Genomic DNA, 281,024 nt, shown 5'->3' with positions numbered 1-281,024 from the left:
CGACGGTTAAAATAGGATTAAAGCTCATCTTCTGTTAATAATAATACGAGTAAATAGAAACTCTTGTTTTTCTCTCTTTAGTCAAACCCTGAGAGTTGGAGAGTTGCTGTCTTCCCATGGTATCTATGCCCAAAAGGTATCAGGCCCAAGCAATTTTGCTTTTTTCATATTTCGATTCCTTCAGCCTTGTGCTGTAGCCCTTCCATCCTGCTTTGCTGTGCCCTTTTATGGAACTGGCTTCTGTTCACATGCAGATTAACCTTCAGACACCAGCGGTCGATCAAACGCCAGGAGACAGATAATACTTCAGGAGCTAGCAGTGCATTGCTGTAATCAGGTTGCCCTCAAATTGGATTTCTCACTGAGAAATGAAATCATCGAAATGAAGAATTCTTAAAACGGGGGGGGAGCAGGCGTGAGAATAAAAAAACAGAAATTGTTTTCACAAAGTGATTTCCGTTTTTGACAGAGGCGAGCTTCATGAGCACAGGGACTGAACTGCCTTTTCGGGTCAAAATCAGTGGATTATTATGCAACAGAAGAGAGCTGAATTAAAACCGCCGGACACCTCACATTTTCCACATTTAACACCTTTCAAAAACATTTATACAGAGGCGAAGTGGTTCGCCAAGCACCACAATCTGAAATAAACAATACGAAACAGCAGAAAATTGACAACTAAGACATACAGCCAAAGATGAGAAGTGTTAAACATATTGGGAAATATGAAAACTGAAAACATAGTATTGACATCCTCTGTCAGAAATCAGATGATTCACCTGGAATCTGTACTGCTTCTAGTTCGGATTAAGCAGTGTTCAATTCACTTCAAAAGATAGCATTGATTAAAATGTAGGGTTTAATAAACAATAATGATAAACTGTTTCGATAACTGCAGCAAGGAAGGTTATCTGGGCTGTAATACATTTTATTGTTTTATTGTTGTGCTTTTCTTTACATTAAGTTTTAGATTGCCATTTGGATCTTGGATTATACTACATATTTGTTATTATGTAAGTTATGTATGGAGTTTTGACTATTAATACTTGGTGAAATTGCTTAATCTACACAGTATTTTAAAAATGAATATATACTGTAAGAAAAAGTGGTAAAATATAAAGTTGGTAATTATGATAGGACCTAGGATAGTTGGAGAATTCTTTGTTTCATATTAAACTGAATGCAGAATATGAAACAAAATTCCATTTTGACAGGGATGTTCAAAAGCATTTGAAAAAAACAAAAGACAAGCTTGCATAAATATCATTTCACATTTCCATGTTTTTGTAAATGAAAGTATGTATTTTTGGAATAATTTCAGTTATCCACTTACTTTGATAGCTAAATACCCCTTAGTTTACCTAAATTACCATACCAAGCTTGCATAAATATCATTTCACATTTCCATGTTTTTGAAAATGAAAGTATGTATTTTTGGAATTATTTCAGTTATCCACTTACTTTGATAGCTAAACACCCCTTAGTTTACCTACATTACCATACCCTTACCATACTGTATTTGCACTACAAAAATGTCTGTAAGATTTTACATGGACCATCCATTTGAAAAGCTTGGTTAGACTGCTCTGCCATTAATATCTGGCTAAGAAATACTTTTACAGCACTAATAGCTTACTGTGGAACAGAAATAGAAATTTAAATAATTAATACTGTTAAACATGACCTCTCATAATATACTGTATGAGCGTATGCACTATCAGATAAGATATCCTATTTTATATAACTACTGTAGTCTTCATAATTATTAGCATGAAATGTTTAACTGATGAGGGAAATCAACAAATTTAATTTATAAGCGTATTAAATTAATTTTCCAGGAAGCATTCTTATTCCACTCTAGGATTAAAAAAATAATAATCCAGGGTGCTGCCCTCTATACTGTATGTTTGATGTCTACTTCTAGAGAAGCAAGTTTTCTCTTAAGATAAGATTTATGTTTCAGGAAGCCAAATAACAAGGGAACAATAGGTAACAAATAAGTAATAGGGAGCTAATTTAGCTAGCTTTGTCCACTACAATATTTTATTATATTATACTTTTCACACTGGTTACAGAATGTTCATAGTTAAATTGGTTAAAATGAACACAGCAGGGTGCAATCTTTGAAGGTATGTGATATTCATAATAAAATCCAGTTATGTTCTGATGCAAATGTGTAGGTGCAAAAAAAAGCAAAAAAAAAAGGAGTAGGAGTAGATCTGAAAGCTGGATTTCGTTGTTCTATTTAAAAGAGTGGAGGACATTTTGTTCTTTTTCATGCTGATTATATCAAATTTTAGGCTGTTAATTCCCAAGTACAGTACACTTTTGGAGACCTTGATATTGAAATACAAACAGTTCGCATTCCTCTTTGTGGATCTTTCCGCTGCATTTATGAAATTCACCTGAAGGCATATTTGAAAATTGCACTGAACTGCTTTGTCTGAAACATAGTTCTCCTGCTCTTTTCTTCTCAGGCCATGTGAAACGAGTTTTAAAAAAATCACTTGCCAGTGATATTTAAAAATGCACTCTAATAGACTTTTAAATAAACAATGTTAATGAGCCCCAGCATGGTGGTGCAGTGGCTGGCATTGCTGCTTTACAGTGTTGAGGCCCTGGGTTCAATTCCAGACCTGGATTATTAGTGGTGTGGAGTTTGCATGGGTTTCCTTCCACAGTTTCAAAACATACAATACTGGTAACTTAAGCAATTTTATTTTTGGAGAAACTGTCTGTATGCTGCGATGGACTAGAATCCTGTCTAGAATATACCCTGGTTAGTGCCTGCTCCATACTGAGATACACTCTAGCTCCTAAATTGACCCTCAATTGGATGAAACAGTCAGAAAATGGATGGCTTGCTGGAGTTACTTCACACACAATTACAGTTCATTTCAAAATCTACAACAGATGAAAAAATAGGGATCTACCATCCATCCCTCCCCCCCAGGTCCAGAACTGACCCCAGAGCCCCAGTGCTGGGAGGCAGCAATGTTACCCACTGTGCCAACATGTCACACTAAGAAGGACAATTTAAACTTGTAATAATGTTTTCATACAGCACATATTATTACCATGCCATAAATTAGAATAACTAGTTCTTACAGAAGTGCTTTGTCTAGCCACTTAATTCTCAAACTGAACCTGGGTAAAACTAGTTACTCACGAGGAACTCAGAAAGAAGCCCAGTCCTGCTGGGACAGCGACCAGCTCCGTAGGGCCAGCAAGACCTTGTCTAGACCAACAGAGCAGGATGTTCTGTCTCTTGACAGACACCATTACTGCCCAGATCCCCTTACTAACTGAGGAGAAATGGACTGGCAGAGCTTTCCTCATGAACTGACTTGATCATAATATGTGGTGAAAGCATTTGTAACCATTGGCCCCAACTGATATAATTCTAAGATCCTAGTGTAACAGTTGAGATTATAAGACAATCTCCTTATCTGACTTTTCTTCTGTGGAGTGGCCAGATACGGTGTGCCATGCATTTTTAATGTCACTTATAAGAAATCCAGTTCAGTCAACAAAAGCATTTTAGTAGTGAAGGAAAAATCTTTGGGCCTTTGGACTGGTAACGCTTCAGCTGGAGGACAAATGAATCAGATCAGATGCCTGGGATTCTGCTTATAGGATGTATATCTGTACAGCAAAATTAACAAATTATGTGTTAAGTTATTAAATGATTAATTGTTGAAGTTCTGTTTTTGGTAGCTAAAAAGGCCTATTAAACAGACCTTTAATAGCATTTAAAACCAATGAAAACACAGTAATGAAGACTAGTATTGATTTTTAATTTTGTTCTTTTCGGAAAGAATTCTGTGGTTTAAAGCTTAGTAAAGGGTGAGCATTTTGATATTAAATGTTGTCAAAAAAGTTTTTCTATGGTCATCATGACACTAAATTTCTAATTTTCACGCCAGTCTGTTCTCCACGTCTAATCAGCCTCCTTATTTAACAGTAGAAGGACTGCAAGAGATTACTGCCATTTAATCCTGTTATAAGGTCAGCAGAGAGGAACATTAATGTGTCCTTTCAAGATGGAAATTAAATGCAGTTTTACTGGAATACTTGTCTCTGACGTGTGGCTGTTATTTTGAAATAAAACAAAAAAGAAAGTTCTCTAAAGCACATTGTGAGTGGCACAATGAGACAGAATTGTTCACTTCCTAACATCAAATCTCCAACACTAGTTACTATTACTGGAATGTATCATGTTAGTGCTGTGTCCCCAGACCACTTTAAATATGGCTTACAGTACCTAAATTTGAACTGCAGAGGCCAAAGCCCTACCCCCACTTGCACTGCTGGCAAATCCACAGAACAATCTTGTGCACAAAGCTTACCCAAAGCTTGATGTCAGGCTCTACTTTGTGTTCATGTCGGATTTCAGACATATCAAAAAAGGTCCCATGACAACTCATCACTTTTTCGTGCCAGAACAGTTACTCATTTAGAGGAGACAATGCTTCACTTTGTTGAAAACAGCGGACGTGCCGGCACCTGACTTAATGCAGGCATTTTCTATCACATAAATATAATTATTAACAATGCTGGATGTTAAGTGTTTCCATTGAAACAGTCCTCCAGAACTCAGTAATGACTAATAATAAAATTTTGAATGTGATGGCACATTTTTTAAAGGTACTGTGGTTTGAGAGAGTTTATCTAATTATATCTTGTCAACATGTTTGATCAATGGTTTCTGAGTTAGAAGCAAAGACTTATGCCCCATGACATACACATGACAGATATACTGCCACTGCCATAAGATGTCAAGACAAGATCAAGATAAGTTATTGTAGTGTTGGAAAAATAGGTGCAGAGATGTCTCTGGTTAACGGTTAACATATTAAAGTCACGAGCCACTGCTTCCTTGAAAAATAAGCAGACAAAAGTCACTTGATCACAAATAAAAGTAATATTTAAATAAGAAATGGAAAAAATGAACTGAACAAAGACACAAAGACATGATTAGCTGTAAATTACATCCGATTCTACAGACCTACAGTACTTCCCACTCTATCTCCCATCTACACACACTTCTACAAAAGGTGACCATCAAAGAAATGCTTTTCAGAGAGACATGTGAGCCTTCTGAACAACTGTTTCATATTTGAATAAGCATTAAACACATTTTGTAGATCGCCTCTGTGGTCTTTCATTAATAAACTCAAAGGTTGTGGGATTGCCCCAGGAGGATTTTTGTCAGTATACTGTATGTTCAGTTTACCAAAACCATAAAATCCAAGAGTCTCCATTACTCTCCAGAAGGTAATTGTCACGATTGCAATCTCTCCTCTTAAGGGCACTCCGGCTCTTTCATATTTTAGTTGATTACATGCACCTGCCCCCTGTTTTGTCTCCTTATTTAAGCCTGGCGCTCTCGCTATTCCTGGCTCAGCATTGGGAGATGGACGCCCGGAAGCCCGCCTACCAGCGGGTCCAGGAGAGACCCGACGGCATAGGCTTCATCACGGAGTCCTGACCATCTGAGTCTGGGGCTCGGAGTGCCTGGCCTCGTTACCTTCGTTTTATTCCCTGTCCCTGTTCCAGATCCTGTTCCGGATTTTAACTGTGTTTGTCTCATCTTGGATGGATCACCCGGTTTTGGACTTTGGACTGCGCCCTGGATTTTCCCCTTGGACTGTCTGATCTTGTTTGCCTGCGCCATGCCCCCCCGAGCACCGGTTTACCGTCGTCACACCCCCCTGTCTGTCAACCTGTCCTGATCCTGCTGTACTTTCCCCAGATGTCCTTTTCCACTTACAGTACTTGTCACGGACGTCCAAAGGGACTAACCGTGGGAAGCAGGAGAGCAGAAAAAGACCCATATGCGTAGCGGCGAGACAGGAAAAAGGCCCGGGCTCATAGTGCAAAGAGTTCAGGAATGCCGTATAGAAACCTATGCCCTCAGGGAGCGGACGTGGGGCGCCCTGGTGCTAGGCGGGTCTCAGGACATCCGAACGTCAATGCCGAGCCCTGGCAGAGTGCAAGACCCGGAAATAAATAGCCCAAGGGAAAGAGAGGGACCGGAAGGACAACAGACCGGAAACCAGGTACAGGACAGAGAAGGAGCGCCCTCTGGCTGCAGAGGGCGTGACAGTACTTCCAGATTATACTGTCTGCATAGGGTCCTGAACAACGCTTCGCGGGAGCTTGGACCGGCTTCCATTATAGTAATATTCTCTTGGACATTACAATTAATCATAGAATGTTTTTGTATTTGACACTACACCTCCTATTGACGAACAGACTTCTTTATATATTGAAACCTAAAGCTGCATAACATGTACAGTATTACTCCCATACTAAATTGTATGGTGTGCTTAGCTTTGCCTTGCTGGAATTTGATCATGAACTCTTAGAGAGCTCCTAGCTCCAAGCTCTTTGACCCCCACACCACGTCCTCCAACAGTGGTGAATTCCTCTATGCTGGGCCAGCCATTGAAGGAGAAATCAACACCTAGCTGAATCTTTTTTCTAAATGGTATTACATTACCATATAACAGGCTCAGTGAGGCCCAGTTACATCCCGTATCCCACAGTAAACGAGGTGTTTATTTTTTACTGACCTTTACTTGCTTCTATGATCTAAGATATCTAGAATGTTTATCTTTGACCTAAAACAACAAGGTGATGAACATTGTAAAATGAAGCCAGTCCTTTTTAAAATTAAAGCTATGACAGAGTTAGGAAAGTCATGTGAGTCTTAGAAAAGTTTTGAAGCCCCTAGTTCAGTGAAGAGGTCTCTGAAATACGAATGAAGTGGGCGGACATGGGACTTTAGAGAAAACCCATCAAGGCACTAAGAGGATGACAAGGTCTGCTTTTATAGACTAACACACTTCAATATTTAATTGCTTTCTTCTCTTTGGGAATTACCATGTACAATCTCAGGACGTCAGTCTTAATAAATAGATGATGACAGGTTGTAGAAAACAGGATTGCACTGAGCTGCATTAGGGTACCAAAGAGGATGTTGGGTGCAGACACTTTCCAAAGTGTGGCTACGGCACAGGAGACTGGCAAAGTTTTATTGATTTTATTTGCTGGAGAGTATTTGACATGAGGTCATTCCCATGACCTCTGATGAGGCTCCATATAAATTCTAATTAATTATTTAGAATTTATTTAGGTATTTACTCACCTAGCTCATTTATTTGTTCTAAAAAAATATTTTACCAAAATAATTGCATCTGTGTATTTTGGTTATGGTAAAAACATATTGTGGATTTCTTTGGTGTATTGTTTAATTGTATGTGAGTAAGATCACATTCTATTTGTCTTACGTGACCTGGATCCACAGGGGATCTTTGTTTCAAATCTCTTCCACCATTTTGTCTTTTTTGTAGACCCTGACTGACTTCTGGTTTAAATGGAGGCTTACAGTATGTGTCCATCAAGAGGAGTCAGGGGTAGAACTTAGGGTATATTGTCTAGAACTCATGGTGTAGCAGTTTTGTCTTTGTAGTGAAAGAATCATTGTTTGTGTGCTGTTTGGTTTATTGATATATTTACTGTAAAACTGATAGTTCATTGGTGAAAAGGGTTTGTTGGTTCTGCTGCTGCCTGTTGACTGACTTGTATTCCAATGCCTACATCACACACGGTTCTCATTCATAACATGCAACAGTATGTATTGTCTGATGGGTATTCCTCTAGTTCCTTGCATGTCCAGACTGACTTGATTAAACAAAGCACATACACCAATAGCTCAGTCATTGGTATTAAGAGGCTTTTTAATCTTTTTCAGCCGTGAACTTCTGTCCAAGGCTGTCATCATTTTGTCAAACAAGCGAGATAAGGCCAAACATTGAAAATATGAAGTACATTATCCCTTTATACATTATTAGTCTTCTTGTTAACATTTATGAGATTAGAACAAAGTTATAATAGAAATTCAGGAGGAAGGGTAGATCCTAATCTTGCACATTTCTGCTTGCCTGCGCCTATAATTCTCTTCCTGTAGCACATCCGTCTCGTGCCCCTCCCGCCGATCTACACCCCTGCACTAACTCCCTGACTCAATCCTCGTGATACAGAGGGGGGTCTGGGCAGCCCCTTTCTTTCAGTGAGACTGACAAATCCCCTCAGCAAGGCAAGCTAAGCCAAATATACTCTGCATACTTTGTCTTTCTCTTGCATGTATTAGAATCTAACCAAACTACTGAAATTAATATTGATTGAATTTAATCAGATGTTAATTCAAATTTGCATTTCAACCAAAATATCTGACCATGAAGTCTTTTACCACATGTCTGTGGTATATCTGGCATGAGATTTACAAAGAGTCTTTTTGAGTAAAGGCTTCTATTTTGGCCCTCACCTGTACAGGCCCAGTTTGGGTAGGAATCATTATATGATAAGCATTTTATGGACATTGTTGATGTATGAATAGAGCAGATGTAGAACTTTGCACGGCTTTCAAAGCTACCCTTGTCTTCACAGCAGTGTCCCTAACACATTTCCTGTTTGCCTGGTTCAGCAGTTTGGAAGGGCAGCCTTATCTAGTTGTGTCTGGGTGATGTGCATTTCACTTCTTAATGATGGACTTCCCTACAGTCAAAGTGATAAGTTCTCCTCATCTGTGCCTTTCTACCATTTTATTCCATGAAATGTTTCAAAGGTCACCTTGTCTTTGTCAGATGTGCTTTGAAATTCAATTTCTCTGGGGACTTGCAGAGTTGTGTGCACTTACTCTTAAGTCAATGTGACTATACTACCTGGCTGTACGTTCAGGGCTGTTTCCAGAACTCAGAAGAAATAAAGGCCAGACAAAGAATATTGAAAGCTGTACTTTTACTAAAAGAGCTCTTGGGTAATAGAAATATTTACAAAAGAGAAGGATATTCAACAAAAAAACAAAAATAGTAAGATGCAGAGTCACCAAGGAATTTTGTACTATATTAAGTATTCTTTAATGTTTTGAGTTGATTTTTAAGGATGTTTTTATATGTATGTGTCAATTTATAAATGGTTATTCAGATGTTAGACTGATAGTTCAAAGACCTTAGAAATCGCTGTAGAGTAAACATGTGACCTTCTGTCCCATATCCTCTGTTTTTTGAGGATAGTTTTTGAGCAAGTCTTTTGTGATTCCAGAACAGTGGATCTTGTAAATATATGCATGTAAACAAATATATATATATACAGTTTATAATCAAAATGCAATTAGGAAACTAACTGTAAGGGGTCTGTGTTTGAGAGATCAGGCCACATGCAATGTTCAATGTTCAATGTCTGTAGCATCACATATTGAACCAAAATCTAATATAACCCAGTCTCAGATAAAACATAACCCAAACTCGTAGTTAAAACAGGAGCTCTCCTCAACTAAGGGATGACCCCTGACTGGAGCATTAGCCTCCAAAAAACCTAATAGATAAAGATGTATCATAATTCTTTCCTTACTGAAATGTTAAGTAGATACACTGTAGTACTGTAGTAGAAAGCCATACTGTAACCCAGGCTCTTATTTGCCTGCCTGTGAGCTATTGCATTCTGAACATTGTTTTCAAATCATCACAATCAGGTGAAGAATCTTTAATCCGCTAAAGCAAATATTGTGATATGTGAGGGAACAATTTTCACAAGTAAGGTGCACTGTATACATCTGTCAAAACCTCATTAAGAAGTCGTATGTGGTGTTTGGATATTTGGAGAGGTAAAAAAACATTTCACTACATGATTAAGTCAGCACACACACCTCAAAATCAAAAGGTCATGCAGACATTCAAATTTCCTGAATTAAATTGGTAAAATAATTTGTATGCAGAAGAAAATTAAATATAATTATGAGATATAATGAAGGAATGAGTATTTGGGGAATACAAGAGCAATGTAGCATCTTTTTGTGATGCACTAACTGGCCTACAACATTCCAACGTTACACCACAATAAATCTGGACACCAAATGAAAAGCTGCACTGTAGAAACTAGAGAAGAAAGATCTTTTACAAGCAGGAAAAGCAATGAGCGGTGTGGTTCTCAAACACTTAAGACACACAAGTCTTCCTTTTAAATCCTCTTTGCTTGTTGTAGACTGATTCGATCTGATCTGCTGTCTGTCATTCTATATTTACTCTTTGAAGCAAGACAGACATCTGTTGTATGCGACATGTTGGCAATAACTGAAAGTTGTGAATAACCTTGTCAAAAGGAGCCATTGTCCCGTGTGTGGAAATAATTTGTATAGGTCCCAATGCATATGCAATGATCACTTCTAAATACTCATTGGTGGTAACACTAGAGAGAGACTGAGGCTGTACTCAGATTATACTCTAAACCTTCCTGAAAATATCTGAATTCAGAGCATTACAAGAGGATGCACTTTATGTACCTTCTGGGGTGTTCTCTGTTTATGTAACAAAACTCATCTCAAACCTGAACCGCGCTGTGACATCTTACATCCCCAACATCATTATCAGTAAAACAAAGATTCCCATAACACACCGCACATGAATGATTCAGCTCTTGCAGTTCTAGGTTGAAATATTAGAATTTGCGGGGCTGATCTCAAATAAACAATTAAATAGAGCAGTCTTAAAATTAAAAATGTCTACATTGCTCCTGCACCATTTCCTCCAGGTGCTGGCTCTGCTAGCTGACAAAAGCAACTTTCATTCTCACTGAAAATGCTGTTGTCTGTGTAAATGTGATGCATGATTTTAAGAAGTGCTGCTGCAGGGGTTACTGGAAACCTTTATATAAACACCTGTGATCTGGAGCTTGCATTTTCCAACAATAAATATCCATTAGAAGTGGTGTCAGTTAACTGGGACTTACAGTCTGGAGTATTTTGGAAACAAGAAAAAGAGGTCATATAGTGGAAATGGTGCAATATAGATGAATAGCTTTTATGTGAAAATGAGATGTTACCTCATACAATAACATTACTGCATATCAGTATAACAGTATTTCACTGATTGTTATAAGGTCATTGATAGTTAGGTAACCCATCAGAAAGTGCCCCATTCGCTCTGTCAGTAATACCATTGTAAAGTTTTAAGCATGTAATAAATAAAATAAGAGGAAGGAAATCTTACATGTCAGGAGAATAGAAATCTAAGGTGAAGCCCAATGTCATGTTTCATCTAGTGGTGTAGACTCTACACATGTTTATATCATCTGTCACATAATTACTGAATTGAATTTTATCTGAATCTTGTTGAAAATGTAATTTGCTACTTCGATAGTGTTTGCTGACCATCTGCTGTGGAATCATTTGTGACCATGGCTGGTTTTGCCAAGTAATCCAAATCTAGATCATTGCGATGAGTTAGGAAGAGCAATGATTCTTGTACACACCTCTGTATTACTGCATTAGTTGTATCACCTCAATATGTACATTTTATCTACTAACTTATTCTTTACACAAAAATGTGTTTTCCCGGATTGGACATTACTGATTAGGCAAATAAAAAGCAAATTTAGAATGAACATTTAAGAAAGATAGAGTGCCACACCTAAGCATGGGATGCTGCAATTTAGAGTAACTTTAAATAGGCAAGTTTAAGTGTAAAGAAATAGTGTTATTGTTTTTACAGATGAAGAAACAAAGTGTACGATCTTTTTTGAGCTTCCAACTCGACTTCTTTTCTGAAGTTTTGTCTTTATCAACAACCAGGCAGTTAAGCTGATTACCAGCTCAAAAAAGGCCAAAACCACTTTTTGCAAAACCTCACACCAAAACTCAGTTTCCATTAGTGATCAGACATTCATTCTTTCTCTCCCTCTGCTGCAGGCACATCACAGAATATCTGCTCTTTTCTTCAGATAGCAGATGTTGACCAATACCTTGCTTTCAGACTTCACCCAAAATAGTGGAGTCAACTGGATGCACACTCTACACTCCAAACACAATTTTATTTGGCAACGGTCAACATTTAGTCAAACAAGCCTGCATTAAGACAAACATTTTGGATAGCCAAAGAACCCCTTTATATGCATAGATCTAAAAGTTCCCCAATAATTAGCACTCCATGCAAAAGGAAGGCTCCTCTTTTTATTGGAAGAACAATTATTTAAAACATAGACGTATCTAAACACATATGTATTTACATCTGCTGTACTGTATATACAGTATGAAAAAGCCACATAATTACACATCTACACCAAGTACAAATATTATTAAAAACAGAATACTGTATGTATTAAGAATTAATTATATTCACATACTTTCAGATATTTTCTTTATTAATAATTTCAGGCTTAAGAATGTTGCAATTATTAGTGTGCTATTTTAAATAATAATAATAATTCTTTACACCTATATAGAGCTTTTCTGGACACTCCACTCAAAGTGCTTTATAGGTAATGAGGGCTCCCCTCCACCACCAATGTGCAGCCCCGCCTGGATGCTTGATAAATACTCGATAGACGTGATGATTCTTCGTATGGAGTGACTTAAAAACAATATGATTGGGACTGAGAGTTCTCTGGATATAGAGTTTGACTTTGAAGAAGGAAGTGAAGGAGACGGGTGATCTTAACATTCTAATTTCCAGTAATATGGAATATATTACATTATTATCCATTACATAAAATGCAAATGAATTGAAGGAGAAAAAAAACACATTCTGGATTCAATCTCAATCCTGGAAATAAATATAAATTTATTTTGACAAGACTTGGAACAGAATACAGAATACAAAATACTATTTTTTAGTCAATCACTCTTTCATTCTTGTTTGTACTTCTTGATTCTTGTACTTCTTCATTGAATAGTAATTATTACTCAAACAAAAGAAAGGACAAGGCCATAAGAGGACCTCCAGCTCAACTAAAAAGATGAAAGAAACATGATCAAGATACATACTGTACCAACTGTGATCCAGGACACAACTATACAGTACAGCAGTATAAATCAGCAAATTGGACTGAAGGTGTTCAATCTATCAGGTAAGAATCTTAATAAGGTCTTAACATTTGTACTGACAAACCACGTTGAAGAGTTAGAGGTTAAAGCTGATTTTCTTCACTGTAGGTTTTTTAGAAATGTCAGGTTAATAAGGGATTCTTCTTTTTTTGTAGATAAAGATTGAAAATTGAAGACAGAAGAAGAGTTAAATTGAAGACAGAATTGAAGAGTTAAGGGGGTGGCAGTGTAGTACGGAATAGTAAGAATTATATTCGGGACTTTAATAGACAGCAGATCAAACCTTTTATAAAAAAAGAATGAGATACGAATCTAACAATCAATTCTTAGAAGCGCAGTCCGGCCTGCTGGTCTCGCTATGACTGTGTTGGGTTGTATAACAATAAATGCGATCTGGTGACAGTCTACGAGTTTGAGTCAGTTTGTTTTTCTTTTCACAAACGTGCTCTGAATTTAGGAGGAAATGCAATTTAATCAATAAAAATCCCGCATGAATGCACACGCAGACTGAGGAGTAAAGGTGCATCACCCCCTTCACCCCATATCACCTCTGCAACTAAAGATATAGCTAAATAAAATTACAAATAAATAAAAAATAGTCCAAAAATATTGTTTTCCTTTTTTTTCCATTTTAAACATGACATAAATAAAACAAAACAGAGGAGGAATTTTGTGTGAAATGAATACAAATTAAACCTGTCAGAGAAGGATTGACAATTAACTTAAATTCTTTTTGTGAGTGTAGAAAATAATTTGATTTTCTGATGTTCACCCTAACATACAGATTTTCCATACTCGTCCTAAAATTCACGAATCTTAGACTTTTCCAGGATGTCATCCCATTGTATCTTGAATGGAGTCTCTCACTTCTAATTGGTCCATTTGTGTGGATTTTTAAAAAATGAAACGGTACAGTATTTTACATGTTAGAGATACTCCATATGTAGCATAATCTCAATCATGGATAAATTTGATTTTTAGAGGAAATTATGTTGGTTACTTTTGACCTAATGCTGTAAGTCTATAAACAGTTCGTTAAGACCCAAATCCATTACAATCATCTTCTTCTTGTACTCTAGCTTTGGCAGTTTACACACAATTGTTATATTTAAAAATATATATTTTTCTTCATATTAAGGGTTATTATATTCTGCAAAGTTCTGTGTAGGTTACTGGGGAAAAAACTATATAAAATTGGGATATGAATCCCTTTCTTCCTAAAATCATGCTTTGGAAGAGATATACAACATGAGTGTCTTTCTTATTTTTTTGTGGGGGTGGGAGATGATGTTCAAGGACTGAAACGATTTCATTATTTATTAAATTCTTCTTCTGAAAATTTAAGAATGTTTAAGAATTAAGAAAGTAACTTTCTTGGGTTTGTGGATTATGCACAGTTTATCTTATAATAACCTTGCTAGAGTCGAGCCAATTTGCAAAAGCGAATGTGATTTTGAACGTAATTCTTTAGAAAAGTAAGAAAGATTTCAACTCAGGGGATGTAATAATAAGGTAATTCACCAAGTAAATTAAAAATGAATTCAATAAGCAAGAGAAGACCATTTCTAATCTGAACAGAAAAAGATGATGGATATCACATTCAGTACTAAATATACTAAGTGTTCAATCAAAGCAGTATTGAAAAGATAATACATAAACATTGGTATATATCACAATTTGATAAAACATCAAAAAACTTGCTTTTTAAATGTGGACTAAATTTAAAACATAATTTGGTTAGGGCTGATTGCCTACCCTTACCTACACAAAGATTTTTAAGCATACATTTTAAGATACACAAATATTTTAAGCAGAGTTTAATCTGTGCTAAAAAGTAGAAAGTAATTATTAAGGACTCTTATTACTGATTATCTGCACCTAGAGGCTGCTTCCAGTATTTACTTATACAGTATGTTCTGTAAAAAGTGTCACTGAGTGGTGATTGTTAATTATTAGATAATTGGTGAGTGGGAACTATACAGTCCCATGGGACTAATTAAGTGTTATTTTCTATAAATGTGTGTACAAAGCGCAAGTAGGGGCTGGGTTTCTGCAATGAAGACTCCTTTACTGTACTTCTTAAATCCTTGGGAGGTTTAAATGTGTTTGGGCTCCTCAAGCCTTCTTAGTTACTTCTTACTTAGATTGCCACATATACATTTCAGTGCTCCATAAAGTCCTATGCAGCTTGCAAGTGTAAATGATTTTACACTTGAATTGGGCTTATGGATTGCAGTCTGACATATTGATGAAACTATATTTCTAATTTACTCCAATTGTCAGAAAAGTGCTTTGACAATGAATTGCAAGCAAACAGATTTGTGCAAAGTGAGATCCATCACTTCAGAATGCACACCATTGCATAAGCGCAGAAAGAAAAGCAACTTCATCACTCTGCAGTATACTGGCAGCTTTCTGTCAAGTGTTGGAGAGCAGGCAGGTCAGTATACTCATACCTTTGGTGATTTATGAAATGAAAACCTCTGGAACTGCTGTATAAATGTACAAATGTTTAAATGTTTAAGATTTTGCTCTGCAGAAAAGTGACTTATCTTGAATCTTATCTTAGTTGTAATAGTCTCACACTATCTGTTTTACCCACAGTGTGGCACTTTGGATGAAAATGAGAAATATCTGGACAATCACTTTAGAGAACCAGCAGAAACCTTTTGTGCCCCTGACTATAGAGATTTTGTGGTGAATTGGTCACACCAAACTCTTTATGAATGAAACTGAATGTGTTGAAGACTTATTGTATTAATACAGTGAATAGGGGGTATTCTGTAAAGGTGAGGAGGTGAAATGAGAAAAGGGTTAGGGCACAATTCAAACTGCCATCAGTTAAAGGTATTTTCTGTCATTTTATTCAAGTTTAAGATCTCAGAATTTACTGCTGTTTTCAGAATACCACCAATTAAAAGAACAAGGGAGATCTGTGTTATAACAGTTGCTACTGTAGGTGTCATTATCTGTTGAAAGACCATAAAAAAACATTAGTGGTTGATTTCAGTTTATGATTTATACCTTTATATAATGGAAAATTTAATTTCACAGCAAACAGCTAAAACATGTAGAAACAGTGTAATGCAAAAGCTACGAGCAAGTTAGAACCATTTGAGCAATGAAGCTATTTCAGTCATTAGCATCTTACAAGAGTCACGGTAAAATCTGCATAGAATATCCAGTTTGTTCCACTTTATTTTATAATAATTATTTGGCCTTTACCAGTCTGTGAAATTAAGGATACAAAATACGCTATGGAATTCAAATGCGCCCGTTATTTTTTCTCTTGGCACAGCTGGGTATGACAATGGTAAAAAAGCAGACCAATAGCCAAAATATCTCCCAACTGTTTCCCAATTTGCAAATGCTCACAGTTAATTTTGAGCCTAACATGGGGATTGACGATGGGAACACTAATCTATCAGAGCAGGCCTCTCTTCTATGTTTTATTAATAACGAGGGGTACAAAAAACATAACAGTTCTGGGATTACTTCACAGTTGTTGAATCATGCTTTGCTATGACAGAGATTCTTCTATACCATGTGCATTATGGAAAAGGTTTTTAAAATAGATTTAGCATTGTAGTGAACTACACATTCATGTGCAAACTAGTGTAAGACTCAAAAGTCACCAGAGTAGCTCCCGCCTTAGAAACTGGAAAGAAATAGGGCTCACTGTGTGATAAAGCAGGCTCTCACTCTTATCTATTGACCTGTGGAAAACTCTATTGCAAAGGTTTGAAAAATTAAGACAGCTCTTCCAAGTTTTCTCCTGTTCTGCTGTAGGAAATTAGGAAAGAGGAAAATAGATGTCTGAGTCATGAAGTCCTTTAGTGAATAATTTTCAAGCCATAATTCACATTTATCAGGATCAACTGATGCACAATTCATTTGTATCTAGGTAGGATAATGACCAGTTCATGTCATATGTTGTTATTGGCTATCTTATTATTTCACCATCCCAAATGTGCCAAGAAATGTCAGTTTACAGAACTACAAAAAAAACATAGCATGCAATTCCATATAACTCACTAGAGACTAAAGAGAATCCTTTTTTCCTTACATAACTGTCTTCAGTGCTGTTAAAGAAGGCTTGTTGACTGGCCTTGACTCAAAAACATTCCCCACTCTCTCTGTAGTAGTCCATAGTACTGTACTGTACATGCAATTCTTATGTGAAGCACCTGCTCAGCTGTGAAGAGTACTTAAAACTTTAATCAGAGCTAAATTGTGGTTGTTGAAAGGCACTGCTCTGAGTACCAGGATTGTTTGAGTATGGACAGTATTTCAGGCCAACCGTTTCTGTGAGGCCCAATTTGTATGTAGTACTTCTGGGTTTCACGGTTTCATTGTTTTTTCTGTCTTTTAAAGGCTTCGTTGTTAACTACAACTAATAGGTGTGCTAAATGTGCGTTGTATTTGTGTGTCTATAACCTATAATATTGTCCATTTATGAATGGTCTTCTTGATAGAAGCGTCAGTCCATCTACCCACCCCTGTTCAAACTGCTTTATCCAGTAGAGGGTCACGGGGGAGCCAGAGCCTATCCCAGCAAGCAACAGGTGCCAGGTGGAATACACCCTGGATGGGATGGGTCAGTCCATCTGAGGGCACACACTCACACTAGACCCAATTTCCCCAGAAGCCTGTTAACCTTCCACTATGTGGACTGTGAAATTGAAGAAATTGGTGCACCCTAAGGAAACCCACACCAGCATGTGGAGAACATACAAACTCCACACAGATAGCACCCTACGTCCGGAATTGAACAATGTAATATACATGAGAATTATTACTTTTAATAATTAGGTTAAGAGGCTCGTAACATTTTCTTTCTCGGTAGCCTTCGGCAAACCTCATTTCCTAAAACATTTCCCACGAGCACATGTTCTTACTTATTGTACCTCAGAGAGTTAAGGACATTAAATCTAAAATATCCCATCTGTTTAAGTCACTTGAAGAAGCTTCTAAAGTGTAGGAATGCAATGACCAAAAATTCAAGACAACATTTGTAAAAAAAGGGAATGAAAATTGAACATGAACCTTGTTTAGAGTCAAAAAGGAGCAGACTGAGAATATTCCCTCAGGGAGGTAACTGGTATCAAAATCCGACATGGCAGATCCTAAGGTCCCTTTTACTGTGGACAGGACAGACATGCTGCTACCAATAGAGAGAGATAAGGGAAAATATAACACCATTTAAGATTAAGTATAGTACTATTGTGGCCCGTTATTTTCCAGCTCAACACAAAATGTAAAGACTGCATTTGAAAGAGAGTACTAATGAAATTCTAATGAAAAGAGCAAAATAATGCTAGTCACGACCAACAGGTACAGTATGCCTCATTCTAATGAGAAATGTTCTCTTGTTAAAAAGCAACACTCTGGTAGGAATCCGAGCCTTATCCAAGATTCCGTATTGTATCTTAATACCTGATTGGATTTTCTTTTAAAAATAAGACGTGTATTGCGAACACAAACCAGAGAGCAAAATTCAAGCGGTTTTCCTGCGTTTCCAGTTAAGTGTATTCCAGTTGATCGGCGGTTACGACGGACGGATATTGTCGTTTAATAATTCATATATTTATATATCGAAATTACCTAGGCTTGAATTTGCACAAACCACTGCCACATCAGCAGCAACATAATTTCGATTAAAAACGCCGTTGCGGTAACCACGGTAACTCCCGTCCATCCAAATCTATCGTTTTGCTGTCTATTCAGCACCATTCTGCTCCTGACCTATCTCGGTTTCATCGCAGAAAGACACAGAGAGAGAGAGAACCGGTGTAGATAAGCGTGGTATCTCCACCTATATAAATAGCCTACAGCTGCAAACTTCACGTGTCAGACCCAGCACTACTGTACCTGCCATTTGGATTTTTCTACTAGATTATCGAAGTATTTTTGTCTGGCAGGATTTTTGTGCGGGAGACAGGGAGGGATGAGGTTCTGAGTGGTGGAGTGAATGTAGTTTGCTTTCAGTCTCTGAGAGCTCCTCCTTTGTGGTTGTGGAGGATAGTAACATCGCTTTTGCTCAATGAGAGCGAGAGGGCACGAGAGAGGACTGCATTCTTCATTTCATTCTACTGCTGTACTACCGCTCCTACTCCGTAAAGGTAAGTAACGCAGCAGGAAGGGGGGGGGGGGAACTATTCTGCGATGAGTATTTGTAAACGCTGTCATTATCTTTGTTTTTGTAAAGGGTTTCTGTAAAGGGGATGTTTGATTTTACCTTCAGAACAATTTAGAACACACCCAAGGAGCGCTCTCTTTCTTATAACAATATATCGTAGGACAGGCTTCGTGCGTTTTCCTAATTCATGTTGTGTCATGTTCACAATTGAGCACAGATCTTACTCTATTACTTAGAACATCACGTTCTTAACCGGTATCTTGTTTGCGCATTGCGAATGCGGGTTCCGCTTTTTGAGAAAAGTTACAGAATAAAACAAATAAAATGCATTCTTTTACAATAAACATAATTAAATTCATAACGAAAATTGTGAATTGATAATGACTGTTATCACTTGCAATTTAATCGAATTTTGATTTGAATGAAATGATTACTGGAAGAATAAAGCCGAACAGTTGAGCAAGTACAAGGAACATTACAGGTTTTGCTGCCACTACCAATTAAACAATGCTTCACTATTTGCAAAATAGGTTAAGATAACTTAATCTGCATAAAAGAAGAAGAAAGTAGAGCTGATGATCTATTTACGACTTCTTAAATCCCATTAAAGACTAAAGGTAGTACAGCTATTCGGCTTAAATTAATTAAAGTTGTCACTTAAATTATATGCCAGGTACTGTACCAACAATATTAAAAATATTTAAATATAAAGATTTTAATTCAATCCTTTGACCAAAATGCTCTTCAGAATTTCAGGAATACATTTAATACTAATGGTTATCTTTACTGTGAAACGAAAACGCATTCGTTCATAATAATATTTTGCATTATTACTGTCATTATGCCAGCACACACCCGTTTTGCTATTATAGCGCGGATTTTATCACCAATTTTTCGTTTCGTAAGCAATAAATGTACAGTAGCATAGCAGTAATAATCTCGAAGAGTTAGAATCCAAGAGGAAATAAATATTTCGTTTCTTGTTCTTATAACAACTGATTTGTTTTACTTTATAAGGTTTACTGGCACTACAAATCTATAAAACTCCTTGGGAGAAATGCATGGACATTTCTCAGGGCAGGAAGAAACCAGCTAAATATGTTAGTGCCCCACAGTTTTCTAGAGGATGTGCTTTAAATGTCAACTCTATTTCATCTGGTATTTAATAAATTATTAATTATCAGTGCCCCTTTTCAACAACACGCAGAAACATAGGTGAAAAGGTACTATCAGGTGGAAATGAATACCGACCTGGTGCAGAGTGACTCAGAAATGTTAATTGCCGTTGTACTTTAAATTCGTGAGGGATTGAACTGTGTGTTTATTTAAGCAAAGTGTGTTATGCTGCAGCCTACATTGATCATTTTGAGACTGGTTAAGAAATTTCGTAGTACCGCACTATTGTACTGTAGTTATAGTACACGGCGTGCACGAGAATTTAGGCCTACAACAACATACAGTATGAACACATTGTTATAAACACATGAAATAACATTTAAACTTAAGACTGTACAATCATTCGGTAGCAAATAGAACCATCGATTAGTCGGAAAAGGTATATTTAGTTTCCACACTGAAAGACATTTTCATTGTGTCCTGGTTTAAAGTTTTATGTTATCTTCATCGAAGTACTTTTTTGTTATTGAGAAAACTTTTTATATAAAACAAATTTATATGATTTAAAGTAGGTTTACATTTGTTTCTTGGCCTTATTTGCGTTAGAATACCACTAGTCAGCGCTGTATGCACCGATCAATGACAAATTATTCTCAAAGCGATACAGTACGTACATGTAATTAATTATATTATGCAATCGGTAATTATTAGTAGTTAAGAATGTAGAATATATTTAGAAAAATAATAAAAAATAACGTTCAGTAGATTAATTACATTCAATTTGAATTGATCATTTCTATGTTTTGTCAATTTGATCCCCATGCTATCACACACATTCCTGAAATAATGTGACAAGTTTTATTATACGTTCTGGCAAAAAAAACAAACATATTTGTATTAAGGGAAGAATGTGGTGTATAGTTAACAACATATGCAATAAGAAAGGAAAGAGAAACCTGATTCATGGCCAAGAAGCAATTGTACCTTGTAAAATTTCACACCCTTGATAATATAAAAAACTATTCATATTTCAGTGGTGTTTAAATATAACGTACAACAAATACTATTAATTCATTGTTTGGGATAAAATCCTTAAAAATATTTCTACTAATGCCCTGGGTTAATCTGTATAGAGTTTGTATGTTCCCCACATGTTCATGTGGGTTTCTGCTGGGTGCTCTGGTCTCCTCCCACAGTCCAAAGACATACTGGTAGGTTAATTGTCTTCTGGAAAAAATTGGCCCTAGTGTGAGAATGTGCGTGTCTGTGTCTGTGTGCGCTGTGTGATATCCTGTCCCAGGTGTATCCTGCCTTGTGCTCGCTGCTTGCTGGGACAGGTTCCATCTCCCCTGTGACCTTCAATTGGTCAGAAAATGGATGGAATAAATAAATATGAAATTACAATGATGTTATAATTGCTTAATATGAAATATTTTTTGTTAATTTACACTGGTCGGTCGGCTTTAGACATTCCTGTAGAAAACACACGCATGCTAGTTATTTAGTTGACTAGAAGGCAGTGTGTATGATTTCTAAAGGAATGATAGAAACTGATGTGGCTTACTGTACATTGCAAAATAAAGTATAACATTGAAGCACAGCAATAAAGATGGAATCTTTCAGGAAGAAAAAGTTTGCTTTTCAGAACACAGTCCTCTGCCCCTAACCTAACCAAGCCTAACCTACAGTAATAGGTTTTGAGTTTATTCTGCATTTTTCATGTGCTGCAGAGAGTGTTCTTTTATATCAGACCACTTTTTGTCTTTTATTTTTCTTTCAGAGACTATTATGAGGAAGCCGTTTGTTCTCCAGGCCCTGGTCCAGCAGACGTTCACGTTTACCCACTTACAAATTAAGTAAACGAAAGAAAACAACATCATGCATCTCCCTCAATAAAGTAACATGTCCAGCCCTCCATCTGACCATTAAACTAGCACCTCATACAGCAATGGGTTTAAATCTTCCAGGTTCTGACGTTCTGAAGGAGTTTTTTATGGACATGGGGCCCCTGGGCTGTAAAAGGCATCGGCACATCAGGAGAAAACTAAGGCCTGTGCGCATCCTGGGGCTGGTCTTGAGTCTTCTGGCAATAAGCGGGGCGTCGTTTTCCTTCAGTGCCTTGACATGGACCACGCGTCACACCACAGAGCTGTTCTCCACCACGGAAAGCCGGCAGTCAGGGGCTAGACCCCACAGAACTCTGCTGGGAACAGAGGACCAGCAAGATCAGAACGTCTCCAGTGGGCCGCCAGTTGCCATGACACAGACGGTGGAGAACAATAAAACCGAACCTGTCCACCAGGGAGACTACCCAGTAGACCTGTTCAGCCTGGAAGAAAGGAAAAGGGGGGCTGTTGTCTTGCACATGTTTGGGATGCTGTATATGTTCATCGCCTTAGCCATCGTATGTGATGAGTTCTTTGTACCCTCACTGACTGTCATCACCGAAAAACTCGCCATCTCCGATGATGTGGCAGGTGCAACGTTCATGGCCGCGGGCGGATCAGCTCCAGAACTCTTCACTTCTATAATAGGAGTTTTCATCTCTCACAGCAATGTAGGCATTGGAACCATAGTAGGCTCAGCAGTGTTTAACATCCTTTTCGTCATTGGGATGTGTGCATTATTCTCCAAAGAAATTTTGAACCTCACCTGGTGGCCACTCTTCAGAGACGTGTCCTTCTACATTATTGACTTGATTATGCTGATTGTGTTCTTCTTGGATAACTACATCCACTATTGGGAAAGTATGTTCCTCCTGGCAGCTTACTCAACCTACGTTGTCTTTATGAAGTACAACACGAATGTAGAAGGGGTTGTGAAAAACATTATAAACAGGAATAAAGTTATGGAGGTGGCTGATGTCCAAGCAAAGGTAGGTTATCCTTCTCTTTTGCAGTGTACGTTTATTGTCAATTTACCATCCAAATCCAATCTATTGTGCTAGTGGGATTCAATATAGCTGAAGAAAATTAGAGGTGACTCTGGTGTTCTAAAGACAGCTCTGGCATATGTTTTATTTGGATAGAAGTCAGACATTCCTTTGTCTTGTCCAAGATGTTACTGTACATGTTCTCCTGCTTCTGTTGCCAGTGAGAAGCTGCCCTTCTTAGCACTGACAAAGATAACCTGCAAGCTGGTCCTGTCGAGCGATCCAAAACTTGCTTTCCTCTTATTACAGGTTAAAGACTTCTGCCAAAACCAAAACAGATGGTGGTCAGAAAGCAATAAGCAGAATTAAGAACACTGAGTCACTGGCTGTGCACTAACTAGTATTAATGTAACATAGACTACAATCAATGTGAAAATGATTCTTGTGGATCACATACTACTTAAATAAGTGGTATGGAAAAACTACCTAAATACAAACCTTGTAGTCCAAAACAAACTACTTAAAAACTTAAATCATAATTCCCATGAAGGAGCATCTCCATTGGGCAATACTCAGGATTTAGTTCATAGTTGGATGATGAGCACATCAGGAAGACACATGAGAAAAAAGACACAACTCACAATGTCACAGCAATTCTGTAATTAGATACAGTCTGGGAAGTGGTACTGTAAAGTTACAAAAAAGACTAGGCAATTCCTTTAAGGTAGTGTATCAGATCACTCTTCCCTAGACTAATTTCAGAGCAGCAATATCTTTTAAATTGGATAGATTTTACTAGTGTGTTGTACAATTGTAATATAAAACCCTTAGAATCCATTTCTACTCTTTTAACATCTTCTGTTTGCCTGTTTATTGGATCCACTCTATTGCCTAGAAGATGAAAATAACAACATAAACACCTTTCTCATTGTTATTTTCTTTTTTTCTCAGTGTTTCCCATCTTATATACAGTAGTTAGTTTTTGCTAAACCTGCAGTTTATGTAACACTATTCACTTGTTCACAATAAATATCATCTGCCAGGTGTGCGCTCAGGCATCTTCTAAGTCTCAGCCATCTTCTAAAAATATTGGGCAATGATAAGTCCTTTTCTTTTACACCCACATAACGTGTCTTTTTTAAATTCCTCCATTTAGTAAGAGTGTGAACTGTCATTGAGGAATCAAATCAAATGTGATCGCAACTCGCAAGCGTTCGAAATTAGCTAGACTTTTCTTAATTTTGTTTTACTGGCCTGTACCTTGGCATTTTAATTGCCCAAACATGAGCAATATTATAGTACAAAAATACCATAGTAAAGAAATAAAGGTACAAAAATGAGCTTACAGGAAGGATGGGGAAGAATAAGAAAGAAAAGAAAAGAGTAACAGAGGAAGTCAAACATCCTATATGCTATATTAACACAGTATTAATAGAGCACAGTGCTGTATTTTGTGATTGAAACAAGATGCAGAGAACGTGGATTATGGCATTTATTCTGGTGGTCTTGCTTATGTTTAAAAAATACATCAATTTAGTGTGTATATTTATTATTGTAGATCATGAGTCTTCATTAGTTCTCTAAGCCAGTAGATGTGAGAGGGTGGAGAAATGGGTTCCATTCGAATGAAAAGTCTTACCAGATGTACTGTATGATAATATTTCATGAACTGAGTTTATTATATATTTTCAAACCCAACAAATGTGACACCTATACAGTGCATTTGGGATAAATTGTATGCGTTAATGAGACTCCCGAGCAGGTTGGATTTTGTATTGCTTTATCTGCGAGTAATGCAAGAAATGTTTTCCTCAGTGCTGTTTTTTACTAGCCTGAACATAGTAATGACATCTATCATTCCCTTTGTCAGAAAAACAAAGAAAATATTCCATTTTCCATTTTAACTTGAATTTATCAGAACAATTTGTCAGTATGCCACTGTGTGCATGGGAATGCAGACATTGCTATAATAAATACATTTAATAAAACACTGGAAGTGAAGAAAACCGAATAAGGACAGCAATAAAATGGATAATTCATTATACAGAGGGAATTGGCTGTCCCATATGAGGGAATGACATGTCAGCAACCTACAAATGAAGTTCTTGCTCCAGAGTGTAACTTAGGCCATGACTGTTTTTGTCTTTTGTCTACTTTCTTATATGTCTGTATAATTTTGATTAAAAGGTCAGCTTCAGAAGGTATATTTCAGACCTTGTTAACAATCCTCAAAACTTTCAAGTGTCCAGACACAAAACTGTCCACACAGTGATGTCAATACAGGTGACAACACAAATTGGTTCTGTATTTCTGAAGTAATGTGACAAAGTGTAAAATATGACCATCTGTAACATTTACAAGCAAATGCTGCCAAGCATAAAATAATCCTAAAATGTAACATTTAACCATAGAAAGATATAGATATAGAAAATATGTTTGACAAGGATCAATTGATTTTTGTAAGCAAATGTAATTTCCTTCAAAAGGGAAAGTACATGTTTAAAATGCATAAATATTAAAAATGAAATAAAGTATTAAAACATTGGATTTCTCCCAAACTCTAAATGTGTTATACTGACTGATAACGTTTTATCATATGTTATCATATACAGTAATTATTGAAGAGTAAGAAGACTTGGTTTGAAGATGTATTGAAGAGTAAGAAGACTTGGATTGCTTGCAAGTGTAGTTCAAATTATACAGGGTTATAGTGATAGACTATTTATATTGTAGTATCTCTATGGGGAATTTACAAGTTTTTTTCTTGTTAGAAAAAAACACAATTAGTTTTTAAGTCTCATATATGTGTTTCGATATATTAACGTAAGAATCTTAATAAATAAGAAGATAAGTTTTCTCTTATTTTTCAACATAAGGAGGAGTCAATCTGTCCTAAAAGCAATCTAGAATATACTTTAAGAATACAGGCTTTATTATTAAAGTCACTAAATCAGTACAAATGTGTAGTCATAGTTATTTCACTATATTTTACTGTATACAGTATATATATATATTAAAATAATTATTGAAAACCAAGTGCAGTACATTATGGTGGTAGGTTATTTGTACTGTATACAGTATACTGTCAGTTTCACTAAAGTCCTATATGAAATAATCAGACCTAGTGGAACATATTGGCCAATCAAAGTATGTGTCTGTATATGATACATACTGTATGTATGTGATATGATATACAGTATGAAAAATTTATTCTGGGACCTCAAGAAATTGTACTTAGTATTGTTATTGCAATATGCTTGAGTTATCAACTCTTGTTATTCTCAAGATCAAATATAAAGGATTTGTACTTGCACCAGAGTGGTCTGTGTAATGGCATCACAGGGACTCAATATTACCGTCATGGTTACATTACTATTATCACTATTGCCATCACTCTATAAATACATGTTCTTCTGTACTTTGTTTGTAGCCTTTGCTAGCTTTTCTGGGATTCTTTGCAATGATAACACAAGTGCATTGTAAGTGAAAGCAGAGTATATCATTTGTTTTTTGTTTCACATAACATAGATCCTTCTGTGCAAAGTCAGACAACTTGCATTGTACCGTGCTTCTCTGCATTGAGTGTTCTTCCCACTTCATGCAGAAACACAGTTCTTTGGTGACCTTCCCTTGTAATTTTACCCATTTTATTTTAAGCAGATGGATCTCCATTTTTCAGTCCAAAAAGCGGTCTTTTAGTTTTATGGATGTGTAGAGAGAAAAAGTCAATTAGATTTGATTGGTGTTATGGATTGGTTACTGCTGTATTGGATCCCAGTTCTATCCTGGGGGACCACTGTCTGGTGTTTTTGTTTTGTTCCAGCTGAGCTCTGAAATCTCCATTGACAACCAATTGACAGCTTTAATTGATCTGCCTGCTTGTTTACACTTTTGGTTAACTTTTTCCTGCACTTAGTCCTGTGTTGCAAAAATACACTACATCAAGGGTGCTGTTTCCAACAACTTCAGAACTTTAAGAAGACTCCCCTCAACTTGTTTACCCTTATTTCTGACTAAATATTTCTTAATTGGTGATTATTTAAGATGTCAGCTTTTTGTCCTTCTGTGGAGATCCAATTTATTACACTTCAGGCAGCACAGCTGAAAAAGGGAAACTCAGAATTAACAAAATGCTAATTGATACCATACCAGCTATTAAGAACTTAGCTAGAGCAAGCTTCAAATGATACAATGTTCCTCCAGGACCAGGGAAAGAAGCACTACACTACCAAAGTTCATATTGGCTCATGAGGTATAGCTCTACTTTGAGTTGTTGAAATCACATTTTTTGGAGTTTCTGATCAATGTGTGCTAAATATTACTAAATTTTTATTCTTACCCAAAATAAATCATACTGTATTCAGTAAGTACAAAGTCAATTATGTTAATACGGTAGAAAACATAGGCTTTAAGTAAATCAGTGATGTTCATAACATACAGTACATATATTTTTTTCTCCTAATTGTGTCTAACATGTTTAGGGCTTCTGAATAGAATTGTATTCACTATAGAACAAAAAAAGAAATAGGAAAAATATAGAAAATGCTGACATTGATGGTCATGAAAAAACATAGCAAGTAAATTTTTGAAACTGGCCTTTGCAAATTATGATTCTTTCTGCTCTGGTAAAAGACTTCCTTAACTCTAAGGTTCTGTGAAAGATATCATCTGAAATGAGATTTTGAATCCCAGCTGGTCTATGTGCTGTAACAACCAACTGTTGCTGAGAAATGCCAAAGGCCAGGTAGATGGGACCTAAGGGTTTCTTGAGTCTTCAGTTGCTATTTTACAGGCAAGCCTAGTCATGCATGAGGCTGATGTGTTATTCTCCAAGTCAAACTGCTCTACTCTTCTGGAGGATTAATGAAAAGACAAATACAGTACCAGCACCATTCTTGGTGAAGCAAACAGAACCATCAATTGCATTCTACATGCATAAATAAACCCTGGGAAATATAGGGATACCAAGACTTTTTAAATACCAAAGATTTTGCTTTAAAGATTGCTACAATAATATGCCAAAACATTGCTACAATAACCTTTCCTTAAAAAATGGCATCTGGCAGTAGCCTTTCCAGGCAGCCATTAAGTGATCTGCCTCTAATCAGAGCTACCAGCAGTTTATTGTTGACTGTGTTGCCAAACTATAGTATTATATTACTTTTAGAGTGATTTTCTTGGTGACAGTCATGCTTTAATTTTCTTCACAGAGTGACAATATGTAATCCAAAAATACTGTTTGTGTAATATACAATAGCTAATGCACTGTAGTATGTTACAAAGAAGTGTGTGAAAATATGCACTGTAGGTCTGCCTTTTAAGAAAATGTTTACTGTTATTACATATGGCATAACATTTAACAAGATAATGGTTTTGAAGATATAACCTTAGATGCATCTAATTTCATACACACTACTACTGAAGTCTGCAATATATTGATTGTCCTTGTCCCATTCAAGTATGAGATTTGTTCTGTACTTTACTATGCACCATTAAAATGGACACTGGACATTGAAAAGGATAATGTCCACATATCCTTTCTGCCCTAATATATCCTAATATGCCCTCCTGCCAAGTTTTTATAGAAGATAATGAAGCTGAGTATTTCATAATTTTATTAGACAAGCTTTTTTTTGTTTGGTTGTTTATAGATGTTCGAAAAACAATTTTGCAGCATGTATACATTCCTTTTTAACTCCATTGGGGAAAAATGGATTAATTCCAATAAATGTACTAATGCTCACAAGTCTTTAACATGAGACATCTGTTGTGCATCAGTATTGGCTCATGATTTATTATCAGCTACACAAAAGCATGCTACTGTACCTGGACACTTTTGTAAAACAAATGCATTTGTTGGATTCATACTGGCCTTCAGTTGCCTCAGAATAAGAAATGATTATATCAACATAAGAGAGCTTTAATTAGACTGTGGGTTGTATGGTAACAAGCTACCTGGTCATGTTGTTGAAGTTGATACCCTGGTTTCTTTCAAGAAGTGGCTGGATAAGGTTCCTGGATCAAATTGCAACTGTTAGTTGCAACTGTTAAACAGGCTAGGATAGCAAAAAAGGCTACAAATGAAAGGAAGCCATTCTTATGTTCTTTTTTATATTCTTTTTTTGTCTATTTGCAAATAGACAACATTTGCCCAAATTCAAAATGAGGTTTTAAAATGCACTGACAACGTTTTTTATCTATCAATTGTATTGTTTTACAATTACTGTAATTAAACTATATAGCTAACCTCTCAGCAGCAATTCTACTTTAATGGAGTTTTAAGCAAATATGTGAGAGGTTGTCGAACCCTAATCTCTCCCACTTACAGTACTATACATGTAGATATCACACTTCTTGCTTATTCTTTTGCATGCTTCATTTTCACATCCCTCCTTTCACTCCATCTTTGTCCTTGTAGAAGCTAATGTATCTTTCATTAAAAAAGGGGAGAGGGTTCTGCCTGACCCACCATCGGATATGGGTTGTTGTTCTCCTGCGTTACCCCAGTAAAGCTCACTGTTCTGTCTTCATTAGGATTTGACTGTACCCCTTAAATCTGCCATTTTCGTACCTTACGCATTTGTGAATACACAGGAGTAAGAAAACCCTAAAACATACATATTGATAACAACCATTTCTATATTCTGTGTAATCATTTCCTGCAATTCATGTTAATGTCCATCATTCTTTTGAAAATCAATAATATTATAAGGGAAATAAAAGTCAACACTGCAGTACAGACCAAATGTGTTCCAGCTGTTTGGTGGACCAGAAGAAAGATCGTGAAACATTTATCAATGGACTAATTGTCGGTTTGTGACCTATAAAAGTGAAGAGTTTGTTTGATTTTCCTTTTAATCTGTAAGCATGCGTGATGTTTTGCTGTTCCATCCAATTGCTGCTATCATTTGCAGTGAGAGTTCATCAGGAGGCCAGCATTGATTTTATTTAGATAATTATGCTTTCTCTGGACCATTAGGGGCACTGTTTATATCAGCAGTATTTAACTTGTTATATACAGTAGGTTTGGACTTGATATTTACTAACACACAAAAGAAGCTCAATACAAAATGGAGTTTTCAACTATTATGAACATAAGTATGCAGCACAATCACAGAAAACTGGAAACAAAAGTACAAACAAACATCAAATTAAGTTTTCAATATGAAAAGTAATTAACTGTCAAACTGTCAAAAGGAAAAATTACAAAATTAACATTGTACTCACTTCTTTATGCATTAGAGCAAGTATGTGGATACTCTGCATATTTAATGAGTCACAAATGTTTAACATGGTAAAGTGTTTAAAAACCATTCCTTTAGAAAAAGATTACAGTATATATTAAGCATTTAAGAACCCTCCTCCTTGTTAAGAACACTAAATAAAGTGATTCTGTTTTAATTACTGCATGTTATATCTGTGTCTTTCCTGGATATTCAAAGGGAATTTTCTTCAATCTTGGAAAGGTTATCCTGGGCAGGTGCTAATTTAACAACAGCTCCAAAGCCAGCTGTGTTATTGCTCAGTTATGTCTTCGGGAACAGGTGCCTCCTGCCAGTACAGCTGGATTATACAGTTTTAAACTGGTTTAGCTTGTTGCACACCCTTGATTTCACTGTACGATAGTAAAGTAATCCTTGAAAAGCATTTAATCCAATTAGCTGGACTATACATAGATGCTTGTCTTTTGCTGGTTTATTTTAAAAACAGATGGTATAGCAGCTTAGTACTCAGACCTCTTTTTTTCTTATGGAATTATTACAGTGAGTACAAAGTCATTCTGTATTGGGAATTAGTGCAGTAGGCACTGTAATAATTGGGGAGAATAATGAAACACTAGTAGGCTAAAGTTGGAGAAATCATCTAAGGCTACAATCCTGTGTAATCTGTTATTAACCGCTTACTGTTGGTGATGGCGACCTAATACAGATACTCTTAGGGATGACGTTTCTTGCATAAACGGTTGCTGACTTGCTTTTGTTGAATATGAAGTGGTGTTCTGTTGCCATCACCATATTGAATGGGAAAATCCCCAACTTTGGGAATGTAAATTGCATGTCAGTGTGTGAGGGGAAGCAGAGATGGAGCAGCAATGAAATTTTGCTATTTCCCACTAGTTGCTTCCGAAGCAAAATGAGCGAAATAAAACAAGTTACAAATGAAGCAATGTCAGATTTAAATTGCGGAGGATTTTATCTTACACTCAGAAATCAGTGAGCAAAAAACTTTTGAATTACTGGTTAGAGCACAGTAATACTGGTGTGAGTTACTGGATGATTTGCTGGTTTTACTATAAATGGATTAGTGTCCACAGTAGCTGGTTGATTGTAGAATTAATCAGGTATTTATAGAACCCATGTATAGGCTTGATTTGTCTCCAGAGCTGGATAATGACATGATGCAATTGCTGAATTTCTGAAATCTATATCAACAGCCTTATCTATTGGATGTGCATTGTAGCATGATCCTTTTTAAGGTTGTAATATGCCATTGCTTTTTAGGTTTTGTCTGAGTGTAGGAAATTTTAGATACTTTAAAGATATGTTGATTAGCATTCCAGAAAGCTTCCTTGTAAAGATTGTTAAAGATGTACCACAGCATTTCAATAATCTGTTTTTAAATGCTTTTTGGCCACAGGTAACCCATGCTCAATAATGAGAGGCACTAAAATACCACAAATATGCATTGCAGCATTGCAAGCGACAATATTTGTTGTGTTTTTAATTCCTCCTTGTATATACCCTAATCTGGGTGCAGAGAAATTACAAAGGCAATATGAACTATATTCAGCATTTTAGTTGTTTTATTAAACTGTTTTGTTTTGGTAAAGTGCATTGTGATGATTTAACTTTTCCTTACTGTTCCTTTCTGATGATTTTAAATACAGTTGTGCAATCTATACGAAGTCAGTATTTGTGATATGATGTGTTCCTGAGAGCTAACAGTATAAATTTTTACTTACTCTGTTATTCTCTGTTATTAGTCTTTGGTGAAAGTGAAAGCAAGAGCTATTTGATTCTAATGCGAAACTGTGCATTCTAGGGTGACTAAGCCATCTTTTAAATGGCAGTTTGGTTTTAGAAATCACTTATGATATAAATAGCTAGAACATGTTAGATGCAAGCAGGTTGTAAATACAGTGCCATAGTTTGGCCTGTGAGACACATTAAGAGAGTTCATGGGAAGAGTTGGGTATTACAGTTCTAAATGCAGTTATCTCTTTCAATTAATCTTCTTAGTGACTGGTTGCTTGGAATCGCTCAGGGACATCTTTGACTTTTGCCCTTATAGTAGGCTTAAAGTCTGCATACGAAAAATCAGCTGGACTTGATTCAAATGACCAAATTACTCTTAAAATGAAACATTACCAAAATTTCATAGTAACCAAAACATATGTGAAAAATAATGCCACAAATTTTTGAAGATACCGTATGTTAGCTTAGTCTTATCTGACATTCTTGGAAAACCTCCTGGGCTTAATCTGTAAAGGGAAATTTAAGATGGATTGTTCAATTCACCCCCTCGTCAATCGACTTTCTCTCTAACGAACCATATTAGGGTTTAAATCCCCTAATCCCTCGTGTGGGAGATACCTTCTGATCCTTAGCCATAGCTAATGCTAGTAAATTCCTTATTTTCAACAAGAAGTTCAAAAATCAGTTACTGTACACATCTAATTAAACGCATGCGTGGAAGACAAAAATTATGATCAATCAACAGAAATTAATGACCCAGGTCATGACACTTACCCCTAGCTCACAATACAATATAAGCGGTAGGCCCCTAAAAAGCTGCATCTGTGGATGTGTGAAATTGCCAGAGAAAATTGCAACATTCCTATCAGATTGCTATCCTGATCATATGGAAGTATAGTCCCAAAATGGCTATCATTCCAGACAGATGTCAGCCAAGTCCTTTCTCACTTTGACAAAGGTACCGTATTGTGAAATCCATTAGGTTAAATGCTTTAGTTAATTACATAATGTGCAGAAGCCATTATGTGCCAGCAGCCCTGCTAGACAACAGATCAGGTACAAAAATGAGAAATTGCTTCATAAAATGAATTAAGGGGTAACTGTAGGAAGGCCAAATTATCGTACATAGCCAGAGTAGAGTTTAGCCTAGACGCTGGGGTTATCAACCCAACCACTTTGAAAAGTTCAGTGGGATCTTCCTTAATGAAGTATTCGGGACCTTGGTTTAAGGTCTTATATGAAGCATGGCATCTTCTCCAACACAGTGTTCCCAGTCACCTTACTAGATCCAGAGAGCAGAGAACCACCTGTTGTCCACCAACACTACTTGCACCAGAAACCTGGTTTTCTATAGGTCTCCCATCCCTGTACAGAGTGGGCTCAGCCTTCCTTAGATTCTGAGAGCTGTTGAGATCGGCCTGTCAGGTAGTAACACTTCTGTCAAACAAACGCATGCAATACAAGGAAAAAAAATACCCCAAAATACTCAATAACCCTTTAGAATGCTAAAGAATGCTAAAGATGTCTGTACAAGACATCTACTGTACTTGGGCACACAGCAAGAAACAAATTTTATTAAAATAATTTGGATTCTGCAAACTAGTTTTATGTTGCTGCCCTACACTATCATTGTATGAAAATGGAATACTTCAATTATGTGTTGCTTTTGTTACACTGCTCTGTAAGACATTTTGATGTAATTGATAGAATAGGGCTTTTTATTTATAGGATGCAAGGACATTTGGGTCAGCCAGCTAGCTATTACATCCATAGCCATTCTACAGAGAAGACAAATGTTTTAGGTGTTCTGTTAAATTTATTTTTATATACAATCAACTTGATCTTCCTGTGAGGTGGAAAAAAAGCTGTCTACCTTTCAGGCATTGCAAGGCTTTGACACTGTGCTTCTTGCTCTTGTGGGTTCTGTTGTATTGAGTTTAATACCCCTGATACCAGGATTGATACCAGATACCCTAGTGTCTACTGCTTTTTGTTCCAGCAGAATAAGTGAAGCTTTAAACAACTGAACAATCAGTTTGATCAGCCTTCATGTGGTGCCCAGCTTCTGTTAAGCATTGACATTAAAGTTTCAGTACTGTTAGGGCCTGTTTCAATTCGTAGTTCCATTATGTGGGAAATGAAAATACTGCTTTTTGCTTAAAAAGAAGGTCAGTCCACACATTCTTTATTGTACTGAACTGTAAAACTGTGTTCAGTTGATTGACTATATATGGAGTTGTGTATAACAGAAATCCATGAGGAAGTTTAGATCCTTATCCACTTCCGCTCACCTACTGTATGTAAGGTAGGTCTCGCACTGGGACTTCCTTTAGCATATCTTTCTCACATGCCCCCCCCACCTCCTCATCTACACCTTGCAGCAAACTCCCTAACTCACTCCTCACAATAATGAGGGGTCGTTTGGGCAGCCTATCTAGCTTCAGATAAGATGTATTTGTCTCTCTCGCATTCCTTAGGATCTAACCCAGCTACAGACGGTTGTATTCAGCAATTGTGAGGTATTCATGTAAACAGTAGGTACACCTTAAGATAGAATATTTTCATGTTAAAGGGAGGGGTATCTGTACAGTTATTCTGTATTTTCCAAATTCTGACTTCCCCCACCTTTGCTTTCCACTTTGGCTTTGGAAGGATGCAAATCTGATACTGTATATCTTTGTTCTCTACATATTTCTGAGACTTGGTTAGCTGTCTGTGACATTACTTTAGCTGAGGCTTGAACGTCTCTGAAAGTGATTTTTGCAAAGTTGTTGGCACTGCCCTTGTTAAGGGAGAGCAGGCACAAAAGCTAGATAAGATGCTAGTTCAGACGCTTTTTGCCTTTGTGCTTTCTATTAATGTAGGCCCAAAATGTGCAGCACTAAATGTGTATTGCATCTATTGTGCCTTTTAAATGATCACTTCCAATGAACTCTATGATGATTCTAATATAACTGCAGAGTATATTGATAATGTAATAGTGAGGTTTCACTCAAATGTCGTACTTCTTTATTGTGTCTGTATTCTATAGATACTGTAGGAAAAAAATATTAATAGTCAATAATTGTCTAATTTAGCATGAAACTATTAAGGATATGATGTGGTGGAAATGCTAGTCTAGAAACGTTCCTGCATTCCCATTAAAACATCTTTTCATTATCTCAAGTAGATCTGATTTATTTTTCTGACGTAATCAGACTAGGCGAGGACATTAACATCCACCATACAATTAACCTGAGAGATGTTTTTTATAATTATTTAGACAGTACGTTCTTTCACTTTCAATTTGGATTGCAGAAGTCAGCACTGAAAAAATCAAGGCTCTGTCCACTTACAGAAATAGCTGAGTCTGTGCCAAACTTTTTTGTACATATATATAATTCTTTACTATCTTTCATAAAGTTTAAAGTCCAGCAATTTTTCATTGGCAAGCAAGAAGCCTTCTAGAGGTTACATAGGATACGTGCTAGAAGTTATACATCAGACACATTCTGACACAGATATGTTATGATATGTGAAGTCTTGTCTGAATATACTGTATAATGAATGGCTATTGGTATTATTGGAACTGTGTCATCATGGTTTAAAATCTTATCTAACCTAAAATAAACAACTTATTCAAATTTTATGTTGTTGTTTCTCAACACAATTGGTCACATTTTCCGCCGGTATCCTTATGTTAAATTTTCTGATACCTTGTACTGTGAGTAAAGCATCACTTTTCGTTTCTATATTTATGATACCCAAATGCCTTTCTGCATGAAATATGATTTTAAACAAACATTGGCTACCACTTTGCATAGATGATCTTAATAATGGATGTAACAAAACATTTGTCTTTGAACACTGGCTAGTCCTGTTCCTGATAGACTTTGCTTGCATTATCACATAAGGTGTCAACCATAGTTTGAGTGTCCATAATTCTGGATTCAGCTCATCTAGGCTGCTCATTTTGTAATCAGTAGCTAGTTGATATGAGGATCACATCCAGTAATGTCTGGAAAGAAGCCAGGGTATCTGCTTCAACAACATGGCTGCATGGCTCATTCCATATTCCACAATCCTTTAGGTATAGAATCGCCTCTTGTCCTTTGTTTTAAATTAATTTCCACATCAGTTCCTCTTATCCTCTGGTCCATGTTTTAGTGTTGAGGTCCATGGTGTTGGCTTTGTCAAGGGCTTTGAGTACTTGGATCAGGCTTCCCTGTATTCTCTACTTCCAATATGCATGAGTACCATATTTCATTTATGATTCCTACTTTATTCAGTTCTAAAAAAGGCATCATATTCATGAATCTCTTTACATGATTTAAACCTGAACCTGCTGTTATCTCACTTAAGACTGAAAACACTAGCAAATTGGGCAGTAGCTACATTTGTATCTAAAATGGCAAAAAGTCTGCATTCGTTAATTATTTTATGTGATTTCATATATGATTCTAGTGGCCTTGGAGCATTCCTCCATGCTCTATCCCTTGGTTCACTTTCTTCCACACATTTCCCCTCTTCCGAGGACTAGTGGCTGGCATCTCTATGAGCGAGAAATGTTGCAGCATTGTACAATAGCTTTAGTTCCAAACAAAGGGGGCATACAGTGTCTCCCCTCTATCACAAAGTGTTTTACTGAACAAAACTTCAATTCACCCGAATCCACAAAACTTACAGATGCTGCATGTTATCTGCCAGTGAGTGAAATACCATTCCATTTACAGTAATGCCGTCTTTCAAGGAGAGGACATTTATTTGGTAGATTCAATAAGATTTCCTCAGACATTACTTCGGTTGTACGGCAGGCATTTTTAATAATGCACAACTTTGCCTTCTGGCTCCAGGAATATCTGGATATCTTTGAATAGGGAAACATATCTAGGATTCAGGAGATGGGTTTCTCGGATTGTGGCCTTTTAATTTTAAGCAGCATTAATATTTGAATGGCTGTTACTAAGATTTTTCTAAAAATACAAGGAAGAGGTTTTAGAAAGCTTTTCTTAAAACACAGAGCATTTTATTCACATCAAAGGGAGGAAAATACATAAAAACATCTCAGGATTATCTCAGAAGTTTTCTTGATTAGGTGGATTTGAAAGTTCTGGTGTTTTTGTCTTCCAGCAAGTTGTATGACATTATTGGGAGAATGGGTTATTATGGCTATTTCTGTAACTTCTTGTATAGTCATTGTTGGTGTGTGTGTATTTCTTGTTGTTATTTTTGGTTTGATTGAGAAAAGAATTACTGAGAAACCAAATTTTTAACTCAACTTGAAATAACCAAACAGTTATGGACTGGCCACCCGACATAAGTTATCAGAAGAGGAGAGTGCGTCCTTCAGGAGATGAACTGGGAATAGAATGGAGGATACTTTGAAATTTCTGGCTGAAGGCCAGCTCCATTTCCAGCAAATACAACAAGAACAACATAATGCTCTGTCGACGTGCTTGCTACAGACAAAACAAGAAGCTCCCACTGCCCAGACAACAGGCGCACCATAGGCGTTGCAGGAGTTTGAGAGGGGGAAGCATCTAAACACTTTTTGACAAACATTGAAGGAGTGGCACAAGCCTGTAAATGGCCGGACACCCACTGGTTATGTAACTATCCTCACTGTTAACTGTGCCATTAGTGAGGTGCTTTACTGTTTGTTTTTCCTTTTGCACTATTTTTCAAATAATATTTAAAATTGAAATATGTCATGAACTACATAAGAAATACAATGATCTGCAGATATTTCAATAGGTCAGAATGACATCTTACAGTCATGTACCAGCTGTACCATAATGTACATAAGGGGACATGGGTCTCAAACTGGTGGATTGTGGGTTGAAATTCCTGCTGCAGACTTGCTGTTTTACTTTACCTCAGTTGCCCCAGGCTACCCTTTAAAAATGGGGACCAGCATTCTTGGGGATAATCCCTGCAATAGACTAGCACTGCATCCAGGGAGGAAATCGCATGCTCTTAACGCTTAACGCCATGGAAACCACCACAGGCTCTGGCCCAATGAGCTGACATGGCTCGGATACTGAAATTACCTACCATAAAATTCATTTAAACTGCTGCAACAACTTTACCTCTGTTACTAGACATCACACATTTTTGAAAATATTATATTGTTTAAAATTAGATAGTTTAGAGGATACACTAGTTTATATAAACATAGGCTGGTAAATAACATATTTTTCTTGTTTGAGTTTATTAGTGCATTTCCTACAACTTGAAGCACTGAGACAGTTCAGCAGACCTAAATACCATCATTATTGCTACATTAATTTTGTGGCTGATGACTTCTATGACACACACTGTACCTTGCATATTAAATCAGTGATCAGGCCAACATTCTTCTTCGTGTTTAATAGGGTTTGTTATGTGCAATTGAATCAAATTTAATAGCATCACTTTTGAATAATTGTATGAATGTATTTCTCATTTACATTTAAAGTGATCTTCATTATGTTTTCAACTGATTTGTTTCAAAATGAACTGCTGTGCAATACTTCGAGTGCTTTTTCAATTACCGCAGACTACACCAATTCTTAGGCACTTCAGTGGCACTTAAGTGATGGATAGCCCAGCAAAATCAATGGTTTTTAATACAGGTTTGTTTTTTGAACATTATTTTGAAAGTGTCACAATCAGGAGATACTGTATATCATTCAATGGTATAAACTAGACCATTCTCAAAGAATTTTATTGGGAGAAAAATGTTTCATCAGTTAGTGCCAAATTTAGCAGTCAAGATCAGCATATTTGTGTGACAAATCCCTCTCTGTGGACTTAACATTAGACGGCAACTTGTATAAATTCTAGCCATATAGAGTTAGAAAACCAAAGAAGCCCCTCACTATTTCAAAACCATTACCATAATTCGAGAGGAATCCAATTGTTTGTTCATCAAAGTTGCGACAAAGTTAGTCACCACCTGGAGATTGTTGGTGTTTTTGTTCCCAAGAGAAAGAGTAGATATATTGTGTTGTGTTATTAGAGGAAAATGTGTGGTGTTTACTGAAAAAAACCTCCAGTGAATGTTTACATTTATAGTTAAAATTGCTCTCAAGAATGCAAATATTTGGAAAACATTTGGACAATATGGTTATTTGGTGATTCTAACAAGTACGCAAGGAAACAGTACAGATGGATGCTCAGATTCAGGATGTACTGTATTTAGAGGGAATACCCCAGAGATCTGTGTTTGTATCCTCTCTCTTACTGATTTATGTATTGATCTAGATACAGGTATAGTCAGATTTAAAGATGATTTCAAATTAGGAGGATTAGCAAATGCTGTAGAAACTGCAAAGGAAATTCAAAACAGATTTAGATAAAATTGAAGAGTGGAAAAATACCTGGTAGATGATGTTTAATGCAGAGACATGCAGACTGTTACTCACATGTAGCAAAAACAGAAAATACAAAATAAAAACAGGAGCACTGATTTTGAAGAAGCAACATATGAGTGATTTAGGGGTCTGTCTTTGAAACAGAATATAACCAAGCAATGTAGAAAAGAAATAAACAAATAAAAGTGTACAGTGAGCTGAGCATTTTATTCTTCAACAGAGAATTGTACAGAGGGATTTATTCAAGTTAAACCTATGAACATCTTTATTATCAGATGTGAAACACAAACTGTAGGACACCAATGAAAACTATGTGGAAGTGCATTTAAACTGTGGAGGTGCTTCTTAAAAAGACTGAGAGAGTGTGGAATAAGTAATCCAGAAGATCCAAAAGTTGTTGGATGAGATCCTCAGATCAGTTAGGTGCTAGCAGCCAAACATGCTACAGTAGATGGGCTAAATGCCCTCCTCTCATTTTTACCTTTTATGTTCTTGGTCTTATTTCCTATGTGAAATGGTTTATATCCAACCCTTGAATGTCTTAAAAATCCACCAAAAATCAGATTTTTCAGTAATATACATTACTGAAATAAAAAAAGTGCTGTGGAATATATTACTGTTTTTTTATTTAGAATCTAAATCAAGAAAACGTCTATCCTTGCCATTGATGTATGTCATTCATGTTCATTTAACAGCTTAGAGATAAAACCACATCCTGGCAGCCAATACAATATTTAGTTACGGGTTACTACTGATTTTTTTTTTTGTCTGTTAGTTACATCCTTAGTGTCTAATGTCTGATATCATAATGCATTTTGACTGGAGAATGGACAATTTTGCAGTAACCTATGGAGAACTGGAAAGATTGTAGAAAAATATACATTTAAAACAGCACTGCTTGACTTAACTGGAGACTTCAAGCTAATAAATAGCTAAATGACACTGAATATTCCACTTCCATCGCTGAGCAGCTGTGGTATTTAAATTTCAGCACCATAGACAGCGGCTGCTAGAGTAGCTGAGGAATGTTGCCAAGAAAAAACTCTGTAGGTCATTTGCTTTCTGAAGTGAGCTTACAAAGACGTGCATTATGAAATCTAAGGAGCATTCTTAATGTGTCTAAATCTGCAGTCTTCTAGCAGTGTTTGCTTGAAAGCCTTATCATGGAGGTTTCAAACACCGCCTTTGAAATTATGCTCCTCTATTTGTTGTGAAGTGTTCTGGGAATTAATTCCCTTCATGAATATTATAGATGGTGTAAATGGCTTATCTTGTATTCTCTTTTTTCAATGAAAATGATTTACATGCTCGGTGATTGTTACACGGCTCTTGAGTTCTTCAGTTTGAGGCCTACATTGTATGGTCTGGGAGTTAAGACAAGCAGACAATATCATTCAATACTGCACATCACACCAATCCATAAATAATGATTTGAAAATGAAAAACAAATATGATTATTCATGAGTGCCTTATGCAACATAAGGTAGCTTGAATCAACAGATTCTGTTAATATATGGCATTTTTACAGAGGTTATTAAGTGTGCAATGTTTGTATTTGTAATATTATTTTTTAAATTCTGATTAGTGCCCATAGCTGTGTTCATTTTCTTTTCTTGTCTGAGCAGATATTAAAATGAAAACATATAGTCATGCAGTCATAGTGTAAAATATAGTGTAAAATGCAAGGTATCGCCCAATTCAGTGAGAATATACTCTTTTTATTTTGCATTTTGTCTAAATGGCATCACATTTTGGAACCATTACAGTTTGGTTCTCTGGATTTCCCCGAACAAAAGCTTGAGTTTGCATACTTATGCAACAGAGAAAACATTAGATGGAGACCTTTTTATTATTCATGCTGAGATTACCTGAACCTCAGGTTAAGAGGACATACAGTAAATTTGATTAATCTATAAGCTTGAAGAGTGGTTAATTGTGTTCATGCTTCAAGGTCAAAAGGGTCCATTGGCCCTTTCGATAAGGTCTTCCTGTTCCTAAGCATATAAAGTAATATTAATTTACTGGATTTCCTTTTTATAGCAACGAGGCCTCTGAGTGTAAACAGAGCCTCAGCGGTTTCAAGGTGAAGAGCTGGAAAATACAGGAAATCTGAACCACAATCAATGCAGGCTATTTTAAAATAAATGTTTTAATCATTGTGAAGGCAGCAAGGGTATTCAGTTTTTCAAGTTTCCAGGGGTGTGATGCATGTTATATTCTCAAGCTGCTCTTTTTATCTGCTTGGTTGTGAGCACGTTTAGTCATCATTTTGCGGCACAAATGTGAAAATCCTCTTTGTGGAAAAAAGAGTGCGCACCAGATGTATAAGAAATCTACTGAGCAGCAGCTTTCCTTCATTAAAAATGAAACAAGTTCATTCAAAATGAAATGACCACTAGAATTACATTTCTTTAAAGGAAGATTACATTTTTGTTAAAGTGTGGTTTTATTTGGCAAGTCTTTACTATGTTGAAACATTCCTGCGGAGTGAAGGATCCCAATAATCCTTTTGAATGTTCAAAGTGCAGTATGAATATTTTGGGGGTACTGTAATGCTCAGAAATTCTAGTTTCAACCTGTACTGTCAGGATACAGCAGTTTAATTATCTTTGGGTTTAGCGCATTAGTGTCATAATATAATTGATCAAAGGACTTGCTAGCTGAAAATGCAAAAGTAAGTGTCCTGATCTATCGTCTTCTTATGTGTGTGTGTCACTTTACATATTTAGCATGCACAACATGAAAAACATTTACTTTATAAGTCTGGGTGGAGTAGAATTGACTGCTTGGAGAATGAAAGAAAACTGATTCCTGATTTGCAATTGCTTTGTCAGTTTTCTGTCATCTTTTTAGAACTCCATCATCCTGGCCTTGATTGAGGAAGCCTTCTTATGAGTTTATTTCTGGGCAACGCCTGCTTGTGGATAAAGAAGAAAATAAACTGCCATCTTCTTTAATTCTTTAAATTACATTTAAAAACACATTAACAAAATATGTTAGCATTCCTTCTAACGTATTTAACGTAACCTTTTGCTATTGCCATTTACAGTCTGATTTGTATGCTATAGTACTCTAAAACATTTTTAGCTGAAAACCAGCCCTACTTTAGGAAAGTTTCTTATGTTTGTTGTTTTCAGTCTTACCAACAGTATAACGGTGCTTTACTTTATCCATGGTTTATACATATAATGTTTTTCCATATATTTCTATGCAGACTTTTGTTCTCATTCTATTGTGCTTTAATACACTGGACCATAGTGGAAGAGCTGTTTGGTGAAGTAATGCAAAGTAATAAAATAATAAAGGTAAAAATAAGCAGAAAATGGCAAAAACTAGTTCGAGTGACTCCATTCAGTCAGTTAAGATGAACCTGCTTGAACTTGTAATTATACCAAAAGACCAATATACTGGGCTGTGAAAAACAGCCCTGTCACATGGAGTCCACATTATTCTGACCAACCTCGCAGTTTCTGGAAATGCTAATTATGAACATAACAAGCTTTGTCAATAGATCCATATAAATCCACCAAAAAACTCTTGTCATCTGTGCAGTCACCAGCTCATGTGGCTCCCTGCTATACTGCTGCTGAAGTGATTGGGAAAGTTGTGCATGTGCTTGGCAAACCAAATAGCTTGAAATGACCTCCATTGCAAAAAGCTAAACCATTTAGAAAGTTAGGGGTTCTGATTGCATTTCAAAAGATAATCTGCTCTGCTGTGTCACCTTTGTGTTTAGTATGATGCTGAAAAAGTAATATAAATATTACTGCAGGGCTACAATTACACAGCTGGGCGGAAACTGCTCTGACACGAGTATCAAAACATTCTGAAATGCATACAGTATGCCAGTGACTAGAATTTGAATCTCTTCTTGACTAATATTGATCTTTTGCCATGAGAGAATCTCTGCATAAAACCTACCCCTGCATTAATTCTACCCCTATGTCTTTACGTAAGGTGCAGACTGTTTTATATGACCCAGCTGATTCTGCAAGGTGATGTACTCCTCTAAGAAAGCTCTGAATTTTGCCACGATGGGAGGCTGGTCTCTTGCTGGAGTGGAATTCAGGGAATTGTCCTGCCTTATTTCTTGTGCTTCACAGCCTTTCCCAGGTCTAAGCATCTTTCTGATGATGGAAGGATAATAATATTTAAAGAGTAGTGCAGTCAACCACATACAGGACTTGTAAACAAAACAACTCATGACAGCATACAGAAGTAGTCAGAATTTATGGAGCAAGTGTGGAACAGAATACTGAAAGTGTCTGGGTGGTTCAGTCTGCCTCTACTACTGTACCTTTTAAAATATCAGTCAAGGAAAACATACATAAAAAACATGTTGATATGATGGAACTTATTTGAAAATTCTAATTAAACCAATCTAATAGCACACATAGGTTAAACTGAATGACCTTGATGGCACAACAGTGAAATTGAGGTTAAAGCAATTCTGAAAATGAATTTCAGAAAATGCTAAATTGTGAGGAACAGCTGGAGGAAAGGCCTGAAGGATAAAAGGATTGACAGAATGTACAGTAATATCAAGCTGTGAGAGGAGGAAAATTGCTGCAATAGGTTGATAGTCTAAGACATAGAAGATGGCATTATATTCCTTTGCTCAACTATAACAATGTATATGGTATATCTGCAAATCCATGCATACTGTATACAGTCTATGTACTGTAAATAGCAAAAAATCACTTTTTCAAGGTGGAATCTAGCATTGCTCATATTTTCTTGTTTTAGGATCTTTATAGTGGTACAGTAATGGCATTAATAGCGTTTATGAATGCATGACTGAATTTGAAAGTCCCATATAATGTTGTCTCACGTACAGTATGTTTGTTTGACCATAGTCTCATCTGTGAACAGATAATGATGACTAATATTAATGAGTTGCACAATATATAGACCTCAGCGTTTACAGTATATAAAAAAAAATTATAAACCTTGGCATTATATAATTAGTTCAGGTGGGTAGCTGCGTCAGCATGCGTAGGCTGCAAAGGAACAAGTAATAGGTTTATTCCATGCTGAAAAAAAGAAGAGAGAAAAAACACAACGTTTCGGCCGTGGAGCATTCTTCAGGTTATATAATTAGTGTTTGTGTATAAAGTATGCATAGCACTCATTTTATATATTGATATATATATATATGATTATTCACATATAAAGTGGATAGGATTACACACTTAACAGTTGTGCAGTTTATAAAATTGCTGCTCTTGCCACTATTGTTTAGAAATGGACTGGATGTTTGCCATGCTTGACTTGTTACCTCTTATGCATCACTGTTTCCTTCTGTGACCCATATCAAATCCACAAGAATGCCACAGGCGTTGTCCCTAATGGTGCTTTCAGACCCTACTTATTGAACTTTGTTTAAAATTTGTTGCAGTAGCTTAGTTGTTCGATTGCTACCTCATGGGTCTATGAATCTGCGTTTTAATCATGCATTGAATCTGTCTAGAGTTTGCCTGTTTTTCCTTGGTTTTCTCTGCAATCAATACTGGTTTTCAGTATTGATTTTTTAGAATAGATAGAGGGGATATGCAAATGGTAAATCTGTGGCCTAAAGTTTTATAAAGCTTTAGATCTAGCCATGTATGTCTAGGAAACATGGGTTTTAAGACAAACCCTATCAGGAATGGAAGTGAGAGATGAAAATAGACCACTTGTGTTGTACAGGGCATGACGTGTATAAAACCACATATACAAAAACTATGTCAATCAACTGTATCAAAGGGAAAATTATCAGGACTGAAATGTTCTCCAGTTCTCCCTGACTCCACTTGCTTGGAGAAAACCAGACTCCAGCACAGCTGTTGAACACCAGCATCATGTCCAGACCTCTTCACTCTCACTTATGTCTCAAAAATGGTTTCAAGGCTCTAGACAGATGCCTGCCTTCTGTACACCCTGCTTTCAGCTCAGGCTCTTGCCTGCGTGCATCAATGGAATCATGGTTTTCCTCTTTTCTCTGTTCCATAGGAGCCTGCCCAGCTGCTAATACTTACTTTCCCTGCCCACCTTTTCCATCCTGCCCTTTGCTCACTTCAGGAATAGCATCCTATAAGTATAGAAGCCCCTGCTTGTTTTTGTTATACACACCTCACCATCATTACCTCTACTTCATAACTTTCCTGTTCCAACATTAACAGTTTAATCCCTGGTTGTTCCTTTACTCTGTACTATGCAATCAGCAAATCTTTAACTTAAGTCCCCATACATAGTATGGTTTTGAAGCCCCCATGAAGATACACAAACCATGAAAAGTGCACTTAGACACCGAGAAGTCTCGAACATTTAATATCCGCAATGTGTAAATAGTTACAGATAAAGCTTAGAACACTATCTTAGAATCTGCTATCTTCCATGTTCCTTTTTTAACAATTTTTTGTCATAACTTTTGTTATACACCCTTCCAGTTTGTGTGTTTTTCACACCTCTCCCTCACAACTACAAACCCCGTAGGTGCACACAGGGGAGAACGAGGAAGTGTAAGTGGTTTCCTCTGACCTGTGTGCCTTTGAGCCATTTGGTTTTTTACATGGTAGCCTACTCAGCTCTGTACTGAAGCTATAGTGTCGATTGGAAGCACATCCATTAACGACCGCAATCCCTACCTGCAAAAGCCCAGGAGGCTGCAGGGGTTGAGCCTTTTAGGAACATGTGTATTGTATATTTCTAAATTCTGCGGCTTCCTCATGTTTTTGTTTTCTACAAATGTGTAAGGTTTCACAGCTGGTTTGACAGGGAATGATCCATGTGAATGTTAAATATGTTTGATGATTTGAATATAATTTCCTCCACTCCTAGAGTCTCAAGGGACAGGTTTTCCCATTCCTTTCCTTTAACTATTGATGGCTTTCTCAGGAAAAACCTAAATTTACAGGCATGGTCGCAATGTCTGCTACCTTGTTAAAAATTGCCATGTTGTCACAAACCCCTGGTCTCACCACAGGCAAGAGTGAGGGTTCCCACGAATTGTGACGTGATCCAGCCCTTCCTGCTCACTAGTCACTGTAAATATTAATGTAATGCGATGTACAAGCAAATAAATACAGGTTGTGCAGCAGATATTTCACTGCAGAAATGTTCCAACATGATCTGCATGCAGTGTTAAGAAGTAAGTTCCATTTATCAGCAAACATGTCTCAAAGTTGAGAACAATATTTCTAATGGATTAAAGGAAATGTATTCACAAGTCTGCTTGTTTACCATATACTTGTAATAGGGCTGCTTCATGTCACAGGAAGTTTTGTTGCCTCGTTCTGGATTGTAGAATATGGTGCTGCCCATACCTGGAATTTCATCTATTTTGTGATGTGAATCGGAGATTTTACAAGTTACTGTGTACATTTTACTTTTATTGTGGTTTAAAATGCACTCATCAATGCTGATTCTTTCTAACCCCAAAATATAAAAATAGTGTTGCAGCTCCCATTTAAACATTAAGAACACTCCTCACAGACCCCTGACTGCATACGTCTAAAGCTGTCTTCCAGCTGCACGTTTCTCACTCCTTTACATTCTTGTTGTTTGGAAACAAGTCTTGACTGCATCTTTAGATTGAGAAATTTTATTTTCTTTCTGATTGTTTCCCGTCGGGATTATTGTATACTTGACTAAAATGATGTGGAAACAAGAGTGGATTATAATGTCGTGAATCATCCTTTGTGTTTGATTTGATGCTGAAAAAAGCAACAACAAGAACAAAAAAAAAACCTCCCTCCAGCAGATTGGAGAATTTATTCATTTCTCAAAATATAGAATTCAAACTGCTTCTCACAGATAAGAACAGTCATAATCAGAGAAGCTGATTTATTTTTGAGTCACTGTGTTTATCCTCTCATTAGCATGTCTTGGGGGTTCTTGTGGGAAATCAGTGTTCTGGCATCAGCTCCAGTAATTAGTTGTGCTTGCTATCAAATGAAGGGGCTACTAATTAGCAAGTGGTAGGCTTGAGTCATGTTTGTGTTTTTGAATAGCTGGTTTGAGGCCCTTTTGGAAAAATATTTTACATTGCCACACTGAAGGGCTTTGTGGAAACTTGGAGCATCCAAAAATTGGATTTCATGGCGATTAGTGAGGCAGCAGACATATGCCTTGGTTGTCTCCTGTCCAATCATGGATCCATAAACGTATGTTCTATGCAGCTTTTCTTTAGCTAAGAGATTAGTTTTTGCTTTGACAAAAAGTAGTAGCCAAAAAGAGAAAACTGTATTAAAGGATTTTTCTACAGTGTGGTCCTAAGTTATCATTATTTTAGTTCATTTTAGGTGATGCACAATGTAGATGAAAAATACAAAGTCCTATAGTGCTAAAGGATTAGTGACAATACAGCAATACAGGTCAAACAGAGGGGTCAGGAGTCTGCTTTTATTGTATCATCAGTCTGGTGAGGTCAGTCCTGGCTCCCTTTACTTATGTGTATATGTTTTAGTCTTGCTAAAGGCTGGGTGTTGCTCTGAGACTTTCATCAAATTACTTCAGCAAATGCCCAAATGGCCACTCTCTTTGCTCGCATTATAAATACAGATTACTTTTTGAGTTGCTGTATCATATCAAGGATTAAAAAAAATCATATCATACCATATGATATCCAGAAGTCAGGAGGTTATCTTTAAAGACATGGCATAAAATCATGGACAAGTCTGAATCCTAAAGCCCAGATCCTTGCATAATTTGATAAAAAACAATGTATTGTATACACTGCTTTGTACCTATTTAACCGAAACTATGCCATGGCTAACTAAAGCACGTTTTAGATTGGTTACTACCTACTGTAGAAATACCCAAGGAAAACTTCTGTTTTAATTCAGTATGTTTAACATAGTGTTTTTGCTGGAACTATAGTCTGCACACACAGGATATACAGTATTGTGATTTAATTACGTTTTTTAACACAGTTCTTATTAGTTTTTAATGCAGATGATATGACATAAATTACATTCCATCCATTATTGACACAACAATATTTTGAAGGTGCATACCTATTTTTTGGACTAGAGAACTTCATTATGCCATTGTTTGGAAGCAATCTTTTTATCTCTTATGTTTTTGCTCCTGTTATCTTTCCATTAAGCTGCCTATGAAAATATTTAGTGATTTCTGTTTTGGCTTATAAAAAGTATGTATTTATATATTTAATAATTATGTACTTGTAAATATATTACTTGTATAAGTTTAGGTGGGTAGCTGCGTCAGCATGCGTAGGCTGCAAAGGAACAAGTAATAGGTTTATTCCATGCTGAAAAAAGAAGAAAGAAAACACAACGTTTCGGCTGTGGAAGAGGCTCCATGGCCGAAACATTGTGTTTTCTTTCTTCTTTTTTTCAGCATGGAATAAACCTATTACTTGTTCCTATTACTTGTATAGCGCTTTTCACCCATCTCATCCACCACCCTACATGATATAGCACCAGCGTCCATCAGACATTACCAGTTGAATTAAAATAGAGATTTAGACAGGCCAGATTGTAGAAGCCTAAAGGGGAATTTAGCCAGGACACCAGGGTTAATACCCCTAATCTTTCAAAATGGTGCCATGGGATCTTTAACAATTAGGACCTCAGTTTAACATCTCATCCAAAGGATAACACCTCCTAACTCCTTTGGCCAGTAAACAATATATTGTGCTTAATTGTATAACAGAGCTCATATATAACCAAACATACCTGAGTGCTAAGGATCCTGGGACATTGGTTTGGAAATTCTGGTCCAGAGGAAAGAGTGCCACCTACTGGTCGTCCACCAACCTTGACCACTGACAAATCAGAAAAGGTGGCAACCTTGCTGTCAATATGTATTGAGAATAGTATGTGTATTTACCATTTCAGTAACAACGCTAAGGATTTTACAATAATTTCTTTCTGGTTTTTACTTATGCTCTTAACTGATATACAGTATGTGAAACCACATTAAGATATGGTTTACTAATTTTAAACTGAAATATGTATAAATTGGCATTTGGGACTTTCAATAGACAATACATTGAGGTCAGGCAGAATTTAATTCTAAGAAAATTTAGCCCTTATGAAAGATGTGTGTGTTTGTGTGTGCGACCCACCCAGGGTGTATCCTGCCTTGTGTCTGTTGCCTGCTGGGATAGGCACCAGCTCTCCTGCGACCCTGTACCATTCATTTTCTAAAGTGGTTAGAAAATGAATGGATCTGACTGAAGCTGTGTTCCTAAAAATAGAAGATATTATTGTAATATACTGAGGATCGACGGAGGCTGATGTAATGACAACAAATTCAAAGTCATTATTAGAATAATGACAAAATACTGTACATGTGGCCACTGTTGTTCCTGAGGAGTCCATTTAGTCCAGCCCCTAACATACAGTACAGTAGCCATGCAATGAAGACATTGTTCTTGATAAGCAGACATGGCTTGTTCCTTCCTGTATGTTTTTATTTCTTGTCTTTCCGGGCTTGACATTCAACAGGTTAAATATCACCGCCCAAGCTACTCTTTCACTAATGAGGTGATTTTGTGCTTATGCAACAGTGAAACTCATCCGAGTGTATCACGAATGATAGAGTGACTGGCGAGTGATAAAGAGTAATCAGTTCATCGAAATGATGACAATAACATTTAATTAATATCAAGAACCCCTGCTTTCTTTTTCTAAATGCATAAATAGAGTGATAATTTTCCTCCTGATGCTCAGATAAAAATGGTTGCAAAGACTTCCCAGAAAATGATTCATCACCTTCTCTGCTGCTTTCTCTTTTGAGCAAAGAGTAGTCAGCTTCAGTGATTGAAGTCTGCTTATCTGAGTCTATATCAAAAATGGCTTTTGGAAGAATAGATGTTAATTTAATTTAGTGTTTTGGGAGCTTATCTTGGGGGGTGGAAGGGAAACATGTAACATCACCACAAATCATCTGAATCTGAACAACCCTATGCTCCAACAGGGTTGGTATACTGTATAACTGACTTTACAGTTATTCTGTACAATTGCTGTAATCAGGAGTTGACTTATTACGCTGTTGTTAAAAGCCAGTCTGACCTAGTTAGAGAAACCTAGCATTGCTGTGTTCTTCAGCAAAATACTTTTTTTGGCTCTACAGAATCATAAGGATAAATGTAAAACTTGTACAAAATAAACATGTACATTATGCATCTAAGAAGTTACAAAGTTACTTTCAGCCCATCTAGTCTGTTTGATAGTTAATAGCTAATTGATCCAGCAATGTCATCCTATAACAGAAAAAATGAAACCAATGCCTGTAACAACATGACTGGGTAGCTTGTTCCATTCTCCCACAACACTTTGGATAAAGACATGCTTTCTGTTCTCCATTTAAATGTGCTTTCACATAGTTAACTCTGTCCATTTTCCACTTCAGATATGAGAACCAAAACGTGTTGTGTAATGAAAACAGAGGCATAGCAGATAGCTCTAAACTTAATCTTTAAAATAAGTGAGGTACTGTACACACTGATATACATTATAGGGCAATAATATATACTGTATACTGTATATATGTTAGATGTGACATAGAACCTTTTTACCCCCACAACAAGACACTGGATGCCACAGAATTCTGTACACATGAAAATAAATAAGGATTCACTTCATTGGAGATTGTTGGCTGTACAGGACATCCCTTGGATATACTGAGGATACAAAAGATGGGTAGAAACATGCTTCATTCATGTATGTTTGATGGTGTACAGTATGTTTGTAACCATTTTTGTTACCTTTAATGCTACTGGCAGTTTTATTTTTTAAAAGATAATTTTCTTGCAGTTATGAGGATTGATTTATAATTTTGTGTTGGAAAAACAAAAATGGAAAATGTGATGACTACTGATCTGTGCTGGTCACAAGCTATATACACCAATTAAAACTATAGTTTTTAGTAAGTGTGCTGATTTTCTATCACAGTATATGCATTGTTTTTCTGATTTAAACTTCCTCCTTACTGCACCAGTCACCGTCACTAAAATATGACTTGCTGTTTTTGTTAGCTTTTAAGTGATCTCCTCCGCTGATGCTACTGCAACAGGTTATCCATGTTCAATTCATCAGAGCCATCTTAGGACCTGCTGCGAATATACAAACCCAGCTCACACTGCTCCCACATAATAACAAATACGTATTCCTTCAACAGGTTCCTAATGTACTGCAGAAAATGCTGCAGTGCCTCTCTAATGTAAAATGTGGGAAAGGGATTCACAGTGAGGTCTGATAATGCCAAGATGTGTTTAGCTTAATTAGTGAAATAATCCATCACATTGTCACTTGTAAATTGCTATTCTACAGAAATGACTAACACGCTGGAGTCTGTTAGATGAAAAAGTACAGCATGCCTCACCTGACAGTCTTTTATCTCATGAGCTTGCTCATCCAGCCATGAGAAATGGTGTGAGCTGCTGTTACCGCAGCATGACTCAGTCCGTGTGTATTGGTCAGGTTCATAACTAGTTCCATGGTTTTTCTACTTGTGTGAGCCAGAATTTAACAATGCTTTTAAATGTTTCCTGTTTCTTGAACAAAATAGTGATTGTCATTAATCATTTGTTACTATATTATTATGCATAAGTAAGCAAATAATATAAAAATGGGTTAAAGAGATTGTAATTCACTTCATCTAGTAGTACTAGATACTGTAAATCTAGGGGTGGTTATAAAAATACAAGCGAAATTCAAAGAGTTTCCAGGATGGCAGCAGGGATTTCATTACTTTCATTAACACTAATTTCTTTATGCATACTGTACCTTATTTATACTACATTTTTCATTCTATACATACTATTGTATAGTGGGTGCTTAAAATTCACAAGAGTTTAGTTAGGTCAAACTACAAAAAGACTCACACCCTTCTTAGAGCTGCCCATACTCCCCAACAGCAACTGGGTAAAAAGGACTTTAGTCAGTGAAGTGGCAAAGAACCTAGCGAGCACCCTCACTGAACTACAGACATTCATGGCTGAGATGGAAGAACCAGCCAGGGGACAACAATCTCTGCAGCACTAGACAGATTTAGACAGAAGACATTCCTGAGAAAAGACCACATCTTGCCATTACCATGTGGCATCTGGTAGACCCTGAGACCATGTGACAAAAGATTTTTTGGGGGCTGAATTTGAAAACTGAACACTTTGGTTTGAATGTGAAGTACACTACCTGGTACAAACTGAACACAGGTTGTCACCCATGTCACATGGTGGTGGCAGCGTCATCTTGTGGGAATGCTTTTTAATGGCTGGGACAGAGCCACTTGTCTAGACAGAGGGAACAATGAATAGAGCCAAATCCAGGCAAATGTACCTTGCACCACCATACATTTCCACCATGGACTATATTTATGTGGCAAAATGAGTAGGTTTCACATGCTCATTGTTACTATGATTTTGTTAGCGAGAGATTTTTAATGTTGATGTGTAGGCCTACAGCTGTTGTATCTTTGGAATTGCACAGTGATGAAGGTCACGCAGTGCTAAAACTGGATTATGAGTGTTTTGAATTACTGCTTCATGAGCTGCACAAAGTGTGGTCGAACGAAAAGGCATGTTGGGAGGCTGTAATATGTGACAATCATTATTTCAGTAGTTATGAGTAGATATGACTGCTCATAGCGGTGTGACACTGGAATAGACTGGACGATTCTCTGTGAGTCATGATTTTTAAAGATGAGATTGTTGCTCTCTTTTGGGAGGATGAGTGATGCCGTTTCATACACTTATTAAAACTAGTGGGATTCATGCTTTATCATTTGTGAATATAATGAAGGAAGACATCTTCTTGCACTGTATAGGAATGCCATGACTTCACAGACCTTGTACAACAAATGTATGTGGATGACTATCAGATCTAAAACAATATAATTTCCTTGCACAAAATCACAAAAGCCTAGCGTCCTTTCCATAATCCTAAGAGCTTCTATGAGCCATCTGTTCAACGAAGGGGTCTGATCAAGTAATTAAGTTGGTTTATTAACAGATTCCCAAATGAATATGCCCTAAATTTAAAATAATTTCTGATTAGGATGAGAGGTGATACTGTATAATTTGAATCTAAAATAAAATGAGGATTATGTGTTTTATCTCGTGTGAAGGAATAGTAACATAATTCTGGAAAATCATCTCGAGTTTTTTTCAGTAGGTGCCTTGGTTGTGAAAACCTCTACATTTCATTTATTGTCAAGGATAGGATGCATGGTGGCATCATTTTGCAGAATATTTTTAATGAAAAAAAGTTTCTGAAACTTGAAAATCCCAAAATGTAATATAATCTGTCTGAAGACAGGTGGCCTGTTGGTAAATACTGCTATCTCTAAGCTCTTTAGTTCTGGATTTAATTAGGATTCCTTCTGTGTGGAGTTTGCACATTGTCTGTGTGACTTTTCATTGGGTTCTCTAGTTTCTCCCAAAGACATGCTGACTAGGTTAGTTGATGTCTTGAAATTGTCCTGTGTGCGTTTACTCTGGCATCCTGCCCAACATGTAGACCTGCCTTGTGCCCTAGGCTTCTGGGAGAGACTCTGTTCTTATGTGACCCTTGCTAGCCATAAGCAGCTCTCTGATCAGGGCTGGGTGATTCAAACTATTTTAAACAAATTCTGTTGGAAAAAAATCAGTTTGCATGTGGAAGGGACACGGGAATAATGTACTGTACGTAAGTGCACTGATGCATGATTTTAAGATTAATTCCTTCCCTCTGTAGATCTTGTTCAAGATTAGAAAATAAAAATCCTGAAACCGTTCAACGTCCTTTTCTCAAAACCAATAAAGCTAAGTCACGTAAATCAAGTGAGCCAAGGCTTTTCTAAAGACTTGTTGTTATGCTGTAGATCAGTTTTCCACAGGCTTTTCTGAGAATGCCTTTAGAAATAAGGATGTCATGACGCAGACTAAAAAAAAACAAAACTTGTTTAGAAAGAGGTTCAGACCAGGTGACGGGAGGGAAAGAGCACATGCCATTTGCACTCTGCGCACAGGGCAGCTGTCTTTCATTTAACCTCCAACAATGAGATCAAGTATAAAAAGGCATGCTCTTACTTAATCTGTGTGTCAGAGTCCTTAGTTAATCTTTTTTTTTTGCAGGCAAAAAAGAAATCATGAGTGTCAGGGGAGAGGTCATTGCTTTAGCTGGGGGATGATTGCTAAGCTCAAACTAGTGGGCTCTAGAGCTAGGTGCCCTGAAGGCTTTACCAGATATAGCACTAATAAGGCTCAATTATGATTCCCATGTGGCCAGTCAGGCGGCTTGGGATCCACCACAAACACTGCCATGTGAATCCTGCTGGTGAAGTGCCAGGTGAGGGCTCTTAAATGGCTTTGCACCATGCAGTGAGGTGTTGATCCTCTGCACAGCAAATCTGTGGCAGGAAGTACACAAAATGAAGGATAACAATAAAGCCCCTCTTGACTGCGTTACCGATCGTTGGGCGCCAAAGTTTTTTGTGCTCTGGCGTGGCGCTGGTGGAGGAGTAATAAATCAGAGGCAAACTGGGATAAACATATTTATTAACAATGACAATAACAAGACCCTAAGCAACACAAATACAAGTTACTCTATTTACAGACAAGGCATCTTCGAGATCTACCTCCTAACCAAAAGCACCCAGACTTCTGACCAAGTATTCAGAATCCTGTATAATACCTAAACAGGCCCACAGGAGAGAGACACCTGTGTGCTGAGTAAAACAGAATACTGTACAGTGCAGAGCTAAATCGCTCTTCCCACAAATCCTGGATGCTCTAAAGCAAAAGGGAATCTGTCTCCGTATTCTATAATTGCGTCCACTAACCAGGATTCTTTACACGGGAAAATGAAGTTTAAGTTCCCTTAAACAGAAAAGAAAGTTCTCTAAAGTAAGGTTTAAATACCTAGAATTGATTGTTGAGGCTGAGTCAAAGGTTTTCTGGCCCCGGCACACTTCTTGAAGATTCAATTTGATCGGTGTCTTTCAGGGCACCTTTATAGTATAGCTCTGCAAAACCGTAAGTTTTTGATCCATGGTGTCTAGATCCTGAGACACTTCAATAGCCGTAGAGCTATTTTTGCGTTCCTTACAGAATTTATCATATGAGTCTGTTCTTACCATTCTCTCCTTTTCCGAAGTTAATTGTTTAAATATTGTGGCCAATGGGATAAAATGCAATTTCTTATTGTCTGATACACAGTTCTTATTCAGGAAGTATACTGTATGTTGAGCAATTGGTATTTATCTGCATTCCGCCAATCACTTCTGCCTGGATATATATTCCTCAGGATATTTTAAATTTGCTGTTATTATTAAAATATATTTTAGATCCTGACTAAAGAATAATTTAGTACGAAGATAGCTTTGTGGTAAAATGGCCTAGTTTGTCCACATCATTAGAAATCTTTCAGTAGCACCTTATCTTGGGGGATGCAGATGGCATGTTGTGTTATCAAACTTGTTATCAATTGCTGATTAAATAATTCTTGTTAATTACTTATAGGAATTAATAAAATACAAGAGCATTAAGTGACAAAAGGAGTTTATAAAAGAGAGTTGTATTCCCTAATCAAATGTAAAATTAAACTTGTTAATATTGAATGCTGCATTTGATATAGTTTATCAAAGAATAAGGCCAGACTATTGGTAAAATATGAAGTTGAATGCTGACATGATTTTCTTAAATGGTACCCATTTTCCATATTCCATATTTTTGTGGGGTCCACCCAGGATTAGCCCCCCTCTTACTTATTTTATATTTATGTATTTATATACTTCTGGCATACTACAGTATATATTGAGAAATTACTTATTTCATTTGACTCAAGTGTTTTCAGAGGGCTCTCAGGATATTTTGTTACCAAAACAAGCAAGGCCTCCCTGATTTTAGACAGAATAGGGTGCTTAAGCAGACGTGCAGTTATAATAGTCACCCATTCAATGTGAACTTGTTCATGGGTTTCCCTTTTCATAAATCTACCTGACACTGGTAACAGAAAATGATGTGAGAGGTGTCTTCTAGTAACCAGAACTCCCATTATAATGGACAGTGTCTTCATTTTCATGAAGAAGAATTCCCTTGCTCCATCTTGTATAGAAAACAATCTACCCAGTAGTTCCTGGACACACAGCCAGTCCCAGAGGTGGCCAAGCATACTCAGGTCATAAGAATGCCTCTACCATGCATCATAATGTGTTCAGAAATACAAAGATGGGTCCAGAGAATTTTGGAACAAAATGTATGGGTAGATGAGACTAAGACCAACCTTTCCCAAAGTGATTTGAGAGCGAGATTAAGTGAGATTAAAGCGAGAAGAAAGTAAGGACCTGCAGGTGCTCAAAAGAATCCGACCTCAATTGTTGCACACAGTCACGGCTGCCTCTGAAACTGGCTCACTCATCTTATTGAAGATGTAATTAATGTTGGCAGCAGCATAATGAATTCTGACGTTTACTGAAACATTTAGTTGTCTTATATAGGAGAAATTGCCTCCATACCTATTGTACATCTAATATGTAGCCAACAATGACCCAAAACATATTGTACCGTATAATCAAAGCAAAAATGATTTAATCGGGAAAAACAATAAAATCTTAGACTGGACAAGTTAATCTCCAGATTTAAATACTATTAAGCATGGATTTTCCTTGCTGAAGTCAGAGCACTACAAAAATATTCAAGAACACAATCTGCAGCAAAGTATTTTAATGATTATACAAAGAGGTTTGTGAGCTTTAAGGGGTTGCAGACTTTTTGTAGCTATCGTCTCAAAGGGACATGCATGCATGCAGGCAAGTTCTGACTTCACCTCTCTCAAATGTAAAGTGACTATGTCCCAATACAGGTACAGTACGCTTGATCACTGAGCTGAACACAAAGTATGTTTTTGTTCTGAAATGATCAGATGTATTCATGGAATTACCCAAAATAAAATGTATATTAAATTGTATGTATGCTGGGAAGTAAAGCAAAAACAAGTTTTGATTTTGTTGTGCCAATACATTTGGAGGACATTGTAGATCTTGTTTACTGCATATACTGTAGCAAGGAGGCTATAGTATAAAGAGGGGGCTGTATCTGGCCTGGGGAAGGAGTGCTATAATGCCCTGTGATTCAACCCGAAAGGAGCACAGGACATTAATGCTAATAAGAAAATGGAATGGTTAGATTAAGATTTAGAGGTTTATGTTGTAGTGGTCAGTAGCCCTCCAAGTTAATATATGTACTGTATGTTTCCTATCTTATGCATTATGTTCTATATTTTCTGAATCTCTCACATAGAGCTGGATTGAAACAAAACTTTGACTTACTTCTGGATCATAAATTACAAAGCCAACACTTAATTTTGTTTTCCTTTGTTGGTATTGGAAACAAAATAAATCTTCAGTGATGAGCTGGGTTTGTAATTCTTGTGGGAGTCGAGGTTTCATTTGATCTGTTCTGTAAACTACATTATTCATTTTAGATCTATCTAAGATTGAACAGTCTTTTAGTTATTTTTGATTATTTTTTATGTTTGTCCTGTGGTGTTTGTTTTATGATTGCAATGGGACTTCAGTATGAATTGTCTAACTGCAAGGTTAAGGGCCCAGCCTGACCACAAAACAGCAGGTTTAGTGAAAACAATATGATAATTGTTTCTTAAATATATCATTAAAGACTGACAAAAAATATCTGTAGTATATACTTGAAGCACAAGCAAATAAGTCAAACATTTTTTTTAATTAGGACATTTTAAAGGTTTAATTATTTAGTAATAAATAATTGCAAATTAGTCTCCTTATTTATAAATGCACAGAGCTTTCTTAGTTACTTTGATATTATATACTCAAAATGGCCTGGTGTTGCAACTAAGCAGGACAATGGTTTCAGTGGGAGTTGCCATAGTTACCCCTGCCTACACAACAACCCCATATCAGACTTAGTGTCAGGCACCTGGTTTGTGTTATAGTTTTATTAACTATTAAGCTGTCCCCCATTCAGGGAGTATGAACTTGAGAGGTGTACATGCTATATTGATATCTGCTTGTGCCTTCTTTCCCAGAGTAATAAGGAGCAGGCTCTATGCTCTTCAATCAAGTGCAGAGCTCTACGGAGCCTTCATTCCTCAAAGTCCATGCTAGTGCCATTCAGCATTTAATTCATGAATGATTTACTGTTTATATTTCCATATTACAAACAGGCATATGAAAAGAATGATCATCACCATAGTAAATGCTCAGTATTTGTTTTTTACTCACGTACTTGTTACTTTTATCCATAACTTAAATTAGCACCTATTAACGTAGCTGGGCATGGTTTTGGAGCAATTGAAGAAAAAAGCACAAGTTTGCTCTTTTGTTTTTATGTTTGCATATTATAATTTTTCTTGTGCATCTTCTCATCTGTAAGTCTTTCGCTATTTTGCATTATGTCAGTATATTTTTTTCCTCTCTCTTCTTTGCAAAGCCAAGTACTGATCCAGCTGGAGATGAAAACAAGTTGACGGTAGGAGTCCACTGCCTTCACTTGTTACAGTAGATATGTGTCTGTGTTGTGTGTTGATAGTCACCTTCCTGCTGATACTTTCAAGAGCCTTTCTCTGTGTGTCTTCTCATAAATGGCAGTCTATACCATACTCTCGTCTGTCTCTTTCTTTTGCTTAGCCCTACCCTCTTGGTTGTTGAATGTTTTATGGAAGAACCTGTCAATGATTTCTTATGTACACGGCACATTTTATCCGAGTTTGTTTTTTCGAACCAAGTTGAAGATGCAATATTTTCTAAAATGACTAACGCTGCACACAACGGTCTGTTGAAATATCTTTGAGCTGATGACACTTCTAAATCACCCAGAAAGATCAGATCATCCTAAGGTTTTTATGGAAGTGAAATGATGAGTCTGGGAAAAGTATGATGTAGCGGGGCTTTACACGTCACATAAGGACTGTAACCTTTACTGAAGGAAGATAACCATGTACTGTACAGTACAACATGAAGTCAAATGGAGAATAAAGTCTGTCAGAGTATAGACAAAAGGGAAAACTAGTACTGCTCCTTATGAGACTCATATCATTTTACTCTATTATGAAATGATTGTTTTCTACATGTAGCACTTAAAGGGATAATTTATGTTTGTTTTATGACATAAAGCAGTTTGCCCAAAGAAGAGAAAACACTCTGCATTTCTTCTAGTGGGATCATATGCTTCAGAAAGATGGAGCTTAAGTGCATCCATATTCAGTATATAATTATACCCAGTTTTAGAGACATTTATTACCAGGTAGTGTGAACTCCATGAAGGCATGAAGGCCTGAGTTGGAAAAAGGTAACTAGAGCCTATTTCTGAAGTGGGGCTACGGGCACAACTGGGGGGTGCCGTGTTGCCGGGCTGTGTACTGATGTGCCGTTTCTTCCGCTTGCAGCTCAAGCCTCGTCTCCAGCGAGGAGGAAGCTCAGCGTCGCTGCACAACAGCCTGATGAGGAACAGCATTTTCCAGCTGATGATTCACACTCTGGATCCGCTTGCTGAGGGTAGGTGCCACGTCTCTGAGAGAACGAGAGAAAAAGATGTCAGGTAACCATTTGCTCGGGGCCTTTTGGTGCCAATGAGTAACACATCCATCCTTTCTAACACCAAAAAGTCACTTCCAGTTAATGATGAACCCATGGGAAGTTAATCTGATATATTAGTGATACATTTGCTTTTTCCCTCTCCATGGCAAACTCCTAATCTAAAGACATTTTCTCTTTTGGGAGGAGGTGAGATATAATAATGGTCAATGTCAGAATGTAGAACATTTCCTTTTGTTAATAAGGTCATTATGTACATTTTAATTGATTACTAGTAAAATAGCTTTGAAAGCTTGATTTAAAGATAACTTTCCTTACGTAATATATGTGCTTTATCAAGATAAATTGATAAGCGTGTATATTACTATGTTTACTGTAATTTAAAACGTCTTTCTTTAAATAGGCGCAATTTATTACTACTAGGGCCAGTGAAAACATTCAAGGGCATTGTTTAGATTCACAAAACAGTTATTGTATTAATGTCTCTATTATAAGGAGGTGAAAGATGTCATAAAAATTGTCCCACTTTCTCTTTACTTTTTTCACTTCTGTTCCTTTTGCATGTGAACAGTACATTATATTTGTGCAGTACAAACTTGTTTTGTATTTTACAAGAAAAGTGATTAGGAATACATAACTTGAGCTTTTATTGTATGTTATGTGTTTAATTTGTAATTAGCATTGTAACTGGAATCTTGTGCTGGGTGTGGAGACACCAGACAATGTCCTTCCAGGATAGGCCCTGGGTGTCTGCAAACCTTTGTTTTTCTGCAAATCTTCCTGGTAAAGAATGAATAATTACACTTACTGTAATCAAGCACTGCATGATCTCAAATCGTGCTGTGGTGTAATATAAAAATAAAATTAAAATTTTTAAGATGAACAAATCTTGCATCACTTGGGAGATCTGTTAGAATGCTTTCTTCATTGTAAGAAAAGGGTGTGAGAAATCACTGTCATAATTCAACAGTCGTAAAACACATTGCAGTTCTCTAATGCTTGATGATCTTTGTAGTTTTTCCATTCTCTAATTTTCTATTCTATCTTTCTGGGAGTATCAATACCTTTCATATTTGACCAGTACTGAGTCCTAAACACACAACTCTTTGCTGACATAATAGTACTGTACTTTTGCATTAACCTGTAAACTGCTTTCTTCTTTGGTTTGCAACAGTGTATCTAAACTATAGTAGCTGACTGCTCCTCTCTAGTTGCAGTCTAGATTAAGCTATTGAAATTCATCTACTGTTGACCGGAATGTTGATAATGGTGGCTCAGGTTTTATGCCTAATTCTTTCTTTTCTTAAACTGTCAGAGCCCTATATCAATGTGATGTCACCTGTCCCTGTTGACCATATGCTACAGTATCTGTAATGGAGCAGCCATTGCTTCCAATCCTGCATCATTCTCTCTGAGCTCATTTTCCTACTCATAATCTTCCAAACCCTAGGATTACTACCTAGGATTTAATTATCTCCATTTCTGCTTTATTTAATTATTCAGTCAATCAGCTAATATCTCCACCTCTGCATGTTGTATCTGACAGGCTGTCCATTTTTTTTAAGATCCATTAGCTGTTGTGGTCCTTCTGATCACATTGTTACCTGGGAAGATTTATATTTTGCTACCTAATACATCATAACTTGACTCATGCTACCAGTGCACCATTACTCCAGCTCTTTATACAGTACGTCGGCATCATAACCTAATGTGTCTTGGTCCTTGGACGTGCTAGTCTTTGTCCTGGAGGATTTCTGAACAGGTCTTACACTCTTCAGAAATACTCTCCACTGGGGCAGTCTGACTAATGTTTTTGCAAATAGTTTGTGTACAGTTTTACGAAATGTTAGTACAAATGACCTTCTGCTCCTTAAGAAATTAATTGAATTCTTGTCTGTAATTTTTAAGTTTAACTCCATGTCGTGCAACAGATCAAGTCAAATGTAAACATTCCCTGTAGTGCTTTGTTTAAGTTAAAAACAAAAATCGTAACACCTTCAAACACACAACACAATAAAAAAACATACAGTTAAATAAAACTTCACATAAGCATACCACAACCACGTTTACTGAGCTGTATCTGCAGAAAGCCCTTGTCAACTCTCAAGTCCTTAATGGTGTCATCCATCATTTTCACCTGGAGTCCTGCTCTCAGTTTTTTAGCTATAAGTACAGTATGTCTTGTTATGAACCATTCCAAAAATCTATGCATCTGTAACATCATTTACATAAATGATTGTAAAATAATATGCATGTTGTCATATCATGACATGAAGTGTTTATGAAGGATTTGCTTTTTTTTAGTCCCATTCAAGTACCTGAATTCCAATATGGATTACATGCATTTTGCTAATAGTTTTTTTTGTATAGCTGGACTGTGAAGTAAAGGGTAGAGTTTCATATTCTTGCACTGCTCCTTATATGGATGAAAACAGGAGCTCTCTGAATGCCATTTTAAGAGATTAGTTCAGGGATCTCTCCTGCAGTGATTCTGCATCCACCCTGGCTTTTGGAAAGGGGATGTGAAGAGAATGAAGGGTCCTCTGTTCTCACTCTTATATACTGCATATATCCTTGATTCTCATTTCACAAAGTTTCCTAATTCTCACATCGCACTGATTAAGAACAATACTCTGCCATGATAAAAACACATCACATCAGTTTTTATCCTTTGTGTTTTGAGCTCCAAAAAGAAATGCAAAGGGATTGACATTCACATGTAAAGAATGAACAGAAAAGTAGTGTCTAGTTTAGTGGAATTATGACAGAATCCTCCTAATTGCAAATGAGAAAATTTAAAACATAAAGCTGTAAAATAATTTGATCCATTAATTTGACCCACTGTAGTGGCAATATTTCATTAATTTTTTTTTTGCAGTTTCTCAAAACTGGAATCAATTTCTTCAACCTGCTCCATTTTGAGTGTAACCAAGTGGGCCTAATTGAAAACAACTTAGATTGCACTTTGTTAAGATTACACAAATGCTGGCCTCTGGACTTCTCATTAAATGGGGTTCCATTTGCTCAATGTGGCCAGGCCAGCAAAATCAAATACAGGTTGAGATTAAATACAGGTCTGAATACAGGCTGGGCTCTATAAGCCGAATATGAGTTTGGGACTATGTCATGCACTGTCCGATAGCTACTAGGAATCCCTGAACACCAAGGCTAGTGCTGCTGGTGGGAGGGTTATGATAACATTCAATTTAATGAGTACATTAAATCTCAGTTTCATCCCACCTGCCAATTGCAATTTAAAAACCCAGACATTGATGGAGGGGGGGAAAGGGAGGTATGCTAGCAAAAATTCTCCATCAAAAATAGAATGTTATGAACCCTCCAGAAAGTAATTTCAGGCGTGGACACAGAATTCCTAAAAATGCAGACAACAATATTGTGCACAAAGGTGTCTGTTTACATAGAAAAAAAAAATTGTTCTAAAAATGGTAAAGTGCAGTCTTTCCTACTAGTAGTTTCAAAACATTAGCAAACACAAGGCTATGTTCTAGCCACACAAGGTATCACTCAGACTAGATGAAGACTGACTTCCTACCAATAGTGCTGAATACTCTAAGCTCTGCCCCCAGTTCCTAATGATGGGCAGGAAACCTCAATTTAAAGCAGGACTGAGACAGACTCTGTAACCTTGATACAACATTGCGAAATAAACAGAAAAAGAACAAGATAGAGGATCCACAACAAGTAAGATCAATACAGTACATAGATTTATAGTATATATTGTACAATATATACATCATACAAAACAGCAGAGAAAATGACTTTATTCCAGGATGAGGTGAACAAGTGAAAATGTTTATGATAGACCTCATCTATGGGTCTTCGTCACATGGAATCTGTAATTTGCAGTTTGTGTAGCATAATCTTTAAAATACTGTGTTATGCGTGGTTTGGTGAAGGAATCCTGCCAATTTTTAGAACTTTCAAAATGCTGTCCAAGATTTTATATTATGAGATTTATAGTGGAAAAAATATAAACAGCAGGGTCTCGATATCCGCAAGGCTTTGGCGCAGAGATCTGTTGTGAATAGTCAAATTTGCATATAACCCAGCCCACTCCTATACCCTTTCATAATGTACTGCAGTATACACAGTGGTATGTATGATTAATAAACATAAGTAACCCTGCCTTATATGATCATTAAAGTACAAAACATTGGCTTTAAGCTTTTAAATAACACCAATCAACAAAATAAATAACTGTAATTACAAACATATATTAGTCAGTTAAAAAAACAACATCCAGCCTGCACCCTCTCTTTCTACAAACATGAGAAAAACTACAGTACATGCAAGAGAAAGCCTTTTGGCCCATGTATCTCATTTCATTACTAGGAGCTAATGGATTTAATCTGACAATCCATTTCTTCAAAGAAGTCAGGGTATTGACTTTGACAACATGGTTGGGCAGCAAACAAGAGTAGAAATCTGTAAAAACTTGCAGCTACTGAACCATTGCAAACATATACTGTATCTATATCCACACTATCTCATCCAAGTTTTCTTGGAGAGTTTAATTTCAAGTATACATGTTTTTAGACTTTAGTTGTAGATCTGTAATTAAACTAAAAGTGAAAAAAGCATCAAAATATAGAAAGGCATTTTCAGTTTGAAGTTTTGGAATATGGATATAGCAAAAAATTTGTCAAATGTGTAAAATTAAAATGCACAATGAAAAATTGATTATACTACAAAATATAATTCAACTTGAAATGTTAAATAAGGTTGCCAGGAATTAGCTTTAGTTTATCCTATTAGACTGCATTTCATATAAACCCTCAGAGTGCGCATCCAGGGTTTAAACAAACAGGTGTAGAGAGCATTCCTTGGGTAAATGTGTGTTCTTTGTCTTGGCACTATAATTGTGCAGTTGTTTTTGAAAAAATAGTGTCCTGGCATTTCAAGGCATGTCTCCCTTTGTCCCATGGAAAACATTAGGATATCTGTGTATTTCTTGGGTTCATCTTTTTTAAATTTGAATACAAACGTTTGCAAATGTAAAGAGTAATTCCAAAATCAGTTCAATGTGTGTACTTTTGCCTGGTGTCCTAATGGTCTTTATCACAGAATGTCCTGAGCTCTTGACAGACATCTTCCAGATGCACAGTCACAGCCCAGTAAAACAGATGGAACATGTTCAAAACGAAGAATAAAAAGCACAGACACATTTATGAGAACTTACTCATTTAGTTGCTCAGATTTGAGCATGCCCCTGGGAGTCATTGCCCCTCAAAAGCCTTTGAAACATTTGGGCTTTCATATTTCTGACCTCAACAAAATAACTTGAAAGAACACTTACATGAGCCACAGACAGAAATTACTTACAGTATGGCTGTTGCACACAAAAATAGATAACAAATGGGAATATTAAATTTGCATTAATTTGATTTAGTGGAAAAGTGACATCCCTCACCATGAAACAACTCTCCTTTACCAAGTACATGTCAGTTGCAGCACAGTACGTGCTCAATGAATCGGTTTACTTAACTGTAAGTGCAGATAAATGAAAAGTCATATTATTGTTGATTATTAAAGTGCAAAACATTATCTTACCCGTGCATACTGCTGTTAAGACTGACATCTCTTGGTAATACTTATTCAGCTACTTGTCAAAACCCCTCATCGTGAAAAGCTACCCACTCTCAACCAAGCTGAAAAAGCCTTTAAAAGTTTTCAGACAAAACACTTAACTGACAGTAAGAACATGAAATGTGTGGGAGGCACATACTGTAGCTAGTTTTAGATGGTCTTACAATCTTTTTTGGAACTTGGCTCCTAAACACTGTAGATCATTACATAGCCAAACTCATGATGTCTTGATGTAATGGATGCCAAGGCTACAGAAACTTCTTATTTTGGCTGGTTTTCCTGATCTTTAAAATGTAAATATGAAATAATCTGTAGGAAAACAGAACTTCCAGTAAAAGGTAACAGACCTGGAAGGAAGATCTGTGTCAGAATAGCAAGAATTAGATATACAGTAAGAAGTATAAGACTAGGTCTAGCAGTCATCTGTTTTGAGTTGTACCCTGAAAATAAATCCCAAAATATACTGGGTGCTGCTTGGATGCATTATGTCTATTTGTGGCATAACAAGTCATATTTTCCCAGGCTGGCAAGACTTAATTACGATTCAACAGGCAAATTAAATGATCTTAGAGATTTATAAAAAATGCCAAAAAAATTGTTGGATTTGAATAATAGCTATTATGGTTATTTTTGAACATTGTCATCCAGAAAAATATCAGCATTTCCTAACACTGTGATGGCAATTGTGATTCAAATTGTAAGAATATGCCTATTAAAGTCTTCTGTTGAAAAATGTTTTTGTAATTGGATTAGTTGCCATTGAAAAGTGTTTTTCTTCAGACTAATTGGAGTCGTGAATAGCAGTAGAGCTTTACTTGACAGGTTGCTGATCATCGTGATTATTAATCTTAAAATGTGCTAGTTTGGAATATTGTTCTTGAGTTGTTTTTCTTTTTTCACATAGCCAACATTTAGTTGAGAAATTGATGGGCTAATTTAAGGGAGTGGTCTATTATTGTTATAAGGTGTATCTAAAGGCAGTTTTATGATCTTTTTGTGTTTAAATTACCCTTCTGTTAACTTATTAAGGGCCATATTCATAGAACTTTCCTAACAGGAACATAGTACGATGAAGCTGTGAATTGACAAATCCATTCTCCAGGATAGATGGAATTTATTTACCATATGTACATGTGCAATGGGATTCTTATTTGCACTGTTCTCTCAGGACCTGCACAGAAGTACAACAGATGACAATACACAATGTAGACAGTACATTACAAAACAGTGAATAATGAATAGTGACAGTATGTACGGACAATAAACAAACAGAACAATAAATTCATGGCAGCCAAGTCAAAGTGCAGAGGTGGATTAAATGCTGAGGCATTGTGCAGTTACTGTAGCTGTAAAGGATGCAGGGTAGATGATGTTCTAAAATCCAGTAGTCCGTGCTTTAATAAAGTGGTACCGCTTGACAGAGCGCAGTGAGGAAAGCAGTTCGTGGCTCGGTTGTGTGTGAGGCTTTAGTGCAATAGCGGATGGTGTGAATCTCACATCCTGTAATTGTGCCATTGCCACAACCCTTTGTAGAGCGTCTTTGTCATGTATGGTAGGATTGCGGTACCATACAGTGACACATTTCTTTAGGCACCACAGAAGGTGGAGGCGCTGGTGTGCCTTTTTCAGACTGGCTAGAGTGCTGTGAGACCAGGCCAAGTCAGTGGAGATCTGCAGACCAGGAGTCTGAAGCAGCTGACAGTTTCCACTGCTGTGCCCTCGATTCTGATTGGGGCGTGGCTCCCTCTAGGTCTCCTGAAGTCCACAACCCATCATTATTACTGATCAGCCCGAACTCTGTGGTGTAATCAGTAAATTTAATAATGTGGTTGCTGCTGTAAGTGGCTATACATTCGTAGATGAAGAAGGAGTACAGCTGACGGCTGAGACAGCAGTCTTGGGGAGCTACAATGGAGCTCCCCACAGTATTCCAAAATCAAAACTGAACATTTAAACTTCCAGGATTCAGATTTAGTTGCATGTAAAAGAGGTTTAAATCTTCATTTTTGGTTCTGTAGTACTATGGGTTTGCTCAGCCTTTTCCACTAAACTATGGGAATTTAGCATGGTAAAAAAAGTTTGATCAAGCTAATAATGATATTATGCCAATGAAATCATGATAGACGTATTCACTGTGATTGCAACTAGCAATAACAATCCTGCTTTTATTTCTACTACTGTTTCTTTTAAGAGGGTAGTGTAGCATAGTGGGTAAGTCTCTGAAAGTCTTGCGCTCTCTGATCACTTTATGTCTAGAAATTGGGATAAGCTAAGACTCAATGAACCATTATGTGTGTTTCTATAGGAGCTGTGTACCCACTCTTTCTGTAGTTTGTCTGCTAATATAAATGATCACAGAAAGAATCAATCAGCCGTTTCTTTTACAAATCAAATCAAAAGGTAGTAAGTCGATGTATCTTCTATGACAGTATTAACTTTGTTTCCCATCAGAGCAGAACTTTGGAAATCTGGGAGGAGGAAATCTTATTCAATTTTGACACAAAGGAAGAAAAGGGTTTGCAGAGTAATTAGACAAGAAACACCTTCATTATATTATGTTACATTCTGCACTGGTAACCATGACACTGCAAGGCTTTGAAAATTGGAAGATTAAGAGGATTTGAAAGTACTGGATTAAATTCACAACACTTTGTTCTCCAAAGAATTAGTCATAACTCTGTACTTTGCAGAAATTGAAAACATAAACTGAAGATGCTAAACATTGCTTAAGATAAGATGCATGTCCTTTAATGTTTTTATGTTTTTGAAGTTTTTTCACTAAAGATTACAATTTCAGTGGCTATATTTGACTTTGTTCAGGATGAACCTCTCTTTTTGACCTGTCATGTTTTCTTATCCACACCATGTAGCATAGTAGGTATTTACGATTTTTTGCATTCATATTTCTCTTGGTCAACTTAATAATTCTAGTCTTTAAAAGACCATGACAGAATAGAACAGCTACTTTGCTTGACACAATGTGAAACATTTTCAGCTCCCATTTTCATCTGCTTATGAGTTTTGGGCTGTGATTTTGTAATGTGTTTTTTTTGCTCATCACAAAACGGATTATTCAGTGTACAATTTTGGTAATGCGTAAATAGTCTTGTTTTTTTTTGTGTTGTTGCCCTGTCCTGTATTCTTAGAACCAAAGTGGTCCAGTTGCTTCCAAATCATTCTCTTACTGGCTGGTCAGTAGTCAAGGTGTTTTGTACTCATGTTGATCAGTGCAGTACTTCATAGTTTTACAGACATTTTACATTACCTTGCAGATCTGGATAGGATTCTGACTATCCTCTTTGTAAAAGGTTTGTCATCAAAACGATACTTATTTTACATAATAGAGTGAAAGGATATGGTGTGTATTATATGTTAAAATACATATAGTATATATGTATAAAAATCTCAGTTTTAAATATTGCAAAGGTATTCAGCCTCCTCTTACGATGTGAATAATTTAAAGGTGACTTTATAGTCAAACTTAAATATATAACCCAAAAGCTGTAAAGATCAATCCAAAACTAGAATATGTTGATTATGTACTTTAGGTGTTCACCCCCTTTTCTAATCTTTCTTAATTACTGTAGATCAGGAGCACAAAATGACTATGACAGGTCACACAATTCACTGAATGGCATCTGTCTGTGTGCAGTAAAAGTGGTTCACATGATTTCAGAATAAATGCTGAATACATTATTCTGGATCAATTTTGCAAGGCACCATGCATGTGAGCCTGGTCTTTGAATGGTTTCTGTATATACGTATGAGAGAGCAGATTAGCAAGACAACAACCCTATGATTTAGTAGAGATGTTTGCTGTTAATTGGCTTGTAGGATGAAGGGGCACGTACACTCTATGAGGACACAGTGCTGGCTATTGAATCCAGCATGAAGTGCAAAGTGTAGATTCAGGCTCAAGACATGCCATTGTGCACACAGCTGACGTGATAAATACATTTAAGCAGATGTTTGAGAGGATAAACTAAAGTTGCAGTAGCCAAGTATATATAAAGGGAGACAATGTGAGCTACATGTAATTTTTAATGCTAGGAAAAACTGCTTGTGAGCTCTGGATGCTCGAAATTTGTGTGTATTATAATGAATTTTGTCTGGAACCACTTACAGTAGTATATATTTTCAATCCCTAAAGCTCCTGAAGGACTTATAGAAGTTGTCTTTTTTTAGTGTGTTGCTCGAAACCTGTTTATGAACAGCCTCCTAGACTGTTTAGCTTGAACAGAACTCTTTTCATACAGTATTTAAATATTACCATTCTTATACAGCGCTCTACTGTGCATTTACTCTGGAGCTCTCATACCCCCACACTGTAAAAGCAGATACTGTACATGCACCATTTAGAAAGGGAGAAGGGCTAATGGTCTTTCGAGTTTAAGAAATGGATGAACTGGGAAGTGAAAATGCCTGAAATGAGTACTTTACGTTTCACTTAGAATTTTTCTGCAGGTATAATTTTTTTTCTTGTGAAATGTATACAGTACCTGGTCTATTTATGGATATGGAACATATGGTACCTTGGTTTTTACTTTTCCTTCTGCTCAGTTGTCTGTGTATGGATCAATGGTGTAGGCAAATACAGCAGGCAAACCTTGATTTTGTAACTCAAGAAGTCAGTGTCCAGGTATTTAACACAATAACAATAATCACAATTAAGCCACATTGCACAGTACATTTGTTGATGAAAGTCCAACTTGTACTACAGTAGATTGAAGCCATCTTTTGTATTTCACTGGTGAGTTGTGTGGGACTTGAAGCAACACATAAGTAATTCTGAAGCAAATATTAGGCTTTTCATAACCATGCTTTACTTTTATTTTTAGATTAATTTCTGTTAGACCTAGACCTTCTAACAGCAATGTATCATATTGTATAGGTTTTTGGTTCTTGGGCTTGTGCCCTCGCCACTCCCGCCCCAGTTCGTCCCTTACTGCCTGGGCATGAACCCAGGTCTCAACAGGGGTCTTGCCGGCTGAGCTAAAGAAGACCTTCCTCAGCCCGGGCGGCCAAGATCCCTCTTATGCGCAGGGGCGTACTCGTTACAGTATTATACCCAGAGTATGCCTTTATTCATGATTGACGTAAGGTTTATATGATGAACTGTAAACAGTCATCTGATGTAAACAGCAGTTAATTGAAATCGCATGTAAAATCAGACATCCTATTATTACTCTAGTAAAAATAATGCCTAACAAATAAAGAAGACATTAAAGAAAGTAATGCAGTAAAGCACACGTTTAGATCACCTCACTTCAAAGATGTAAGGTGTTCAGTGGATTTTATTGTATGTCTATGTACTTTTATAAAGCAATTTAAAAGCAGCAAGGACATTCAGAATACCAAGGAGGAAATTTGTTTTTAATTAAAAGGAACTCACTCCAAAGAATTTCATTTTCTGTTCCCCGTCTTGAAAATTTGAGAAATATAAAATAGTTACACAAAATTTATAATCTGGTCATTAGGAATCAGAAGCATAAGCACATTTAAATGTCCTAAATAATAGTGCATTTGACGAACAGTAATGGTATATTTTGTATGGAACCATCTTGTAAAGTATGCTGACTTACCTAGATTCTTTTTTATAATATTTTTCTGCTTTCTCTATTTCTTTCCTCAGAGTTTGCCGATTCTGGTGAGTTGAACGTGTATTTCTTCTCTAATCATAACAAAGCTGTTCACTGGCAGAACAGTTTGGAACTATTTTCCTTTCTTAACTACATATTCCTGATTACTTTTACCCCCAATCCCTATACTATAGGAATGGTTTTAAAACCATATGTGTAAGAAACATTCCCCTCAGATTTTTTTTTTCATTACGTTGAAATCATTACATACTGCATTTTCAACATTTTGCTGCTTCTTTTTCCATTTTACTTGTCCCTTCCTTTCGTTAACCTGTTTTAACCTTTAATCTTTGCATTGACGGTCTTAAACATCCCCTAACAATCAAACCCGTTTGCATGAGTATCTAACAGCGTTGACATTCTATTAATTCGACCAAACTCTCAGGGGGACGTGTTACCATGGTAGTCGCATCATACAATTGAACTGCTCTTTACCTCATGAGACTTCTGTTATTTGTTGCTGCCTGTCTATCCACCCCTCAACCGTGTCAACAGCAGTGCTGGTTCTGAAAAAGACAGCTGCTGAAATATTAATCACCCAGCAGAGGCTGTATGTGTCTTTTCTTCATGGTCTCATCTATTCTGAAAACTCTAAATTTGTAAAAAATAAATAAAAGCGATCAATGCTCCCAAGACCAATGAGCTTATTCTTTAATTAGACACGTATAATTATTCAACTTAGTTGTGAGATTGCCATGAGAAGTACCATCAATTGGTTGGATGGTTAAACTATTAACGATTCCCAGAATGGCAGGGGTAACCCTGAGCTCGTAACACATTTGTCTTTTACGGGGTGATGCAACTGACTAGGAGAATGGATAGCTACATCTTACAAGCTACAGGATGAGATGTAACCAACAAACAAAGCCAAAATGAGGAGAGGGTTTTAAATGTAAATGTAAAAGTAGAGTTAATTCATTTGAAATCAGATACATCTTTCTGACAATTTATATTCCTTAAACTGAAGTAGTAAAACACATTTCCTTTGAACAAACACTGTTTTCCGCCAGTGTTGTAGCTTCATTTTCTGTAATTCATTCCAATATGTTCTCCACATTTCAATTACTTATTTTTCTATGCAAAATAATGACAGTTCTAATGACGTAAAAGAGTATTGTAGGATATAATGCAATGATTTTGATTTATTTTAACTACATGTGATTTACAACTTTTCTTATTTGCTTCCATTCCAAATTCTTAAAATGAAAGACTTGAATAAATGCAAACCCCCTTGAATGTTTCACAGATACATTAGTCAATCTGTGAAAGATGCAGAATATATATTAGAGCTGTGTGATTATGCATCTTGCACAGTGGTTCAGGAAGAAATAACAGAGTAAAAAAAATCACTGTAATCAAAGTAGAGATAAGTAAAAACTTAACAATACTGTATGAATGATGTTCTTTCAAAGGACAGTGTTATGTAAATGGCATCTGCTTCACCCCCTTTCTCCTGCCAACTACAGTACTTAATAGCTTGATGAAAATCAAGCATGTTTCAATTGTGCCTGATTAGTAATCTTTATGCATGTAACACACAGTGTCCTATCTGGATGATACTCCCTGTTGGAGTGCAAGGTTCTGGGAATGTAACTTTAACTGATAGTAGTTCAAGTAGGTATCTGCGTCAGCATGCGTAGGCTGCGAAGGAACAAGTAAAAGGCTTATTCCATGCTGAAGAGAGAAGAAAAGAAACACAACATTGCCACAGACGAAACGTTGTGTTTCCGCTCTTCTCTTTTCAGCATGGAATAAGCCTTTTACTTGTTCCATTAACTGATACTGATTGGTTGCTATTGGTTCACACCCAGTTGTAGTGGTTTTAAGAAAACTATTCCTTTGTTTTTAGAAATGTCTCTTTATTGCTTCAAAAACCTCTCTTATACATATTAAAAATATACATTTCTACAAGAACCACAGTTATACTAAGTCCAAAAATATCTGTATTGTGGTACGTAAAATTGTGATCAATTTTGGTTGATCAGTAACTTCCTAAAATATAATTACTGCACAGTCTAATACTTTTGGGAAAAATTAAGCACAGAGGGATGAACTTGATATCCTGATCACTGCGCAACTATAAGCTTTGATTTACGATTTGAAAGACAGGAGAAGGTTATTATACATTGTGCACATCATCTGTAGTATTTTTATTTTTCTTGTGCTCAGTTTTCAATAGCTTTTGTCATACTATGATTGAGCAAAGAACATTTCCCATTTGTTAGTCATACATAATTTGCCGTAAAAAGCTCGGTAACTATGAAATAAGGGGCTGTAATACAGCAGTTAAGGATAATTGTGTTTAAGGCTGATTGAAATGCAGTTATGTTATGTTGTCCATCATTGGGATATATCTGAACAAAACAATAACAAAAAAAGGACAAGCTCACCTATTTCACTGTGATATTTTGTAAACACAGTAATTCCATTAATTTTCAATGTTTTTTTACTTTGAACCTTACAGTATATTTCAACAGCCCCCCCCCCCCATGTTCACAACATGTGTAATTACGCTTTTTTCTCAGATAGTATTGATTTTGGTTAAATGCCCTTCAGCACGGACAAACATGACCTAGCTCTCCAATATATTATGCACCAATGTATCGACAGCACTAACCCCTCTCATGCAGTTGCTTGACATCCTGGCGCCGGACTTGCACCTTTTGCTCAAGTTAGGACACATGTTTGGTCTGAAACATTTCTGAGACTAATACTCCTGTAGAGATTGCATTGACTTTCCTCTTTTGTAAAACTCTGGATCCTGTTTAACAAACACACACTCATTCTCTGCAATCATTTATCCTTCTTATAAGGCAAATTGATTGATGATATTATGCCATTATGTTGGATTATTTTCAATATATGCAATTCTTATTGTTTTCCTGGGCATTGACCCGGAAATGTACTGTAAACCTTGACTGCCTATGCTTGTGAGTGTCAAATGCTCTTGAACGATCGAATAAATCTTTACTTCTGCTTATTTCAGTGGACTATATCTAACGTCCTCTTACTTTTACTGTACTGTTGAGAAGAAAACTGTTTGCACATTATTTGGTTTGGCTAATTCATGTCACTCTTCTTCGTCATGGGCATTCAAAGGGAATCAATGTTAAAAGCTTTCTGCTCTGGTGCAAACTTTAACTCCTATTAAACAGACAATGATTAGAAGAGGTCACCCAGCACCGTGACACTGGAAAGCAAAAGAAATTGCTCCCCGGACATAGATGAGCATAAAAAGGTCAGCAAAGTAGAAAGGTCACATCACCAAGCTGCTTGCAAATGTAGTTTGCACAGCTTTTAACTCTGGTTGTATTGACAGTGCCACATCACTTTCTTCTCAGCTGTCATTAGGGCTAAACCTCACAAGCATTCGTCAGCCTGACCGTTGAGTGTGAATGTTTTTGTTTGCTTCAAAGCTGAAAGAGATCTTTTGTCTGTAACCGTAGAGTAGGGGATGGCGATCATTAATGTTGTTACTTTATCTCCTGTGATGCAGCTTTGTCCGGTATGTGTATCAATTTGTGCAAACTGAACCCAGCTTTCCCTTGAGCCTCATGGGAGTTTTATACATCACATTGTTTGCATGGTGACAGATGCTGTAAAAAAAACTAGGATAAAAAATGCTTCTGGTGATTTTACAGCATCAGTGGGGCATTTGGAATTCTGTAAATCGTTTTGGATTCAATAATTACGGGAACTGTAGCTTTTAAATACATTTGAATCTTTCCCACTTCCACTCAGCAAGAGTTCAAGAGAAGCTGATAGAGGTGTCATTGCTTCTCATGTCATTCTTTCTAGACAATTCAATTTGCCAGTTGCATGCAGTGGGTAGCTTTTCCACTTGCCGTTGCAATACAGTTCTAGAGTAGAGTTTGTCCGAGTCGTGTCCCGTTGCCAAGGTAACCAGATCCAACTATATGCATTGCATACAGTGTGTTTACAAATACGTGAGAAGGAATGCCAGCGTTATCGTTTTTTTCTTCCAGGAAAACATACAATGTTACAGGTATATTTATGAAATTCTGCTATATTTGCTATCCTAATATTCCCTTTGTGTCTCTGCGAATGCTTAAAAGGAATGCTGCACAGGTGTTGTATACATAAACAGAGTGTCCTGGTGTCATCTATGGCCATGCTTCTGAACCTCTGGTTTGCAGACTGACTACAGTCCCCGAAGCAAAGCTGACTGGAGCAATCTTAAGTAACATTGTGGACTGCATTTTAGCCTAAACTCTCCTCAAGAAAGGAGGACCTTACAGAGCTGGTCCCTTGTACAAAAACGATGAAAACGCTGATTAATGGCATCAACAGACAGCCGCAGCATAGTGAGCTTACTGCTGCTTTAGTTTCAATGGGTGAACCTTACAAATAAAACTACTGTAAAAACAGTACCACTGACATTAATGACCAACAATGGACAATGATGTAATGTGATCTATAAGATATCAAATTGCTTATTTTCAAAGTACAAAACAGGTATATATTTCATTTTCTACAAGCAGTGGAAAAAAACTAACCCTACACCAGAGCAAAAGCTTAATCCCACCTCTGCTTATTACGCAAAAAAATGACAAAATTAAGAGGTAGCTTAGAGATTTAATCAAATGTATGTAAAGGGCATTTGTCAGAACATACTCCATTAAAAGATACTGTACATGTATACTGTTTTGATGTACTGAATCAGGAGAGTGTTTTGAGATGATTAGAAGTACATTTTGCTCTTTGAAATTCAAGAATAGATGCAGAAAGAAATGACTATACAAGAGAGCCAGGACATGTCTTCAGGCGATTAGTAAAAGATTTTGAAGCACATAGATTAAAAAATTACAACAGCCCTAAACCCTGTTGCACTGTAACCCAAAAAATGTACTAGTGTAATTCCTATATGAATCATAACTTAACCAATTTGTTAAGGGTCAGTATTCACAAGAAAATGACCACTATAAAAACATGCATCCCAATGTGACCAAATTAAGTTCAAATTGCCCTTTCACTCATAAAGATAACTAAACTTGTAGAGTTTGACAGCAGTGTAATACAAAGCTGATTTAGAGCCCCTGTACACTACAGGCAGACTAGAACCCGATGCTGATCTGTTCATGAGGTCCTGAGCGATTGGTTTATCGCAGTTTTCAACCGGTACTCTCATTTTTTCCTCTGTGAAGAGAAATCTGCCATTTGGAATTTTAATGATTTTCTCAAATATTAGACTGGTGATGTTGTGTCTCAAAATAGATACAGATACCTAATGGAAGTAAAAGTGCAGGAAATAAAAACAGTGCTCATAAACTATGATGCACACTGGATGTCGTTAGATGAATTTTGAGTGTTTTTAACTCAAGTGTTGCTCACATCAATCTGCCTCATTGTTGGATTCTTATTTTTAAACCTTCATATGCCATCAATTGTATTGACCTTTTCATATCACCTTCCAAGATATTTTTATGCTTCTCTCTTGGCTGCATATTTTTGGCTATTCCCCTTAGCTCCTGTTTTTGGTCGACTTAATTTGCGTTTCAGACAAAAATGGCTGCATGACTCATTTGCCATGACGACAGCACTTAGTCATCAGCCACAAAGCTAAGGTTCAGCAGAAAAAAAACTCTCTGCAGACAAGTGCGTTACATTTTGCAAATGTTTTGTTGTATTACATCCGTTTCGGCTTTCTCATTTTAAGAAGTTGAAAATGCGTTGTTTTATTTCAAGTTTTATTTCAAATATAATATAAATTAGATGTAAAAATATTTAAATTATATTGAAATACTTCTCCATATTAGTTCATCTCATCTACAGGCTACCAGACTGTACATAGTACTAAACAATCTTAGGGGGACATTTCAGGGGACACTATGTAATGTGCATTAATCCATAATCTAATCATTCTGATTATTGATAAATTGTGGAAAGTTTTTGTCTGCCAGCTACCAAGTTGTTTTTCATATTATTCTTTGAAATAATAATTGCACATATGTGCTGCAAATTATTACTTCATACCTAAATCTGCAGCATTAATAATCAGAGATAATACAAGAATTGCTACCATTATATTATTATTGCAGCTACTATTATTATTAGCAGGATACAGCATGCACCAAAATTATAAGCCAGAATTATGTTAATTGCAACCTTGAGGACATGACAATTATTATAATACTTGCCTTATAGAGTTGAAGTTGGAAAAAACAGAATAAAATACATCAAAGTAGAAAACAATACTTTTACATAATATAGTACAAAACAATTCAAAACTGTATTATTGTATGTATATGTATACATTATTTCATAATACTAAGCATTTAAAAAACTGGTGTTTTACTAATTAAAATATTATAGGAAAATGTTACATTTTTTAAATTCTATTTTTTTTTACTAAAGCCTTTGTTTTAAAAACTACATGTCTGTATTTTTTATATTGGTGATTTTGAGCACCGAGCGCTTTGCTTTTAATGATTGTGTGTACCGTAAAGATCTCAGTATGTTTTCCTCCTTCATGTTCACATTTTCTCTTCTAATCTTGTTGCCTTTTACACTTGTGTCTTTTGCTGTGATGTTGTAGAACTTGGGACATATGGAAAGCTAAAATATTATCACACAATGACTGAAGAAGGTAAGCGTTTTCAAATATTCTTTGCGTCATATTTTCATTAAAGTTGGCTTTCTCTGGTTTTCCATTTCCACATTTTGGCTTCTTGTTTCCATTGGTGGACTTTACATGTAATACAGTCTCCCTTTGCAAGATCCCACGAACATAAGTGCAAATCATTGCCACCATCTTCCTCACACCCCTCATGGCCATCGTCATCGTTATCTTCGGATTTGCTTTTTGAGCTGAAATTTATTATGAAAATTATTTCTTTTAAGGACAAAATAAATACCATTTACTTCTCATTCTTTGATTTCATTTGGTAAGTTGAAATGTTTTGTGGACGATGCTTCACATACAGTATAGACATTATATGTATTCAGTACCATATGTTTCCTCACTCTTTACAGTTTTTGGGGGGACAGGAATTTATAGTGGGGAACTGCACAGTGCAATTCTGTTTTTCATAGCACTCTTTTTGACAACTGTTTTCTGACTCTCTAAATCTTGATCTTGATTATTTGTTCGAGGTTGTGATATCTGTGCTATACAAGACGTGTCAGAAATAACTATAAGTATAGAAACGGATAAAAAATAATATCGTTCCATATAAAAGTAATTGAAAATATACTGTTAATAGGTGACCATTAAATCAAGATGGATCTGTCTGTTTCTTACAAGTATTCCTCTTGTCCATCTTTGATTTGCATTGTTTTTGTGCCACCGGGACTTTTTATGGTAAATTGTATAAAATGTATTAAAGGCAGGTGTTTGGGCTGTGCATAAATTATATGTTTTCAGTCTCCCTTTTCTTTGATTGCAGTTACTTTCACCATGAACATGTTAGGAAACAAAGTCCTGTGACAAATACAGTCCAGCAGACGTCATGTGATTCAGTTCTGATCTATTGAGACGTTCCCGATCTGCTATTAATGTCAGATTCTACTGTCTTATTGAGCAGAAGTGACTGCAACATTACATACAGACATGTACAGGGCATTATAAGTTTTCTTCTAAGTCCTATGGAAACCTAGATGGGAGAGATGTATTTTCTTTCTCAAGCTGTTTTGGCCTGACCAAAGGATTCATTTAAAGTTTATTTTGGAGAAGTTTGTAAGTGTAAAAACTCCCTGCATATGATTTAGCATGATAACATATTAGATCTTCTCCATTTGCTTTCTGGACTGACATTTAAAATCAGCAAAAAGGGAGAAAAGTTATCTGGGAGCTGAATAGGTGGGGAGGAGGTGAATAGTTGAAGTTTGTTAATCTACAGTATGAACTTAAATCCAACCATTTTGTACTTTTATACAGCCATATTTCTTTTGTTTTGTGTTCACTTTTCCTTGCTGTCCGCTGTAGCATACTTTCTGTGAGGACCACTCCGGCGTACAGCTACATCTTAATACAACTACCGGTGTTTTTCTTGAGAGCTGATATCACCTGATAGTGTATCATTGCCTGTGTCACTGCCGAGCACTGTGGTACCACTAAACAGGTCATCTGACCCACTAGAATAAAAAAATAAAATACCTTTTTTGTCCTTTTAATCCAGCGTTGGGCACAATGTAAATAATTTCCTTGTTAGGTTTTGAAATCTTGAGGCGTAATGTCTCCATCCAGTGAATAAGGAGAACAGCAGTCTGGCTTCAAATAATTTAAGTTCCTATGAGAATCCTCAGGTTTTCTTAATGCATTGTTAAATTTTGATCTCCAGGTGTAGATAATTGTTTTATTTTAAATACAGACTTTAACAGTTAACTGTGTAATTAGAAAAATTCTGAAGCATGAACATTGCTTAACAGGTCAATTCTGTAGCTCTGTAGCTGTTGTTGTGGCTTCATGTCATTTTATGGTTCTGCGTAGATAGATATGATGCATCCTAGCAACTGTGGCAGCACTCAAAGTATTTCATGCGCTCTCTTCTCAAGAGCTCAGTTTTCCTCGTTTCACTCTTTAACAGTTTGCCGCCTCTATGAGCAGAACAGGAGGGACTGAAGATTTTAAAAGAGTTTTCAGCTCACAGGGTCTAAAAAAACTCTGATTTACAGATAGATTTTTAATTTATCCCAATTCACCACAGATGAATTTAAAAGGATGTAGCATTAAGTTACTTATTTAAAAGCATGTCATCCTAACATATGCATCCAGGTTTGGTCTAAGGCAGAGAAATGATTTTAAACCTGTGTGATTCTGCATTCAGAATAAAAATTACAATTATGTTTAATGGGTAACAATGGCACTGTTGAAAGTTTTCAAAATGTACTACTTCAAAAGCTCACATGCTTTAGAATTTATGCACAGACTGGTGGTTACAGGTTTTTGAACATCAAGCCCAAAAATAGTATACTCTGAAGTGATCTTTTATCTTTATTTTATCATAATAACATGTCACAGTTATCAAGAAACAACTAATCAGATTTCCAGGACAGAGGAATAAAGCACACAATCCCTTTTCTTAGTTACTAACTGTAACATGAGTATATCTGGGTCCAGCCCAATACTTGGAAGTTATTTATATTAAATAAACTTTGAAATGAATTACTTGACTCTTTATTATATACCATAAACTTTTGCATCCTTTACTGTAATTTCCTGGCTATATAAAGTTGTATATATATTTTAATAATACATTTTTCAATTTTAACACCGATAGAGAGCTCTTTGATATTAGCTATTACACTGATTGTCATATACTGGAAAAAAAGGGCTTTAAGTGCTGGTTTTGAAATGATTTATTTGTTATGGCAGTAATTATGTTTCTGTCAACACTGCTTAACATTGATTGATGAGCAGGGACATCTTGCGCCTTATAAACAAATTACCAAGATTTGGCACATTAAACAGTTTTAAGAACATTAAATAGCATGAAGCTGAGTGAGAGGGTATTTCTTTCCTATAAAATGCCTCACCATGAGATCTGATCTAACAAAGCTTTTGAGTGTGCTGCAGTCAGGTGTGTTAACAATTTCTTCTTCTTTATGTTTGTACAGTTTCTCATTTCTGATTATTGTGCAAATTTAGCAACTCAATGTGAATTTTATTGCCCACTTTACCGAGCAATTATGACTAGTGGGACGTTAATATATTTGCTTAAAATGAATATATTCTTATTATACCATATATATATACATACTGTATACTTAATATGAATATATACCAGTGAATATATTTGCATACATTTATTATAAATAAGATTATGTATTCTAATAGTCCATGGTGATGTTATTGTTATAAGACAGTTTTTGGGACAGTGAGTAATCTTAACTTACTGTACTATCTGGTTGAGTAGGTTGAAATTAAGAAAATCAAATATGAAAATGTCATATTACATATTTTACATATAATTTAAATTAAACATATTACTACTTGCACATAAACTACAGACATATACTGTTGTGCAACCTAGTCTAATGAATGGACAGTTTCTTTCATTTAAAGTTCTCAAACACTCTGGGCATCTTCAAAATGCAAACTGAGGGAAGTGCTTGTAAAACCTGGATCTGAAAGAACCTTATAACAACAAGAGTAGTGGGAGAATTGAACAAGCTACCTGGCCATGTTGTTCCTTCAAGGAAGGATGAGATACAGTATAGGTGAGATCAGGTTAATTAGGTACAGTATAAGCAACCATACAGCCCTAGATCATTTTCCAGCTTTTGTTTGTAACCCTTCTTATGTCTCTTATGTGACTGCAATAAGTAAAAATTAGTATCCTTGTGTGTTCAAAACAATTACCAATTTAACTCTGTGGCTATGCAGCTAAGACCTTTTTACGTTGTAATTTTGCTTGAGGTGAGTTTTATTTTCCTCGCTTTGCAGTACTTAGCACTACATTGGACTAACAAAGAAATGTATATTTTTCTAAAATTCACATGGTACATCAGTTAAGTTACAATGCAATTTGTACTTACATTTCTGTTAAAGTTCAGTGCCAACAATTCCTTGCAGACAATCCCATTGTTAAATGTTCATAGACAAGACACTGCTATCCATGTAGAGTGAATGATATTAAAAAGCCAGTTATGGCTTGTTTTACTGTACATATTCAACATTCCCAGTTAGGCACATGAGTCAAATCACTGTAAATAAAGCTCTTTCATTACACTTAGGGTAAGGAATACTCAGCCTTTCTGTATTTATAAAGATGTTTCACAATAAAGTGGAAAAGGCTTTCACACATGAAATGAAAGTTACTAAATCCTCTCAGAATTCAGTAGTGCCTGTCTGTATGCTTCCAAAAAAAGCTATATTCTTGGCTTCACCATCTTAAAAGACAATTCAAGATGCTGTGAAGCTACTAAATCCGAACAGCAGTGGAGATTTTTAAAGCTTACACTTACGTACTTGAATATGGTTAAAATGCTATGTAATGTTAAATACATACAGAATGTGCATACCACATGGCTTAGTCAAAATTGTGTACTCACCAATGGCGGTGTGCCCAGCAGTCTGTTAATCCAACGAATCATTTGAAATAGTTCAGTGTTAGCCAACATGAACATATTTCACTAAACGAATTAATATACTGAATTTTAAAACCAACAACACAGTAAAACATATTTTCAAAAGATTTTTTAACCTATACACACACTCCTCATGTAGTTGTATTTGTAAATCTGTGGTAATGCTGGATATATTCAGACATTAAAACCTATAAATAAATGGATTCCTGTTGTTGGCTGATATACTATGATATATCAAGAAAGAGGCTGACTGAAGTTTTAATGTCCATTAAGACGTCACATGCAACTGATGTCCTCAGGCCAGCAATTGCAATCTAATTGGAATGGATAAATACAGTTTATAACAGAGGTTATGACAGAAGGGTAGATCCTAAATTTGCACACTTGCTCACCTACGTTTATAACTCAGGTGTCCAGGACTTCCTTTCGCATTCCTCTCTCACATCCCTCCCAGCCTCCTCATCTACACCCTTTGCAGCAAATTCCTCTCGGTTAGGCTGCCATTCCCTCATACATATTACATATTTCCTCTATCGCATTTATTAAGATCTAATCCAGCTACTGAAAATGGCATTTTAGAGTGGTCTCACACTTATTTGTCCTTTGTGAAAATATGACATTATAATAAGACATTTACCATTGTTGATACAATAGATATTTCATCTCCAGGGGCCTCATGGGGACATTTGGAGCTTTTTATTCTCCTGTTTTTCCATCTTCAGTTACGCCACTTCAAAGTCTGCCTCTTTGTATCCAATAAACAAATTATTTACTTCAGCTTGTCAGAAGAAATACCGTACATGACTATTGCAGAGAAAGCATTAGTTTTTCAACTGTTTGGGTTTTATGTTTTGTGATTTGTAGGCAACTTCTTACTAACAAAAGTGTGATCACTGGTGAACCATAAAATTAGTGGTACTGTTGAAGACATAAAATATTATCATAAAGTACCACTAAAGAGCAAGACTTAACTATATTGTAGTGACTAAAAACCACTTAGTGTTGGCATCTATTTATCTAGACAGTTAAGAACAGCAATTAAACTGTCCCTGCAAGTCCAACTGCACATACAGTAATTAATCAATTCCATTTTAGTCTGAATTAGAGTTAAATGAGGACCAAAGTTAAGCTTTAATTGAGCTTAATGTGATACATTTGATGAATATTTCTAAATGCAGCAATTCTGTTTTTCTTACAAGTCCTCTGCCAAACAAATTGTGCTGGAAATGGGCTGCAGTATTTTCTGTTATTTTAAAAATCTCTGATTCTAACTGAAAATGAATGGAGCTCCGCATGGTTGATAAAGATGCTGTCATGGAGCATCTGAACACCATCCCTATGCAGGCTACAGTCACAGTTTGAAACTTCAATAACAGCAGGCTTGTTCTGAAATAGTCTCATGAAGAGCTCTGGCCTATTAAATGTTTTGATTAAATGCCTCTGTGACATTAAATTTAATGCCAAGGTGAACTAGATAGAAAATCACTCATTGTGGTACAGTACATAGCTTTGTTTTTATAAAGATGATATTCAGAAAGGTTATTGATGTGAAAAAAGGAGCTATATGCATAGTAAGTATGCAGGAAGGTGTAGATGGTGCAGTGTTGACTACCTACTGTAGCTTATCATTTAGAGAGATGAAATGATTAATGAGATGAATTTAATAAAGCATAACTACATAACATAATGCTTTTAAAGCTTGAAACACTTCAAAATCACTCGTATTTTTCTCCTACTAGAAATGTAGACAGTAAGTCCAATTACATTCTTCAAGTAAAAGGGGAGCAGTAGTTTGGCTAGGGACATCGTGGTCAGAACAGACAAGCATATCACCTCAAAGTAGTTTTCACTTATTAACAAACAAGCTATCCATTAAGTGACTTAGAAAGAATATACTGTACAATGTCCTCCATAAATATTGGGACAGTGAAGTCAAAGTTGCTATGTTTGCTGTGTACACGAGCAATACCTGAGATTTAAGATAAAAAGATTAATTCTGGATGAGGCAAAAGTACACAGTGTCTGTACTTTTCCTTCTGTTTCTGGCTATTTTATTTCTGGGTCTTTCTGTGCTCATATGTTGTACTGTTTTAGAATAATAGCACTTTTTGTGTAATGTCCAAGAAGAAAGTAAGTGGATCTACTTACTTATATGTTGCACTGTTTTAGAATAATGGCTCTTATTGTATTCAGTCTCCCCCCCATATAAGGTGAGTATTGGTTTCCAGGTTTAAGTGGCTGCCAGGTGTTTCTTATTGGCGAGGTGTTTCCTGTTGCATTGATTATTCACACATTAAACAGCCGTGAATGTGTGCTGTTGGATTTAGCCTTTGCTCTTCCCTTTGTTGTCTCCCATTGGAGCAAAAAGGCCTAAACCATAATTTGGAATATCTTGAAAAAGAAAAAAAAACAACTGGTGTAGTTAAGATTTGGCAACAATCAGGTCGGTTGAGGGAAACAACTACAGATAAGATAGATAGAGAGATCACTTTATTTATACGGCGCCCCTGGAGCAGTTTAGGTTAAGGGTCTTACTCAGGGGCCCAATGGAGTAGGATTCCTCTGCTGGCCATGGGATACAAACCAGCAACCTTCCAGCCACAAGCACAGATCCTTAGCCATAGAGCCACTGCACCACCCCATGATGAGAGAAAAATGATCAGAGCTGTGAAGAAAAACTGTAAAAGCAACTGTCACTGAAATCACCAGCAACCTCCGTGGTTCAGGGGTGAAGATATCACAATCTACTGTTTGCAGAAGACTTTGACAGCAGGATTATAAATGCTACAGAACAAGATGCAAACCTCACATCAGCACCAACAACAGAAAGGTCAAATTACAATTTGCTAAAAAGTACAGAGATGAGCCAGTAGAGTTCTGGAACAAGGTGTTATGGGCAAATGAGACAAAGAGAAACTTCTGCCAAAGTGATGGCAAGCTGAAAGCGTGGAGAAAGGAACAAACTGCCAGCGATCCAGAACCTTCAGTAACACTTCATCTGTGAGGTAGTGTCATGGCATGGACATGCATGGCCACTTGAGAAACTGGCTCCCTCATCTCTACTGATGAAGAAACTAATGATTGTGGCAGCAGAATGACTTCAGAAGTGTACAGAAACATCCTGTCTGCCAACTGTAATGTATGTAGAAGAAAATGCTTCCAGACCCATGGGCCAGCACATCATCATGCAGCAAGACAATGACCCAGAACACACTACTGACTCAACCAAGGAGTTCATCAGGGGAAAAAAAGTGCAAAGTCTTAAACTGGCCAAGTCAGTCTCCTGATCTAAATCAAGTAAAGCATGCTGTTCTTTTCATCTGAATCCGAATTGCTTGAGCATACAGAACAAAATAGCAATTTTGACTTTACTGTCCCAATCCTTATGTAGGGCACTCTATATATTCTGTAGGTACCTCAATTTATATCTTCAGATAAACATATAGAGGACAGTAATGCATTTGTTAAAAGTCTTTATAGGTTAATAAATGTTTCTTCACTTCTGTCTTGTCAGATTGAAATAATTAAGCAATATAAAAGGCCATAAAAAGATACGTTTGTTAATGCAGTTCTTTTGTATAAAGCAAAATACAAAAATACTTCTACTGTATATGCCAAATCAGTCAGTTTATTGAAGACAAGGCCTAGATTTGTCACTAAGGTTATTATCCAAATTTGACAAAAACTTTATTTGCTTATTCGCCAAACCATGAAAATATACACTGAGCTTGGGCTCCTAACAGTTTAGTGAAATGTCCTTTTCAACCTTGGCATATTTCATGAAAGCTCTCTTCTTAATATGGAAGCAGAATGCTCTGTGTCTAACATCATACTTTAAGGGTACAATAAAGATCAGTTATAAAAAAATAACTTTTCTGTGGAATTTATAGTAAAATCAAGACATTTTGATAATGTACTGGCCATGCTCTTGTGTTCAAAACTTTTAGGTGTGCATACAGTACATCTGTAACAATTACTATATAGTGAGCAAAATAAATAGTTTTTGCAAAAAATATTCCATTTCAGTATAGTAATTTCGAGAGGCTGTATTTATTTCTTCTAATCCCATAAATTGTGCCAGTCAAAATGTAGGTCAATTACAATTTCTGTATTACTTTTGTCAAGTTCTTTTAAATCTTAAACAAAGAACATAGACAACAAGTATTTTAATAGCTGGAATATCTAATAGCAAAACATACATTGTCTCAAGTGCTCTACTATTAAACAATCAATAAAAATGACACAAATTAATTTAAAAGAGTATAAATGTAGGTTTTCAGACATGATTTGAAAGTGCTGACTGACTTGCAAGATCTGATATCAGCTGGAAAATCATTCTATATCTTCACAGTACCAGAACAGGAGGACTGTCTCCCTTTTTTGAAGCCTCATTATGGGCTTTGAAATAATGTCCAGTCCAAAGAAGGTAAAGGACATGCAGGTGAATAGGGAGCTAACAATTTGTTGATGAAGCCAGGTATGAAATTGTTCAAGCCACTTAACCTGAAATCCACAGGGAGCCAGTGTAGGGAATTTAAGACAAGAGATACTGTATATGCATATTCATTGTAGTTTTAATTAAGATCCAAGCAGCTAAGTTTGAAATATGTGAAAACAGCTTGATTTCTACTTTATTTGGTTTGTTCGAGAATGAAAGTTTTTGCAAACTTCTATACATTTTTCAGAATTGGATGCTGTAATTTTTGCAGCTATGCTAATAGAAGCCAGTCAATTATGCAAGATTCATAAGCTTGCTAACGGCTGATTAATTAACCTATCTGAGTCTACAATATCATGCTTTATTCTCCTTTATCTTACAACAGAAACTCACTTAACATTTAATTACAGTTATATATATGTATGTATAATACAAACATTTAGTCTATACAGTACTAAATAATGTTGAGATGTTTTTTTCTAGCCTATGCTAACATCTGAAATTTGCTTCAAAACTAACCTACTCTTTCCGGATCTTACACTGTATCAGTGTATTTGCTGTAATTGTCATATCACATCACACTTTATCATTTTAAGAGTTATTGTATTTCATTGAAATTAAAACTGAACATGTGTCAAATAAGTGTTTTGTGCTGTATTAAAATATTCATATCTAGGTAACACATTGACAAGTTCATTGTAGAGTTTAGCACATGCAATTAGGTAAACTAGTGTACTTGATAGCTATTTCTTAGGCACCACTTTTTTGCATATTATTAAAAATCAGAAGTTGTACAATAGGAATAAAATGCACTTTTCCAGACCAGTTTACTTGATTCTGGTTCTGATCATTTCTGACAAAGCCATGGCTACCCACATGAAAGTATACAGAATCAAGCAAAAGCAAAATGGATGCAATAATGTGTGTGTGTGAACAAACAACATGAGATATGCCCTTTGACAGAAATGCCTTCCACGCCGAATTATAACATTATTTTAGGTTTATTATTAAAAATCACTTAATGACTGAGCAAAAGCTGCCTCCAGGTTTAAAGTTGGTGACTGGTTAATTGCTCAAATATGGCTGTTGATTGGTTGAATTTGAGATGTACAGTCACATGGGCTATGTACAGTATTTCTTAGTAAAAATGTAAAACAGTGTAACCAACTTCTTTCTTCTTTAGCAATTTAATTTAGCACAGAGGAAAGTTTTATGCCCATTCCGTTAAAAGTAATGTAATGTACGCTTAGAGTCTTCTGTAATTTTTGTTTTGTAGTGAAGCAAAAAAAGGAGCACATTCTTCTGGGATACTTCATAGTCAGAGTCAGTGCCTTTTGCGTCTAACTTCCTTTTAATAATTGCATTGCAGGAAAATTTCGGGAAAAGGCATCCATTCTTCATAAGATTGCCAAAAAGAAATGCCAAGTAGAAGACGGTGAGAAAGTCAATGGTGTTGCAAACCGTGCTGGTAAGTAGAAATGCTTGTGATGTATTTCATATTGTTTCTTGTGAGATACAACAGAATAAGCAGGGGTGAATTCCAGAATGAACACTGAGAAGAGTCTTCTTAAGGTGTGAGTGAGAATAAGGGAATAAGAATAAGAGCAGGAATACGTGTTAAATATGTGTTAAAGACAGCAGAGAGGAGATAAAAAATAATTAAGAATGGGTGAGGAGATGGATAAAAAAGGGAGATAAAGAGATAGAAATTCAAGGGAGATTAATTCCAGTAGGCAGAAATCTATATTGAATTGATTTAGAAAGAAATGAGTCAGTCATTGATATCTGTGGATAGGTCTGAATGATGTATTTAGGATCGTTTTGACTTTTGATGTCTTTCTGGAGTAGTAGTCTTTGAGTCACGGTCAGGAGAGGTAAACTGGGGAACATCAGCTTGGAAAGATGTTGGATCCTTATTGCTCCGATACCTTACCTGAAATAACAGACCAGTCTCCTACCTGCTTCATCAATGATATGTATCTGGAGCAGCTTCTGTTGTCACTGTGGATTGTGGCTTTAGCCAATTAGGAGAACTATGGATGAGAAGGCTGCGTTGATTAGGTGAGTTGATTGATTGGTGCGTCTGGTCAAAGATCCAGTTGAAGCATCACTCTGTAAAATGGAAGGTTTGTTTGATGGCCTTGGTTTAATTTAGCTTGAATTTCATCCAATGGCTTCAGCATATTTGATATTGTGTGATTAGAGTGCCAGAATGGATAAGAGTGGACTTTGTGGGAGTAAAAAAGACATTGTGAGCTTACTTACTGCATTGGTTAATGAATGACAGTAGTCATCTGAAGCAAAGCTATGCTATGGTAAAGTCCAACTACTCTGTTTGGTATTCATTTTGTCAATCATTGGGTTGGTTTTGATTGTCGATGAGGGAATTACATGTGAGAAATGTGCTGTAAGATAAATGGTGGTGAAAAAAGCTGAGGTCAATCAGAATCTTATTGGTGTCCATTGCTTTGGTTACTTTCACAAATTTGAGGCCTTTGTGGAAAAGAGATCTCTTTTCGTGAAAGTGAAAGAGGAAGGTTATATGAAATGGCTGAATGAAATCCTTGGATAAAGAAGCCTTATCCAATAACTACCAAACAGGCTAGGTGGGTCAAATGACTCTCTCTCGTTTATGATCTTTTTTAGGTTCTTAGTTGGTCGGTACTGGAATTAAAAGGAGAAGGTACTAAATTTCAGATGGAATCATTTCAGGATTGTTGTGGTGATGGCATCTGTAGTAAAATAGGCAAGTTGAAAAAAGGGAAAGGGTCAGGTACATAGAATGAGCTCAAGGTGAAGAAGCAGGTCTGAAAAAGGCTTTAGTAGAAGGCATGGTAGATCACAGTGAATGTAGCCAGAAGAGATTAAAATAGGAGCTGCTTCAGCACACAAGCTGCAAAAGCAAACTACAAACTCCTGTATATGTAGTAGAAATTGTATTTGTCTTAGGTTTCTACTTCAGATTTGCAGCTTGAGCTCTACTTAATAGGAAACTCTGATAGAGAGCAATCAAACAAATGTGCAACCTCCTGACTGAATTTCAACAGGAAAGGAGATGGTGTTCTTGTGAAAAGATCAAAATACCATTATGTGAAGTGTGATCACACCTGCAAAGAGTTACTTAAAAAACATTAACAGAGCACTAAGCTTGAATTTAAAGTTAATATCTCTCCAAGATACATGGAACAATTCGTGAGAACTTCTAATCAAGTAAATTAAGCAGTGATCTGCAACTTCAGATGGAAGATATCTATACCCTGTGCCAGGCTTTGATACTTTTTCAGAAGTGTGAATCTCATTTGCTGCCTCTGTCACTAGGCTGTCTCTCATTCAGTTCACTTTCAAGGTCACCTGCTCATGTTAGCTCCAGCCAGCTCTATGTTCTCTGCCCCTCAGTGTTGGCTCTTACAGGGCTGATTAATGAGCTAGAGAAGTCTGATATGGAGAGGCTGAAAAGGTTCAGCATAATTTGTGACTTATCAGCATCACTTAAGCTTTTCCATCTACTTGTGTTAAAAAAAGCTCATGCCTCTCTACTCTCTGAATATGCCTCATATACTGCATGTGATTTAAAATTTGGAGCTGTTTTGTATTTAGAGAGGCTCACAGTGATTCTTAATTTTTAGTATTTAACCTGTAATTAACACTTTCCTTACAATGAATAAATTAGCTACTGTACATTTAATAAAATTGTGTACTGTGATTGACCTGTGAGTCCACCCTACATGTTGGGTGAAGTCAAAGTTTGAACCCCGTGCTTGCCGAATAGGGTTGCTGGTACTGTAAGTACTGTAACTTACTGTAACTGATTCACATGTTTACGTAATCTAATCAGCTGTATAGCCTTTGAATACTGTTTATTTTTTGTGTGTATTCTAAACCTTAATTTATAATTTAAATTATTAATTTGATTAAGATGTTAGTATCAGATTAATAGAGTTCTAATTTCTAATGTTGCTGTTCTGTTTGATGAGAGGTGTGATTTGGGTTTTCAAATAGTCCCATCAGTCTCAACTGCTGTTATATTGTAATTCTCATCTATAAAAAGCAAGGATATTTTTGTGGAAGATAGTGTTTTAAGTTCTGTAAAAATCCTGTAAAAACAGGAAAAAGATAAGAAGTAAATGAAGGGATAACAACTCAGCCATGGCATGACCAATTAGCAAATACTGCTTCATGGTCTTGGAATACTCTATGCCTTTGCTTTTTTCCTGTTTTGTCCTCAAATGCATAATTCTCATATTATTGAAGTATTTCCAAGAGGATATTTTAAATTAGACATAGACAAAATGTCTGTTAAAATATCCAGCTTTTCTAGGGGATAAAATACATGTTTATTAATTGATTAATTCAATTAAGAAGTTCCTTAAGTACTAAACAGAAGACATACTCAAAGATCAAAGGCAAAAGCCTTTTTAACACTTGGAAATGGGAGTCACACATTAAACATCTTTAAGAACGTGGTGTATGTGTTACGTATATATTGTTTAGTGTTTTTAATTTATTTACTGTTTAAAATGTTATCTACAGTACACATTACTTCAATTTAATGCAAAGAATGATCACCGTTTATTTAGTACATCACCTGTTTAATAAGAAATAAAGTGTTTTTGGGATATACTGTATGACGTAGTTCCCTGTATTGGCCCGTGACTGTCAGAAAATGTTAGAATCTGGATTATTCATTGCAGAATGAATGATCTACTGTATATCAATGAAGCTAAAACAGGATTGGAAAAACACAGAAAAAAAACTCCTTTTGGTAATATTGTATTAAGGCAGATATTAGCCAAACATAGTTACTGTCCAAAGAGTCACAGGCTTAAGATGTCAGCCAGGATCAATCCATTTCTATCCCATTGCGAAGTAAAAGAATGGTTTGTTTCTATATCTTATATGACATGAAGAGTGATTATGTAATGAAATCTTGCAGCCATGGTTTTTCAAGTGGATTTATCAAGAGTCCAATTAATTTACATGTTGTCTTTTTTCAAAGGCGGAGGTTAGGGGGAAGCTTCAGTAACAGTCATGAATATGATATTCCAGTTCAGAGTAATCAAAGAGTGACATGACATTCATTAAGGGTAACAAATTATGTTAACAGCATCACTTTGCCATATTATCATCTTGTTCGAATAAACATGTATGACCTGTATGCAAGGCTGCCGGCTTTGATGTCCTCTCATTGCATAACAATAAAGTTAACCATCAGTGTTTGCTAATGCAACCTTTTGAGCAGCCTTTTCAACATCATGACTCAAAGAGTGGGGAACTTAACAGAATGGTTAGGTGTATATTTCCATGAGGTTGATGTTAATATTTATCCCATGTATCAGTAGATGTGCAGTAATGGAATCAATATGTCATATTTATTTAGCTGATTTTTATTTACATAGCTGGTTATACAGTATACTGTAGATATTTTTCATGGTAATAGTATAATATGCACACAAAGTATGTAGTAATTAAATTATACCACTGTGTTACTAATTAACAAAAAGTATCCAAAATGTCTGTCATGACACAGCTGATTTGTGCTGTAATTCACAGAAATGAGGGTGTTTTTGTTTAGAATCTTGTGATGACATAGCTATTTATGTATTTTACTCTGAAATTCCCTGTGAATCCCCACATTTCTCATCAAGCGAAATACAGTAATTTTAGCTTTAACAAACCATATTTGAAGGCCATCTCCAAAAAACACAGGCTAGCATGGTGTTGCGGTGCACTTGAATGAACGTCCTCTTTAAGAAAGCACTACAGCGAAGATTAAGCTGGCTGGCTCCCGGAGGTGCACTAATCTGGAGCTGTTACTTGGTCGCTGGCCTGTGTCCTCCAGTCAGTGGCATATCACCTACTGCTGTTGTGCCATCTGGCCCTCTTTTCATGCGCTCACCTGGGCTGCAGCCCACAGAGTTATGCAATCGTCTCCTGTTTAACTGTCGTCATGCTTGCCACACCTGTTCCTGTGTTATAGCAGAGGAAGGGATTTTCACAGTGGTAAACGAGTTCTGTCTGCACCACCAGCACAGAGACAGAAAGAACTATGTACTACAACAAAACATACCACGGTACCACACAGTCACTCATATCACCGATGTTTGCTGATACTTACTGTAAATGAGTTGAGATTGTACATCTTCAAGAGGTTCAGGTATCTGTACTTGAGTGATGAAGCGATTAAGACAACGAAAACATGCCTGTATTCATGCCAGTGCCTGTGGTCTTCTTTCACAGATAAAGGAGATCTTCCCAACAGCACCAATGTAGAAGTGGAGGTAACACCTCCCATGCAGAATGGAAATGTGTTACATGGGATCGAGGCTGAAGGCCAGGTAAGTCATTTCTTCTCACTGTCTATGGATATATTAAATATTTAGTACGACTTAAATTATTAACGTTCCAAAGCCAGACTAGGATTGTGATTGATGATTATGACTAGCATGTACAGTATGTGTTTAACTGAGATGAGGTGCTGTTTGTACCATGTATCAAAATGATTATGATCTGAAGGACAACTAGTAAGTATGGTATGCACCCTTTCTGTTCAAAATACAGCAGCAAAAAACAAAAACAGTTGCCTTAACAGCAAGGAATTGCACGACTGTCTGGTAAGAAATGGATTTAACTTTATCCATCCATCCATTTTCTAACCTCCAATTCAGGGAGCAGGAGCCTGTCCCGTCAAGCAATGTGCGCAAGGCTGGCATACAACCTGGGATGGGATGCCAGTCATTCACAGGGCACACACAGGGCACACACAGATACACACACACTCAAGCTAGAAACCAATTCATCTACAACTATGTCTTTGGAACCAGAGAACCCAGTAGAAACCCACAGGAACCCAGATCTTACAGACTCCACCAAGATAGCACCCAAGGTCAGGAATTGAACCCATGGCCCCAGTTCTGTGAAGCAGCAATATTAACTACTGCCCCTTAGTGCTGCCCTGAGACTTAACTTTTCCACCCATCCGTTTTCTTCCTGCTTCTTCCAATTCAACGTCAAGGGAAAACCTGTGCTTATCGAAACAAAAACACAGACACAGACATGCACACTCTCACCCCAGGACCAATTTTCTCAGAAGCCAATTAAGCAGTATGCCTTTAGACTGTGGGAGGAAACCCATGCAAACAGGTGGAGAACATACACACTTCCCACAAACAGCACACCAGGTCCAGAATTGAACCCAGAGCCCCAGCACTGTGTGGCAGCAATGCTCCCCATTGCGCCACCAGGCCCCTGGGCTGCCCCCACTTAACTTCTTAAATATTTTTAAATTTCTCAGAATCAGAATATGGTATTTTAACTACTAAAAAGGTACACATTTTTACAGATGTTTGTCATTAAGCTTTTTGCCTTTCATACAGGGCTGAATTAGGATTTTATTTTATCTTATTATTGCTCCCAGTTATTCATATTGAAGTCATTGACAGTGGGCTTTCATATATTGGCTCCATCCTGTAGCCATTTTTGGAATCATGCACTTTGCTTTGTACCAGCTGCTCACAGATCTGTGGAAAGCATCCTAATGGTATTTCCATTATAAATGATAAGCTGAGGTTGACCCCCTGCTCTGTTTCCTCTGGTGTCTAGGTAACATCTAGCAAACATGCTAACAGATGGCAGATGGTCTGATGTAAATTTCAGATTTGTGACTGTGTTTCCAAAGTCATGCCAAGGAAACGAAACAGTGTATTCGGCATGACTATAAAACCACATTATTTCGCTCCTGAGCAACCAATCCACAAAATTCTTCTGCCCACAGTGCCAGTTTGAACCTACCTGTAGGCTGGAGCACTCATTGATCGCAAACAAAATGGCAACTGTAGTTTCCTGAGTCCTGCTATGGATGGATTTGTAGAATTACCAGGGAATCATCCATTTCTTGGACAACATTGACTCCTTTAGTTTTTCCATGTTTCCATAAGGTCATTTCAGGAATGACAATAGTACTTTGCTGTTTTTAGGTAATAGGGAAAGTATGAGTCTTTTCATATTCATAACTGCACTGCAACAACCATTATAACCCTGAATTCTTTTGTAAGACTTTGACCTTCATTTAATCTGTCGTGTGTTTGCAATTACTAAAAACCCGGAACAAAGCAAACAAAGCAAATGTCAGTTGCAGTCTCCATTTTTCAGCACTTCACAATTTATTGTAAAAAAATCTTGGGTTTATTTTCAAAGAAGTGATATTCTGTGGAAGCAAACCCGTTTTCTATATTTTTGTATGTTTGATAGAAATGTATTAATAGAAGTGGATTCCTAATGATGAAAATAGGACAGAGATGGATAAGATCAGAAAATAGATCTTGAGGTTGAATTCAGAAAGCGAGAGCAATATAATTGGTTTAGAGCCCATAGTTAGAAAACTGTGTCTTCCAATGTCTTACTGAGTCATCCATTTCATTTTTGCAGCAATACAAAGACATCAGTGTTCTCCATTTGTATATTTTCTGTTACTCTTAGGCAAGATTTCCTGCTCAGGAGAATTCACCTGTTATGATTAGTTACAGTGCTAGCATGTATCATGAAAGTAATAAAGTAATAAAGCTTTCAGGCAGTAAAAAGTCATGGTGATGCTTCAATGCTGAGAAATGACTTTCAAGGCATAAAGAGCAGTGAATAATACACTAATAATAAATGAGAAAGGATATGCAAAAGAGGAGTCTATTTAGCTTGTATAGATGTTAATAGCAAATTGATCTGTGTATCTTGTCAATTTATTGAACAAAGAAATGTTATCAGCTTCAACAACATAGCTTGTTCCAGACCCTTATAACTCTTAAGTGAACTGTCTATTTTTGTAACACACATTTTAGTTTTCAGTATATATCAGTAACTTCATTTTTTTAACTGCCAGAGGGGATTTGAGCTTTGTAGTTATACTACTGTTCTTGTCAAACACAACTGCACTGTTGTAATGTCTAGACCTGTACTGTAATTTGGAAATGAGACATAAAATCTATTGCTTGCAGTTTAAGCTATTGATTGGACCTGAGCGAAATGGAAGTAAATGAGATTTGAGGGATTTCAAGCTGACTTCTTTAGGAATTTCATCACACTTTTCTTATTCATTCTTCTTTATTTCTGTTAGTACCAAGTTGTGCCAACTATAACCTGCCACACAGCCCTTTAAATTCTTCTCACTTTCTCAAAGTTGTCATTCTTGCTTCTGAGCAGCATAGAAGAAACAAACTCTTGAATTTGCCAAAAAGAACCTCTAGAGGTATTTTTAAACAAAGGCCATTTTTTTCTTTTTCATGACTGCACTAATAGAAGGCTTTTTTCTAGCTACCCAACCGTAGAATCACTTCTCTTTTGTTTCAGTTTCATTTGCAACTCTCACTCTACATTATCCATCCATCCATCCATTTTCTAACTGCTTCTTCCAATTCAGGGTCACAGGGGAGCTGGAGCCTATCCAGACAAGCAACGGGCACAAGTCAGAGTTCACCCTGGACAGGACACCAGTCCATCTCAGGGTAGACACTCAGACACAAACATTGACTCACAGCTAGAGCTTATTTTCCCAGAAACCAGTTAACCTACCAGTTATGTTTGTGGACTGTGGAAGGAAACTGGAGCACCTGGGTGAAACCCACACAAACGCAGGCAGAACATACAAACTCCATACAGATGGCACCTCCAGTAGGGAATTAAACCCAAAGCCCCAGCACTCTGAGACAGCAATGCTAACCATTCTGCCGCACTATATATTAGCTGGATCTTGATTTTCAGAATACTTAGCTTTTTAAAGTACAGAAAATCTGTTTAAAACCTTAAAATCGAGAAATGTGTATATGAGAAAAAGCAGAAGAAAGGTCCTTTTGATAAATGCTGCATGGATATACATTAAATGGAAATGGTTTCATCTTTGCAAAATTAATATTTGAAATTTTAACTGAATAATTGTTTCAGAGTATTATTTGAATGCACTGCTCTTTCACTTTGCCTACTTCACGCTGTAGTACCCTGCAGAGTGCTATAACATTTCAGTCAGGAAGCTGCTATACACCAGCAGGATTATGAAAAGCATTTGCCCTTTTGAGTTTGAAAGAAATGTTGCATATTAATCAGTTAACGTGCAGAGGAATATGTCAAAAAGACTACTTCTGCTGTACTATGAGAAGGTGAAAGCTTAGAGTCTGAAATATTTCCAAAACAACTCAGTAGGCAATGACTGTGACATTTTCTATGACAATTTCAAAGTTTATAAAAAGGTTTTGGACATTAAAGATCAGAGTCGTGAGTGTTATGGTGTTAATGGTACATTCTAGACACATGGCCCTATAAACTTAAGTGATTACTGTGTGGTGTGCCCAACAGTAGCTTAAACACAAGTATGTAAATGGCATTCCATAGACTCAAAATGACATTACAAACAGACCACATACTGTAGGTGTTCTTCCATTGAATCTGTGAAGCAATTACCAGTGGTGTTATTCAGAGGTGGTTAATGTTGAAACGTATGTGTACTCAGTTCATCCCAGAATTGCTCAGTCAGGTAAAGATTCAACAACATCTAATTCAAATCTTAGAACATGGTCAGTGTAACACTAGATTAATAAACGACCCCTTAAATTGGCTTTCATGGTCTTAATACTGTATGCCTCTGCTACCACAATAATACTGCTGCTTTAGGCAGATTGTAATGAACCCTTTGTGCTTCCTCCTGAATACATGTGCTTGCCAAGGCAGACACAGAAGTGTCCATGGTGCACTTTCAAGGAAATCACCACATAGTACTAAACCGATGTATTACTTATGCACAAGGAATTCATCAATTCAAAAATCTCCAGACCGCATTTAGGTCTTCATCATCAACAGACAGACCTTATTATAAGGAACAGATCATTTAACGTTTCACTATACAGTATGTCTTTGCTACGTCTCATCAACTGTTGAAGACCTACAGCTATTAAAAGCAGAACACAACCTCGTGAAGAACAGTTTTTAACAGTCTATAGGTCATAATGTAAAGAAAAACTATGGAGGATATTTGTTAGAAAGGCAGGAGGAGTAATAGGAATGTAGCCAACGCCTGCAGGACTGAGAGGTAAATGGCAGTATGCTGTAGCAGGGTCTCTGCTAATCACCAGCATGTCAGAAAAATTATCTGATCACAAAATATATTATAAAAATGTTTCCAGGTTACTATATAAACAACTATATTAGCTTGTATTTAATCCTATAGCCTAGGAAAAAGTGCTACTTTGCATGTATTCTACAGAAAGAGATAACAGTGTTTATTTCTTTTGAGATAAGTTTAGAGAGAGGAGATAGAATAAGTGATAGATCTGGATCTCCAGAATAACTAGTCCCTGCATTTTTAGAGGGTTGAAATCTCACTGCTGGAACAGATGCGGGGACAATGTTACTGTAGCTGACTGTGTTAAACATGTTGTATTGTTGGGTACATATTTACTGTATATTCCACTTTAGATCAATCAAAAGTCTTTGAGAAAACAAAAAATGTTTGCCTTTTCCCCCAGATCACACTTCAAAGCAAATACAGTAATAGTTTAATGTGTTCCATTGAAGGCTTTGTTGTTCACAGAGTTAAAACTTACTGTCTCAATCAGGAGAACTAACCCAACATGTTGACAGCAAGACTGAGTCATGCTGTTATAGTGAAAATAAGATGCTTACTACTTGTATTTTTAACTAAAAAAACAAAAATGCTAGAAAAAAGATTTGTATTTTAAGTGCCTCTCAAGCTTCACTTTCACTTAGATTTACTTAACAGTAGATACGATTCATAACTGTTTCTTGCTAGCTCTTTGTCTTGTTTCCAGATGCAGCTGTCTTAACATCACACATAGGCAAATTACAGCTACTCTTTACGTTTTCAGACTCCCTTTCAGTGGTCATATATCACTGTACAGTATGATCATTTTGTAACACAGATATTTGTCAATTTCCCATATAAAAGAGTTTTCCATGCTTATCTCCTCAGTAAGTAGCAGTGATGTTTCTTTCTAGTTAGTTTTACCATTGCAGTTATTACTGAACATATTACTGAGTTCAGAGCTTATTAATGCTACATTGTGTTTGTTTAGGTCGATAAAATACTGTTTGTTTGATTTAAGGACTTTTTGCAATGTGGATTAACTTTGGCTAGGTAATTGCTCCCCAGGCAAGTCATGCTGTAGGACAATGTGATGAGGCTCTGAAGTAAGGAGATTTCATTTTTTAAGGTTGTCACAGTCTTGAAATGCCCACTGAAGTGTGAAGGCAAACAGATGAATCTGTTAGTAGCAGTACAGGGCAGTGAGCCTTGTAATACACAAAGTAGGAGGAAATTAAAAAAAAAAAACTTTAATTTCAGTTGTTAACTGTCCCTTGTGGTGCTGCCAGTTAAAAAAAAAAACAAAGTTACTATCACCCACTATTCCAGCGCAAAAACAACATAGTGCAAGGACAGGTTACGTTTTTTTCCATGGACATACACATCTTGATGGCTTTGGATTTTAAAAGCACACGAGTAATTGTAGGACATTCCACTTGCAGTGTTGTCTTTTAGTTACTGTAAATGCATTACTTTGTCTTGCAAGTATCAATATCAAATTTAATTAGCATATAAAAAATGGAATAAGCCCTGGTTTTAATTTAATGTGAACTCTGAAGGTAAAATTACGAGTTCATTAGTGGTGAAGTGCACCATTTTAATACTTAAAGAGAACTGAGTCATTGCAATGACTAAGGACCTTTTTAAAAAATGATGGGAAGGATTTTGATAATACTGCCTGTTCAGCAACCCTGAAATATGTACATAGGTTTTGTCAGTGAATAATAGGCTTTCTGTTTAATGCACATTATAGTCTCTGATCATAAATTATCTTCAGATTTTGCTAAGTGGGAATAATTTGGATTGTCATGTATGGCATTTGCCCAGACTTCCTGTAAAAGGCTATGGGAGAGACTGTGGGGATTTATTGTATGTAGCTCATGGATATTTTTAAATCCAGTTTGTTGATTGTTCAGATTTGTTTTAGAAATTTAATTAAGAAGATACCTTTACATTTTGGTAAATCTATAAGTTCTATAAAATCCAAGGCTCTACATCTATATAATAGATTTTATTATAAAAATAATGTAGCAATGTATTAGTTGAAGTGGCACGTTGTTATTCAATTCTTCCATACAATTTTTTCCATACAAGAAGCAACAATAACCAGCACATTGGATCTTCATCCATTCATTCATTTTCTAACCACTTTATTCAATACAGTGTCACAGGGAAGCTGAAGCTCAGCAAGCAACAGGGGCAAGCCAGGATACTCCCCTGGATGGGAAGTCAGTCTATCGCAGGGCGCAAACAGACAGTTAACAATTAACACAGAAGCCAATTAACCTACCACTATACAGTATCTGAGGGGAAACGGGGCAAAAAAAAGTGAACACAGGGAGACATGCAGTACAATGTCTTGGGGCAGAGCAGTGGCTTTGTGGCTAAGGATCTGCGCCTGTGGCTGGAAGGTTGCTGGTTCAAATCCTGTGGCCAGCAGAGGAATCCTACTCCGTTGGGCCCCTAAACAAAGCCCTTAACCCCAGTTGCTCCAGGGGCACTGTATAAATGGCTGACCCTGCGCTCTGACCCCAAGCTTCTCTCTCCCCGCCTGTGTGTCTCATGGAGAGCAAGCTGGAAGAGAGCAAGAAAGACAAATTCCTAATGCAAGAAATTGTATATGGCTTATAAAGTGATATTATCTTATCTACTGTACAAACTCTTCACAGATAACACTCCTAAAGGAGCTCCATGTATTCGATAAACTTTTATCGCCAAAACGTTTAGAGTTGTGGTTTTTTTTTCATCTTCGTGCAGTAAGTTTAAAAAATAAAACCTGGAAAAAATAATGAACTTGTACTCCGTTAAACACCTCAGTAGCCCTTTCAATAGCCATAACAATATAAAAATGTATAAAAATAAACATTTGTTGGTTGGATATTGACAATTTAAAGAAGAGTATTGCAGAAAAATAATGTTGTTTTTTTTTTCAAAGAGCTGATCAGTAAGAACAATCTTTCACTGTAATTCTTGTTTGAATGCATTTATTAATTCATTTGTGCTCGGGCCTATGCAGTTAGAATTTTAAAAGCAGCCTAGCAAGACCAAAGGTCTTCGTGATCTTTCTAACCAGATCCGATCAGCACCCGAGAAGCATATATAATAACATATATTATAATTAAGATTATATAATTAATAAAAATGTTAGAATTCCCAGGTTGTCCGTCCATCCAGCCATCCATTTTCTAACTGGATACACCAGGCAAGGCGAGATACACCCTGTACAAGATGCCAGTCCTTCACAGAGCAAACACAGACACGCAGACACTCACATCAGTGCCACTTTTCTCAGAAGCATATTAATTTACCAGTATGTTCTGGACAGTGGGAGAAAACCCAAGCATCTGGTGATAACAGGAAGAATATACAAACTCCACGCAAATACTGTAGCTGGGCCCCAGCACTGAGAGACAGCAATGCTGAAAGTATAATTGTTTGATAATTTACGAAATCACCTTTTATTGTCATAAGTGTTTTACAAATTCTTATTACAAAAGTGTTATTATTATTAGTAGTAGTAGTATTTCGACACTATTGCCAGAACCTGGTAACAAGGCAATGTATGTTTCAATGCTGTCAAAACCATGTGAGACAATTATATATGAAGTATAGAATCAACAGTAAATTGCATACTGTATCTAAAGTGACAGCTTGTGACTGGTTTAGCATAGCTTTAAATTTGATCCGTCTTTTCTTCCATACTCTTTCATCTTATTTTTAAAAAATATTTCACCCCTGTTTGCTAAATATCTGTTCGTGACTTCATGAAAAGGTTAGAGGAAGGGGAAGGAATCAGACTTGTCTCTAAACAATCTTTGGGAGCTATTTTTTCTTTAATAGCACCACTTGGGTCTTGTACGCAAAGGCCAAGTCAGCCAAGAACCCGAATCTGCTAAACAGGTGGACTTTTGGGACGTAACCTTTACTTGCCACAACAGTGAAGCAGGCTGACATTCAAAAAAGAACGCAAATTACTTCTGAAACTCCAAGCTACACGTGGAAGTGAGACAGCCTGTCTCTGACCCCGGGACACTGCATGTGCTGGCTGGCACGGGGATGATTGTCAGCGTGGTGGTCAGAGGCCAGCAGAGTGCAATCACGTGAATCACAATGACTGTGCTTGGTAGCCTGTGGGAGAGCGAAAAGGGATGTCGACTGTCTATGACTTTCACTGATATCAGCATCACGGCAGCAATTGCAGGGTACTGGACTTTGCTGTCTGTCTTTTAAACATTCTATCTTTACATACAGTATACAAGTGTCTGCCATGCAAAATGATCAACTACACACTGTATGCAGACAGCAGTGGTAAGGCATAAGAACAATGAGATGGAGCACCTTCTTGATGGCTGAGCTTTATGTGTCCATATCATAGCACCTCTAACAATGAAAGATATGCAGGATCATATCAACTAATTTAAACTCCTGTTGTGAACTAGATATACACATAGTACAACACTGAAATATATTATCAACATATTATATAATATAAACATATTACAAAACTGAATCACGGAGAAAAAGTTGTAGAAAAATAGTTTATTGTGTTTAGACCTTTGGTAGCCTCTGTAGTTTAGTACTTTAGAAACAGCTGTGACAAAAGTCTCTGATTTATCTTTCAAACAGCTCTGATCAACACTTGAGAAGCAGTTCAAACAATTGCCTGAGCTCCTGGTTATTTTATTGTATCTCCAAATACAGCAGCCTACTAACAGTTCTTTTCTAAAATCAGGTTTGCCTGATATTGATTTTTTGTTTCCCTGCAAAGTTTTTTTTTGCAAGCTGTCTACATTATAGAAAAATGTTCAGATAATGTTGGAGTTCTTCAGCAGTTGAATCCAAAACCAAAACAAGGTCCACTTACCTTGAACTGTACTTCTTCCTTCTGTTAATGTTTATTAATCTGGAACTCTTCTCTTCCATCTCTCTTTTCATCTCCTGTCCCTGATCTCCCCATTTCCTGTGTCTTTTTATGCTCTGTTCTCTGTGTTAAATGTTTAATCCTCATTATGTTTAACCAAAGTAGAAGATTCTTTTTGATCATGTGTCTCTCACAGCCCTTCTAGAGTTAAGGAAACACCTCAGTTTCTACACGTTGTTCTTTAATTTTTAATGACCTCTTAAGTCATAACAATATTGTTAACAATCTTGCTAATCAAAATAAAAATCAAACCTTTATAGACCTTATTTCTTACATAGTATGTAAACCAGTTATAAGAAAGAAAGGTTCACAATTATATAGCCTGATAGAGCAAAGGTTTTGTAACTTATACAGCCACCATTGGTTGTGAGAGCCGGCTTACCAGCACGGTGACGTCACCGCCCTTCCCTGTGAATAGCAGGGACCACAATGGGTTTTTTTTTTCCATTATTGTCCATTTTTAAATCTTGGATGTTCTTCATTCTGCTGTTACAAGTACTGTAAATCTTTTATGAAAATAGAGTCTTTTAATTTATTTCTCATCATGGCTGTGTTCTTCAAGTGTTATCTTAAATGGCTTAACAGTATAACAAGAGCTCATGTGACTTGGCAATAAAAGCTATCTTGTTGTGTTTAGAAAGAGTCACGTTGGGGTTACAAAGTTGTGGAAAAACACATATTGCATTACAAAATTATGAACAAGTGTCCTAGTGACACCACACAGAGATTTGCCAGACTGAAACTTTTACTCATACTGTATCTGGTTAAAGTTCTGTGAAGAGGACAAGACTGGAGGACAATCATTTATCATAGGCGGCCCTCGGTTATGGTTTGGTGAGGTAAACATGGAACAGGGCATTCTGAATAGTGGAGAAAAAAACGAAATTGCTGGCTTTAAATAAAAGTAGATAGGGATATAAGCCTTGTGGTATCATGATGTTTTTATCTCCCATAAAATACAATTATTTTTCCTGTTGCATAATTCAGAATATGACAGATTTTTTTTTAACTAATACTTACACAAATATTGTGTTCCACTTGAGGAAGAGATATTATCAATCTACCTTGTACATGTAAGCCTAAGACCATCCTGCCATTAGAGACTTCTGAGAGTATTCTGTGTATTTCTCAGATGCTGCAAAGTGGAATTGGACTCAAATATCAGTGGTCTTCTTAATCCTTTTGATTACCCTTCTTCCTGTCACCTTTGCATAGCCTAACATTTATTCACAAACTGTCTTTCCTCTATCTTTCTTTCTTCTTTTTCTCTCACTCTTGTGTTCCTTTTCCGGTCTTCTCCTCATTTCTTTCAATGCGTACTCACCACTCTCTGTAATCGTCACACAACTCCTTTTGTTGCAGAATCAGTCATCAGAGTAATAAAATAGACTATGTATGTAAAGTGTTTTGAAAACATTAATGCTGGTAACACGCCATGTTCCTTGTATTACCAGAATCTTTCTTTTAATATTTTAGATTTTAAAATGTCAACCAGGTACAAGCACCATATAAGCACTATCTTCCACAACATGCTTACCAGTAAGAACAATAAGGTTGTGCTTTTTCTTAATTAGGGTGGTGATGATGGCGAAGATGATGAAGATCAGCCCCTTAGCCTGTCCTGGCCAGAAACCAATCGCAAGCGGGCCACATATCTCTTAATTCTGCCCATTGTCTTCCCACTCTGGCTTACTCTTCCTGATGTCCGCAAACTGGTGAGTAGCCAATAAACATTAATATTATTATTAATGCAATGAAGTGTGTCTGAAGTCTTTTCCATTCATTTTTTCCTAAGGTCTTGTTCATATAGATTTACAGACATATAAGCAGTTTATAAACATAAATATCCACTGTTGCTATTGTTCAGTAACTGAGTTTTGTTTTGCATAGGAGTCTATCAGCAGTCTAAAAATGTTAACTTGGGTAATGATCAGGCACTATACAGATTCTACATTCTACAATATATCAAAACTAAACTTCACTAGCTTTATATCTCTCAGGTTTAAAGACCTTAAGACATATTTAAGTCATTAATAATGTTACAAACCTGCTGTTGCTTGTTCAGATAACTCTGCCTATTTAATTTAGATTTACCTATTCTCAATCCATGGTCTTTTAAGATCCTGTTTTCAAATAGCTGTTGTCATGTTTAGTACTAAAAACTGTTTCCATAGCCATATGTGTAATAGAAGTCAGTCAATAATTACTTGGCTCAGTTTTGACACTCCGTTTATAGATCAGCGCTATGCTAACAATTCTCCAGAACATGGATGCTATTCATGTCTTGTGCGACTGTAGGAAGATTTGTGTCAATGGCTAATGAATAACATCTCTCATTTTCTTAAGTACAACTAGTACTTAAGAGTACAATGTCTTGGTCATCTTTTTTGAACCCATGTCCTTTCTTGGGAATAAGTTACTTTCTTGTTTGTGATGGGAAAATTACCAGCAAAGAGGAGTAGGTGCTCTGATCCTTAAAAGAAACAACAGAATAACAGAGAAGAACACCTTTCAGGATTTCAATTGTATATACCAAAGTATTCAGACTGGATTGCAACACTGTGACATTGTGATCAATTGTGATGTTTTAGATCTGTCAAAAATTTAGGAGTTAAATTAGGAGCTGCCTGAGAGGCAGCCATTTAGGAGAGATTAATTAAGACTACTGTGTTCCCATATTCTATAAAGATGTGCTAACTTCTCATCCCTCCTCCACAGAGAGTCTTGGTTTATAAGTAAACCTGGCTATTGTAAGAAATTTTCTATTAGATTAAATCTCTCCCAGTTACAACCCTCTTTGTTCCTGCCTCCATTATGTACTTTCACAAATGTACTAATACAGGTCCAGGCACACGGATACTGTCTTTCAAAAGTAATGGGATGTGGGCAATCTTACAGATAAAGATCCAGGAAAGAAACATCATAAACACCTGAACATTATCTTCTAAACTACCCATAATTATTAATCTGTTGTGGGTCAAGATGGTATCTTATCCAGGTGCCTTGTGGGTGTGAATTAAGGTAGATTAAAGAAGACAACACAAACAACACACAATCTGTTTCAGAACAATCCATGATCAACAATACACCTTAACAGGAAGAGAAACCAAACAAACAAAACAGTTGCACACAGTACCATGCCAAAATGTGGACATAATCTACAAGTACAGGGCATGGTTATTATTCTAAGACTTTAAAGTATGTTGTTTTTGTCTAACCCAATAATGGAAGAAATCTACTTTGTGGATTTCAGAAGTCTCATTAATGCAGCTGCTTACTCGTACTCAAAATACATTCTGGATGGAGAAAATGCACCTTAACTGTGCCATGATTATACAGTGTATTGATTTACATTAAAAAAGAAAACAATAGAATTGGTAATGACATGCAGAAGGACCTCTTTCATAAGTACTGAGAAAAAGGAGGATTTAATAGAAATTCGCAAACTGCTTTAATCCAGCCATTCATTGTGCTGTAATGTAAATGCTATGTTCTACAAAATGCCATAAACTAGAAAAAGATTTACTTGTCAGTTTAAAGTGTAAAATTGAAATGGTAAAAAAATGCATTACAGATAAAAGATATGAACAGGACTGTGGTAACTAACAAATAGATAAAATACTGTACAAGACCTTTAACACATCAGATTCAGCTGTCATTATGAGTTAGTTTTTTAGTTAAAACCAATTCAAATAACCTTATCAGTTGCTTAAGAATAATGTAGTGTGTATTATATTAATTATATTGCATAACACACATATATATAATATTACACATTTAGGTTATATTATAGGACACATTACATTTGTAGGAAATGTGAGGTGGCATTACAATTTTAATTGTAATTGTAATTTTTGTCTTGCAGACTTCAAAGAGGTTCTTTCCCATTACGTTCTTTGGCTCCATCTGCTGGATTGCAGGATTTTCCTATCTCATGGTGTGGTGGGCTCATCAGGTAAGAAGAAATACTGATTTCTGAATCATTGCCATACCTTTTTACATACTGAATGCTTTGTCTATAAAAAACTGTTCTAAATACCGCATGTGGTTTAAATTTTAAATCTAATTACTTCTTAATTTTGTCATTTTTGGAATGTTAACTTTATGTATTGGTGTTGCTTGTTTAAGAAAAATGTTCATTTGGAATTTTGTACCTAACATTTTGGCTTAAACCATACTGCAGGTGCCTCTTGTCCTAGTTCTGGAGATCCCCAAGCCAGGGAGTCTTATAAGTCACATTTTTTTAATGATTTGATGACACCTCTAAGCTATTGATGATTCAAACGGCTTTAAAGTACTTGGATTTTAGGAACTGCAGATGTGACAGATTGTTCTGTAGAGCCTTAAAGTCTAAGTTATATCTATGTTCTTCATGTGTACAGTATGTTGCACTATTTATTTCCTAACAATTCTGTTGTAACCAAAATGTTATGCTTCAGTTTGGGCAGTTCCAAAGCCCTTATACAGATTTTCTGTTTTCTTTCATCTGCAATGCCTTCAATAAAAACAGCTGATCTCTTAAATCATTAATAAGCCACTCAGAGCAGCCCTCCAGGACCATGTTTTCTTGTTTTTACTCCACCCTGGACTCTTAATGACTTGATTTCAATCAGTTGGTCACTTAGGAGTTTATTAATGTTGCCATTTTTTCACTCACTGAGGACTACACTGGTGGACTGTATCCCTTCAGAATTAGGAGTGAATAACACTGATTTAAATGATCTATTCTTAATTTGTCTCACCAATAAAGAAAAGGTGGGAATTCTGGAATTTAAATTAAGCAGTCATACAAAAGGATGTATCATTGCTCAACATTTTGTAAAATGTAATCCTAACGTATACCACAAATTATTAAATACAACTGAACACCTTCTGCAGAAACAGAAGTCAGGTATGTAACTTTGCAGAGACAGTGCAGCATGTTGAGTGTAAGAAGATGGTGCTTGTCATTTGAGGGTGAGAACCTGCGAACCCTTTCCAGGCTTTGAGGTAATTGTTCTGAGAAAGCCGGATTAATCCAGGTCCAGAAATACAGTGTAAGCAGCTTATATCTTTTTGAAGGTATTTGATTGAGCTGAAAACAGAGAAAGTGCCAGAAGGCCGATCAAGAGGCATTTCTTAATTATCATCTTAGTTAATTATGTTGTCTAGAAAAAGGAAAGTGAACTTGTATTTAATGGAAGTATGTAAATGTAACAAAGAGAAAATTGCATTAGACATGATATTTTTGACTATATTTTATAGGATATGTATAGGAAGGGAGCTATTGATATCATGACAGCATTCTCAATGTCTTAAATCCTGTTCTTAAGAAATACAAATCCGAAAGTAGTTTGCTACTAAGAGTTACCTCTTCTAGAGGTCAATTTGCTTGTGTTATTTGGGCTGATGCAGTGTTGTATTCTTGTATTCTTGGTTGGTTTGTTTGATATTTCTTGAGCAAAGAAACCAAAATGAGCAAATTTCTTATTACTTGCTGGCACTAGTCATATTATTTGCCTTCAGTGTGTAAAGGTGTGAAATGTTGTGGTGCTTTGTATTTTATTTTGCAATGACACTGATTCTATAAACCTTCCAGATTTTATATTTTAAGGGAAAAAAATGTTATCTAGTTTTAAAAATGGAAGTGATTCCATAGTGCATGGTCATTACGCCAAAAAATAACTACAGTGTAATTTGAAACATGGTGGAAGAATGGCAAGTTATTCAACATTTGGTGTCTGTTTTGTTGTACGTATAAGTAGTATGGTATTAAAGTCAGATTCTTTGAAGTGTGGTCTTCTTTGAAGAGCTTTTATATACTGCTGTTGCTTTTGAACATTGATTGTTTGGATTGACAGTTACAACTTAATATCTTAATATCTTTTAAATGCAGTGCATGTCCTATGATTATTTAACATTTTTTTTCCTTTCCACATTGTTTAGAAGATGTAACTGATGGACCAAAACAAATATCTGAATTTTTCATTTTGTATTATAGATTGTTTTTGCTATTTGCAAGTGATACTCTGCACTTGTCTACTTGCCCGATGTTTGCAAGGTCTTGAATTTTGCCTGAATCAATTTGAGTTTCTTTTGCTGTGTCTACAGTATTGACTAATCCTTGTATTTGGCCATTATATGCACACTCACTAGTTTGCTAACTGCGTAATCATTGATATAAAATAGTAAGAAACCTGTATCTGTTGTAGATACTTATCTATTTCTTCACCAATACACAAATTACATCACCCAGTTGAAGTATTCAGATATTGTTTTCTATCAGTCAGTTTACAGTCCACACATGCATTACCTTAAATGCCTATTGCCTCTTTGACCTGGAAACTAGGGTGCTTATAACTTAAAGTTAAACCACATATTCTAATGCCTAAATAGTTGCATTTTATGAAGAGGTGTGAGCGGCGAGGACTTCAGATACCATTCATCCCAAAGAATTGAAGCAACAGTGGATAAATAACATAACATACAGTATATAGCATAACAGGTTCCTTTGCAAACAAGATTTTAATCTTTACAGAATTTCATTGCAACAAAAATCTTCTTCTGCAGGTTGGAGAGACCATAGGGATTACAGAAGAGATTATGGGATTGACAATATTAGCAGCTGGTACCTCAATTCCTGACCTAATCACAAGTGTCATTGTGGCACGCAAGGGGCTTGGCGATATGGCCGTGTCCAGCTCTGTGGGCAGTAATATTTTTGACATCACTGTTGGGTGAGTAACTTTGTTCCACCTTTCTCTTCTTAGAAATATTCAACACAAGAGTTTGAGATCAGTTCACATAAATCATGTGATCTGCAGACGAATCTTCTTCATACTGATATACTGTAACTACTAAAGCATGACTGTTAGTCCTTGCTAAAAGGCCTTCCCGATGGGAAATATGTCATCCATGTATTCATAATCAGAAAGTTGCTGAAATTCCTGAGTGACTCTACCAGTAAAGGCGCTTGCCCAAATACAGGTTAAGCTCTACGATCCAAGGTTTAAGCCTGTAACAATATTATTCAACTGTGTCCGGGATTTCGCATGAGGTGACACATAATTGGCTGAATGCTGCCGAGCTTAGAGTGGACTATCTTGGCTCTCAGTAATACAGCGACTCCTGTGTGCTTCTCCTCCAGTCAGCTTTGAATATCAGTTGAGAATGTGCTGCCTCTAATGTGTAAAAAATAATAGGTGATTCTAAATTCATATGGAAAGGAAAGCTGTTTATTCCTAGTAGACCTTAACCAATAAGCACAGGGTGCAGAACCCTACCCTATTGCTGGGCACATATGCACACAGAGACAGCAGTTAACATAACCAACATGCCCTTGGAGGTGAGAGGAAACCATGAGCTGTGATGTAGCAGCACGAACTGCCACAGCACCATGCCACCAATTCAAATCCAAAATTAAGGTCTTGATTTTGAGGCAAACATTTAATTAATTGTGGTGTAATTTGTAATTTTGCACAATGTAATACTCTTCTCTTGGGAAAAACCTTACTAAAGCTTAGTCAAGACACTTTATCAAGCATTATATTCTACTTCATGTCACTGTAAAACTAAGGTAGTAAATGAGCCAAAGTAAAGCACTAAATTTCATACCACAATCACGATGTGATATGTCAAAGCAGTTTTACACATAAGCAGTGGATCTGTTTGAAATTTATATCCAGGATATTTGAATAATACATGAGTTCATATTCAGGCTTTTATTGATTAAAAATAATTTAAATAGTTGAAAACATTAAACCTCATATTATTTTTTCAAAAGTATTTTTCTTGAGTAGTCAAAAGGCAGGAAAAAAGAAAGAGGTATTCAGGTAAGATTCTAATCTTTTAGTAATTGAAAAAACAGTGGTGTAACAGAAACAGTCTAGCAACTGCCAAGAGGCTGCTTCCTGTAGTAATGGGGGCCTACTGGAGCATTAGTGATTAAACTACCATTTAAAATTCAGAACTAATTCTTTCAATAATATTTAAGCAACTCTAGAAAATACATTAAAGTATTATGACATGGGGTTGTAAAATCTAATAACATTTGTGTTGTAGTGTTTGGTGGACTAAGAGGCAGGTAAACACAGATGAACAAAGTTTCTGATTTACTGATTAATTTCATGGTAAATCATTAGAATGATAATAAAGAAAAAACATTAGAGCACAGAATATCTACAGAGTAATGGAGAGAAAAGACAAGGAAAGAAGAAAGGCAGAGAAAAACAGAGAAGTCACAAAGAGAAGAAGGAATATGACCATCTTCCTCAAAGCTTGTGCCATGTAAAAGGACATTGTTCTGATCAGTCTTAGAAGCCAAATAATCTGAGCATTATTACAGAGATTTCCTTTGCCATGGAATCCTCTCATAGTTTGGGAGTGAATTTTAAGAATAGGGACATTGATTCCCATTCAGCTTTAGGCACCTGTGTTGTAGGAGGGATATTTTGTTCTCAGTGATCTCCTTTTATGAGGATGCAGGGTTTTTCTCTTTTTGTCTTTTAAGGTGTTTCATAGTGGTTTCAGATTGTAGGGATGAAATTCCGGGTTTCTAGGTTTGTAGGATGCGTTATCATTTTGTGTTGTGTAGTTTAGTTCATTATTATTATTATTATTAAATCTTTGTCTTGTCACATCTGTCTGATTTATTTACCACCAGAGCTGTGCCAGAGACTAAAAAGAATTTACACCATTTCCCACGTGCCTCAACTTTGACCAAATGCTCAGGTTATTTCCTGGCACCCCTAGTTTGTAAGAATGTTCTTCACATATTTGTTTCTTATTAAAGGTCAATGCTTTGTACGACAGATGATTTGTAAGATATGTAGCCTGATGTTCTGCTTTTCCTTTCTTTAATTTTTCCACAGACTTCCTCTGCCATGGCTCTTATACTCCTTTATCAACAACATGGCCCCCGTGGCAGTCAGCAGCAATGGGCTCTTCTGTGCCATCGTGCTGCTCTTCCTCATGCTGCTGTTTGTCATTGGTTCCATCGCTGCGTGCAAGTGGAAGATGAGCAAGCTCCTGGGTTTAATCATGTTCCTGCTCTACTTTGTGTTCCTAGTGGTCAGCGTAATGCTGGAGGACAAAATCCTTGTGTGCCCAATCTCCGTCTGAGCTGCCCCACACTTTCCATAGAGTATGTTTTCATTTCATAAAGGAAGGAAGGAAGCAGGAGTTTGGGAAGGAAGAGGGGGCTGGATTAAGTGACTGAACCAAAAGCACGGACCGGACTCTCCTGACTTTTTGACATGAGCAACACAAGACTTGGCCTAAGGTCCCTATCTTCCTGATAGGTGGGTTCGTTATGTCTGAAATACAAAATTATATTGAACAAAATGAATGACAGAAGAAGAGTAAAAATAACCGAATAGCACTGAATTGTTGCTGTGGTGGATTCAAAGAGAAGATCTTCTCAGCAATTCTGAGGGCAGAACAAAGACTACCACAAACGTTCAGAGGCTTGAACTTTGTCTTTTAAATTCAAATTAATGGTTGGATGAACATGCATTTAACATACACTGTGAATATGCATGTGCTGAAGGCAAGGCATCAGAAAACCGTGAAAAGAGAACATCTGGTGCTATTCTGAAAGAAAGGCAAAATCCTTTGTCTGGAAAATGTGTGACTGCTACTGTTCATCTGAACTATTCTACAGACACTTAAGTGAAAAATCACTGCAGAAGAGGAGCTTGGATAAATGAATAAGATGGGGGCTATAACAAATACACGTTCTAGATAATGTTCCAGCCCATGGCGAAAGCTAAGCTAATCATCCCTCTGAACTGTTTATTTAGCAGATTTGTGACACAAGACAAAGTGTTACACTCGCAGCTGTAGAAGTAGCTAGCTCCAAACTGTCATCAGCTGTTCTAGCGGGCACAGACGTTTCTGAAGTGTTTGAAACTAAAAACTTCCTTTTCACTTTCTTGCTCATAAATTCAGTGAACAAATACTAGATTTGTCATCCTAAGTGGATGTCAGATCTACGTAGGGTAATGCATATGGTGGTTGTTTGTGTGTGTGAAGGGGGGTCTGATTGAGTCAGGTAGGAGGCAGTAAAATTCATCATGTATAATGTGAAGCCTGCCATCAAAACTCCTTCATGTTGAGTCTTATATCTGTAACATTTATAAAATATTTAATTTAGTTCATCTTTTCACACTGCTAACAGACAACAAGAGGTCATCTGTAATATAAACTGCAGTAATTCATTGCTTTTGGAGGATGCAACCATAAATGAAAGTAAAAAAAATGTTTAGATATAACAAACATTTCCTACATTTCTCTTTCAAAAACAGGCATGTGTAAAAATTAAATTAATTGCATCTTATACTACAAAGGTGGATCTGTATATATAGCTTCAGTTTAAAGTGTTAGGCAGCCTCTCATACTTCAGATGCAAGGTAATATTCTGGATAGCTTTTAAGGAAATATTGTATTGAAAGCGAAATCAAGATTTACTATTTTTTCAGACTTTCATTCCTGGATCAAAAGTTCAACTGAGAACAAAATAATGTTTTTTGCTAAAATACCAGCGTGTGATACACTTTTTTTGTAAGTTTACATTATCCTGTTGAAACCAAGCTACAAAATGATTTAAATTAGGGGTAATTCCTCAGTGGAGAGCTTTCAAATGTGTTTTTCCAGTTTGTGTAGATATAAAACTCAATCTAACCTTAAAAAAGCAGTTTGTCAGCCCCTGTTGATGACACATGCTCCAGAACCTTAAAGCATACATTGCCAAATTGGGCATTTTCAAATAAATACTAAATACTTCAACCAAACAAATGCAAAATATTTCAGTGTTAAGACAGAATTGATCGGGACAAAAAAAAGAGAATAAGTAATAGTCTCTTAAACATTTATGGAGTATATTAATTTAATCTCATCGCAGCATATTAGCTCAGTACTATTTTCCATTCTTTTGCTAGTGCTAATCTGTTTTTGTGAGTTTGACATTAGACCTTTTTTGCTTTAAATCCCTTAAATCCACCTTCATTTAGTCTTTTTCTTCAGGTTTAATCTAACGTATTCCATGTACTTCTGTTGCGAGTATGCAGATATTTTTATGCAGATTGTTACCACGGACATTTTAAATGGCCATCTAAAATTGAGTCATCTATTTTGCCCACTCCAGTGGGATTAGGCCTGTATAAAACAATTCAGGGCAGCATGGTCCAAGCACAACAAAGAAATTACGGCTCCTGTAATTTATTCCCAAAAAAGTCTAAGCAGAAATAACAGGAGATCAATTTCCTGAAAAAAACTAAAGCTAGGTTTTGTTTTCAACTAGATTATCCAAAACAATGCATCCAATTGTATTCAATCTGAAACTTTTGACGAAATGTAAATCAATGTTTATGATTCAAACAGATACTTGCAATCCATTTTTATTTATATACAGTACACAGACAAACAACAGTATTTCTTTTTCACAGGATAATACAAATCTTAATGGTTAGAATTCAATGTATATACATTACAAATGTATTTATATGATCAATGTACTTTACCAATTCTGTAAATTGTTATATGCTTATGATTTTTATTCTTAAGCATATATCAATTTACAGAATTGGTAAAGTACATATTTATTGCCTTCTTTCCTACAAATGAATATTGTCATTAGTATTTGGTTCAACTGACAAATCAGAAACCTTGGTTTGTTTGCAACTCACCAAGCCAATGGAGAATTCAGATTCCATAGTCAAACCATACAGTACATGTTTGAATGGGGGAAGTTTTTATTTTTGAAACATACATTTTTGTTTTTTTTATGCCGAAACGACAATAATTGGATAACTTCTAATAGCTTGTGTCTGTAACATTTTTTTGTGAAACCTAATCCATTTTAGTATTGTTTATTTTTTTAAATTTTTGTTTTTACATTACTCTGAGTTTCAAAGTGACATTATGGTGAAATACTTTACAACTTCTAAGCAGCTTTGTGCAAATATATAACAACAAAATGCAAATATTTGAAAGCTACACTAAGAATTCATCTACTTGCCTGCATTAACAATGCTCTGGATACTCAATTACAAAATAAATTAAGGTTTTTAGAGTACACATATATTGCAATTTTCTGATTGATTTTGTAAATAGTAGTGTATAAATATTAAAATTTTAAACATTTGAAAGCTTCTAAGAATACCAAACCACAGCTGGTTCTTTGTTGAAGTTTTTTATTTACATTTTAAATTGAAAGGGAAAATCTTGTTTGGAGGTATTTGATTGGTACAGAATATTCTTTCTTTCACTCGTGTTATTGAAAGCATAGATATTATTCTTTTTATGAAGATATTGCAGTCATTTGCAATCCACCAACACAAATCCACTGAAGTGTTTTGTAACGTCATATAATCTGAAATTACAACATCAAAATTGAACCATAGATGTTTCATTGCCAACGTCAATGTTTAAGTTGCTTTCCCAAAAGTAGATTACGACAGTATAATGAGTTGCTCTGTTCATGTGAGCAGATGTAAGAAAAATAAAGGTTTTTCTGTCATCAAGAGCATGCGTCACTTTAGGAAGTCAAGAATATAGTGTTTGTTGCAAGACTGTTAACCTTTAGTATTGTACAAGTTGCTTCATAGTGTATTCTAAGTCACAAATGTACAGCTAACACTCCAGTGGTAAAATAGATTAGTACATTGCCTCTGGACTCACATCATTAACATAGGATAAATAGACCTCACAGCTGAATACCTATATAATATTCATTGTTTAGTTATAGAATCTAGTCTATGTCACACGAGTGATACAAACTAATGTTATTCACAGATTTGCACAGCTGATGTGTATTAAAAGTGTATTATTCCTTCCTTATCTAATACGTGTGTATTTACAGCATTGAAATTTGCAGGTCATTTAGAGGCCATCATGGACATTTGTAATTAATGCATCAAGAGGGCTCAGTAGTGGGCTTTGTTTCTGAATTAAAACTGCACATTAAGCGAGTTGGTTTTCACCCTTAATAACTAACATGTAAGAAGAGAATAAAATTCACAGAAGCATGGATATATATACAATATAACGTGGATGTTGAATTAATGCATTACAACTGTGAAATACTTAGCACCATGTTACTTTGTACATAGGCTATTGAAATTACATGGGATGATACATGTTTTTCCTAAAACATGATCTTGCACTGTTATTGTGTATGTGTAAGATTTCTTTTCAATGACATATATATAATATATATAACCATATAATATATACTCTTGTTTACTTGAATCTATTAAATGGTATTTATGTAAAAATGCATAAAATATGTATTAAAATATTATGGAAATAAAGTACTCCATGAAATGATATAATTAACATTTGGTTTTAATTTATTGGTTCTTACATAATATATAATAAACAGAGATGGAGGGTTTGGAGAAATTAAAATACATAATTCACTGAATTCCTGAGTTACTAATTTTAGTTAGGTAATATAAATTATTATAAAAGAATCATTTACTGACATTTTATAGCAAATCTATTTTACTGGTTCGGAGGAAAGTGCATCAATGCCTTCAGTCTCGTATGGGTTTTATTCCAGCGCCAGGGGTGCCCATTCCTCGGTTGTACCTCTAACACCAGGGATCCAAACCCTTCATCTCTGTTCCTCAAGATTTAGTCCTTATAACCTGGTCCTGAAGATCCAATTACATGTTATACGATATTATTATTGGCTTTATTACATGCTTTTTCACTAATTGAAGATACCTTTAAATGATTATTGATCCAAAGGATTCACTTAGGAATTCATCCTGGTTAACAGAGGTACAGTAGGTGTGTTACCCACAGGAAAGATGACATTCTGCACCGCCTCGGAATGGGTGACTGGTAATGGCAATCTTGACATATCGTCAGCATTTCTCTGCAGAGCTGATTTTGGATACTTTCTTTCATAGATGTATGCAGAGAGATGCCACATGCCGCTCGCAGCCATGGAAGGAATGTATACTGTATGTGAACTCCGGATATTGACCTCAGACGGCACTAACCAGTGAGAAGTGTGAACTTCTGTCCAAACATGAACCTGTGGAATTTCCAGTGCATCATGTTTAATCTGGGCATGGTTTTTCTTGGGTACACTGAAGGTTCATGGTGCAAAAGCAATGGGTCTCTCTTCTCCTGAAGGCATAATGTGCGATACTTCTGTTCTTACAACGTAAGGAGAGGCATCATATGCCATTTGGAGAGGTAAGGATAGGTCAAAAGACCTCTGAATTTAGCAAGGATTTCTTACCTTTGTGAAATGGAGTATTACATGCCTCTGTCCATTTCCAAGTTTGTAACCACTGAAATGTTCATTTAATGTCTTAAGAGTGCTTGCGAAGTGTGGAATGAGTCTTCCACAATACTTTAGTAACCCTAGGAAAGAGAATAGGTGGCTTACTTTTTGAGAAGAAAGAGCTTCTCAGAAATTAGATTCTAATTAGAATCTAAAGATAATCAATAGCAATGAAAGTATAATCAAAAGTTATTCTTGGAGTTCTGTGACCATTTCTACATTTTGTGTTTCAATTACTAATCCACCCTGTTGTGTTTGTGGTCTACACTGACAAATATCAGACAGGTGATTGACAAAATGATCATCTAACTCTTCTGGGAAGGTATTCTGAATATAATTCTTAAATTATAATAACCAAACCCCCAATCCCTGTTGTATCTCCTCAAAGACTAGGATGAAAAGCTAGAAGTATAGGACCAACTCCTTTTTCTCCCTTGCAGGAGGGCTGTTCAAGCAGATTGACTGCTTGAAATCAACCAGCAGGACAGTAGCAAGCATCAACAGAAACAGGAAGTACAGTAGATCAGCGCCTTTCCCAGGAAGGTTGTGAAGGGTGTAAACCAGAACTGACCAGCTGGCCACAACATAGAGATAAAGCTTGTCCTGGTAGTCTGAGAGAGAGCCAGCGGGAGAGTCCACAGAGGGGAGAAATAGAAACATTTACAGACCTGACTGACTGGCATCACTTGTGTTGTCTACTAGAGTTAACACAGTTGAGGTCTGATCCTGAAGGCTGTGGGATCGGCCAATTACTTTATCAACATACAAAATATCCGTTGAATAAAGTCGGATCAAGATTTTCAGTCTTTGCTGGACAGGGGCTGGTTCTAGAAGAAGCGGCCCAGGCCCATAACGAATCCTTCAGTGAAGTTTATGAACTCATTATATAAGAAACAGCTGAGGGAGAGAGAGACGTCAGCAGCAGTAAACGAACATGAAAATGATCGAGATTGTTGTGAGATACAGATACAGGCAAAAATACAGATAATAAAATAATACATACACAATCAGAGGTCTGAGCATTATCCTGAAGATATGAGCATAACACCATTAGCAACATTTTTGTTGTTGTTATAGTGTTACCATTTTGGTTCATGTTTACATGGAACCTTTGGAAACAAAGAATGAGTAGGCTGTAATGTGTAAGCAGTTCCCAGGCTTCTGGATTTCCTCAATGTAGACATTTCCAGGACCATACTTTGTTCTCCAGTCTAGATTTGAGAGATTGTTGGGATATCGGCTGTTTATTTGATATTCCACAGGTTCCCATGTAGGAATGGTTGTCTTGTAAATAAACTGGAACATTTATTAAAGGAATCTCAATACAACATGTACACCATTCTCCGTGCACTGAGGTAAGGGAGGTTCTGCCCAGTACTCACCTTTAGACTTCTCCTTGAGTGATTTGAGTTCCTGCGCTTCTCGACTGCAAACAACACAACATATGGTTACCACATTGTAAGCACAACACCATCACACCCTTAAAACAGCAATCATATACCATCAACATTAAGCAGACTGCTAAAATACATGGCTTGGTGGTGCAGTGGTTTACTATTGCTGCCTTGTAGCTCTGGAGCCCTGGGTTCAATTCCAGACCTGGGTACCTATCAGTATGGAGTTCCCTCCATATTTGCATGGATTTCCTCCAGGTGCTCCAGTGTCTGCCACCAGTCCGAAGACATACTGGTAGTTGAATTGGCTTCTGAGATAATTGGCCCTGTGTGTCTGCCCAGGGATAGACTGGCATCCAGGGTGTACCCTGCCTTGCACGTATTGCTTGCCAAAATAGATAGGCTCTGGTTCCCCCGCAACCCTGTAATGGAAGAAGTGGTTAGAAAATGGATGGCTCACTAATGCACAGCATCATCACATCTCATTAGCACAGCACCAACATACAATTATCACATGGAAACACAGAGGCACAGCATCATCACACTAGACATCTTGAATAGAACTGGAAATTATCATCTTGAGGGCTGGTTTTCATAACATACTGGCTTTTTTAGCACTTTCCCTTTGCTGGTAGGATGAGGACAATGACCACTCCTCATAACCACCTCTATAAGATACCTATTTTTGTTCTGTGCCACTCATACACAGTCCAAAATGTACATTCTTAATACCGACACAGGGGGGCACTTTATACATGCTTTATGCTGTTTCTGTGAATAGTTCCTTGTTTTCTGTGAAATGTGTAGAGATAATTGAATTACCACTTCAGTTTTCAACTCCTCACTTTATATATAAAAAAGATTCATACAAGAATATTGCAATCTACAATCCTACAGGTAGGTGAAATTGTAAAAAGATATTACATTGGTGGTGGTGGAGGGGAGTCCCCATTACCTGTAAAGCGCTTTGAGTGGAGTGTCCAGAAAAGCGCTATATACTGTAAGTGTAAGCAACTATTAATAAGAATAATAATAAGAAGAAGAATACTGAAAATGAAATACTGAAAAAACGTAAAAGAAAAATAAATTTTAAACATCACTCTTACAGGTGAATGACATTTGACATAAATTATCTGCAGCCCACAATGTGCAGATTGTATCATACAGGCATACCTGTTCTTCCAGCAGTCATCGTGCTCCTAAAAAAAGTGCAAAAATATGTTGTTCTATCTAGAAGACACTCAATAATATATTTTTTCATCCTCTAAAATTAACTTAAAAATCAGGTCTATCAGTGAAAAGCAATTTCACTATTTGCAAGAAAGACCATGAATTTTTTACATCTCATCCACCACCTTTTTTACAGTAGTGTCCTGATCACTATATTGGGGCACTAGGACCCACACCGAGTGCCGGATGAGCGCCCCCTACTGGCCTCTCTAATACCTCTTCTAGCAGCAACTTCGTTTCTTCCCAGGACGTCTCCCATGCAGGCACTGGCCAGATTCACACTTGCTGAACTTCAATAGGTTATCTGTTATGAGTTGCAGGGTGATATGGCTGCTAGCATTACATCGACTGAATAACATACATGAAAGACGTATTAAACACGTAAGTCCAGAACGTGTACGTAAAAGATTTTTTTTTTATTACTGTTAAGTCTACTCTAGTAATTCGTCTAAATGGGAGTGCACATCGACGATAGACTGGAATGGTCTAAGAACATCGAGGCCATCTATAAGAAGGGACAGAGCCGACTTTACTTCTTGAGGAGGCTCAGGTCCTTCAATGTGTGTAGTAAGATGCTACACATGTTCTATCAGTCGGTGGTAGCGAGTGCCATTTTCTACGCAGTGGTGTGCTGGGGCTCTGGGATTAGAGCAGTAGATTCCAAAAGGCTGAACAAGCTCATCAGGAGAGCAAGCTCTGTCATTGGGTCTGACCTGGACTCCTTGGAGGTAGTGGCTGAGAGGAGAATGATGTCCAAACTAGAGGCCATCATGGACAACGTATCCCATCCCCTCTATGACAGGCTTGTAGAAATGAAGAGCACGTTCAGCAATTAGACTGATTCATCCACGGTGCGACAGGGAGCGCTACAGGAGGTCATTCTTGCCGTCTGCCATACAACGCATCCACCTTGAGTCTTGGCAGAGGCAACATCGACAGTGACCTATTTCTGGACTAAACACATCTACACATCTACTGCTACATCTGTTCTCTTTCTTTTTCTTTTTCCCGTTTACAACTACTTTTTGTGCAATATATGCCAGGGACCTGTGCAATACATTTATATTTATATCTATAGCTACATCTATATTTATATTCATATGTGTGATACGATTTTCTGTGTACTGTTCTGTTCTAGTTTGTTCTTGTGTGTCCGGACTGTGAGTAACTCTTGTATTGTATTGTATGTATTGTACTATTATTATATAATTCGTTACACTGTGGCTGTGTTGTGTGTGTTAAGCTGCTGTTGCACTGCAATTTCCCTCACGGGATCAATAAAGTAGCTATCTTTCTAAATCCTCTTAAGCTTTACACAAATTATACAACTGAGAACTACAAATCCCACAATTCCCTGCTGACACAGGAAGTCTGTGGCAGTGGTGTATGTAGTGGCTTCTTGTAAACATGGAGCATCCTGAAGTTACATTTAGTTTGGCATATGTTGTGTTTGTAGTTTGCTTTGTCTTCACTCCAAATGAATTCCGATCGGCGGGAGTAACAGTGCAAAACATTTTTTCGGGGTGTCTTGGGAGCGAAGATCTAGGGTTCGTTCAATATCACATTAGGAGAACTAGTGTTACAATCCTAGTTCATTCCGTGTTGCCACTTGGTAAGTGAAATTTGGATATTTGCTAATAGAAAAACATCACAAATTGGAAACCTTAGTTGGCTTTTTATTTGTTTAAATTTCATATAGACAGTTGAGAAACAGAGAAATTTCTATTTGCTACGAAATGAAAGATCAAAGAATGAGCTTTTAAGGAAAAATAATCTCCATTTTAATTACCTCATCTTGTCTGTTAGTTTTTCGAGGTTTTTATTTAATTGTATCACTTTAAATCTACGAACTGTAATTTACGCATTAGCTTCTACCAGAATGAAACAAGACTCGGAAACAGTGTTGAAAATGTTATCAAAAACTAAATCGCATCCCTGAATACTGAGAAAGCCGTGAAACACGACTTCTTAAATCTGAAACTGAAACGTCCCTTATATTTGCATCAGAGCATACGGCTCCAGAATAGGCAGTGTGTAGGGAAACAGCTTTTGACCGTCTGTCTTAACAGAGGCCCTGGCGCAGAACATACTTCTTTCCGAGTTTCATCAGGTGAAAGCGCTGGCACTCTGCAATTCATCCATATTTAATGGTGAAAGCGCTTAAAATGAATCCCTCTCCACTGAAATGTGTAATCTCCGAACGTTGTTTTATAATGGCCACGTAGTTTTGCTTTAAAAAATAATATTTCATATTTATTCAATACAGTTAATGTGAAAACATGGACGTGAAGTCATACACTATTTTTCCCCCCCAGGTTATTACTTAGGCATGTGCTTGGCAGCGGCGGATAAGAATCTGTGGCGAGTTCACCAGGCGAGCGAAGAGTGGAGGATCTACTTCGCCGCCGCACTATCCCTGCCGGTGATAAGCGGCATGCTCGTGTTTTACTGGTCAAGAAATCGGTGGGGCAACCACCCAATATCCAAGGCGCTGGCCGCCCACGCCCTGCCTCAGTCCAGCTGGAGGGCTGTGGCTTCCTCTATCAACACGGAGTTCCGCCGCATAGACAAGTTTGCGACCGGCGATCCGGGAGCCAGGGTGATCGTCACTGACACCTGGGTGATGAAGGTCACAACCTATCGCGTCCACATTGCCCTACAACAAGACATCCACCTGACAGTCACTGAGTCCAAGCAACACGAGCTGTCCCCAGACTCCAACACACCAGTGCAGATGCTCACCATCTCTGTGGCTAGTGTGAATCCCCGTGTGAAGCCCTTTGATATCAGGTGACAGTCTAGTCTCTACAGTATATAGTGCCTTTCATCACAGCAATCACAGAATACTTTGAAGAAGTATTAAGAATTTACTTTAATTTAGTAAAGGCTATGTATTAAAGTACCTTTAAAGTAAAGTAAAGGAAAAAACTTGGGTCTTAGATGAGGTTTTAAACAGCCACTGATCTAGTTATCTAGTACATAGAGACAGGGCACATAGAGTCAGGGTATTTCGCAAACCTGCGAATAAAATTATTTAATAAAATTATTAAAGAATAAAAAGTTCTGACTCGCATGATGTACTGTTACACAGATTTATAGTGTCTGTAAAAGTATTCTTTGTGATTCGGTGTCTGATCTTTCATGATGTTTTCAAGGACGTCTTGTTTAGAATCTACATAATTTACTTAAATGCTGCTAAAGCTAAAAAACTGCATTTTAGCAAGGGGGTTGTCTGACAACCAGTTTGGGCGTGTCATAACCGGATCTTTATAATAAGCGAGTCCAGACCAATTAACACACAGCCAAAAGGTTCAAAGACACCAGTGCTCTTTAATTCTAGTGAAGGGTAATAAAAAATTGGACACCGAGGCCGAAGGAAAATTGGTTTCTATTTGAACTTGAGGGTTTTCAGTGGTTTTATTCCAGTTGGCTCATTCCATGACGCACTAGAACACTTACAGTGCAGCACAGTCTCCAGTATTAACTCAGCTTGTTAAATACGGTGTTTTCTATTGGAAACATCCAAGACAAAAAGTGCAGAGCGTACTTTGTGGTCATCTGCTTAACGAGGCTTGCCGTGAGCACGGACTGTGACATTGACATGAGCACTGGCTCTGTTCAGATAGTTTCAAGACCCTAGAACAGCATTGGCTAAAAAGGATAGAAGGGAGCTGTGTCAGTGTGTGGGCAGGAAGGGACAAACACAGGTTAATTCCGTGGTGAAAATAAAATAAAATCAAATACACTATCGAGTACGTAGCTGCGTCAGCATGCGTAGGCTGCGTAGCAACAGGTGAAGGTTCATTCCATGCTGAAAGGAAAGGAAAAGAACCGCAGTCTTTTCGGCTGTGCAGCCTTCTTCAGGTGTGGGGGAGAGAGAGAAAGTAGCAAAGACAGATTAGATAGCGATAGATCAGCAAGGAGCAAAATAGATTAATTATAACCTGCACTGTCAGTTGTGTTTAGATGTGTTAGGTCCCCTTCTTTTGTTTATACTTTTTATTGTACAGCTCTTTGAGATCTTGTTAAATGTATTTAATAAGATAATCTATTTGATAGAGTATCAGTATTTGTATTGACCCTGCCAGATTCCAAGGACACAGTGGACATCCATGGATACATTTAAGTATTTCAGTCGGAGAAGAAGTTGAAACTCCTACTTTAACTTAGACATTTGTACTGGTTATTTGTGAAAAGTTTCTAATTTTTTTTTTCTAGATCTTGGAACAATTCTTTTTTACTGGAATTTTACAGGGATAAAATGGCTGTTTCTGCTTCCGCGGTTTATATTATTTGTTGAAAGAGTGGAAATTTACTTTTCCATGAACCATTGATTATTTTCGAGATCCCACAACATGTGCTGGACATAAATAGATATACAAGTATAGAACTGACAGTCCCAGCTGGGGAAAGAGTTGAAATCGTGATTTCTTTCTAACCTGAATGAGTAATGTCTGTATTTCATATTTTTAATAATTGATTTAATTTTCCAGGTTGAATTCTGCGGAGTACGGTGAGTTGAGGGAAAAGCTTCACGCTCCTATTCGTAATGCAGCCAATGTTGTGATCCACCAGACCCTCAGTGACCTCTTTCTGGAGACATTTAAATCCCACGTGGAAGTGAACGAGAGCTACTCGCTTCCCAGTAACCAGGTAAGACGCTGCAGGGCACAGACTCTGCTGGCTTTTTATTTTGCCTGGTCAATTGAAAGCTCTGGTTATTGTTTTTTTTCCTTTAATATTCTTAAATTTGCTGTTCTTTGTATCACACCCGTGATATTTCAAGACAGTGTGAAATACTGTTTCATTAGTACCACACAGTGCACAAAATGTTCCACGAGAATTAGAAATGCTTCATAAACAGTAAATACATCTGATTATTTAATAGGTTGCTAGTGTGTTGCAAACTCCATCTTTGCTTATCCAGATAGAAAGAAACAAAATTCTATCCCACAAATATCCAGTAGGTGGTGATAAACTGTCAGTACAGTGGTCATTTTCTTAACTAATTAAACTCCAAAAGATTAACTTAATCAGAGAATGTGTTTGCACCCTAAAGACCTGTGTCATATTCATATCTGATTACTTTATGTGAATTTTATATTTCTTTTTATAGTTTTGTAAGAACATACTGAAATTTGTAGTGTAAAAAGATGAAAACATTCATGTTACAGCTGTATGTTGAGAAGAAATCACGATTAGTGAACTGTCTGCAGTACATGAAACTCCACTGTATTTGGCATCATCTTAGTGTGCTTTGTCAACAGCCCTAAGATTTTCAAGGAAAAGCCAATTCACAATTTTATGTCTTTCGTAAATGAATTAATATTTGTTTAATGGTTTACGTGTTACCTGGCATGACAAATATTTGTGTTGACACTCTCCTAGATAAAATATCTGTCTACAGATTGATAACATGTGATACACAGCTCTGACCTTTGAGATTTGTTGCGGTTGTATCAGAGTTACCCCATTTGGGACTTAATACAGTATCTGGTCATTTCCTTTGACAGGATCTAGATCCATGTATTGGTTGCATGCAGGTAACAGCCAACATGAAACTGGTGAAACTGTGCCAAGACAACAGTGATGGAGCGTGCCAGCAGTGCTACTGTCGACCTATGTGGTGTTTAACATGTCTGGGCAAGTGGTTTGCCAGTCGCCAGGACCAGCAGCACCCAGAGACCTGGCTCTCCAGCAGAGTTCCCTGTCCCACCTGCAGGGCCAGGTTCTGTATCCTGGACTGTTGTGTAGTGCGTTAAAGAAAAATACCTCTGTTCCACTTCTGGAACCACTTCTGGAAATTCGCAGCATCACGATGCTCTTCAAACTACATTTGAGGGCTAAGAGGAATTCATATCAAATTCCCCCTTTCCTTATACTGTAGCTTATCGTCTTCCATTCTACTGAAATCTCACCTGAGAGGTTTCACTTCATAAGGCAATATATTGCCTTCACTTCACTTCAGCTAGAACAAATCATTTATATAATGATAGAATATGTAAGTATACAAATAAGAAACAATCCTGTAAAATTAGAAAGGAAGAATAATAGTCCTATTCCTGTAGAAAAATGTGACCATGCCCTTTTGTTCTCCATATTCTCTATTTTAAAATTCCAGAACTTACTACAGAATTTACTTTCTTGGCTCCTAATATAACCCCTGAAATGGTACATGAAGTCACTTCATATTTACATGCAGACAATATTCTGAAATCTGTGTTTACAAGATAGTAGGAATAGCTATTCCAAATAAGTCCAGATTTACATGGTTTATTTCATATTAGAAAGATGAATTCACAAATATGCACATCAATAGAAAAATCTTGCAAAAAATCTGTTGTGAAAATTTTAAAATATGCACCTCTAGATACAATATATGTTAAGTTTCTTAATGTAATGCTTTGCATTCTACTTCATTGACAAAGAAAACTAGTAATTGGGGAATGACCCCATTTTTTGGTAACCGTACTGCATTAAAGTCCCAGTATTTCCATTATATTTTTTTTGTTTGATTACTTAGGTTAAAAATACTGGCATTGTAAATAAGGTATCTAGAAGGTCTAGTATTTCAGTAGTTTCCTGAATACAAAGGTGTTATTCATTATCACATATTCAATAACAGTTTCTCACAAAACATCTGGATTTATTTGTAATGCCTTGTTTACATGGCATGGAATAGCTACTCACGATGAAAGTGGAGTCCAGGTTGCATGTAAATGTATAGTAGCTGACTGAATTCTATTCCAAGTTCTATTTCCATAACACATCATGGTCACTGTGACTGTGACTGTGACTGTGACTGTGCATGAAATAATTTTGACTGTTATTCTTAACTGTGCCAGTTCTCTTTTTTCTGATTGTTAAGCACCTTAATCAGAGGAGTGTCCATTAATTGCATCTTTAAAGAATTCAAAAACCTATTTGTGTGACAAGTGAAAGGAAAGAAATTTCAGTTCTTTATTGGTTCTAATTAACTGAAAAGGTCATTGTAATAATATGTTTTTCTTCCCATAACTGGAATACACAAGCACTAAGTTTCAGAAGAGAACTGATACAAATTCAAGCCCCTCGTCTGCAGATCCTGTGAGAACCTTTCACAGCAGCTTTTTAACTCCTCAAAGTGAAAATAATCTGTATAGACAAGGATTTGAGTCCTGCTGGTCACCAGTGAAAGATTTGTACTCTAAAATAGCCACTTCTGTGTCAGAAGCAATGGTGTTAATGAGGCATGCAATAACTTTCTTAATAGCACGTCACTGGTCACCGATTCTGAAAATGAATGCTAATAAAGGACTTTTTACAAATGTTGTCAGCATGTAATCTATGTTTTTTCTATTCAGGTATGATGCTTTAATTCTTTTCTGTGCTCATATTATAAAAAAACTTATAACATCAGCCAATATCCTTAGTAGCAGGTGTTTCTGATAATAGATAACAGTATGCATCAGACATGGCATAGCCTGCACAATAATCATAGTATTGGGACCGTTTCAGATGGTTGACAAATATATTAACAATATACAGTACATACAATTTTTCTGTTTGGAGTAATTTCAAATAGGTTTTTTGTTTTTAATTCATGTTTCTTATATGTTCTTGGGCTGTTACCATTTACAGAGTAAGTTCTATGTTACATATTGCCTTATGGTACAAACGTTCCAGCTTCACCACTGTTTTAGTGGGCTACAAGAAATCATGATGATTTTCCATCACCATATTAACAGTGCAGCTACATATTGAATAATTGACCATATAAATAACTACTATAGCAACAAGTGATGTGCGGGTTAAAAAAAAATATTTTAGATCAGGTCGGGTGGGTGCGGGTTTGTTTCTCACAACCGCGGGTAGGCGCGGGTCAAAAAAAAGCTGACCCGCGCATCACTAACAGCAACCATTGGAAATACTATCGAGGATTCTGTTCACAAATGTGGTTCCATCTGGATGAATTGAAAGGCCATGCAACAGAAGAAGTGAAATATGTTTTACGTGCTTTGGTGTGTTATAAAAGCTAATTTTTCTGCTTGACGTTCATAGTTTAAATTGATCAAATCCTCTTCATAAATTGCTCTTTTGGTTGAGAAGTGACAGTCTGAAGTTTCTTAATGTGAATTTGTTTTAAAGTCTTCACAAAAAGAGTGAATATGTTACACATAGGGGGGTTACAAAAATAGAGATAGCAAAGGCACAATAATCAATAATTTAAACATTTAATCATAACTTCCCAAAATATAAGAGATATGCCAAGAATATACCCAAGTAGTTTGATGCACTTGAGTTCTTTGCTTCCTGACATAGCTGTGGGGAAAAAGTAGTAAATCAGAGGCAATCTAGGATAAACAAATGTTTATTAATAATCTTACAAACTAAACAACACAACATTCAACAAACAAATTACCCTATTTACAAACATGATGTCTCGGAGGCATACGTCCTGACCAACCAGAGAATGTAGACTACTACCCAGTACTGAAAAAAATCTTGTACAACATCTACCCAGGCTAACAAGAGACATAAAGCTGTGTCTTTAATAAAACAGGTTACAGCCTAGAGTTAAATCTCTCTGTAAATTCCAGATGCTCCAAAGTGAATGAGACCCTATCTCTCTATTCTAAAAACACATTAACCTGGAGTTTTAACCCGGCGAGTATGTCTTTAATCTGGGGATTCTTTATAAAGGAAATTATAGTTTCCTAAAACAACATAACTGCCAGCTCTCTTGGAACAAGGTTCCAATACTTAGAATATAGTTTTTAAGTATAATTCAAACAAAGACCTCTCGCCCGGCATGCACTTTTTTAACTCTCTCTGACATTTTCTGTCTCCCTTCCTTCTCTTTTGCCTCTTCTATCTTTTATCCTGGGTTTTAATATTTAGCTAGGCATAAATACTGTAACTAACAAGGAAATGCACCAAGTCAAACCTAAGTGAAAGAAGAATGATCCCTCAATAGTGATGGTCTTATAACCATATACTATGAAAAGCAAAGCTTATTCATGAGATTGATACTCTGAAGTATTTCCACATTTTGGAACGCATGCTCTAAAATTATAATCATTGAAATTCAATCTTAACATAAACAGAAATTTGTTGTTATAATCAGAAATTATTATAACATTAAAAATTATAATGTTTCATAAAAATTATACAATTGGATCACAATAATTCAGTTGTAGAAAGCTATTTACAGTTCTTAGTTATTTCACCGTGTGGCAAGCTAGCTATAGAGAGGATGGTAGTTACAGATCATATACCAGTAATCAGTAAAGATTCTATTATCTTTATACAAACTCTACTTTAATTTCTGAGCACTCACTCTCTTATAGTCCTACAGAACCTCCTACAACCCTGACCTCTTGGCTACTAATATACACCAGATTGTTAATCAACAGGAGTGACCAATTACCCACAGAGCCAGTAATATAAACTCTATTCCACCTGTAGAATTTAATTCACACTGGATGCCAATTATCCAGTTATGCTGTGTGTGTGTCTAAATTTTACTCCAATAGGGGGCTTTAAACAAAGCCCCTACATTCCCCATCACTGCATCATAAGAAGCACAACAAAATATTCTAATCCAATCATTGAAATGCACTATGATAAGTGTGGTACATTTCAGAAGAATGTTACCTTTATGTTGTATTTTTTTTTGTTCATGTAGCATATTTGCTCTCACGAAGTTAGGGTTATACTGTAGATTCGCACAGCCCACATAAAACATGGGGCTCACTTTTGTTAAAGGTCTTCATCAGAAACGACCAAGGCAAAACGACCTTTAAGCTAGACTGGATTTTTGTGCAGCAACCACACATACGCTGTGGTCAGGCGCATACTGCGCAGGTGGTCAGCATTGTACAGGATGTGCACTTTCTACATGCTGTTGGCTAGAAACAATATAGAGCTCTAATTTTTCTTTTTTCATCTATAATAACCCCCCTCTACAGTTAGAAACACACCCAGAGCTCAGACAGTTGTTTCAGTTATCTTTTTAATTCACTCATTTTTATAATTTTAATGAATAGAGTTTAATGAAATTCCCCATAAGGAATTCTAGTCTTTATTTTTGCATGGTTTGAAAGCTGATTTTCCTTATTAAATCTATTTTAGCACTTCTTGAATTCACTTCTTGACAAGTTTTATTTTATTGTATGGGCTGAAGTATTTCAAGTAGGGAGCTGCGTCAGCATGCGTAGGCTGCAAAGGAACAAGTAAAGGGTTATTCCGTGCTGAAAGGAGAAAAAAAGAAAGCCGCCTTTGGGTTTTATGGGGATGATTCCCCTCAGCTGGGGGAATTGCTGGGATAAATGGGAAAATGAGTGGAGCAAAACAGAGAAAAGTCCTTGAAGAAAACCTGCTGTCCCCTGCAAGACGATAAGATCACTTTAGTAGCTACTGTATATACACTTTCTTGCATTAGGAATTTGTCTTTTCACATACCCCAGCTTGCTCTCCATGAGACACACAGGCATACAGACAGGGAGAGAGAAGCTTGGGGTCAGAGCACAGGGTCAGCCATTTATACAGCACCACTGGAGCAGTTGGGGTTAAGGGCCTTGCTCAGGGTCCTAATGGAGTAGGATTCTTCTGCCAGCCACAGGTTTTGAACCACCAACATTCCAGCCACAGGCGCAGATCCTTAGCCACAGTGCCACCACTCGGCCCTGAAAGTGGGATGGATGTTCACCTTTCAACATGACAACGACTAAGCACACAGACCAAGCTGCACTGTAGAGTGGCCAAGGCACAAAAAGGCACATGTCCTTGAGTGGCCCAGACCTAGCCCTGACCTCAACCCAAATCCAAATCTGTGGCACGACTTGAAGATCGCAGTCCATCACACGCTTCCCAAGGAACTCGACAGAGCTTGAACACTTTTATAGAGAAGAATCAAAAGGACAAAAGAGTACTGCCAGACCTCAGTGTGCAAAGTTGCTAGAGACCTATCCCAACAAACTCATAGCTGTAACTGCTGCCAATGGTGCTTCCACCACGTTTTAACTCAGGGTGTTAGCAACGTATCTAATTATGGTGTTTCAGTTTTATATTTTTAATACAACATTTTTTCCCAATAAATATATTTTCTCCATAAAAGTGTGGAGTATAGTGTATAGATAACAGGGAAAAACCCTCATTTTAATGCATGAAATGCTGGATCACTGACATTCTATAGGCACTGTATTCGGAGCTCTGCAATTCTCTTGCCAAGGCACTGGTGGAAGGACTGGAGTGACTCTCCAAGAGTGCCCACTGCTGCGTCCAAGGCCTAGATTCTGTTGTAACTGTCTGATTTTATTCCTTAGATCCTTGATTGGCAGTTCTGGAGGGAGGGGGGAACTACTGGGGAGAGGTAATTATTTTGTCCTTTAATGGTTTATTTCTTATACTGAAAAGCAAATGTGAAAATAAATAAAAATTTGAAAAAATCCAACCTTGTTGTGCATTAGCCTATGACGCATGTCACAAGTGAATGTTTCTTTCACCTGTAAAACTTAAAGACCATTTGGTGAAGACCTTCACATCGGTCCTGATTTGGAATTCAGCCAACATCCATTAAGCCATTGAAGGTAAAATGGCTTTTTTATTCCCTAGAGACCAACTTACTACCAGATTGATCTTTTTCTGAACATGTAAACTACTGCACTGCATGCGCTACAATTTTCAAGTTTGTTTTAATCATTGCAGGAAGTTGCTGCAATTGCAAAGTGCTGTTACTGTAAGTGCGTATCTGACGGCATACTTTGAAATGGAGTCTCTATGCACTTCAAAGTCTTTGTGGATGCATCAGTTCTTCCTGTACATGAGCTGAAGGGTCCTAGTTCAGGTCATCTACTTTCCCCAGAGAGGATCACTGCACCCACAGACCAGAGACCACATCAGAAGGCCCTGTTGCATCAGCCGATCTACACTTCCTTTGTCTAGAGCATTCTAATAAACTACAATCTAAACCTTATTCTTACTGGGAGGTCTAAATACTGTATGTGAATACAAAATATCAATTTTGGAACAATGAAATAGACTTGAATCACTCCTTAGGTACACTGGAGGCATAAAAAGGTTAAGTAGCTGACTGATATCTATAAATGCATCTTTCCAATTTAAAACCTAATAAAAATGTATACTCACATTTTGGAATCTTTTGAAAGCTTTAGTACAGGTACTGTATATGCTTTACTTAAATGTTTTAGAATTATGGTAAGATTTCAGTTTATATATAAATGTAAAATTATGCTCAATGTTTAAGACTATTATTATGTAATATGTCTTCAGAGCAGAGAAAATAAGCACTACAAAATCAATATCATAGATTTGTCCCTCAGGTTAGTCTCCAATTACAATCATGGTCATTTCATGAACACAGGAAATTGTATTCAACACCAATAGAACTACTATATATCTAAAATGCAATGTCTGTTGTTAACACTTGTCATAGTCACGAAAGTGGTTTGCTGTGGTTCTTTAAAGGAAACACAGAAAGAATGAACTTAGGTGGTATGTCAAGTGATGTGGTTGTCACTGAGTAGAGTTTCTTAACAAGGTCATTTTTCTCATGGTTTCACAGAGCTACTTTTTGCAGTTATGAGGAACAGCCAATTTGATAAGCCCTTATTTTGGATTATTACACACCTGTTCCTCTTTCACATCAACGCTGCAGGTAAGGCTGCAATATTTGTTTTCTCATTTACCATCTGTGTTTTGATTTTAATGTGCTCATAAAGCCTTTTCATCCAATACAATGTAGTATGTACATGCTGAAAAATGGAAAAGCCTGAAACAGAAGAGAACTTTTCAGTCCATGTTAAATTAAATGATATCAGTATGTTTATTTTGATGAGCTGTGGTTGTCTGTGGCACTAGCTGTAGCTGTTTTAGTTGTAGTAATCACTGTTTTATACAATAGATGATATATATCATGATGACTGTTGATGCGCTTTAATGTTGTAGTTGACCCAGTGTGCTATTAGTACTAAGTATCAGTAAGTAACATGGAACAGTGGTGGTCGATGGTTATCCAATACATATAAAATAAATAGCTGAAGAGATGTTGTAAAGTTTACTCAGTTGCAGCTGACCATAAAGGTTGGAAAACGCAAATGATAAAAGGGGATCTTTCAGGGAATTCCTCTCTGCAAATCTCTAGGCTTCATCAACAGAAAAACACAGAATAATAGACAGGACAATAGAGAGTGGGAAAGATGACTAGGAGAGACAGGGAGTGAATGAGAGACAGAAGAGTGTCCCATGCAAGGGGACCTTGCTCTTGTGATCAGTCTTAGGGACTACACGCTGGCTAATTTGAACCTTGTTTGAGAGAGTTTGCCATCTTTTATTTTCAAACATTCTTACTTCCTTTATCATGGAATTCTCTGGTTAAAGATGTTCTTCTCCTAGTTGAAGACGCACTTTTTATGGAGATAGATTTCCATTCACTTTTAGGCATCCAGATTTTAGCAATGGGTTGTATTCCGTTAATTAGGCATTTCTCTTGTTGGCCTGTTTAGGCATTATACTGCATATGATTTCAGATCACAGGGCTAGCTGTCTGCGTTACCTGGGTCTTAAGATCATAGGCCTCTATGCTTTATTTTGTAAAAAGCAATATGTTTTTTGTTGTGTAATGTGTTTAGTTTGTGCTGTTGATATTGTCAAATTATTGTAAAATTTGTTTGTCCTAGTATGTCTCAGATGTATTACTCTTCTGCCAGAGCCGTGCCAGAAAATTAAGAACTCAAGTGCCTTTATTATACCAACCACTGAAATGTGTCATCGATATTGGAGATTTATTTGTTTGATTTATTTTATTGCCTCTCTATATTTGTATTTTTCTGACCCCCCACCCATCCGTAACGATATTTGTGTATGGTATACAGGAATACTTCCATGTAGTACACATTATCTGAGGTCATTTACAGAGTCTGAATTTAAATAGTGTTCTGCTGAGGGCATTTTGTTTGTTCTGTTTGTTTCTGTTTTACTGTGAAGTAATTTGGTGTAGTAAATGAATTCAGTGCTCTGAATTACTTTCTGCACTTTCAGCGGTCAGAGAGAAGTTTTGAAAGACTTTTCTACAATATCAGAGATTTTAAAATGACAATATTTTGTGTAAAATAAAACTAGGTGTAATGATGATGATAACAATGTTAACATTACACATTCTGTATTTGGTACTAAACATTGGAATGATTTTCTGTTATTCAGTGGTCAGTAGAAGTATAAAATATTGAGAAGTTGTGAAGTTAAAAAAATCAAAAGTAATTGTAAGAGATGTGAAGGACCTGTTTAGACAGAAAGATGTCTCATTGACATTTACTTGTAAAAATGTATTTACAGAGAAAATATTGCATTTTAACATTGTATCTAAATATACAATAGAATCCAATCAACTTGTGAACTTCATGCCAGTACAGTATATTATATTTGGTAGCATGTTTGTTAATATAACCTAGTAGAAAATGCCACTGGTAGGACACAATAAATAATATTACTGCAACCCTCATTGATTAAATGTATCGTTTTTAATTTTTAACTTTCTTTTTGATGAAGGCAATTCTCTGATAGTGACGCAGTATCCCACTGAAGTCGACATTCACCTGAAGACCTCTGTCTCATTGTCATGCCAATGGACAACTAATTCTTCAGCAGAGAAAGTCAGAGTAATCTGGTATATGGCTGATCAACCCACCAATGAATTACAAACAGTCGTGTTAAATCATAATGAACGGACCAACACTTTCAACTTGAAAATATCCAGGTTAAATGACTCTGGAGTTTATATATGCAAAGTGATAATAGAAATCCCACTTTTTCTGCAACAGCAAGGAAATGGAACCCGAATTTTTGTGTATGGTATGTTTTGTGGAGCAATAAAATAATTTTCAGTAACCTAGTGCAATATTTGATATTTCTTAATATTACTGGTAATATTGCTGGCTGGGCTTTGATATAAAATGGACATAATAATTGTTTTAACTACATTTCTGTTTGGTACAGATGCAATTCGTACAGTACAATGCCAAAAATATACGTATATTTTTTTACTGCATCAAAGGACAACAAGCAGATTGTTTAAAAAGGACTAGATCACAACTAATCTTTGTCTTCATGGTTTCTTTCTCTTTCCCCCAGCAACCTGAAGCCTTAAACTTGTGCTTTTTATTCTTCCTTTCTACTCCATTCTAACAAAAAATTGACCTCCAATTGTTCAATTGGAAATCACAATGAATTTTCAGCAACATGGCCATACAGACCAGCACCTTCAATGTCATGATGTGAAAAATAGGTCTGATTCAGGACAAAACTTGAATGAGGTACATTGCTCATATCATAGCAGTGTTCCATCCAGGAATTACAGTATGTCCACAGACCTCTATGCTTTAGAGCCCTGAACAATACTACATGCTGCTGTTCCAAAAGTGCTCTAATAACGTCCCTTATGCAAAAGACGCTTTTATTTAACATAATCGCTTTTTATTATTTGCACTTGAGAGTAATTTAATTGATAAACAAAACATATCCCTCCAACCTTCCTTTACCTCCTTTATAACCGAAGAAGGCTCATAGCCAAAACATCATTTTTTAAATTTCTTTCTATTATTCAGTGTGGAATTAAGCACTACCTGTCCTTTTACGGTGTGTAATCTGACACAACTCTCCACTCTAACCCCTTTGGTTATTTAATTGGATATTGAATAGTATAGACTGTTGAATATGAATGGGAATAGGACCAGCAGGTTTATTTTAAAAGCTGGGTTTTATTAACAGGAAAGCAGAAAGGATGAAAGGGAGAGAAACCAAATGAGCAATAAATGCATGCTCATGCAGTCTAACAAGTGATATGCATCATTTCTCACCAAAGGGTAGATCTGATCCTTGTAAGAACATAATCCAGAAAAACAAAAAACAACTGGCTTTGATTTGTTTCTACATCTGGCAATCCCATTAGTTTTCTGCGTGTGAACAATAATTCAGGCCAATAGTCAACCCAAGTGTTCCGTATGTAGCAAAATAATTTTCATTATCATAACCCAAGTACTGTAAGAGAATCAGAAATGTATTGCAAAATAACAGGTTACATTGAGGTATACAGTAGTCATCAGAGTGAAAAGGTCTGTTTTGTTATCAAAGATCTAAAATATGTCTTGAGGTGAGACTGAAAATGGCCATTTGTTGCCTATTTTGACCTGTACAAGGAAAGATTATTTCATTTAGCACATATAATTTTTGTGTGCACACGCCAATACTGTGGAAAGAGTAAGGACTTGCACACTGTTATAGTATGTACTGTATATAGACATTTTTTCTTTCATTCTGACACTTCCCCTTGTGTGCTCAGTTTTGCTTTGTAAGAACTTCAGCCAACATAATATCCTTGGAAATCTCGTGCTCACGTTTTTGTGTTTGGCAGGTTATAACTCGACAATGGGCGCAGGCCTCTCATGGAAGGTCCTTACAGCAGCATGTGCGGGAGTGGCAGCAGTGGTCCTAATTTTAGCAGCGGGCTGTTCAGCCTTAATAAGAACCTTGAAACAGGAAAAACAGGAAGAACCGTCTGTCCCCATATATATGAACTCTACACAAGGTAATGGGGCTGAAAACCAAAACAGAAACAAATGTACAGCAAATGTTTAACATACTGTAACTAGTAAGTTAGTGTCCTGCACAGTACTGCTTTGTTTTCGTGCACTGACGCTGCAGGAGTTTCTTTATGAAAACTTTTGTCCATCTCAAAAACAAAGTGTTATCATTTGAAGTTTTAGCGATAGCAAGTAGGAATTTAATCAAAACTCTCTACACCTGGTGTCTTTAAGAATGCACAATAAGTAGCAAGACATTTATTGTTATTAGTTTTCTTTACAGTTTCAATTGTTTTAAAAAATACCTCAACATGCAAAGATACCATTAATGTCGTGATTTATGTGCATGCAAGTTCTCTTACCCTTAATCTGTTTAATCACTTTAATCACCTTGCCAATTCAATTGCCCCAAGTTCAATTGATAGCATATGCTTAAGAGATTTCGTGCATTACAGCCAAATGGTGCAAAACACTATAATTAGTTATCACCGTAATTATTTGAGGTATTTGGTATATCGCCATAATTTAAATACTTTTTGAAGAAAAAGATAAAAAAAAGATTTGTGATTTTTATCAAATAATTCCGAATCACACAAAATAATTGAAAAAAAACACTAAACAAAAAGTTGGTGCTATAGGTTCAATCTGTACATACTGGAAGCTATCTAACCCCTGTCTTGCTCACCTTACAGGTTTTCAGAAGAAAAAAATAAGGTAAGAGTTTGAAAATATAAACTAGTTAATACAATAAACATTTAAAGACCCGTATATGCAAATAGCATTGTTGTAATAGTATATATGGAAGCAAACTGAAGTTTTTTATTTCTCCTATGGCTTCTAGCAAAATCTTTCAGAAGCTTGTGAGAGAACATGAAACTGCTTTTCAGTCAAAAGTAGATACGTCCCTTATTACTATCACTGGAATGATTGGATCATGAAGACAAATTCTTCAAAATGTACAATACTCTGAAATACCACCAAAATGCTAATTGGAACTACCATGTGAATTTTAACTGGTTTCTGCACTTAAGATTTTGTCTAAAAAATAATTTCTTTCATATACAGTATGTAAATTCTAAGATACTGTATAATGGTCAGAACTCTGATTCAATTGGTGTTTAAATAGTACAGCTTTCTAAATTATTTGTGGGAAAAACACCTGATCATGCTTGAGGGTGGTGTTGTTGTATCTATGCCCAGGGTTACCTTAGTCTAAATGAATGCAAAGACAGTAGCAAATATGTTCCTGTACCTCTTCTTTGACAGTTCAGACAATAAAGGGAAAAAAATGAATGAAGATGGTCCAGAAAACACAACCGAGTCCAAAACGTTGCCTGATTCCTACAGGTATGGTAAATCTGAGGAACTTTTCCCTTTTATTGAATAACATGTTAGAAAATAATTAAACAAGAAAAATTGAAAGGAAATGAAAAACATATGCCATTTTGGGACATTTAGGCAGATATTGAAAAACGTGCTGACTTTACCACAGCTGAATATTACCATTGTGCAATTCATTTAAGAACAATTACAAAAGAGAGTTGTGATGTGACCCAACTAGTGATCTTTGATTCAGATTGAATGCCATGGATCGGCCACAATGCCTTGAGATAGCAGATGGTTGATACAGTACAAAACAATATTTTGTAATTGTAATGTACCGTTTTCTCTAATTTAGATTGACCAAAATTCTTTAAAAAAAAACAAGAGAAGAAAATGCTGAACTTGTAGGAATAGCTGTTTTCAGCAAAATAAAAAACCTGTGTAGCACTATCCTCAAATTTAAAAAAAAGTAAAATTAAAATGAATCAAAAAGTAATAAAAAATACAAATAAATTAAATATTTAAGGCTATGTTGCAGCCCACCCTTAAAAAAGTGTGCATTCATACTTGCACCAGAAAGCCAGACTAAACTGATTTGATATTTTCTTAAAAATAAAAAACTGCTACCAGTATCCACTTCCTCAATCAACAAATCTTTCCTCAAATTTCTAGTGACCAGAACATCTATACAATAATGGATTAAAGATTATCATCAGTAATGAGAAACAGAAAAATTATAAAAGGTAAAATTACATACTGTAAATTGTTCTAAAAGTAAGAAAAAAACACCATGTATAAATATTATATTACCAATTATATTAGTTACCCTCTGCTTGGGTGTAATTTAGACTGTTACAACCTAGTGTGTGCAGAAAATTACCTGGGAGGAACAGCAAATTTTAGACCCATTAAACCTGAGTGACTTCAGTTAACATTCAGTTAACATTGCAGATTTTATCAATTAAAAATGTTCTAGCTGGCCGAACTCACTGAGCTGATATTTTGTGAAAAAAAACATTGTAATGTCATCACTAACTGCTTTTTACAGCAATCAATTCTTTCGTGTGGACTGCGAAGACATTTTTGCAGTGCAGCGTAAGATGAAAAATAAAAGAGGTACTGCTGAACGTCTTTTCATTATTATGTTATCATGAAGAATGAACAAGGTAGATGCTGAGATGAGATTCATGATTATAAAGCTGAAGATGAGTTGGCTGCAGCCCTATACTGAGGAATATAAAAACTCAATATTGGGGTCCTGGCAAAAATAATTTGTAGACTTTTTTTTTACTTATGGGCTAAAGTAGATAAGTACAATACACTTATATTTAGGTCATACTCTAATTTTATAAAGTGTAGACTTTATTTTCCATATTTATTTTCTGGTGAAAGATTGTGCTCGGTTTTTATCCTCCCTTCTGAGTTAATTTTTCCTCCCTTAAGAACAGGAAGATACTGAGGATAACCTCAGTACTTACTACTGCAAATTATCGTAGTATAGTGATTCAAAATATCTGGATAAAGTTTTAGCTTAGTAGGAATTAGTAAAGCAATGGATTTAACCCGAGGCAATTATATCACCAACATAACTAACAAGTCTCTGTATCAGAAATAAAAAGGACTTAAGAATAATGGTTTCAGAGATCAAGATTAGCTATACTAGACTTTTTTCCCCATGTAGAATAGTATAGTAATACAGTTATACCCCATCAAATAGTGCCATGTGATCTTTAATCACTGAGTAGCCAGGACTTCAGTTTCACCTCCCATAGCACAGCGGCGTTGGTTAGGGAACTGATCCAGCGAAGAGTGTTGGTCCACCAACCCCACTATAGCAGACAACCTGGTTTTCCAGAAGTGTCCCATCCCAGTATTGACCAAGACCACACATTGCGCAGTAGGCTGTAAATTCCATGTACAGTGGTGTGAAAAAGTGTTTGCCCCCTTCCTGATTTCTTATTTTTTTGCATGTTTGTCACACTGAAATGTTTCAGATCATCAAACAAATTGAAATATTAGACAAAGATAACACAAGTAAACACAAAATGCAGTTTTTAAATGAAGGTTTTTATTATTAAGGGAAAAAAAAATCCAAACCTACATGGCCCTGTGTGAAAAAGTGATTGCCCCCTAAACCTAATAACTGGTTGGGCCACCCTTAGCAGCAATAACTGCAATCAAGCGTTTGCGATAACTGGCAATGAGTCTTTTACAGCGCTGTGGAGGAATTTTGGCCCACTCATCTTTGCAGAATTGTTGTAATTCAGCCACATTGGAGGGTTTTCGAGCCTTAACCGCTTTTTTAAGGTCATGCCACAACATCTCAATCGGATTCAGGTCAGGACTTTGACTAGGCCACTCCAAAGTCTTCATTTTGTTTTTCTTAAGCCATTCAGAGGTGGACTTGCTGGTGTGTTTTGGATCATTGTCCTGCTGCAGAACCCAAGTGCGCTTCAGCTTGAGGTCACAAACAGATGGCCGGACATTCTCCTTCAGGATTTTTTGGTAGGCAGCAGAATTCATGGTTCCATTTACCACAGCAAGTCTTCCAGGTCCTGAAGCAGTAAAACAGCCCCAGACCATCACACTACCACCACCATATTTTACTGTTGGTATGATGTTCCTTTTCTGAAATGCTGTGTTACTTTTACGCCAGATGTAATGGGACACACACCTTCCAAAAAGTTCAACTTTTGTCTCATCAGTCCACAAAGTATTTTCCCAAAAGTCTTGGGGATCATCAAGATGTTTTCTGGCAAAACTGAGACAAGCCTTTATGTTCTTTTTGCTCAGCAGTGGTTTTCGTCTTGGAACTCTGCCATGCAGGCCATTTTTGCCCAGTCTCTTTCTTATGGTGGAGTCATGAACACTGACCTTAACTGAGGCAAGTGAAGCCTGCAGTTCTTTGGATGTTGTTGTGGGGTTTTTTGTGACCTCTTGGATGAGTCGTCGCTGCGCTCTTGGGGTAATTTTGGTCGGCCGGCCACTCCTGGGAAGGTTCACCACTGTTCCATGTTTTCACCATTTGTGGATAATGGCTCTCACTGTGGTTCGCTGAAGTCCCAAAGCTTTAGAAATGGCTTTATAACCTTTTCCAGACTGATAAATCTCAATTACTCTGTTTCTCATTTGTTCCTGAATTTCTTTGGATCACAGCATGATGTCTAGCTTTTGAGGATCTTTTGGTCTACTTCACTTTGTCAGGCAGGTCCTATTTAAGTGATTTCTTGATTGAGAACAGGTGTGGCAGTAATCAGGCCTGGGTGTGGCTAGAGAAATTGAACTCAGCTTTCCAAAGATGTGATAAACCACAGTTGATTTATGTTTTAACAGGGGGGGCAATCACTTTTTCACACAGGGCCATGTAGGTTTGGATTTTTTTTCCCCTTAATAATAAAAACCTTCATTTAAAAACTGCATTTTGTGTTACTTGTGTTATCTTTGTCTAATATTTCAATTTGTTTGATGAGCTGAAACATTTCAGTGTGACAAACATGCAAAAAAATAAGAAATCAGGAAGGGGGCAAACACTTTTTCACACCACTGTAACTCGTTAAGTACAAATCTTTACTTAAATGTATGAATATTCAACGTGGGAAGGGTTTTAATTAATGTCTCAATTGTGTTAATGTGCATTTAATGTATGCCACATTCCATACAATATGTGCATATGATAGTCTTCTTTAATCTTTATTACAAATTCTTGGTACAGGAAACTTCAGAAGCTTTAAAAAGATAAGGTGCGTTTAACGTTTCGAGATGGCCGCTGTTGTTTTAACGGAAGATCCCCGTGGCACTGTTTTTTGGTATTTAAATACAAAGGATGAGTATAAGTTTGTGTTTTATTGTATTAAAATGAAATCAAGAGTCAAATCGATTGATTAGAGATACAACTTTAAGACTTTCTCGAATATATGTTGTTAAATTAAGTTAATATCATATACAACTAACGATTGCATATGATTATATATATGTGGTTTTTTATATGTCTTTTGCAGCTAATTTTTTCATGGGTAATGCTAACGCCTCCTTGAACACAGAGGGTAAATTTCAAAGAAAGAGAAGGTCAGTTTTTTTTGCAAGCTTATTACGCGCAGACTTTAGGATCCATTTTCTTTTAAAAAGGAGTATAAACGATAATAACATCTGCATAATTGAGATCACTTGAAATCTACTGTTTTTTACAGAATGTCATCAAATATAAATTTTGAGAGCGGCTTAGGAAAGTCCGAATCTGCTGTTTCACGTCTGAAAAATACTTTCAGACGTGAAACAGCACAGCGTCTCCCCCTGCTGATGATGTCTTTAACACTTCAAGTGATTTTTCACTGAATCACTCTGGAATCGCAAGTCATGAAATGTCATTTGGAAAACAGCTAGTATTAATCTCTTTATTGTAGGGATTTCCTGTAGATTTCAATATAGAAATGTGTACTTTTTTATTTTATTTCAGCCTGCACATATATATAAACAGCAGAGACCTGAGGAAGCAGACTCAACAGCCCGTAGGAGGTATGAATAGCAAAGCAACAATTCATCCTTCATTTGTGTGTGCATCAGCTACAACATCCTTTTAAATATTGATACTTGCAGTTCACTTTGAGCTATACTGGGAGACAATCACATCATTTTATGAACAATGAAGCTTCTAATTTCTTGGGGCAACTTATCAATGTACAGTAATAATCACAGGAGATCCACAATTGTGACTGGCTGTGGTATAACAGATACTATGACAGGAACATACTGCAGTTGAGGATGCGTCTGTCAAATGTGATAAACTCACTATCACGTTCTGATTGCATCTGAGCATCCCCACACCATCACCTCCCCAATACCACTGAACTAATATTGTTTAATAACACAGTTCTGTAGGGTTGGCCATCAGAAAAGATCAAACCTTGATTCATTTTCTTGTCAACTGTGACTAAGATTACTCCCATTTACTGCCTAGTATTGCCGTGCAAGTCCATGTACAGTAGATGAGGAAGGATTTTGCCATAATAAGGTGTACGGCACAGCAAGAAATTGTCTGCCTGATGTCTTCTGACCTTTCTGCCATTAATCAGACAGTTCTGAGTGTCAGTGACAGCATCTGGTATATAAATCCTTTCTTGCTATTAAAACACATGAGATAGCACAAAAAGCACAATCACCAACAGAAGCACTTATAGTTCTAATGTGATCTAGCAGAGGAGAAATGTGGTATATAGGTGAACATGCAAACAATGTGCAACCAACTACAGCCACCTACTAACCAACCACATCTGTCAGCAGTTCGGAAACAATGACAGAATCATTTCCCACACATCACAACACCTCCTAATTGCTTGCTTTAAATTAACTATGAACCACAGAAGGAAACCTTGTATATGTTCAAAGTTTTTGCTTAAGAAGATATCATTATATTTTTACTGCCTCTCAGTGTATTGTTGTTTCACATATTGTTCTCGCCAGACGTTAATCACAGCTGTTCTCACTGTGTTAAATCTGTTGAATTAATACAATTTTGTATATGTAGAATGGGAAAACCAGATTCAGCCCAAAACTGAAATCAAAATATATCTTAGATATATGATAAATATGTATACTTAAAATAAATATCTTCATTTTTGTAAGGGCAATTTCAGAGATGGAAAAAGAAAGTGTATTAAGAGTGGACTAACTATTCTAACTAAAGCAATACAGTTGTGTTTCACTTTTTAGCATCTAATTTTACTAAAACGCTTGACATATTCAGTATATTTAAATTATCTGCTGGATTTTTCATTATTTCTCTGCCTTGTCTAGGCAGGGATATTGAATCAACATCTAAACTCCAATCCTCTATGAAGAGAAAAGAGGCATCTGTAGAATAAACTTATTGTAGACAGGTTTATTAAAGCAATGGATGGATGACTGATAAAATAAGTGTTGAGATATGAAATGTGATAGGAAGAACTGACATCATGTACATTTCAGACTAACAATAGTAAAATTTAGTTCATTAGCAAGAACTAAAATCAGTTTAAAGTTAAAGAAAAAAATAACTTGCATACCTGTAAATGTGTTCAGTACATTTTTTATTCAACCTAAAGTTGGGTAAGATCAGTGTTTCAATTCATTCTTAAACCTGTTCAAATAATTTTCAGCACCTTCTCTCATGTCCTAATCCATGATAAAGTCATGCTCATAGAACAGACTTTATTTTAAGGAGACAGTGCATGTGCTTAAAAAATGAATATGTAGAGATAAGATTGGGTTCTTCATAAATCAACAGTATAAGAAACAAATGTTTTAGTAAAATTGGGCTCTGCATTTAAGCTATTCTTCTTAAAATGACAATTCAATACTCATCTCCACATACAGATTTTTCCTTCTGTTTATAGGGGTTAAAACAATGTTAGGTTTCTGACAGATCACTTGAGTGTAGATTTTGCTTTTATACACTTACAAAGACCCATATCAAATAATTTAGTATAAATGTACAGTCAATATAACTGTACAAAACAAAGGTATAGAAGGTATAGATGTAGACCTAGCTTCATATAAATCAGATTTAGATCCAACTACAAAAATGATTTAATATCCAATTCTTCTTTTTATAAAACCAAGGGGTGAAAGGGACATATCCAAAAAATATGTTACTCATCTTTAAAAACTAATAACACAAGAGTAAACCTTAAATATTTTGAGAGACAAAGAATTCTCCCTCTTCTTTGTCAAAAGCTTTAAAGGGTATATCTCCTTAAGTATGCCTTCACAATCTGGCCTGATTCGTTTGTCAGTATCCAGTGCCAGTAACTGGAGTTTCAATGCCAGTATCGCTGGTTATTTGCTTCCTGACACATGTATGAAAACTCAGTTAATGTAACTAATTAAAATTAATGTATTTCATTTTTAATAATCGAAACAAGCAAAGCACTGTGCTGATTAGTTTCCTTATCAGTTTTTCCTCAACATTTAGCTAATCTGCTTTATCCATTCATTATGTTTCCTTTCCATACAGACAATCTTGCTCACAAGATTTGTGACCCTGTCAAAAAACACAAACACAAAATGGGAAAGTCCGGAGACAACTGTGAAGATGTGTAGTCAATGTATTAAACAAAACATGTCAGTCTGATATTTACATCTTAGTAAATGAATGTCTTGATAATGGTTTGATAATGTTACAATATTTTCAGTCAGGAACTTGCACTGGCATTCACTGGTATTCACAATTTAGGTTAAAATGTTAACCAAAGAATTGATCCTTTCACAGATTAATGTCTGTGAAAGGATATTGTTAATTTCTGTTCTGGACAGAAAAAAAACATTATGTACAGTAATTGTACGGCTTTGCTGTTAATTGTTACTTATGGTAAAGAATAATATATTCTGTATGTGTGAAGCCTTATACATAAAGTGTTTTATTTTAATGTTCTTTTTATTTAAAGAAAGCACCTCAATCTCTACAAATTGATTAATGCTACGGATTGCATCAAATATACCAAGATTTATTTTCTCAGGAGTATGTGCAAATGAATGTATATCCAGAAATGTATATCAAGCTCCAGATCCTTGTATCTGTTTGGAATTTTATATAAATAAATCATTTTTAAAATGATTTTAAAAGTCTGTTTATATCCTTGTAATTCCTGAAAGACAGTATGCCATATCTGGGTGGATGCTGCACATTGGTGGTAGTGGAGGGGAGTCCCCATTACCTGTAAAGCGCTTTGAGTGAAGTGTCCAGAAAAACGCTATATAAGTTTAAGCAATTATTATTATTATTATATCTGTGTATTATTGTAGGGTCCCTGCATGCTCTGAGTAAAGTCTCATAGGGTCAATTGCAATGTGCTGGTGGATCTTGTACAGAACTGTATACTAACCCTGAGATAATCCCCAGTTAGTACACTGTTCTCAGATTGTTCCAATTGACCCTGAAGGAATGGAAATTTATCGACGCATTAGTAAAATAATTTTAGATTGCTTTTATAAACTCAAATATGCTTTAGCAGAAGTAAGTATAGGTTGTTTTTGCAAAGGTGTTTTGTTCTTCCCACATATGCTAAATTAAGAAAATGTGTCATAAAGAATGTTTGATTAGCTCTGTCAATAGGCTGGTTTAAGATGTAGTATGCTGGTACCTTTAACCACAAGAAAACTAACATGTATCAAGGTCATCTCAGTGTGATAGCTTAGCAATTGACAAGAAGATTTAAAATTAGGTACAGGGTTAGGCCACATAAGGGATTTTTGCTTTTTTGAAACTTAACAGTTCCTTATCTTAGTTGTAAGTCTACAAAAGAATAAAAAGGATTATAACAATATCAAAGGTTACATAAGGGGAAAATGCTTATGCTACACTACATGGGGTTGGTGAAAGACTTCTCCAGATAGCCATTTTGTAATGGTTTAAATAAAAAACATACCTGAGTTTTTGTGTGGCGCTAATCTTATTCTTTCATCTTAATCTTACTCTTATAACAAATCAGTGATGTTATATTAAAGGTATCTTTCAAACTAGAATAGGAAGCCATTGGTCAGAAGGTTTTATCTGGTAGATTTTGGATGTGTGTGTCTCTTTGAAAGAAACAAGCTAAAAGGCAAAGGCACATTGTTTTTTTCTTTTCCAATGTGAAATATAAAGTCATCCCTCAAGAAAAAAACAGTATTGTTTAAACATGTCCAGACAGCAAAAGCAATTCTGTTCTATTTTGGCATGTTGCCTGGAATATAGTTAGGCTCCACAGATTTACACCTCTAATCTTTGACTCTGGGATATTTACGGAGACACGAGTCAGACCAAAGCTTACAAAAAGCAGTTCTTTGCCAACACCAGTTTATTTAAAGATAATAATGGCTATGTAAGTCTGTATCCAGTTTCATAGAAGAGACACCTTCTCAGAACAAAACACCAAAGCCCATTTTTCTATTACAGACTGATTTTCATGTTCTAACATTTATACACTCTAAACAGAGCTCAACCAAGAAAAATAAGATAAGCAACTTTTGCTAGATCTTTTTTGTGGAAGTGTTTCTGAGACAATACTCCAATGTGGTGACTGTTTATTAAGGCCAGACAAGGCAGGAATTTCACATATATCACTACTTATGAATAATTAAAAAGTAGAAAACACAAAATGTGAGCAATAATCAAAATGTCTAATGTAATTAATATAATTGTACTCTCCTCACAAACAAATCTGTTTTATTGGATTACAAAAATAACATTTTCTAATCTGAAGTCACAGGTGGCAGGTTTGATCTGGTCGAGTGTGGCGGTGGGCGCCTTCTAGTGGAGACTAGTAGTATTTTGACCGCTCAGAGCTCTTATCCGCTACTAGTTTTTTTTTTAATTTGTAAATTTAGCTTCCTATAAAGATATACTATCGTATCTTAAAGTAATGAAGTAAAAAGAATCAGAAAATTCGCAAATACATTTTCGGATTTCTCTTACATTCACTAAATCTTTTAAATCTTCCAATCCCTAAAACTTTTGTCGCTAAATCTGCAGGTATTCAGTAGTATTAAAATAGATGATCAGATCATTTTAAACATTGACAGTCTGACTAGACAGTGTCGTCTAGGATGTTGGGGACGTAAAGATTTTACTTTACAATCAGTGCCTATGTTGTAACATCAAGAAATTCAGCAATAGACATCTACATTTTCATTCGCTTTAGTGTATACTTTATTCAGTAAATAGACTTTGGAGCACCATATATTTTTTAGGTTTTCCAGTCCAACATTGCTACAGCCTCCCTTCGTCTGACCCTGAACAACTCGCTGCAAATCTAAAAAACTACAATTCCCAGCATGAGCCGTTCTCAGTGGTCTTCTGACCAAACACAGATATAAACTGGGGTCACTGCATATATTAACCTGACACTCTTGGGGAGGGGGTATGTCAGCAACTTCAAAAAATATATAAACTGATTTTTTTTACCTTATATACCAGTCGTTTTAATTATTTAGTAAACGGAACTGATGACTCATTGACAAAGGTAGAAAAAGATATGTACAATGTAAGAAAAGTTTAGAGCTGACGCTCAGGCCACCCCCTCCGGTCAGGTGACGTGTTGGTGCTGCCCGAACACCGCCTTCGCCTTGGCGCGTTGTGTGAAAACTGTTCATCCCGGAAAACTACTCGCACTTCTGGTTCGAAGGTGCGGGAGGGTTCGTGCGTTCTGTAGAAAAGCTATTGAAAAAATGTCTTTTAGAAGTAGTTCAAGGCATCGTGAAAATTATAGACACGACGATAGTAGGTAAGAGCACATATCCACAGTTGTTGAACTGTTTACGTTGTAACGCTTTTTTGACCTCGGAGTACGTGAAGGTGGCATTGGGTAGGAAAGCTAATGGCGCGCCAGCGAAATGCACAAAGTACAGCAGATCGTTAATCTTGCGTGGTAATATCCTGCATTTAAACTATTTATGGAAAGAAAACAATTGATTATATCCTTATTACTTTAAATCGCTTGTTCATCGAACAATAGTTGAAATCGGTGGGTTACTGGTGAAGAAATGTAAATAATGGTTATGTATCTAAAGTGTTGCATATAAAATGCATCACTTCTTTTGGGAGCAGAGTAAGTTACTGGGTATTTTCGTTATTTTTTCCGGCGTATGCTGTATAGGAAGTTGACGAAATGTAACACAAAGGCTTAAAGGCACAAGTGTCTGATGAGAGAAATGGAGGGTGTTTTTAGCGGGTATGGTGGGGTGTCTTTATCGCTGGTGTCGCGATTCCTTGTGTTTTGGGGCTCCGTGGTCGGAGAGCGGGAAAGGGCGGCAGAGCGACCCGAATTGTTCGTGGGGCGATGCAGCAGTCGCGGGCTGTGGGATGAAGGCACCGGGGCTCCTCTGAGCGACACATCCCGGCGTGTGCTTAATCCGAAATTCACGAGTCCTGGGATTTGTATCGAGTGTATATAAATGATCGCAGATCAAGTGGAATCTGGAGGATGTATGTAGCTGATCTAAGGATGTTGTTAACCTGTTTGATGGCAAAAATGGCGGTTGGCGCGAAACGAAAAAGACGTGCCCAGGGTATGGCATTTATAGCCCTTCTCGACCGAATCTGAACAGAACAGAATCACTGGACTGATGGCCGCAGGGTTTAAAATAACGGTGCATTGATTCGTGTCACTAAAAAGTGATTTGGTATTTTCTCTTGTGAACGGGTTAGTTGAAACCGGAAGGTTTCGTTACGTTATCAATATTTTAGCTTTCCTATTAACCTAGACGAAAATTGATGTATTTTGTATTCATGTGCTTTTATTTGATCGTTACGATTTCAAGAATACTGTTTACTAGAACTGTAAAAGTATGCGCAAAGCTGGAAAATAAATGAAACGTGATATTCGTTCGCATCTGTTCTTGCTAGCATAATGTCGCGGGTTTCGATCGGCTGCAGTGTAACTTCGAAGTATCGAAATAGTAATTTGCATGTGTACAATGCATTACAGGAGAAGGGGCCCTTCGAGGTGGTCTCACTGCCGGAAACGGGGGGCAGATGGTAGCCTGAGACCCCATGATGATCCGGACTCCACTGTGTTTGATGATGGAGAGAAAAGGAAACACAGCCACAGATCCGCCACCAGCGATTACAGGCCAGCTAGGTAAAATGAAACAGATTTGTAAGAGAAAACATGAGACAATTTGCAGTTATCTTATAAACAAGCCTACTTATTAAGTTCAGTCGCGTCATTAAGATCTAGATAAAACCGACAGGTGCAGTCCACAGAACTGTGGGGCTGTGTGTTCTATGGACTGAGCATTAGAATCTCTTGCCTGGTTTAATAAGTAGCCAATAATCCTGAATATTCAGCATAAATATAGTATCAGTTTTTGGCTCAACCATTACAAGGCAAGGTTTAATCTGCATAATAAAAGGAGGTAAGCCCCCTGTTGTGTTCTGGTGAGTTAGATAGTTAATCCCAAGCAGTTCCAAAGTTCATCAGTATGTTGTAGTTCTTGTATGTGTTCTACCTAAATTAGCAAAACGGAACTTTTTTTCATTAACATGCACTTGCCTTTTAGTTTTTACTTGAAGTAAGCTTAAGACTCGGACCTTTTATGCTTACACTATATTTAACACCAGAAACCGGCAGTGTTCCATTAAAATATTCCCCACAGTGTGTAAGGTACTGCAGGGCAGCTTTGGGAAAAGTAAATGAATATCGCAAATTTTTCTTCAGTTTCACCACTCCAGAGAGCGAGGGTCCTGTGCCGAGGTGTTTGGACTGGGGAAGTGAAGTGGAGAGGGATGAGTTGCGGACAGACGTCAGAAGGGACATGCAGAGGTTAGTACTCTCGCCCTGAAGCAGATGCGGTCAGTTTCTTTTGCCGCGGAAAGCTTGCGTACAAGACAAAGCATTTTATTCTCATTCCCAAAGGACTGCTGTAAGTGTTGGTGGTCCCAGTCTTATTTTTCTTAATGGAACAGTGGCCTAAGTAGCCAGCAGCCATGTCACCCTGCAGCTTACAACTGGCAGCCCACTGAAGCTAAGCAGGTGTGAGCCTGGTCAGTACCTGGATGGGAGACCTCCTGGGGAAAAACTAAGGTTGCTGCTGGAAGATGTGTTAGTGGGGCCAGCAGGGGGCGCTCACCCTGCGGTCCATGTGGGTCCTAATGCCCCAGTATAGTGACGGGGACACTATACTGTAAACAAGCGCCGTCCTTCGGATGAGACGTAAAACCAAGGTCCTGACTCTCTGTGGTCATTAAAAATCCCAGGGTGTTTCTCGAAAAGAGTAGGGGTGTCCTGGCCAAATTTCCCATGCCTCCTAATAATCCCCCTCTATGAATTGGCTACATTACTTTGTTCTCCTCCCCCCCCCTCCCACTCCGACGGCAGGCGGAGCGACGCGCCGGTTGGAGTATTTCTTGGTCGCAGTTAATGGCAACGTCAGATCAAAGATTTGGTTCAAACCACCAAATGGAGACGGGCCGACAAGCGGACCCTGCTGATGCGGGATTAACACTAGGATGAAGAAGTCTAAGTGCAAAGTGTAATGATACAGGCATCCTTCATTCTTTTCATCTGGGCTGCTTTCTGGCTAGCAAGTTCAGTGCTCTGATCAACCTGCAACATACTTTTTTTGCTTTGTTTTGCTGGGGCGAAAGCTATGCGTTATGAAAATGATTGTGCGTGCTACAAGCTAGACAAAAGTCAAACATTCCAAACTAGCCCGAACCTGCGGATTTTATACTGTACCGATGCTCTTGCTTACCTGAGGAATGAGGCACCTGTGCGAAAGTGTTTTTCAGGATATGCCGGACAGGGGTTTTCTTTCATTTCAAGCTATGTAAAAAAAAAATGTTAAGCATTAGTTTTGCTTTATTTTTTAAAATCTCTCAGCAAAGCAGTCTAATGTTATAGTTGCAATTTGGAGTGTTTGTGTGTTACTGACCGCTTTATTGAAGGGGAAGTGTTTTGCGCTAAAGGCTTTTTTATTTTATTTCAGGTATAGGAGGAGAATCTTGGTAAATGACTTCAATGAAAGGGAAAGAAAAACCTCTTCGGGAAGGTTTGTGCATTGTTGTATATTTGACAATTTTAAATTCTGTTATTAAATTCTTGGTAGGGTCAAGACACCTAGTCATCGGTGATTACTTTTGCAAAGACTATAGTTTATATATAGGAACAAGTAATAGGTTTATTCCATGCTGAAAAGAGAAGACAACCTGGGACCAGCTCTTTTCAGCATGGAATAAACCTATTACTTGTTCCTTTGCAGCCTACGCATGCTGACGCAGCTACCCACCTGAACTACTAGTTTATATATATGTGTGTTTTGAAAAAGCTTGTACTGGTGTACAGACATCAAAATACGCAAAGTTAAGATAGTGAAAATAAGAATAGTTACCACTTTTAGGCTTTGTCCCTTTACTGGAATAGAACATAGTTTGACATTTTTTCCTGATTTTACAGTGCATATGGTGCATGATGGTTATCACTGCTGCCTCACACTTATTGAACACAGGTTATATTACAGATGGGGGTGCCTTGTGTGTGGAGTTTGCATGTTTTCGTGGTGTTCACATTCTAGTAAAACCTGCTGTGTGTGCCTGTCTTTTGGTCACTCCCAAGTCCTGCCTTGCTCCCTTTGCTCCTGGGATAGGTTTTCAGTTTTTTCAAGGAAGAAGTGGCTTTCTGTAAATGTTTGGCTGGATAGCAGTTGATGTTTCTAATCGTCTTCGGTCTGCAGTTCTGATTCCAGGGACTCTCCTGTACCCACTGAAATGGAGACTGATGAGGCAGTGCTGATGAGAAGACAAAAGCAGATAAACTACGGGAAAAACACAATTGCCTATGACCGATACATCCGAGAAGTTCCCAAGTAAGTAAAACAAACAGTGAAGACATGTATGCAGTACAGGAAGACAGATTGTTTGCTCTTCTTTCATTCTAACTTTAAGAATGACACAAGCCAATGAATGGCTATCTACTTTAGTAACAGAAAATGAGCCGGCATCAGTAATGTGGTCAGTCTTATGCTCATCTTGTCTTGATTCTCTTCTCAGGCATCTTCGCCAGCCAGGGGTGCACCCTAGGACTCCTAACAAGTTCAAGAAGTACAGCCGGCGGTCTTGGGACCAGCAGATCAAGCTGTGGAGAGTGAAACTGCATCAGTGGGATCCGCCAGTGCAGGAAGGCAGTGACCTGCAGGCCATGTATGTACCGTTTGTGCATCAGCACTCAAAGCTATTTCTGTGGAGTCGGCATCAGAGAAACCCACTCCATATAAGTTTGTTTTCAGAAACATTTTTTGATTTTATGTTGAATAAGTCATTCATGTTTGACCATGAAACACTGAAATGACCTATGTGTGAATAAGTATTAGGCCTGCATCACTGTATGAGAGAGTGAGTTAATTTAGCACAAGTCATGATGTGATTTGGCTCGTTGAATGTCAAGCCTGGGGAGAACTGGAAAAGAACACATTTACCCCGATTATCAGAACAGCAAGGCCTTCAAGCCATTAGTATGTTGGAGGCTGCTCTAGGTTAGAGCACAGGAATTTGCCATCTGGAGTGCTCACCAGTCAGTGCTTCCTGAATTGGCAAGACAATGTAGGCAAACAGTCTATCAGTGACGGTCTGGGATGTGGGAGAACATGCCGTAATTGATGGGGAGGTCGAGGTTTGTGATGGTCTGGACAGGAGTATCTTATGGCTACAGAGCACTTGCCATGATTGATTGGCAACAGGATTACACAGCACGACCCTGGTCAAGTATCGGGACCTCATGGGCTGTCTTTTCTCTGTGCTCATCCTGTCGTGAGATCATTCCAGCAGAGCAACGCATGTCCTAGCGCTGTTCGTTTAAGAACCTCTTTCTTGTGAGATGGAAATGTGACTGTAATGTGATGGCGCTGCTTGCCAACCCTGAGATCCTGTCTCTGGAACAGGATCCCATAAGACCGCCTCTGCAACCTATTTGACCAAATCAATAGCAGGTGTATAGCTTGTGTTGCTCCTAACAGTGGTCACAAATTAGTCTGTGACTTTCACACTAGATACCATATTGATGATCAGTCTTAATTGGCTTAATTAATTTAAGGAATGTGTTCAATAAGATATCGCTGCACCTGCTACAGAAGGTATTTTCGTGATGAAACCTTCATGATTTGCTTGCATTTATACGTTTTTGTTGCTTGGTAGATACAGCACTAGTTTTGACTAAATCGGAAACATTCTGACTTGCAAAGTGTTGTCTAGTTTTCAGTCCGGGTAATCCTTTCTTCCAGTGAGGAGATTGATCTTGATGACGTCATGGAGACGGAGTCGGGGGCCAGTAGCTCAACAGAATCTGGGGCAAGTTCACAGTACCTGAAAGCCAGCAAAGCCCCGGCATCAACACCTGAAGTAAGCTTTGTTCGCTCGACATACCCTGATGTGGCATTAGAGGCTGGAGAGAGAGTGCAAGTGAAAGGAAACACAAATGCAGTTGCTTATGAAGAAGCCGATTTCAGAATCCATTGACTACTTTTACGGAAATATTCCACCATTGTGTGGTGCCACCAAATGCCGTCACCTTTCATGTTTCTTTGTATTGTACAGTAGGTAGTTAGGTTCCTGATATAGGAAAATACCCCAAATTGCATATAATCAGAACCCTGCCCCATACCATCCTATTCCCCTCCCTTAAACAAGTAAAATCGGTTGTAAGTGTATCCGTATACATGCATGTATTTTAAAGTATTATGAAAATGGTAATACAGCAAATACAGTACTGTACAGTATGAAAAAAATTGCATATTAATAAACTACAGGGAACACAGCAGATGCTTAGGTCTCGGGAACAGCCTCCTCTTTGTCTTTGATTGCATGGATCGAAGATTCATTCTTCCAATACATACGTGCCAACCTCGTCACTGTCATCCCATCCCTAAACTTGTTCAAAATCTTTTTTTTTTTAACTCTTAAGTCCATCGCTGTTTTTGACTCGTTTTGTTCGCCTTTGTACTTGTTTTGGGTTTGCGAGCCATATTGAGAGGGATGCCCCATGATAAAGAAAGCACCGGCGTGCTTCAGGCTCTATAACAAGTTTGCAAACTGAAGCTCCGGTGTGTGCTGCGCCGTATTTCAATGCGTGAAATATCCCGCACTGTTTGATGTTTTGTGTATTTTTCGTTTGCAAAGACAGGATGGGTGTTAGAATCTCTTCGTTGTGTGGTGGCGTCGCTTTCTTAAATTCACATTTTGCTGCTCTCTGGTTCTTTGTTTCGTTTTTTGCTTCTCAAGCCTTTCTTGTCGTTCGGTTTAGGACTCTTGCTGCGTGACGCCAAGCAAGATGATGCGACTCGAATCCCAGATGGACGGAAGCTTTAATCTGGAGGCGTGCTTGAGCGAAATTCAGGAGAATTCCAGCTGGCTGACTTCGTAATGTGCCGCTTGGCCCTTCGTTGTGCATGAGATCACCCTGGGGAAAAAAAAGACCCTCCAAAGGAGTCGGCTTCGCAGGATTTGCGGGCACCCGAATGAAAGCATTTGCCGCACTCAGTAGCGCAGGGTTGTGCGGGTGGAAACCAGGCCCGTGTGGAAAGAGGACGTGTCTCATGCATAGTAGTGTCCCATCATGTGTGGTTTTGGTTCTCTGGGCAAATCGATCAGTGCCTGCTAATACTGGGGCTGACAGACATTGAAAACTCTCGCCCGCCACCGTTACTGTCCAGAAGCCCCGTGTGTGCAAAATGTTTTTTGAAAAAAACTTTGTAGCAAAGAATTCAGTTTGTGTTTGTGTAAATATTATGGAACTTTTTATTGTGATTTGTTTTCGTAAATGCAGTGTTTCATTCGGTCAAAAAAAAAATGTTCTGGTGTCCGAGTTTTGGTGTATGTGCTAGTTTGAGAAAAGGTCTTGGTCGTGCCTACTGAGATGTATTTAATAGAACGTGAGCAAAGGGGGCGTTCTAGCAAGAGCCCATTTCAGCTTTTTTGATTTAAAAGTTATTAAAGCGGAATATTGGGTATGCATTGTACAACTCCCAGTTACCCAGTTTTTACGCTAAGGACTTCCTCTCACCCGGGTTCTACTGTGGACCTGGAATTTACAAATCTGAGCTCTTTTTTTCCCCAGACAGTGAGTGAGAACAGGATCCAGTTCAGAGCAAAATGCAGAGTTCTGTTTTTCCTGTTTCTGATCCTATCGTGTTGCATTTAGTATTTCCTGGTAAAAAAAAAAATCCTGTCTAAATCTTCATTTTAAAGCCTCAGTTTTAAGATTTATTGCACTGGACTGACCTTTAGCTGTAGGTTGCAATGATGATTACAAACTGGTCCACCACTAAAAAAAGGAGGCAAATGTTTCCATGCAGTTTGATCGTTAAGAGTTCGTTTTCTTAGTGTTCTGTATTGTAGTGTTCATGCCTTCAGTATAGTTTTAAAGGACAAACAGCAATTTCTCAACTTGCACTCCTTCATTAGTAGTGTACAAAAGGTTTGGTTGCATTATTTTTGTAAGAACGCATTTGGGCTTCAGGTAACATTTGCATAGATATAACTATTTCAGATTGCTATTTTGAAATGCAAATAAAATGGTTTTGATATACCAAAACATGCAGAACTAGATCTGTCTTTACTTTTAACCATTTTAAGTTGTCTTTTGTCAGTTTACATTTATATATTTTTTTCTAGTTGGCATATTGATTGTTTTGTCTGTGGATATAAATCTGTATCCTTGTTAATGTTTATTTCACATTGTTTTATATATGAGATTTGCTTACTTGAATAATAAAATGTTGGTTTTTTTTACACAACCTGACTAAAGGTACTTAGATACTTAGTTGATTAAAAGTTCTATTTCTACTGTTTTGATGTAAAATCTTAGTGGGGCACTCTTGGTTAGACAATTGAGCACTTAGAGCGTACTGGTGCAATATTCTATCACTTTGATTTGATAAGGTTGATAAACCTAGGTTCCATCCTAAAAGCCAATTAAAAAAAGCTGGCTTTTGACTGGCTCAACACCTTAAAGTCCCAAAGATTTCAGGCAGCTGGGCTTTAGCTGTACCAAGTGCAGCAAAATCTTTTTTCTCCTAAGGAAAATGGATGCGCTGGACAGGGGATCTGTGAGAGAAATATGGGATTGAGGATCTGACAAATTCCCCATTCATAGAGATATGCACCCCAAATCATCAGAGTGAAAAAGCAGACGAGCTGGTCCCAGGTTGTCAAAGGAAATCATTAATAATCCTATAGTGGCACCAGAAAGCACTGGATCTGATAAACGGGTAAAACTGTTTTACCTTAGCGTTCCTCAAAAAGAGTAGGGGTGTAATCCTGGTATCCTGGTCAAATTTCCAATTTTTGCCAGTCATGGCCTCCTAATAATCCTCATCTATGAACTGGCTTCATCACACTTCTCCCAGCTGATAGCTGGTGTAGGGTGAGTGTACTGGGGCACTATGGCTGTCATTGCAGGTGGGGCTACATGTTGGTGGTGGTGGAGGGGAGTCCCCATTACCTTTAAAGCACTTGGAGTGGAGTGTCCAGAAAAGGCGCTATAATAGTGTAAGATCTTATTATTAATACTAGAACACAGATAAGAGGTGAGTGTTCAGACTGGGGTGGTGTGATTAATGGAATACTACCAGCTGTTGCAGCAGAAGCCCCCATACCCAGGAATCAGGAGCTATGAGGCAGAAGTGCTGAACCACCAAATGCTAGAAAGGTTAGAAAGGACTGGAGGCCAGTCATGTGACATGTGTTTGGTTTCTAGTAGCTTGTTGACCCAAGACCCTTATACAGCCAATTTTTGAAAGAAGCCTGGGTATCAGCTTTCACAAAATCTGTGGATGGCGTGGTCCATACCCCTCCAGCTATTTGTGTAATGAAGTACTTCCTATTCTCAACTTTACATTCATCTATCTGCTTTCTATTTCCGTTTTATTCAATACAGGCTATTAGGGGAACCTCTGTCTTTCCTGGCAAGCAACAGAAAGCAGGGTACTTCCTGGATGGGATGCTAGCCTATTGCAGGGCACAGACAAACACAAACACGCTCAAACCAGGGCCAGTTTTCCCAAAAGCCGATTAAACTATCGGCATGTTTTGGAACTGTGGGAGGAAACAGAATCTGGGGAGAATATACGAACTCCACACAGAGAGCACCCCAGGAATTGAACCCAGACCCAGAACAGGCAGCGATAATAACCACTACGCCACTGTGCTACCTGTTTTATATTCAAGTTTATGTTCAATTTCCCATAATTTCCACTTGTTTCCTCTGTTTTGAGTTTTACTGTTAATTCCAAAGAAGTACATCTGTCAGTATCTTAAAATACTGAATATTTGAATATGCTTGTCAGTATGGATGACAATGGATCCCTGCATTTCACAACTGATAACCCCCTGAAGCTCAGCAGGTATGAGTCTGGACAGTACCTGGATGGGAGACCTCCTAGGAAAGCTGAGGTTGCTGCTAGAAGAGGTGTTAGTGGGGTCAGCAGGGGGTGCTCACCCTGCGGTCTGTGTGGGTCCTAATGCCCCACTATAGTGACAGGAGCACTATATGGTAAAAAAGGTGCCGTCCTTTGGATGAGATGTTAAAGCAGGTTCCTGACTCTCCACGGTCATTAAAAATCCCACGGCCTTTCTCAGAAACAGCAAGGGTGTTACTCCAATGTCCTGGCCAAATTTCCTCCTAGTCTTTATCAACATGGCCTCCTAGTAATCCCCATCCAGGAATTGGCTTCATTACTTTGTCCCGGCCCCCCACTGACAGCTGATGTGTGGTGAGTGTACTGTGCACACTTTGGCTGCTGTCACATCATCCAGATGGGTGCTGCACATTGGTGGAGGTGAAGAGGAGTACTTGAACTTGAACTTTATTGCCATATGTAACCGGTACTGGTACAATGGAATTCTTACTTACAGAAAGTCTCTCGATTGTAAAACAAGTGTAAAAAACAAAACAAAGTGCAGACAGTGCATCAAGACAATATACAAACAAACAGTAGACAATGTACAAGTAAACATGTAGACAGTTTGAATGTAAACAATACAGATGTCTAAACAATGACTGGAGATGTGCAATAAATAAGAAATCATAATGAGGTAGATGGTGATGGTGTAGGTGTGGTCCGAGGGGGATGGCTAAATGTGTTCGCCAATCTCACTGCTTGTGGATAGAAGCTATTGAAGAATCTAGTGGTAAGTGTCCGTATGCTCTTGTATCTCTTGCCTGAGGGCAGTGGGGTGAAGAGCTCATGCCCGGGGTGGTGACTGTCCTCTGTGATGGCCAGAATTCTACCACGGCAGCGGTCCTCATAGAGCTGTTTAATCTCGGTGAGACCGCAGCCGATGATCTTCTGGGCCATATTGACCATTCTTTGCAGTGCCTTTCTTTCTCGCGAAGAGGTGTTGCCATACCACACGGTGATCCCGTTGGTGAGGATGCTCTCGATGGTGCAGCGGTAGAAGTTCACCAACACATGTATTGGCATCCCCCATCGCTTGAGGCACCTCAGGAAATAAAGGCGCTGCTGAGCCTTCTTCATGTTAGAGTCAGTGTTCACAGTCCAGGTTAGATCTTTAGAGATGTGAATTCCCAAAAACCTAAAGCTGGTGACTGTTTCCACTTCCGTTCCATCAATACTGAGTGGGCTGTGAGTGTGTGGCCTGTGTCTCCGAAAGTCCACTATTAGCTCTTTCGTTTTCTTTACATTCAAGTCCAGGTTATTGCTATGACACCACCTAAGCAGCTGTACGACTTCATCCCTGTAAGTGGACTCGTCATCATCACTGATCAGTCCTATTATAGTGGTGTCATCCGCAAACTTAATGATGCGGTTGTTGCTGTGTCTTGCTGTGCAGTCGTGAGTGAACAGAGAGTACAACCCCTGTTGTACTGTACCTGGAGTACCCGTTACCTGTAAAGTCTGTTTGTAGTTGTTTCTATTCAAGAACACTGTGATTTAGTTCTTTTAGCCTGTCAGAGCAGGACATCCCTTTGAGCCTGAGAATAAATATACATGCTCTTTAATAGAGTTATTTCAGAGCAGAAATACTGTTTGTAAAGTGGTCACAAATTTTGTACATAATTGCACAATCTCAGATGAAATTAAGGGATTTGCGATTAAGATGTTAAGAGCACAAAACGGAAGTCCCTGAGGACCCGAGCTGGGAACAACTTGATTAAGAAGATAAGGCTATGAAGACACTGCGCAGATCGACTCTTCCAATAAAGCCAATAAAGAACGAAAAACTGCGCATCTGCAAATCTACAGCGACGCAATCCGTCTCTGTATATAAGGGGGTGCGGCAAACTTTTTACGTATGCGGAGATGTCCAATTGGTATCTTTCAGCTCTGCCAATAAGAATGTGTGTTGCTCTATGAGGTAGGTTGCTATGCTACTCTAGTCCATTTATATGATCCTTTACTGACAGGTGGTCTTTGTTGTGATTGGCTGAATGTGGTAGAAATGGCTGTTGCGTTGTTGATCGGTTTTTGTCAGATTGTTTACAACACTCGTTCCTCTGCGACAGATCTTATGTTTGGAAATAAGGGCTACACTGAATATGAAATTCCTGTGAGAATGCATTGAGGTAAGAAACCCGTGTTCTGTTCTTTAGGGGGTGGATTTCAAATCAATAGCTCTCCTCTGGCGTCGCTTCGAGATTTTCGAATGATAATGTTTTATGAAATATTTTGACGTGTAAGATACTTCATATTTCATCGTCCTCGTCCGGTATCTAGTTAATTTTATTTGCTGTCATAGGGTTGGCGAGATGTTTTCGGGGCGGGCCTAGCGTACTTAAACAACGTTTACGTTGTGTTAAGAGTAAAATAAAATGGACAGCTGGTTAAACTGTTAAAAAGAACAGTAATTTGTGAGGAAATATATCTGTAATGTAATCGGTTTCCATTATGTAGTGTTTACATTATTGGTATGACAAACAATAAATTTATCTCTAAAAGCTTTCCCCCCATTTTCAAAATGTAACCCTTTACAAACGTAACACCTGAATGTAATGCATTACTTCTTAAAAGTACTGTCCATCTCTCTGAAGTTGGGCCGCTGACTTTTTAAAAAGGTCTCGATAGTATCTGTAACAGAAAGGTGTGCTTGTGACAGTACACTTTCATTCCGTTCACATTGTATGCTGGGATTATACTGAGTGACAGTGGGCTTTTGCGATTTAAGGTTCTTTAATGAAGTTACCTCTCACACAGGACAAATCTGTCGCAGAATTCGTTTGGAAACGTTATACTGGACTGATGTAAGAACATAAGAAAGTTTCTAAAAGTGACAAGTGGACATGTATAATTGACTAACTATGCTAGAATATAAATCATTGATATAATTTACGAACAGCAGTGGTCCTAGTATAGATTCCCTGTAGTACTCCACGAATGACATCACTCCATTAGTGCTTTTTCCCCTTTTCTGAAAGATTAGCTCTCTGTTCACCAGTATTTAATCCAAATGTCCACACCAGTTTTTTTCCACACCAGTTTTTTTAGCATTTACTGTATATACATAGTTAATTGCATTTAATTGAATGGAATTAATTAAAAAACAAAATATTTGGCTTGTCAGTAGCCCTTTTCTAGCATACGCTATATGTATTTAGGATAATGCAAGTTTGGGTTCTGTGAAAGTGCTGTAAGTAGTAGAAACAAATTGTTACTTCTCTACCCTTATCACATAATATTTGGTCACATCCAAAATTACGTTTCGCTTCCCAATGAAACACTTAAAAAATATTTAAAGGCAGTTTTTTTGTGATATAATTCAAACTCCTCTGTTTAGAAAATAACATCAAATGTTTTGTATTTGATTTATTTAAATCCAGTTATTTGTCCTAAAGGTTTAATAAATTGGGGGAAATCATGAGATCATGATCATCTTATGCCATGCCTCAGTATAATAATGGGTTCAATGGCTTAATTTTGACTTGTTCAGTCCGTGCCATCATCCTGTTTGGATGTGTTTGCATGGAAGAAACTGAGGTCTTGATGGAGCATTACTTAGCAGACAACATCATGTCTTCTGGTCTCTTGAGTAGCAGTGGATTAGAGGTCTAATTAGCGTTAATAATAAGCAGCTTAAACTGCAGGTACTGTAGTTACATGCAGGCAATGAGCACATTTTGCAGTATGGCGGGACACAACCATCTGGAATTCACTGAGGGAAAAGAGTTTTTAGTGGTAAGTTTCGCTGTAACTTTGATGTCATATTGTTAAGAGCTCGCATTAATAAAATCTATAGTTTGTGTTTCCCATCTTTAATTTTAAAACAGCTTCCCATTCACCGTTGGGCATCCATGTTGTAGGAAGGGAGATTTAGTGCTGAGTTGGATTCTTTTACTTAGGACACGGGTCTTCTCTCTTGTTGGCCTGTCAAGGTATTGTATATGGTTTCAGATTACAGGGCTACCATTGTGTTTTGAGTCTGTAGGAAGAATTATGTTGTGTAATTAAAATATTTTAATGTCCTAGTTTGCCTCTGATTTTGTTCATCTTTTGCTAGAACTGTGTGCCAGAGAATTTTTAAAAAAAGTGTCTCAAATTAGGTATACCACTCAGGTATCTCTTACACATTCAGCTTTTTTAGTTATTTCTTTTGAACGTACTGTATGTCGCCATATTATCACAAACCCGTGTTCTCGCCGTAGGGGTGAGCGAGAGTTCACACATTGCGATGTCAAGTGGCCCTTCATGCTCACTAGTGACTGTAAAGACTAATGTAACGTGATGTGTGAGTGGATAAGTAGCAGACATTAAGCCACAGAAATGTTCCAAATGATCTGCGTGCAGTGTTAATGAGTAAGTAGTATTTGTCAGTAAAATGGTCTTGAAATGGAGAGCAATGTTTCTGTTGGATTAAAAGAGATGTATTCACAGTCCTGCTCCTTTACAATGTAATAGTGATGCTTCTGTGTGATACTGGAAGTGTTGTTGCTTCATTCTGAATCATGGAATATGGCTCTGTGCATGCCTGGAAATTATGTCTATTTTATGATGTAAATCGGAGGTTTTACAAGTTACTATGTACATTTTACTTTTATTGTGGTTTGAAATGCACTCATTAATGGCGATTTTTTTTTCTAACAATAAAATGTAAAAATAGCATTGTAGTTTCTCTTTTACGTTTTAACAGGTGTGAAAGCAAATTTCTCATTCACTATGCAAACTATTAGGCTTTTCAGTGGTCAGTAGTAAAATCAATGTTGAATATGTATATTCCTTTGAAGTGTAACTTTTACTCTTTAAAGATATTGTGGTTAAGCTGTAGTCTATTAACACTTTTAAACCCTGTCTTCTCTTGGGAGATCAGCCACCTACTATGCAGCTAGCTTGATTAACATTTCAGATAGTGCTTAACCAATTTAGCAGTTTTTTTGCAGCGTGATCTTAACAGAAAGCAGAGACTTGGCATGAACTGTGTGTGTGGACACCCAGTTTATCTCCGCACATTCTGGAAATAATTTTCACCATATGTGCTCTGTGATGAATTGTACTGTATATGCACTTTTCTGTGTTGAATGGGTTTTTATCTGTTTAGGCCTATATCTTAGTTGTTTGTCAGAGTTACAACACCGTCTGAATAGATGAAGGGATTGTATTGCCACATTTCTGATAGCATTCTTAGTTTTGTTGCATTCAGCTTTAGTTCCAAACTTTTGTGCTTGTTTGGATGATATTGGATATTTACAGTCCACCGAGTCTTGAGTAGCATCAGTAAAGGAAGTTTTTTCCCTTGGAATTGTTGACTTTTATCAATACAGTGTTGCCATTCTAGATTCTTTCTTGAGTCCATTCAGTGACATTCAACATTCATAATTAGGCTGTTTACGGGTCATGGGGGAATACAGCTTTACCCATATATTATATTTCACTATTGTTTAACGCTCTTGGTCACATGCAGTATACACATTGGCTAAGACAAGAGTTGCAGGAAACATGCTGCATCTTCAATCTTGTACTGAAGCATTGTTAATTTGTGCATCTCATTCTTTACCCAAAAAGAAAAGTCGGACCGCTATATCTCAGGTACTTTGCAGGTATTGGAATTTTATGACTCAAATGACAATTCCACCACACATAAGATGGAACATAGAAAATATATAATGTTGGTACAGTTGGCACAGTGTCAGAAGTATTCCATGAAAGCAGATTGTATGCTATCGTATGTGGCATTTGCTAAAATGTGTTGTTGTGGATGTTAGCTCTAGTGGGGAAAAATGTTCTAAATTATTTACAAAATAAAGTAGAATAATATAACATTTACTAAGCCTGACATTTTTGATATTCTGCATGCCCGGTAAATTGTTGATCCTGTTCATGTGACAATTAAATGAATCTGTTCATAAAATCGTTTTTTCATTGTTGATTTCATCATTGTATGCATCAGTCTGGTTTAGTTATGGAATTTGTCAGATTTTCTACGGTTACGAATCATTTAGAGGTCATTTTGTGCTGGTTGCAGTGCACACTCTCCTGAGATGCTGTTTTTCTTTGGTTTCCCAGGCAGTGGACCAAGGTGTGGGGGTGAGCTCTGGTCTGGTGCTGGTGATGGCTCGGATGACCCAGGTCTCTGGAGGGATTCTTCCTCCACTGTGCTCTCTGGTGGGACAGAAGAGGGTTTCTCCTGCAGAGCCGGGGAGTAAAGAAACTGACAGCTGTCAAGACCTCAACCCCAGTAAGGAACACAAATGGACAGTTTTCAGCTTCTTAAGTAAAGTTGAAAGGAAAATAAATGCAAATATGTCTGTGCAGTGGCTTTGAATGTGTTAATACCTCAGCTTCTGCATGGACCAAAGAAAATATATGTAGAGGTCTAAAAAGCTTATGTTTATTTTAGGAGAGTAAGGGTGTATCCTGCTTTTCACTACTGAAAGGTAACTGGACAATTCTCAGATTTAAAATCCCCTGAGAGAATGTTTATTTGTGATGAATCATGTTTTTGTGGTGCTGTATGGGTCGAAATGATTTCAAGGAAGCTCCATTTAAATTGCATATCACATTAATAATTCTGCTACATAGAAACCACATCTACAATTGCAGCTTTACTTTAGACTTTTTTAAAAAAACCTGATAAGTTTACAAATAAGATAAAAAAATAAGACTTGAATTGTTTAATACACAGGAAACAACAGCTCAACTCTTAGATTCTGATCATATTTAACGCCTACATGCACAGGTCACAAGAGGTGCCCCCTAGTGTGCCAAAATAGAATACATCGATCATAACTAAGCTGTTTTTACCTATGTTTTTGCACATTCATTTTCTTTTGTGATTGATGTTTGATAGGTTTGTTGAACTGATACAGGATGATACTACTGAACAGAAAATTGGAACAGGACATTTGCATCTTAATTTAAAAACTCCAGTTTTTAAATCTCAAGTATTATAGATAGGTAATATATAATGGGTAGGAATACTTGTACCATAAAGTAAATATTCTACAAGACTATTATTTATGGCCTTGTTATTCAATTGCTTTTTAGTGTACCTAACTTTTGCGTGGGTAAATAGAGAGCAACTCCAGATTATTCAGTAATCTGAGGAAGAGCCACAGACAGGATTTGAACTGCCATCTGAATTGTCCATCCTAATCTCTCAATTGTAAAATCAATGGCTTCTGTTCAGAAGTTGTCACTTAAATATTTTCAATGCTCATCCTTGCTCAGTAGAAGATATTCAAGGAGTGGTTATTAATAATAATTCATTTTTTTTCTGATGTGAAATTACAAATGTGTACTGAATTTGCAAAAATGAGTCACTCTTTATTTCCCGTCTTGGATATAGTATTTTGCATAGCTTATTATAGATTTGAGTTAAATCACTTTAATTTAAGTGTTGGTTTTGGAAGCTTTCCTGTTTCCCTGGGGTATAAAACAGGGTAATAAACTGAAGACAGTCGGTAATAGTGCACATCATTATGGTTAAGATCAGAGCTCGGAAAATTACAGGCTAATGGTCATTGACCTCCCCAAGTTTGGGGTTGTTTTTGCAGAATTCACAAAAACCTGTTTTAAACTGGTCATTTCAGTCTCCAGAAAGAAACCTAATTGAATATTTGATGTTCATTCTCAAGAAGGCAGTTCACTAGTGGAAACTAGAGGGTCTGAATGAGCCTCTCTGAAGTATCGGAGCCTCATATCGCACTCCATGAGGCATCTTGTCAGTATAATCCATGTAAGAAGACGATTTCCAAAATACTAACTATGGAGCAGTCAGTGTGACCCTAGTGGATTTCTGGACATGCTGTTACAACTACAGCTACACCAAAACCTTTTATGTAAATTGTGGTTTACTTCAGTCTGATTCTGGTTTTAGAATATTTAAATGTATGGCATTCAGCAATACAAGTTAATCTTTTTTAATTACAATTATCTGTTGTGCTGTGAGCACCAAAACAGTTCATAGGAATATAGAATTGTTCTTTAATGCATGTAAAAGTTGAATTAGTATTTTCGATATTTTTACAGTCTTTATTGTGCTTGTTCATTTATTCACTCATTTAAAATGCTCTTTAAAGTCTCTATATACTTACATTAAGTAACTCTCTCTCCCTTTTATGTTTCAGTGTTGTTTAACTGTGTAATCTGTTTCCTCTTTAGTAAAGCCAGAAGACGGGTCAGTAAGTGATGTCACTTATGCACAAGTGCCAGAAGACACTCAGGTCTGTTTTGTTTTTTTTTTGTTTGCTGTCATTTCATTTATTCTCATTCCTTTGCCTTCTCTTTTTCATGAATGATTCAGATGGCCAATTGTATGCTATAACTTTGGTTGGCAATTGCAAAACACCAAATGTATTTGTAGCTTTTAAATGAATCTCACACTTGTAGATATTACTTCACATTGACACAGAAATAAATACTTTCCACGTAGGTTATTGGCTCACAAACTGCCTGCTGATATCTAGGACATCGTACTGCTTTTTATCCTTAAACATTCCAATGTGTAGCTCCACATGTAGCAGGCAACCCACATGATCCACCACTGACGCACATCAAGCGCACAAGCGAGGTGGTCAGGACCACGATTTAGTGGCCCTTGTCACTCTGTCGTCTGCCATCGGTTTGAAAGTTCTGGTCCAGAGAGAGAAGTGGCACCCAGCAATCTGGTTTGCCAGCGACTCCCATCCCAGTACTGACCAGACGAGATGTAAACAGGAGAGATAACAAGATCAGGCTGCAGTTGCCACTTTCGTTATCCAACATTGTGCTGCAAATTTTAATATTGAGAAGGCAATTTTGCCCCTACATGTTTTTAATGTATACTAATGCACCACAGCTAACCTTCCTTTCTGTATTGTTTTATAGATTTCGGCTTCTGTCGAAGGAAATAAACTGCAGAAGAGAACAACTAGCCGTAGGCCAGAACCTGTTTGTGATGAGTTTATTCCAAAGGATAAATCAGATGGTATGTTTGGATAGTTTTTCCCCCTTTATTTCTTAATTATCATAAGGAGATCTTGTATCCCAAATGCAGTTTTCCCATTTTTCTTAATCTGTCTTGTGAGAAATGCTTCTAGATATTTCAGCATTGTGAAAATCTTTGTATTGCTCATACTCAAGATTGAATAAGCTTCTTAACAGTGCCTTTAGATCTCCATTCAAGTCAAATACAGTATATTGTGTTCATGCAAGTAGTATTAAAAGTTGTTACAGGTACATGTCTAAGCTTCTAAGAAACATCTGCTTATTGTCAAACCATACACATCACCGATGCTGTACTTTTAACACTTGATGTTTCTGTTAGCTTTTTGCAGCAGTATTTCTCCATGTGTGATCCATGTAATCATGTTCAAAATTCAGCCCATTCCTGGTGTGAATGCATCGCAAAGTCACTTCAGAAAATAGATCTAAAGAATTTAAAGTTACAGGGGTTGGCTGAAGACAACCAACATGTTCGCCGCATGGTTCCGATAAAAAATGTTCTAGGTCATCCTACAATCGTGAGGTCTTAAGCTTTTAATCTTTGCATTGCCTGGGATTTGTGTGGGGCTGCTGCACCTCCCTTTAAAAAAATGGTTTTCTTTGGTGGGTGACCAGTAGGTGGACAGACGTTTCTTTTGTTGTTTTTCCATTGACCAGAGACAAGTGTTCCTTAACAGATTTCCTAAAGATCTAAACCTTTCCCCCAGCAAAATAGCATCAAAGCATGGACATTAACCCTTATTTGGCCAAGGACCAAGTCGATGACCATCATGTGATTCTTCGGTTTCTCTGCACCTCAGCAGCCTGTAAAAGGGATACCTGAATACTCTGATGCTCAAATATCCCATGTAAATGCAGATGACTTTCTTGCAGTATCTGGTTCACCCAAAGCTACTAGTACTAGTGCTACTGTCTTGAGTGAGGCACAGCCACAAACTTAAATTTTTGTCTGTAGTGTAGATAATTCTAAAACAGAAGTTTTATTTCCAAATTTGACTATTTTGATACAAAAGCAATAAAACCAATTTAATCATAGAACAGTCAGATCATCTCTAACAAATTTAAAGAATTAAGGAAGCTGATACCCTGATATCCTTACCTTACCTACTACCAATTAATCTGGAAGTAATACATGTCCTTCTCTTGTTTGTAACCTTTTTTATCTTCTTAGGTAGCAGTAGTAATTCTGTTTTCACCCATGATGTGTATATTTTTAAATAATTTATGAGGTAATTGAAAATGTATTGATTTAATTAATCATTTCCACTTGTGTAGCAGTTTAGTAATGGGAAGATATTTAGATTTGCATAAAAACGCATTCCCCTATTTTAGAAGCCCCCCACCTCAGTTACAAGCCAATCTTGAGTACAAACATTTGGCTGAATGCAAATGTTAATGTTAAAAGCTATGAAAATATACTGGGGGAAAGATACTTGAATAACATCACAAATGTTCCTTGTTAGATTACAACTGTTGGATTGCAGTCAGAGGCAACAAAAATACTTGTTTAGAATTGTCAGAATTGCAGACATGAAACAAATCGCTAGAAACTGGTTAAAGCCAGACAGACCTAGTGTTCAAATACGGAAGATCTCTATGAATCAAATATATCTTGTGGCGAAAAATATCGGCAGAATATGACACCAACAATGTATATTTGTAAAAAGCTGGTCAAAATTGGAAAGATGTACTGTATAGATACATTCTCTTAGTAATGTGATAACAAAGATATACAAGACAGCGAGAATGTCTATAAAGAGTAATTTTGCTGTTTTAATATTCAGTATACCCCCATTTTGCATTTTGTTTTTCATTTATCTATTGGGGGAAAAAGGGATATTGTAATCTCAGCCCAACTACAATACAGTATAAGACTAACAAAATATTTTGAATTGTTAAAAAACGCCTCATCCTGTAAAATGGATACCTGAATGCTACAATGCTTGAATACCTCAAGGAAATACAACTTTTTCAAATCATTTTTGTGTGAAACTCTCCATTGATTTTATTAAGATTTTTAGGATGGTGTGGGGACCTTTACATGCCACACAGCTTTGTTTTCTGTAGATTAAACAAGTAAAGCCAAAAAATGGTGGAACAGCTTCTCTAGGTCACCCATGTGAGATCATCTCAATGACTGAAAGTGTCTCCAGAGGGTGCTGTTGAAGCATACATGTAGAAAGAATTTGGGTAAGTAATAAGGATGGTCTTGAGAGCTGTGCAAGGTATTTCATTTGGTTCATGTTGGCTCAACAGGCCAGTTTTATTCAGTAACAGAAAAGCCTTTTGTCTTTATTTCCAGGTATTGGTGTTCAGAGTTCTTTCACAAAGTCGCTGCAGAAGGCTGAGGCTCTCTTAAGGAATCGACTGAACCCCGGGTTGAAGTGGCTTCTGAAACAGAAGTCAGATGGCAGTGGCTCTGATGTGGAAAATGAGGATTCGTTCATTTCCTGTGAGGACTACACCTCATGTTCCTCAATAAGGTTGCTGCAGATGGAAAATTGTGTACTTGGACTTGGCAGGCAGTGTCATGTGCTTCGAAATGAGAGGACTGGCTGTCCGCAGGGTTATGTGAAGGAGCTGTCATCTGATTGCGAGTTTTACTATCATCCAGCCTGCATCGCCTTGAACAAGCATTATGGGAAGCTGCAGCATTTGCTAGAGGAAAGATCGCAGCTCTTGCTCTTTCATGAGTACACTAGGCGCTTAAAAGCTGCCTCTGCTTTCAGTGCAAATCTTTCAGGATTACTTGACAGGGAACGCCTTCGGTTAAATGCATCAAGACAAGATTTGGAAAGTGCGAGTTCATTCTCAGAATACAGGATTAGCACTCTTTGTGAAGAGTTAAGAATTCATGTCTATCACTGGAGCTGTCTTCGCGATAAAGCAAGAAATGACAACTGGTTGAGGCCTGTCCTTTTTCAAAAGCCAGAAATCCTTGAAAGCATGAAACGAACTTTAAATCTTGTGGCCTTGCAAGCTCTGGTTCTTATGGAACAATACATTTGCACAGTTTTTCATGTTTTGGCAATGGCTGACTCTCCTGATGTGTCTACAGATTCCCTGGAAGATGTATTGAATGGAACTGAAATTTTTAATTCACTGCTCTCTGACGCGGTTGTGGAGCAACAATCTTATATGCTGCAAAAGTATTGCCAGCAAGACAATGACTGGTTTATTTCAAACCTGTTAAAATCCATATATTCTAAACACTGTGACAAAGGGGACTCTTTGACGCCTTTCTCAATTGTACGACTTCTGAGGATTGTATCAAAATGCAGAGGACAAGTGGCAGCTAATAAGTTGTATCATTGGGTCACTAATCAAGATGCTTTACTTTCCAGTGCAGAGCAAAATAGTTTAAGGTCCCAGAAATGGGAGAATATAAAAGTGCCTTGTCTACAAAACCAATTGCATTCTGTTACCAAGACAACCAAAACTGGCATTTCACGAGCAAAGGTTGGCGAAAGCCAGTTCAGGTCATGCCTCAGCACTCAGACGCATCCCTTAGCAGTATTTTTAAAATGGGACAAAGACTTTATGGATAAGTTTTGTTTGGCTTTGGTATCTTCTACTGAAATGATAGGGCAACATGTTCTAAATAGGCCCACTCCAGACAAGCCACGGATAGAGTCACCTGGGAAGAACTGCACAGGAACTAGGGATGATGAGGCAGAAGGTGACCCAAATCTGTGCAAAGCTGAAGAGAAGACCAATGCTAAAAGACTAACACGGCACAAGTCAGTTCAGTGGCAGGACACTACTGTTTCAGAGGCAACAAACATACTGTTTTCCCAGTACAGAACCTTGCTGTGGGAAGAGTTTGGCAGTGCTCTTTTCAACATTTTGTATCACCCCAGCTGTAATGGTGTTTTTGGAAGTCTCAATCAGTGCAAAGAACAAATGGTTGTTCTTGCTGTGAAAGAGCTGCATGGCGGATGCAGGAAAGGTAAGAATACCAAAACAATGAACAGTAGATTATTACAAGTGAAAGGAACAGAAAATACTCTAAACACATGTGTGTTGCAAAGCTGGTTTTTGTATTATCCAAACATGTTGTATGGTATTTTATAGACGTGTTGTGGTTTAGAGTTTGAAGTCCTCATTGTGCCACCTGTTCCTACTCAAGTATGACTTGAGTTTCTTGTGGTGGTTTGAAAATTAAGCTGCAGGGGAAAAGCAACGTTTGCAAAATGCAACGTTTGTTGTGCACTGTAACAGAAATTTAAAAAGTTGTCTTTCACCTGTTGCAGCAGTTCAAACCAGCTGGTGACTGGATGGCCCACTGCAAGCAATTTCCTATGACAGTCAGGGAATATCATGTCTCTGCTTGTAGTATTGAACTGCTAGTTTTGCCAGTTAACATTACCAAATGAGTAATTTGTCAGAAAATAAAGGCTCTTTCTTCTGGAAGATAATGTAAATCTTCAAGTCTATACTGATAAAGTTTATAGGTGCTGCTTTTCTAGAGTTTTCCAGTTTTCAGCTGTCTGCATCCCTTTTAGCTCTAATTAGCTGTCATTGAGTCTTCATTAAGTATTGAAAAGTGTTATTGCTCTCGGAGATTAAGAAGATTAATTTACAGTTATTTGAGGTGAATATTGTACACTGCATATCCATTCATTAAAATAGTTGTCTGGACCTAAAATGAAATTAAAAATGAAAAAAATCCACTCAACTAAACTGAGAAAAGCTGAAATACAAATTGCTTTAATGTTTTTAAACTGAAAAGGAATTGACTTCTAGTGACTTCGAGGAGTGTCTTGTACCTAAAAATAAACCCGGAAAAAGGAGCACCTTATCCATGTCATCTTTGTGACAAACACTGTCCTGTTGTAAATCCATATCATACTCGTATGTGAGGCAAGATAATCCTGTTTTTTAGCAAAAGAGATGTTACTTAAATGAACTGCACTGAAAACCAATTTAGTCTTAATAGTGTAACACATACGGCCGCCATTGCAGGTTGTCCAAGCCGGCTTACCAGCTTACCACCCTTCCCTGTGAATAGCAGGGACCGCAGCCGTCGGGCTGAGGGGAGATTTCCCTTTAGCTCAACTGGCTGGGTCTCTGTTGAGTGACGCCAGAGGCCCAGGTTCGAGTCCCCAGCGGTGGGGGGGCCGACCTGAGGCGGCAGCGGCGAGGGCGCATACCCACGTGAACCCGAGAGCGCTACAATATGATCCATATACAGTTTTGTATTGAATTTTTTAAACTCTTTCAGCTATGAAAGTATATTTCCACTTTAAATATAAAATACATTTTTATTGAAAGTTTTTTTTATCTCTTCATTTACAAGCACCTGTTTTTTATATTAAATTTTTGACACCTTTTCAACAGTGAAAGTGAATTGGATATTAATATTTTTCATTATTTAAAGGTTTTTGTGTGTCATATAAAAGCCATCTCTTGTGTACATGGTAGGTGATGCTTTCGATCATTTCCCATTTTTAAGACCAAAAAGGTGGCAAGTGGCTCATCTAGCTCATTTGGTTGCTAGTCATTAAAGACTTCAAGATGTCAAAACCTTTCATTTTCAAGATGTTATTACTAATGAACAGTGAAGTATGACTCAGGGGGACAAGTGGAAACTTGGGTTGTTCCTTGAAAATTGGGAATAAGAGGCACTTCACCAGAAGCGCTCTGTGAGAGTACAGGACAAGCAACCCAATGATGTTATTAAAGCCAATACTATGGCTTTAAAAAATCTGGCTGGCTGACATCCTTGGGCCTATTGGCTAATGGGCCGAATGGCTTTCACTTATTTGTAATTTAACTTTTCTGACGTGTATATTTGCTCTCTTTACCAAAACCTTTCACACTTAATGGAGTTTGAAAAATATGTGCCCAAAGAAAACAAGCTGCTGTCAGTGTTTTGTTCTTGTTTGTTTGTTTTTATTTCGAACTGTGATTACATGTCTGAATGAATTCCAGTTTGATGCTTATTAGTGTGATATGTTGAGATACTGAAGACTCGGAATGTGTACATGGCAAGCAATTTTCTAGCTAATGAATTATCCCGTGCTTGCTGTCTGGATTTCAATCACAGTTTGGCTGACGTTCCTTTTTACTCTATGCATTTCAGCCCTGATACCTGGAGAGTGTGAAGGAGTGATAAATGACCTTTGTATGCAAGTGATTTCAAAGGCAGCCTTTGTGCACTGGGATCAAGGTAACCGGTAATGAAATACTTAATGCTGTAGAGGGCACTAAGGTAACGCTTGAAGTTATTAGTTTTATTTTCAGATGTTGGCTCGTAATTATGAAAGCTTTTCCAAGAAATACAAAGCTTAGACCTTTAGTTTTTTTTCTGCTTTACACATTGCTTCTTTTTATGTACACATACTTATTGCCAAAATAAGTCTGAACTATAAATCTCACTTACAAAGCTTTCTGCCTGACTGCGGAGTTAGTTCCTTTTTCTTTGTCCAGATAAACCCCAGAGAATTCTCTAAAACCAAATTTAAGTGAAGCAAAATATTTTTTTCTCAAATGTGTCTTGTCCTTTTACTTTTGCACCTTTACACATCTACACTTAGGCCTACTTTCAGGAGTGGGGGGAGAAGAGTTTCTTCTGGAACCAAAAGCTTTCAGAATTGCTCTGGAAAGTTTTTTTTTCCCCCACAGTTGTTCAGTATTGTTTTTCGGAGATGTTTGTCTCACACAAGTGCAGCGCCTTCCAAAAGTATTCAAACCCTTACACATTTTTCACTTCTTGTTGACTGAAAGTTTAAAAGCTTTCAGTCATGGATGGATATGGTAATGTGGAAAAGTAACACACAAGTCAGAATAACCTTAACGGGCCACACATTTGGTTCAGTGGCCTCTGTCTTTGTGCAATAGTAGAGGTTCTCATTATTTCAGAATAGAAACACCTCTGTGTGAGGCTCTTTGGTCAGGTAGTGCATTTGAAGCCGATTAAACTGTGAAAACTAAGGATCTTTCCAAGCAGGTTAGTGATAGTCATCTGAAATGTGCAGATCAAGAGAAGGGTATGAAGATCAAATATTCAGTTGAAATCACTCAATATCTCTGCATGCACAGTCTACTCAAACATTAGGAGGTGGAAGGTGCATTATACTACTTGGACACGGCAAAAATCGGGCCATTCCTCCAAACTGAGCAGAGGAGAAAACTAATGAAGGATGGCAGTGCGAGGTCAGTGGCAGCTTCAAAGAAGCTACAGAGTTCAGTGGTTGAGGTGGGGTAAATGTGCATCAATCAACAAGATCCTAGTCACTCCACAAGGCCAGCCTGTGTTACAAAGTGGAAACCCTATTTTGATTCCTGCATGGGAGTTGCAACAAAGAACCTGAGTGACCTGAGGTGTTGTGGTCAGATGAGACCAAATTAGAGACTTTTGGTCTTAATGCTAAACATTATGCTTGGTGCAGACCTAACATAACACAACTCCCATGCTATGGAGATTCTTCTCCTTAGCAGGGACTGGAAAACATGTTTGGATTGAAAGAAAAAGATTAAAGCACAGGCAAATACTAAAAGAAAACTGACTTTAGACTGCTAAGGACTAAAATCTGGGGTGAGCATTCACCTTTCAGCAGGACAGTAATCCAAAGCACAATGTCATGCTACACTGGAGTTGCTTAAGAATTTGAAAGTGAATGTTCTTAAGTGGCCTGGTCAAAGTCTTGACTTGAAAACTGCTATTCATAAGAGATTCACAAGCACCCTGAGAGAGCCTGAGCAAATTTGCTGTGAAGAATGGGCAAATATTGCACCGAGTTGGTAGAGACATACCCCAAAAGACTTGAGGCTGTAATTCCTGGCATTTACAAAAAACCTGCTTCCACCAAGTTCATCGGGTCTGAATACTTTTTGTATGCAATTAATGTTTCTTTTTAGTTTTTGCTAACATTTATTTAACTTACCTTTCCCTTAGAAGTCTTGAGTTAGTGCATTCATGTTTTTAATAAAATGTTAAGTTTAAAAAAATAGGTATGCAACATTTTGTAATTTCGTAAAATAGGACATCACAGGAAGGGCATGAATACTTTTTCAAGGCACTGTATACAGTATAGCGCACTTGTAAGCTTTTGTCATCCCTTCACTGTCATCTTTAGAAAATGGCAAAAGAATCTTTAAAATATGAATCAGATATTCCATTAACCACATTTTGTGGTTCTACCAATTTGTTCATGGGGGCGAGCACATGTTAAAGCAAGACAATACAACAACAATTAGTCATAGAGGATTCATAGGATATGGTATTATTATATCATACTTAATATGGTACATTGTGCTTCATTTTCATAGAGCAACGGTCCGGAACAGTGTACAAGTTAGTAGTTGCTATTGAAGTAAAGATTATTTTTCAGTTTTCATGCTCCTATAGTGTTTTGTGCTTTAGTTTTATGTTAAAACAGGCCCCCATGGAAACCAATCCTTTCTTCTTGCAGAGCACAGTCATAAGACTGTCTACTTGTGTGTTAGCAAAATGTACCTGGAAAATTGTGAATTTCTTAGATTTATGTAAATTTGGACTTTCTATGTCATCTTTATAGTGATGTGCAAGGCTCTTGGTTCAGGACAGAAAGACAAATGCCTTCCTGACCCAAACAATGAGGGGTCCATTGTCCGAACCACCACCACCACACAGCTCCTTCAGCAGCTGTTTCATCCCCTGCACACTGTGCTCGGTTCTCTGAAGGATGGCGGAAACTGGCAGAAAGGTAACCTTTGTTCTTCAGAGGCATGTCGGCAGTGTGCCCCCACCCACACTCCATTTCCTGGTGTCTCAGTGAACCGTGTCTATTTTGAGTCCAGGCTGCAATAGCTACTATTCCTCATTGAGAACCATAATGTTTTTATTAGTAAAACCTATAACATTTTTTCTAGGTTTGGGAATTTTGTGAAAAATATCTCTCAAGTGAAGAAGTTCATGTCACGTTAGTCCTGGAGAAAGAGTCACCAGTTGTCTGTCCTCCCTTGAGTGAGCTTTGTATAAAATATGCCTTTTTTAACAATATTGAAAAAGTATTCCCAAAGTAAAAAAATATTATTTTAAGACGGGACTGGAAATGTGTAGAGCTGAAGCAGTTCAGTTTTCCAACTGTTTTGATCTTATTTACTTTTAGATGATTTGCAGATTTTGTTAAGGATTTTGTTTGAGGTAAATTGTTTTATTCTCAAATTGGAATTCATGTGGTGCTTCAGGAATTGCTTCTAGTGTTCATGTCTCTAAATAAGTAACAGCTTAAACTGACTATCTTATTTTTGTAAGTATAAATCGTACTGTATATTCTTTAATCTTGTGAGGCCCAAGTAGAGGGTTCTTGTAATTCTCTGTTCTGGAACACAAACATTCCGATGTTAAAATTAGGATTTTTTTTGCTTTTAGTATTGGAAAGCTAAACCTGTGTACCTTCAGTTTGCACTGAAAAACATTTCTTTTTCACAAAATCAAGCTCACCCTCTGTCGGAGGCCATAATGACACTGTGATTATCTGGTTTCTCCAGTTACTCCTATGAAACAGTGAGTCAGTCTCTATATATTGAGGAATTAAGAAGGCAATAAATACTTTTGGTTCCAATACTCGTTTGTTGCATTTTTATGTTCCTCTCCAGTGTAGGTGAATTGGTATATTACACATGCTTGTGCAGGTTTCCAGTGCTTTTCAAGTGAGAGCTTAGTATGTATACCGATTTGTGTAGAAGGTTCTGTACAGTACAGATTGTATTAATTATAAAATAACAGGTTGTATGGTCTATAAAATAGTTTTAAAGCACCGTATTGCATGGTGTAATGGTTAACATTTGTGCTCTCAATAAATCATTAAGCAGGTTGGTTTCATTAACTACATCATTGAGAACCTTTTATGAGCACTCTGGAATCGCCAAATGAAAATCTGTTTTTTTAGCTTAGTGGGGGGGACCCACAGGGAATGTGGCTGAGACTGTTGTGGTTCAGGAAGTGAAAGTCTGCAATTTTCCCTTCTCTGCACCCCAAAGCCCACAACTGAATTGGCATAGCTTGTCCATGTAGCATACAGGTAGGCTGAGCCTGTTGCCCCTGGGGTCGGTTATTTCGAAATACATAGAACAGTATTTGCCCAAGTGAAAAGGGGAACTTGGATTATTGATGAGAGCATATTCTTTGAACAACACTACCAGCACTACCACTGTTTTATTCTGCCAGTGCACAGCGGTTTTATTTGTGCATAAAAAATAGAGGATAAAAGTATGCAACATTTAAAATAGTTTTTAGTTTAATTCTCTGCCAGAATCTGTGCTTTTTCTAAATTGTCATTTTGTGAAATCAATAAAACAGTACTTTAAAGGAAATTGGCTACATTTTCAAACATGTAGGAGTCAAAGGAATTTGTTTTGGAGGGAATGAAAGTATTCACCATATGAAACTAGAATTAAACCTCTTAGGTAAAGGCAGGAGTAAATGAATACCTGTTCCTTTCTTAGTACTTTTTCTACATTTAATTTTCTTTCATAAAGCTTGCTTCTGTGAGTAAAAAAACAAGAAAATACACCTTTACAGTATGGTAAGATAGCAAAATAAAGTTTATTGGAATGTTTCTAAAGTATAGAAATGAATAACATGGGTTTTTCCAAATAATAACACTGAGTTGTTCTATTTTAATTCCCTGTTCTTTGTGTAAAATTGCTTTTTTTTTAACTGTTTGGGATGTGAAGTAAGAATAGCATTTTCACAATACAGTATGTTATCTTCCATTTGTTGGGTCTTATGTTGTAGTCTTATGAAAAGAAGAAAATCTTCTTTAAGGGTCCGACACATGCTTGAGGCTTAGGTAAATTAATCATGGTCTGTCCTGAAAAACTTGTTGTACTTCAGTTTTGTGCAACATACCCTCATAATCTGTATCCGTCAAAGAAGGAAGACACCACCTGGACTAGTTAGAAATATTCAGAGATATTTCTATGTCCTCTGGGTTAGAAGTTGTTTTTCATTACTAAAGTAATTTCAGAGACGTTTAGCTTCCAGATAGCAAAAGCCCACTGACTATAGTGGTTAGAATACTTCTTAAAAAGCCGGGTCCTTATGTTTCATTTGACCTGATGTGTATCATTTTCCTAATGTTTTGTCATTGGATTTCTCTTGTTTACAGTTGCAGCTGTTTTGTGGGTAAACTAGTAAACAATTCCTTCCTCAGTGCTTCATCAGGTTAAACCGGTAGATTACAGTGTCTTGGTTTAGTCATGCCATGGGCCGTTTGCCAGTTAAAGTCGCACTTGCTCTAGACCACCTAATATTGCTCAGAGTTCTTAGAGTGAGCTCCCGGTCATTGAGAAGGTAAAAGTTACAATTTGTTTTATTTCCTTACATTGTTCAGTAAGGCGATGTTTATCTTTTGTTGCACCAAACATGCTAGGAAATCAATTTTTGTGTATTTTTTTTTAAAAATCTGTTTCTAGAGTATTCTATTAAAAAGTTAGAAAGTTGGCGACAAAAGGGAGAAATAATTGGGGAACCCAAAAATAACTACACTTTTCCTCCCTTAGCTGCTAAAGACTTAAAAATAAAGTGTATTCCTTGTGGAACTTCTATACCTATAATATAGAATAAAACTGGTGTAACAGTAGGCCCTTACAGTATATGATGGTTTTATCTTAAAGCCTAAAGCATAATGGAACATAGACTATTGGATGACTATTTAGCCTTTTTTTTTAGTGACCCCACATTTGTTAAAACACGCTGTCACGTGACATGTTTCATTAAATGTGCAATTAAATGCATTTACATACATTTCATTAGTTACTTAGGACCTCAGCCCATCATAACACCCTTCAGCTAGGATAACCTGGTCGGAGCAGGTGACAGTATCTTTAACTTTGTGACTGGGAAGATTGGGTGTTATAGTAAAGCAAGGAATTGAAAAACTAAATAAAAAAAAATGGGGAATTTAAAGTAGAACATTTTTGAGTGTCAAATTAAAGGCTGTCAATGTGATCATTGTTCTAAGATGGACTTCTTTTGTGAATAAAGGAGTGTCATCTGTGGGTGTTGAGGAATTGGGAAGTTCGGAGAAATTCCTTTAGAGAAGTGGGATGGGTTAGTGTACCTGACATTTATAATTTAGGTGGTTATCAACAAAACAGTTTAAACTATGTTTTTCTGCAGAGACGCTCAAACTGTGTTTTGTTTTATTGTGAAATTAATCTGAAAGCTGTGGTCTGGAGCAAGATATATCAGTGTTTTCAGTGAGAATCTTGGTAGTGCAGATCTTACTAATCAAGGCCCACACCAAGTTTGCTAAGCATGCGGACATGAGATCATTATTCCACTGTGGTTGTCGTAGTTATGGGGCTTTTTTCATCAAAACCACCTTTAAAAGAAGGCCATTGTGACCCTGCCCCCCCCTCCTTCTCTTTGCTGCTCTCCCCAAAAGAGAGGCCTGGAGCACCTGTCAATCGTTTGACAGTTAACCCCCTGCTGGGCGTTGAGAAAGACCAACATTACCACGGTCTTACAGCTCATAAAGGACAAATACTTCAACTGCCTATTTCCCTTATGTTTAGTAGAGTAAACCAGTGATTTAGTTTATCTAGGGAGACTAAACTGTACTAGCTCAGGTTTGGACACTGTTCATGAGTGCTGTTAGCCATAGCATTTGTTTCTTCTTTGAAGGTGCTACTTCCAAAGCAGAACATATGTCGGCTCTGGAATCACTTCAGCTGACTCTGCTGAGTTGCACTGTTGCCACTGTACATTCTTCCTCTTACTGGGCGATGACCAAGGCCTACCAGTTTCTGTCATCCTGGTCTCTGAATCAGTTCCTTTTGGTGACACAAGGAGATCTGAAGGTAAGAAGGCAGCCATGTTTCAAATTATTCTTTACTAAAGTTTTTCTGTTTGTTTGTTTTTTTCATTAGTGGATTAATGACCCCGAAAATAAATCTCAATAGTACAACTCTATTCTCTGTGCATTTTGAATCAGTCATGAATGGAAACATTCCTATTATGGCAATAAAAAAAACCTTTACTTGTATTAGAAAATGGGATGTGATTAAGGATTGCCATAACCATCCAAAGTTTATTCTTAAATTCAAGTGTAAAATCCGTTGTGTAACTTCTCATTATAAGAGACATGTCTCGTTCCATTTTGACTGTCAATGGAATGATCAAATAAACCTTAGAATTACTGGTGGCAAAACGAGCAATACTGGGACTATTAATACTCATTTTTGGAATATAAGCAGTGTATAATACTGTATGTTCAGGCTTCTGTGTTGAGTTCAGGTTTTTAAACCATGCTAAGATATTTTTCTTAAGTCTATTTCTGTGTGATTCAGTGCAGAACAAAGGCTCTCTGCTGACATAACTGCAATATACGAGTAAAGAGAAATGTGATTTGTAGCTCGAGTTAAGTTGAAGGTTTTTAGTATTTTCTGTTGTCAATGGAAACTTTGATCTCTGCAAAGCTGAAATAACCAGTCACCAGGACTAGTTAACAAAGATGCATAATGTTCTCTTATTTTGTGTACTTTTTTGACAAGCAACTGAATTTTAGCCATAAACTGGTCAGCTGAGCTGTTTACATAACTATGTAAAGTTGGCAGGAAAAGATCTCCCTTTTCCCTTGTAAATTCAACTGTTTATGTGTAAAGGTGTAAAAAAAACAGTAAGCTCATTGTAACTGTTTTACCAGAATCTGGTTGTGCAGGATCTACATGAAAAGTTTGCATACCACACAGCCTGTTGTAGCAAAATGGGGAAAAGTCTGTGAATGAAAAGATCAAAATATTTTTCTTTGCAGAAACAGAGCAGTCTAAATGAGATGAGATTGTGAAATTTCCTAACAGAATGATGCACTACTAAGAGAGGGAACTACTACGTTAAGTCTCGTTAAATATTTTATAGAAATAGAAATCTATTGACGCTTTGAAAAATATGACTCACTAGATTAGTAATATAAAACCATGCTTATACTTTGAGGGAAAAGTTAGAGAAAAAAATAGTTCTATCATATCATGTTAATGATCTGAGATTTATAAATCTCTAATAGATGTCTAATAGATCTTCAGAAGGATAACTTGCTTATTGATCTATTAGGTATTACAGATTTGAGGAGGTCTGGTTTTTAGTCTTTACAGGTTTTGTAATGTGAATACATCTTTAATTTGATGTAGTGTTTCAAAAATAAAAAGCACCTTGCCCTTATGTCATTATACTAGCAGACATGCAAATATACATAGTGCTTGATAAAAGGTTATCTGTTACACTATGCAAAAAATATTAATGAAGTAAAATGAGTTGCTATGTTTTATTATACAATGACCTTTCCAGCATTTGTGTGCAGGCCTTCCTGGTTTGTAGCTTTTGACTTTTTCCTTTTTCCTTACTTAAACAAATTGTTAAATATTTTAGGTGCTGAAAAAACATTTGGATATTTTGACTTTAACACAAAACTAAAGGAGCTGTTTACAGTATATCTTTCAGCACTCACTGTCCTCGTCAAAACCTAAATATTGTTATTTGATCTTAGCCTTGGCATCCTGTCTATTCAAAAAGATCTAGCTTCTGAAGATCCAATCAAAATTGAAAAAGAGGTGAAGCCACAGTATGTCACCGGTGTCCTGGTTAAGCATCTAATGCTGCACCACTGAATTTGATCTTTATACAATGCCATATTCTTGTCATTTAGCACTCCCAAAGGCGCTGTCTTTTGTAAAGCCTTTTTCAGAATTATTTTGTTTTAATTATTTTGAACACCGTCTTTTCTCCAAGTGCTTTCTGAAGTCAGATCATTTTCAGGCACGGGTGACACCTCAGAAATGCTGCTCACCTCAACCAGGCTCTTGTGGCTTGTCCACTATTGTATGCAAATGACTGCAAGCTTGTCTTATTAATATTAATTAACCCAGTATTTTCTTATTAGCAAAGGTATCTGGGTCCCAGAATAATTCTGCAGACCTCATTCTTCACAGGAGAGGCTGTTCTTTACCCAGAGTTCTAATAATACTGTTCCCCAGGGTTGAATAGCCAACTTGCCAAGTTTTACACAATAAAAGACATATTTTTCTTTCAGTACTTTCCATTTTAAACCAACTAGATTTCCTTCAAGAGTCCTTCCTTATTTGATCACCAAACTTTTGACAAACAACACTGTCAAAGTATCTGGGCTTGATGAAAAGCATGGTTTTGCCTCACTCTTGTTTATACTTTGAGCACAAGCCTTCGTTGATGACGGTTGTGCTCAATTAACTCATGGCAAATATCCCTTTAACGTAAATAAACAGTGGTCAGCTGAGAAATCTATTTTCTCTGTATTCCCTTTATGGATCTACACAATTTAAATGGAGAGGATTACACAGGCTAGGGACAGTGCCATATCCCTGGCCCATAATGACCACCCTCTGTAACCTTACTCCATAGTGTTGTGTAATCCCCACCCCACCCCCCAGCTCTGACCCAGAGGTCTCTTGGTTTGACCTGCTGCCAGAGTCAGTGTGCTCTGGAGATTCCATCTGCATTGCTGTGTTCTGACCCTGCCCTGTGCTCCGCAGTAAAATTAAAATCATGTAATCTAAGGGACCACCGTCTTCCTGGAACACGAGGGTCTGTCTCCTTTTTCTGGAGGTTTAAATGAGGTTAAAAGGGTAGAAACTTTGCAATGTTCTGGGCCCAAAATAGACACCTTCTCTAACTTCTCCTACTACTCCTTCTAAGTTCTTCTACTTTGTCATGTGTGGCAGATGAAAGAAGGAAGTGATCACAACATTGAGAAAAGTAACCAACGTAAAACACATGACTACGTTAGATTTCTTACTTTTAGTTAACATTTACAGTATTTACCAGAAATCTGTAACTGTGCATATACTGAAGATGGCTTATAAGAAGAGTGATTATGTACTACAACAATTAACAAAGCAACCAAACAGTCAAATTAGAACCATCAGAGAATCTTGGAAATTATTTATATGGCATTTTCAACACAACTATGCTAAATATAGATATAAATTACCGAATAGTGTTTTCAGCTGTCGGCTAGCTGAGTAGCTTTGGCCAGATAGTAGATCATATGAACAAAAGGTGGTTTTCTTATTTTTTTCATTTAAATCTGGCTTTGAAAATAAATCACACATTTCATAATTTTTTAAGAGGTCTAAACCTTTGGCCATCTCTTTGGCACCCTCCATTGCCATCCCTTTATCAGAGGCTCTGCCAGTTTTTTGTTTGCACTCTTCTATGATTAGCCTTAAGGAAGTCTGACGCACTGAAAGCCAGATGTATGGTTTCTTTGCCATTTTGTCTTCTTGCGTTTAGTGGATTTATGTATTTTCTGTTATATTTTGTTGCAAGAGATAAATAAAGTTTATGCTATGCATATCATGTTTTCTTACCAGGCTCATTACAGTATATTAATGTTTTGGAGTTGAGGTGAGCCATTCTTGGATTCAGAGGGTTAGAGTACAGTACAGTACCAAAAGTACTTGGACCCTTGCCCAGTTTGCACATTTCGTTGCTTTAAGGCTTGTAGCCTTTATACTTTAAAGCAGAAATTAATACTTGTTGTACACACACTCTACACCACACATTAAAAGCAACAAAAACAAAGAAATAAATAGGTAATATAAAATAAAAATAGAAAGGAAATGAATGTATAAGCAAGTTCTTTGCTATGGTTAACCAAAATTAAATTACATGCTCAAAATTACCTTAACAAACCATACAGTTGGTTGCGTATCCTCTGTCTGCATGCCATAGTGGTTTTGTTGGTTTCAGAATAAAAACGACTGTTTGAGAGGTTTTTTTTGGTCAGGTAGTGAATTTTAAGCAAAGATTCCACAATAAATACTAAGCAGCTTTCAAAGCAAAACGGTGATAGTCATTGAAAACTGACGTAAATGTGGCCAACGGTAATTTGGTCAGATGAGACCAAATTGGAACTTTTCTGTCTAAATGCTTGAAATTTGTGTAGTGCTTAATGCACCTTCTCCTTGTCAATACCACCCTTACTGCAAGCATGGTGGAGCCGCAGTATGTTATGGGATGCTTCTTCTCAGCAGGGACTGGAAAGTTAGGATTGAAAGAAAAAGGTTACAGACAAATACTTAAGGAAACTTGGTTTTAGTCTGCTAAAGACTAAAAACAGGAGTGAAAATTCAGTTTTCAGTAGGACGGTGATCCGAAGGTCAAAGCTACACTGGATTGACTTATGAAAGTGAATGTTTTTACTGTAAGTGGCCTGGTCATAGTCTTAATTTAAAACCTATTGAGAATCTGTGGGAAGACTTGAAAATTTCTGTCCATTAGAGAACTCCAAGCAACTTCAGGTGGCTGGAGCAAATTTGCCAAGAAGAATGCACATCCCAGTGCCTGTGAAACCTGAAAGTAATCCTTCATTGTATAGAATACAGTATATGACTTACAGATGAAGATGTCTTATACTTTTATGTATAAGACCGTTACTGATCAGGTGTATTAATACAATTTAATATCGAAAAATAAATACAGCATATTATTATATGTAGTTGGTTCTCTCAAGCAACATATACAGAAAATCTGATTTACAGAAACTTCCCAAGACCAGTCTGTCTCTATCATAGTGTGATTAGTAGTATCACCCTTGGACAGAAACTTTATTAGTATGTCACTTTATTGGTATCCATTTTGTATTTATATCTCAAATAGCTGTTTTTTTCATAGAATAATTTTCTTTTTGAGCATTTATAAATTTTAAATGTTTTAATGATTGCATGAATGAATGTGGATAAGGATGTTGTACACTAAAAGTTTTCAGACTTCTCGTATTTCAAATTTTATTCCGAATGTTTGCATCTACACCCTTGTTTAACTTTATACCCACAATTATGTTTTCAGCCTAGATTGAATGTTTTAAAGAATACTAGGTTCTGTTATGCAAATAAAAGGGAGTACAGAATGGAATTTAAAAGTTGAAATAATTCCTGCACTCCATCTGAGAAATGATTACAGCTTCCAGGCGTAACAAGTCGTGAATTTGCTTTTGACAACCTGCTATTCAAAGCAGCAGTTACAGAATAACTTAAGGCTACAAAGCTAACTGTCTGGAATAATACCTTGCAATGCTATCAGCATGTGCAGCTGCATGTTTTCAGTGTAGGTTTTTCTGAAACTTAATTCTTCTCTCTCATTGTTTTGTGTTTATAATGCAAAATACTATATATCCATACTATTTTTACTTTTAACTTGTAAATTAATTCTATTGCTTGTCCTAACGTCTACATTATCTTTAAATGCTGTAATTGAATTTGATTCATTCAGTGAAACTCGGAATATGATTAAATTGTCAGTAATTAGCTTTAATTATATCAAGATTTTAGGTGTGATTGCATTTTATTGTCTTATAAACTTGAGCTCCTCAACTATTAAGTTTTTTTTTATTTAAAAAAAACACAAGAACTCTGAAGTTTTTAATAAAAGAATGTAATTCAGTGCATCTAGCCAATTTGGTCAAATTGATCCAAGGATTTCATCCAGCCATTTCTTGAAAGAAACCAGGATACTGGCTTTGACGACATGACTGGATAGCTTTTTCCATGCTCTCGTGAGTCCTCTCATTTGTGTTTTACTGTATTTTGAAGTCTGATTGTTTGACTTTTTATCAAACATCATATGTTAAATTTGCTACCTCCATAGTTTGCTAATATTCCTGTTTTAGTGTCCTTTGGAAAAGCAACTAGTTTATAAACTATACCAGAATCTACGTCATTGATGTAAATGTTATCTGCATAAATATCTGTCTTTTTCATAAGTAACTAACTTTTTCACATTCAATATTTCCAATTTAGTTTTTTCTACCCGTGTGTAAGATCCTGCCCTTGTCTACCTAAAAAGATGTTGCTACTGTAGGCGTTTGCCTAGTCCTGAGTCTTATCTCAGTCTTTATGAATTTATGTTGCTTCTCTAGTATTTTCGTCAAATGATCACTACAGTTAATATACAATTAATATAAATGAGGTAGAGATGTGGTTCTGGTAAAGATCCCTTTGGTACTCATCAAATTACCTCCGCTTAATTTGAGCATTCACTCCTTATGTATACTTGGTTTTCTGGTAACCGGTTCTCAATCCACACACACACACATTCAATCAAATGCCTACTGCCTACAATTTGAGAATTAATCTTTTATGTGGAAGTTTATTAAAAGCATTCTGAACATTTCAATACACCATATCAATACATATTTTATACACTATATGCGCTGAGTGTGTTTCAGTAATTGTTCCTGCTTGTTCATGAAACTTTTACAAGTTGGTTAAGCAAGACCTACCTTTTCTATATCCATGGTGATCATCCCTAAGCATTTCCATATTGTAGCTCCTCTAATTTAGTTCTTATAATTGTTTCTTCAGCCTTCCATGTAATAGGAGGCAGTTCTGTACCAGTCCTGAGCAACTGTCGAAAGAGTTAAATAAGTCTTGTGAGTAACATCTTGTTTCCTTAAGCACAATTGGCAGGACACCATAGGGCCCCGGTGATTTCTTAATTGTGAGAATTTCTAGTACCTAAAATAGTTCTCTTTTTCATATTAATACAATTTAATAAGGAGCTTAGTTCTTTGCTGCCTGAGGCCTTTTGTTGACTTATTCCTTAGTGAATACCTGAATGAAATACTGTTAGTACATCACCCTTTTCCCTTTCATTGCCTACAAGTTTCCCCTTATTGTGCCAGATACATTTTACTTCATCCTTGATGTTTTCTTTGCTGTTGTTACGACCCCAAGTGTCTAGGGGTAAAGGGGTGTAACATTTAGGATAATTCTTTTGGAAGCAGGTGGGTTTTGGTGAGGGACTAGGAAGCGTGATAACAAGGGTAAGGAACCACAGTGGTGCCAAAGAAAAGAAAATAACAAACAAAATGGAGCTGGCTAGGACAGTGAGGGAAAGCTAATCTGACTACAAAAGAAAACCCGAAACACATGGTCTTCGGCGTCTTCAACACCCTAGCTGACTACCCAAAACCATACAAGACAAACGGCACTCACCCGTACTAAACTAGTGTACTAATACAAAATCAACTAAATGTGTAAGTGTACCCAACAACCTAAACTAACCTTATATACAAAAGTTCACACAAAAACAAGTGAACCAGGAATACAAATAAGGGAAAACAAGAGTAATAAACAGGAGCAGGGTACAAAAGAACACAAAAGTTGAACATGTAACACGTTAGGGCAAGGTAATGGCAAAACAAGGATGAACACACAAACAAACGAAAGTACAAAAAACCCAACAAAACAACAAAGCCGAAGCTATACGAAAATACACACACACACAAAGCAAAACAAACCAACAAACGAAGCTGAAGCAATAACCAGAAGCGAAGCGAAACGAAACGATAACCAAAACCAAACGGGACCGAAGTCAAACGAAATGCCTCTTCTTCCTGAAAGCCTCCATGTTATATTGTGAATAAAATGTGTTCTGATTGGCTGAGAGCTAATTGATGATGACATCATACAGAAAGTGTGGTGTAATGGTGGGCCAATGGGGAAGGGAGAACAATCAAGGGTCAGCAGTGTGGACATAACAGAAAAAACACACACAGAACACACACTGGGACGTAATAGCTGTTGTAGTACTGATTAACCTTTTATTTTAGCCTCTGTTGGAATGTTGCTGTCTGTATATTTTTTGGCCTTTCCAATATCCTTTTTTTAACTCTGCTTATATTTCACTGTACTCCTTTGCTTTGACTGTATCCTGATGTTTTTATCATGTTATTGCTTTCTTTTCCTAATTGATTTATTAAGCCATTTGAGGTATTGTGTTTAAGGTTATGATTTACTTTTGGGGTAAATCTGTTCTGTTAAAAAAATCTGTTTAAACTGTTACCATCCATTTTCCACTGATTTCATATATATTCTGTCTGACCCATACATACAAAGAATTTCAAGTGTTTTGGGTTAAGTTCTTCAGTTTGAATACTCTTTTTTTTATATATAGCACTACATGTCCACCTTCCATCTTTTCTATCTCTCCAGAAGAGTATGTATTCATTAATGGTACATTCATCTCCTTTGTTTTCAGTTGGCCCCATTGCTGTGATTCCAGTAACTTCATAATTGCCTACTTATGTAGTAGCTTCTGTCTCATGCATTTTGCTTCTAATGTGCCTAGCATTTATCTATAAGCATTTAGTTATCTGATCCTTAGTTTTGTTTTTCCCTGCGGTTCTCTTCTTGACTTTGCTTTTCATACTACATCTTCCATTTGGAAAATACTTTAATTCTTTAGAACAATTCCCAAGTGTTGGCCTACATTTGGAAATGTGCTTGGAAGCAGTATAAATAACTTAAAAGCAATAAGTTACCCTACTCTGTAACTGTAAGCTTGTTCAATATGATAAATGCTTTACCTTATCTATAATTTAAGCTGTTGAATAGATATTCTCATTACTTACACAACTTTTATTTTTTCTTTTAGATCAGACTGCATGCTCATGTCAACATTTGACTTGTGAATGAAAAAACACTTCCTTTAAAAGTCAGAAACAAAACCACTAGTCAACTGAATACTTACAGCTGGAAAATTCCCTCTGGTGGGTGGGAAAAATTTTGGCCTGACTTATTTTCATTTAAACAAATGCTGCTGAAGCCTTTGGCCCAGAGGACATTTGTTTCTATAAGATAGCAACACAAAGTGCCTGCTTTGGCCTGGTCATTCTACCTCAGCTCCTGTATGTGGCCATTAATCACAATTATGGGCAGGATATTAATATCTTTCTATTTTGCATGCAATTGCCCTTTGCCAGTAGTGTGCTTGTGATCACTGACCCTGTGTAATTTTGGAGGCAACATCTCGCAGCTAAGATAGAACTTAATGTCTATAAAGAAGTCATCCTAACTATGAAGGTGCATACCACATAAGGAAATTGAATTATATTAAATTGAATTAAACAGCTGACCTTCTTTAACAAAATGTTGTACTTACATGTGGGACTAAAATTACATTCTTATTAGTTCCTGTATGTCCCAAATTCAGTGCGCTTTCATTTATATTTTATTGGTAGCTTTGAATCTCATGTTTAAAATGATACAGTTTTACTTCCATCAGATCAACATGTGTGTATATCTCGTAATGGACTTTGGCCTTGGAGAAGGTTACAAGGTTTTACATGCGAGTTTGGCTGGAAATTGGTCAGATAGATTTCAGGAGGGAGGACCGAACTACAAGCTGGTCACTTTCCTGTTTCTGATGAGAACGTGAGGAAGTCCAAGCAGGACTGGTCATTCTACTCTGGAATCAGCAAGGGGGCATATCTACTTGGAAACATTGCCACATTAAAAGAGATGGCTCTGAGAGAAGAGTACAATGGATTAATATTCAGTTTTGTGCGGTGAGATAGAAATGGGGAAAGGAAACATAGGTACTGATCTACTAAGTGGCCACCAATAACAAAGCAGAAATTAGGACCCATGACCTGTTTCAAAATACTTCACTCATTTACCATGAACTCTACACATGTGCAGGTACCTGTATAAAGTTGATCTCTGGAATGTGTGGGTCCTTCCCTGTCCTGGACAGGCCTGCAGTGTTTATGGTTTGCTGTGGGTGGATGTTCCAAGCATCCCATCTCTCTCTGTTGGGTATTTCGAGATGACCTTGGGCATGGCCTTTGGTTTCATTGGGCAACCCATTACACTCTGAAATCCTCACTTAAACATCTGAAGATTACCTAGCAAATGATCAAAAATAATCTATTTGGTCATGCATTTCTGTTTGTGCAATCATTTTTTCTGCATGTTTTTTCTTCCATCTCCAGAAGTTACTTTTTAGATAGTTTAGTTAGAGAAGAGGCTTAAATGTGGGTAAAGTTCAGACTTATCTTAAGGAAGTAAGATTTGTCACTGTTAGTAACAGGTGTTTCCGGATGTTAAACCTCATAATTAACGTCATGCATTTGTAACAAAAAAATTCCCAATTTGATTGCATTATGCAATAGTTTTTGAGTTGTCTATTTTGTTTGATAATTGTATTAATTTCAAGGGAAAAAATTGAGCAGCATTTAATGTTGTACCTTAAACATAATACCGTAGTAGAGATGTCTAATATTTTACATATGTAAAAATTGATCAGAACCCTTATTTGGCTGTTTGTCCGTTTGTATGCCATGAGGAAGCCTTCTTAAATTTCACCTGGTAGCAATTATCCATATTCAAAACTTGACGTTAAGAATTGTTTTTACAAAGATACAGTAATTGATGAATTATATGCATTGTGGTTATAAGGTGAATTATATGATTTAAAGTTCTTCTAAACCTTTCAACTTATAGACCTTTCAATAATATACTGAGCATCAAAATAAGTGCATCACTCTATGCCCATTTCTAGAAAACATTAATGTGTATTTGGTCTCATTTTGATCCATTGATCATTACTGACTGATACTGAGGAGTGACTGCTAAGTAAAAACTAATTCGTCTCTTTTATGTGTGTGTTGATGAGGTACACTATGGTGTTGAAGATCAAGAAAGGGAAAAAGCAGAAAATAAACAAATTACACCTATTTTCAAGACTACAATGCCTGCTGTGTCATGGGCATACCTGGGAAGATGTTACTATCAAACAGTTAAAGACAGGCCATGACCTGGGATACTGACAGTCATGACGTCTTGTTAAGGACGACCAAGTGGTGAGAGAAGGCGTGTCTGGTCACTACTGAACTCTATTTGGAATCAATGGCAGCCTGACTGCATGCCACTACATTGGTTGAATCCTGGGACCCTGCTTCCTGCAGGCTCATCCAGACGTGACACCCTTCTAGCAGGACAATGCACACCCTTGTTTTGCTTACGTAATGATGGCTTTGTTGAAAGACGAGAATGTGCCAGTTGTGCTGTGGATGCCCAGTTGAACATTTATGGGATGGTGTGTAGCATCTCAGCCTCGGAGAGCAATGAACAGGCTCTTACTTGTTTCAGCTCGGTGAATGGAATAGGACAGAATCACACATGATAGCATCTGCAGTGAAAAGCTTGCATCACAGATGTACATGCTTCTCACACTGTAGCCTGTGACTTTTACAGTAGAGCCCTTGTTAAGTATTGTAATTGTAAATAAGTGCATTTATTTATTGTGACACAGCCAGTGTCTGGTGTAGTAGTAGTTAGCTTTTAATTGGGGGGGGTCTCAGGAAATGGAAACACAAATGCAACTGTAAAATAGGAGAAAAGCTCTTTGATTTATCGTTATTACGCCAAACAAACACAAAATGAAACCCTATATCTCTCTGAGCGCTATCTAGTCTTCAGTGTTCCTGTTGATCTGCAGGTGTAAAAAGTGATATTTCATTCAGTGTGGCTGGAGAAGTACATGGATTTGTTGACTAACCGACAGACACACTAGTTAGCAGTAAATGCTTTGTTCCTTAGCCTAGTCGGTAGATCTTGCATGTACAGAAGGCACTGACACTTCCGTGCCATAATAGCTAATCAAGGTGTTGTTTATTGTGCTGAATATGGAAATGCCTGCAAAACATACAGACTCCGCTCAGGACTGCATTTCAGATCTGATTAAACCGAAGCTAGCCTAAGCTAAATCCTTTGTTGTTCAGAAAATGGAAGGAAGGGAAACATAAAAAGTAATCAAGTAGCATTTTTTTTCAAATTTTTCCCTTCTTTGTAAGGGGAAAGGGGTCTGACCTCCTTTTTCAAGGTCTTGCTCCTTTTATACTTTATCAAATGTGTTGAAGATACAAAGTGTGCTTAGACAAGTGCAGTCCTTGGAAGATTCCTGTCTTGCTAGTTGGTTAGCTGACCTTGAGTCACCACTGGCTTAAGACCTGGGAACAATATTTAAGTTGTCCAATGTAAACTAGTGTTTTATTTTCCCTCGTAACCAAGCTCTAAACTGATATACAAACCCAAAGACTTTTAACTTTTAAGGACTTTGATTAGGATTCCGCATGCATAAGGGTCACTTCAGGATATCAGTATTAGTTTTCATACTCCTGGATACCGGGATTTAGTACAGTGCCATAAAAAAAGTATTTTTGACACCGAATGTTTTCGGTTCTTCAACCAAAATTTAATTTTAGATAGAGGGAACCTGAGTGAACAAATAACACTTTTTCTTTTTACTTATTTCATTTATTTAATGAACAAAGTTATCCAGCACCAACTGGCAATGTGTGGAAAAAGTAATTAAATCAACCCAATTAAAGGGATAATTTAGAGTCAGCTGATTGAACAGAGCCAGGCTTGATTACAGCCAGCCATGCTCAATATAAACCTCATTTATTTTGACACTTACCATCAGAGTCAAGTTGCCAGCACAAAGATTCCAAAAAGCACATTAGGCCCCGATCAGAGGAAATTCCTGAAGAGAAAACAAAACCATTTCTAAGGCTCTGGAACTCCACTGAACCACAGTGAGAGCCATCATCTCCAAATGGAGAACACTGGGAACAGTAGTGAGTCTTCCAAGGAGTGTCCGACCTGCCAAAGTTTCTCCAAGGGCGCATATGGGTGTTGGATAACGTTGTTTATTATGATTATTTCATTTATTTAATAAAGTGTTATTTGTTCACTCCAGTTCCCTTTATCTAAGACTAGATTTTGTCTAAAGATCTGAAAACATCCAGTGTGACAAATATGCAATAATAGAGGAAATAGTTTTTCACAGCACTGTATATGCCTAATTTTTAAGCTGTTTTTCCCAGAATTTCTTAATGTTAATAATTTTTGGAATTAGAGATTTTTTTTTTTGGGGGGGGGTGTGCTGGTGGGGTCCTGAGAGGTGGATTGTAATGAATTGATGTGAAATCTGGTTTGTAAAATGTTTCTTACGAAGTCAAAAAGACAGATGAATCCGAATTTCAAAAAGTGAAATTCTGACTTTCCTGGTGTTGCAAAGAAGCACGTTCCTTTATATTTATCTAACTAATATAATTGAAAAGTTGATTTGAAACTAAGGATGTACCCATCCTAACAGAATGATGTCTCTTCAAAATTAAAAATTGCTTCATCAGCATACTGTGCATGTGACTGGTAGAAATATTATTTCCTGTGAGTAATCATGCCTACTCATTTCAGTAATTTACAGCACAAAATGCTGTGGTTAAATACTGGCATATGTTGATAGACTTGAAAAGAAATACAATTAAAATTGCACTGTAAGATTGTTAACAGAAAGCAGTAGCTTTGCAAGGAAAATCCAAACTATTGTCTGTGGACTTATACAATCCAGCTTTTTCCTAGAATTCCAGTCCAACAGTTAACATTGTAGGTGGCTTTGCAAATTCAGTACATAAATGTCTTATTTTGCCATTTGCATTTGTAGATGAGTAATGCAGTTTTAGTGAGCATTCTTGTACTACAGTAGCAAATGGCGTAACTTTTAAATGTGCACAACCCACTTCCACCTTCATATACTTGAATAAATAAATAAATGCTTCAGTAACAATGGAACATCAAGGCCTGTGACTTAAAATCATTTCACATGCAGAGAAGAGGTAATGATTTTCTGGCTTATCAGGTTTGTGAAATTTTTCAACTTTTGCCTCCCTCCAGCTTCTGTAAGTTATATTTGTGCAGCCAGGGATGTATTTTTATTTTAAAAAGACCCATAAACAATCCAAAAGAACTGATAAACTTGAAATTGCAAGCAAAGCATCAAGCTGAGCATATTTAATTTCACCATTGATATTCACACACTACTTACAGTATGAGCATGGGCATGGGCGTTAACTTCAGTGAGATACCCACACTGTAGGTCTAATTGCACCACTAAGTGTGACAGATTGGCTTGTGATACCATTTTAAAGCTACCCTGATTAACATTTTTATGTAGCTCCTAGGAAATCTGGGAGCTAATTAATAGCAGCTCTCCATATGGTTTGAAGGTCACCTCAGGAATTAGAGTTAATAATTAAAGCAGAAACACAGTATATCGGGTAAAAAGGTCACTGAATTCCTAATTATTATTGACTCAGTTTAATAGTAGACTGGAAAGTAGGGTTGCTGGCGGGATCAAAGTGGGTTTAAAAATTCTGCTACAACTGCCAATAATAATTGATCTTTGAGTAGGGAAATGTAGTCCAGTTCATGAATACAGATTGAGTGACGGTTTAATCTAGCTGTTAACACCATTCTCGGCCTCCCTGATGGGTTTGTTAATCTGTCTGTCCGATAGGGAATCGATCCTGAAGGGATAGGTTTCAGCCACATCGTAAAAGCTTCAGCATGAGGCGAGAAATGTGGAAAGGAAACGGTATTTATTCCCGCAAAGTAGTTTTTTGTAAATAAAGGCAAAGCATTTGAAATCTGTCCTTTGTAGGTTGCCACTTGTATCACTCAGCTAAATACATTTATCTGACCATAACTACTAGTTAAATAGACTTTACTGTGTGGGAGTATAGTTGAAAGGAAGAGCTAACTGGTCTTATTCAAGCTGAAGGCATAGAGATAGTCACTATGTGGGGAAGTCAGGACCTATGTAACTTACAGGTTGTCTGGCAGTGTATGTATTTAGCTTACAGCCAGGTTAACAGGTGTTGCAGTCCACTCATGCTTGTGAAAAAACCAGATGCAGCTGCTGAAAAATCTATTGTAATCAAGGAACAATCCCTTAAATAATATCCTGTAGCTACAGTAGGACTCTGTTCTTGTTACTGTTAATTATGCTTCAATGGGGGGTAGTTAACAGTGACCAAACTGGCCTTAGAGGAGGACATACTGTATATTGCACACAAGCGCCTATTTTAGAATTAGTAAGTGACTGTGAGAAATGTGGCATTTTTTTTCAAGATTCGCAAATATTAGTTGCATCTGCTCCGCACCAAAAAGTTTTAACACATGATCCTTTGCTTTTGACTAGAATCTAATCTAACATTGATGGGGAAAAAATAATATCTCTTACCTTTTACCTTTTGTGCAGTTGTTTTTCAGTAAATTGGCATATGAACTTTTATATGGAATTTGGAAGCAAGCAAGCTCTGCTATAAGTAGTCACTCATCCAGGTTTATACTAGAAAAAAAATCCCTTACCATTTTCCCAATGGCACATTTGGAGTAATGAATCCTTTCTGCAGTCATTTTTATTACAGCAGGAAAAAATACATCCTACATTAACTGCAATCATTCCTAGTAGTTATAGTATTAAGAGATTTCTGGATCACTTAACAGTAAGCTTTGCAAAAAAGAAAATAGTTATACAAATACAATGATTGGTAATGCTTCTAAGGACCAAGTGATATACAACCAGATGGTAATGGGGCATTCAAGTGCCTTGTTGAGTAGCTAAAGTATTGTGTGAAGACACAGTGGTCCTAATACAGAGCCCTGTAGGTACTCTATTAATTGCATCATCCCAGTTTGAAAATTCACTGCTTATCTGTGCTCTTGCCCTTCATTAACCAGTTCTCTTTCATGAGGAATGAATAAATGAGATATGCTCCTTGTATCTGTTTCTGCTGTTGATATTCAGATAAGTTAGGTAACTGAATCTTATCTTTTCTAATTTCATGTTGATTATCACCAAGAATTCTGTTGTACAGATGGTCCTTTAGTTCTGATTATATGGACTTACATGTAATAGAAGTAATATTGATGGATAATTCTTTGGTCTGGTTTTGTCATCCTTTTTATGTGTGTGCACTGTTAGCAGTTTTCTAGTGAGTGGCTATTATGCAGTTCTTCACTGATTGTTGGAGGGGTTTTGTTAATGGTCTGCACAGGACCGAATCTCTTGTATTCTTAAGTAGCTTGTTGGAATAATAGCTGGAATAATTACTGGGTGGTGGTGCCTGACCAAGTACATGTGTTGTAGCCACTCTTTACATTTCTTGAAAACATGTTTTGTATAGATTCATGCGATATCTATAAATGGAAACTATCTGAACAGTGATAATACATGTAAAAACTAACCGTTGTGAATTGCACAAAACGATGTTCTCAGTGGATTTAGGTTTCATGTCTGGGCATGACTCCAGCACCCTGTGAGAAGGTGATGCTTGACTACTGTAACTGACATGAAAGCCTATTTCACCCACAGCTTTAGATTCAAATAGTCTGCTTCAGATATTTTTAACCTGTCAGAAGTTCAGTTTTTATTTATTTTGTAATAAGGGTATTTTTCCCTTATTATTTGTATTTTTGACCTTCGGTCAAGGTTTAAATTGACCGAAATTGTTGGCAAATCACACATGATGCAAAGCAGACCCACAAACTGCATGTGAATCTAACAATATGATCTTTTTATAGGTGTTGAAGGCTGAAATAGCAAAAATTGTGCCACTGGTTGAAGCCTTAAACCTGGAAGACAAATGCACTCTGGGACTTACTGGTAAATTACTGCTACAGCAAGAAAAAACACTGATTGCCCAGCTCACAGAAGGAGCAGCAAATATTCAGGTGAGAGGACATTTATTTTACCTGCTTCTTACAGCATTTAAACTTTTACCTTTTAGTGTGCCCATCTTATATACGGAATAAAAAAGAGAGGATAATTAGTAGCTTCTAAAACGTATAAACAAGGCAGGAAACAGACGTCCTGCCCATTAGCAGAGGGTAGGTAAATTGGTTAACGCATCAGCAAGCTGAACCACGTGACCTTGCAGAAAGTGCCGAGAAATTTCAGAAATTAGAAGTCCTGCTACCGGAAATAATGCAACATGAGCAAACTCCTCTGTCATCAAGTGCAATAGGCAGACAAAAAAAAACATCTGGCAGAACATCCTCGCCAGATTAAATGGGCTGGGAGTGACTGCGCCTTCCATAAGTAATAAAAAAAAGATATGACATTTAAAGGCACTGAATGCACTGTTTTGTTTTAGAACCTTACTGTAATGTACTTCTAAAACACTTAAAAATTGATTTTTGTTCTGAAGTGCTAAAGTTAAAATATATCAGTTGCCTAGATGGTACTGCATGGTTTTGAGAGTATCTTAAACGTGTTACTATGTTGATTGAACACCTTTACTTTCTGATTCTGATTTTATAACAATCTGTGAGGTACCTGCAGTTGTCTTATTTTTATGTCTTTGTTAAATAATTCTTGGCTGAATAATTATGTACAGTACCACTACTTTATTAATGTATCGGTGAGTGTCAAATTATAGATACTGCAAAAAACAAAAGTTTTAAAATAAGTCTGCTTTGGGTCTAAGACTTGTTTATTTTAATACATTAAAATTTAATGGCCTCTTAAATAGCAGTTTCAGAAAATCTATGTTCAGTTAACCAGCTTACTATTAAATTAATAAAACTGTGATATTTGTGTTTACTTGATGTAATCTGCTAAACCTACAACTACATTTTATTTCCTCTTATATCAGCAGTAACAGAAGAACCTTTCTCTCTTTCATTTAGTTGTGTGTGGTGTTGGCCACTCCCAACGCATCAGCTGCAAATGCTTCTGGTGGTGTTTTCTTGTGAGATGCCTCTGTCCTTTGCTCACTGTTGCTCAGTTTGGCAGGGTTGAGACCTGCCTGTTAGGTGGATTAGTATTATTTGGATGCTCGTGTTTTTGATGCATCTTATTTTAATGTCAGAAGACCCTTGTTTTGCATGTTATCTAGCTTCTTGTTTTGGGATTTTCAATAGAACACTGACTTTTACATATGGAAATGAAGGTGCTGTGCAAAGCACTTGTTTTGTCTGTGCTCTGTTTAAGAACTGTTGCTCGCTGTTGACACTTTACTAGGTTACCAATTGTTGGAATGACTGACACTAAATATTTTGCTGATGATTACAACAGTCACAAGACATTAATACAGAAGCTGCTGTCTCTGCATTTTTTTGCCATCGTAAAATTGCACAACCAGGCCAAAACTGTTTATTTTGAAACACTAAAGAATTCCAGAGGTAGTATTGACAATGGAGAACTAGAAGATGTATTGACTTGAACAATAGCAGTTTCTCTCTCTCTAGGCAGTAGTGGCAACCATATAATTTTAAAACTGTCAATTAATATTTGAGTGGTTTCCAAGTGTTTTAACACATAGTGCAGCATAAGAACATGAGAGGATTTTAAAATGGCCCTTTGGCAAAACCAAACCCTTTAGTTTGAAGCACTTTCAGATCTACTGTATAGTGCAGACATCACCAGTTTTAGCCTTCTCCATGGCTTCAGTTGATGACAGCTGGGTTGCCCAGGTGGCAGTGCACAGCTGAAGGAGGGTTTTTGTGGCATGCTGGAGTTAGGGTATCCTTGGCTGACTACAGCGATCCCTATGCCTTACCAGTTACCTGTAAACTAGGCTCTAGCCATGTCTACTACAGTATACAGCGCTGAGAAAATTCTAGTTTAAAAAACCTGTCAATGGCTCTGTTAATCACACATTTCTGATCAGTTTCCCCCTTTGCTGGTATAAGAGCTGTAACAGTGAGATGAGCTCGTTTTCAAGGCAAATTTAGATTTTTTTTTCTTTAAAATAAAAAATAGTTTAAGATTGTAAGCTTTCGTCATAAGAGAAATATGAAGACGGAACAATAATGAAATACCTTGCCATGACCTTGCAGTATAAGCTAGTGCAGCAGGAATACTTTTTTTGAGACAGTTAAATATCTTTGTTCTTTGATTTGCCTGTTTTATTATCTTTGTTTTTGAGTTTTTCCACTTCTGTTTTGGTACAGGCCTTTTCAGAGAATGTGCTGAAGATCTTTTCAACAGACTGTAAAAAGATGGCAGTGGAGATATTTAAACAGACCATGCCTGGGGGAAAACACTGGAGAGCGAACTGCAGAGCAGGTAAGCTTGATGTCAAGTAATGTGATTGAAGAAGTTCTCAAAATAGTGGTTAACCGCTCTTCTGTTATGGGTGTTATCCAAGAACTCATTGTCCAAGAACACTGTTGAATTTGATACAGTACATTTAAATGTTATAAGAATAGTTTTTGTCCTATGTTTCATGCTTTGTTTGTTGGAAGGTGCTTGTAATAATGCTACATGTAACAATTTGAGGCTTGAAAGTTTGCTCTTTTTTTAACTTGTGACTTTTTGTGATAAGATCCTCAAAGTGCTTTTAAATGTTGATTATCTTGAAATACTCCAAATTAAGGAGAAGCTTTAAGTTTTTTAAAAAAAGAATGTAGTAAGCAGATGTATTTTTTATATTTTTGTTTTATTTAAATAACTTTATTATCAAGGCCTCAAGGTTTTGGTTTTAGCTGTGTCCCAGGGAGGGCTGGAGGGAAGAAAGTTCTTCACATACAAAATGCTGGCTCAGCCACAATGGCACTCGGGTGCAAAAGGGATGGTTTGTGAGTGCACTGTCGCAATAAAACCAACAAATAAATATAGTGCAAAACACAACAAGACTAAAGAAAAACTGCACAAAAACATTTTCCAGAGAATAATAAAGCCAGCAGTCCCACAGCACTAAGGTCCTAGAAGCTAGCTCTCTCCTGACCTGGAGGAGCTTGGACAAAGCCCCCTGCCCTGTACACCTGACTGCAGTCAGTCGAGGCAGGTGTGTCCAGTTCACACCCAAGAAGGAAGTAACCTGAGCCAAGCCTCACCTTACTGCATCACAAACTGCTAATATTATGTAGGATATACTTTAATATGATTAGTTGCTTTCATCATGTTCTATTTATCTGTACATGTAGATGTTTTTGCTCTAGTCTATTTATATGCATTTTTGTTCTCACATGTTGAAATTACTGATGAAAGAACAATGGATTTTGCTGAGGGGGTAGTGTTTATTGGTTATTTTGTGGCAGTCTTTTAGAGCAGAGTGTAGTTATGTTAATGGGTATTTCTTGTAACACGTAGTTCAGGTGGGTAGCTGCGTCAGCATGCGTAGGCTACAAAGGAACAAGTAATAGGTTTATTCCATGCTGGAAAAAAGAAGAAAGAAAACGCAACGTTTCGGCCGTGGAGCCTTCTTCAGGTGTGAAGTCTTGTAACACAACAGGGCTGTAAAATATTAACTTTCACTGTTTGTATTATCCTGATATAGTTTATCTTTACTGCTATTTTCATTTTCATTTTTGGAAAAGCCTTAATTGCCCCACAAGCAGCTTTTCAGTTTTACAAAGTGCTGGTTGCTATTTGACAGTACTTAAAATGCAAAGAGACCTGTATGGCTTGCCGTGGAAGTATGCACTTACACTGTGCTATCTCTTTGGCTGGTTCATTCAGCTTGAGGGTTAATTAATAATTAACGTAAAACTTTCCATTTACTATTCATGTAATTGCACACTAAATTGTCATTGTTTGACAAATCATATTATGAATCTGTACCTTAACTAATTTCCAGGGAAACATGTCCTGTTTTTATAAAACAGTTCAAAGAACTATATGACTGTCATGTATCTATCTGATAAGAGTACTTTAACATTTGTTTGCTAAATGTTATCAGCATTACAAGAAAGGGTGTCATAGGTGGTGAAGTGTAGACTTAAGTAAATCAGAAAGACTGTTTTTTCTGAATTACTTTTTAATTGGTCTTATAGGCTGATTTCTGAATGAAAAGAGCAAAGATGCAGCACCAGTAACATTCAATTCAAAATACATAGATATAATCAAAATGTATTTGACCTAGCTGAGATCAGTCCTCTGTTAAAAACCAGTTGTTAGTTGTTACATTTAGAGAATAATTCTGTACAGTAAGTAGCTAAAAAAGCAAGGCCAACACTTATGTCTTTAACATACGAAAGCGTATTAACTCTCGATGCTGGTATCAAGTCAACATCTCCAGACTTTTTGTGTGCCTCAGCAAATCCTCATTGGTGATTATTTGTTATATTTGATAAGAACGTGTAAAAAATAAACAGCAGTCGTGTTCATTCCACGAGTGTGCAGAATTGCTGAGCTCTTGTGCGGTCGTGTGCTTTGTAGAGCTGCCAGGCAGCCCCAGTGACTATGCTGCCTCCGCTGCTCACAGCGTGCTTGGTCAGGTGCTGGAGGGAGTTCAGCCGCTGCCCGACGAAGCCAGAGCTCTCGCTCTGACGGAGGCCACAACAGCCTTCATGGAAGCCTGGATGGAGCACATCCTGAAACAAAAAATCAAATTCAGGTATGCGTTTTATTTTTTTAGAAGATGTGTGTGTGTGTGCTATCCAGATGTTGTCGAAGGAACAAACTGCATTCCTTTTCTTGTCTGCCCCATCATTAAATATTTAAAATGGTCGTATGTACACTAGCACTCTGCTCACTCAACTTTTGTTGGATTTCCTCTTCCTGTGTTTACTTTGAATAAGTCTTGAGTGAATGCTAAATGCTGAAATGGGCTGCTCGGTTATGATGGATTTATGACAGTGTTCTTTTATTGTCCCGCCACACACAAAGCTGTGACTTTCACAGGATGCCATTCAGAGCAAAAGCCCTTATTTCACCTGGCCTGCCCACGCGGGGTTTTTTTGTTTTCCAAAAAAAGATGACCTGTGCTGAAGTGCTCTAAAATTAAAAAGAGTAAAGAAAATGAAATGAGTTGTACCCTTTCACAATTCCTACTTCTCTGGGGTTTTTTTTTTCCTATTCTGTAGCGTTCAGGGTGCCTTACAGCTGAAGCAGGACTTTGACACGATCAGGGAGCTGCTCAAGTCAGAGGAGTACAGCTTGTCTGAGGAGATCCGGCAGCGGCTGCTGTCCCTGGGGGTGTTCCATCAGGTTGACAATGCCATCGTCTGTCTCCTGCAGCAGCCGGCCAGCAAGGCCTACGTGCCATCACGCACCTGGGAGCCCTTCAGGAGATGCTGTGAGTGCGTGCTGTGGAAATCATTATGATCAGACAAGTGGCTTTCTGTAAGGAAATACAGTAAATGCACTGGGTTGATGCCTGAAGAGGACTGATTGGAGTCTGATTTTTTTTTTCCCCTCTAATAAAATGCCTCTACACATTTTCTTACGAGGCTAACTATATAGAGTTCAATGAAAATGTATTCACCTCCTTTCAGATTTTCTGAATTTTTAGCTTATTTTTAGCTTATCAGAGTTTCATGTAGGTACTAGTGATATATAAAGGAACTGTGAGTAAGCAAATAACACCAAAGTTACAGCTGTTTGTTGTTTTCTATAAATTTTTAATCGGTGGATTATCTCACACTGAGAGTAATTCAGCAGAAATGTTGGATCTCATGTTGCATGTGGTTGAGGTTGTCTGACAGAAGCCTGAAAGAGAATCCTCTGGTTATGGTCCTGACTAATGGAATTATCGTGCAAAAAATTGCACTGCAAGTGGTCAAAGGCCAAAATACCTCTTGTGCCTTTCAGCTTAAGAAATTTGACCCAACTTAAGGGAAGAGTGGGCAAATAATTTGGACTTCTCCATCTCCCAATATTTAAAAACTCTTACCTGTTGATTTTTAGGACTTTTGTCTGCAAACTGTCATCAAAAGTATCGTCTAGAGCAGTTCTTCTTTACAGATGCTTCCTTGTTATTTGCAGTTTAAGAATATAAAGAGGTAACAAGAGAAGGCCATTTGGCTCATGTAGTCCATCTGTAATTAGTAGCTAATTGATCTGACGATCTCATCCAGGCATTTTTCCAAAGAAGTCATTGTACATGGCTGGGTAGCTCTTTCTATACTGCTACATCCTTTTACAGAAACAAGTGCCTCACATAATCAAATTTAAATGCAATTCCACATAGTTTACACTTTTGTCCTCTGGTTCGTGCTGGTCTGTTTATTTAAGAAATCCACAGGGTTGACTGTCAGTTCCTTTGACGATTTTGGGTCAGGTCCCTTCGTAGACGTCTGTTCATGACTTAAAGAGTCGTGTTCCTTCAGCCTGTTAGGATGAGGCATTCCAACCTGTCCTGGAAGGTTTTGAATAAACCCAGTTTGTCTGTGCAAGGCTCTGAACAGAGATCCCCACTCCTCCCCCTTTAGTTTCTCAGTCACTCCTAGTGCTCATGAGTCACTAACATTTCAGTCTTTAAAGGGCAGGTGGAAGATTGGTTGCTGTGGCTTCTAAGTCCCAGAAGTTAACTAGTAGAAAATCAGTCTGCCAGATGTTATGTGCATGAACCCTATGTAGGTACTTCTCTTTACTTCTACAGTGTGCTATGTCTTTGCAGGCTCCAATCCCAGCCGGACACGGGATTTCAATACTGGGAGCTTGAACAGTTTAGAAAGCATGGACGTCCAAGTGGCCAGAAACAATGCCATCGTACAGGCAGAAAGCTCTCTGGCTCCTGAACTGCTTGGAAAAATCAAAGGCAACGCGATCCAGGAATCATATCTGGCAGGAAAGCAGCAGGATTGGCTGGCACTTCGCATACATAACGGCAGCAGATGGAAAATACCTGGCTTACTTTGCATGAACAAATCTAATCATTGACTGTGAATAATGCTTAATAAACGAAAATGGGAGGTCAGTTTCTGAACGCAAGGGAAATCCATTTACAAACCAATCTGCAAACAGGTGACCCATGGGGTTTTGCTTGCAATCAAATGTTCAATGCCATAAACTTTTTTTTTAAATTACTAGATAGAAGAAAAAAGGAAAAATCTTTTGAATTAATTGCTATTTGTTTTACATCAAGTTGAAGCTGAGGCATTACATCTTTCAGTTCACTTCACTGGTAAACTTGTGGAAAAATTGTTACAGAAAGCTATGCTTAAAGATAGATGTAAAATTCAGCATTAAGAGGGTATTGCAATTTACAGTGGTCCGTTTTGATTTGTTATAGTGTTCCCACAAGCTTACTCAGGGGTTTTATGCATACCTTTAAAAATACTTAAAATAATATAAGGTTTGTTGATAACTTGAACCTTGACTTGTCAATTGCTGTGTTTGTGTTTTCAATATCTTTTTAGGTGAAACCAAGTGAGTCTTATTTTGTTTTGGTTTTTTTTTGTAATGGACATAAAATTGATTTAATACTATGGTGCTTCTTTTCAAAACCGTGTTGTAAAAGTAAGTTACAAAATTCATATTTTTCATGTATCTTCAGACATTTTTTTCATTTTTATAAACAATATTTTCCTTTTTCGTTGACATTTTTATATCAATAAAATATTTTATCAGCATGCTTAATATGCCCTGAAAACCTAGAATTTATTTATTATGCATTCCAGCTCTAAATGCGTTGGGTAAAAATATACTGAAGAACTTTTGCTGTACAATAAGAGATGTGTATATATGCATGTGACATTTCTGAGGGTTTTTAAAGTTTTATTCTTTGTACCTTTTTCTGTTTTTGCAAGTCAGGAATATTGAAACTCTGTATAATATTAGATTTTATATCCCTGTAAGAATATTGTTTACAAATTTACAAGTCCATATGGCTATGCAATGCCTGTCCATCTTATTTTCTATGAGTATCAAATTATGGACATGATCAACAACATATTAATAAAACATGAAAATGAACTCCATTGTTAGTGCTAACGGTTTTCTGATCGGTATCTTGTTTGGCACGTAAACGTGGATTTGCTCAGGCATGTTCAGGCTTGTGTTATGTTTACTATGCACATTATAACAAAGTTCCTGTATATCTTGAATGTTGTTTGTTGTTTGCATTCCATAGGGGAGGGGAGGGAATCCACAGGCAGTTCTCTCTCCACAAGGATGTTGGACATCTGCTATTTGCTGCTATTTCTTAACTAAGCGGTGAAGAAGGCAGTTAGTGTCCACTGACCTGTTGAGGGGACAACCTCGGAATACTGGGGTAACTTTTAATGTAGATACTGCTGTCTAATACACAAGATAGATCCCTGTCAAAATCTGTAGGTAAAAAGCTGACCCAGAGGTCACAAGAGTGCAACAGCGCAAGAGTTATTAGTACTGAACTCTTGTTTTCCTCTACCATTCAGCACTTTTTGGCCTTTTTCTGCCAAAAAGGAGTCTGTTATCGCTCCCAGCTGAATCATTATTTTAAACTGAAATCTTTTCTTTTTCTGCTATACTCTTCCATTTCTGTTGCTCAAAACACGTATCCAAACCAAAGAATTATCAAGAGTTATTGTTTTGTCCATCATTTAAAATCTTCCTTCTGATTCTGAGATCAGGTACAGTAAGAAATTAGTAACTCATATACAGTAGGTCTGCACATCCTAGGTATTGTACTGTATGTGTCTCCTAAGACAGCTTTCATTGAAGTAGCCATGTTAGGTATCAGCTTGTTAACTCTAAAATTGAGTCCACCACCTACACTGTCAATAAAGGAGCATATCTTATTGCATTTATAGAAAAATATAGCTTGTTAAATAAACTTCTTAAATATTTTGGTTACTTTTGTGCTTAGCTACACACTAAACTAGCTATAAGCTAGACTTCAGCAATGTCTACGGGAACCCTGAACATTCCTTGAAACATTAACACGTCTTTCCTGCCACAATCAAAAAGAGCAGCCAGCACACAGAAAACGCACCCTTTCGTATGCATCATCACTTTGAAAGCATATATGCATGTGCATCTTTGCGCTAATGTAGTAACTTTCCCTTTTTCTTTTACTGCATGACAAAATAGTCTGTCGTTATCACTCATTATCAATTTCACAAATGCGAAACAACAGACATGCAGACTCATTTCTTCTGAATATCAAGCTGGCCCAGGCACAGTTCTCAATGTTGATTATAACACAGCAGAAATAGACCTCACGCGTGGTTTTGTTCAAGAAAAAAGTATTTTTCCCGGAAACGAACTATATTAACCAAATTTACAGCCAGACTTTTTGTGTTTGTGCTGTTACTGTTTTTGCAGCAGCGGGAATACATACTGTATAATACAGCAAAAAGTTAAAATATACATAAGACATTTTTACATTTTCATCCTTTTCTCAACATTTTGAACCCAATGCACTTTATATTCTCAACTCTGAAACCAGTATTTAGCCATTGGTGCCCTTTTGCTGGCTCTTATTTTTCGTATATAAATGTTCTCATTTCCACTGTCTTCTCCCCGTTGCTTTCTGAGTGCTTATCTTCCCTCCTTTTTGTTGTGTGCTAGCCAGTCTTCATACTCTGCTCCATGAGCATTTAGAACAGATGAAGATCATTTCAGTTTCTACCCCCCTTTTACCTGTCTCCATGCCTTGCAGGTCCTTTATTAACCTCCAATGGCAAGCGTGGTTCATGAGTAGCATATTTTAAAGTCTGAAGGGTTGTCATTCTTGCAAAATTGTGTAAATGTGAGAGTCATTGGTTACAAACTAAGCCTTTACCGAAATGGCTTCTGGATGATCGAGGCCTTAGATAGCAAGTCCATTTACAAGGGCATCGGGATTTTAAAGTTGAGCAGCTCGGTATTTATCTGGCTGGTTTACTGAATATGTGAAAGCATGGTCTTCTGCATTGTGGAGTCTGTTACAAAGCAGCTGAAAAGGAGGGCAATTGTCAGGAGACAGAGCACGGGGTGCAAATTAGTATCCACCCCCTTTAAAAATTGCCATTTGCAGGTTGTCACGTTACTGTAGCTCCCTTTTGCAAGCACTGACTAAGAAATAGCTTACAAAATATTTGAAGGAGTATTTCAACACCATACTGTAGTTCACAGGAAGCTGAATGCAACTGCAGTGGAAGCTGTGGTTCGTAAGGTTCAGGAGAGCCTCATTTCTAATGAAACCCCATCACATCTGGACATGTGCGTGTCATGTCATTCTGAACATTGGGCTCTTGATAAATCTGGAACAATCCCAGCTCCCATAGATACATTATATTGATCACTGAGATTTAAACAATTTACCTTTTAAATAGCAACTTATTTGCCATGGGGTTAGTCATTGCCACGATCAGAACTCCTATTTGAAAACTGTGGACAATAATCCATAGAAACAGCTGAGTATTTTCAGTTATTTCAAAATTAAGATGTTTCTTCATTGCACTACAGGATCTTGCTGAATGAATATTAGCTGCTTTCATTTTCCTGCTGGTGTAGCTGATGGGATTAGTGTTCACACAGCAAAGCATACTGCATAATATAAACTATCAAAATTATTTTTATCACATTATTACAAGTGTTTATCATAAATGTTTTCAGAAAAAAAAGTGGTTCTTGCAGGTAAAATATCTGTTAATGTATAATTGCTCAAAAATTATTTTTATTGGGGGAAAAAAAGTTTTAAAGGTAATGCTTTACTCGATTGCATAGCAGATACTGTATCTGCAGGTCGCAGCCTACATTAGCTCAACTCATTTCATGTTTCAGACCCGATTCATCTACACAGCAAAATATAGAAATGAGTACAAAATGATTTACTTTGCTTCAAAAAGGAAGGAAAAGAAAGAATAGAATTCATAAAAATGAGCTTGGGAAACATTACATCAAGTTATTTCTTATAAAGTGTCCTAAAATATGTTTTAAAAAAATAAGGATACAGCAAAACATGTGGACAACAAAATGTCCACATGAATCCAGTCAGTCTTTCAGTGTCAATGGAGATTCACACTCTTGGTAATTCTAACTTCCAATAGATAATGGGGGTTCACTCTCTGTTTAGCATTTCTTCCCATATGTTCATTCTCTCTCTTTCCTCCTCACTTTCCACAGAAAAGCTGGCTAGGTTAATGGGTGTCTCTGTGTTGTCCCTGTATGCATGTCCTGCAATAAACAGGCAGCCCACCCTGTTCCCTGTGCTTCTGGGATAGGCTTCAGGTGTCCGTCACTCTCATTATTAATAGATTTACTGGTACTGGTTACCAGTAACACTTTTCACTTTTCACTGGAATATCAAAATATTTGTTCTTTAGCAACTGCATTGTTATTGTTACACTACAGTAGTTGATTTTGGATCCGTCTGGATCAAAAGCTTTATACAAATGGTTTTATATTGGTTATTACCGCTACTTTTAAAAATGTTCCTCTAAAATGTCACAAAGTATCAGCTTTTTAAACCAGGTAACAAATTCCATGTGGAACACAAAGGATATTATTTAGCAGGCTCCCATCATCATTGCAATACAATATGTACTCCATCAATAATATGTATTGGAGCTTTTTCCTGGTTCAACGCTTTGCTAAATATTCATCTGTCAGTGAATAGAGCCATTAAACTGCAGACCATCTGGCTAAAAATTTTGACAAGAAAGTCCCTGACACAATTAAATATATGAAAGTTGTTCAGCTTTATTATTGATTTCTGGGCTAACAGAACGTGAATATTTATTTTTTGTTTTATTAATAAGTAGAATCACACACCTGACATTTTTACTTTTCCCATAATGGTTTAGAAGTTCAGTCCATCTTGGATAACATAAAGAAGAAACAGTGGTACTTATAGTGATGCACCCTACACAATAATAAGAAACATTTAAATCTGTTAAAATCTAATTCTTTTAAATCTCATACTTAATGAATGAGATGTGGCATTAAATATGATTTACATGTTGAACACAAAATTGTAAAAATGCTACATGACATGAAAAAATGAATATTCATACTGTATTTTTATATAACTACTTGTCTCAGTGACATAAAAACAATTGTTAAGATACAGTACTTGTGACATTACATAACAGAACATGAAGTTACTTATTGAAAATTGATCAGAAGTGTTGTAGCAAAGGCAATATGGTGGCACGGTGGTTAGCATTGCTGCCTCATGGCTCTGGGCCCCTGGGTTCAAGCATGGACCTGGGGTGCTATCTGTGTGGAGTCTGTATGTTCTTCCTGTGTTGACTCTGTTATTTTCTCACAGTCCAACACATACTGGTAGGTTAATTGACTTCTGGGAAAATTGACCCTGGTGTGACCCTGTCCATTCTCCTCTATTATGGGACATTATGTATTATATATAATACAATTCATTTTTCATCACTGCGTCTTATCTATAACACTCCAAAAAATAATAAACGTGTGATGCAGGTACTGTATGGGAAAATTGAATTCAGTTCAATTCAAAATCCTTTATACATTCCCGGGGGGAAATTAAGAATACTTATGTATACTTAAGAATACATATAAAATATGTGGGACATGCAATCCAATCTATTAAAGACCGAACCCAAAAGGAATTGTTAAGCTTTTTCTGAGACGCTAAGGATCCAGCAACAGCATAATAGAAATGTGCACTGATGATTCAATTTGAGCTCTGAAGTAGGGACATAATGAGCTTGTCTTGTTTATATTCATTACCCAGGTCAGAGGAGTTCAGAATGATCCTTCCTTGGCACTTCCACAAAATTGCCAATTGACGTAATCCGCACGTCTGGAGGAGCACAGGAAATTGACCATCGTGATCGCAAGAAGCAGGAATATTGTTGTAAAGGCACATTTTCTTTTTTACTGATACAGCATGTATGTTTTTTCCTGTTTCAAAACACAAGAGTGTGTCAAAACAGCTTCTCATCTTACGCAGGGTTTGTCATCCCTTGTTTCCCAGAGCGTCTCAGTTTAACACCTCGCTCTTCTTCTGGGTGGTTATATTGTGCTGCCGCTGATAAGCTGGGTGGGTGGCAGTAAGAAAAGCTAAGTGATAATTAGAAATGCCTCCCAAAGAGGCTTTACATACTGTAGGTGACAAGCTCTTTTTGCCTTCTCATCCCATTGCAATCATTATTCATATGAGGGTGTGCTTTTCCTCACCCATTTTCTAACCACTTCATCCAGTTCGGGGTCATAGAGGAGCTAGAGTCTATCCCAGCAAGCAATGGGCACATGGCAGGATACGCCCTGGATGGGACGTTACTCCATTGCCAAGCATATCACATCAGGGCCAGTTTTTCCAGCAGCCAGTTAACCTACCAGTATGTCTTTGGACTGTGGCAGGAAACCCACACCAACATGGGGAGAACATATGAACTCTTCGCAAAAATTAGCCCAGGATTTGAACCCAGGGTCCCAGTGCTGTGAGCAATCATGCCTCCCTTCTGTCAGGTCTGTTTTTCAATGTATTTTCCCCATTTTTCAAAGATAACAAGCAATTGCATGTTAAAACATGATTGTAACACTCACACATCACATTTTGAAAACATAACGATTTATTCCATTCAAACATGTCTTGCAATAGAAAAAATATAAACTTTAAGCCATGTAGTAGAAATACGCAGATGCAAATGAGAAATAAAGAGACTGTACTGAACTTCAATGTTTAGTTCAATGAGAAGAATAAATGCATAACAAAATCAAAGACCAAGATAATGTTACCCTGCTTATCTCTCCTTTTTACTATGAGAAGTATTTTAACCACTTTACAATACATAATATACAGCATGTATTACACATACATTAGAAGTATGGTGTTACAGGTTAGACCTGTGATTCTAAAAACACTATTTTTCCTCCCACAAAATTAGATATCTTATAAAGATCTCAATCTCAGTTTGTGTCAAACCCACACATCACTAGGAAGCCCTCAGCTGCGAACCTCAGGAGAATAGATTTCTGAGTGGGTTATGGCACTGTTTATGTAAACACTACTAATATTTTTCATGTATAAAGAACCTCAAAATTGTAAGGTGTATTTTTTAATGAATTTTCAAAGTTTCATTAAGTACCCTGGCTGTAAAAAATATATACAGTATAGTCTATACATATATCCACATAGAAATTATGATTATTTTGAGCATTGAATACACAGTCAAGCAAAACAAAAAATAATATATTTACAATGATTTAAGAATCATAATGTAAAAGAGCCAGAGAGTGTGTGGGCATCTTTAATGGCCTCTTGTGCCTTGAATTTACAGAGTATTTTGTTGTTTGCATATTGTTGTGGGGAGTTTTATTGTTATTGTTAGCCCATTAAAAGTAATTACTCCTATTGTTTTATTTCACAAGCCTTCCCTAAGGCAGCCAAACTGAAAGAGTTTGTACAACACACAGTCTTAGTCAGGAAATACTGTATTAACAGAGTTGCAGGGAAATCTTGCAGCACTTTTCCAGATCTGTTTTGTGGGAATGTGTGATGAGAGAGCCCAGTAAGATGAGCTGATACCCGAATGGACTGCAACAAGATTAGTATTACTTGAGGCTGAGGCCAGTACTGCTAGCAGTGGGTGGCATTGCCTCACCGAAAGGAGCTGTTGTGAGAACAGTTAAAGACCTGTATTACAATGCAGCCAAATACTTAATGGGAACAAAAGAAAATGCAAAGAATCTGGACTTTCCAGAATTGAAAATAAAAGCATTCTGTACTGGCAATATGCCAATGGGATGTTTAGATAACTTTTATATCTAGCATGTACAGTGTATTATTTCATTGCTTCATGAAAACTATTAAAAAAACGGAGGTCCCTGTGAATCGTTTCTGTAAGAGAAAACCTGAATAAAATATGTTGTTTAGATATCACCATGTAAATAATTTACATTGCACACCCTTAATAACAAGGTTTGACACAGGAGCTTTTTTTGTGTGAAGTGTTGTGTTTGGAACAAGATTGTTCCGCCACAACATTTTTAGGAGAAACTTGAGGAAATAGTTTTCCTAGAAGATCTTTTCCTGTTATGCAGTGTTTTGTCATTCATCTTTGTGAAATCTTTTCAGAAAAAAATGCTTCATGCTGAGAGGCGTCATGTACAATGAAAGTTAAAACCTACTGAGGAAAAATTGAAGATTAAATCCAAAATATATATAATTTGGAAAATTTTAAAGATATTTCTTGTTGTCAGTAGTCCAATCAATGGCTCTTTTTCAGACACTTTGGCCTAGTGGTGCACTTTATCCCCAAAACATTGAACCAGTGTCAGAGAGACAAGGGTCCATAGGGGTCAAGGCTTCAGGGTGGCCTGGTAGTGTTGTCTAGCAACCAAAGGGCAAACTAATGGCAAACGTGTCAGGCCTTTAAATAGAGTGTCTACGAAAACATAACATATTATTTTCCCTTTCTACATTGATGTCTCTTGGATTAATTGGTATTGATGAAGAAAGTGCCTAGGCCCACAGTGCGGTAACACGTAGGCCACAGAGCCATACTGAAGGAGTACATCTCTGGGAGATAGTCCTCCAGAGGCAAACAGTGGGCTGGGATACTGATGTGTGGTTTCTTATCACATAGCCATGGCTGTCCAATAAGCAAAGCTGGAATACAGACAAAACAATCAGATGTTTTCAGTAACAGCGTCGTTGGTTTTGGATGATTAATGACAGTGCAGTAAAAGATCAAGGATCAGGCAGAGTCTCAGACATTTTTGGAGCTTTAAATGCATCTGAACTCCTGCAACATTTGATTTGTGAAAAAGGGAAATAAGTAGGCCGTTCTTTTTAATGTATGTGATTAATGTAGAGTTTGTATGATTGTCTTTAAATGTCTTAGGAGGAACATTCACACACAGTCTTGATGGTTTTTTATTGAATCCTTCATTTAAATAGATTTAAGTTTTTTGAGAACTTAAGAAGTTCTTATTTGGTATTTGCTACTATTTACAATACTATTTACAGTAACAATCTGGAGCGAACCCATTTATACAGTGAAATATTTACTGAAACAACCTCAATAAAATGCCTAGTTCAAGGGTGCCATACCAGCATCCTTTATGACATTTTGACTCACAGCCCTCTGGTCCAGAGTCCTAACCACTACTTCCTGCTGCTGTCAGTTGTGGAAAGTTGTGTGATGAGATGTGTGCCACGAGTAATCGGATTCTTTTTGTAATTTCTTCAAAGAAAGCGAAAGTAATGCTCCCTTGTGAAGAAACCATGAAGGATTTGAAGCAAATGTTTTCAAATTTATTTACTGTAAGATGACAAAATATTGGCATTGTAAAAGGGTTTTGGAAAAATGTTTTGCATTGGAATTAATGTCTCGAAGGTCCCCAGGATAGTGTGGTGTCAAAGACGTTTGGATCCTCTTCATTAAAATAACTATGGAAGCAAGAACTTTAATACAAATAATACAAATTTAATACGATTTTAATCATACAAATACAGACAAGTAGGTTATGTTTAAAAAACTAAATTAAGTTAAAAACAAGCTTTTAAAATATGTTGTGATGGTAGAAAGCTCGGCTAACTTGTTCTCATTATTGCTCTCTACCTGATTTTAACAACATGGCATGACCTGCTTACTCTATAGATTTTTTTGTTGCATTTATATTGAATATGGTTTATATCGATCTGCTTAAAACAAAGGCAATAGTAGCTCAGTAAAACTGAAAGCCATTCTGCAGACTGATATACTCTAATGTCAAAGTTTACACCTGTGCAAGGATACGGTCTTTAATATACATTCTGGAATACAATGTAATGTACATTTCCGGACATTATTTTTTCAAGAAATCATTATCCTGTGAAACTCTTACTGATTACACCCCTTGATACAACCATGATACAATGCCATGTACTGTATACTGTAACTAAGGCAATAAAAGTGGTTGTTCTCATGTGAATGATTTCAGAGTGCTCTGTTCTAGCCAAGAGGATAGGCTTGTGTGAATCATCAGTAATGCAACACCCAGGAGAGTAAATGACCTTCAACCGTTTTGTTTATTTTATAAGTGAGCTGTTAAAGCCAGCAAGAGATTGACTTTTCAAGATATTTTGAATAAATGAAAACTGAAAGAAAAATGCAGGTCAAATTTAAACTGTCAATACCCTAGTGCATGAGGTATTATGGTAGATATTAATCTTCCTGTGGAAACTATGTAAATAAAATTCAAAATGCAATTCAATAATGTTAAAAAACACATTCTTTTAAAAAACCTTTTGTGTTTTTTTACGCATACGGAGAAATATCTATAACTTGGTAAAACTCTTTATTTAAACCTTAGGGTTAGGCACTGATGCATTACAGAATACTCTTGTCCCATGTGGCCAATACAGAAGATATGAAAGTAAGGACATGTTGAAGAGGAGGAGGAACAACAACATATTTATTTTTTTATTTGTCAAGGTAGTTTTTGCCCAAATATTCTGCTTTCTGCTTTCCTCTTTGTTCCTCTTTCACTCCAAATACCCCAATAGCACAGTAGCCCAGCAGTCTACACATTGTCACTTAGTGGTGAAACAAAATATCTGATATCTCTTCACAAGTGTAACAGAATGCTACACTGACCACACCCAGTTGTGTTATCCCTTCACAATTCTCCTGAGTAGGTGTGAGTAGCTTTGTTTAAATAGTAATTGTAGTGACATTTTCAAAAGCCATGAGTAAGTGTATTGGAACTATTTCTAATTGGCATGTTTGAAATCACGTGTGCCAGAACTTGCAGTTGCTCTTTGCTATAAATGAATGCATGTGTCTTTGTTGCTTCCAAGAACACTGGTGATAAAGGCTTCTTTTACATAACATTCACTTTAATTTAGTCACAATGTCAGCTATAAAGGGAACGTTCTGTTGCTAATTGTGTGTAGGATGTGCATTGTTTAAGTCGCACAATAATTATGCACCACATAACAGGCTACTTTAACTTAGGAATGTGGTGGGCTATTTATAATGCCTAAATATTTTTTATTCATTTTGATTTTTCTAAAAAATATTACAGCCTGTTCTGGTGAGACCTTTGTGTAAATCAGCATGTCATTTTTCACAGTTCATTAAATATTCTAATATTATATTATATATATACTTAGCAAAAATAATTAGCTGTTATTGTAAACTAAACGACAATTAGAACAAAGAAATTGCAATGAAAGAGAAATAACAAACAGCTTTTAGAAACACAACATACCAGCCAAGAGTATTGTATATAAGTGAGAAAAATTAGGAAGATGATACTGCATATAAAATATTCCACCACAATCAGTAGTGCAGGTGCATTGTGGAGTAGTGGATAGGCTGCAGACTGTGCATAATTTCCCTCTGTACTATTGGTATTGGCATGTAAATTCAGTCGGCTTAATATTACAGTAACAGGATTAAGACCTGGCTTGATAAGCCACTAATGTTGGATAGGAATTTTAGGACAGTCTCGATATACCGTCATCTTTTTTTCATATGGATTGTATATTCCAATATATCATGTATTAATCTAAATCGGCTAGCTAGACTTTTAAGTTCTTTCAATAGTGGATCATGTTATTTTTAGATTTTTGACAGTGGCCACTCATTTCTAATTCCTCATAAATACCCGTTTGTGCGTACAAAAGATCAGGGTTTGCATTTGTATTGATTTTATAATTTTTAAGAACTTTATTTTTTTTCACAAATAAATACAGATAATCACAAAATAGAAAACTTTACATACCTAAAATAGTATATATGAACACATCTCGGCAAGGTTAGACATGGCAACAGTTACATAACAATACTTCTTCTTCTTCAGGTGGCTTTTTCCCAGCCTTTTTCAATCACTTCCAAAACAGGACAAATCCCAATGTTTTCCTTTATAATCAATGTCACAGATTCCTGAGATTCAGTCTTATGCCAACTATGTTCCACAGATTTTCTGCTTCCTCCTTCCTTCTCTCTACAAATCTTTGAAGTACTGTAGTAGATCTCTCTAATAATGAACAGGGGCAGGCTACCTGCTCCCCTGACTGGAACCTCGATGCCTTTGAACACCCCCATGTTCCTCACTCTCCACAGGGCGTCTTTCCCACTGTTCACCACGGCCCAGATCCTGTCAAACACCTCAGACCACAGTTTGACAGGAGAGATGATGTATATAATGAAGGCAGGGGTCAGGAAAAATATGGAACGCTTCACGAATTTGCGTGTCATCCTTGCGCAGGGGACATGCTAATCTTCTCTGTCATTCCAATTTGCTGCCAAAACACATTGTATTGTATTGTATTGATTTACTTATGGGTAGGGTGACATGGTGGCACAGTGGTTAGCATTGCTGTGTTGAAGCACTGGGGCCCTGGGTCCAACTTTACACCTGGGGGTGTTATCTTCTTGGAGTTTGTGGTTCTCCCTGTGTTTGTGTAGGTTTCCTCCAGGTGCTCCAGTTTTTTCCCACAGTCCATAGACATACTGTACTGGTAGGTTAAATGGTTTCTGGGAAAATTGGCCCTGTTGTGTGTGCCCTGCAGTTGACAGACATCCTGTCCAGTGCGTATCCCACCTTGCACCTGCTGGATAAAGAGGTTTTGATAATAGATCTATAAATAGAACAAAATAACTGCCATTCTATGCTAATTAAAAAGATTTCCCAATGTGAGAAACTAAAAAAAACAATGACTCTTCAACCCTCCTGAATTGATAACAGCTGCATAATTACGTTAGAAGCAGCTCCCATTTATGCTATAATAAAGTGACTGAGGTTTTGACTCAAGTGTGCTGCTAGGGTGAGAAAGGGAGTTGTGTAATGATGCTTGGTTATAAAAAACTTCCAGGTTTTTGTATCTATATTTTTTATAGAAAAATTGGTACTAGAGAATTAGGTTATCTGAACACTTGGTGGGTTTGTCAGGCTTGTCTGACTAAAACACTGCCCAGGTATAATCAGTTCACATTCCACATAATACCTTCAGGCTGTTTCAATATTTTTACTGGTCTGCAAACTGGTGAATTTCATTTCTCAAGACCCTGTGTAAGGCAGTTTAGCAAGAACCTCCATGCTAAGCTGTACTGTTCTGTCATGTTAGAGAAACGGTATTTAATATGGTTACTGATAGCAGACATAATGACAGAACAATCTGCTTTTTTCTAGGTCATACACAGGATGAGTTGGTTTGGACAGTGGTTTGTGATGAATGGTGCACTACTGCCTGCTCAAGAGAATATATGCTTTTGAAGGGTAACCTGACTTCAAGATGATGCTCATCTTGAGCAATGTCAATCTATAAATTAAAAAAAGATTTAAATTGGGAAGGAATTCAGATTAATCATAAAGTATAAAAGTAAACTAATGCTGAAAAATGTAACTGTTGAAAATGACATTTCTTTACCCAGTAGAATGTTCAAGAATCTTGAGTCTGAAGACAGATGGGGGATTTCAGCTTTATTGCAAGGGGTTTTTGCAAAAGCCTTGCAGCTCTTAATTAAAGATGAAATGTAACCAATTTCACAATGAGATGTAATCATAAGGTTTAGTTCTGCTTATGTACTGGTGCTTTTTATTAAATTGCACACACTTAGTTGTTTGAAAATGTCAGTTATTTTAATGTAACATGCAGGTAGATGCCCCGCTCTCTTCTAGCATATTTTCTTCATTTCAACGAAAGAAACAGCTCTGTTTCTCATTCGGAAATGCGAGGTTTAGTCTGAAGCTCATGCCTGATGTGTGACTCAAGTCTGTTGCATGCGTTTCCTCTGGGAGGAATGAAAGGCGCAATTACTAATCTGTGGGACTGCTTATTCAAACCCATGATTAGAAATGTTCTTGCATATTTTTCCGGAATGTCACATCTCTTATTGATTCAGATTAAACTATTTTTTGTTCAAACAAGAACCAAAAAAAAAAATAGAATGATTTGTAGATTGGACAATGTGTCGTCTTTAAAAAAATCTAAAAATGTTAGTATCTCACAGAGCCAAGTAAATATTTGTTAAAATAAATTCAAAAAACATAACGTTTATTCACACTGAGTTAGTATTGTGTAAATCATGCTCTGCCATGGATTTATATTGGGGATAAGGACAGAGCTACGAGTACATGGAAATGTATAATTTCATTAGCTCGACCATGACTGTATGGTAACTGGCGAGTGTTTTGTTTCTTCTTTTTTTATTTTCTATCTGTCTTTCCAATTCAGGTCGGTAATCCCCCCCCCCCCACATACCTTATGCGTCACACCTGACTGTGTGGAAATGGAAGAGTCTCTGAGCAGCAGTGTGTGATTCAGGCCTTGTGAAGCCTGCCAGCAGTCATCATGAGCGTGGCACGGAGATTTTAAAGATGACTGTGAGAAGAGAGGGAGGAGGAATTAGGGGAGAACAGATTTTCTTGTTTAGCCTATGCAGATCTGAGAGTTTCTTTTTTGTGTTTTTTTCTCCCTGGGACAAGTTACTTTTGTTTAATGAACTTCAATTCAGTAGCGTTTGAATGTTATATGTCCATTATTCCTCCCATTTTAACCAGGATTTGTTAGATACAAAACATAGTAGAGCCACTGCTATATTTCACAGCGGGCATGAGGGATTTCACAACATGAGCTTCACCTCTTTTATGTTAAACAAAGTCCAAAGAGTTCAGTTTTTGTTTCATGTGACTGCAAGACATGTGTGACACACCCTGAAGCAAGGTGTCAAACAAGATCATGTTACGCATGTTTAAATAAAAACAGATACTGTACTTTTGTCTATTTTCAGTGTGAGGAAAATACACAAAAAACAAAAATAACACAAATCAGAACCTTAGGTCTTCTTTAACCCTCTAATTTATTCTATATATTTCAGTGACACTACAATTTGCTGTCTTGAATATCTGATCATGTCAAAAACTTTAATCAAATAAGAACTACATCAGATAACTTACATAATGCAATTAATTCAATTTGAACAATTGTACGATGTTTACAGTAAATCCCAGGTACTTCTTAATACAGTTATTTAAACAACTAATAAATAGAAACCAGGACAAAACCAGTAGGAGAAATTAAATTCTGAAAGGGTAGGCTAAGATCAATTCAGTTGTGTACCTAATGAGAAAAATATTGATGACATTGATGACAAGGATGACATTGGCACATACTGATTACATTCTAACATTAGGACCCATAAACGTTATTTAGCTTACATAACTAAAGTCTATTTAGTTGTTTATGTATGCAATTCTAACATGAGAACCTTTAGCTTTCACATCATTTCTGGGTAGGTTGTTCCATACTCTCACAACTCTGTGTAAAAAAGTGCACTTTTAATGCACTTCAGATTAAATGGACAAAATCTGCTTAAGGGGAATTCTGTCTGTAAAATCAAAAACACCAGACTTTCCTTTGCAATACTGGGGAGAACATGACTGGAAGTTATGAGCTGAAGTTTGGAGGGATAACAATGACAAGTCAATCTCACATACAGTAGCTGCAGATAATCACCATCACCACCAAACTGGTTACATAAACCAAACACCTCTGTTTGCCTTTTTGTCCCAGGCATCCCTCCTCCTCCCCATCTCCACCTTACAGCTGCCCCTTGGTTCACTCAGTCTGAAGGGGGTTCAAGCCCCCTCATCTTATGGCCAGGAGCCTACGCATTAACCAGGCAGGTTAAGCCAAACGTTTCTCACCAAGTATCCCAAACATTCACAAGCATTCAATCCTTGGATTTTGTTGTCCCTAATGAAAACAAGGTAAAAACAAACTATATGCTGCGTATGTAGATAGGTAGCATTCCTCTCAATGAGGAATGAGCCAGGGAGCTGCTGCAAGGGTGAAGTTGGAGTGGAGGGTGAGGTGCGAGTAAGAAGCACAAAGGGGGTACTCGACAAGTGGGATATTTATGTAGGAGAGCAGATGTAGGCAGGATTAGGAATCTGGCCTCCTCCTGAAATTTTGTTTGAAAACACCATTAATGATGAGAACGTGTGCATCTGGTACTGTAGCATGATAACACCCCGTGTTGCAAAGCTGAGATGAAGTGCACTGGCCAATCAGCATGCGACTGCAGAAACCAGCTGCTCTTGAACCAGAGTCTTGTATTAGACTCTGAACTGCAGGAGAACTTACAATGTAAGTTACATTGTAATATTCTAGTTTTCTTTCAAAATTTCAATGCGAATAGTCCATTTTAGGGTGTAGTCAACAATGTGTCCAAGTCCTCAGAAGCCTATATCGTGGTAAAGAAAAATGTCCATGGATTTGGTACTACATATCAATTGTAAGATTAAATCGTTTAAGGCTTCCTTAATGTTTTTATATGTGGTCTTTGTGAAATGATAAATCCATTATCAGGGTAATTTTTTAATCATTTTAATCCCGATAGGCTAGGAGCTGTGTTTTATCTGCACTGCGGGGACCCAGTCAAAATCTGTAAAATTTGATGGACAGGATGAGAACCTTTATGTCTTTGTCCACATTACATACCTAACAACCTGTGCTACATCGATTTGCTGATTTACTGGAGATCTACTTAAAAAAACAGCGCTTCAAATCTCTTCTTTCATCTGTCCGTTATCAGAAAGATGTTAAGTTCTGGTAAGGGCTATGACAACCTTGAGCCTATCCCCGAATCTTGGGTTACAAGGCTAGTCTGAACCTTAGGTGGCACAATGTAGACACCCAGCTAACCTAGTCAGCATATCTTCGGAAGCTGGAAAGAAATTTGAGCGCCCATGAAAAGACATTAGAAGAACATTAAGCAGCGGTGTGCTATAAGTGAGCTATACAAACAAGCTTGTTTTGTTTTTTTTCTACATCTGAGGGTTCTGTAAATAATTGTCAAGGCTTAGTTTGCTAGCAGATGAAAGTGATATGGAAGTCATGAGATTCGCTAGAAATGTAATTAATCCAGGCACAGTTCCCTAGCTTTTTATTTTGGATACAGAGGATCATCTATTCATTGCCCATTTTCAAAAAAGAAATTGCACGGAGTATTGTGGTAAATAAAACATCAAGATGTTTTCCCAAAAGTCAAAGACACAAAAAGCTGTTTTGCACATAACTTGAGATCATTCAACTGGTGAATCGTACCATGAGTTGTGCTCCATGGAAGACGGCCACAATTTCCTCAATAGGGGTTTTCTTTTGAATCCGGACCCCACACTAGTTACCCAACTGCTTGTGCATATACATCGAGCTGAACCCTCTATAAGCCTTTTTAATTGCTTCTTTGCGTTGCCTGGAGGCTGAACGCGAAGGGTCAGCATCCCATCTGCTTCCGAACATGGCCAAGAAGTTCTTTACAGTGGCTGGTGTCTTTGAGAGATACAAGGGATTCAAAGAGCCACAGGAACAAAGGGGTGAGTTGAAGGATTTTATTAGGCAGTCAAATGGTTTGACTATGGAGAATGACGGACAAGAATGCACATGCAAGATGAAGAGCTCCTTGGCGTCAGTTCCCTCGCCTGGGGATACTTGGGCTGCTCCCTGTTTGTTGTATTCTTCTTAGGCACTGGGCAAAGCAGCTGGTGGACGAGAGGAGAGAGCTGTGGAAGAGCTCCAGCATTCACCCTGGAGGAGAATGACAGTACAGAGAATCGGTCGCCTATTCTGCCCACTCGCCGCGAAAAAGCGTGGTGAGACAGGGCAAGAAGTGGATGGGCCCCAGTTGGGTTTCAAAATCCGGATCACTGTGACCCCTGTGTCTGCCGGGTCCTCTACCAGCTACGCTCTCAAGACTATGATTAAACAATCACGAGTTTATAGGTAGCACCTTTTTTTTATTTTCAGCTACTGCACATTGTTAACAAATATGTAAAATGAAATCCCATAGAATTGAATGGATGAAAACACAAGTACTTAATCGGATTATTGCCTCAATGAAGAAACATTATTTTTATTAGAATATGAATCCTGGAATAGGTCCTGGAATTGCAAGCCCAGATCTGCAGCGTCCAGGACGGGCCCAGAAAGCCGAATCAGTTAAAACCACTACAGTTTTTGCTCCGTATAGCGTTATTAATGGTTCATTCAGTGGGAAAATCAAAAATACAATCCCTGTTTTTCTCTGCCATTGCTATTTTATTTCAAGGGGCCATGAGATGGGATGAGTAACAGTTTAATTTCTCATCAACAGGGCAAATGTCTTGGTGAGAAAAAAACAACAACCATTATTTCAGCATTTCAAACTAGCACTCTGAAGGACCCCCCCATACTGAGCAATTAACCAAGAGTATCCCATGGAGATGGGATGGAGGAAAGATCTAGAAGGACAAATGCAAGCAAGAGAGAGAGGTATACTATGGCATTTATATTTTTTTCAGGAAGCGATGATGCGTGCGAGTAAGAGTAGCAAAGATAAAGGAGACCTTGGTTGCTGTTATCTCTCCTGAACATGGGTTAAAAATGCCATTTAATTTAAAATGACAAATAAACCCTTTCATCCTATGTTCAATTCTGGACCAGGGATGCTGTCTGTGTGGAGTTTGTATGTTCTCCCTGTTTTTATGTAGGTTTCCTCCTGGGGTTCCTGTTTCTCCCCATAATCCAACGACATGTTGGAAGACAGTGCAATTGATCGTTTTTTACTAAGACTTTTAACAGGAAGGTGTCCTTATTACATTGCCTATTCTACACTTTGTATTACAGTGTTATCTTACATAGGGTTGTGTATTTCAAGCTATGAAGTTCATTGTGTTCGGTTACTGTACATTGAACCCTAAACAAAGATCTGAGGGATATATAGCAACCAGAATATTTTTTGTAGAAAATGCACTCAGTTGGTCTTTGTTAAGGACAAACAGTATCTCCGACATATCCGTGCAAGACACCGTCCTATAGGGTTTTCTTTGAAAGATAATGTAAAATACTATCTTAATCTACTTCATATTCGTACTTCCATTAAAATCAACGGTGTTTTGTTGAACTGTGTGAACTTATTAAATAAATTAGCCGGAACAAGTCACCCCTATATGGCTTTAAGTAAAATGTGAATTTACTTTTACTTTTCAAAATCGATGAAACATTTATAATGACTATCCAACGACATTGTTTATCCAGAAACGCACTTTGTCTGTCCATTATCCGCTTACACACACGCCTTGTAGACTATGAACTATTACAACCCTAACGAGGAACATGTGTTAGGTGGCCCCGCGGAGAGGTGGTTTTAAAAAAAAAAACATTTTCAGGTCTTTTCAATTGTTCTTTCCCGAGGAATCAATGCTCATCTTCTGAGTTTACCGTCAATGACAGGTAATGCAGGAATAATAGCCAGTTCGCATTTCTTTACAGGAACATCACCTTCCAATAGTAGATATTTCTAGTAATTTGCTATACCAGCATGAAACCTTTAGAATATGATCGTGTTCACAACTGGTTCGGAACGAAATAAACACGGATTTATCTTTTCTGTGACCATGAGAATTTTTTTTTTACCAAGGCGCTGTAGTTTTGGCATTACAATAACATCGGAACCTGTGCTGCTACGTTCTTGTCAATATAATCAATATGCTACTACCACGGCATGGCCACCGGCCCGCAGCAAACAGCGCTTAGCTCATCGCCCTTACATTGCTGCAGTAACCAACCTCCCCATTCATGCAGAAGATCCCACGAGGTTCTTTTGTTTATAACTTCCAGCAGCTCGGGTTGGGGGAGCTGATTGGTTCAGGCGAGGCCGGGCACATCGCACTTTCTTATCAAGGGGAGAACCCACCTCGGAAAAAATACGTTTTTCGTATGAGTGTGAAAATTCAATGTACTTGTTGATATATTGATACCACATTTTTATTTGAATTTCTGTTTTAAACTTTATTTTCGATATTAATACAAATAATCAGTGACAGTTAGGGTTAAGTCGTTTTAAATATCTCAGTTTGTTGCCATTATTTTATTTTTAATGGTATCGCCGGAGGTATTAAAAGCTCTAGCACATTTCTTCAATTATCAGTTCTTCTGTTTAGAGGGGCTGAGTATCTCCAGTGTGGGTATTGGGGTTATTCTTAATTTTTGTTTTGCATGTTTCTTTGGAAAACTCATTGAAGACTTACAGCAAATATTGCTTGTATTTGCATTTAAGGTAGTGTACGTTTTTTAGCGAACGCTCTAATTAGTTAGAATATACGTGGTTCCATCCTGACAAAACCATAGTTTTAATATTTGTTTAAATCTTCGATCTTATTTTTTTGTGTTTTTACATGATAGAAGAATTTTACAGACTATACATGTTACACCCTGTAGTTTTTAAAAGACTCTTTGTAAATCTCTTTGTAAAACAAGAGCAAGGTTGTTTATATCTAACTACATACTTATATTTTCAGAGATCTGATTTTCCTTATTAATATATGTATATTTTTAATTTACTAAGATTTGTGTTTAAATATACAAATATCCTGGGTTTGTATTTTTGTTTCCGTACGTTGATCGGTTTTTGTTTGGGTCGGTAAGTCTTCTAAAGCACGATTGTTTTGCACGCTGCTTAAATGGGTTAAGATGAGCGGTTGTTATGGATTTGAGAAGGTAGAAGAAGGTAGAAGTGGATGCACCGAGGCCTGTGCTTGTGAGGATGCAGTCAACGGTACGGCGATTTCCGAACGTAAGCGGTGTTTGCCCAGAATGAAATCTAGACTACGGCAGTTGCGTGTTTGCCTTTTGTGAATTGGCGTTACGTTGGCGAGTCGGAGGGAAGATGGGAATTTTAGTTTGAATGTGTCCTTTGGCCGTGGAGTGTCGCCGCAGTGCTGCTACAAAACAACTACAGTTCCCATCACACGTGGCCTTGGGAGAAATCTTGACTGCGGATCGGGTAGACTGCGATCGTAGCCATTCATAGACCAAGCTTCCAGATTACAATCGCGCCTTCAGCCAATCAGGTCACGGGGAGGGTTTTTCCTGGGGCTGAGCTTGTATTTTCCTCAGTGCATTCATTTGTGTTTTCATTTTCAGAAGGACCTGCAGGCAACAGTCAAAGCGTATACGCAGGTATAAGGGGAAAATCTTGACTTCGTCTTGCTTTTAAAGGAAAGCGTCGCGACAGATAACGATCCACACGGTCGATCCATAAAAAAAGGAAATATTAGCATTTTGTCAACTTGCTGCATCAATTCACTTTTGAGCATGAGGGGGGATTGGTAGCCTTGTTTGTGCTTTTCTGTGAGGATGCATGTTTGGCGTTTTTTTATGGGAGGGTAGTCTGAAAGCTTTTATGTGTTTTTGAAAATTGAACGCGTGCAAGTGCTTATTAAAGTAGATAACCTCTATTTGGGAGATGCAAAATTAGGGTCTGCGAACTTTCAAATTGTGACCGAGGAGGAACGAATCGAAATCCACATGAATATGTAGACAGCTTATTAGACGTAGGATATGTTCAGTGTTCCAGTCTTAATGAGAAGGATAAATCGGGGGGGGGGAAATAATGCTACAAATATGGCTGTCATAAAAGATTAGGTATGGGGTTGAGAGAAGGGGTTTGGTGGGGGTGGTGATATAATGGTATGTGCCGCCGACATTTGCTTTCCTTTAGCGGTTTGTAAACAGCAGATAGGGAATTGTGTTGGGAATGTGGGGTGGTGAGGAAGTGACTGTGATACATAGTTGGCTCAGCTTTTGTACTAGGTAATGAAAGCAGAAAATGGAGCAGATGAAATGTGCTCTTTCCTATAGCCATGCTGAGCTTTAGGCCTTGGGACGAGTTGGGGCAGCTGGTCAGATCCATTTTCTAGTTGACCATGCTTGGGTTAGTTAGCTCCTGTGTGCTGGTGTACACATGTCAGCGGCGTTGTGCGTTTTCTGGACAGGGGTATGCATTGTGCTTGCAACGTGTTTTGTTATGTCCTAATCGATCGTGTAGTCTTGTCAAACATTACATGACCTTGTCTTACGTTTTTTCTTGGTCTCTTTTAAAGGCTGTAAACAGAAATGTGCTGTTATAACTAACAGGTTTATGTCTTAAGCATTCTGTAACAAATGTTGAACAGTTAAAATATGTACTGTTCAATGTACTGTATGTAGAAACAACTTATGGGTCCTGTAATTTTTTTCCAGTGTTCCCAAAATGTCTAAAAGTTACTTGAATAGCACAGGCTTATTTGGTAGTGGCATTGAAAAGAGTGCCTTTTCTTTTAAAAAAAATCATGTTTGTAATGAAATTTCATAAAATAGAGATTGGGTTTTGTTCCTCTGAAGATTAAATCTCCGAACCCCAGCCTAGCCCTGCAGCCTCTTAATGCTATAGTGAGTTGCAGTGTTAGTAGTATTCAAGCTAGTTTTTTTTTCTTCCATTTCTAGGAGACTGGTAGACTGTTTAGGAAACAAGTGCTGGTGTGTTAAACAGCCGCCAGGCCTGATTCATGGAAAAGCTCTTGATGTGTGATCCTCGGTTGTTCCACGTTGCACTGGGGTTACTAAAACATCTTGGGCTGGAACGCTGTAGAAACCAGTTTAAAAAAAAAACAAGCTTATTCTTGGGATGGTGTTTTTTTGTCACCTCTGGATGTGTAGATTTTATTGTAATTTGAGAGCGTTTTAATTTTTTTAATGGGTCCCCTTTTTACTTGAAAGTTAATGGTGGCAAAGCTTGCTGGCGTTTGTGCGGGTGTAATTCCTCCTGCCTTCGTCGAGCATCTTGGTGGGTGTTTTTGCGGAGTTGCGCACGGGGCCGGGCCTTGTTTTGCCGTGCTGTAGCAGGCCTGAAGACTGACCTACATAGCTGTGGCGAGCGTAGGCTGTCTCCTTACTGGCCGTTTCTGGCGGGTCACTTGTCTACAGTCCTGCAGCTAATTTGTAACGGCTAACTGGGTCCTGGTTCTAATTAGTCCTGAAAGTCAGGCCCTTAGAAAACGAAGTGAAGTTAGTGAGTTGGCTTCTAGTAACAGGAGGTGTTTGTGAGGCTGTTTTGCAGCCCTGTGGAGTTCAGTGCCTTAGTAAAGCAGTATTCTGAAGGATGCTTTTTTAGGGGGGCACTCACTGACTTGTATTTTTTTTTGTCGGGGAGTATTTTGTGAGATGCTGGGTCTCTCGGTCTAACCGTAGAAAAGGCCTGAATGGTGATAACAGCATTCCGGGGCTGGCTGGAGAAGGACAGCTCCAGAGGAATTCCCCCCCGTCTCTGGCAGCCATTGTTTTTCAGAATGCATTCCTTTGTGTTATGAGAGATGATGGCAGCATTTTGGCACCTCCTATAACTTGATGGATTGTTCCCTCTAGAACCGCATGCACTTGAAACTTTTCCTGCCCTAATTATGTGTTCCTGCCATAAATTTAATACTTTGACATAGGATAGACTCTACTGACCCTGCAGAGTTTTTATTGCAGATTGCCGAGTCCTTCAGAAAAGTGCCTCTGATGAAGTTCAGAATAAAATCCATGAGACTTTGCTTTTTTGTTCCCATGGTCCTGTGGCCTTGCTTGAAAATACTGTCTGACTTGGTTAATTAAAATACACAGACATTCGATAGTAAAGGCTTTTTGCAAATGGAGTTTTCACTCTTGTAAAATAAAAGGCAAATCGATTCTAGGAGGAAGAGGCAGACTGATAAATGTTTAACTTTTGAAGGAGACTCTTGAAAACTGTTGAATTTTAAATAAGTGTTCTTCTGTGCAGATGTTCTAATGTGCTTGGTTATACTGTATTATTTTTAGCTGTAATGTTCTAATTATATGACATGCTTAAAGTAGGGAAATGCAGTTTTTGCTCTTGCTAAACTTGTGGTTTTACTTTGTTCATGTGGAGAGTTTTGTTTCTCCATTCTATTCGAAAAAACAGGCTTACGGCAGTATAACGTAGGCTACCTTTATCAGTGTGACATTTTCATTTCAATGAAACCACCTTTCACAACCACCCGGTCTTTGGAAATAATAATTCGATGAAAAGTCCTCAAAATTGTTTAAAAATCTATGGTACTATTAAATTGCACCCAAGTTTCGCTGGTGTTCAAATTAAATGTTGTAGAAAATTACCTTGGAAGACTGCAAAATAATGCTGAAATCATGTTTCCTTTGAAGTCTTGACCAAAAAGTTGAAGCTTAAGGAACATAAAGAATTGAAACAAGTCTATTTTTTTTATTCCTACAACCAAATATACTGCAACCTGCTTGTCATTTTAGCTATTTTTTATGAACTTTTTTTGGACCAGCAGATTCCAGACTTGCAGGCAGACTGTCTTTCACATGAGAAAATGTCCAGTACTCTCCACTGCAGTGAACAGGGATTATTTTTCTTTGCCTCTTTTAAATTGAGACAATGAAAGGGAACTCATGTTTGCTTTGTAGTTGCTTCTCTGGATTAGGACAACACAGCTTTGATTCTTATTCAGTCATGCTGTTGGGTAATTTTAGTTTTTCTAAACATTTACCCTGAATTGAACTACTGCATTACTCTCTTGGGTTTTCACTGCTGCTTTGGAAAGCTGAATTAACTGTTTCGTTCCACCTCTCCAACTCGCATGTGAAAGAGATGAGGAATAATTTTTCTGAACTTGGCTCCCCCACGTTGTCATGCCACCTGATCATCCTTGTCAAAGCAAGCAGGATGTGCTGTGCCTTGGGTAGGTGTGTCATACTTCACTGGAGATGCCATCAGCAGAGTCCACTGTGATCTAATAGGTAACTATAATCTGTGCCCCCTTTCCTAACCTATAGATACACCATTCTGTGGTCCCAGCAGCATTTTCTTGAGGTATCCTAAAACAGCCATCATGGGATCCTTTTAGTGAAGATGTCCATGACATTATGGGTCAGTCCATACACCTGGGGCGATCACCCATGGGTTCATTTTAAATTGATGTGTACATGTGGCCTGAGCGGCGTCTAAGGACGCTTGGGTCACTGTGATATGCTAACGCCGTATTCGTTGCATCTTGTGGAGAAAAGTTGAAAGCCGTCCGTTATCGTCTCCCATTGCGGACATGGCTGCCGACGTTGGGATGTTGTGGTTTGATTGCGTTTCACTGTGTGCACAGTTTTCACTGATGAAAGACACGCATCTGAGCTTTGTGGTATATGCTTGGGAGATCCCAGCACCAGCATGGTTCTGAACACGAGATCCTGGTTCCCGTTTCCATTTGTGTGCTCAGCTCTGTTGCTATTTAGAGCTGGGGTTGTAAAACCAAATATAAGTGCAAACATTTGAACAGAGCTGATTGGCTCCTAATCAAGCCAGCCTTGTCTTCTGAGTCCATGTTGTTGGATGTTTCTTGCTCGACTTGGCCTGTGCTCTTACCGGAATGCAGTGGAAAGGATGCAAATAGATCAAACTTTCACTTTTTTTGTGCTGGAAATGTGTTCCCAGTTGGCAATTTGAATCATTTCTTTTTCTGGCAGACCAGGTTTTGCGTTGCAATCGAAAAGCGCCAAGTTGGTCAAATTTACATGTTAATGAAGGTGAGCACATTTGACGACTTTGAATATTTTTGATAGCATCTCTTGCAGTTGGGAAAAAAAGTAGCAGGAAATGAAAATCTTTATCGTAACATATGAATCTTTGTTATATGAGAAGTGGGCTGCCCCTTTTGTTTATTTTTGGACGTTCTCTTTATTGTTTTATGGTGTGTAGTTTTCTTAGTTCCGTGAAACTTGATAGATTGAAATGTCAGAACAGCAACATAGGATTGAGATAAACGCATGCAGATGTGAGCTTGATTTGCTGAAATGTAGATCGTTATAGTTCCATTTTTTGTTACCTAAAACTTTTCTGCTTGTCACAAATGATATGACAGTCTTTGCTGATGTGAAGCTTTCATGTAAGAATGATTAAAAGGCTTTTGTTTTGGAGTTTAAGGGACCTGATGGAAATCCTTCCTTAATGGATAAGCCTTTGTCCTTTTTGGTGCTTGATTTTGTTAAATGTTAAGTACCCAGTCGTATTGATTCAGCATGTGCTCTGTCGTTTGATTAGAAGGCTTTTACTGAGCCATTTACTTGGTTATGTCTGTGCTGTAATGTGCTTCCAGTGGTCATATGCCTACACAAACAGCTGCTGAAATAAGTTGTGCTTGAGCATAGTTGGAGTTCAGATCTTTGGTTTTGCTGTATGATGCCATGCATAGTAAATACAGGAATCCCAGCTTTTCTTCCCGTTATTTTAAAAGTTATTCATGTCTGCTGTGGGCTTTGGAGCGTTTGCTCAGCTAGCCTTCATAAAATCCATGGTAGGGTTTCTCTGTTTGATGTGTTAGAGCAGGAAATGTGGTTAACAGAAGGCATTAGGAAGGTGTGTGCATTTCACTTAATCTTCCAGCAGTCGGGCACTTCTTGTGAGTTCGTGCTGCAGCACGGTGGCTTTCTGACCTCTTATGCACCAGCTAATATGACGTATCCTGCCCATATGCATTCATGTGGCTGGCAGCTATGCTGGCAGAGTGCAGCAGACCCAGCTGGGTGTCAGGGGTGTTGGTAACACCCTAACCAAGCGCTCATTTTTCCCTTTTGGATGTTTTAAGGCTGAAGTGTTTTGTCACCGACAACCTGCTTAGTCTGGCATTGTATACTTTGCAGCTTGCTTGCTACTGACATTTTATGCAGTTTCTTTGTACAACTAATGCAGAAACGTAGAATTGAACTGCCTGGGTAAATGGGCATTAATTCCAGATATGGCGTTTTTGCATGTCTAGAGTAGACCAGTTATGTACGGCGCGTTGCCCGTTTCAAGTTCAAAAGTGACGATTGGCTGTATAGAGTTCACAGTGAAATGTTTTCTTTATAGAGAGGTTTTTTTCACTGAAGTGCATTTTAATGGTGTTAATTGATTTTCAACATTGCCGTGAGTAACTGGTTGCCTAAAACGCGCACAGCTGTAAAGGCCTGATCATCAAAGGTTTATGTTTTATAGCTCACTTTTAACCTTATGTTGATCAAAATAAAGCATCTTGTTTTACCTATCTAGGTTGCAAGTTAAATGCACTGCAGGAAATTATATGCAGTCGAATACATTAGTTTGAGGTTTTGATTTTTGTGTTACAGTACTACTGGAGGTTTTGAGAAGTGTATGCTATTACTGGAACTGGATCAGTCCTTCATAACTCCATAAGAAGCTGCTGCCACCAGGTAGAAACTTGAAAGGTCTTGATAGTTCTTCTGAATTTCTCAGTAGAATGGTCCTATTGTCCTTGGTCCCATTTTACCATAGTGAAGACGTGTCTGCGAAGACAAACCTCACTGTCCTGGTAGCTTACCAAATGATCCATCGGGCAGCATAATTTAGGGTTAGCTAAATGAGGACTAATTTGTCTTTTACAAAAGTTTCAATTTGCATAATTGTTCTAGATAAGATTTGTATCTTAAGTTGCAACCTTTGAATTGACCAGTTTTCTTAACTACAAGGCATGCTTGCGTTGTCCTGTAGTTTCAGGTTAAGTTTAGTCTTGCCGTTTCCAGGTAAAGGTGTGGACCTGTTATTTCATTTGATGGAACAGAAAGGTAAAGTTAATGTGGTGTAGCTGCACAAGCAATTCATTTTCTTTTTCTTTTCCCAGATTATAGAGATGCACAGTTAAGAACGTTCCGGGCAGAGAGGCCTTGCTGACCTGCAGTTCCAGCGTGTCTAATGGGAATATTAAGAAAGTGAGCTTGCAGCACGGCAGCAGGATTTCAGCGATGGTCGGTACAGTGTAGTGATCCACCTCACGAGGCAGCTCCAATGCTTGTTGGCCTGAGCGGCGACAAAGGGACGACTACGATGGTAACACTAATAACCGAGAAGCTGCAGAACCAGAGCTTGAACGATCTTCCATGTAAGGCATACAGCATTAATCTGGTAAGTAACCCGAAACCTGTTCCTGTCACTTTTCATACCACTTCTGCGTGTGTAAAATGAATGACTTTCAAACATTTTGAAAGGTAGCCTTCCATGTAAGACCTCAGTAATTGCTCAAGCCAGGCTGCATCCCTTAAACAAGTCCTGCTCTATTTAAACTTGCCATCTGGAATCACTTAATACTTCAGCAATGTAAGCGTTCTGTAACCTAGATACTGTGCAGTCTAGGGGCTGTGTACAATAGGTTAAGGGTCCTTTTTTTCTTTAGTTGTGAAGGTAGACTGTGCAGCGGGCTGCTTTTTTGAAAATGAAAGCATTGAACCTTTTTAATAGGTTTCATGAAGAGCACTTTAAGCGGTTTTGAAATCCACTTAGCATGCACAGTGTGGCCCGCTCGGAATATGGCGAACTAAACCGCAGCGGTGGTTCAACACCTCAAGTCCCAGTTTTACAGGGATGTCTTGAGGGTATTGGGCGGCAGCTGGGCTTGGGTTAGGCGGTAAAAGGATTTCTCACGTCTCGGTCTGTTGTGTTAAAAAGTGAACAAAAGGCGTACATCCGGATGGAAAAAAAAGTGAGCCTTGTACATCTGTGATGCAACTCCGTAGAGGGGCAAAGGAGATGGAGTGCATAGTTTTTTTACAGTTTAAGTCCCTGGGCCTGCCCTATCTAGACCACACTCATTTGTCGTGAGGGAAGCTTCCCTTTCAGCAGTGCCTACGTTTTCTCACTTTTGAGGATTAATGAAAATTCTCCTTTACAGCAATGCGCCCAGTTCTTACAGTTCTGTTACTTAACTGTATCCCAGGTGGGAAATTTGCTTTGCAGGCAGGTAAGAGCTACAACACATTACACAATACATTTAACAAAACGTGAACCCTTTAACAAATGAGACATACATGTAGGGCGAGAGAACATTAATATGTAAATAAGGTAAAATATACAGTCACACTGAGCAGGTTTAATAGCTGTGGGAATAAAACTTGACTTAGTTCTATTGCTCTGGAATCTAGGCGTTCTGATTCGAGCTCCAGATGGAAGGAGGTCAAATTAACTGTGCTAGGGGTGGTCACGACAGTCAATGGTTATATTGATCTCGTGCATTGTTTGCTTGATGTAGATGTCTGAAAGCTGTAGTTGTTGTGCAACAATTTTGCTGGCTACCTTTGCAATCCTGCTCAGTCTTTTACAAGGAAATAAATATATCTTCCATCCAACACACTGAGCTGCCGGTACTATTTAGGAATACAAGGCAAATGGACAAAAACGGCAAGGCTTCAACTTCCTGCATGTCCACAGTAAGGGAATGTCCATGCCGTGTGTTTATTGATATTAAGTGCCCGGTTGCTCATAGGGCTTTGAAGTCACATGAATGTTCTTGTCACAGTTTTGTAACTACAGTTATCATTTGGTTTTTTTTATCTTCAAAGTCGTGGGCATGGGAGGAAGTGTGAAAACATACCACCCTCAGTAAAAAAAACAACAACACACAGCGCTCATGTTCCCTTACTGCACACATGCATGAAGCTCCCTGGCAGTTTTTGTCCATTTGCTCAGTGTTCCTATATAGTAACAGTAGTTCAGTATTTGTGATGAAGATAATTCATCTTTATTGTTAAAGGTCATATTTTCCAGTATTGGAAAGGTGTACTGCAGCAGGTAACAAAGATTTGATTTGACCAAGTCGGTGGTTATGAGCTTTTTTTAGTGTGTACAAAGACAAACGTGTTGTGCTACATAAAATCGTTTGCAGCATCTGGCTGTGAATGTTTTTTGGAGGCAGCTGAATTAGAATTACTTTTATGTTCGTTGAATTCTGGAAATTCGGCTGGGTATTTTTTCAGAAAGAATCTTTAACATAAAGCTTGTGTAGTGTGTGCTATGGTATTGGATTTCTGTTCCCCAGTCTTTAAGGGATAGTGTAGTCTTTAGGCTGACTGGAAAGTGAGGCAACTAGGCCCAATTAAAGTTGGAGAGTCAGTGAATAATCAGTGAGGGTATTTCTGATTTTTTTATTTATACCGATTAAGCGATGTATTAAAACTTAAGTTGCAGTTCTTGTTTAAGTGCAAGTGAAGACACTTTTGTGAATGCGGTTGAATATGCAGGCCTGCCTTGCTGCCTCATTCTTTATGGAGGCCACTGCCTTCAGGGTAATCTGAAACTACAGAAGAGCCAGAGTCACAGATGTAAGTCAGACATGGTGGAACACAAAGGCGTTTAAGAATACAGGAAAGGTTACAAAGGAGAAGAGGCCATTTTGCCCGTCTAGCCATGTGGGAGTTAGGAGCTAATAATCCAGCTGTTTCTCGAAAGAATCCCGAGTACAGGCTTCAGCAGCATAGATGGGTAGCTTGTTCCAGACTCCCACATCTGCATTTTTATGTTAGAATTAATATTGTGAGGAATTGCCCGCCCCCCACCCTCGCAGTCCATGAGCGATGAGAGGGGAATATTTTGGTACGTTAAAGGTCCAGTAAAAGTTGTCTGAAGTGTGACAGTTAATGTGCAGCCGCGTGATGAGTAAATGGAAAGTGCAGTGTGTGTGGCGTAAGTTTGGTTTGCGTACAGTAGAGGACTTAGGAGCCTTGTGCGGTCCTGGGAGGGGCTGCTTAATCACTTGGTGGTATTTGTCCTGTTTGCGTAGATAACAGCTTTCATGTTTATTTCCCTCAGCCAGCTGAGGTGGCTACGTGCTTACCACCCTCCAGCATCGCACGTAAGGGGGCCCACGAGTGAGGTCCTCCTTCAGACAGCAGCTCAACCTCGGGCTTATTTTTAGCATCTGCAGGGAGTTTCGCTTTATACCCAGGAAGGTGGGGAGTATTAGCGGTGAAGTCCTTTGTTTAATATAGCACAGGGACTTAATAGAGGCAGCAAGTTACCTAATGTGGCATTACCCTGCTTTTTCAAACTAGAGTCCACTTGCCCCTTTTCAATATTCCTCTCAAGTTCTTTTAAAAGTAGAGCAAACTGGATTTAGATCTGAGCTCACATTAACAGTATGTTTTAAAATGGTTTTGCACAGATCTTACTTGTGGTGGAAATCGCTTCATTTTATCTGTAGAATAAAAGATGCTCTCTCTGAAATGAGGAAAGAGCACATAAGCCATGTGTTTAGAGGCAAGATTTGTTATAAAGCCCAAGTCCTTTTTTGGTTATAGAGAGCCAGATTCTTTTCATTCTTTTTTAGTGCAACTTCTAAAATTAGTAGAACTTCCGTGTCTTTGCTATAATTTGAAATGTAGTCTGTTTCTGAACAAAGCTTTTAGTAACCCCTTGAGTGAGACAGTCGTTTATTAGCATTAGTGATTCTGTCAGTTGAACATGAAGGGCATAAGAAACATCAACATCACTGATGCTTTGCTGTGTCATTGCACTATATCGAAGTAATTCTTATACAGAGGTGTGGAGGTGAGAAATATGCCATGCATCTATCTCAGTGGGGCAATATCTGGGGAAAGAAGAATTGTGTGCCAGACGTTCTTGTAACTTCTCAAGGGAGCCCAGTTATCCTCTGGATTCCTTGCTGTTTTTTTTTGCTGCTATGCTCCTTTTATAAGATTTCAAATGTCTGCAGTCTGATGCTTGAGCGAACATTCTGCTGAGTTTGGAAAGAATGCAGGGCACTAGGGTTTGTTTGATAAGTCATCAGAAAAATTAGATTATCCCCTCAACTCCCATCTGACCTTTTTGTGACCCAGTGCGCCCTTCCTTTGCCAGCATCTGAATTAAAACAGAGCCTACCCTTGATATGCAGAGATCATATCGGTAACAGAAATGCAAAGAGGTTCCCATTATCCCCCAAAGCATGAGATACAGGCAAAGCCCTTCATTTAGTACGACTACGTGCGAAGAGTTCAGTTGATGTTTTGTATATTTTGATCGAAGTTCCTTCTCTGCTTTTCTCTCCTACCATTTCCAGACAGTTTGACTTGTGAAGCAATTTACCGTACTTTTTGGACATCAAGAAAGTGTTCAAAATGTCAGACTGTTCATTCGTGTCCTTTTTGCTTCAAGTTTCATTTATAAACATCTCCCCACCCCACCCCCCAGGGCAATAAAAGTGGGCAAACCTGCTATCCTTCTTTAGGAAAAGAGGACCAGAGGACGCCGAATGGGCTGCAGGGAGTGAGGGAGGAAGGGTATGGAATGTTTTTGTCGGGGGGGGGGGCTGTGGAATGCTGTAGCAGGGTGCTCCAGCTGTGGCCTTAAGAGTTTTGACAAGTTTCCACGACATTAGCCGTGAAATGAAAGGCGCTCCCAACAACATTGCACAGACGAGGGGTACAATGAATCGCAAACATGGGTTAAAGGGATAGAAAAGCCAAACAATTGAAATAAATGTTGCAATCGAGGATAAAATCAGTTCTTTTGGTACTACAGCAGTAAGAACATAAACCTCTAGACAGTGAAAGGGAAATAGCTGATATGTTTTTCACTTAGAAAGACATGTTGGTCTCAGGCAGTGGAAAGGCAAAATTCTCTATCAAATATTATAGAATGGGCAGATGTTTCTTCAGGACACAGTGGAAATTAGATGTTGTACATTACAGATACACCTTTTCCAACGGTTGCCAAGGAGTCAATAGTGTGTATGGGCTGGGGAAGTTCTAATGTAGTGCCTGTCCATAAGAAGGCATATTAAACTGAGCCAATTGTACACCAGCAATTATGGACCAATATAGACCCATTTTTTTTTTTACAAATTCTTGGTTCTATGATTTAATTTTATGATTTAATCTAATTGGAAAAAAAACAAGTAGTAGGGATTTCATCTCCATGCCAGTGCTGTAACATGAATCAGCCTGAGCTCAAAACAAGCTGGAGTCAAAACATTGTAAATTGCACAAGAATGCCAAGACTGATTTCAGAGTTACTTGGTGTAGAGGAATAAAGGATGTTTGAGATTTTCTGCTTGCAGCTGGTAACCACATCAGGTATATAGGAAAGATCCCCCACCTCAGGGAAGGACATTTTAAATGGTGAAATAACCCTACAATTAGGAAGGAGCTTTTGTTAGTCTCAAGTGTAGTTGAGGGGAAATTGTGGTACCTTAACTTGATAATAGAATTTAGTAAGAGTTTTTTTCAGCAGTTTTTGCCATGATACAAGAGTATAATTGGTTTAATTGTGGTAAGTATGGCTAATTAACTGCATTGGTGTGTAAATGTAGGCTTTACTGTAACGGCGGACTTGGTATATACAAGACTTTTGTCCTTCAATGAATTTGGTTGCTAAATCTTGTGGAAGTTTCACCTGAATACAGTACTGTAGAACAAGATATTCTTAAAACGTGTATAAAGCTTGAAATAAAAGTACTACTCTATTTCATAATTGGACTGCTATGCTAGTAGTTTTTTTCTTGCTAGAAGTCATTGAACCTGACTCCCTTTTTACAGATTTATTTTGTGACATTTATTAGTGTTGTATTTGGACTGCTGTTACCGTTTACACCTTTGAAACTCACTCATCGTCTTACATACAAGAGTAAGGTTTGTAAAAAGTGCAGTGCAACATCAGCAAGTCCATTAATTGGCAGGAACCGATGTACAGTGTTTTTCACTGATATCCAAAGACATTTCCCTGCTCTCTGCTTGCCTTTGGAATGGCTACTGTCATTTACAAGACAGAAGCAAGCAATTTCCAGAGAATTAGGTTACTTTGGATCTGTCGGTGTTATTCGTGTGATAATTGTGCTGCAGTTTGTTTTCATACCTAGTGCTGAAAATAATGTACATTTTAAAATTGAAATGTACTCTGTGTTGGAGTACCACAGTCGGGTGAATGAGGAGGGGAATGTAAAACAACGTGGGGTTTTGTGCATCAGTGAAACTTTAAGTGTAAATGACATACAATGTCACTTGTATGTGACATGGATCATGAAAGTCTCCTATACTTCTTTTCCAGCCACGGTGGATGTATCATTTAAGAGCTCTCTCAGATGAGGACAGGCTGCTGAAAGGGAGATACAGGAAATGTGAAAAGGACATGATAGGAGAAAGGTTATTGCATCAAACCGTTCCAATGTTAAACTCCAGCTAGATTTTATAAAACACATTGCTGTGGAAAAGTCAACCCCAAACCCTAGTAGGGATCAGCAGAGCAAGTAACACCATTCCCTGTGTCTAATTTGAGCTCCAGTTAGGTCAAGAATTGAACACAGGACATAGGAAAGTGTTTTCACTGCCATCACGGATAATGTTTCATTTACATTTAAATCCTGATTAAATTATATGAATTTACTCACGTGGCCTACATGCTACATCTTATCAAGGCTGCTCATTTTACAAAGCTGTGGCTAAACAGTATATTTAAGTATTTCATGGAGCTGAGCTGTAAGGCCTGGGTTTGTGTTTTGCGTGGGCACAGAAAGCCAGAACTGCGTGGATTACGATGCCTTGCTTAGAGGAACAGGTGTAATGAGAGAAAGCAGAGGTGGCAGAGAGGAGGTCAGTGTCAGCATCGCTGTCCGCCTCCCCCCTCAGCAGCAGGGACACCACAGGTGATGACAAGCATTGTGATTTTTACTTAGTGACACATGTGGTTTCATGTACCTGCAGCATCACAGAGGCACTGCACTCTCCAGCCAGACCCTTTTCTGTTTATGCAATCCGGTTGAGGATATTTATTCGTGTCTAGTGGTGTCTCAAGGTAACTGTATATCCATTTTCTCAAAACCTAATGTACACTAATGAGGTTGGTGCTGTATTCTTTCATAATTATGATTGATACAAAAGAACCCCCAAACTCTGCAGGAGATTGGTATATTGTTGCTCTTCACAGTAGTTAGTGCGTTTGTGTTGAACGTGGTGCAAAAAAATGTATTCTCTGCAATAATTTCCAAATGCACTATTTGCTTTTTTTAAACCTGTTCTTTCGAGACGCATAGTTTCTTTCGTAGAAACTGAAAATACTTCCTTGGTTAGGCCCCAGATTGACTGAATAAAGCTTGAGAAGTGTCATACAGATGGGACTTCTGTTTTTAAATGCAAAAGGGGAACAGTTTTTAGTATGGTTGGTCAGTGCTGGTTTCTACCTGTGTGCTTGACTGGAAAGCTGTATAAATGACTTCTGGTTACAGAAAAGGAGCTCCTTCAAATTAGTCATGGGGTCAATCAGTTTTAAGTTTTGTATTTTATGAGCCTCTTGTAATTGTTCCTGTTTCAGCTCTTGAGTAGACGTTTTTAATTCTGCTCGATTGTGCATTTTATCTACTGAGACCAACTTGGTATTGAGCAGAATTAAAAGGTGGAAATCCTGAACAGCTAATCTGCTAAATTTAATGTCACTCATAAACTAGGGCATGCTTGCATTTTTGGTGTAAGTAAATTTTGTCCTGCAGTCGTATTTTTCTAAAAAGTTTGTACTGAGAGGTGGAGTCTCCTTTAACTTTGCCATGCAGTGAACCTTTAAATTAAACAGTGCAAGTAAACCTTCATTTGCTGGCATCCCCTTCAGCTGTTGTGAAACTCTGAAATCCCGTTGCTTTGTCTCCATATTGCCCTTTTCCTGTGAACCAGATCAAATCTTTTGGGTTGTCTGTGGTTCTGTTCCTCGTGTTAAGTCCCGCACACGTGATGCTGGGATTCCGGCTCTGCACCCTGTCAGCTGCCTTCTGCGGCGAGCTACAGAGTTCAAGGTTTTGTGTCCAGCATCTGCTGGCTGCATTGCTAACCTAACTACTCATTTGATTAAGGATGTTTACACAGAACTGCACCCAGATATCCGTGGAGAGGAAACCTCTGAACAATACTATCTCTTGGCTTGCACGTTAAAAAAAATGTTTCCAAAATCATTGTTGACATGATCTCAGGTTTGTAGCAGATGATGGGGGGGGAAAGCTCTTCTTAGTTATTACATTTTAGATGTAATAAAAATAAATAAAATAATAGTAATAAAAATTTAAATAGATGGTGTTTGATACAGTTTCTGATTGTATAGAAAACATGATTAATGTTGAAATGGGAGGCATAGGCATATAGGCCTAATTTTGTTACCCTGAATGAGAACAACTCCAATTCCATGTTGAGTCTTCTGCAGCTGTATTTATTTTAGGACTCTTGCACTTCTAGGGGTATTAAAGTCTAATTTTTTAGAGGGTAAAGACACTTTGGCCCAAGTAAATCATTGGTTGCTAGTATTTCTTCTGAGGATCTCATTAAGCCTTTTCTTGAACATCAGCTTTAACAACCTGGAAAGGTAGCTTGTTCTATATTATTAATGCCTGCAGTAAATCTGCACCTTAATTTGTCATAGGCTTCACATTTCTTGCAATTTTGCTTTTTTTTAATTTTTTTTACATTCCAGATTGGAACTGGGGAGGTTTCTGAATTTTTACCTCAGGCTATGAATGCTAACATCTTTTAATTTTGGTATCCCTTGGCAAATTTCTTGCTTTAAACCAACTTTGAGAATTCACTTTGTAGCCTGGAGAATGTGTTAAATTTGAATGCTCTTATGTTACCCAGAAGTTTCAGTTTTTGCACTTAACAGTAGTCAGTGATTTGCAGGACAGCTGTCTTAGTTTAAAGAGACTGAAGTTTTGAGTTTCACAACTTGTGAAAATTTTTTGGGGTCCTGATTTCATTTGGTTGGTTGTGTGTAATTTGAATAAGGGGTGCTATACTAGAATCTAAGAAAACATGTTATACGAGTTAAGTAGAAGTCTTTGCAGTGATAAAATTGTGCCACCCACAAACTTGGGTTTTATATAGGAAAATCTGAAAGCATTTGGATATGTTCACACATCACACATCAAAGCATCAAAGGTTTTATAAATCATTTATTTAGGATATTGCTGAGTTTATGTTATATTTGTTGACCTTAAACAGCTATGGAAGTTCTCTTAATTGCATACCTGTCATGAATGGGTTTCACACTTCTTGAGTTTTTATTTTGCGACGTGGATGTAGAAGCTTAATTTCGGACTTGGAATCCACACTTTACTGTGCACAGTCTGAAGATTCCACAGTGAGCTGGAGTGGGCTTCTGTTCCCAATAAGCTTTCATGTCACGCTGAAACTTTTCTCCTTGGTTAATTTCAGCACTCCTCTGAAAAGCTGAACCAAAGTGGCAGCCTGTTTCCTTACGAAATCCATGGTAAGTTTGAGATGCGCACTGTTCAAGCTGACTAGTAAGGGAAAGGGTGTGTTGTCTAGTGAGTGACGTCTTCCAGGCGATTTGGGAAGAATGCTCTTTTGGCCATCTGTTCTTGCATGTAAAGCATTAACTGATTATAATTTTGCCTTGATGTCATGCATTTTCTTTCATGCTTTTTTCAGTATTGGGGTTTGGAGTACACAATTTACAGGCTGTAAAAATGGAACGGTTTAGATGCAGGCTTATTTTATAACATTTGTGTACATTTTGAAAATGAATAGTGTTCCTTGAGTATTTGAATTTTATACATTTTCTTTACCTTTGTTCTTTCAAGCAGTATGTTTGGTCTTTTTTTTCTTCCTCATCTGTTTTAACAATAAAGGTTTTTTAAGACTATTTTCTCAAATAGTCTAGGTGATTTTCTAAATGGAGTTTATGGGCCCCCTGTATCCTTACACTGTTACTTTGAATTTTCGTAAAACAAAAGCACAGCCAGTTCGCCCTATTTTTTGCTCATCCGTTCCTTATTTTTTAGGATCTTGCCTAAAAGTACCTCTTAATGTGTAAGGTTGGGGTAATTAAGGTTGGAAAAAGGTTTTACCAGGTTGCCTTTGAATGTTTTCGATAAGGATTTGCTTTCATTGTTCTGCCTGGCTGAAGAAGCACGTGAAACTCCTTGACTAGATAAAGACCATGCTGTGAAGCCAAGCATTTTAATCAACTGGAATAAAATATTACCAATGACTAATTTCTTTGTAAACACTGAATACGGAACAGTCAGCAGTTGAAGCTAACGCCTGTTTTCTTTCTATCCTTCTTTGACAGAAGAGAGCCCATGGAGAGTGATAAGCAGGGCCTGCCCTATCCGAACAGAAACGACCAAGAATGCACCTTTCTATTTCCCTTTGTGCCCCTTCAGCCGCGGTGCCCCCGACAGTGTTGGACTGCAGTGGCAGCGGGACGTCACGGGCCTGAGAACCAGCGGCAGCTCCTCGGGGGGCAGCAGGCCCGGCAGCGGCTGTGGCATCAGCCCTTCCGTGCTGCCGGGCTGGATCAGCGAACTGAACCTGAACGAGAACTGTGGGCCGCCGCTGGCGCCGCCCACCAAGCGCCACTGTCGCTCCCTGTCCGAGCCGGATGAGCTGGCCCGCTGCAGATCGCCGTGGAAGCCGGGCAGCGGCTCCAAAGTTTGGACTCCCGTCTCCAAGAGGCGCTGCAACAGCGGGGGCAGCGCCACCCTGCAGCGCTGCAACAGCCACGGCGGCGCCACCCTGCCGCGCAGCCCCAGCGTCAGCCTGCCCCAGCCTTCCTTGTCCACTTCGTCCTCCTCCTCCTCCTCCGCTGGCGGCAGCAGCAAACAGCACGTCCTGTCCCTGAACAACAGCGCCTTCAGCGTCGCCAGCAGCGGCAGCTTCAGCACCTCGCCCGTGCCCCGGCCCTCCTCCGCCAGCAGCGGCTTTGTGGACAGCAGCGAGGGCAGCACGGTCTCCTCGGGCGTCCCCTGGCACTCGGGCGGGCCTTACGACTACCACCCGCGTCGGCGCCTCTCGCTCTCGCAGGAGCACATCTCCGACGCGGGGACCCTCCTGCCTTCGGCCAGCAGCACGCCCACCTCCACCCCGGAGCTGAGCCGCCGACAGGGCCTCCTGCGCTGCCGCTCCCAGCCCTGCGTGCTGCATGAGCGGAAGAGCGGGCTGAAGCGCAGGCGTGAGGAGGACGTGCGATGGAGCCGGCCCTCGCTGGATTTCCTCAAGATGACTCGGGTAAGGGCGGGGGCAGGCGGTTGCCTGGCAACGGCGCGAAGCGGGGTAGTGAGGGTTGAGCGGTTATCCAAGATGTCAACATACCCATAACATTTAAGCATACGTGCCCTCCCTTAGGCCAAATGGTTTTCTGTTCGTTTTTTGACTACCAGGAGCAGAAAGGAATAATTTTTACCTCCAAAAAAAAAAAATTGAAACATGCCTTTCTTAAAACGACAGTTTCATGTCAGAAGTACCAAAACTAAAGTGCTTCGAAGCGGGCTTCTGCAAGAGATGCTCAATCTGTACTATATAATGCAAGGTTTTTTTACAGGAATGTGGACAAACTAGAGCAAAAAAAAAATAATCCTGTGAAAATAGAATACAGATTCTGTTCTGACATGTTCAGGTGTAAAAAAGTTTCTGTAAAAAAAATAGCAAATTACTTTGCTATTATTTAAAAGCTGGAAGTCACAAAGACTCCCATGAAGACCAAAGACTTCATGTTTTAGAAATTGTCACACAATGGTAGATTGCATGATTTGCTAGCAAAAAGATCATTTTCATTTTGTGGTTTAACAAGTTTTTGGTTGTAAACTGTTTAAGTTGACATACTTTATATCACTAGCAGGTTGGGGTTTGCATTAGAACAGTTTTAAATCCAGCTTAGTTTATAAAAGCTTATACAATTTGTCTGTGCAGATTCTGTCAATAGTGATTACAGTAGAATTTTGATGGATCAGTGGTTTGACCTCATCCTTAAATCAGCTGAGGTGCATTCATTGTCTGTTAACCTTTTGTGATAGATATTGCCTCTTAACTTTCTTAATCTTACCATATTTAAGTGAACTAATTTTACATTGGCTACTTCTTTTGAATACCCTTTTTGCCTGAATTGTTCAGTAAACAAGTTATTAAAGTTTTGCACCAAATTATTGAATTGCTTTGTTTAAAATGCAGGATGCTGATATTATGGTCTGTAATTGCATATGAAAACTTATAGAGTTTATTAGTGGTATGAAAACATCCATTGCACTTATTCTGTGGTTACAGAAGGCGTTTTGGCTGCATGTTTCACAAGAAATTGTACTTGTCGGGAGGAATCAAAGACTCTAGGGCACATTAGAATGACTGTGGGAATGTAGCTTTGTTTCTGAAAAGTTTCACTGTGCTGTTTGCCTTCAAGAGCTTGACTTAGAAGAGGGAGAGACTGTGGAGAAGGGGGAATCTCTTGATCTGGTCTTGTGTGCCTTTCTCCCCTAAGCTTGTAGAAAAACTCTAACCATGAGTACATTCCTTCATAGACTGCTAAGAACTTATGCAGAGACTTTGAGTCAAGGCTGCTATAATTGTAGCATTGCTTATGGACCGACCGTTTTCTGTCACTTTGTCACTGTTGGTACTTGGCATTAGCTGCAATCCACATGTTTATCAAGGAAGGTGATGTATGGTATTGGAGGTGCTGTTCTGTAGTATCTAATTGCAAGATGTTTTTCTACATGTATTTCCCCCCTTAAAAGGCTTCGTTAGAGTATACATTAGTTTCTTTTTTGCCAAGAAAATCGTCTCCAGTCCGGAAACTGTCTCTGAAATGTAAAACTTTTAGTCCGTTCTGCTCTTCTGTATGGAATCAAGTCTTTGAAACATTTAACCGTGTCATAGTGGAGGAAGGGAAATGCTGTAAAATTCCTACCACAATACAAAGTAAATGTACAGTTTTAATCTGCCATTCGTTAATGTTGAATGTAAGGATTTGGGATTTTTTTGGGGTGAGGGTTGTACTGCTGGTATAACCATACTGAATTGTTTGTAGTTAGCATTATAGCCCGTAATTGTATGCCTGAAACCTTTTTCTAAAAGTGAGCTAAATGGTGTCAGTTACGTTTTAATAGCAGACAAATGCTGGTTTCATGAGTCAGTAAGTACCCGAGTGTTTCAACAAACTAGTAGCACCACCTCTCAAAAATGAAGTTTTCAATTTCCTGTTGCGTTTTCAAATTCAAGTTTGTCTCCATAGATGGAAACAAGGCAGAGATGTAAACTGTGCTCATGGGAGTTTCTGCTAGACTGCTTTTGCTCTGAATCTTGCCTTAAGTCAGGGTCCTATTGGTATTTGTCATGACAAGTAATTTCTTTTTAATGTTTTTAGAATGTTGCTTACTAGAGAGTTTGTGCAGTTTAATATTTTACATCCAATTTATAAGACTCCCAGCAGGTTTTTTTCAGCTTATAACATGCAGCGCCTTCTTCATGTCAACCAGTAGCTCTTTTATTACATAATTATCGCTCCAGTTAAAATGGTTTGGAGCGTATATAAAAACGGCTAATTAAATTCATCCTGGTGCAAGTACATGCATTAACAAATTGCCTGTGCTTTCCTCTCGTTAAGACGTGCTGTGCAGGGAAGGAAGAGGTGCACTAATTGCACTGTCCTTCATGCAGTGTCAGTGCAGTGAAAATACCAGGCCAAAAATAGCAGGAGCGCTGTTACTTGAAAGACTGAAGGGCTTTTTCTGCTAATAAAACGGCAGTGGCAACCATTTACTCTTCAGACCTGTGCCCGAGGATAAATTCCACAATGAGCTTGCTTTGAGATCTCCACCTGCTTATCACATTTGTGGACTTATTCCATCAAGTAGGAAAGTACTGTAGGGTCCTTCAGCTGTGCTCGGAAAGGTGGCATTCTAATGGTGTGAACATCGTAAATGAAGTATAATATTAACAGTGAACTACTATTTTTCTTCCCCTTTTCATTTTTGGAGGGCACTTTCATTAGTTTTTCAGTAGGTTGGGTGCCTGCGGGTTATCAGCATGTGTCGACTTAAGTCTCTTCAATTGTGGATCCAAGTACCAATTATGCTGATGCTTGGAAATCCGGGTTTGGTATGCAAGTATGATTTAAAGCGTGCACATTCTCCTTTACTCTTTTAAAGATGCAGTGATTGTTAGGTGTTTGAGCTAGTTCCCCATTAATCCCTTAATAAATGCTTCCTTGTGTAGAAAGTGTTTCTGGGAAAAGGGTATTAGAATTTAGGGTTTTAAAATGTTTCACTAAAGGCAATTTTGGAGGCGCAGGGAGGTTTATTGCAGTGCATGTTTTTGTGCCAAATCATTTTGATCACAGCAAAATTGACAGCGATAAATGCAGCCTCCTGTGTCGAGCGGTGGTTTGTGCTGTGGTGTGATATGCTGTCGCCAAAGTGAGTGGAAGATGGCGAGCTGTCTGCGTACGGCGTGGTGGCCAGTGTTACTGCTTGAACTCCGTTTGCAGGTTTTTTTTCTTGTGTGGTTTAAGTTCTGCAACGAGCCATTCCGAGCTCCATTACTCGTCAGCATCAGATGGTAGCGTTTGCCCTCGGTTCTGTGCCATTCAAACCCCCCCCCACCCACCGCAAGAAAGTCATCTTTTTTAACCTTTTATAAGCTGCAGGCAGATTAAATTTCGGTCCTGTTCTGCTGGGGCGGTGAGCGCCTGCTCTGGAGAAACCAACCACAATTCTGTAATCACAGCTTGAGTTGCACTAATTTTCGAGAACAGCTGGTCGACCCCTTTTGAAATCTATATTTCCCAACGGGCTTTTACCCATTATCTGCCATGCCGTGCTTGGTGTCCAATTCGCATTGCTAGCAATTCAGATTCCATCTTTCCTGGTTGTGTGCCTGCCTTTTTTTTTTAATCGGAGGACGTGAAATCACCTAGTGTGGTTCAGTGGGAGGATCTCTTCCTTTGTCTTCTCGGTGGAAGAGGTTCAGAAATGATGCATCGCATTTCGTTCAGCATTGGCTGTAAGATGTTTCAGCTTTCGAAATAACTCATCACAGCTGTGACAGCGCGCCCTGTTGTGGCCATGGAAACATCCCAAAATATTGAACTGTAGAGTACCCGAGCATCTGATAGAAATGCTTAGAGAAAGTATTGGGCAATTTGAAAAAATATCTTCATTTTAAATTGTTAGACTTTCTGTGAAGCAAGACTAGGTTAACTATGAAATAGTTGGTCCTGTAGTTGGACTATGTAAGCAGTTGCCATAAAATGTGGATAGCTTAATATAAGGGAGATAGTCAAAAGCTACATGTTTTAAATCCCTATTTTTTGTAGGGAGACACAGGGTACCACAGAAGAAGCCTTAATATAGGCTTCCCTTTTCACTTTTCACAAGAATTTTCAGTTTTTAGCTTTGGACCCCATCTATCCCAAGGGGGAATCATAGAGGTCTGTTTTGGAAACCCCTGTCAATGCTTATCTAGAGTGGTATGCATGTACAGTGCACACCTAGTAGGTGGTCTGAGGGAACTGCTTTTTTATGCACTTGTCCACACAGAGATGGTATGCATTATGGCATGAGCGATGAGGAATTTAGATATAAGCAAGATTTTGTATGGTGACCTGATTTCAGACGACTTCAGTGTCTATAAAAAGAAGCACACTGCATCTTATGCTAGGGTGAACTATCTGAAGTCTAAGGAATGTAATTGAGCTGCCTCTTTTATTTGCAGTTCTGTTGAATAATTTACAGCAAGAAAGGCTTTTAATAGTTTCTAGAAGTCTATCACTAGATTTTGGCAAAAGCAGAGCAGTCACTTCAGTGAGGCGGTTTGATTTAATTAATTATGGAGGAGGGTGAGCCTTTCAGCTGGTTATGCGTTTACAGTCTGTGCTGACAGTTGCATGCAGATTGTACTGTAGTGAAGGTGTTTTGCCTGACAATTTACAAGCCCTTGGCCACGAAATGTGTTCAGGCTTTTGCCAGCTTTTTCACTTTATGTGAGAATTATCGGGCAGTGAGGTTGGAGAAATTGGATCTGAAGTTTGCATGCAGCAATAGATAAGAGAACCACTGTCAGGCCTAGAAGTAAATTTTGTCTAACGCTATTGTCGTCAAGGCTTTTTGAAAAGGTCTGCTTTTTAGGAATCAAATTGACAGTATGGAAAATACATTTTGGAATACAAAAAACTTTTCTGTATTAAGTTAGGAAACTGGCTCGAAAGGTTTCAAACAGGTTTTGAAGACCAGTTCAGAAGCTCGTTTGGTTTTGGGTAGCATTCCGAAACTTTTGAGTTTTCAGGGTGGGAAGCTTTAGTGCTTTGATGGCATGATGCGTTTTTCCTTATCTGACTGAAACAATAGGTTGTCCACATATTGCTTATCTCCATAGGCAATATTACAGAAGTACTTTTACCTTTGTAATATTTTTGCCAGAAGCCTAAAATGCTAAGATTATTCACCAGGGTAGTTGACCTGATCTCCACACCACCAATGCCCAAGCTCAAGGTATTGTGCAGATTGTGGTGGTGACACACATTCATTACTACTGTCTTGTATTGAGCTATATGCCTACTTTTATCTTAAGTGGTTAAAAGCATTTTAGGTATTCATTTGAGAAAGCACTGTTGGAGGCAAGGTTTCTCAAAGGGGGAGGATGTTGTCAGGGTGGGTGCTTGCTAAGGTGCTTCTTAAGATTACATTTTTGCAGGGGGAGCTTTGCCTCCTCCAAAGGTCAGCGTAAGTCGGGGATTTTTTTGACATCTTAGACCTATTGTGTAGCAAAGGCATCCTTATGACTCGTAGATAACCAGGGTTGTTTAGTTTCGATTGTAGTAACTTTAGCAACGTGCACTGTTATGCACTGGTTTATGGTCTGGACGACCTAGTCACTTGTTTTAGCTTTATTGCTTTTCTCTTTCTCGCCTTTCAGCAGAGGACAAAGAAGCCAGTTTCCTGTGACAGGTGTTGACCGCCGTTGAATAAGACGTACACTATGATTTCTAAAGACACAGTGCTGTGGCACCTAAAGAGATTTTATGGGTAGAGTTAAACTGCAAGTACATTGCTTCCGAATAGTTTGATACAACATTACACAAGTAGTATTTAAGTATTTTCTTTTGGTGTTGGAGCTAAAAAAGCCTTCAGCAGTAGTCATCCATTCATCAATTGTGAATAGCACAAGTGTAAAACTTTAAGTGGAATTCCAGGTATGGGCATCCATCTAGATGGGCAGCATATAGACATAAATGCACAAGAATGTTTACTAAGAAGTCTTACTAATTATGTAATGTATTAATCTGTTTTGTCCTTGTGGTCTTCTGTAGTAAATCTGTGGTTTTCAGACCTAATGGCTTATGTAATTTCTTATACATCTTGTGCAGAGAGATCTGTCTACAGGTGTCTATATGAATTTAGGCCTGACTGAAGAAAACATCTTATTGTCAGTATTGGAAGTGTACGTTTTTGTTAGATATACTGTTATGCTTCAATTCAAGCCATTGTGTAAATTGCGGATGTATATTGTTTTTATTTCCAGTGACATTCCTATTCAGTGAGATTTGAGAAGCTCTTGGAGAAAAGTAGCCTTTATAGGAGATCTTGCAGTTTGCATCTTCCTTAGGGATTGTCATCTCCTCAGTTCCTAGTGTCTGTGAGTCACATCCCGCTACTAAACAATGCAATGCAGAACTTTCCCAGTGGAAATAAGCATTGGGGTTTGGCAAATTAAGTGACTATAAAATAAGCAGTAAATGCTTCGATAAAGCAGGTGTGCTTTGTGGTTGAGCCAGTCTACCTATATACAATTTGGTATCCTTGACCAAACTTCAAATAGTTTTTTTAGTGCAGTTATGAATTATTGCTCAAGTGACTGAGAAACCTAAAAACGAAAGCAACAACTCAACATTTGAAATGGGTAATAAAATACTGTTGAAGCATACCGAGTTCCTCTATTACATATTTCCAGAGTTTCCATTAATAGAGCAATTTAGATATCCAGGACTTCTGGTGTTTGTAAATGTTTGGGAATTTCCTGTCAGCCTAGCCTTTAATACAATGCCTTTTCAGTCTCAACTGCACACTTTAGCCTGAAATTGTCAACATGAATAACATTCTTCCTGTACAAGCAGTTTTTGATGCAATACCCGGAGCCACAGAGTGGCTTCTGCTTGCGTGTGGTGAATTTCTTTGCTTATGTGTTCAGTTCTTACTTTTTTTTTCAGCAGTCATTTATCTTTTTTGTGGGCTAATGATTCAGCCTGCAAAACCTACGTGAAACATCAAGTTCTACATAAACCTTTTCTCACTTGTGTAAAATGGCAGAAGTCATGGGTACAGAATCTACTTTGTAATGTAGGTGCATTGTAAAGCAGTTTTAGTGTTTTATGTTAAAGGTTTTATAGTAAACTTCAGTTTTGCATACCAAATGTTTTTCATGTTCTTTGTACAATTTAGATCTGGCTGTTTCCCATTTGTCTTCACCATATAGATCAGTTAAGTGTCCTTAGTAGCAGTTTTTTAGTTTATTCAGGAACCTTTGTTCAGCACTTTATTGAGTCATTGTAATAGACAAGGAACAGAATCTTCTGGAAGGAGGTGTCAGCCCAGTTGTGGGTACAGTTTATGAAATCAAAGGCTACCATGGAGCAGTGTGTGAGGGGTTGCTCTTGCCTTTAGTTTTCCAACTTCAGGTTAATTGTACCCCTTTCTGTCACATGCTTGGGCAAAACTGCTTTGAGTTTTCTACTTAAGCTGCCTGGGCTGCTTAGACAGATTACTGTTTTAAAATTAAACATCCATGTCCTGTAAGCTGAAAATATCCTGAAACTACTGTGATGACAGACTACTGTCATAACACATCAAAATGAAGTAAATGTTTTGCTAGTCCAGCTTTAGGAATTGTGGTTTATATCCATACACCAAAAGGAATTACAGTATTAGTGCATTGTCAGCGCCACACATCTTGGCTGTCGTGTTGCCTGTATCTAACATACTGTCTGAGGTGGAGATACTGCTCCACTTTTCTTATTCTTTGTACGCCAGGTTGTACTCAGTCTCAGAACTGGCAGCAGAATTTATAGTTTGTGCTTTGGACTCTGAACTTGGGAGAGTATTTGGTGGGATGGGATGTTGTACAGTTGAGCAAAGCGCTTCCCTCGAATTGTTCCAGTAAACGCCCAGCTGAGTAAATGGGTGTTCTCGAGGTCAATGCAAATGAGAATTCTCAACTGACGTTTTCCAGTAAAATATTAAAATTAGAGAAACCGTGCTTTGTTTAAAAATTTAAAGCTGTGCGTCGCTGTCGATCTTCATAATTTTTAGCAAAAAGTGCCTTAAACCAGGTTTACACTGGGAAACGTTGCTAATTAGAGCTCTAGAAATGCTTGCATTGTAGTGGGGATGTAAATCTAGCCCAGAGTAGGCTAAAAATAAAGACTAAGAAAGGGAATTTTGTGAAGCATGTAGAAATCCCGGTGTTGCATTCTGGATTTTTCTTTTCTTGGCTTTGGTCACTTGAATGCATTCTTATTTGAGTCTGGTTTTTTTTGTAGTGCAAAGCAGCACCGCCTGAGTCCTGAGCATTGTATGACTCATAATTGGCTTCATGCAATTCATTGCATGCTTTCTATTAAACACCTTTTTTTGCTTACTTCCGTAATGGGGTAAAGTGGGTGCTCCAGCAGTACCACAAATGGTCCCTTCTAATATGCAAAGCAGTTTGGTCTTCACAGAGAAAGAAAAGGCCTTTCTGCATGAACAAAGTATTGAAATAATGGAAGCAATTGGAGTTAAACAGCTGTGCCTGTGGCTAATAAGCATCCTATTAAGTTGTTTGTTTGTGCCTTAGAACATTGTTCCATTCCTTGGTTTGAAAGACATTTTCTTCATGTGCCTTTAAACAGGTTTTCCATCAGTGACCTTTGCTTCAGTGTATTGGAAAACACATAAAGGTTTTACAACCAGCAATTTTGTGTCAATGACAAAGCTGATACTCACCTTATCTTGCAAGGAATATTCAAAAATAGCCAGACTTCTTGTGGTTTCATTTTCGCTGGTCATGAGATGATGAATCCTTTCAGACTGTGTGAAAATGGTGAGATGTCAGTTGTGTAACAAGTGTCACTGATAGGGTGGATTCTTATTTAAACAATAGTGGATCTTTTATGAATGTTTTACTTAACTGGTTTCTACTTAACTGCAAATCTGCTGCCTTAACACTCCACCAGCCTGTATGCCTAAGGTATCCAGACAATTTCAGCTTTGCGGAGGATTTTCATGGGCTCTATATTTTTAGCTGTGAGTGACTTAACAAATATCATTGATTCTGTACTCAATTCATTGCTTATTCAATATTTTGCTTGATAACTTTTGAGAACTTTGTTGCAGTTGACCCCCTAATGTGTATTCATTGTCCTTTCATTTTTCTTTTACAAACGTGAGGGAATATCTTAGACATACTTAAGTTATAGTGAGAAAAATCTCTGTTGTCTTAAGATGTTGTATGATTGTGTTTTCCCATTGAACTGGTACCATGAGCTCTTTGAGAGGCACATTGCCCCAAGTGATATACCACACTAGGTCTGACTTTTGGGCAGTGTCTTACCACCACAGTTTGGCTCTTTCCTTGGTAATTACTTTCATGATGTTCCAAAATGCTTGCAAATTAAGACAAAATGGTAAAATAGGCCTTTAAAGTGGCTACCCTTAAAGATCCTTATATGTAAGTATTCCTTTCCAGCAGTATTGCTGGAATTAAAATTTGTACATGGAGTCGGAAATAAAATTTTGTGGCATCTTCTTAACTTTGAATTTGAGTGCGGGTTTATGCAAGTAACAGGCGTAAACCTCTATTTTCCTTAGTCTTCCAAAACAGTGTTAGGTTAATGTTAGTGAATTGTGTGAAGATACATTGTCTTTAGGGTTTTCTTTGCTCAGTGAGGTCCTAATTCTTCACCTGTGCTGCACTTGTTGTGAATTGTCATGACCTCCATGATTTCTGAAATTTTAGCCTGGAAACTGAAGAAATCAGACTTGGTATGGAGAGGTCCTTTAAGGCTATTAACTGTATGCTCATGAGGTGAGAGTCTTTATCCTTTATCGTACTTTATAGTACTATTGTCTTAATGTGCCTTTACTCTCACTATTGTCCTTGGCTTGTTTAATGCTGACTTTCATTTCACAAAACTGTGCATTATCCCTTTCCCCAAAGACTAGCTGTGCCCTAATGATCAGTAACATGAGAGCATATGCACAGTTCTCAGTTGACTGTAGAAATTTTGGAAATGAAGATTAAATGCGGTTAAGTGGAAGTGATTTATCATAGCATTAAGAAAGCAATTTAGTTCTGCTTTTTTAAAGTTTTTCATGTGTAAACAGATTTTCATGGAATATAAAGAGCAGATTTTACTTGTTTTTCCTGTGATTAAACCGTAATGCTGGTGTGACATTACCCAAATGAGCATTGTTTTAGAGCTGGTGCAACTGACTCCATTGTAAATGGCACAGAAGTTTTATTGCAACCATTAGAAAAGGGGAAACTCAACCATGTCCTTTAGGAATTTGTAGAAAAATCTGGTCCCCTCCTTTGTGCAAGACTATTTGAATCAGGGGAGATGAACATCAGGCAGATTTTACTGAAATTAAAGATGGGGGGGAATGACCTGTAATGTTCTGTTTTCTAGAACATGGATTTGTAGAGTTGTGTGGGAAGTTTTGGTGCATTTATTGGCTTTTAAAGTTGATTATATAAGCATGCTCTTGTAGGGATACTGTCCTGCCATGGAATTCTTTTCCTGCTTGTAAATCACAGCTCAATGTGACTTTTGTGGGTATCGGTCTTGACAATCCCCAACTTAAAATTGCCATTCTTCCTCTTATATATGTGTTGTAAAGGAATAAGTATAGCCTCCCATGTGGCTCAACTTTATAAAGGCACTCACCCCAGCGCACATTGAGCTCTGTGGTTTGGGTGTCACGAGTTCACACTGGATCAGGTCACTAGCCAACTGTGACTGGGATTTCTTCAGCAGTGGTATCTGACACAATGACCCCTGCAAACTCCTGCTTGCAGTCCTGTTGGTGAGGGTCGCGCCATTCTTTCAGTTAGCGCCAAAACGCTGGTGCGGGGCTGTGGTGCATTAAAAGATGAGTGGATTCAAGGGGGGGAGAGTGCTGGAGAAGTCCACTTACACTCTCGTGCTGCCCTGTGTCTAGGGCACACTGCACTAGAGTAATGCCCGTAAAGCAGGATAGTGCGCATATACATTCCAAGGCTGCAGCCCAGTTTCCTACTGAAAAATCACCCCCTTTGTTCTTGCCTGCAAAAAACTGTCTGCTGGATTCCCCTGTAGGCTTCAGCTGATGGTTCGGATTGCATTGCATGCTAGTTAAAAGATTGATAAGGAACCTGAAGCAGTGACTGAGTAATTTTCAAACAGAGAAACATTCTTTATCTTTATGAAAAGATCAGTAAGTCTTGCTAAATAGTACCCATCACAAGTCTCTTCAAGCTTGCTTTAAGGATCGTCGAGCTTTCATTGATGCTTTAAGAGACCGTTTCAAGTAACTTTCAAAGTCTTTCTATAAACTATAATTTAAAGGACATTTTGCTAAAATCAGGCTTAATACCGCTTGCTTTGGAATTTAAAATGGTAAATCTTTCCTGCATTTTTGAGTGCAGTACTATTTACACTTTGTATTTCATAACTAACCAAGTATTGACCAGTATATAAGCTATTCCTGCAATTTCTTTGATCAGTAGTTTGAGTTTGGTCAAAAAAGAATATATCGTGTTTAACTCAGTCTGTATTTAGGCTTTGTCAGTATATTAAACGTGAAGCTTTGCCTTGCTAGTTTGACATAGGAGGGAAATTACAGTGAACGAAAGGTGCATTCAGTGTCCTAACACCTTGTTCAAAGGTCTGTGTGCTTAATCCCTTTTCTGTTGCACTGTGCACCTGTTGCTATAGACACCTACGCTTTTCAGCTCAGAGCTCAGGTGTGCGGCTCATATCGAAGTACACATGGCAGAAGGGAGAGGGGGGAGGCTGGGGCAGATTAGCAAAAGCAGCTGCTGAGTTTTTTTTTATAGGAACCCAGAGTATTTTCCCAGTCTGTACTTCTGACTTTCTGAATCTCCATGCTGATTTTTTCTATGAAGTCTGCTTTAATTTTTCTATTCAGTGATGCAGCAGGGATTCAAACAACCAATAGTCTTGAACACCTTAGTCATTTGGTGGTGGTGAAGGAGAGTCCCCATTACCTGTAAAGCGCTTTGGAGTGTCCAGAAAAGCTCTATATAAGTGTAAGCAATTATTATTATAATTATTATTATAATTATATTTCAATGTACAGTAAATGCACACTGCAGTAGCCTTGAAGAGGTCATTTACCTCTAACTTTTCTCTTCGTTAAAACTTTTGCTGTTCCTCTAAATTCCTATTTATTTTAATTGGCGTCTTTGTAAATAAGTATTTTGGGCTCAGATAGACCTCAAGCGTCCCCAGTGCATTTTTAAATGACAATTTTGGCACGTTTGTGTGGTGATACTGTATATTAAATCTAAAACGTTTAAGATTGGTGTTTTACAGAGTTTTTTATAGTTTTTGGCACCAATGACATTTTTGTACAATGCAAAACTGTCAACATTCTTTACAGATTGAGATGTATATTTCTCCCAAAATGTTAGCATTTTGTTAAAATATTGAATCCTGTTTTACGTTGTCGTTGTTAGAATTAAATACACCATGTTACAAGGAGCAAGCAGTCGTCCACTGTATTAATATGTAATAAGAAGCCTTACAGTATAAGGGATGATTTTTGTTAAACCTAAGACGTTTGCCGTCAGTGGTTAAAATGAAAAGACAGCTGTTGAATCACTCTTAGCAGCAGGACTATCCTTTAGTGCAGCTCAGTCTTCCATACCAGCCCTCTCTCATGTCTTGGGTATTCTTCAGACAAAAGGTGGTTTATACTGGAAATCTAATGCACTACCATAAATCTAGGTGTCACTTGAAGCAGAGTTACTCAATACACCTGTGTGTGCTTCTCAAACAGAAGACTGAGGCTCTCAAGCCTTTTGTCGTATAATTTTGTGTAATTAACACCCTTGATTTCCTTTTTGCTCTCGTGAGAGCGTTCAGGAAAATAAGCCGTTTCAGGTATAGGGAGGGGTGCAGTGAAAACCTACACTGGGTGGAGTGCGTTTCCTGACACTGTCCAGCTCATCATTGAATTGCCTCTTCTAGTCTGTGTTCAAAACTTTGGAATCTCAAAATGAGGTTCGGCTGAAGGAGAACATTTCCATCTGAGCAGAAATGATTTAAAGTAAATGGCTTGAAATAGCAGAGAATTTTGCATAATGTAGGGGAAGGGGGTAGCTCATGTTCAGATAAAATCTTTTGTGGTTTATTATGTCAACCTGAATGTCTTATGGTCTTGCCCTTGAGAGCTGTTTAGTGGGGGAGTTGACCACAGTCTCCTATAGTCCTGTAAGTTAAAAACTATTATTCCAGCAGCTGGTTCATGCCCTGTAGTTCTAACACTGAGTCATTCACAAATCAGTGTTTTTTATAGACTGCTTTTTCTTGAGTACAATATCAAAGAGCTTGACAATGTGTGATATTACTTAAGGATGAAAATTAGAGCAGTAAAAATTTATAGCTCAAGTTCTGACGTTTACATAAGGCCTATCTGTCAATGAAATGAAATAAAGGAGTTTAAGATGGTAAAATTAACCCACAGAACTAAGAACTTTCATTTGTTTTCAGGAATTCTTTCAGAAAGGCTGTTATGCTGAATAATTGTCACAATGGTTATGAAGGAGGTAGCATAATGGATAGACAGAGGCCATTTCCATTCACAGCTAATCTAAATGAGGAAATGGCAGAGGCAACATCTCTAACTGTTCATGTTTTAGACTGAAGGAGATGACTCCAGTGTGGGTCGATAGTAACCTTCTATCGAACGATAGAACGTGGTCTCTTAACACAGGATTCTAATGTACACATTTATCTTCTGGGTGGGACCATTCTTGGTTTGATTTCTTGGTCTCTTAGAAATCAGCATAACCTTGGAAGGTGTAATGGGTTCTTCCTGTGTCATTAAATATAATGTACTTTTGAAGCAAACTAAAAGATAAAAGTATCAGTTCTGTCACCTAAGCTGCAATAATTTTAATTTTCTAAAAACATTTATTTTTTTGTTCCTTTTTAACCATCAAAATTGGCTACTTATCTCACATTTGTGGAGTTGACAAAATTCACATTTTGTTTGATCAATGCAGAGATATGTAAGATGGAGTAACAGGCTGGCTAAGACCATCTTAGAAAACAGTTTAGTTTGTATTTCAGTGTGTTGTCTTCCATTATCTACCCTGTAGGCATTCAGGATCTCACTTTGTAACATTGGTGCTAAAAAAGAGTAAATCGTGGCTTCTTCCAAATAGTGAGTTATCCAGTTTGAGCTTTGTCCTGAGCTGTAGAACCTATCGATCAGAATATAGGAAAGCTCATTAACAGCAGCAGTTGGAAGCCAAGGATCTCTGTGGAAAACCTAAAATGCTTGGGAAAAATTCCCTTTTCACAAACGTTTGAGAAACCTTTTCTCCTTAATCAGACCTTGCTTATCTGGCTACACGGCTACTTAGCTACCTTTATGCAGCCCCTCTTTGTTCACCCAGTCATATCTGACAATGTACCACATTATTTCACTGCTGTTTCCTCTGCCACCATTTCTGTATGGGGGAGGAGGTGGTGGCATCAAAGGAGGAGATAAAAGTTTGATTACAGAACTAAACATAGTTACATAGCAAACCTCCCCCAGCTGCCTGTCTGTTATTCTGTGGCCTTGCTGCTGGCCTGCTGTAAAAGGTGAGTGTGGTACATGCGCTCAAGACGAGTGGTTAGATGATTAAAGTAGCTGGTGTCAGGCACGCACTGTTGGCTCCTAGAGCAAGCAGCTGCTACCGGGGGCTGGTGATAAGCTCCAGGAAAAGTGAAAAGCTTCCCCCTGACTTCACCTGTCCATGAATCCTGTTTCAGTTTATCCTCACTAAACAGAAGTCGACCTGTGCATGCTTGCTTTCACACTTGGAAGGCAGTGGACTGTGGCTGGTGTACACAAGAGCCCTGTGAATGAGGACTTGTTTCCATGACAGTGGTCTGAAACTAAAACACAACTTGAGATAGGACTAGGCCTTAATTTGTCAGTTATTACAAAACAGCAGGTGTTTTTTTTTGTATATTTACACTCTTTTACCGACTTGACGCAGTCTTAACAATTCTTAAAATAAAAACCTGAGCCTTCAGAAAAATTAAACTAAATCCTTCAGGTACCTCTTTAAGTTGTGCCTTTACTTAAATATCAAAATGTCAGTGTATATTCTTAAAACACTGAGTAATGTAGGGCGCATGTTGTATGTATATTTTTAAAATGTCTAATGAACAAATCTGAAAGCTGTGAAATGAGTCATCCACCTTTTAAGTGGAATCTGTAATTTTTCACAGTTGGATTTGATGCTTGGATTTTAATTTAATTTTTTTTATTAGGGCACATCTGCTCACAGTTTCTTTATGGAAAACAGCAAGGCAGTTGCCACCTAAGGCATAACACCATTCTGACACATTACATTTTTGCACTACATTAAATGCTTTACATTTAAAAAAAAAACTCCTGGTTGATCTAGACGAGCTGAATGACATCTTCCCAGTTGTAGCAATTCCTATGCTCTTGACTTTTCAACATATATTTGAGGGGTTTGGAGTGTAGTAGCTAAAGCAGTTGTGCGGACCTGCCTTTTAAAAACCCCTGACAAACAGTACTTTCTGAACTTGCTACAAGGTTGACTACCGTTTCGTTTTTAAAAGCCTCAAGCTATGTAGACCTAGCTAGCTGCCATTTAAATTACAATTTACCTTAATCCCCTGTTAAGACTCTGGCTTTTTACACAGGCAGGTTTTGTAAAATTCAGTTCAGTTATAGAATGTTATGCTTTAATAAAGCAGGAATACTGTTGTAAATCTTTGATGTATAGAATACCAGTGCTAAGAGTTGGATGTTTGTCTGGTTTTCTGTAGCATTGCTGGTAAACTCTAGACTTAGTGCTGTGAAGTCTGGGTTGTGGAATTCCCTGCAAATGAGTCCTGCAATTTGTAATGACCACATTGAGATATCCACACTAATTTCCACTGCATCTGCACTGAACTAATAATTTTATCCATTCCAATCAGCTCTGTTGTGGTGCATTGAATGTCTTCTAGAAAAAAAACACTATAGGGTGGGATTGGCGTGGCGAATTCAGAGCAGCGAAGGGGATCTTGCATGCAGGGACTGCAGTTGTACAGCCTGTATTACTTCCATTGGTGGAATTGTAGTCAGCAGAATTTAGTTAGCTATGTGATGTCTGTTTACCAGTTACAAAATGATTACGGATTACCAAATTTGTGGCAATTCTAAGTGATGGGCTTTTAAGATTGACTTGGTTTAGAAGATGGCTTTAACTTTTTGTTGAAAATACTTGCATATATGGTTTTACCCGCAAAATGAGTTTGACCAGATGGGAACCAGTAAAAAGTCTGTAGTGAAGGAGAATGCTACAGTAGTATTTTATGTTAATGGAATTTCCTGTTGGCATTCACTGCCAAATATAAAATGTATCATTCAGATGTGGCAAAAATGTTTAAAACTCAGAAAAGGAACTTTTGGAATTGGTGATAACTAATGCATATATTTTGAATTCCTGTCTAAGTTGGAAAGGAATTTTTTTTCAATGTTTACAATTTTTAACAAAAAATGATACATTACCTAATAGACTAGAATTTTCTATTGCCATGTTTGGTTAAGAAAAATACAAGCTTTCTAAATTTAACCTCTCATATATGGTAAGTTATATTCATTGCTCTCCAGGTTTTAGGAGGTTTTTTATCCAAAAGCTAATTTTTTCCATAGTTTTCTTAAGTTCCAGTCAAAGCTTCAGTCACGTGAATTAAATATTTACATGAAGTCCACAGCAGAGCTCACACGATCTTACCTGGCAACCTGTATTTCACCTCTAGGCCTGGAACGCTATTTCTAGCCTTTGAAAACGGGGGGAAATGTCTACCCACCCACCCAAAGGAGAGCAGTCAGGCATTACCTGAAATTCTAGATGTTTCTTGTTTCCCAGTACTACCCTAAAAAAGTACTAGCATGTCTATGCATAAAGGAATACATGCGGCATATTCTGACTTCAGTCAGTTCATTTAATCAGAGTGCAGCTTGTCTTTTTTTTTCCACTTAAAACAAAACATTCTCAGCGTGCTTCGTCTTCCCATTAACATAAAATTCAGAGTTTGCTCCTCTGTCTCCAGGCCGTGACTTGGGCTGGCGAAGGCTGCTTTCTACAAAGAAGGCAACGGTTTGGATGAGTTAATTTGGCGGCCCCCCCTCCCCTCCCTCCATGCACCCAATCCTCCCAACCAGTACTGGGGCCCCCTTCTCTCAAGTGGCAGCTGCAGTCTGGCTTCTCTCCCCTCTGCTGAGCGAAGGTGCTGGCGGCAGCTGCTTCCACTTTTCATTTGCCTCTCTATAACGGCGGTGTGGTCTGACAGAGCCGACTTGTTACAAAATATCTATGGGTTTAATGAGGTTGAAACCTGGCAACCGTCACTCACAAATACGGCTCTGCCAGGGACGCGCGCTTTCTGCCGGCTTAGCACGGTTAATGAGTGTGCATTGGAGCTGTTATTTCCAGTGACTTAAACATTCTTAATTAATTTTTATTTATTTTGTTGACGTACAAGGTGGTCATTAACGGGGGCGGAGGGGGACGCAGGATGCGTTTGCCCATTAGGCGTTCTAGCACGCAGGAGGATAGCTCTCCACCCACTCTCCCAGAGGTGCCAGCTTCCCCAGCTTTGTATACCCTGTTTTCTCAAAATCAAGTTCCTAATGTGTTAGAGCTTTTTAACTATCTTCTAACCACCTTGCAGGCAGGCGTTTCTGCTCCGGTGAACTGCAGAAATGCAAATGTAAAGGGAATGCTGCAAGGTCAGTTTGGGTGTGTGGGTGTTTTGTGGGGCTAGAATTACATGTGGAATAGTGCTCAACAATTGCAGCACCTTCCTCCAGAGGCTTTAAAAGTTAAACGTCTAAGTAGCAGTTACGCAAGCATTGTGGTTTTGTTTTGTGGAACCGATGACGGTCTTATTCTATTAGAGTGAGGCTCGTGATGCTTAACATTTAGTGTTGGTCAGTTTAGGTATTTGTATGTTTATAAACTGTTTAATGGTGCCGCTTGGCTACAGAAATGAGCACCCTTTGAATGTTTCCGAGCACAGGCTTAGTGTTTTCTTCCGTTTGCTGTAACGGGCGCAGACTGACCCACAGCAAGAATGGGCCTGCCAACCCCTGTTAGGCAAAACAGGTGACAGACCCAGAGATTACGCAATATTTGGAAAACGGGGAAAATTAAGAACTAACAACAGCTGCTTCACTGATTTGAGTACATTTGTGGTTCTTAAACCACTTGTTGGCAAGAAATTGTGATTTTAAACATGAGTTCTGTTGAAAGTTTTGTTCAACAAAAGAATCTTATGACAACACGAGCCATTTGTTCATTTTTAACATAAAAATCCTCATGGAGACTGGATCTATCTGATATGGTCGCAGCAGTGAATTTTCAGCTCTCACCAGTGACTGAGCAATTGCCTACAATTGTTTGAACCCTAGAGAATAGCCTTTTGCCTTATATTATGAAATTCTCTTCCTTCAATTTCTGTCCTGGTTGGATGCAGTGCCTTCTGCGTGTTTTGTGCTCTAAAACAAGGATACGATTTTTATCTGGATCTGTAAGCGTGCAAACAGATACCCTGAAAGCAGTGGTAGCTATGAATTTATCTTGATAGCATATGGGTGAGACAGGACGATTTTTTAATTTCATCATGCAGCTAAGTGGAAGCAGTGTTCAACCCTCATTCCCCCCCCCTCACTCCCCTCACCACCACCTCCTGCAGTTCCTTCAAAGCAACCTTTGACACAGCTCAGCATTTATTTCAAGAGGACCCCCACCTATTAGGGTTACAGCTCACTGCCAGCACGGCCAGCCCCAGAAGGACTTTTCCACATGGTAAAAAGAGTGCTGGTAATGGAACTGTAATGAGTCCTGTCTGTGCTCATCACGTTACAAATTCATGGCCTGGATTGTGCCACTGCTTGGAGACCAGTGGACTTGACTTGGCCAGGGCTCTCGTTTATCAGCAAAACAGCACCTCCTCTAACCTTCCGTGCAGCTTTCTGGCAATCTTAGATGGATGTGCTCTGCTCCTCCAGTCAGGACCAGCTCTTCTGTCGGGCGATGCAGGGCCTGCACTGCGGACGGATGGATGTTTCTGGCTCCCTTGTCAAAAAAAGTACGTCAGCAGGTCTCTTCTCCTGCAGTTCAAAGAAGCGGAGTCTTCAATTCGAAAAGCGAAAGTCTTCAACACCAATAAAAAAATCAAGTAATTTCTGTAGCATTACTACAGAACAAAACTTAACAGAAGTTACAGCTTTTCAAGCAAGCATTTTATTGTGGTCTGATTAGGCGGTAGGGAAATAGTACATTCTAAAAGAAGGATATAATTGCAGCTTACGCTGCAGGGTCTTTAATTCAGTTTATGGATTATATGAACAGCAGCCATTCAAAAGATGAGACAAACCTTGGGTTCAGATCAGTGTTTTTCGAACAGCGCAACATCTGATGACTTTGCATTTAAGCTCAAAGAAAGATAAGACACCATAAACCTCACCCAGGGGGAGGGAGATGTAACAGGAGTGTTCTGGCAGTAGATGACAGAATTGGTATGAATTAGTGGCCCTGCAGTCCTCGGTATTGGATTTTGGGAAACCTGGGATGAAGAGAAATCCCTGCTGGCACTTGTTCACTAACTTTTCATAAGAATCCTCTTACTGCTGAAGTGCAAACTTGAGGAAGTCTGCCTGTACCAACTTCATTTCCAGGACTGGAGATCAAGAACATCAATCTACATCTGCCTGTTTTGTTCTTAACTTACCATCCTTTCATGTTTTTAGTGTGGTCTTCAGGTTGAATTTAAAGGGTCTGAGTGCCTTCCGGCGTGCTGTACAAGGGGGGGCATTGCGGAGAGGGCCCGTACCGCATCCCTGCGGCTCTCGAAGGAAAGATGTTAAATGTCTGGAACCTGGAGAATATGCTGCAGGGGGTGGGGTATGGAAATGTGCGCGCAGCAGGCTGAATGAGCGGGCGCAGGCTTAAGTCGGTCCATTGCAATTGAGGACGGCGGCCTTGCTCAGGGTCCTGCTACGCCTCAGCCAGGATGGGTCTAGGTCCTTTTCTTTTCAGCGACGCATGAACAATCAAAGGCTCCCTTTTTATCCATTGTTCCCGCAGAGGACATCCATTTAAAGTTCAAATTCCAGCAGGCTTGGGAAGAAGGAAAGGCGATAGTGGTAGGCAGGGCCAGGAGATGATAATCAAGCGTTGGGAGTAAGCCGCAGACAAGTCAGCTCTTTGTCCCCCCTACAGAAGAGAACAGGCTGGGGGTACTTGGTTTTGAATAAAAGGCCTGGAGGTTTTCTTGGAATAGTGAATGAGGCTCCACTAAGGTGGCAGCTACTGAGAGCATCTGGCGCTTTGCTTCCCTTTTGGATCAGCTCAGAGGATCACAATGCAAAATTAGGCCGGGAATGGCATTTAATGAAGTGATTTTCTGTGGCCTGAAACCCTCTGTGCTTCTGCAGCACAAGGACGGAATAGTCTGAAGAGCAATGAAGCAGGGGGCCAAGGGGAAGGCAATTGTGTTAAACCTCAGCTTTTTTAAAAAAAAATCCTTCTCCCCTCAGTTTAATACTCATGCGTCCTTGGCAACAAATGTTTTTACAATTTGTATAGACCTTTTGGTAGCACTTAGGTTATGATACTGTACTATAGACATTTTAATGTGATTTGTTTCCTGTTCAGGATGACGAGTTTTCTTTTTTAAATTGTGGCACTTGCCGCATACTTTGTCAGCAGTTTTATTTTTACTTCTTTCTGCTGTTCACTAAGTACCAGGTTTCCTTGTTAAAAATACATTTGGTCATCTCAGAGGCAGATGTTTAGGAGTTAAGTAGTCTTGTTATAGTTGAGCTTTCTACTTTCTGCATCTGAGAATTTGGTTTTTAGTTGTTTACCTGTTGTATAAGGTTTATTTGCTATTGCCTTATACAGCAATTTGAGCTCCGGCAGAGTGGAGAAACTGCGATAGAAAACTTTCAAGTTAAATAGTTCTGGTAGGTAATCTGCAGATTAAAAAATGAGATCACATGGAACTAATTAACAAGACAGAGGACTTTTAAGTATATACAGTGAACTCACTTAAAGAAACCTTAACATTATGAGCAATGTTACAATATAAAATAAGTAAAAATATATCACATCATGGAATTGTGTATAGAGAATTGTGTATAGATTACGGTCAGATTTAAGTAACGAGGGCTCTAGTAACCTTTGTGGCCTAAAGACTAACTGTTCTAGGGATAGTAACAATTGTTACTGTCTGAGACTGTCTGGTGGGGTTGTCAGAACCTAGTGCATCTTCAGCGTGCAGGTCTTAAGTATAGGAATTAACACTAGGGTACAATGGATTGTAGTTGATGCAGATAAACATAACTTCCGTCTAAAGCTGCTTGAGAAAAGTCTTGAAGTTGAACTGCAACCTGGGAATCTAATTGAGATGAACCATGAGTAGACTTCATTGTGCTTGGCAGCCAGTGTTTTGTACCATCTGATACAAGATTCCAGTAAGATGATTTTAGTGGTCAAAACAGGAGAGGTTGAAAAAAGAATCTGTAGGGGTTTGTAAAAAAAGGCAAGGACTTAATTTGTAGTAGTGTTTTGGGGGGTGTTGGAATTATTTCATAATGGGCTTCTCTGTTAAATTGCTGTTTGAGTAATGGCAGCAGTTCCCACTTTCCATGAAGAAGTGTTAAGCTGGAATGGTTCCGAAATGACGGTTTCTGCACCCACAAGTGGGAACTCATTCAAACAATCATTTAGCACAGTTCATACACTTCTGGCTGTATAGTTAGCAAAGGCATAGCTCATGGACATGTGATCTTCAATTAGACCTGAGTGTATTTAACGTAGGGTTGCAGTTGAATCATTCCAAGGGGATGCAAGTGAAAAGTTAAGCACTGCCCTATATGCACCATACTGTGTCCATGTAAATTTCAGCCCAAGATGAATTTCAGCTGAATACTGTTGCAAAACCGAAAAGTCCAACAAAGAAATCTAGGATGATGGCATCTTTGAAAGTATCAACTTTTCCGATGAGATTTGTGAGAAAAACATAGGGGCCTCACCCCTAAAATTTGAGCAGTAGGTCATTGAAACTTTCACTGGTATATTAGTGTCTGTGGCACTACTGAAACAATAGGAGTCTTAAGGAGTGTATATTGCATTGCATAATTGCTTAACGCTGAAGTGGGTGTCAGTGGTCCTGGCCAGAGCCTGGTTCAGGGCCAGGCATGTGGGTTTTTCTGTGTAGGACATTGATTAGTGTTCATGAGATGGACAAAACAAGCCCGTGTGGAGGTAGAAGTTTGTGTAGCATTTTGTGAGGGGAGTTTTAAGGCCTGAAGAGTTATATGAAAGAGGTGTGCCTCAAGTATAAGTAGAACAGGTTGCAGGTCTTGGCTTAATTCAGACTCTTACATTACACTAACAATTAATCTAAAACAGGGTTATTAACAACTAAGTTCCTCAAGGATGTATTTTGAGATGGATTGTTTTTTTTTGCTTACTAAAGCTTGTCTCAGCTGCTAAAACTGGGCAGTATCTATCCTAGTGGAGCTGTTTTGGGCAGAAGTATTGTCACCGATACGCACAGTGCTTGCTCAGTATTAGAAGCAACAGCCGAAAGCATTTCAGGTCTAGATGACGGTTTTAAACAATCCACTCAAATGATTTTCTGTTCTGATAGGGAGCTAGTTCATCAAGCATCTTTCCGTGTGGCAGCTGTGGATCTGCTGAGGAGATAACATAATTATACCCATTATACCTCAAAATGCACAGTTTATCTGACCGTATAGCAAGGAAGGAATTTCGCTTGGCAGATTTCCCACATTGATCTAATCAGCCAGGCCAGGCTGCATTTAAACCTTCCGATAATGTTCTTGTGAATTTTGTCATCGTTGTTTTTCCCCCCTGCATCTCATAGAATTTAGAGTCATCAAAATCATAGTTTATGATCATTAAGCATTTGGAGGTTCCCCATCCCCCGATTTAGTTTTTGACGTGCTTTTTTCAGACTGTGTAAACTTTTAACAGTGCAGGTATGCGCTTTATTTTGACATAACAGTTAAAGTAGCCACGTGCCTTGAACAGTGTTTTTTGAACAGTTTTATTGTTAAATTAGATCAGTCCTATTTTTCTTTCCCCAATTGCTAGTGAAATGTACATTAATGACTAATGAGCTAATAAACAAATTAGCATTACAGGCTGATTTGTTGTGCCTCTGTTAGTGCAATCAAGGGTGGTACAGTGGCATGGCAGTGAGGACTTGCATCACAGCTGCATTTATCTGGACTGGGGCTGTTTGTGTGGAGTTTGCGTGTTCCCTATGTTTGTGTTTTTCTCCCAAACACATGATTGCTAAGTTCCTAAATGGTAATTTTCTCTGTACTATTATGCTTCACTATTGACATCTGTAGTGGTGGCAAGGTCATACGATGTTCTAGGCGCTTGGGATTTGCAGTTTGAAGTGAATGTCCTGTCAAGCACGTCGGCAAATTTCAATAACGATGGTACTTCGAAGTTATGAAAGACAGTACGCCTATGTTCTCCATGGTGCCAAGCTCTTGACTTCTCATTACTGCTTTGTTCCAGCACCCTCTGCAATACTTGACAGTATTTTCCTCTCTCCCGTAGACTTTAAAAAACTCCAAAAGCCTTTGCTCGTTGGACTACGAGGAGGATGATGACCCTCACATGAAGACCATTGTCTCGTCGCCCTGCGACTCGAGCGACCACCTCATGAACGTCATCACCCCTGGCTCCAGCCCCATGAAGGAGGGCCTGTGTCGGCTCCACAGGCTTGCTTCAAGCCACAGCACTGCCTGCCACATCCGGGCCTTCAGCAGCACAGCGGCTGTGAGCGAGAGCGATGAGGACACCAGCGATTGTGAGAGCAACGAAGGGGGCGTTTTTCCTCTGGACTGCGTAGACTTGGATCTAGAACAGATTGAGAACAATTGATCGGCCAGGACACGAGTTCTGGAACCTGTCCTTTTTATAAAAGTTTCTTTGTGGTAGAGGACTACTATTTTTTTTGCGTTGCGTTAAAATCCCTGAAAAAAAACAAACAGATTCTCACACCCTTCCCTAACCTCCCTCAAAAACAAAGCAAAATTGAAAGAAATTTTGTATTTGGCTGTTTTCTGGCCTGTTTTAGAAGGTGACAGTTGTACAGGAGAATTCTGGTAGTCACCAGTAACTTTGTCATTCAGTGAATGCACAATGAAGATAGAGGAAAATATTTTGGTTTAAAAAAAGTTTAAGATGACAAATCTACTTAGATTACACTTTGTGTATTACGTCTTAGCTAAGGAAAAGAAAAAGGCTTGTTATATAAAATAGATTTTAAAAGGGCATTCTATTAAAGTACAAAACTTTTGTCTAACATGGTGTCAGCGTGGGTATAAAAGCTGCTTGTCTGGAAAGTCAGTGTTCTATATAAAGGAAAAAAAAAAGAATTTGGTTAATTTGCCAAATAGCGATAGGATTTTAATCTTCTCAACTGGTTATTTAATTGGCCAAGAGGTGTTTCAATCTGCGTAATAACTACCCGTTTATCAGTTGGGTGGTTGTAAAACTTACCATTTAGAAAACTTAAGTTAAAGGTGCAGTAGCCTCTTTCAAAGAAATTAAGCAGTGCTCATAAAGTGCTTCCTGTACACAATTTCCAGGAAATTTTGAACAGTTACCTCTTTTCTTTGTGTGTGGATAGTCAACTGTTTTTGGAAATGGTAGCTGTCCACCATTTTGTTAGTTGTGGTTCCCAGTTTATTTGAAGGTGACAAGTTCTGTTGCTGCTAGTTGTTTGTGGTGTGATATCCATGTTTCCCTTGAGCTCTGCTTCATAGTCCCCATTCTGAAGCTGCAAAGGGGGTTGTCCACACTTTAAGTGCCTTTGAGGCTATCATAATGTTACTTGTATTAACATCTGACCAGATCGCCTTCTGGTCTTCATCCAAATCAGGTCTTTGAAACCAATGTCTTGTAAATGCTACCAATTTTTCAAAAGAGGATGTTGCACCTTTTGCTAAGTAAGCAGAACTTGCTTGTCTCATCAGCTGCATCACTGTTTTTTCATTAAACTTCACACCGTACAATATATGGATTTGGGTCATAGTTATGGCCCACCTGTCTGGTGTTTCTTGCCATAATGATACACAGTGGTTCAGAACTCCATGAATACCTGAGCTGTAGAAGGGGACTGTAAAAGAATTTCCCAGGGATTTAATCACATCAGCAGCACCTGAGGGAAAATTAGTCCTCGGAATAAATAAAACTGGTCTTTGCTTTGCAATTTTGTGGCTTTTGTGTCATGTGTTCTCTTAAATCTCAATAATATTATAAAGGCATGTTGAAATCCACACTATTTTTAGGAACCTAGGAAGCCCACGCTTAAGGATACACAGTCTGCATGACCATCCGTCACCTTGGGTTGACACAAAGATAAGCACATGCATCCTTATGCTAAAGGGAAATTCCACGGTGATGAGTTGGAGATGGGATTATAAGGGAAAACCGGTGGCAGTCTTTACAGTTTATTAATTTCTTATGCTTATATAGCGCTTTTCTGGACACTCCTCTCAAAGCGCCTTACAGGTAATGGAGACTCCCCTCCACCACCACCAATGTGCAGCATCCACCTGGATGATGTGACAGCAGCTATAGTGCTCAGCTATCAATGGGGAGGAGAACAGAGTGATGAAGCCAGTTCATAGATGGGGATTAGGAAGAGGCCATGATTGGCAAAGGCCAGGGGGAAATTTGGCCAGGATTCCAGGCCACTCCTACTTTCGAGAAACACCCTGGGGTTTTTAATGACCACATAGTCAGGACCTCAGTTTTACGTCTCATCTGGAGGATGGTGCCTTTTTAGAGCATAGTGCCCCCTTTTTCACTACCTCTTCTTTGGAATACAGTAACAAATACTTTTAGATAGTATTCGGCTGACATTTACGCATTTGCAGCCTAGTTTGTAGCATCAGCTTGCTTCTGGAGTTTTCCTTTAACAAGGATGTTAACAGTAGCCACACATAATTAAAGCTGTTTGAACCATTTTGATAAAAAAAATCTCAGAATTTAAGGCATTCAGAATCCTGTAATCTATGATACTGTTTCAGTTTTGTAGCTGAAGCTGCTTCAGTGTTTTGCTCTATTTGCATGGGTGTAGACATGCAATACAACTGTATTGTACTGTGTAAGCCTGTCCTCTGCTGTCTCTGCAATAGTTTCAATATGTTAGCTGGGATGCAGACAGCCTATACACTGGCCTATAGTTACCTTTGATTCAAAGAGTACAAATGAATTACTGTCAAGTATTACCACATTCAGAACTGAGCGGCTCTAATAGGGCCATTCTCCCTGTGATATCTGACAGTCTTAACAGATTTGGCTGTTCTCTGAGTGTTCTTTCAGCTGCCCTATTGAAGTCCTGCTAGAGAAACAATGTCTAGTGAAATGCAATAATTAGCTGATCACACTCTAAAAAGGCCTTGTCAGACTTTTCACATTCACAATCAAATGCAAATTGCACAAATGTGACTTGTTCAAATGCATTATATACAAATTAAAGACGTACAATTGGCATTTCTTCAATTTGTACTCGAGATTGATGAGCTCTTCATTGGCAGCGTACTACAGAGCAGGTTTTCTGAGCTGCTGAAGCAGCAGTTTGGAGAAGTGGCAGGATTCTGGAGCTGGGAAGTTCTGGGTCCAAATCTGAAGTACTTCCTGGAGGGAGGTACTTCACTCAGGTCGCTTCAGCAAACTGCTGGCGAATGGTAAACTTGGAGGTAAAAGTTTCTGCCTATGAGGCCTGTTTTTTTCTTCCTCTTCCACTGCTTCACTTGGTCTGCGATATATGTCTTCCTCCGAGTTGAATGTCCTATTTTCACCTATCTATGGAGTTTAGACCACTGTACTCTTCTAGAAAAGTGTTCTAACTGAGGAGGGGTCCCCAGGGTAGGAGCCAAGACAAACCTCGTCTCTGTGTGGTGAATGTGAGCTTGCTGTGCAGAATCTCATAAATAAAAGCTGTGGTCAGAATCTGAATTGGGTTAAACAACACACACCTTTGGATTATACAAAATGGAAAAGCTTAAATTCTGTAAATCCCAGGCCTCGTGTCTTGCAGTGCACAGATTAAGGGCTTTTAATTGCTTGTATTTGTATGGCAAGATTTGCCCCGGACAGCACCTGCATTCAGGCAGTCCGTCCTATAACAAGACTTCTGGGCAAACAAAAAAAAAAAAGCAAGCTGATTGCAATTAAGCAGGGCTGTACTCGCACTGAGCTTATTCGGCTGCAAAGGACCTCAATGCCAGTCCGTGCCATTCAGCGCCCAGCGCTCCTGTCAGCTGTTCTATTGGTGCAGGGTGATGTGTGCACACAGAGCAAACAGGATGCAATTGTTTCCTATTCATGTTCAGAAAAAAGTGTGGTTGAGGCTCATTTCTCAATACACATACCATTTCTCTACATCTGCCGCTCCCTGCCTTTCATCGCTGGACATTTTAGTTGATACAGTGCACGTAAAGGACGTGATAAAACAAATATTTCAAAGGGACGTTTTCATAATAGTTCTGCTGGACTGATCAGCCATTACTGAAAAGAGGAAGATGGCCGGGAATGTTAAGGACGATGCGAGAGCAAGAGCCACCACGTCTGAGCATTTAGACAAAAATATGATCGTGTAAGAATAGTGCACGTGCAGTGCTAAGACATTCACTGTCATGGCACCTGAGATTACAAAGCAGATTTGTTCACGGAATGGGTATTGGTAAGCTGCTGGTATCAATAAGCTGAGCTCTTATCTAGTTTACAGCTGTTCTGTAATGGTGTGGAACAGGTTACTGCTTGTCATTCAAACAGTGTTTTCACAGGAGAGGTCTTCTCTCCCTACGCTCGTGAACAAAGGTGCAAAAAAGAATTTTTCTTAAGGTCTTACACAGATTTCAACCAGGATGAACCTGGTTATCTTGCTGTGATAGTCATTATAAACTTTATCTGTTGCAACGTGTCATCTTGTAATTTAACAAAGGCCTTACTCACTCTTAATTAGTATTCTCAAAATACTGGTCAAAGGGAATGTAGGCAACAAAGGCTTTCCTGCATCAGCCCAGGTACCTACTACTTTTTCTCTGTCAGGGCACCTGAAGTTGATTTTGTCTGCCTGAATGTTTTGGAATTGTTAATGAGCCTCAGGGGTCCAATACCCATTTTAATACCAATTTTAAGTGTAAATAGGGCATTAATAACCTTCGCAACTTGTCAGTGCTATTGTCATTAAAAAAAGCTTCCCCTTTCGAAAGAAAAGAGATTGCTATCACAATTGATGAAGCCTCCTTGAATAATTATATGGCAGTTATCCATTTTCAGTCCACTTTGTATCAAAATTATTTTCTCTCTCCATCTCACCATGCAAAAGAAGTTCCTTTAGTTTTAATTGCTCATTACATAAAACATCCAATTTGTGCTATTCATGTCAGTGCATTTGTATCTTTAAATGAATTCTGATGTGGAAATGCTTACTTCCTGCAGTGCAAGCATAAACCTAGATATAGTATATCAGCATCAAAACTGTGTATGCGTGATAAATCGCTTGAGACCACTACAGTGTGGTTTATATATCTACTTCTAGCAAAGTCAGTTTTTAAAGCCATTTTCTAAAGCAATTTTACTCCCAAAAGGATTCCATATTGCTTTAACAAAAAGGGGGTACAAGCTAGGTGATACTGTACATGGCAGGAAATCTCTTCACCAGCTAAAGGAGGGAGTTAGGGAGGCCAGACAGAGCAAGGCAGCAGTGCAGCTTAGCCAGGGACCCAGGGCTGTTGACACTGCTTTCACAAAGAGTGGGGTCTTTAATTGAGCTGAGAACTTGAGTTTAACATCTCGTCCTGAGGATGGCACAAGCTTATTTCTTCATTAGACAAAGAAGAGAGAAACTCCAATTGAAACTGCTTTACAGGATATTGCACTCACTTACTAGCTGCTCCTCTTCCTGGGTGGAGTGATATTGACGTTTTAAAAACTGTTTATAATGGTATTTAACTCTCCAGTACTGGATTTAATACAACCAAGAAAAATAACAGCCTTAACATTAAATAATTTGGATTTTAGTTCTCGTCTTTAGAAACCATGCAAACTGCAAACATCAGCATCCCAGGCAGGTATTTACCCTATATAACTGTATAACATTATTTTGACCATATGAAAATAAAGACATATTTAAATCCATAGTGTTTTATCAAAGCCAATAAGGGAATGGACCTTTCATTCACTACAGAGATTGATCTTCAGTTTTACTCATAAAACAACACAGCCCCACAGTATTCTGGTAAAACTGATCATCTTCGAAAGATATCAGGTATTTTACAATGTAAAGGTGATTTGCATTACACATTAGAAAAAAAACACTTTTTGAGTTTAACTGCTTTATTAATTTTCATTGTAACTGCCTCACCAGACTTGTTGTAGGACAAAAGCTAATATATTCGGTTTTTACTCTGTACCATGAGACAAAACTGAATGTTCTACTGTACCTTTCCACAGACTCTTTAAGAACAAAATGATGTTGTATTGAAAAAGGTAATGAAACACTGAAGATAAAATGTGAGGAATACGAGAGATGAAGTTTGAAGAGTATGATGAATTGTGAGATAACGTAAAAAGTCAATGAATACCTTTTTGCATACAGGAAAAGAGTGCAGCCTTTGTAGTTTCTGAGACAAGGATTTTACCTTAGATATTTTGCAAAGGAGACAGAGTGTAAGATGACTTAAATTTTTTAAAGCAACATTTGTGTGCCCTTCTCAGTCTCAGCAAACACATAGCCAGCCAATGTCTCTGTGTGGTGCCAACTCCACCCTGATGTGGTGAAGCTGGGAAATGCCCACTCACCAGTGCCTCAGTCTCCCATGTCCCATCTAGCTGAAAGGGAGATGTTCCAAGGGTCAGCTACATTTTCTCCAAGCATGTTTAGGCCTAGATCCCTAGTACAAACATGAACCAAGCTTCACACATTAAGTAGCATAAGGTGTATAGGACTTGTTTGCTTTTAAAAAATGAAATGTTTGGATATACACTAAACATTTTAGAGTATCGATACATTTATTTTCCTGTTATTTGGCACAGGTGTCAAATTTAGATTTTCTTATCGTTCTAAAGGATTTGTCAGCTTTCATTAAGTGAAATGCCATAGAAGTTCCATATCCATTAAAGAGATGTACCCTCATAGTAGTGTGAGGAGCTTATGGAGAACATTACCTTTCGTTAAATCGTAATACAAGGATGTCAGATTGGTGCAAGCCCTTCAAAGGACATAAATAGAAAAGTTCAATCGCTGGAAAAGAGATGCTGCCTACAGTAAAATCGCTGAAGATGGCACATTCAGACCGATACAGACAACGTCCTGAAACTAAAAAGAAAAAACTTGCCAAAATTGGTGCTAAACTTTCCTGTTGTTACTGTCCACAGTTGTCAGCATCACAAGCACTTAATGTATAAGAATTGACCTTTGGCATTCAAATTCTGGAAAGTATATCACAGATGTCAATTAGTACACAGTATTTCTTCAGTCTTCAAATACCATACGTGCAGACAAAATATACATTTATCTTTATCAGATATTTATTATCTGAGAGGCATTGCTGCAGTCACTTTAAGTTATTTCCTATTGTTGTGAATTTTTTCTTCAATGTGTAACAATCATGTTCAATTGGACTTAAATCTGGCGATTGACTTGACTAGTCTAATATTTTCCATTGTTTTTCTTCTTATGATGAACTTTTTGGTTGCACTGGAGTATACTTTGGGTCATTGACATGCTGCTTGATGAAGCACCATCCAGTGAGTCTGGAGGCATCTTCTCCAACAGAAAAAAACTTGTTTCTGGACAATTCTGCTCCCATTGCCATCATTAGATACATCATCAACAAAGATGAGTGAGCCGGTTCCAGAGATGGCCTTGGATGTCCAGGCTGTGAATGACATGATCTCTACTGTGCTTCATAAGTTGTTTAGAAGTACAGACAAGAGCCCGTAGGAATGATGTTTTTATGGACAAATAAGACAAAGTTCTGCCAAACTGGTGGAAAGGTTAAAATGTGGAGAAAGGAAGGACATGCAGATGCACCAAAGAACACCACCTCATCAGTGAATTGTGCATCCTTTGGTTACCTGACAACACACTTTTTAGAAAGAAGGTATGTATCAGATGAAAAATGCTAAGCAACCAAAGAAAGAAATTATGTACAGTAAAGAGGGTGTGAACTGTAGGAACTTCCTTGTTAGTGCTCTACCAACTGTCATTCCTTTCCTAAGTCCTGTTTTTCAAATGACCTGCAAGACTAGTTCTTGCAAAACAGATCTTCATATTTTCTGTAGTCTTTGTTCAGGAAGGTACAACAAGCAGAAACCGGTGGTTAGTGAAACCAGTGTTTGGGGAAATGAAAAGATAAAAAGCTCAGTGTTCTGTACTGTTTATAACCACTTTTGATCATCAATCACAGGGAAGAAAACTGAGTTACCATAATGAACAATAAGATGAACTGTATACTGTATATAGGCTTTTTTCAGTTTGACATTGACCTTCATTCTGACTAGCTTGTCTGGAGTTCATGTTTTGCCCTGCTGAAATACAAAATGTATGTATGCCATCATTCACCTTTTAAAAAAGTTAATTCTCCTTGGCCTCTTTTGGAATTCTAACATTTGGCAGAAATTGGTTTAGGCAAATGTATTGGTAGTACATTATTTTTCAAAATCCTATAACAGGATCTTGAAATTGAGATGCCTAAAGTTTGTAAATGAGTCTTGGAAGGCTTGTTGCCTTAATGTGTCCATTTCAGTTTATTAGTCATATGCACAAGTGCAATGAAATGCTTATTTGCATATATGCTCCAATGTGTCAGCTCAAATGGTACAAATGTCTAGGGTATGGCTGTGTCACAGCTGAGATGAAGAATAACACTAGGTTGAGATTACTAGACTCCCTATGTACTGTAGGTGCTGAGTAGTGTGAATGTGGTATTCCACTTAATTGTGAAGTGTATATCTGTATCTTATTCTAACCATTTTTTCACACTGAAGTGAAACAATACCAGACTTTTACAGTACTTTACATGGTACTGTACATCTCACTCTGCTACACTGGAGTTTCTGTGACCACTTCAGAAACAGCTGGTAAATAGTGTTTATTGTGCCCAAAATCTACTGTGAAAACTAAATGTGTATAATCTGTGAGGAAAACAATAACAATGAAACAAATGGATATCACATACAATTAAAATGGAATTTTAGCTCCACGCCCTGTATGAGTAAATCTGACAAAGTTATCAAGTTGCATTGTGTGCAATCCGAAAGGGGAAAATGTTAAAAAAACCTTTATAAATAAACAGTATATTGGTGCAAATGGTCATAAGGCAATTTTCCAAATTAACTGGAAAATCTCCATTCTGATGTAAGAGTACTTACAGCACATAAAAAAGAAAACAGTGAAATATCATTGCATTTTTCTATGGAAATGTGGAAATTCTGTAAAATAATTACAGCATTTCCGTTGTCTACCAAGGAGCAGAAATTAATCAGCTGTTCAGACAGAAAAATTATGTAAGCAATATAGAGAGACTTATGCAAGCCTATATATATGAAAATATTAATATATGATTAGGGCTGCTTTTATAGATGTCAAAAGAGCTACAAAACTCTGGAATTTGGGAAGGATTGGGCTACTTGAAAAATGCACAGCATATTAATAGATACGTATTTTGAGCACTGAGCTTACCGTTACTTTATTCAATTCTGTGAAAAGTACAAAAGTTAGCACACTTTGGGGTGTACAGGATTATTGATGATTTGTGATCATTTTTTTCAGGCTCTTTTGAACAGTAAATGTGGGGATTGCAGATGCTACAGTATCTACTATGGTGTATAGATGTTTTTACATCTTCAGTAAAAAAAATGTTTATATCATTAAAATCTGGTATTTGATAATTATTAAGGTCTTAATTGCTCAACATGTGAGCCTCTCTCATTACCATAATAATCTTCCATCCGGCAGCATGAGGAGATAAGAGAGTATGAATCAAGGGGCAGATGCTTCATTGTGTTTTCATCCACTGTGTCCCACTGGAGTTTCATCTAATGGGATTTATTTTTCTATTAGAAGCTTCTACAAATGTTTCTTGGCTGAGCTTGATTTCTGTTTCCTGTCTCTGAATTAGTCCATATGCTGCTTCTTCGGGGTGGGCAAATGAAAAAAAAACTTTATCACAATATATTATGTTGTTGTATTGCAGAAAAAACAAACTTCTCTGAACTTTTCTGAATATAATGTACAGTAGCACATTTACCAAAATATTGAGGCAGGTGTTGTCACATTTCTTATTTTTATATGCAGGATTTGAATATTGCTGAGACTGTGATCGTGTCTATTAATAATGTAAAAAAATGTTTTGGGCTTCTTTAACTATATAAAATTTTATGTTTACATATTCCTGCACACAGCTGAAATAGACATTTTTCTTTCTTTTCAGCATGGAATTAATCAATTGTAGAGTATGTTCTATTTCATGTTTACTGTTAATGCTTAAAACTATGTTCTTTTATGCTATGTACAGTAAATATTAGAAAAAAAACATTTAATGTTCCAGATGTGTCCAAACAACTATTATTTGAGAAACAACACAGTGAAAGATTCCATTACTATGGCCCAAACTGTAGTATTAGAAAGAATGAGAAGCAGTTTATTCAATGTCAGCTATTCATCAGCAGTCAATAACAGTGGTCAATGAAAATCACCTCTACAAGACAGAAGCCTCTTTCATCAAAATTGTTTGGTCATTGGTATATGTTGCTGAGAATGAGAGAATCTCAGTTAGGAGAAATACATTTCAGCAGTTCCCCCTAAGGAAACATTAAAGTTGAGCTGTGTTCCACACCTGTAGTACTAGGTGTACTAAAAGTTAGCAGGGAATTTAAATGGACAAGGGATCTGATAAAAGGCTATATTGCATTTTTTACATTTGGTGTATACAAAATACAATATAATATACATGATATGGAAATGACAAGATTGTAAATAATGTAGTACAGGCTGTTCAAGTGTCACAAAAACTGAATCATAATTACAGGAGAAAAGCAGCCGCATACATGTCATAATCAAATGAGAACATAAGAAGATATAATTTTTGTAAAGGAAAGAAGGCCGTTTTGTAAGTAGCTACTGTACTTGAGCTATTTCTTGGAGAAACTCAGGGTACCCAACTTTCACATGACTCTTTTGCTTGTTACAGATTAACATAACCCTTTGTGTGAAGAACTTCTGTTTTAAATGCATTTCCCTTTAGTTTCCATTTGTGTACTCTGGTTTGTATTATAGTGTTGATTTCTGAAGTCCTCCGGGTAGATTTTGTCAATTCCCTTGAGTACTTTGAATACTTAAATTAGGATAACTTGAAGTCTTCTCTATTTAGTATACATTTAAATATTAAATATAGTTTATTTAAAAATAAACTGTAATTCTTCTAGGTTGTCAGTGTAAGTCATTCCCTTATTTCCCATGATTATTTCTGAGACACTTCCATCATTCTTTCTGTTCATTTGGTGTAGTACTGAACACATTTTGTCCATCCATCCATTTTCTAATTGCTTTTTCTAATTCAGTGTTGCAGGAGAGCCAGAGCCTATTCCAGCAAGCAATAGGACAACAAGGCATGGTATGCCAGTCCATCACAGGACACACACAGACACAAACAAACTCACACCTATGGCTACTTTTCTAGAAGCCAATTAACCTACCACTATATTTTTGGACTGTGGGAGCTAGGAAACTGGAGCACCTACAGAAAACCCATGTGAACACAGAAGAATATGGAATCTCTATGCAGATACTTTAGCTCTGGAACTGAACCCAGGGTCCCAGTGCTGTGAGGCAGCAATGCTAACCACTGTGCAACCATACTGCCCCAACACAATTTTTATTACTGTATATATTTTATCTATGTAATCTTCATTGCACTATTCTATTCTATCTCTCAGGATGTCTTATATTTTCTACCTGTACATTCAAATGATTTAACTCCTTTCCTTTAACATGATCCTGTTTTTTCTTAATCATTTCATAAAGTGTTTTCTTTCTCTGCCTTTATAACTGATTTTGTAAAGTCATTTGGGCCGTTGCTTTCTAGCCTTGATTTGCTTACTTTTGCTAAGTCTGTTCTGTACTTCAAACAACTTTAAACTATTGCCATTCATTCTGTAATGATTCTATCGTATCCTATTCTACTTCTCTGAAACTCTCTCGTTACTTCTTATTCTACTGTCCAGAAATCATAAACCAGTTTTCAAAGTACCTATACAGACAGTTTCAAAGTATACTTCAAAGCATACCACATTCTAATCACACTTTCTCTGTGGTACTCTCACCTTTTTTCACCACTCTACCTTCTCTGTCTTAATTGTTTGAAAACACCAAAGCAATATACTGTAAATGTTTCCTAAGTATTCTTAGAAACTGAAAGAAGCAATCATTAACCTGGTTTACAACTTCACGTACAGCTGCTGAAATGCCTCTCACGAGGGTTTTGTCACTAAAATCTCCTATTTATCACCATTTCTTCGTATACATACATAAATCTGCAGTACAATGGACTGAATTAGGTGGTCTGCAGCATAACTCAACATTATTCATTAGTCTGAACAACAGATTCTTCACCCCTTAATTCATACTATTTCTTGTGCCTAAATTCCCCTTTTGCTACAGTGCAGCATTTCCAGCTCTTCCATCTGTCTATTTTTGTAACAGTGTGTATCCACTAATGTTGTATTTATTGTCATTACTGTGATTCCAATTACCTGCTAACAGAGTAGCTTCTATTTCTTGAATTTTGTTCCTAGAAATCCTGGCATTTAGGTAAAATCACTTAATTAATTGATCCTATGATATTTTTTTCACTGGCATTCACTTTTTGGCTTTACTCCCCATGTATATTATTTGCAATTTTTCTTTGTATTCTCCACCCTTTTATTTAAATATTTTTGAATGTCTCTGTAGAGCCTCTTGTTCCACGTTTACTGATACCCACATTATTTACATGTAGTCCATCACATTTGTAGAGATAGCCTTTGCCATAGAAAAGTTTTATGTGCAGAGAAACTGTATTCTTTATTCCACACACTCCTCAACCACGTGTCAGGTTTTCGATCAATATTTTCATTTGTTCACCTTTGTATGGTGCAGACATGTGTCACTTTTCCCATTGTGAACAACTGGATTTTCACCTGCCTTTGCTAGACACACGTCTGTTCTTTTGACAATATTTACCACATCAGCTCCAAGGAGACACTTTACTGTTGCTGACTCAGGGACGCTGATGCATATCTCACTTGCATTATTTCTGAGGATAAAGTTTAATTTTGGGAGATATTAGTAGTTAGTGTGTCTGCACTTCCAGTATCTGTGATGGTGGTGATCTGGGAACCGTGCCTGGAGTTTCTGAGTCTTGACTGTCTGACTCCAGGTCCTGGAGTGGACCAAACTTCTTTGGCAACGTGATATTACTGTGTGTGGGGATTTTAGAATAGGCTTTTTTATTTGGTTTTCCCTGAACAGCTTGGAGCCAGTTCCTGTCAGTGACTCTGTGTTGTTGCTCTGATGACCTGAGATCAATTACTTCATGAATGTGTCATTTGCTGGTTTCTGAATCTCAGGGTATTCTTTCAATTCCTATAGCTTTATCTTCAGTGGCTTCACCTTTTCAAAAGAGGAACTGAATTTGTGGCAGTTTTCATTGACATTTTTTGCCTGTTGGGATTCTTCCAAGCCACAGACCACAAGGTTGAAGCCTATTTTTAAGGTTTACAGGATTTCTGTGCAGTTTACAAACTGATCTGTGTTTTGTTAACTTCATTTTATAAAAACCTCAATTTAAATGTTATGGACTTTAAGAATATAGTGAATCAAAGACAACAGCACAGGCTTTGCAATATTGCAAAAAATCATTTTTTCCCTAAAAAATTCTTGTCACCTGCCCTGTCCTTTCTCTGAATTTACTGTATATTTCAATACTGTCTTCACTTGAGGAAGTGCTTGAGAAATATTGTTTTTGACCATGTTTTTCCTTTTCCTCTAATGGAATAAAAAATGTTTAATTTTAAATGTTCAAAGGAGCAGTGTACTGTACCTAATTAAGAGAGGTTGTGAGTAGGGGCATGTTCTTACCTGAAATATGTGATATCCCACACTCCTCTGCCATCCACCTCTCTTTCCAAACTGCTCATCCTCAAACAAAACTGATTCCAAATTTTCTATTAGTGTCAAAGGTTTGAAATGGTGGGAAGCGTAATCTTTAGACTGATTGTTTTCTTAGGCTAGTGTTCTCTTGACACTTACAGCAGAGTTGTTGCTAAGAAACTTGCCGAATTTCACTTCATGAACATTATAGTATTAGTATAGGTAAAATATAGTATTAGGGTAAAGTTATTATGTATTAGGGTAAAGGTGTTCACTTCATTGCCATAATAATAATAATTTTGATTAAAATGCACTGTTCACCAGGGTTTGTAACTGCATTTTCTGTTTCTTCATATACCCCACAAAAGAATAATTCCCAACCACCCAAAATGAATTCCAAATCAGTTACAAAAGCACTTTCCGGTCCAAGTCAAACTGTAAATATGATAAGCATGAAAGTAATTTTCCAATAAAAATGCAATGGAAATCAGGTGTCATTTGTGGTATACTTAGTATTAGGGTGGAAAAACCCTAGATCCCAACTTGGGAAATTTACTAAAACTAGACCTTATCATCAGTTTTTTCATTGTGTCTTCAGCAGAACACAGATGTTGAGATATTTGTGACTATTACCCACATAATATCTGTAAGATTCCAGAAAGATTTATTTTGAATGTCCATGGTAATTACTCACTGCAGAAAGTTGAACATTGTAATTATACAGGCCTTCAGCTGTTATTTCAGACAAATTAATGCTGATGATCCCAGTCATGCATAAAGAAATTACTGGTTCTTAAAGCCTATGACAAAATATAAAAACTGTTTAACGATTTGGTGAGTGACTGGTACTAATACACGCAGATGGGAGTTCTTCCATTAAGCAGGTGCTTGCAATTCCGGGGACAGAAGAAAAAAAAAAGATATGGGGATTGTCTGGCCATCTAATGAAAGGCTTTACTGCTTGTGCTGGACATATGTTCACTTTGGCTCAAAGATACCAGAGACGCTGCTGTCAGATGAATTAAGGGGCTGCTTTCCTGCATCCCGCAAATCTCAAAATGCGATGTTATACCTTGAACCCAGTAAAGGTTCAGGTTAGGTTCAGAATGGATTAGCCTGACACATGTCTATTTGGAATTATTTAATTCCCTAAAATAGGCAAACAGGAATGCAATTGGGTTTATATGAAATGGGCAGATGGCCCTTACTTTGATGTAAGCTCTCATCTACAATTCTATATTATTATCTAGGACAGAGGCCCAGTGGTATTAATGATATTAATAACAGTATTCAGGTAAATAACACCATATTTAGTGTATAAAATGCACTGGTGTATTAAATATGACATATACTACTTTATATGAAACGTTTTAACAAGAGTAGGCCATTTGGCCCATCTAGGTCACTTTGTAGTAGTAGATAATTGACCCAAGAATCTCTTCCATACTCCATATACCCAAAACATTCTGTGTATAGAATCCACTGCTGATCCTTGTGTTTGGTGAAACATAATATATATATATTAATAAGAAATTAGGTGTGCATAATTTACTCTTATTTTTACTTTATACCATAAACAAACATCAACGAACCATAAAAGAAATACAATATAAATGCAGTACCGGTGCGTGGTAATTGGCATTTCTCACTACTTTCAGTTTATAACGTGCCTTATAACAGTGTTATGTTTTGCTTGGGACTCACTGTGTTTGCAGAAAAATATTTTTAAAAATACGAACTTGTATCAATGTGCATAATCAGAAATTCCAGAGCAAGTGTCTCGCGATAAGAAAACAAAATCGCTAAATTACCTTGTAATCGTAATACATTAGAGTACTGAAACAGTGCTTTATTTATCGAGATTACATTTTACTTTATTGTGTGTTCAAGCTCAACGTGTCTTGTAACTCTAAGTAACTCAACTTTATTTTTTATTGATCACCCTTTTCATTCTTTACCGGTTTCTGCGTAACATCGGTCTGTTTTCAACTAGATAAATTAATTATTATTATTACTATTAGTAGCAGTAGTAGTAGTAGTTGTACTACTAGTATTGTTCTATATATCTGTTTTATTTCTATAAATGGACGAAAAGATGAAAAAAAGTTGAGAAAATTATATATAACTTGAAACAATGTTCAAAAATGAAATATATTATTTTTGCTTTATATTCTTCTAAAATATGCTGTTTACATTATGTGTAAGTGGAACTAAAACCAGTTGCAACCAGTTTCGTAAACTGCATGAAAAAAAAGCTAGCACGACGCTTAAACCTAAAAGTGGGATCCGTCAGATGAAAATTACTCAATGGAATGAATTGATATTTTTATTAAATTAAATTATACTTTCCATTAGTATACCTGAAAATTTTCTGAGAAGAGATTTTTTTCCCATCATAAGTGTCCAACAATCCTGAATCCTCCACTTCCATGAACTAGTACAACTTTCAATATTCCTGTGAATGATAATGTTCAGAAAAGGAGACACTGAAAGGCTGAGTAGAGCGCTGCTAAATGTGAGTTGAGTAAACGCCACCTAGTGAAGGTATACAAGTACTGCAATCTAATACACTCAAACGTAACCTAGCAAAGTTCTGTTCTCTGTGTAGCAACTTTACTTCCATAAACAAATACATCCCTCCTCCTCATGACCTTGATTAATAAATTAATTACCCAATTTAGATGCCACAAAAATAATAGCCCTCTCTTCATCAGTTTTAATGCTTTCTGAGGTAAAGGCATGACCGATGTAGTACGAACATGAGAA

At 37.6% G+C, this 281,024-nt stretch overlaps 6 protein-coding genes and 1 non-coding gene across 12 annotated transcripts; 6 read left to right on the top strand and 1 right to left on the bottom strand.

The window, feature by feature from the left end:
* The first annotated feature begins 18,806 nt into the window (after nucleotides 1-18,806).
* slc24a2a (solute carrier family 24 member 2a) lies at nucleotides 18,807-111,648 on the top strand. The gene is made up of 12 exons (XM_088914801.1): nucleotides 18,807-19,005; nucleotides 21,919-23,013; nucleotides 58,716-58,754; nucleotides 59,671-59,779; nucleotides 71,058-71,072; nucleotides 77,621-77,671; nucleotides 87,921-88,019; nucleotides 92,789-92,886; nucleotides 104,124-104,264; nucleotides 106,415-106,504; nucleotides 109,099-109,265; nucleotides 111,399-111,648. Exons 2-12 carry the CDS (start codon nucleotides 22,087-22,089, stop codon nucleotides 111,646-111,648), a joined length of 1,986 nt encoding a protein of 661 aa, XP_088770927.1. The 5' UTR covers nucleotides 18,807-19,005; nucleotides 21,919-22,086.
* A 9,168-nt stretch (nucleotides 111,649-120,816) lies between these two features.
* Nucleotides 120,817-126,758, top strand: tmem129 (transmembrane protein 129, E3 ubiquitin protein ligase). Its single transcript, XM_088922446.1, has 4 exons — nucleotides 120,817-121,063; nucleotides 121,767-122,241; nucleotides 123,945-124,104; nucleotides 124,965-126,758. The coding sequence occupies exons 1-4, from the start codon at nucleotides 120,859-120,861 to the stop codon at nucleotides 125,211-125,213; spliced, it is 1,089 nt and encodes a 362-aa protein (XP_088778572.1). The 5' UTR covers nucleotides 120,817-120,858; the 3' UTR covers nucleotides 125,214-126,758.
* Nucleotides 126,759-132,033: 5,275 nt separating this feature from the next.
* LOC148840943 (uncharacterized) lies at nucleotides 132,034-144,445 on the top strand. The gene is made up of 9 exons (XM_088922886.1): nucleotides 132,034-132,109; nucleotides 133,999-134,301; nucleotides 135,860-136,033; nucleotides 136,721-136,742; nucleotides 137,295-137,375; nucleotides 138,400-138,467; nucleotides 141,350-141,416; nucleotides 141,805-141,863; nucleotides 144,340-144,445. The coding sequence occupies exons 1-9, from the start codon at nucleotides 132,034-132,036 to the stop codon at nucleotides 144,423-144,425; spliced, it is 936 nt and encodes a 311-aa protein (XP_088779012.1). The 3' UTR covers nucleotides 144,426-144,445.
* A 2,958-nt stretch (nucleotides 144,446-147,403) lies between these two features.
* Nucleotides 147,404-155,588, top strand: slbp (stem-loop histone mRNA binding protein). Its single transcript, XM_088913521.1, has 8 exons — nucleotides 147,404-147,586; nucleotides 148,790-148,942; nucleotides 149,522-149,626; nucleotides 150,792-150,854; nucleotides 151,536-151,667; nucleotides 151,852-152,001; nucleotides 153,078-153,195; nucleotides 154,097-155,588. Exons 1-8 carry the CDS (start codon nucleotides 147,531-147,533, stop codon nucleotides 154,214-154,216), a joined length of 897 nt encoding a protein of 298 aa, XP_088769647.1. The 5' UTR covers nucleotides 147,404-147,530; the 3' UTR covers nucleotides 154,217-155,588.
* Nucleotides 155,589-159,195: 3,607 nt separating this feature from the next.
* On the top strand, nucleotides 159,196-203,464 carry ccdc142 (coiled-coil domain containing 142). Its single transcript, XM_088922148.1, has 13 exons — nucleotides 159,196-159,379; nucleotides 163,308-163,479; nucleotides 165,405-165,466; nucleotides 166,110-166,209; nucleotides 168,529-170,175; nucleotides 172,312-172,398; nucleotides 174,749-174,916; nucleotides 178,846-179,021; nucleotides 195,408-195,557; nucleotides 197,781-197,895; nucleotides 199,990-200,167; nucleotides 200,637-200,848; nucleotides 202,172-203,464. Exons 2-13 carry the CDS (start codon nucleotides 163,353-163,355, stop codon nucleotides 202,432-202,434), a joined length of 3,285 nt encoding a protein of 1,094 aa, XP_088778274.1. The 5' UTR covers nucleotides 159,196-159,379; nucleotides 163,308-163,352; the 3' UTR covers nucleotides 202,435-203,464.
* Nucleotides 203,465-214,599: 11,135 nt separating this feature from the next.
* Nucleotides 214,600-214,703, bottom strand: LOC148840940 (U6 spliceosomal RNA). The gene has a single exon (XR_016093015.1). It is a non-coding gene; the product is annotated as a U6 spliceosomal RNA (small nuclear RNA).
* A 7,639-nt stretch (nucleotides 214,704-222,342) lies between these two features.
* LOC148840939 (protein FAM53A-like) lies at nucleotides 222,343-266,321 on the top strand. 6 transcript variants are annotated; one of them, XM_088936737.1, is made up of 7 exons: nucleotides 222,362-222,476; nucleotides 223,343-223,378; nucleotides 229,355-229,438; nucleotides 229,867-230,147; nucleotides 239,195-239,249; nucleotides 240,075-241,012; nucleotides 264,662-266,321. In XM_088936737.1, the coding sequence occupies exons 4-7, from the start codon at nucleotides 230,031-230,033 to the stop codon at nucleotides 264,986-264,988; spliced, it is 1,437 nt and encodes a 478-aa protein (XP_088792863.1). In that variant the 5' UTR covers nucleotides 222,362-222,476; nucleotides 223,343-223,378; nucleotides 229,355-229,438; nucleotides 229,867-230,030; the 3' UTR covers nucleotides 264,989-266,321. The 6 variants fall into 6 exon arrangements, with proteins under 6 accessions (XP_088793161.1, XP_088793229.1, XP_088792863.1 ...); XM_088936812.1 differs by lacking the exons at nucleotides 222,362-222,476; nucleotides 223,343-223,378 and adding an exon at nucleotides 224,348-226,999; XM_088937035.1 differs by lacking the exons at nucleotides 223,343-223,378; nucleotides 229,355-229,438 and having other exon boundaries at nucleotides 222,343-222,476.
* The last annotated feature ends 14,703 nt before the right edge of the window (nucleotides 266,322-281,024 follow it).

The sequence above is a fragment of the Atractosteus spatula genome, chromosome 1, assembly GCF_055471065.1.
Source record: "Atractosteus spatula isolate fAtrSpa1 chromosome 1, fAtrSpa1.hap1, whole genome shotgun sequence".
Classification (NCBI taxonomy): domain Eukaryota; kingdom Metazoa; phylum Chordata; class Actinopteri; order Semionotiformes; family Lepisosteidae; genus Atractosteus; species Atractosteus spatula.
This window is presented reverse-complemented; position numbering and strand designations above follow the sequence as displayed.

Bases quoted from the DNA above. Each gene is read 5' to 3' on its own strand.
- slc24a2a (XM_088914801.1), top strand. From the start codon at position 22,087: ATGGGTTTAAATCTTCCAGGTTCTGACGTTCTGAAGGAGTTTTTTATG. The intron at 88,020-92,788 runs GTAAGTAGAAAT...CTTCTTTCACAG, and splicing joins TGGTGTTGCAAACCGTGCTG to ATAAAGGAGATCTTCCCAAC. The intron at 109,266-111,398 runs GTGAGTAACTTT...ATTTTTCCACAG, and splicing joins ATTTTTGACATCACTGTTGG to ACTTCCTCTGCCATGGCTCT.
- tmem129 (XM_088922446.1), top strand. From the start codon at position 120,859: ATGGAGCATCCTGAAGTTACATTTAGTTTGGCATATGTTGTGTTTGTA. The intron at 122,242-123,944 runs GTGACAGTCTAG...TTAATTTTCCAG, and splicing joins GTGAAGCCCTTTGATATCAG to GTTGAATTCTGCGGAGTACG. The intron at 124,105-124,964 runs GTAAGACGCTGC...TTCCTTTGACAG, and splicing joins ACTCGCTTCCCAGTAACCAG to GATCTAGATCCATGTATTGG.
- LOC148840943 (XM_088922886.1), top strand. From the start codon at position 132,034: ATGAGGAACAGCCAATTTGATAAGCCCTTATTTTGGATTATTACACAC. The intron at 134,302-135,859 runs GTATGTTTTGTG...TGTGTTTGGCAG, and splicing joins AACCCGAATTTTTGTGTATG to GTTATAACTCGACAATGGGC. The intron at 141,864-144,339 runs GTATGAATAGCA...CTTTCCATACAG, and splicing joins GACTCAACAGCCCGTAGGAG to ACAATCTTGCTCACAAGATT.
- slbp (XM_088913521.1), top strand. From the start codon at position 147,531: ATGTCTTTTAGAAGTAGTTCAAGGCATCGTGAAAATTATAGACACGAC. The intron at 147,587-148,789 runs GTAAGAGCACAT...AATGCATTACAG, and splicing joins TATAGACACGACGATAGTAG to GAGAAGGGGCCCTTCGAGGT. The intron at 152,002-153,077 runs GTATGTACCGTT...CCTTTCTTCCAG, and splicing joins GGCAGTGACCTGCAGGCCAT to TGAGGAGATTGATCTTGATG.
- ccdc142 (XM_088922148.1), top strand. From the start codon at position 163,353: ATGGCTCGGATGACCCAGGTCTCTGGAGGGATTCTTCCTCCACTGTGC. The intron at 166,210-168,528 runs GTATGTTTGGAT...CTTTATTTCCAG, and splicing joins TCCAAAGGATAAATCAGATG to GTATTGGTGTTCAGAGTTCT. The intron at 200,168-200,636 runs GTATGCGTTTTA...CCTATTCTGTAG, and splicing joins AAACAAAAAATCAAATTCAG to CGTTCAGGGTGCCTTACAGC.
- LOC148840939 (XM_088937035.1), top strand. From the start codon at position 230,031: ATGCTTGTTGGCCTGAGCGGCGACAAAGGGACGACTACGATGGTAACA. The intron at 230,148-239,194 runs GTAAGTAACCCG...GGTTAATTTCAG, and splicing joins AGGCATACAGCATTAATCTG to CACTCCTCTGAAAAGCTGAA. The intron at 239,250-240,074 runs GTAAGTTTGAGA...CTTCTTTGACAG, and splicing joins GTTTCCTTACGAAATCCATG to AAGAGAGCCCATGGAGAGTG.